The sequence below is a fragment of the Staurois parvus genome, unplaced genomic scaffold, assembly GCF_062004578.1.
Source record: "Staurois parvus isolate SC_StPar_1 unplaced genomic scaffold, SC_StPar_1.0 ptg000116l, whole genome shotgun sequence".
In the NCBI taxonomy this organism is placed as follows: Eukaryota; Metazoa; Chordata; class Amphibia; order Anura; family Ranidae; genus Staurois; species Staurois parvus.
Window position 1 is genome coordinate 3,778,266 of NW_028317912.1, and position 288,358 is coordinate 4,066,623.

The following is a 288,358-nucleotide window of genomic DNA, read 5'->3' on the forward strand; positions in this document are numbered from 1 at the left end:
CTAATCCTCCCTGTAACCCGAGCACTCATACTCACCCTGTAACCCTAATCCTCTCTGTAACCCGAGCACTCATACTTACCCTGTAACCCTAACCCTCCCTGTAACCCGAGCACTCATACTTACCCTGTAACCCTAATCCTCCCTGTAACCCGAGCACTCATACTTACCCTGTAACCCGAGCACTCATACCCACCTTGTAACCCTAATCCTCCCTGTAACCCGAGCACTCATACTCACCTTGTAACCCTAATCCTCCCTGTATCCTGAGGACTCATACTCACCTTGTAACCCGAGCACTCATACTCACCTTGTAACTCTAATCCTCCCTGTAACCCGAGCACTCATACTCACCCTGTAACCCTAATCCTCTCTGTAACCCGAGCACTCATACTCACCTTGTAACCCTAATCCTCCCTATAACCCGAGCACTCATACTCACCTTGTAACCCTAATCCTCTCTGTAACTCGAGCACTCATACTCACCCTGTAACTCTAATCCTCCCTGTAACCCGAGCACTCATACTCACCCTGTACCTCTAATGCCACCCACCTGTGCCCATCAGTGCCTAGTAGTGCCACCCACCAGTGCCCAGCAGTGCCAACTATCAGTTCTTGCCCAGCAGTGCCATCCATCAGTGCCCAGCAGTGCCGCCAGCCAGTGTCCAGCAGTGCCGTCAGTTGGTGCCACCCATCAGTGCTGCCCATCAGTGCCCATCAGTGCCGCCTATCAGTACCCATCATTGTTGCATATCAGTGCCAGCTCATCAGTGCCATCTATCAGTGCCCACTATTGTTGCATATCAGTGCCAGCTCATCAGTGCCTCCTATGAGTGCCACCTATCAGTACCGCCTACCGTGTTGTTTTTGTGCCAAACATATCTTTTGGAATGTACCTTGAGTTGTTGCTCTCAAGGCAACTGTGATTTTAGTTATACAATTTGATGTAAAAAATTGTTATATTGTGTAGGTATCAATAAAATGTATATTTTTATGAGAATGGTTTTACTGTGCCTTGAAAGTCGCACCATGTCAAATGTTTGTTTAGATTCTTATTATTGGGATGTGGCACTTCTCAGGCCAATATATTTAGGCCTCTGCAGACCATGGCTTTTGCTGTAGGATGTGACTAAGAAAATGTCAGTAAAGACCTACTAGAACAGCTGAACTTTAATCAGAGGCACTTTAAATTATGGCTGGTGTGTACTGACTCCTATATAACATGATTTTGAATGTGATTGCTTAATTCTGAACACAGCTACATCCCCAGTTATAATAGGGTGTTACACAAGTATGCAACTACATTATTTTACTTTTTTATGTTTATTTCCCCCCCTAGAAGATTTCAGTGTGTATTTCAATTGAATTGTACAGTTTGTAGGTCACATTAAAGGTGGAAAAAGTTCTGAAATTATTTATCTTTGTCTCATTTTTGTACATCACAGAAACCTGACATTTTAACAGGGGTGTGTAGACTTTTTATATCCACTGTACAATATACTTCAATAGAGAAGCTGCTGAAATGCATGGTAGTGTGTTTTTTCCACGTTGTTGCTGCATTTTTATTCTGCCCAGCAACAAAAAAATTCCACTTTAACAAAAAAAAAGAGCTGCAGAAAATGCAAAATGCAGTGAAAACGCGTTAAAAACGCATCAAATGTTGAAAACGTAGAAATACAAAACAAACTGCAAAAACCACTGCAAATTGGACAAAAAGCAAACTGCATAGGTGTGACCGGGCCCTAACACTAACCCTGCCTTAATTAAGATTCACCCTCCCTGTAACCCCAGTGCTCATACTCCCCTGTAACCCCAGTGTTCATACTCCCCTGTAACCCCAGTGCTCATACTCCCCTGTAACCCCAGTGCTCATACTCCCCTGTAACCCCAGTACTCATACTACCCTGTGACCCCAGTACTCATACTACCCTGTGACCCCAGTACTCATACTCACCCTACCTGTAGCCCTAATATTAACCTTCTCTGTAATCTTAACATTAACCACCTCTTTAACCCTAACATGCATAGGGGTTCTCTGTATCCCAGATTAACTCCATTGTGCCAAAAGATTCCAGAGATGGGATCCTGGTGCTGGAATGTACCATTTCCTTTTTTTACATTTTATACATTAAAAAAAAAAGTTTTTTCCAAATGCCAGATTGGCCAAATTTCTTGTCCAGTCCTTCCCTTTGCATATACTGTATCTGCTTTGAAGTTGTACTTTATATTGGTGCATAAACTTTAAGTCATATAAAGACATTTTATATTATGCATTACATTTTGGGTTTACAGTAAATCATTTTCAGAGTTATTATTTTTCTCCACTACAGATAACCACATAAACAGTGACAGTCTCCATCTTTTCTTCAGGCATATCATTTGCAGTTTTTAAAATAATTGTTAAGCTTTAAATAGCTTGCAGAACATGACTCTGTATAAGTGAAGTTTGATGCATCTCTCTCACCTTTTCTATAAATCACTAATGGCAGATGTTTTAAATATAGATTATGTTAAAGGAATCATAGCGTTACCCAAATCCTTCTCTCCTGACCTATAACTGATTACAAAAAAAGGGTAATAAATCTCATTTTATTATCCTGTCCTCCTTCCTTCTATTTTCCGTAACCAATAAATCATTTCTATCTTGCGTCCTTGCACTTTTATATGTCTGATCAATATTTGATATATAATAACCTTTAGCAGAGGGGGAAAAAAGCATCGTGTTTAATTAGGTGGCATATGTTTGGATGGCTTGAACGCTTGAAAACTTTCTGGAGGGCTGCGTTTCTCAATTCAACTAATTAGCACTTTTATGGATTAAGGAAACGCTAAAGGCTAACACTTGGAATAAATATATTATTCAGGACACCATGGTTTTATTAGGAGAAAGGGGTGTTATTCAGGGAACGGATGAAAATGAATTCTGTATTGCAGAAATCTAGCTAGTCAAGGCATATTCTGCCTGACATCAGTAGGTTAAGTAGAATCTGAACTTGAAATACCACTTCAGAAATCAAGGGAAAGGGTTGTACACATGCAGTCCTGGACAACTTGCTCTCCAGCGCTCTCAGGGTGAAGCCTGTAGGGGCTTCGTATTGAGAGTCATGTTACTGAACAGACCTGCAACATCAAAGATGACTAGATCCTTCACTAAGTGTTTGTTCTGAGCCATTTAGTTTACTGCCTACGCTGAGTGTTAAGAAGCACTCTGCATGCCTTAGTAATCCACCTAAAGATCTATCTTTGGATGCCTAAGGCCTCACGCACATTGGCATAAAAAAGCTGCTTACAGGTAAACAGCATATTTTCATGCCTTTAAACACAATTCTATATTAGCCTATGTAGCCATGCACATTAGCTGTTTAAATCAATATTTAACTATGGCTGTCCGTGTTCCATTAGAGAGATTCACCCTCTCTATTTGTCATGTTTATCATTATCATTGAAAATGAAATGAAAAGAAAATCCCAAATTGTAGGTTGTCCCCAGAAAAATAATAGGGGGAAATCTTCCAATGGGGATACAGAAAAGGTGACAGGGGTTATAACTCTCCGTTACTCTATCCAAAAGGAAAAATAAAGTTTTGCCTTTAGTTACACTTTCAAGCAGCCTTTCTCAACACGAAGGAACCCTTGAAATATTTTTCCAGTCTCAGAAAACCCCTGCTAAAAAGGACTATTTCTTCAACTCATGATACAGGTGAAACTCGAAAAATTAGAATATCGTGCAAAAGTTCATTTATTTCCGTAATGCAACTTCAAAGGTGAAACTAATATATGAGATAGACTCATTACATGCAAAGCAAGATACCGTATTTGTCGGCGTATAAAACACCTTTTTACCCCTTGAAAATCTTCTCAAAAGTCGGGGGTCGTCTTATACGCCGGTATACGACATACTGACACTTTTTAGGGGGGCGGCGCGGTGCCGCCGCCCCCCCCTTCCAACGGAAGGGACACTAAGTACAGGGGTGGGCAGGGGCTGCTGTCTCTTACCTGGATCCAGTCCCATGACGATCCGGTCCAGGAAGCGCGGCTGCTCCTTCAGTTCGGCCACTGGATGTTCGTGCAGCTGCTCGGCTCCGCCTCCTCACCGGTGATTGGCCGCCAGAACTGTAGCTCAGGAAAGGCACACAGGCGGCCAATCACCGGTGAGGGAGCGGAGCCGAGCGGCCCCAAAAAAATTGAGTGCAGGAGCAGCAGGTAAGTGTTCAGTGTAGAGGTGCTGCTGCAACCACATATGCTGGCTACAGCAGCACCATACTAGAACAGGGTCAGCAAGTGTAATTGGTGTCAGTGGGAGGAATAGTGCCCCATCATTGGTGTCACTGATACCAATGATGGAGCACTATTCCTCCCACTGACACCAATGATGGGGCAATATTCCTCCCACTGACACCAACGATGGGGCACTATTCCTCCCCCCCACTGACACCAACAATGGGGCACTATTCCCCCCCCCACTGACACCAATGATGGGGCACTATTCCACCCCCCACTGACACCAATGATGGGGCACTATTCCACCCCCCACTAACACCAATGATGGGACACCATTCCTCCCACTGACACCAATGTTGGGACACTATTCCTCCCACTGACACCAATGATGGGGCACTATTCCCCCCACTGATACTAATGATGGGGCACTATTCCTGCCACTGATACCAATGATGGGGCATTATTCCTGCCACTGATACCAATGATGGGGCACCTATTCCCCCCACTGATACCAATGATGGGGCACTATTCCTCCCACTGATACCAATGATGGGGCACTATTCCTGCCACTGATACCAATGATGGGGCACCTATTCCCCTCACTGATACTAATGATGGGGCGCTATTCCTTCCACTGATGTAAATGATGGGGCACTATTCCTGCCACTAATGCCAATGATGGGGCACTATTCCTGCCACTAATGCCAATGATGGGGTATTATTCCTGCCACTAATACCAATGATGGGGCACTATTCCTCCCACTGACACCGATGATGGGGTACTATTCCTCCCACTGGTGTGCATTGGAAGAGGGGTAGTCTTATACGGCGAGTATAGCCCAAACACTACATTTTAGCAGGAAAAGTAGGGGGTCGTCTTATATGCCCAGTCGTCTTATATGCCGGCAAATACGGTAGTTCTAGCCGTGATTTGTCATAATTGTGATGATTATGGTGTACAGCTCATGAAAACCCCAAATCCTCAATCTCAGAAAATTAGAATATTACATGCAATCAATAAAACAAGGATTGTACATAGTACAATATCGGACCACTAAAAAGTATAAGCATGCATATGTACTCAGTACTTGGTTTGGGCCCCTTTTGCAGCAATTACTGCCTCAATGCGGCATGGAAGCTTTCAGCCTGTGGCACTGCTGAGGTGTTATGGAAGACCAGGATGCTTCAATAGCGGCCTTCAGCTCTTCTGCATTGTTTGGTCTCATGTCTCTCATCTTTCTCTTGGCAATGCCCCATAGATTCTCTGTGGGATTCAGGTCAGGTGTGTTTGCTGGCCAATCAAGCACAGTAATCCCATGGTCATTGAATCAGATTTTGGTGCTTTTGGCAGTGTGGACAGGTGCCGAGTCCTGCTGGAAAATGAAGTCAGCATCCCCATAAAGCTCGTCTGCAGAAGGAAGCATGAAGTGCTCCAAAATCTCCTGGTAGATGGCTGCGTTGACCCTGGACTTAATGAAGCACAGTGGACCAACACCAACAGATGACATGGCTCCCCAAATCAACACAGACTGTGGAAACTTCACACTGGACTTCAAGCATCTTGCAGTGTGTGCCTCTCCATTCTTCCTCCATACTCGGGGTCCTTGGTTTCCAAATGAGATGCAAAAGTTGCTCTCATCAGAAAAGAGGACTTAGGACCACTGAGCAACAGACCAGGTCTGTTTTTCTTTAGCCCAGGTAAGACGCTTCTGAAGTTTGTTGTTCAGGAGCGGCTTGACAAGAGGAATACAACATTTGAAGCCCATGTCCAGGATCCATCTGTGTGTGGTGGCTCTTGCTGCACTGACTCCAGCCTCAGTCCACTCCTTGTGAAAGTCCTCAACACTTTTGAATGGCCTTTTCCTGACAATCCTATACAGGCTGTGGTCATCCCTGCTGCTTGTGCTCCTTTTTCTTCATCACTTTTCCCTTCCACATAACTTTCTATTAATGTGCTTTGATACAGCACTTTGGGAACATCCAACTTCTTTTGCAATTACCTTTTGAGGCTTTCCCTCCTTATGGAGGGTGTCAATGATGGTTTTCTGCACAACTGTCAGGTCAGCAGTCTTTCCCATGATTGTGATTCCTACTGAACCAGACTGAGAGACCATTTAAAGGCTCAGGAACCCTTTGCAGGTGTTATGGCTTAATTAGCTGATTAGAGTGGGAGACTTTGAGGTGAGAATATTACACCTATTCACAATATTCTAATTTTCTGAGATTGTGGATTTGGGGTTTTCATGAGCTGTAAGCCATACTCATCACAATTATGACAAATCACGGCTTGAACTATCTTGCTTTGCATGTAATGAGTCTATCTCATATATTAGTTTCACCTTTTAAATTGCATTACGGAAATAAATGAACTTTTGCATGATATTTTAATTTTTCGAGTTTCACCTGTACATTAGTGTGATTGTCAGTGGGAAGAATTCTCCTTACACTTGTGGTCATTGGGAAGAATTACCACTTTACAGATAGGTAAAAAGATCAAATATGTCAGTGGGAACTTATCAGTGGGAAGATATCTATAAAAATAATTGTGGAAAAAGTAAAGTATCCCCACTAAGTATCCCCACTACATATGTCATATGTTCTAACAAGGGATTAGACCATTGAGATATGCATGCACATTGTATTATGTTTGGAGTGATTGGGAGTTTTTTGCAGCAAATGATGTATATGCTTGTATATACACAAAAAAGACTCAAAATGACTGGAGAAAATAAGTATGTTTTACTACATGTAATGGGGTGGATTTACTAAAAGTAATGGGGTGGATTTACTAAAGGGACATAGACTGAGCAGTTTTTAAGTGAAATTGCAAAAGAGCTTGGTAAATGAGGGGGGCTCTGCTGACTTCCATCATCCAATCATGACCAAGCAAAAATGTTTTTTTTCCTTGCATGTGATTGGGTATTATTTGTAAAGTGAAGAATTACTTCATGTACTAACCTCTGGAGCAGCTTGCAAATTGCATAGTATATTTGACTTAAAATAGACCAATAGGCAGACATTGTACCTGTTAGTATCCAGCATATCCGGAGGAATAGGAGCCCCATATCCAGGCTGACCACCTCACTAATCTTAAGGAGAACCTCTGGAACCAGTGGATTTAATTAGTTCCCTAACGGCTTGATGACTGCACCATAGGAAAAAGTTCACCAGATTGACCAGTTGACCTTGAGAATTTACATATATGCGCATTATCTATGCGATTCCGGTGAGTACGCACTTTTCACTTTTTTGCTGGAGTCACAAGTACATCTGCTGCATTTTCTTCTGTTTACGGACTTTCTATCCGTTTACATATTCACATGCGTTTATGATCATTATATGTGGACATATTGGTTTATTTTGAATTTTTAAAGTACAGCGCTACACTCTATACATTTCAGATAACTTGCATTCTTTTGCTGCACATGGGGGGCCCTTGGACTTTCCAGCATGACAATGACCCTAAGCACAAGACCAAGTTGACCCTCCAGTGGTTACAGCAGAAAAAGACAAAGGTTCTGGAGTAGGTATCACAGTCTCCTGACCTTAATATCATCAAGCCACTCTGGGGAGATCTCAAACGTGCGGTTCATGCAAGACCACCAAAGACATTGCATGACCTGGATGCATTTTGCCAAAATGATTGGGCAGATATACCAACTGCAAGAATTCGGGGCCTCATAGATAACTATCATGCTAAATTGGGCAATACACAGTATTAAAAACTAAGGGCCAGTTTACACTACAAAAATGCACTCCGGATGCATTCTGGACATGTTTTTGCTTACAGATCACACCACATGCAATTCCGGTGCAGTTTTGATGCAGTTTGCCGTGTTCCAGTATGGTTCTGTCCACAAAAAATGCAGCTTGTTCTACTTTAGGGGGCCATTGAAATACATGGAAAACACTGTGCATGCATTTTTGATGCAAAAAAAGCCCACTGAACTGCATCCAGTGTGAACTAGCCCTAAGGGTATGCAGACTTGTGAACGGGGTCTTTCATTTGTTTACTTGTTGCCATGTTTTGTTTTATGATTGTGTAATTCTGTTATGACCTACAGTTGAATATGAATCCCATAAGAAATAAAAGAAATGTGTTTTGCCTGCTCACTCATGTTTTCTTTAAAAATAGTACATACTGTATATTACCAATTTTCCAAGGGTATGCAAACATTTGAGCACAACAGTATATTAGCAGAGGCCATTACATGCTATTTATTTAATTTAGCAGAAGGTTTTTGTGAATACTGGAGCCAGAGAGTGTGATCCATGGTTGCCAGATGTCTAGGAGTGTTTCAGTGTACTGTACTGAATTCCAGGATGGATTGCTTAGAATCATTGATTATATTGAGCCATTCTTTTGATGAAGGCACAGCCTTTGTTTTCAATATCAAGAGAGAGTAACTTTAGCAGGACAAATAAGGTAGGTAATTATCCTATCATTACTTAGTTTTAACATTTTCTTTTTTTAGCTGCATCTTTATTTAGAAAAAATGATGTGTAGTTTGATTTTTAGTTCTACAATTATTTGTCAAGTGTCATTTCTATTCTATGTGTAGACTCCGACAGTTAAGCCATAGATGTAGATAACTGTAGGATTTTTAGAAATCTGGATGATTGCATATTCTGTGAGGGTAAGGCTTCCAATAGGACATATAAAGACTAATTTGAGTCAGACTCAAGGAAAGCAAAGATAATTCACAGTGCAAACTCGTATGTGCTTTTAATTAAAATGTGTTTCTCAATAATGCACTTACAGAGTAAAAAAACAATAAAAGAGCAGCATTTCCATTAGCAAGATGGTGAATATCTTTTCTGGTGACAACTGTGTAAAAGGGGAATTCCCATCACTTTGTAGAAATTACTTCTCACTTCACTACATGAAGTAAAGGGAAATTTCCACAATGGAACACAGGCAGCAAATACCAAACTTTAATGTGTTACTACACCCACAACAGTTCAACCAGGCTGTATATGCACTAAAGCATGCTTGTTATACTCACTGTGGAACCGAAAGGGTTAATTCTCTGAATTGTGTAAAATGAATGATTGAGCCTATCTCCTCTGATCCTCCCCTTCTTCCATGTTCCCCATTTTGTCTTCTGATAGAACACAGCCTCGGGGGGGGGGGGGCAATCTGCACATGCTCAGTTTGGTGTGTACTGCTAGAGAGTGTTTTATTTTTCTTGGGAGGGTGCATGTGATCAGCACAGGGCCGATAAGCACTGTCCAGCCAGAGGGTCTGGGGTCATGCAATCTCATAGAGCAGTGAGAGGAGAATGAAAACTCCTCCTACAAGCTTTAACCAGTGCTCAGCTGGACACTGATAGAAGTCACAAGACTGCTATATACTGCTGATGAGAAAAGGTATTTAGCAGTTTATATTTACTAAAATAATTGCATTTCTATGTTCTGTGTGCAGTGGGAGACCAGATATAGTGAATGCAGGGGCCTGGGTTTAGTAACACTTTAATTGTTTTATGACTAGTGGTCATTGGAAGATTTCCCCTGATTCTGCTCTGGTGACAACCCAAAATTACTGGGGTCCTGGGTTGAGTTTCTGCAAGGGAAGCTTTATATTACAGTATGTACTTGCTTTTTTTGTGTGTATGCTTTCTTCCACATTCTCAGTATGCCGTTACTTAGCCAAGCTTCTATTACAATTCCCTGTTATCAGAGACTAATCTACTTTTTTTAGTAAAGAATAGTTAGATATTTTTTAGTAAAGCACAGTTGGATATGCTGGCTATATACAACTACAATACAATGATTGTGTTTTGGATTTTTATGAGTTACTAATCAAACCGAAACAAAAATGGCGATGTTGCTCATAACAACCAATCAGTTTTCACTTTTCGAATAAAACAAAGTGTAACTTTTGTGCCAGCAATGCAGTTTTACTATATTTGGTAAAATAAGTACTTGAACATTTTCAGTGCCCCCTCAACCATTGGTCATGAACATGTATAATGTACCAAACAGCTCAATTCAGGATTTCAAATTCAAATGCCTTAATAAGATCACCCCAACCTGACCTGACAATTCATAATTATACACTGATCAGCCATACCTTTATGATCACTGACAGGTTAAGTGAGTAACATGCTTGAATGCATGAATGTTGAATGTATGCATGATTGCTCCTATAGAGAATGTATGACTGTAGGGATGTATGTTCCTGCCAACGCAGTTTTCTATTTGTGTACAGTTTCTACAAAACATCATAATAATTATTGGCACAGCTGAGACATACACTCACTGGCTACTACTAGGTACATATGTTCAGTTGCTTGGTAACACAAATTGCTAATCAGCCAATCACATGGCAGCAACTCAATGCATTTAGGCTTCTAGACATGGTGAAGACAACTCACTGGCCACTTTATCTGGTACACCTTGCTAGTGCCAAGAAAATATCTCCCACACCATTACACCACCACCAGCCTGAACCGTTGATACAAAGCAGGATGGGTCCATGCATTCATGTTGTTTACACCAAATTCTGACCCTACCATCTGAATGTCGCAGCTGAAATCAAGACTCATCAGACCTGGCACCATTTTTCCAATCTTCTATTGTCCAATTTTGGTGGGCCTGTGCAAACTGTAGCCTCCATTTCCTGTTCTTAGCTGACAGGAGTGGCACCCGGCATGGTCTTTTGCTGCTGTAGCCCATCTTCTTAAAGGTTTGACATGTGCATTCAGAGATGGTATTTGAGTTACTGTTGCCTTTCTATAATCTCAAACCAGTCTGTCCTTTCTCCTCAGACCTCTGACATCAACAAGGCATTTTCATCCACATAACTGCCACTCACTAGATATTTTCTCTTTTTTGGACAGTCCTCTGTAATCCCTAGAGGTGGTTGTGTGTAGTAGTAGATCAGTAGATCAGCAGTTTCTTAAATACTAAGACCAGCCCACCTGGCACCAGGATCCATGCCACATTCAAACTCACTTAAATTTCCTTTCTTCTCCATTCTGATGCTCAGTTTGAACTTCAGCATGTCGTCTTCGCCACATTTACATGCCTAATGCATTGAGCTGCTGCCATGTGATTGAGTGATTGATTAGCAATTTGTGTTACCAAGCAATTGCACAGGTGTACCTAATAAAGTGGCCGATGAGTGTGTACACCAACCAGCCATAACTTTATGACCACTGAAAGGTTAGTGTGAAAGACATTATCTAATTACAATAGTATCTGAAAGTTCGGGGGATTATATTAGGCAGCAAGTAAACATGTTTTGCCTGAAGTTGATTCAGAAAGATGGGCATTGCAGTTTGTTGTGTATGAGGCTGCAAAGATCAGGGTGCCTATGCTGACCCATGTCCACAGCCAAAAGCTCCTACAATGAGCATGTGAGTATCAGAACTAGACCACTCAGTATTGGAAGAAGGGGCCTGGTTTGATGAATCACGTTTTCTTTTACATCATGTGGATGCCCGGGTGTGTGTATGTTACTCGCCTGGGGAAGGGAAGAAGGCAAGTCGGCGGGAAGCATTGTGATGCTGTGGGCAAAGTTCTGCTGGGGAACCTTTGGTCTTGCCATTCATGTAGATATTACTTGACACGTAGTGCCTACCTAAGCATTGTTGCTGGCCAAGTATATCCCATCATGGAAACCGTATTCCCTGATGTCAGTGGCCTCTTTCGGCAGGATAATGCACCCTGTCACCCTGCAAACATGGTTCAAGAATGGTTTGAGAAACACAACAATGAGTTTGAGGTGTTGACTTTGCCTCCAAATTCCCCAGATCTCAATCTAATTGAACATCTGTGGGATGTGCCGGAAAAACAGGTCCAGTCCATGGAGGCCCCACCCCCAACTTACATGACGTAAAGTGATCCTAAAAGTATAATTTTTTTTAAAATAACAAACATGTCATACTTACCTGCTGTGTGCAGTGGTTTTGCACAGAGCAGCTTGGATCCTCCTCTTCTTGGGTCCACTGCAGGGTCTCCTGGCCCCTCCCTCCTGTCAGGTGCCTCCACAGCAAGCAGCTTTCTGTGGGGGCACCCGCTGCTCCGTGTGTCTATTCACACACGGAGCTGTGGCTCAGCCCCGCCCTCTCTCTCCCATTGATGTCTCAAGCAGTGAGAAGTGGGAGTCCCGGGATAGCCAAGACTCCAGTGCACATCGCTGAATCGAGAGGGGGCTTAGGTGAGTATTAGGTGGGGCTTGGGGGTATTATTTACACAGAAGTCTTTAAAACCACCTTAAATGATCTGCTTTGGGCCTGATACCACATACCACAGCATACCTTTAGAGGTCTGAGGGAGTCCATGCCTCGATGGGTCAGGGGTGTTTTGGTGGCAAAAGGGGGACCTACCCAATATTTGGTGGGTGGTCATACCATTATGGCTGATTGGTATATATGTACATAGGGCAGCCATAATTTGGTTATTACCTGTGCAGGAACTGCTTCCTGCTTTTTTGTGCTATACAATAGTTTTGATTATACCTTCTCCTTCTCACAATGCAAATCTAGGGGCCATCTGACTCGTAGACAACAATGCACTCCTTTTGGGGCTGATATCAGATCTCATCTTGTTAAAGTTTAACTCCAGGCACAATTGTGTTAACTGAAATGTATACCTCAGTAGCAACATAGAATATAAATCCACTATGTGTGCATCAAATGCCTTTGCAAACCCAAGCATTCCCTTTTAGAAGTAGTTCTGACATCCTCACTGTGCTGTACATAGTCTGTGCAGAGAGCAGAGTTGGAGGAGGGGCCCAGAAGACTCCACCCACTACAGGCTGCCTGCAGAAAACTACAGGAGGGGACGGAAACATGACCAGTCACCCTACACAAAGAGAGAGAGCAGCAGTGACCTGTCTTTTTTACAGGAGGCTCTTGCAGATAGGCTTCATACATGGATTACTGTACAATTCTGGAAGAGATACACAAAGCACACCAAGATTCAAGGAATAATATACATGACTCTTGTATTTACACAATATTAGCTTATCCCGGAGTTCAGTTTTAAGTAGGAAACAGATTGATAGCACTAAGCCGTATGAAAGCTGCCTCTAGTTGCCAGTCTTCAAATCTTTAATGTCATAAAACATCAAAACTATGAAAAAGCTACCATATAAAAATATGAACATCAAATAAAAACTACTTTAAAATAAGCAATAGCTTAAAACAAATACTTACTGAAAATATACTCTACTTTCTCTTTAAGGCCTATGTGCATGTTTAAATACCCTGTGTTTCAGGAATTCATTAGAAGCACACTAATATGTTTTCTGATTTCCTTTAATACTCATTAGTTGTATCCGCTCCTCTTAATCTATATACATTTCCTTTTCCAATAACTGTGGCTGAATATCTCCCTCCTCTTTCTGCTCTGTCCATAACAGCAATGCTGCCTCTTTTATAAATAGATTTGTTTTCACTGACCGTAAATTCTTTGAAATTGTTGCTTTTTTCTTTTTGTTGCCAATTTGCAAGAAATTCATTAGACAATATCATTGTTTAGTATACACTAAGTATTTTCAGATGATTTTAAAGATACCTTTTATTGACAGTTAAATAGCATCCAGACACATTTTACTAGAGTCTGAAGTGAACAATTAATGTAAAAACTTCCTGTCTTCAGAACAAACCTGTTCACATTATGGGAAAATCACTTAATGAAATACACTAGCGAGGGATGTATCTGACACTCTAAATAGGATTTCCAGTTGAAAGGGCTTTTCCATTTTCAACAAGAAAGTTGGATACAGTACTAGTTTATTCCATCAAAAATATATACTCTGAATCCTAAGGAGCCAATCAGTGCTGATTTTACTGTAATGGCAGTGAAAGATGTGTTGCTATTCGTTGCTGTGCTTAGCACATAGTCATTATCCTTTGCAGAGTTAAAAAAGAGTGATGCAATGCTATAACCTATAAATGCACATTGCTGGAAGAAGAGTTCCACATATCCCTAGACCATGGCTGCACTGTTATGTTTGGATACTATCCTTTGCAGAGCCTTACTGAATAAGCCTTTGGGTGGGGGTTGACAAATCTTGAGTGGTAGTGATGAGTGGCAGTGTGAAACACACCAATTGGCAGTTCTAGCTTCAAACACCCATTGCCATCAATGTTTTCCCAAGTCTGCAGCTGTTACCTCTGCTCAAGGTACAGAGACTCCTAATCTCAACTCCTTTTCTCAACTCAACTCCAACTCCTCCTGTAGGTGCTAGCCCAGCTCGTGTGCTGCATAGATGAGAACAAAGTACGTCCAATCGGTTGCACTCCAAACAATCCTCTTTAGCGAACCAAGATAAAACCAATACAGACAGTGGAAATGAGATTTAGTGGGGGACTTGCAGGTAAATGCGTTTCACATTAAAGGCAGGGGTAATGAATAAGCGCTATCTTTAGCCGGAAACGCGTTTACCTGCCAGTCCCCCACTGTATTTCCACTGTCTATATTGGTTTTATAATGGTTCAATAAAGTGGATTGTTTGGAGTGCAGCCGATCGGACGTACTTTGTTCTCCCACAACCACTCTGCAGAAGTCTGCCCCAGGTTTTTTTAGTTATGAAAACATAGTGTATAGCCTACAAACTCTGCCAGATTTGTATTGCTTGCTGGGGTGATTTTAATTCCCATTCTGTTTTAGGTGGCACCAAAAACAAAAACAGAAAGTAAGGGTAAATCCCCCCATCAGAACCAGATGGCAATATAAAGGACTGTGTCGAAAGGTTTTGAGCTTGTGTTGATGGCATCAGTTTAAAATGCTTTTGAGATAATTCAAAATGCATTTGACTTGCGGTCAACCTCCTTCTCACCTGCTCTTCACCTGCTTCCAATAGGTTTTGCATACCCCACAGACGTGTATGAGAAGAGATTCTAGCTTTTTCCCATTTCATCCAAAATTTTAAAAATGTATGGGTAGACTTTAAATGCAAATCTTAAAGTGGAAGAAAAGCCTACCTATATCTATTCTTAAAAACATTCCCTCTTCCTGCCTATCCTGCCTAACCTGTATACAAAAGATGCATGCACTTACCTATTTTTAATCTGCTCTGGTCTGGTTATATGATCCTGCATCTCCAGCTCCCCTGTTTCGGTAAGTGGTGGTTGCAGGGGAGAGGAGGGAATGCCAACAACAGATGGGCTATGGGAACCTATGGGGGATGTCAGGGCTCCCAGAATAGGGAGTTTGGAATGGAGTTAATTAAAAATAGGTAAGCTTAAAAATCATTTCTTATACAGATTAGGCAGGATAGGTAGGAGACATTTTTAAAAATAGATGTAGTTAGGCTTTCCTCTACTATAACATCTTTAAAAATATATGAAAAAATTACAACAACAAAATACAATAGTCTTCAATCACATATTAGGATAAGATGCTTATTTTTTTACTGACAGTTATTTTCAGTTGAGTGCAATGAGATTTGAAAATTAGTCAAATTACGAAAATAAAGGTACTGTAATATGGGGAGCCTGGGATCATCAGCTAGCCACTTGTAAACAGTCTTTATTTGTCTCTCAAAACAAACAAAAACAGCTTTTTCAGCAAATGTAAAGGCAAACAGTCCAAAATCCTGGTATAACTACGATAACATAATGGCTCACCACCTGTATACCAGTCCCACGCTTGGGTTTTGGGTTCCCATCTGCTTTGAGGATACCACAAAGGCTGCACAAGCTCAGCAAACAAATGTGTCAGTTGTCAGACAGTCCACATTTTCTCACAGCTGTGAACTACCAAGCTCTACCCCACCTAATTCACAGGTGCTGACTCCTTCCTACTCCTTTTCAGGTCTCTCCTGCATGCATGTTAACTCATTTGGCACCAAAGTCTCTGTAATCAGGGTTGGAGGCTTTTTCTCACCCAAAGTCTCTCTAAGCCTCCAAATTCCATGTCCCAAATGAGGGCTTACCAATCCAGAGAGCACTGTAAATCATTCCTCCCCTATCTGACTGGACTACCCTGGAATCCCTTTCCTTGCATTGGTGAGAACCCCTGAGTAGCGTATCCCTGTGCTGATACTTTGTGAATTGAGCTTAATGAATAAAATGATTTTTGATTCTCTATGAATAATCATATATTTACTAGTCACTTTTCTGCCATTAGGTGCTCTGCACTTGTTTTTCAGCTAGTCCTTTCCTGCCCCATGGACATCTCATTATTGCGAGTCAGCTATCTCTTTTGGGTTCTTCCAGCCAGTTCTCTGTTGCCGCAATGTCAGATCTCATGCATGCAGAAGAGGAGCACTGTCTAATATTTTCACGTTAACACATTTTCACAATAGTTTGACCACAGCCTCCTGAAGATTGTGACATTGAGGAGCAGACCTACACTTACCTCACCTTTGTCTAGGCTAAGGCATCGGAAGTAAGAAACAGCTGACAGTAACTTTTACATTTTTATGTGCTGCAGAGGAACACTTCCTCCTATTCTTCCATGCAAGAATGACGCTCCGCACAGATGTTCATGCAGATGTGCTGAAGGGCTCTGCTGAGCTTCATGGATTTTTCTGCACAGGTACACAAGGCTGACATAGTCAAGGAGGTGCATAAGCCCTGTTTTTCTGCACATGCACAGCAAACTCTGGTTCTACCAAGTCCAGGCAGATACCTTTGGTACATCTGCGCATTCACTCAAAAAGTTTTGTAGACTGAGTGTTATCAGCATTTCCTGTGTCTTTTGACAAACTACACAGATTGATCCACTCTCAGATCTCTAAAACATAAAGGCTAGCTAATAATTCTGTTTTCCAACTAGGACAGTTTTTTAAGCCCAACAAAAGGCGCAAATCTCATGAAAGTGTAAATAATGCTGAATATGAAACAGAAAAAAGTGCACTTTGTAAGAAATTATAAAGTAGCAAATTTTTTGAGAAGCCATATACCCAGCCACAAAACAATAAATATGAGAAATTATATAAAAGGGCTGAGATATAATGTGGCTGCAAAAATCAGACAGCGATAGGGATTGGGCCATGGCCAAATTATAGCATGCTTACCCAGAAACTCTTATTAGGAAACAAAGACTCTCCTTTAAATTGACACTGTCATGAAGGCAGTAAGGGGACTGGCATTGCTGCCCCTGAAGAAAATGCTGGTTGCCTGAATAACTAATCCCTAAAGGGCACACCTCATCCTGAATAAACATAAAACTAAAAACTATTGAGAATAATTGGGACTTTTAAGGCATACAAGTGGTCTACATGGTTGGGCAAATGTTAAAAAAAGCACAATTGATTTTATTCGGTACCCAAAGGTATACTTAGAAAAGGTAACAAAGATCTAAAAAGTGCTATTCCTAAAACCCAATAGAGGACTCGTAACATTTCTTATAGTAATAAGTACATTGTTATGCTTGCAAAATATGCCAATCAGCCTTAACATTATGACCTCCCACCTAATGTTGAGTAGGTGCCTCGATTTCAGCCAATGTACAAAAATGTTCCAAGCAGGATTTTGAAAAAAGCAATGGACTTGCAAATGATCAGTTTGAAGAGTTCTATAGGATTTAATGGTCATGCGTGTTTTTTCCGCTTTTTTCAACGCAATAACGGAAGAAAATCAGATCAGTGTGAAAGCAGCCTAAGTCCCGTAAGTTCCAAGGTGTAGCTTCCATGAATCAAACTTGTTTTTCCAGCACATCCCACAGATGCTCAATCAGATGAAAATCTGGAGAATTTGGAGGTTGAGTCAACACCTTGAACACGTTGTGTTCCACAAACCATTCTTGAACCAGTTTTGCAGTTTGGTAGGGTTCATTATCCTACTGAAACAGGCCACTGCTATCAGGAAATACCATTTCCATGAAGGGGTGTACTTGGTCAGCAACAATGTTTAGGTAGGTGGTACGTATAAACGTAACATCCACATGAATGGCAAGACCCAGGGTTTCACATAAGAACATTGCCCAAAGCATCACACTGCTTCTGCAGTTTATATACACAATAATATCCATAGCTGAAAATAAAATAGTGAATATCAAAACACTACAGATTTCCCACACCATGTCATGTTGAAGTTTTCAATCAAAATCTGAAAGCCCTGTATCTGTAGATTACTTGTATACCTTAAAAGTCACATTTATTCCTAATAGTTTTTGGTTTCAAAGTACTTTTGAATTACAGACACAGAATAAGCATACTTTAAATAGGTGTCAGAAAAGTGTTATAATTCCCATACCTGCACTTGTTCCAGCCACTCAGACACCAATAAAGTCAAAGAATCAGCATAACAGCCAAGAAAGTTGCATTCTAAAAACAGAGTTTATCTATGGCAGCCTCCATAATTTTCTCATGACAGAATCCTTTTAAGAGCATGTAGACATAAAAGCTTGTGGGTGGGAGCAGCTTGGTGCGGCAGCAGTAACTACACAGAGTCAGGATGCACAAAACAGGATTTATAGTAAATAAACATCCAAAACACCTCAAGGTCGATATATAAATAATCTGGGAGTCCCTAATCAAAAATCCAAATATAATCAAACACAATAAAGATTGGATATGGACTCAACCAAGATTCATGGGTTTTGGTGTTAATTGTGTTATAAATCATAGGTCAGTGGCCAGAGCATATGAACAACTCCTTTAATTGTACAAACATAGACAAACAAAACATCTGTAGCCTCCCTAGCGGTCTGATTATGTCAGTATTTCTGTGCTCAAAGCGGTACTTTTTTTGCATGGAAATATGTATTTTTTTTATTGTAGGCCTATAATTTTTAGGAATAATTCACTGAAATCTGTCCGAACAAGAGTCTAGTAAACATCCCGGGTATGTTAAAATTTGAAACACAAAATCATAAATTATAATTTAATAAATAATCATAAAAAATAATAATCTAAAAATAAAAAATGTAATTCAATAATGTAATCAAACAAAAAACACTGAAATCTGATGTGCGCCAAGTTCGCACATCACTGAGCAAAGTCGCAAAATCGTTTTCAGTGTCTGATGACGAATTTCCCCACGAATCATTATCACTCAATTCTGCAAGTTGTTCTAATTTACTATCACTGTTCTCTAGCTGGTCTAAAACCGCTTTTGACCTAAAGGGATGCTTTTTGGACGCCATGGACATTTCTCAGTTTCCAGGCAGAAAGAACGGTAAAAATGCAGGCAGGGCACAGGACAAAGCACTAGGGACAAAATGTATGTGAAATGCTGTGATACAGTAATGCTTTACTATGTGATTTTAGTGTATTTAGTGAATGTCACTTTTTCACATTTTTAAATTTCCCGCCGTTCCATCCCCGTACGTCCTGACGTCGCAGGGAACGGAACCCAGAAGACGGATACCGGCATCGGCCGGAGCACATTGCAGGGAACACTGCAGGGGGGACATCGCGGGAGCGCAGGGCAAGGTAAGTGAAGAAGAGATCCCAGAGCAGCACTGCAGGGTATTCCTGAGTGTAGCTCGGGGTTACCCCTTGTGGTGCTACACTCGGGAATACCTCCAGGGAGATTAAAACATCTCCATGCACCCAAATGATCCTCTAATACTCCCTCTTGTGGGAGCTTTTGAATGCCATAAATTGAATAGCTCATATGAAAGATTCATTAAATTGCCAACCACCACTCAACATATTAAGTTTAGACTCCTTAAGTTCTTAAGTGTCCAATAGAAACAAATTCTATGTTTATTTCAGGTGGGCTGCTATATCAGCTAGCACCACATCCCATATTGTGCATATTCAGCATTATATGAGAAGAAAAGGGATTTTTTTAGGTGCTCAACAAATTTGACACTTAGTATGTACTAAAATGAATACAAAGCTTTATCCATGTTACCATAGAAACAAGCTACATCACATTAGTAGTTCTGAGAACTATAAAACCAACATGACACTTCATATGGCTTGAAGTTCACAATGCAACAATTCCAACTCGAATGTTTCACCAACAGTTTTTGTGTAGGGAGGTCTGTATTGGAGCCAAAAGAGGGAAAAAGCTGTGACCCACCAGTGTGGACCTCCCTACACAAAAACTATAGAGTCCAAAACCCCCTATTGGTGAGCGTATTCAGCTCAGGGAATCCAACAATAAAAGTCAGCAACAAAATATTTTTAAGGATGCAGGAGAAACCCCACCAAACAGTCATAGAGACCATGTACTTGAAAGGTCACAGAAAGACTGGGTGTAACCAGTTTTTGTTTAGGGAGGTCCACATTGGTGGGACGTAGCTTTTTCCCTCTTTTGGCTCCTCTTGGATTCTTTGAGGATATAGAAGTGGATGCTTGTTTGCTGGGTTTTCCATATATCAAGACACACCTGTTTTCTAGTGGCAATTACATGCCGCTACTTATAAATCTCCTGAAGAAGCCAGAAATTTGGAGAAACATGTCGAGTTGGAATTGTTGCATTGTGAACTTCAAGCCATATGAAGTATCATGTTGGTTTTATATTTCTCAAAACAACTAATGTGATGTAGTTTTTTTCTATGTTAATATGGAATAAAGCTTTGTATTGATTTTAGTACATATTAAATGTCAAATTTGTTGAGCACCTAAAAAAAAATCCCTTTTCTTCTCATATAATGCTGGATAAGTGTCCAATAGAATTCATTTTCATGGACAAACATTCTATATATCAATGCCATTGAAAGAAAGCAGCTTGGTAGAAATAAAATTAGATATCCATATGTGAAATAACAATGTGTAGTCCAGAGAAGGATATCATATTTTGTAATGGATTCACTTCGATAATGACCTCTCTCTTACACTAAGTTTACAGTTGTGTTCAAAATAATAGCAGTCAGACATCACTAACCTGATCAATCACTGTTTTTGGTAGAAATGATATTTCTACATGGCAAATAATTTACTAGCAGGTGTAGTAGAGTAATAGAAATCCAACAGACCCAACAGTCATGACATGCATGCTGCTGATTCTGTGTAATTGAATCACTAATTGAAAGGGGCATGTTCAAAATAATAGCAGTGTGGAGTTCTATTAGTGAGGTCATTCATTCTTTGAAAAACAGGTGGCAATTATTGCCCTTATTTAAGGAAGGAAGGCAGCAAATGTTGTACATGCTGGTTGCAGTGCATTTCTCTCTGAAATGCTGAGGAAAATGGGTCGTTCCAGACATTGTTCAGAAGAACAGCGTACCTTGATTAAAAAGTTGATTGGAGAGGGGAAAACATATAAAGAAGTGCAGGAAATGATAGGCTGCTCAGCTAAAATGATCACAAATGCTTTAAAATGGCAACCAAAACCTGAAAGACGTGGAAGAAAGCGAAAAACTACCATTCAAATGGATAGAAGAATAGCCAAAATGGCAAGGACTCAGCCAACAATCAGCTCCAGGAAGATCAAAGAAGGTCTAAAGTTACCTGTGAGTACTGTTACAATTAGAAGACACCTATGTGAAGCCAAGCTATCTGCAAGAAGCCCCCGCAAAGTCCCACTGTTGAAAAAAAGACATGTGCTGAAGAGGTTACAATTTGCCAAAGAGCGCATTGACTGGCCTAAAGAGAAATGGCACAACATTTTGTGGACTGATGAAAGTAAGATTGTTCTTTTTGGGTCTAGTGGCCAGAGACAGTTTGTCAGACGACCCCCAAACACTGAATTCAAGCCACAGTACACTGTGAAGACAGTGAAGCATGGTTGCGCAAGCATCATGATATGGGGATGTTTCTCACACTACGGTGTTGGGCCTATTTATCGCATTCCAGGGATCATGGATCAGTTTGAATACATCAGAATACTTGAAGAGGTCATGCTGCCTTATGCTGAAGAGGAAATGCCCTTTAAATGGGTGTTCCAACAAGACAACGACCCCAAACCAGTAAACGTGCAACATCTTGGTTCACGACCAACAAGATTGACGTTATGGAATGGCCAGCCCAATCCCTGGATCTTAATCCAATAGAAAACTTGTGGGGTGACATCAAAATGCAGTTTCTGAGGCAAAACCAAGAAATAGAGAAGAACTGTGGAATGTAGTCCAATCATCCTGGGCTGGAATACCTGTTCACAGGTGCCAGAAGTTGGTTGACTCCATGCAACACAGATGTACAGCAGTTCTCAGAAACAGTGCTTATACAACTAAATATTAATTAAGTGATTCAAAGGAAAGCAAAATCTTCAAACATTTTTCAGTTTATATAGTGAATGTTTGAGTTTGTATCAGGGTGGATTTGATTTAAATCAAACTGATTTAAATCACGATTTAAATCACGATTTAAATCACTAGTCAGTAAGGCTTGATTTAAATCATAGTTTTCTACATAGACTAATTCTTGCTGGTATAACCTAAATATGCAAGTAGATGAAGATTTTTAGAATAACAACTTTTCATATTAGTTTTTTTATCCCCAGTTTAATATATTTGGACAACTTTTCTGTTGTATTTAGGAAGGAGAAAAATAATAATTACCTTAATAATAACGATTTAAATAGATTTATTCAACTGAAACAATAACATTACAGCATATGTTATTTGCTTAAACGAACATCCATGTTTGGTAACTAATTTGGCTAAACAAAATATATGTATTTTAAGAAATTTAGGACTGTCAGCCCCTTCCTCCTCACACTTAGTTTCACTTTCTTCTTGTGCAGATCTATTCCACTCCAAACAATCAGAAAAATATTGTTTTTATTCTATTCACTGAATTTCTTGAAACTTAGCACTGAAGAGGTTGATTCTGTATTCATAGGTTTGTAGAAGTTAGGATTAAGGTCTTTTTCTTAACTCTGTTCATGTTATAACATTTTTGCTTGGAAGAGGCATGTGATCTCCGCTAAGTCAAATTCAGTTTTGAGAACTGCAAAAGTAAACCAAGCATCTGTGATAATATATTGTAGGCAGAGAAACTGCCCAATAATCTTAAAAAACTTCTGGAAGAGCATGACATTGTGAATGGATTAATAGAATTTATTTACCAAAAAAATTAAACATATACAGCCTTATTCTACATAATTAAAAAACTAATCTTTATTTCATGATGGAATAACTTTTGGATGGTAATATAATTTCCTCAAAAAGCATTTTATTTAAAAAAAAATCCGATTTAAATTAAAAAAATCTGATTTAAATAAAAAAAATCCGATTTTTTTAAAAAAATCATTGATTTTTATCCACCCTGGTTTGTATAGTAGAATACAAACACTGCTATTTTTTTGAACAGTCTAATATTCACTTTTCCTCAATTTTTTTTAGAGGAACAACAAAAATTTGATATATTTTTCTTCATGTTTTGACTTGGAATAGAATGTGTAGTGTTCCCAATGCATTTGTGTGTATGGAAATAAAAGCTATTAGAAGGATTTTGAGCTTTATTCACTTTTTTCAACACACTGCTATTATTTTGAACACAACTGTATATTAATATGAATATCCCAATAGAGACTGGATGTTAGAACTATCCCCAAACAGTCATATGTTCGGTCTGATCCAGAGGAGGAAGCTGATGGGCTGTATGGATCTTCACCTTCCTCTAGTGACCAGTAAGTAGAGGCACTGTCCAGAGGAGGATAAACAGGGTAAATGTCCATAACCTCCCTCACACACCCATGCATTGTTTATCAACTGAAGGACTTAATCCAAGCTGTAAATTTCATAGGTAATTACAGTTCCATAAAGGAAAAGACAGTCCATATGTACACAATCAAAATTCATCAGGAGTGATACAAATTAGAGCAGTGAAATGGTGCTGTAGTAGAGTCAGTAAATATATTTATCATGTTGTTGGCATTGAGGCGATCATCACAATAGGAGGTCACAGAGAATAAAGAAAAGCTATCCTGACCGGTTTCGTTGGAATACCCTGCTGCCTCAGAGGTGGGCCTGTGTGCGCTTGGTATGTCCCAGGAAATGGGACCATAAAAAGGCCACTGTATGATATGTTGTGACGTCATGCGCATGTGCGGTACATTGAGTGCTGTAAGCGGCCACAACCCTAAATACCAACCAATTACTGAAGAAAGATGCTGACAAAGGAACAATTCAACAAATGCTATCTGGTGGTTATCAAAAGTTCTTGATCTAAAAATAAAGAAAAATTTTAATTAGTCACTGCAGATATTCTTCATTGAGGCTGGACAATACATAACTGTATTTGGACCCCATCTGGGGCATGCCCGTCAAACAATTGTTTAAAAAAGGTAAAAACAAAACAAAAGGACATTTTTTAAACAAATGCTCTGACCACCAACCTGAAAATCGCATACACCTAGGTACACTGCCCCCTATATATCTACATATTTAAACAATAAACCATGAAAAAACATCATGGATGACCCACATGTTATTTAAAAAAAAAAAGGAAAATTATGAAAACAATGGGAATGATGGGTTAACTAGTTAGAAACGGAACAAAGCTCAAGCTGTCATTAAGGCCAGGGAATTTGGTAGTGTCAAATTTAGTAGAGTACAAGTTTATCGAAATCCTCCCCTCTAGTGTTATGAGGGACACCTTCCAACACCCAACATTTGGAAAAACTAAGGTCACTGTTGTGTTCTAGATATGCAGTTTGGGGGAGACCAATTGCATCACTATGAACCAATAAGTCTCCCAGAGACTTTGCCTTCATATAGATTAAATTAGGATGGTCTCTCACATGCTTCTCAACTGATGGATCTTCTCTCAACAAATGCCAATGTTTGGTGCAAATGTTTTTTACACTTTCTGACAGTTAAGTATACTGTATACTCAGCCTAACTACTTCCTGGGATTTTGGGGGTTTTCCTTTGGCCCAAAAATCAATTCCCCACAATTGGAGTCCCTTGCTTTCTGATGTGCCTTAGTGAGCCATTTGTTTTATATCCCTGTAACATAATTTGAATGCATCCTCGTCAAAATCTAAGGGATCCAAGCAATTTCTCTGTACCCTCAGATATTGACCAACTGGGATGCCTCGGTGAAGAGGGTGGGGATGAAAGCTCCTAGCTTCCAATAAACTGTTGGTGGCGATGAATTTCCTGTACAATTTGCCCATTGTCTTTTTAATAACTTGAAGGCCCTTAAAATGTGGAATTGAAGAGTAAAGAGCTTCAATATCAAGAGTAAGGAGGATGGTATTTGGAGGAATTGTTAGATCGTGTAAAAGTGTCAAGAGATGCAGCATATCCCTGACAGAAGAGATTTGATTAAACACAAAAGGCTGGAGAATCTTATCTATATATTCACTAGATTTCTCAGTAAATTACCCCTTTCCCAAAATTATGGGACATCCAGGGGGGGTCATCTACTGATTTGTGAATCTTTGGGAGGGCATAAAAACTGGAATTCGGGGATGTTCGACATTCAAAAATTCTCCTTGTCTCCTTGTCAATGATGAAGCCTGGTCTATAAACGCAAACAAACTAGGCTTTTCTCTTTCTAGAGTAATATTGGGAATAGGGGTGTACCACTCATTATTTAGGATACGTTTGCATATACCTATGTATTTTATCCTATCCATGATTACAATATTTCCCCCATTGTCTGCCATTTTTATCACCAAATTAGAATTTAAATGCACTTCCTGTAAGGCACTACATTCTACTGGAGTCAGGTTATCATTTGAGATTCCCTTTCATCTTCTCAGGCTTCTCAGTATCTTAGTAACCGCTTTAACAAAGCAGGAAACTCTAGGAACAGCTGACAAGGGGGGAAAGAACCAGATCTCTTAAAGAGATTGGAGTCTCTCAACAGTACGGTACTGGTCAGTTAATCCTGTTCACCAGGTGCCTCCCCACTTACTTCTGGTGCTAAATCCAACATTATTCCTCTCTGTCTACAACCTGTCGCTCCTTCCTAGACTCATCAAATTCCGCAATGGCCAATATTATAAACAGGATTTGTGTTGAAGGCAAAGTTCAGTGATACAATAGCCCAGTGGGAAGACATCCGACTGGGAACACTTACAGGTTTCAACAGCAATGTGGAGCAGAGCAGGTTTCAGATGTGCCAACATCATCTGTCTCAGAGGGAAGAATGCAGCCTGGCCAGTCTGTGCCAAAATGGGAGGATTCCAGGAAGGGTGGCGTGTCCTTAGCCTGTCCCTACTCATCTGGAACCTTTCCCTACCGCTATTCACTTTCCCTGCCAAAAGGAGATCTGACCCTATGCTGTCCACTCACAAAATACATTCTAAATCTGGGAGCCAGTTTCCCAAATAGACTCTGCCTGACCCAAGATGGCCACCAGAATCACATAGGGTGGCAGCATCCAACAGGATCGTTTCCCCAGTGACCCAGGAAACCGTAGAGAAACAGGTTCCTCTTGACTTCCTCTACTACTGCAATGCTGCTGCGGCTGAATGCCACTTACAGCGGAGAAAGGAGACTGCACCTACAGTTACATACAAGAGCTCCTCAGGTGTCTCCTAAGTCTTCTCTGTGTTGCAGTGACTTTTCAGCTTTCTCTTCCCTACCAAGGAAAGTAAATGCAACAGACAGCAGTGTCAAATGAGACCCGACACTGCTATCTGTATTCATTTCTTACACAATGCAGCACAACACCAAGCCAAGAATACAGTGGCTAAGCTCCTCCTATTAATCTGCAATGTGCACCACACTAATTTCTATTCACCAATTCTTTTTTTGCCTTGGCTGCCAGGGCACACTTCATTGACAGGGATGCATAGATTGGTTTGTCCTAAATGGTGTTGTACCCAGCTAGGTCAGAGACAATCTGTGTATAGAACTGATTCATCCAGATACACCAATCCATTTTTGTGAAAAAACAAAGGGGTCCTTCACACACCTTACTAGTTCATCTGCTGTCCAGCTAACTTCTAGTCAACAGTATATAGAGCTCATCTGGGCTCCTTCTTTTGTTTACTATCATAGAAGGCTTGACATGATCCTTTACTGAATAGAGGAAGAATATCTGCTTAGTTGAGTGAATCTCAACCTCCATTCTGTCAGTTTAGCAATGGAGTGGTTTTTTTTTTTAATTACTGACTATAATTGTTGAGGCCACAAGAAAGCCATAAGGAAGATGGGGCCCAGCTTGCTTATTCCTATCTTTCAGTTTCTTGCTGAAAAGTGAAAATCCAGTTTGCAATAATGCCAATTTCCTGCAGTTTACTGGTATGAGGAAATGTAATTCTAGATTTCATCTGCACAGATCTCAGACTTCCCTAATATGATGTTTCTATGAGGGTTAGAGTTTGCTTTTCCATGATTTGCAAGTCTCCTCTTCTTTCAGCATGCCAATGGGTTCTGCATGGCAACAGCTCTCTGACAATGAATGTAGGAGGGGAGAAGGCAGATGGTTTGGGGGGTCCTGTTATGCCTGGCAACTAGCTACTTACCACCGATGTAACTTTTTTGAGTGCAGTTCAACACTTTTTAATTAATATATTTTTCTATGTGCTTACTACACAATAGATGCTCTTTGCACTTTTCTGTTTTGTTTGTGTACTAGTTGCAGCTATAGCTCCCACTCCTCTCCCAAGAATTGGCTGCCTTTTTCTCTGCAGTGTAGCTCTAGAAGATTCCTGAAAATTAAATTACCAGGTAACTAACTCAGTTTTCCTCACTCATTCTTCAGGACAACAGAGAAGCTCATAAGCTAGAAATAACCCTCTACAGTGCAGTGACTGCTTGCAGGACCAGCTACCCCAGTTTCTCCAATCATTCCCCAACTCAGTGTTCCCCAATTATCTTTTAGGACAGCACAGGAAAGTATAAGCTAGAAATAAACTACTAAGATGATGCTACTTTTTTCAGGATCTATTTCCCAAAGGCTTAGTCCTGTCTGTAGAGTAAGGTAATCTGGTTGTGTTGAACAACAGCATGAAAACTGGACAAGGTGATAGTTCTGCAGAGCTGTTCAGGCAAACCACTAGTTCTTTGTCCATGATAAGGTCAAAGTCCTGTGTCTAATACCACCAAGAGGTTCTATTTAAAAGTATGTGCAGTATGCTCAGAAATGGTGTATCTGATCCAATTGTCTATGGTGTTCTTTGACACATTAGTAGCTATTTTGGGTCTTGTGAATATTACAAATACAATTTTTCCTACTAATTTTTCCGTAGCTTGGATTTCTTAAGATAAAATAGTTTAGATCTGTGAACTTGGGGTGAGTTTTAGTCAGAAACCCAGATATAAGGACTTATGAGTCCAGGAAAACCATGCAGTAGGGTTCCCCAACAGCTAAAGTGTGGCTTCCATTTAAAGTCCTCATGTGGTTCAAACCTAATACTGTAGCTATGCAGTTTTAGAAAATATTTTTTTAGAGCAGTATACTAAAGGATGACTAGAAGAGCCCTATGATCATAATAGATATATACTATTTTGGAAATTGCAAGATTGCCATTTAGTCCTGGTGCATTGGTACATGGGGGTGTAAGATTGGGCCCTGGTGTATTAAATCATTGTTGACTGGGAGTATCCTACAACGGGTGTTCAAAGTTCATTTGCATGGAACCAAATGATGATTCTTTCTTTGTCCAGTATGAGTCGCTAGAGGAATTAATGGCAAAAACAGGAAAGCATACAGTTAGGTCCATTTATATATGGACACAGGCACAATTTTCATACTTTTGTCTCTGTATGCCACCAGAATAAATTAAAATGAAACAATCCAAATTAATTTGAAGTGCAGACTTTCAGCTTTAATTCAAGGGGTTAAACATAAATATCAAGTACAAATTTTAGGAACTGCAACCATTTTTACACACAGTCCCTCCATTTTCAGGGGCTCAAATGCAATTGGATAAATTAATATAATCAAAAATAAAATGTTCATTTTTAATATTTTGTTGAGAATCCTTTACTGGCAATGACTGCCTGAAGTCTGGAACCAATGGACATTACCAAAGACTGGGATTCCTCCTTTATGATGTTTTGCCAGGCTCTGACTGCAGCTGTCTTCAGTTGTTCTTTGTTTGTGGGTCTTTCTGCCTTTAATTTTGCCTTCAGCAAGTGAAAAGCATGCTCAATTGGGTTGAGATTAGAGATGAGCGAAGAAATGAAAAATTCGATTCGACTGATTCGGCGAATTCGTGGACAATATTCGATTCGAGTCGAATAAATTCGCTGTGAATTTAACTTAAAAAAGGGTGTTTCTAGGCTTCAGAGAGACTTAATATTAGTGCAGAACACTGTACCTTTAATTTAAATGCCCTTGGAGTCTGCTGGGGAAGAGAAATAATACTGTCAGTCAGTATGACATGCAGATGAGTGCCGTCGATCTTAGAATCACCGCACACTTCACTCATTTGGGCAGTCACGGGGCCAAAACCAGAGTGTGGAGCCACAGTGTGGCGGTGGAGGCAGCAGCAGTGGGAGGCCATACAACACCCTATGACAAAAATGGAAACCACCAGCAGTGTGAGGAGACCTGAAAGTGGCACATGGCAGAGTGTGGCGATAGAGACAGCAGCAATGGGAGGCCGTACAGGGACCCATGACACACTCTGGACCTGGCAGCAGCATGAGGAGGCGGTACAGGGGCCCATGACAGATTACGGGCCTGGCAGCAGCATGAGGAGTCGGTACGAGGGCCCATGGCAGATTACGGGCCTGGCAGCAGCAATGGGAGGCCGTACAGGGACCCATGACACACTCTGGACCTGGCAGCAGCATGGGGAGGCGGTACAGGGGCCCATGACAGATTACGGGCCTGGCAGCAGCATGAGGAGTCGGTACGGGGGCCCATGGCAGATTACGGGCCTGGCAGCAGCAATGGGAGGCCGTACAGGGACCCATGACACACTCTGGACCTGGCAGCAGCATGGGGAGGCGGTACAGGGGCCCATGACAGATTACGGGCCTGGCAGCAGCATGAGGAGTCGGTACGGGGGCCCATGACACACTCTGGACCTGGCAGCAGCATGAGGAGGCGGTACAGGGGCGCATGACAGATTACGAGCCTGGCAGCAGCAACTTGGACAGGAGGACGTTCAGCTTCTGCACCGTCGGGTGCGTGTTCGCAAACTGTTGTCTCTTGGAAACGGATTCCAAGAAAGACTGCTGACATAATCCGTGAAGAGGAGTAGCAGGAGAAGGAGCATCTGAACGAGCGGAATATGCCAACAAGCGACAACAGGGGCCCATGTCAGATTACGGGCCTGGCAGCAGCATGAGGAGTCGGTACGGGGGCCCATGGCAGATTAGGGGCCTGGCAGCAGCTATGGGAGGCCCGTAATCTGCCAGCACCCTATGACAAAAAATGGAACCCACCAGCAGTGTGAGGAGACCTGAAAGTGGCACATGGCAGAGTGTGGCGATGGAGACAGCAGCAATGGGAGGCCGTATAGGGACTCATGAGAGACTCTGGACTTGGCAGCAGCATGAGGAGGCGGTATATAGGGGCCCATGGCAGATTAGGGGCCTGGCAGCAGCTATGGGAGGCCCGTAATCTGCCAGCACCCTATGACAAAAAATGGAACACACCAGCAGTGTGAGGAGACCTGAAAGTGGCACATGTTTGGGGCATGATTCATGGCGGATTTAGTCAGTTGTGTCAGGAACTGGTGGTTTGAAATCCAGACTAATCCACGCCTGATTCATTTTCACAAACGTGAGTCTCTCCACACTTTGGGTGGACAGTCGTGTCCTCCGCGGAGTTGCAATACCTCCTGCCGCACTAAACACGCGCTCCGATGCCACGCTACTGGCCGGGCATGACAGCCTTTCAAGGGCAAATTCAGCTAGTTGGGGCCAAAGGTCAAGTTTCGTTGCCCAGTAGTCAAGGGGATTGTCTACCTCGGTTGGCAGGGTGCTGTCCAAGTAGGCCTAAGCCTGTTGTTTGAGGTCCTGCTCCAGGTCCACCTGATGCTGCTGCTGCTGCTGCTGCGGCTGGTTAGTAGTTTCCTCACTGCGCTGGTGAAGAAAGCTACTCATCATCGACTGCAGACTGAGGCAGCCACTGCTGGTGGAGCTGCCACTGCTCCTACCACCCCACCCCTCCCCTGCTGCCATGGCAGCGGAACGCGAGCGCACAGGGCCCACAGTGTCTGAGGATGGACGTTGGCGCAGACAGGCAGAGACCAGCTGACTACATAGGTGGTTTTTATAGTACGTTATTTTGGCCTCCCTCTCAGCAGGTGTGAAAAAGGCCACCATTTTTGAACGGTAGCAAGGGTCCAACAAGGTGGACAGCCAAAAGTCATCCCTCTGTCTGATGGTTATTATTCGGCTGTCGCTACGCAAGCAAGCGAGCATGCTATGGGCCATTTGTGCCAAGGAATGCGAGGGACTACCTGCCTCCATCTCCACAGCATACTGCCACGGTGCGTCTGGGTCCTCTGTCTCCTCTTCCTCCTCCTCTACCAGATGCTCCTGCTCCTCCACTCCTGTCCGCTGAGTGGAAAAAATACCCATTTCACTCAATAATTCCTGAGCACCAATGTCCTCCTCTACCTCCTCCTCTTCTTCCTGTCCTGCCCCCACAGGGGTCATGTGGCGTTGAGATCTGTGCGCCACGTCTACCGCACCCTGACCAGCCATTGTTAACAGCATTTGTTCCAGGACGTGCAACAGAGGAATGACGTCGTTCATCCCATAGTCCTGCCGACTCACGAATAGCGTGGCCTCCTCAAAGGGCCTGAGCAAGCGCAGGTGTCACGCATGAGCTGCCAATGGCTGACATCTAAGTTACACAGGGAGTACCTTTATCCGCTTTTAACATCAGGAAATCTGTGATGGCCTTTTGCTGTTCGTAAAGGCGGTCTAACATATGTAGGGTTGAATTCCACCTTGTTGCAACGTCACAGCATGAGGAGTCGGTATAGGGGCCCATGGCAGATTAGGGGCCTGGCAGCAGCTATGGGAGGCCCGTAATCTGCCAGCACCCTATGTCAAAAAATTCAACACACCAGCAGTGTGAGGAGACCTGAAAGTGGCACATGGCATGAGAGACTGTGGACCTGGCAGCAGCATGAGGAGGCGGTATAGGGGCCCATGACAGACTCTGGACTTGGCAGCAGCATGAGGAGGCGGTATATAGAGGCCTATGGCAGATTAGGGGCCTGGCAGCAGCTATAGGAGGCCCGTAATCTGCCAGCACCCTATGTCAAAAAATTCAACACACCAGCAGTGTGTGAGGAGACCTGAAAGTGGCACATGGCAGAGTGTGGCGATGGAGACAGCAGCAATGGGAGGCCGTACAGGGACCCATGACAGACTCTGGACTTGGCAGCAGCATGAGGAGGCGGTATATAGGGGCCCATGGCAGATTAGGGGCCTGGCAGCAGCTATAGGAGGCCCGTAATCTGCCAGCACCCTATGTCAAAAAATTCAACACACCAGCAGTGTGAGGAGACCTGAAAGTGGCACATGGCAGAGTGTGGCGATGGAGACAGCAGCAATGGGAGGCCGTACAGGGACCCATGAGAGACTCTGGACCTGGCAGCAGCATGAGGAGGCGGTATATAGGGGCCTATGGCAGATTAGGGGCCTGGCAGCAGCTATAGGAGGACCGTAATCTGCCAGCACCCTATGTCAAAAAATTTTACACACCAGCAGTGTGAGGAGACCTGAAAGTGGCACATGGCAGAGTGTGGCGATGGAGACAGCAGCAATGGGAGGCCGTACAGGGACCCATGAGAGACTCTGGACTTGGCAGCAGCATGAGGAGGCGGTATATAGGGGCCCATGGCAGATTAGGGGCCTGGCAGCAGCTATGGGAGGCCCGTAATCTGCCAGCACCCTATGTCAAAAAATTGAAAACACAAGCAGTGTGAAGAGACCTGAATGTGGCACATGGCAGAGTGTGGCGATGGAGACAGCAGCAATGGGAGGCTGTATAGGGACCCATGAGAGACTCTGGACTTGGCAGCAGCATGAGGAGGCGGTATATAGGGGCCTATGGCAGATTAGGGGCCTGGCAGCAGCTATAGGAGGCCCGTAATCTGCCAGCACCCTATGTCAAAAAATTCTACACACCAGCAGTGTGTGAGGAGACCTGAAAGTGGCACATGGCAGAGTGTGGCGATGGAGACAGCAGCAATGGGAGGCCGTATAGGGACCCATGAGAGACTCTGGACTTGGCAGCAGCATGAGGAGGCGGTATATAGGGGCCCATGGCAGATTAGGGGCCTGGCAGCAGCTATAGGAGGCCCGTAATCTGCCAGCACCCTATGTCAAAAAATTCTACACACCAGCAGTGTGTGAGGAGACCTGAAAGTGGCACATGGCAGAGTGTGGCGATGGAGACAGCAGCAATGGGAGGCCGTACAGGGACCCATGAGAGACTCTGGACCTGGCAGCAGCATGAGGAGGCGGTATATATGGGCCTATGGCAGATTAGGGGCCTGGCAGCAGCTATAGGAGGCCCGTAATCTGCCAGCACCCTATGTCAAAAAATTTTACACACCAGCAGTGTGAGGAGACCTGAAAGTGGCACATGGCAGAGTGTGGCGATGGAGACAGCAGCAATGGGAGGCCGTACAGGGACCCATGAGAGACTCTGGACTTGGCAGCAGCATGAGGAGGCGGTATATAGGGGCCCATGGCAGATTAGGGGCCTGGCAGCAGCTATGGGAGGCCCGTAATCTGCCAGCACCCTATGTCAAAAAATTGAAAACACAAGCAGTGTGAAGAGACCTGAATGTGGCACATGGCAGAGTGTGGCGATGGAGACAGCAGCAATGGGAGGCCGTATAGGGACCCATGAGAGACTCTGGACTTGGCAGCAGCATGAGGAGGCGGTATATAGGGGCCCATGGCAGATTAGGGGCCTGGCAGCAGCTATGGGAGGCCCGTAATCTGCCAGCACCCTATGTCAAAAAATTGAAAACACAAGCAGTGTGAAGAGACCTGAATGTGGCACATGGCAGAGTGTGGCGATGGAGACAGCAGCAATGGGAGGCCGTACAGGGACCCATGAGAGACTCTGGACCTGGCAGCAGCATGAGGAGGCGGTATATAGGGGCCCATGGCAGATTAGGGGCCTGGCAGCAGCTATAGGAGGCCTGTAATCTGCCAGCACCCTATGTCAAAAAATTCTACACACCAGCAGTGTGTGAGGAGACCTGAAAGTGGCACATGGCAGAGTGTGGCGATGGAGACAGCAGCAATGGGAGGCCGTATAGGGACCTCACTGCCAAGCTGCCACCCTCTTCTCCTGATGATGCGGAAGAAATTGCCTGATGACGACGAGGCTGCCAAGTGCGATCAACCTCCTCATCATCAAGTAGGGTCTCCGCCTCACTACTAGCCCCCTCGGCTGCGTCTGGGTCAGGAGACAGACCTGTCTCTAGACCGGCTACCGGGCCACTCTCCTCGCCACTACTTCTTTGCCTGGCTGCTGAAAAGGCGGATGTCTCCCCCCGTTCCTGACCGCCCTCTGTTAGCTCTTCCTCACTGTACAGTGGGGCTGAGCCCACAGCATGCGATACTTCGCTTGGTGAGGGAACACCAAAGGACAGGGGCAGGTAGAGGACACGTGATTTCAGTGGGCTTGGTCCCGGGCCATGCCAACTAACGGTTGTGTCTGACGTACCCACCGACCGTTGGCTGTAGGTGTCAGAGGTGACCTGGGAAGAGGAAGACGACCGAGCCAACCAATCGATGACGGCAGGGTTGTCGGTGGAGACACGACCGCTGGATGACACCGGGAGCACTGGCCTCTGGCTGCGAATAGTGCTGCCTCGACCCCTTCCTCTGCTGCCACGTCTGCTCGCTCCTAAAATATTGCCTCCTCTGCCACTCCTCTGCATGTTGTCTGACATACTCTTTAATTCAACGATTCTGTGTCCCTGAGTAACAATTCTGTGTCCCTGAGTAACAATTCTGTGTCTGTCCCTGAGTAACAATTCTGTGGCCCTAAGTAACGGTTCTGTGTCCCTCAGTAACAATTCTGTGTCCCTCAGTAACAATTCTGTGTCTGTCCCTGAGTAACAATTATGTGGCCCTAAGTAACGTTTCTATGGCCCTCAGTAACAATTCTGTGTCCCCCTGATTAACGTTTATGTGGCCCTAAGTAACGGTTCTGTGACCCTCAGTAACGGTTCTGTGGCCCTCAGTAACGGTTCTGTGGCCCTCAGTAACAATTCTGTGTCCCTGATTAACGTTTCTGTGGCCCTAAGTAACGGTTCTGTGGCCCTCAGTAACAATTCTGTGTCCCTCAGTAACAATTCTGTGTCTGTCCCTGATTAACGTTTACGTGGCCCTAAGTAACGGTTCTGTGGCCCTCAGTAACAATTCTGTGTCCCTGATTAATGTTTCTGTGGCCCTAAGTAACGGTTCTGTGGCCCTCAGTAAAAATTCTGTGTCCCTCAAGAAACAATTCTGTGTCTGTCCGTGAGTAACAATTCTGTGGCCCTAAGTAACGGTTCTGTGGCCCTAAGTAACAATTCTGTGTCCCTGATTAACGTTTATGTGGCCCTAAGTAACGGTTCTGTGGCCCTCAGTAACAATTCTGTGTCCCTGATTAACGTTTATGTGGCCCTAAGTAACGGTTCTGTGGCCCTCAGTAACAATTCTGTGTACCTCAGTAACAATTCTGTGTCTGTCCCTGATTAACGTTTACGTGGCCCTAAGTAACGGTTCTGTGGCCCTCAGTAACAATTCTGTGTACCTCAGTAACAATTCTGTGTCTGTCCCTGATTAACGTTTACGTGGCCCTAAGTAACGGTTCTGTGGCCCTCAGTAACAATTCTGTGTCCCTGAGTAACAATTCTGTGGCCCTAAGTAACGGTTCTGTGGCCCTCAGTAACAATTCTGTGTCCCTGTGTAACAATTCTGTGTCTGTGCGAGTAACAATTCTGTGGCCCTAAGTAACAGTTCTGTGGCCCTCAGTAACAGTTCTGTGTCCCTGAGTAACAATTCTGTGTCTGTGCGAGTAACAATTCTGTGGCCCTAAGTAACAGTTCTGTGGCCCTCAGTAACAATTCTGTGTCCCTGAGTAACAATTCTGTGGCCCTAAGTAACGGTTCTGTGGCTCTCAGTAACAATTCTGTGTCCCTGTGTAACAATTCTGTGTCTGTGCGAGTAACAATTCTGTGGCCCTAAGTAACAGTTCTGTGGCCCTCAGTAACAGTTCTGTGTCCCTGAGTAACAATTCTGTGTCTGTGCGAGTAACAATTCTGTGGCCCTAAGTAACAGTTCTGTGGCCCTCAGTAACAATTCTGTGTCCCTGAGTAACAATTCTGTGGCCCTAAGTAACGGTTCTGTGGCCCTCAGTAACAATTCTGTGTCCCTGTGTAACAATTCTGTGTCTGTGCGAGTAACAATTCTGTGGCCCTAAGTAACGGTTCTGTGGCCCTCAGTAACAATTCTGTGTCCCTGAGTAACAATTCTGTGTCTGTGCGAGTAACAATTCTGTGGCCCTAAGTAACAGTTCTGTGGCCCTCAGTAACAATTCTGTGGCCCTAAGTAACGGTTCTGTGGCTCTCAGTAACAATTCTGTGTCCCTGTGTAACAATTCTGTGTCTGTGCGAGTAACAATTCTGTGGCCCTAAGTAACAGTTCTGTGGCCCTCAGTAACAGTTCTGTGTCCCTGAGTAACAATTCTGTGTCTGTGCGAGTAACAATTCTGTGGCCCTAAGTAACAGTTCTGTGGCCCTCAGTAACAATTCTGTGTCCCTGAGTAACAATTCTGTGGCCCTAAGTAACGGTTCTGTGGCCCTCAGTAACAATTCTGTGTCCCTGTGTAACAATTCTGTGTCTGTGCGAGTAACAATTCTGTGGCCCTAAGTAACGGTTCTGTGGCCCTCAGTAACAATTCTGTGTCCCTGAGTAACAATTCTGTGTCTGTGCGAGTAACAATTCTGTGGCCCTAAGTAACAGTTCTGTGGCCCTCAGTAACAATTCTGTGTCTGTCCCTGAGTAACAATTCTGTGGCCCTAACTAAAGTTTCTGTGGCCCTAAGTAACAATTCTCTGGCACTCAGTAACAATTCTGTCTGTCCCTGAGTAACAATTCTGTGGCCCTAATAACGTTTCTGTGGCCCTAAGTAACAATTCTCTGGCACTCAGTAACAATTCTGTCTGTCCCTGAGTAAGAATTCTGTGGCCCTAACTAGCGTTTCTTTGTCCCTAAGTAACGATTCTGTGGCCCTCACTAACAATTCTGTGTCCCTGAGTAATGGTTCTCTGTCCCTAAGTAACGTTTCTCTGTCCCCAAGTATCGTTTCTGTGGCCCTAACTCTGTCCCTAATACAGAGCGGTCTGCCTCTGTTCAATGACTGCAGGCAAATGAAGAATTCCAAAATGGCCGCTATTTATAGCTCGACCATTACACAGTGCTGGCTGGTTGGCTGCTGATTGGCTGATGCGATCACATGTCATTGAGGAATGCATTATGGGTCAGCACGCCTTCCCAGACATCCCCGCTCCGTCGCCGCACATGTCCGCCGCCATTTTCGGAAAAATTTCGATTTTGCGCGTCCGAAGTAGGCTATTTTTCGGATTCGGCGCGAATCGAAATTTTTCCGATATTCGACTCGAATTCCACTTCGGCTACTTCGATTCGCTCATCTCTAGTTGAGATCAGATGATTGACTCGGCCATTGCAGAATATTCCACTTCTTTTCCTTCAAAAGCTCCTGGGTTGCTTTTGCAGTGAGTTTTGGATCATTGTCCATCTGTACTCTGAAGAGCCATCCAATCAACTTTGCTACACTTGGCTGAATCTGGGTTGACAGTATATCTCTAAACACTGCAGAATTCATGCAACTGCTTCTGTCTTCTGTCACATCATCAATAAACACCAATGACCCAGTGCCACTGGAAGGCAAGCATGCCCATACCATGTTTTCAAGATGACGTTGTATGCTTTGGATCATGAGCTGTTCCAAGCCTTCTCCACACTTTTTTCTTCCCATCATTCTGGTACAGATTAATCTTAGATTCAGAATGCTTTTCCAGAACTGGTCTGTCTTTTTTAGATGTTTTTTGGCAACGTCTAATCTGGCTTTTCTATTCTTCAGGCTGATGAATGGTTTCCACATTGTGGTGAATCTCTGTATTTGCTCTCGTGAAGTCTTCTCTTGATTTTAGACTTTGACAATGATACCCCACCTCCTGGAGAGTGTCCTTCACTTGTCTGAAAGTTTTGAATGGGTTTTTCATTACCATAGAGAGGATCCTGCGATCATCCACCACTGTTGTCTTCGATGGACATCCATGCCTTTTTATGTTGCTGAGCTCACCAGTGCGTTCTTTCCTCAGAATGTACCAAACTGTTGATTTGGCCACTGCTAATGTTGCTGCTATCTCTGATGGATTTGTTTTGTTTTTGAAGCCTTATAATGGCCTGTTTCACTTGCATTGACAGCTCCTTTGAACGCATGATGTAGGTTCACAGCAATAGATTCCAAATGCAAATGCAACACTTAGATACAACTCCAAACCTTTTACCTGCTTAATTGATGAAGAAATAACAAAGGAGTAGCCCACACCTGGCCATGAAACAGCTTTTGATTCAATTGTCCAATTACGTTTGGTCTCTTGAAAAAGGGGGGGTGGTCACTCTTAAGAGCTGTAATTCCTAAACTCTTCCTCCAATTTGGATGTACATACCCTCAAATTAATCTTGAGAATGTGCAATTTCAGCCTATATCCATTTTATAACTATAGCTTGAATACATTTTGGTAAATACCTGAAAAAAAAAACTAAAATTGTGCATGTGTTCAAATATATATGGACCTAACTGTATACCAAAAAACATGTGTGACATGTGTGTCTTTGCAAACCGCCTAGGCCCTAGCTGACATATAGGGAAAAGAGATTTTGTGGCTTTCCTGTTTTCCTTCTAGCAGACAGGTCAACATCAAAATAAATAATATAACATAACGAACTGTTTTGTAGCTATGGAAGCTACAAATAGGAAGGGGCTTGGTAAATAATGAACAAGAAAATTAATTTTACAAATGTCAGGTGTCCGGCCCACTGTTTGAAATTTGGCTCTGCTCCAGCACTATGGGAAGTATCATGATTTGATTCTCTGCTGGTTGAACCCCTGAGCCATCTAGTCCATGTACATATTCAAGGATGAATGCAACCCAATATAATTAAAATTAAACATGCATAATGTTTGTGGATCGCAAGGCCAGGGTTGAGAAGTATTTATACAAGAAACAGCCAACAAATCATGCAGGATTGTCTGCAACAAGGCCTCTGAGCCAAAGAAGACCATTAAAATGATCACTTATACCAACTAATAGGACATGAATTTCATATATGAGGTTTGATCTGCAGCATAAAGATAACTGAGTCAGTTCTCAGCAGTCATAGGTCTCTTCCCTGAACCTTCAGTTCTGTATACACATTCATGACCAAACAATACACCATGAACATAATCAAAATAATACATACATAAGTGAGCTAACTTAAGTGTCGTGTATGTAAATTATTACATAGAGACAAAAACCTATTGCAGAATGCATGAAGTCAATAATAATGTGTATTTGTATAAGAAAAAAACAAAACATGATGCAAATGAGGACTATGCCACAAAGTTTACAATTATAAATGTGACACATACACACTGACAGTTAGGAAAATTCATAGAGCTCATAGCGAAAACTTAGTTGAACCTCAGCAGCTAGAAGTTCTAACTTCTAACCTATCTATTCCATGTATATGTTAAAGTAGTCCTAAAGGCTTGATTTGTTTCCCCTTAAAATAATAAACACATCTGCTCTATGCAACGGTTTTCCACAGAGCAGCCCCAATTCTCCTCTTTTGAGGTCCCTCGCCGGTGCTTCTGGCCCCTCCCCGAGTGCCGTGCTCGCTCCCGGGCCACCTCTGTGTGGCCCATAGACATAGGCATGGATTAGTCCAGCCCCTTGCTTTTTTCTCACTGGCTGTGATTAACTGTGTCTCAGCCAATGAAGAGAGAGAGAGACTCTAGAGAGCTGTTACTCTCGTGCACATTGCTGGATCGAGATCGGGCTTAGGTGAGTATTAGGGGGGGAGCTGCACATTGAAGCTTTTTTACCTTCACGCATAAAATGCATTAAGGTAAAAAAAAAAATTCAGCCTTTAGAACCATTTTACTGATCAAGTAATACAACATGATTATACAAAAAATACTACATACTGTATGTAAATGAACTGATTGCAGCATTGTGTATTTCAATAATAACATAGACAGAGCTTACTGCAGAAAACATGAGGTCCGTGTTTGTGGTGTATTTATCTAAGAAAGACCCAACAATTTGTAATATATGTGTACAAGTGAGGGATAGCAGACAATTAGATTTTTTACAATTCAGGTATAACCTTGTCACTGGCTATCAATATTTTATAATTCTATCCACTGGAGGAATGTTGGAGGCTCCAGGTGAGAGCAGGCTGATTTGAGCACACCAATGAAGTGTATAGATAACAGACACTGGTATTCAAAAGAGGTACAGCTTTAGCCCTGAGACCTGAATATGACCAAAGGTCATTTCTGTATTAGAAGCAAATATGAGTAAAAGTGGATGTAAAAGTTCCATTCCCTTCCTCTGGTGTTCCAAAGAGAACCTCTCTCTCTCTCTCTCTCTCTCTCGTGTCCATAGTTATAGGCCTCTCTTCCATTAATTTCCACAGAGTATCCCTGATTGGTTGGCCAGTCTATTCCCTTTCATAATTGGCTAACTTCAAATCTCCTGTATTTAGCACACACCAACCCCCTTTAAGCCAAATCTTGGCACACCCTTTATGGAATTTAAGCAAGCCACTTCATGACCTTATGCTGGGAAACTAAGTATTCATGAACGGCTGGCCACCTTCATTGCATATCTAAATGAGATATCCTTTGAAGTGCATATTTGTGAAGCCAACAGGTTTTGTTCTGGCACCAAACTGTCTGAAAGAGGATTCTCAGCAAAGACGTCTGGTACAGTAAAGAAGGTGTAATTAATAGAATATTCCCTTTGGCAACTATGGTATCTATAGAAGAGGAGGTTATGGGAAGACATATTGCACATTCGTACTGATAAAGCTCTAACTGAAATATATTCATAACACAATATTATTTATAGTGTTTAATGAAGATTTCACATAAACTCATTATCTAACAAGGATGCAGTGAGCAGGTTAGAAACTGAGCCATGGCGAGCAGAAAATAACTGTCAAAAGACCTGCATAACAAGATAATGGAACTTTAAAAAGATGGAAAATTATATAAAAAGATATCCAAAGCCTTGAATATACCAGTCAGTACTATTCAACACTTATTAAGAAGTGGAAAGTTTGGGGATTTCTTAATACCAAGCCAAGGTCAGGTAGACCAAGAAGATCGCAGCCAAAACTGCCAGCAGCCTTGTTTGGGATACAAAGAAAAATCCATAGGTACCCTCAAGAGAAATACAGGATGCTCTGGAAAAAGACTGTGCACAATACAACAATATGTGAACAAAAATGAGCTGCATGGTCAAGGTGCCAGAAAGAAGCCTTTACTGTGCCAATGCCACAAAAAAAGCTTGGTGAAGCATGTCAAGGTGTTGTTGTGTATATTCTAACCATGCTTTTTTGTTGCATTGATGCAGTAAATGCTTTTTATGGCACCTCGACCATGCAGCTCGTTTTTGTTCAAATATTGTGCTCCTTGTGCTTTTTGGTAAATCTCAGCATTCTCCTGTTTTCAGAAAAAGAAATGAGGCCTTTAAAGAAAATAATACAGTCCCTAAAGTCAAACATGGTGGAAGTTCATTAATGTTTTAGGGTTGCTTTGCTGCATCAGGCACTGGGTGTCTTGACCATGTGCATGGCATTATGAAATCTGAAGACTACCAAAGAATTCTGGGGTGCAATGTAGGGCCCAGTGTCAGAAAGTTGGATCTTCGTCAGAGGTCATGGGTCTTACAGCAGGACAATGAGCCAAAGCACACGTCAAAAAGCACCCAGAAATGGTTTCAGACAGAGTGCTGGAGAGTACTGAACTGGCCAGCAATGAGCTCAGATCTCAGAATACCTGTGGAGAGATCTCAAAACAGCAGTTGGGAAAAGGAACCCTTCTAATCTGAGAGACCTGGAGTTGGTGAAAGAAGAGGAGAGGTGTAAGAAACTCATTGATGGTTACAGGAAGCAATTGATTTTCATTATTTTTTTCCAAAGAGTGTGCTACAAAATATTAAATTGAGGGTGCCAATATCTGACAGAAATGCAGGGGTGCCAATATTTCAATTTTTTCCCATGACTGTATATGTATATACAGTTGTGTTCAAAATAATAGCAGTCAGACATCACTAACCTGATCAATCACTGTTTTTGGTAGAAATGATATTTCTACATGGCAAATAATTTACTAGCAGGTGTAGTAGAGTAATAGAAATCTAACAGACCCAACAGTCATGACATGCATGCTGCTGATTCTGTGTAATTGAATCACTAATTGAAAGGGGCATGTTCAAAATAATAGCAGTGTGGAGTTCTATTAGTGAGGTCATTCATTCTTTGAAAAACAGGTGGCAATTATTGCCTTTATTTAAGGAAGGAAGGCAGCAAATGTTGTACATGCTGGTTACAGTGCATTTCTCTCTGAAATTCTAAGGAAAATGGGTTGTTCCAGACACTGTTCAGAAGAACAGCGTACCTTGATTAAAAAGTTGATTGGAGAGGGAAAAACATATAAAGAAGTGCAGAAAATGATAGGCTGCTCAGCTAAAATGATCGCAAATGCTTTAAAATGGCAACCAAAACCTGAAAGACGTGGAAGAAAGCAAAAAACTACCATTCGAATGGATAGAAGAATAGCCAAAATGGCAAGGACTCAGCCAACAATCAGCTCCAGGTAGATCAAAGAAGGTCTAAAGTTACCTGTGAGTACTGTTACAATTAGAAGACGCCTATGTGAAGCCAAGCTATCTGCAAGAAGCCCCCGCAAAGTCCCACTGTTGAAAAAAAGACGTGCTGAAGAGGTTACAATTTGCCAAAGAGCACATTGACTGGCCTAAAGAGAAATGGCGCAACATTTTGTGGACTGATGAAAGTAAGATTGTTCTTTTTGGGTCTAGTGGCCGGAGACAGTTTGTCAGACGACCCCCAAACACTGAATTCAAGCCACAGTACACTGTGAAGACAGTGAAGCATGGTTGTGCAAGCATCATGATATGGGGATGTTTCTCATACTACGGTGTTGGGCCTATTTATCGCATACCAGGGATCATGGATCAGTTTGAATACATCAGAATACTTGAAGAGGTCATGCTGCCTTATGCTGAAGAGGAAATGCCCTTGAAATGAGTGTTCCAACAAGACAACGACCCCAAACACACCAGTAAACGTGCAACATCTTGGTTCCAGACCAACAAGATTGACGTTATGGGGTGGCCAGCCCCGGATCTTAATCCAATAGAAAACTTGTGGGGTGACATCAAAAATGCAGTTTCTGAGGCAAAACCAAGAAATAGAGAAGAACTGTGGAATGTAGTCCAATCATCCTGGGCTGGAATACCTGTTCACAGGTGCCAGAAGTTGGTGGACTCCATGCAACACAGATGTACAGCAGTTCTCAGAAACAGTGCTTATACAACTAAATATTAATTAAGTGATGCAAAGGAAAGCAAAATCTTCAAACATTTTTCAGTTTATATAGTGAATGTTTGAGTTTGTAAAGAAGAATACAAACACTGCTATTTTTTTGAACAGTCTAATATTCACTTTTCTTTAAATTTTTTTAGAGGAACAACACAAAGTTTATATATTTTTCTTCATGTTTTGATTTGGAATAGAATGTGTCGTGTTCCCAATGCATTTGTGTGTATGGAGATAAAAGCTATTAGAAGGATTTTGAGCTCTATTCACTTTTTTCAACATACTGCTATTATTTTGAACACAACTGTATATATATATATATATATATATATATATATATATATATATATACACACCCTGAATATTTTCCTTTACCTTGTCACACTCCTCTCTGAATCCCTTGTCTAGTCACTATAATTCTTTTCTATCAATGCCTACTCTACCTCTCTATGATCATTCTCCTCCACATCCCTCCATACCTTCTCTGCTTTACTCTTCTGTCATTCATCAAAGTCCACTGCCATTTCCTTCATTCACAGCTCTCAGACTGTGTGTATACATTGCTGCTCAATTCCGTGGTGGGAGATGTTCTTCCTTCTAAGCTCCTCCCAGTCTTCTCTCAAAGGGCACATAATCGGCTCTGTTTGACTAGCATGACAGGTGGTAAGGGATGATGTGGGTGCAGGCCATTAACATTAGGACCAGGCCCAGACATTTGCCCGGTGGGCCAGGGATACGGGGCCCAATCCCCTGGGTGCAGCTGGTGTAATGTGGAGTAAGGGGCACCAGTATGCAAATGCATGGTGTGCCCTAAAGCCAGTCCGGGCCTGGTCCTAATTGTGCTGCTGCTAGGCCTGAGGAAACACAAAAAGCAGGAAATCTGAGCTTGTACTTGTGTTTCCAGTTTTAGGTAGGTGGAGCCACACTTTCTCATGTACTATCTTGGAAGATGATTGAAGAAAGAATGTTGCTTTAAAGACATTCTACAACCATAACCATAAAGAAGATAAAAAGTGTAAATACCGAGAAACTGCATGATGCAGATGAAAATGTTTATATGTTCTGTAAAAATAATTGTGTGCAAAGTGCATTTACTTCTCTTTTAATAGCTGACTGTGACAGTTAAGAGTTTTTACAGCAAATCATTCCTTTTATTGTATTCCATTATCAAGAGATGTGCGGAAAAGCCAAATATACCGCAGTGAAGTCATTGTGAGGATATCATTTAAGGAATATTTCCTTTACAGACATTTTTATTCATCTACTATATAGACAACTGCAAGATGATTTCATTCTAAATGTATAATACAAAATACAACAGAAAACCATGCTTAAGGAGAGCAGGCACCACTGGGCATTTGTGATAATCTGAATCTTCACATCAACTGTATTTCATTCACTTATATCTTTAAAAATAACTCACAGTGAGGGGATAGAACACCACTTCAGAGATCCATTTCCTGCGCTAATACCTACATTCTCAATGTGATTGTCATGCATGACCTCGGACATGCACACACATTTAAATATATTGGTGTTTGTTAGATGACACAATGGGGAGATTTACTAAAGCTGGTGTATTCACAGGTTGGTGCAGCTGTGCAAGGTCAATTTCTAACTCCAGCTTGTTCAATGAAGTTTTGACAATAAAACCTGGAAGCTGATTGGTTTCTGCTGCACCAGATTTTGCACTCTCCAGTTTTAGTAAATCAACCCCCACTTTTTCAATTTTGTAGCTGTTGGTTATAAAACAAAAGACTAGGGGTTTCTTGATCAAACTGCAGATGGAATGCTGCGTGTAAAAAGAAAGAAAAGGTAAAGATTTCCCATGTCCTCCTTGTGACAACGGCAGTCTTGTATCCCACTGCTGAAGTCAGAATGTGGCAATTGCACATTCTGTCTTACCCTGTGCAGAGATTTTCCAGCTCGCTGGGCAACAATCTAAGCACCAGGAGACTAAGAGTGCTGCATACATTTTCTAATACATGTTGAGGCCATGGTGCCATGCCAGAGCACCTATGTAAATTCTGTTCCCTACCTCAAAAGTCCTTAACTATGGAGTAGATAGAGAAATGCACAAACTAAGGGCAGGCTCATCTGTAGGCACCCCCTTCTCCTTAAAGGTACAGGAACACACCAGAAGTTAAGACATCACCTTTACAAGGCAGCAGAACTCACCTTCACCAGCACCAATAACAAAAGAGCAACAATGGCTGCAACTCAGATCAGTCTGAAACCAGTAAAATGGAGAAAAGTGCACATGGACACAGCACTATACAAAACAATACAAAGGGTGTTCCAAATAGGAAAGAGATCAAGTTTTGGCTGTCCTGGCGTACTTCCCCCATGTCGAGAGCTTGTGGCCTAGTATGATTTAGGAGAGTGGGATGCACATGTAGGACCCTCCTAGCTAGCTAGGGGGAGGTAGATGATTATTTTCAGTTAGAGGCTGAGTAGCATCTTGGTGGAATAGTCAGAGGGGGTCAAATTTTGGTCAGGGCTGAGAGGCTCTGCAGACCAGTTCCTTAATAACTCAACCAGTTGGGAAGGGGCTCACCTCCAGGCAGTGGTGCTGGAAAGAGAGGAAAGCTTAGGACCTCACCGGCCCCCAGAGCGAGGACCACGTGTTCAGCAGAGAAGGTTTAGAAGCAGCCCTTGACCCACTAGCTCATAGACAAAGGACTGAGTGAGTAGACCTACACCCCTTGGGCCCATTAATCTATTAGGTACACCTTGCTAGTGCCAAGAAAATATCCCTCACACCATTACACCACCAGCAGCAGCCTGAATCATTGATACAAGGCAGGATGGATCCATGCTTTCATTTTGTTTACATCAAATTCTGACTCTACCATCTGAATGTCACAGCAAACAGTCTGTCCATTCTCCTCTGACATCCACAAGGCATTTTTGCTCACACAGCTGCTGGTCACTGGATATTTTCTCTTTTTCAGACCATTCTCTGTAACCCCTAGAGATGGTTGTGTGTGAAAATCCCAGTAGATCCGCAGTTTTTGAAATACTCTGACCAGCCCGTTAAACCACGCCACGTTCAAAATCATTTAAATCCCCATTCTGATGCTCGGTTTGAACTTCAGCAAGTCGTCTTCACCACAACTAGATGCCTAAGTGTACTGAGTTTCTGCCAAGTGATTGGCTGATTAGCAATTTGTGTTACCAAGCAATTGAACAGCACAGTGGATAATTGGTTAGCACATCCACCTGGCAGTACTCGGGTCACTGGTTTGAATCCCAACCACGGCGCCACCTGCCTGGAGTTTGAATGTTCTCCCTGTGCCTGTGTGGGTTTCCTCCCACACTCCAAAGACATGCTGGTAGGTGAATTGGTTCCTGTCTAAATTGTGCATGTATGAATATGAGTTAGGGACCTTAGATTGTACATCCCTTGAGGGTTAGGGACTGATGTGAATATACAATGTATATGTGTAAAGCACTGCGTAAATTGACAGTGTTTAATAAGAACCTGAAATAAATAATAAATAATTGAACAGGTGTATCTAATAAAGTGGCCGGTGAGTGTAGAAATGCATGTGTAGCACCAGATATGAAAATGTAAATAATAAAATACACAGGCTTGGGGAGACAGGCTGACACAAAATAAAATGATGTAACACCGGCCTATCTGAGGTACAGATCCAGGTTTGTACAGAACCCCTCCAAGTTACCTGCATTGAATTGTACAGAAAATGACAGGGTCTGCAGATTGAAAAGGTAAGGTCATTTTTAATAACATTAAACTACAATATGACTTGTGTAATAACAATCATATAAGCTATTTTATTTTCTATGAAAGTGAAGTTACCCTCTAAATTATATTATCAACGTAGTGCAATTTTGATCGTATGTATATAGTTAAGTGCTATACATTACACTGTATACATAGTTTATTACATTAGTAGTGTACAAATAATGTTTCTGTGAAAAGGAAACAAGATAACAAAACCATGGTGCCCTGTCTTCTTTACACAGTTATGTGTACAAGCATGTTACAATTCCTATTACTCGTTTCAGCACCATGGACAGGGTATAAAAGAACGCAATTCTGGATTTAACAGTACACAAGACATTACGCTCCTTCTGTTCCTTGTGTTGGTTTGTAAAATTTTACAGTCTGCAGGTGTCATTGCTTGTTGTGATATCTAGAGGTTTAGTTTGTGACTCAAAATTCTCCACAGACAGCAGCATAATCGACATCACTGGTATTGTAAACAAACAATGCATATATTTTAAAAAGGAAAAATATTAACAAACGCACCATATTATTGTTATTATTATACAGTATTTATATAGCGCCAATAGTTTGCTCAGCACTGTACATTACAATGGGAGACAGTACATGAGACAGTAAGTAACAATACAATACACGAGGGGTTCGCGGGCCCTGCTCCTTGGAGCTTACAATCTAGGAGGGAGGGGAGAGTGGTACAGGAGGAAATAAGCTGTGGGGGATGGAGTGGTGGGAAGAGCGGAGGAGATCAGAAATTAGGTGAGGGCTGGGTAGGCTTCTCTGAAGAGATGGGTTTTCAGGGTGCGCCTAAAGGTGAGGAGGGTAGGTGACAGTCTGATGTAGTGAGTTCCAGAGGATGGGGGAAGCCCTGGAGAAGTCCTGGAGATGGGCATGGGAGTAGGAGACCAGGGAACTAGAGAGTAGGAGGACTTGTGAGTAACGGAGAGTGCGTTTTGGGTAGTAGATGGATATCAGGTCGGTGATGTAGTTTGGGGTAGTGTTATGAACAGCTTTGTAGATGAATGTTACTATTTTGAATTTTATGCGTTGGGCAATGGGAAGCCAGTGGAGGGATTGGCAGAGGGGGGAGGCGGATACGGAGCGGTTGGTGAGGTGGATGAGTCTGGCCGCAGAATTCAGGGTAGACTGAAGCAGGGATAGCCTGTGTTGGGGTAGGCCGGCGAGGAGGGAGTTGCAGTAGTCAAGTCGTGATATGATGAGGGAGTGGATGAGCTGTTTAGTGGTTTCTGGGGTTAGGAACATGTGTATTTTGGAGATGTTGTGGAGGTGGAGTCTGCATGAATTTCTCAGCGATTGTCACCATATGCAATAAGGACTCTATCTACTGTCAGGGATCCCGTCGCCATGCAGCGATGCGACATCGATGGATCCCATTGAGTCACGGCGGTGAGTGCGCAGGTGCGGGAGCGTGCAGCCTCACATGCGCGGTAGCGTGGAAGACTCATGCATGCGCAGTAGCGCACACGTCACGTCTGGCAGGCTATTTAAACCTAATTCAGATGGAAATCACTGCCTTCTGGTCTAAATACGTTCCTGCATACATTTTCCTGATTCTGATACCTGTATTCTGTACCTGATTCTGTCCGGACCTCCTGGATTCCAGCTACCTACTGACAGCTTCAAGATCTACACGGCATTCCTGCCCCTCCTGGCTCTGCTCCCCTGTTCCCACCTTCAGGGGTTCCGAGCGGGAGTTGCTAGAGGATGCCCTCTCTCCACTTCAGGCTCCCCAACCAGGTATGTGACAGTACTAGAAGGCCATGTCGGAGCCTGAGAGAGGGGCCTCTCCTCTCGAAGAGATTTGCCAACATATTGTGGCACTGACCCAAGCCGTCAAGGGCTTGCAAGAGGGGTGCAACCGCTTGGAGGATCGTTTTCAGGCCCTATCTCCACCGGCTTCCGCTGATAGCATCTCAGCTCCACCCCCTCCAACTGCCGCTCCAGGAGCCGTGGCAAGTCCCACTGCGATGATGTTGCCTCCTGAGCCTAGGGTAGCTATGCCAGAGAGATTTTCTGGTGACCACCACAAATTCTGAGCCTTTCGGAATGCATGCGGGTTATATTTTGCATTGCAACCTTGCACCTTTTTGCTAGAAGCAACCAAAGTGGGATTTGTGATCTCCCTTCTCCAAGGTGAGCCTCAATCATGGGCCCATCATTTAATGGAAAAAGCAGATGCCAAACTGTCCTCCCTAGAAAGCTTCTTTGAAGCTATGGCACAACTGTACAGTGACTCCCAATGATCCGCATCCACAGAAACTGCGCTCCATTCTCTCCAGCAGGGTCGTAGGGCAGCTGAGGACTATGTAACCGAGTTCAGGCGCTGGAGCGCTGATAAAAGTTGGAATGACGCTGCCCTCCGCTACCAATTTTGCTTGGGTCTGGCTGAACCCTTGAAAGACGAGATAGCTCGGTTTGGAGTACCAAATACCTTGGAGGAACTTATTAAGCTTACTATTCAGATTGACCGCTGACTCAGGGAATGAAGGCTGGAGAGATCCACAGGTCAAGCTTGCCTCACATGGATGCTGCCCAGGGTACCACCTCCAACCAGTATGGCATCAAGCAGTTCTACCACACCCAGTTCTGAAGGGTCCGAACCCATGCAAAAATGGGTTACTACATACCACACTCACTCCGGAAGAGCGGCAACGCCGCCAACAGGGCAACCTATGCCTCTACTGTGGAGAACCTGGGCACTACGTGTGAAACTGCCCTGCAAGATCAAGTAAGTCTCTGCCAACCTTGCCTACTAAAATGTCTGCTGTCAACCCTGCTCAGCTCACCATCTCCGTTTCATTTCAGCTCTCAGGAAGAACCCTACCAGTAACAGCTATTATTGACTCTGGAGCCTGCAGTTGCTTCATTGACACAACATTTGTTCAGCAACATAAGATACCCCTAAGGGCCAAAACGCAGAGACTGACGATATTTCTGGCAGATGGATCCAACATCAGATCTGGGGCAGTCACACAGGAAATTATGCCACTTCCCGTAACAATATCTCCATCTGGGCATAAGGAACTATTATGCCTTGATGTAATTTCATCCCCGCTATTCCCCGTCATCCTGGGAATTCCATGGTTACAGGCCCATAACCCCGGCATAAATTGGGTATCTGGTAAAGTGGACTTTAACTTGGCCTACTGCCATGAGCACAGCTTCCCTCAATTTCCTGCTGTGCGTGGCCCCTGCTGTGCGTGGAAAATGATACTGAAGTAGGCCAGTTAGTTCCGGCAGCTTATCACGACTTCTTAGACGTCTTCAGCAAGCACGGTGCAGACACCCTTCCACCTCACAGGCCCTACGATTGCCCGATTGAGCTACTACTGGGAGCTGAGATCCCCTTCCGTCTGATTTTTCCGCTATCAGAGCGTGAGCTGGAAGCACTAAAGGATTACATTGATAATCTCAAAAAGGGGTTCATCCGCCCCTCTACTTCTCCAGCTGGGGCAGGAATCTTTTTTGTCTAAAAGAAAGACCATTCCCTTCATCCATGTGTGGACTACTGGGAATTAAACAATATCACGGTGAAGAATAGATATCCTCTCCCACTAATTCCAGAACTCTTTCAGAGGCTCAGGGCAGCAACCATATTTACCAAACTGGATTTAGGAGGGGCCTACAACCTCGTCAGGATCAGAGAAGGGGACGAAAGGAAAACAGCCTTCCATACCAAATTTGGGCATTACGAATATTTAGTTATGCCCTTTGGGCTATGTAATGCTCCAACAACCTTCCAGCATCTGGTAAACGATATCTTCAGGGATTTTCAAGACAATTTTGTGATCGTCTATTTCGACGATATTCTGATCTTTTCTGCTTCCATCGAGCTTCACCGGGGTCATGTGCAAAAGGTCCTTGGTCGCCTCCGTTTCCATGGACTCTATGCTAAGCCAGAGAAATGCGAGTTCGAACGCCATAGCATCCAGTTCCTGGGGCTAATTATATCCACGGAAGGCTTCAAGATGGATCCTCAGAAAGTTTCTGTCATACTGGAATGGCCTGCACCAGCTGACAAGAAAGGAGTTCAGCGCTTCCTAGGCTTTGACAATTTCTATAGAAGATTTATTAGAGGGTTCTCGGCGATCATTACACCAATTACACAACTGACCAAACAGGGAGTCCGATTCCATTGGATACCGGAAGCTCAAGGTGCTTTTGAAATGCTAAAGAGACTCTACATCAGCACCCATAATAAGCCACCCAAACCCAGTACTACCCTTTGTGGTTGAGGTAGATGCTTCCGAAAATGCTGTTGGGGCCATCCTCTCACAGCGTCAAGGCCTAAAACTTTTGCTTCACCCTGTTGCCTTCTTTTCCAGGAAATTATCCCAGGCAGAAAGAAACTACGATGTAGGAGATCGGGAATTATTGGCTATCAAATCCACCTTGGAAGAATGGAGATACCTGTTGGAAGGCACGGCACATCCCATCCTAATCTACACGGATCACAAGAATCTGGAATATCTAAAGACGGCAAGACATCTAAAGCCTCGACAAGCGAGGTGGGCGCTCTTCTTTTCCAGATTCAGCTTCCACATTACCTACCGGCCAGGCTCCAAGAACGTTAAACCATATGCCCTGTCCCGAATGTTTGACGATCCGAGGGATCCACCCAGCCCGGATACAGTGCTCTCAGCAGGTAACTTCTGCCTCTTACACCTGATCTTCTTTCGCAGATCCAGCAGGCATCGGTTGGGGCTCCTTCTCTCCCAGGAGTAACCCTGTCCTCCAGACAAGGATTACTATGGTCAGGGGACTGAATTTTTGCACCTGAAGCTACCTGACTGTTCATTTTAAGGTTATATCATGATCTTCCGCTGGCAGGACATTTCGGGGTCCACAAGACCCTAGACTTGGTACAGCATCTGTTCTGGTGGCCTGAATGGGAGAAGGATTGCAAGGCCTACGTAAGCTCCTGTCCCACATGCATTCGGAATAACGGCAGTAAGAGTAAGGCCTGGGGATTACTGAGGCCTTTACCAGTACCGGACCGTCCCTGGAAGATGATATCGATAGATTTCATTGTGGAGCTACCTCAATCAGAAGGTTATTCAGCTATATGTGTTATAGTGGATCGATTTTCCAAAATGGCCCACTTCATTGCTTTGAAAGGAGTACCCTCTGCAGTGTAAACGGCCCAAGTCTTCATTGAGGAAGTTGTGAGACTCCATGGTGTTCCAGGGAACATCGTTTCAGACCGCAGGGTGCAGTTCACCTCAAAATTTTGGAGAGCCCTACGTGAGAAATTGAGAATGGGACTCTCACTCTCTTCTGCCTATCACCCCCAGACGAACGGCCAGACAGAAAGAACCAATCAAACCTTAGAGCAATATATTCGATGTTTTACATCCTACTCTCAAGACGACTGGGTATTGCTCTTACCCTTGGCCGAATTTGCCTATAATAACTCAAGACACTCGGCCACAAGACAATCTCCCTGCAAACTATGAATATCACCCTGCGTCTATTTCTAATTCAATACCTGAATCAACAATCCTAGCAGTCCAGGGTATTTCTGAATTCTTACAACGAAATAACAAAATACTGCAGGAAACAATATCAAAGGCTCAACTGGATAATAAAAAGTTCTTTGACAGGAAAATGAAAGGAGAACTGGTCCTGGAACCGGGACAAGAAGTATGGCTGTCAACAGCCAATCTAAGATTAACTTGTCCTTCAAAGAAGTTAAGCCCAAAATGGGTCATGGGTCCTTCTCCTGTAAAAAGGAGAATCAATGACGTAGCGTATGAGCTTGTATTACCAAATTCCCTGAAGATTCATCCTGTATTTCATGTGTCACTACTCAAGACTGCACCCTCTAACCCATTCCCGGGTCGGGAAGTGGGCCACCTGAACCGGTAATTGTTGAAGGCGAAGAAGAATACGAGATTGAAACCATTGTTAACTGCAGGAAGAGGAGGAACCAACTCCAATATTTGATTAAATGGAAAGGGTATGGTCCTGAAGATAATTCTTGGGAGCCGGAGTCTAACATCCATGCCAAAGAGTTATTCGAGGCATTTAAACGCAGGCATCCAGAGAAATTGGCCCAGTTGGGCATCCGGAGGCTGCCCTTAGGGAGGGGGCACTGTCAGGGATCCCATCGCCGGGCAGCGATGCGATGGATCCCCTTGAGTCACGGTGGTGGGAATGCGCAGGCGCGGGAGCGTGCGGCCGCGCATGCGTGGTAGCGTGGAAGACTCGCGCATGCGCAGTAGAGCACACGTCACGTCTGGCAGGCTATTTAAACCTGCTTCAGATGGAAATCACTGCCTTCTTGTCTAAATATGTTCCTGCATACATTTTCCTGATTCTGATCCTGATACCTGTATTCTGTATACCCGCCTAAGAAAGAACTCCACCTGCACCGACCCCGGCTATCCCTGACCATTCTTCTGCCTGCTCCTCTTGTACTTATCTGCCCGCTTGTTACCGACCCAGCCTGCCTGACTCTGCTGTATTACTCTGCCTGCACCTGACCTGCGTTCTGTCAGCTACCATATCCACGGCTCTGCAACTGGCCTGCACCGGACCACCGCTATACCCGTCAGTCACCGCATCCACACACTGGTGCTCGGTCCCAAGTCCTGCACCCTGACTGCCACCACACCTGCTTGCTGCTGCACCTACGTCCCTGCACCCGCACCTGGCTTGTGTCCGGACCTCCTGGATTCCAGCTACCTACTGACAGCTTCAAGATCTACACGGCACTCCTGCCCCTCCTGGCTCTGCGCCCCTGTTCCCACCTTCAGGGGTTCCGAGCGGGAGTTGCAAGAGGACGCCCTCTCTCCACTTCAGGTTCCCCAACCAGGTACGTGACATCCACACACAGTAAAGTCCCTTTCTAAAGCTGTCAGCTAAAATCATCTGAAACATAAAGCTTCAGGACTCGTTCACATCATAATGTAGAGATGTCAGGTTTTCTGCATGCGTTCTGCAAGGTAAAAACAAAATTGATTATTCTCTATGTGCCCTGTTCACACCACAACACTAATATCATGTGCAGATTTGTTCTGTGCAGGAATCTGCAATGTGTATAAAACTCATTGAAGCATGCATGAAAACTGATGTAACTGATGTATCTGCAAGTGAAATCTGCACATCAGTTTCCATCAGTTTATCTGTACGTATGGTGTGAATGAGGCTTAAAAGCATGGGTGCATGGGGGCAAGGGTGTCATTAGGAGGACGCTAGTTATGTTGTCTGTGTCAGTGGGGTGAAGGGGTGGATGGGGGTTCTAAAGAGGACAAGTAGCTGAGGAGCTCTGGACTGGGGCTCCAAGGAATGGAGGGGGGCTCAGGCGCTACCACCAACTCTCTGTGCAGTTACCTTACAGACCTTCTCTCAGTAGGAAACCCCCCCTATAAATGAGCGCAGCTTCCCCTGCTTACCATCTCTGTTCAATCAATATGTCACATGAGGTGGGGACAGGAAGGAGGGCAGTTCACCTTCACTACCCAGTGGGTGATCATACTGAGAGGATTTCTGTCCTGGGAGGGCTCCTTGCTCTCTTCCTCCCACATTGGAGGGAATGGAAAAAAGATTCTCCCCTCTAGGAATTTTCTTGGTCTCTGCTCTGCTTTAGGCCCCTTTCCCATGATGGATCGCTGTGTCAGCAGCTCAGACCCACAGGTAGGAGGCATTCAGGAGGTAATATGCTGCCGCCTGTACACCTGTTTAAAGAGGGATTTCAAACTGAAATCCCTCTTCACCAGGCTGAAACCACTGGGCATGGTTTCAAATGCATTTGCAGCATGGCCCCATTCACTTTTTTGGGACACGGCAGATTAAATGCTGAGACTCCTTGAATCTTCCACGGAGCACCGGCCTTACTACATGACCCTATAGTCCAGCGGTTCTCAACCTGGGGGTCGAACGACCATTTCCCAGGGGTCGCCTAAGACCATCGGAAAACACATATTTCCGATGGTCTTAGGAACTGAGACACCACTCCTGTCTCCGGCGATGTGTGGGCGGGATATGCTGCCCCTGTCACCGCCTCCTCGCCGCTGATTGGCCACCGGAACTGTAGCTCAGGAGAGGCACACAGGCGGCCAATCACCGGCGAGGAGGTGGAGCTTGGAGAGGAGGAGCCGAGCGGCAGCGCGCGGAGATCAAAGAAGATCGAGGGAGCTGCAGGAGCGAGTGAAGAGAGAGGCCAGAGAAGGAAGACAGCTGACAGGTAAGTGCAAATTTTGCTGCTGCAGCCAGGTATGCAGGCTGTAGATGGGAGAGAGAGAGAGCGAGCCCAGGCTGGAGCAGGAGTCAGCAAGGTAAGTATCATTGGTGTCAGTGGGAGGGATAGTGCCCCATCATTTGTGTCACTAATACCAACAATGGGGCACTATTCCTCCCCCCACTGACACCAACGATGAGACACTATTCCTCCCCTCACTGACACCAACGATGAGGCACTATTCCTCCCCCCACTGACACCAACGATGGGGCACTATTCCTCCCCCCACTGACACCAACGATGGGGCACTATTCCTCCCCCCACTGACACCAACGATGGGGCACTATTCCTCCCCTCACTGACACCAACGATGGGGCACTATTCCTCCCCTCACTGACACCAACGATGGGGCACTATTCCTCCCCTCACTGACACCAACGATGGGGCACTATTCCTCCCCCCACTGACACCAACGATGGGGCACTATTCCTCCCCCCACTGACACCCACGATGGGGCACTATTCCTCCCAATGACACCCACGATGGGGCACTATTCCTCCCCCTGGCACCCACAATGGGGCACTATTCCTCCCACTGACACCCACAATGGGGCACTATTCCTCCCACTGACGCCAATGATGGGGCACTATTCCTCCCACTGACGCCAATGATTGGGCACTATTCCTCCCCCCACTGACACCAACGATGGGGCACTATTCCTCCCCCCACTGACACCAACGATGGGGCACTATTCCTCCCCCCACTGACACCAATGATGGGGCACTATTCCTCCCACTGACACCAACGATGGGGCACTATTCCTCCCAATGACACCCACGATGGGGCACTATTCCTCCCCCTGGCACCCACAATGGGGCACTATTCCTCCCACTGACACCCACAATGGGGCACTATTCCTCCCACTGACACCAATGATGGGGCACTATTCCTCCCACTGACGCCAATGATTGGGCACTATTCCTCCCACTGACGCCAATGATTGTACACTATTCCTCCCACTGACGCCAATGATGGGGCACTATTCCTCCCACTGACGCCAATGATTGTACACTATTCTTCCCACTGACACCAATGATGGGGCACTATTCCTCCCACTGACGCCAATGATGGAGCACTATTCCTCCCACTGACACCAATGATGGAGCACTATTCCTCCCACTGATACCAATGATGGGGCATTATTCCTCCCACTGATACCAATGATGGGGCATTATTCCCCCCACTGATACCAATGATGGGGCGCTATTCCCCCCACTGATACCAATGATGGGACACTATTCCTCCCACTGACACCAATGATGGGACGCTATTCCTCCCACTGACACCAATGATGGGACACTATTCCTCCCACTGACACCAATGATGGGGCGCTATTCCTCCCACTGATACCAACGATGGGACACTATTCATCCCACTGACATCAGTGATGGGACACTATTCCTCCCACTAACGCCAATGATGGGGCGCTATTCCTCCCACTGATACCAACGATGGGACACTATTCATCCCACTGACATCAGTGATGGGGCGCTAGTCCTCCCACTGCAAAATTACAGTTATGAAGTAGCAACGAAAATAATTTTATGGTTGGGGGTCACCACAACATGAGGAACTGTATTAAGGGGTCGCGGCATTAGAAAGGTTGAGAACCACTGCTATAGTCCTATTGTTTATAAAAGTGCATCTCAGTTAAGAGTCTCACCGTGGTTTGGACATGCTTCCCACTCACTGCAAACAAGGGAAACCAGTGTAAGTGCCATTCATTATTTCTGTTTCATTGTGGATTTATTTATTTATTGTGGACTTTGTTTTTAACCTTTAATTAACTCAATAAAGTGTCCATTTGGATTTTACATGAGATTGGCATTAGTTTAATACCACCATCATGTGTGACATTGCAATTAGTCTACATTTGCCACTCACAGCCAAGTAGTCTACAAAGATATTGGCACTATCATCCAGACTGATCATGCCATATACACTCTCATGGAGGAGATTCCATGAGACAGGTAGTTACTCTAGGAGAGCTGTACAGGGCCGTAGAAGGTCCTTAACCCATTTGCAGAAGCGGTATCTGATTCTTTGTGCAAGGGGGAACAGGATGAGCACTGCCAGAGCCCTACAAAATGACCTCCAGCAGGCCACTGGTGTGAATGTCTCTGACCAAACAATCAGAAACAAACTTTATGAGGGTGGCCTGAGGGCCCGATGTCTTCTATTGCGCCTTGTGCTCACAGCCACATTCATGTGTTCTTTAAACAGAAAATATTTCATAAACATTTGTGCCAGGATTCTATTTCTCCCTGAGTTTTGTCTTGTGGTGACTCCATTATATATATTATACTATATTCCTAAACTTAGTAGCAGTGGGTAAAGCCATCCTGTGCTGACACCATTCTGTATAACTCTACTCCCTACTATGTACTTAGTAGCATTGGGTACATCCATTCTCTGGTGACTCTATTTCTTTTAACTCTACTCTTTACTATATACTTAGTTGCATTGGGTACAGCCATTCTCTGATGACTCCATTACATAGGACCCTACTATAATCTATAATTTAGTAGCAGTAGATACTCTGGTGAATCCATTACATATGAATATACTATACTCTATAACTTAGTAGCAGTGGAGACAGTAATCCTGTGGTGACACTATTACATATGAATCAAATATATTGCTAAAATAATTAGGAGAGCCCACTGAATGCACCTACTGCCTGCTGCATATTCTACATACTCTATAACTTAGTATCAGTGGGTACAGTCATTCTCTAGTGACACCATTATATATGACTCTACTATACTCTATAACTTAGTATCAGTGGGTACAGTCATCCAGTGGTGACGCTATTATATATGACTCTACTATACTCTATAACTTAGTATCAGTGGGTACAGTCATCCTGTGGTGACTCTATTATATATGACTCTACTATACTCTATAACTTAGTGTCAGTGGGTACAGTCATCTTGTGGTGACTCTATTTTATATGACTCTACTATACTCTATAACTTAGTATCAGTGGGTACAGTCATTCTCTGGTGACCCCATTATATATGACTCTACTATACTCTATAACTTAGTATCAGTGTGTACAGTCATCCTGTGGTGACTCTATTATATATGACTCTACTATACTCTATAACTTAGTGTCAGTGTGTACAGTCATCCTGTGGTGACTCTATTATATATGACTCTACTATACTCTATAACTTAGTATCAGTGGGTACAGTCATCCTGTGGTGACCCCATTATATATGACTCTACTATACTCTATAACTTAGTATCAGTGGGTACAGTCATCCTGTGGTGACGCTATTATATATGACTCTACTATACTCTATAACTTAGTATCAGTGGGTACAGTCATCCTGTGGTGACTCTATTATATATGACTCTACTATACTCTATAACTTAGTGTCAGTGTGTACAGTCATCCTTTGGTGACCCCATTATATATGACTCTACTATATTCCTAAACTTAGTAGCAGTGGGTAAAGCCATCCTGTGCTGACACCATTCTGTATAACTCTACTCCCTACTATGTACTTAGTAGCATTGGGTACATACATTCTCTGGTGACTCTATTTCTTTTAACTCTACTCTTTAATATATACTTAGTTGCATTGGGTACAGCCATTCTCTGATGACTCCATTACATAGGACCCTACTATAATCTATAATTTAGTAGCAGTAGATACTCTGGTGAATCCATTACATATGAATATACTATACTCTATAACTTAGTAGCAGTGGAGACAGTAATCCTGTGGTGACACTATTACATATGAATCAAATATATTGCTAAAATAATTAGGAGAGCCCACTGAATGCACCTACTGCCTGCTGCATATTCTACATACTCTATAACTTAGTATCAGTGGGTACAGTCATCCTGTGGTGACTCTATTATATATGACTCTACTATACTCTATAACTTAGTATCAGTGGGTACAGTCATCCTGTGGTGACTCTATTATATATGACTCTACTATACTCTATAACTTTGTAGCAGTAGGTACAGTCATCTTGTGGTGACTCTATTTTATATGACTCTACTATACTCTATAACTTAGTATCAGTGGGTACAGTCATTCTCTGGTGACCCCATTATATATGACTCTACTATACTCTATAACTTAGTATCAGTGTGTACAGTCATCCTGTGGTGACTCTATTATATATGACTCTACTATACTCTATAACTTAGTGTCAGTGTGTACAGTCATCCTTTGGTGACCCCATTATATATGACTCTACTATACTCTATAACTTAGTATCAGTGGGTACAGTCATCCTGTGGTGACGCTATTATATATGACTCTACTATACTCTATAACTTAGTATCAGTGGGTACAGTCATCCTGTGGTGACGCTATTATATATGACTCTACTATACTCTATAACTTAGTATCAGTGGGTACAGTCATCCTGTGGTGACTCTATTATATATGACTCTACTATACTCTATAACTTAGTGTCAGTGGGTACAGTCATCCTGTGGTGACTCTATTATATATGACTCTACTATACTCTATAACTTAGTGTCAGTGGGTACAGTCATCCTGTGGTGACTCTATTATATATGACTCTACTATACTCTATAACTTTGTAGCAGTAGGTACCGTCATTCTCTGGTGACTCTATTATACACTGCTCAAAACAATTAAAGGAACACTTTGAAAACACATCAGATCTCAATAGGGGAAATATCATGCTGGATATTTATACTGATATGGACTGGGTAATGTGTTAGAAACGTAAGGATACCCCGCCGTTTGATGGAAATTAAAATTATCAACCTACAGAGGACTGAATTCAAAGACACCCTGAAAATCAAAGTGAAAAAATGATGCAGCAGGCTAGTCTATTTTGCTGAAATTTCATTGCAGCATCCTCCAGGAACTGCCTGCATACTCTCACCACATGAGGCCGGGCATTGTCGTGCCCCAGGAGGAACCCAGGACCCACTGCACCAGCATAGGGTCTGATAATGGGTCCAAGGATTTCATCCCAATACCTAATGGCAGTCAGGGTGCCGTTGTCCAGCCTGTAGAGGTCTGTGCATCCCTCCATGGATATGCCTCCCCAGACCATCACTGACCCACCACCAAAACGGTCATGCTGAACAATTTTACAGGCAGCATATCATTCTCCATGGTTTCTCCAGATCCTTTCATATCTGTCACATGTGCTCAGGGTGAACCTGTTCTCATCTGTGAAAAGCACAGGGCGCCAGTAGTGGACCTGCCAAAGCTGGTGTTCATTTGCAAATGTCAATCGAGCTCTATGGTTCCGGGCAGTGAGCACAGGGCCCATTAGAAGACGTTGAGCCCTCAGGCCACCCTCATGAAGTCTGTTTCTGATTGTTTGGTCAGAGAATTTTGTAGGGCTCTAGCAGAGCTCATCCTGCTCCTCCTTGCACAAAGGAGCAGATACCGGTCCTGCTGATAAGTTTAGGACCTTCTATGGCCCTGTCCAGCTCTCCTAGAGTAACTGCCTGTCTCCTGGAATCTACTCCATGCTCTTGAGACTGTGCTGGGAGACACAGCAAACCTTCTGGCAATGGCACGTATTTATGTGCCACCCTGGAGCAGTTGGACTGCCTGTGCAACCTCCGTAGGGTTCAGGTATCACCTCATGCTACCAGTAGTGACACTAACCCTAGCCAAATGCAAAACTAGTGAAAAATAGTCAGAAAAGATGAGTAGAGGAAAAAATGTCAGTAGCCTTCAGCTGTAAAACCATTCCTGTTTTTAGGGGTCGTCTCATTGTTGCCCATCTAGTGCATCTGTTCTTAATTTCATTAACACCAAAGAAGCTGAAACTGATTAACAACCCCCTATGCTACTTAACTGACCAGATCAATATCCCAGGAGTTTCATAGACTTGATGCTATACTTTGATTGAAAAGCGTTTTTTGAGCAGTGTTTATGACTCTCTATACTCTATAACTTAGTTGCAGTGGGTACAGTCATTCTCCGGTGACTCCATTATATAAGACTCTACAACTTAGTAGCAGGGGGTACAGTCATCCTGTGGTGACTCTATTACATATGAATCCACTATATTTCTAAAATAGTTAATCATTTAGGTGCATTGTTTCTATGCATGCAGTAGGTGTTAGGAAGATCAGCAATGGTGCACTGCCAGCCATGAAACAGTTAACACAGGTGCAGACCTTTCTGTTGTATCAGTTACCGGCTCAGATCGCAGACACTGTGCTGGGTATCAGCAAACCTACAGAAATCCATATTTCATTTCAGATTAAAGCAGAATGGTGTGACCACGGTTCTGTGTCTTATCATTATGTGTTATTTTTTTCCTCTGGCCTGCGATAATCACGCTTTTTTTTCACCCCTACAGAAATAAAAAATAACATTGGAGAGGTGTCAGAAGAGTGATATGTTTTCTTTTGCGCTCAAAGCTTGTTTAAGCTCAGTCTCATTAGCTGATATTGACAGAGGACCTGGATTTTTTTTTCCTTCAGAAAGTTTATAGAACTCTAATCCGGAGATGGCAGGAAATCACCTGAAGGCCAACATTGAGATTTCAAGGTCACTGCCTCTTGTGTTTTCCAAACCAAACCTCCAGCCTTATTTCCATTTGTCTGCCTCCAAAACACATATTCTGTACTATTTACTGACCATTATTTCACTGTTCTATGGCTCTCTACTGTGTACACTATACAAACAGTAGCCAGATGTTCTGGGTAAATATAAAGACGCTGCTTGGGGGCAATGCGGGAAAATGGTTATGTAGACGTTTTCTCTAAGGACTTCCTGACATTAGATCAGATAGAAGTTTGTGTACACCAAAAGTATTTAGTGAAGGTTATGGTATTTCAATAAAAAAAATCAGGAAAGAGGTAAGAAAGAGCAAATATGATGAGGCTGGGGAGGGGTGTTGTGATCATAGGACACCATGACTGTTTGTCTATACATTATATTAAATCTCCTATGTCACCTTGTATGAAAGTGTTTGGTTTTATATGGACAGAACTACAGACAGCCTAGCACAGATAAGCGTGGAATGCTGTGTACCAAGGGACATCACATTTTCAACACATATGATATAGCGGATAATATTTCACATTTTTTTCCCTAAAAACATAGTTTTATGAACACCATCCTCTCCCTTTGATGTTATGATAAAAATGAAAAGGTGCCATGACATACACTGGGTTAGTGTAGGACCTGCTATTGCAATCTCCTCTCAGTAATAATAATAGTTTATACATAGGTAACTATATCTCTTGTCCACTTCATACTTCAAATGTAAGAATAGTGTGTAGAATGATCTTTTTCAGATAAAACATGCTTAAATAATATGACATAAGCAATTTCAAAAGACTTCCAAAACAATACGTACTTGCATTGCATTTATCTTCAAAAAGCAATTTTCTGTATGCAGCCTACTATTGGCTCTAACATCAGAAAATAGAATGGAAAGGGTGGGGAGGGAGAGATAAATGCTGCTTTATTCTGTACAACTGCTAGAAGGAATGGCAGGATAGCAGATATGAATTTATTATTTATTACAGTTATTTATATTGCACTGACAGTTTACACAGTACTTTATATATTGTACATTCACTTCAGTCCCTGCCCTCAAGTCGCTTACAATCTAAGGTCCTCATCTCACGTGCATACATACTCACATACTAGAGCCAATTTAGACAAGAAAAAATTATTCTATCAGCATGTCTTTGGAGTGTGGGAGATAAACAGAAAAACTGGACGAAACCCACACAAGCACAGGGAGAACATGCAAACTCCTTGCTAATAATGTCCTGGTTGGATTTTGAATTGAGAACCGTTTGTCTTTTTTCAGCCAGACTAACTATGTAACCCTAGTGCTGAAAGGCAGAAGTGCTAATGGGCCAATTTATCATCCTTGTCCCAGGTGTAGCCTCTGACCTATCACAGGAGTGATAATAGTTTTTTTGTAAGCCCCAACCTTTTTGTCAGCAACCTAATTTCAAATGTATTACAATGCAGAGTCCTCAATGAATCATTCCATTTGGCTCCATCACCTAGGGCACTATTCCTCCCACTGTTACCAATAATAAGGCACCATTCCTTCCACTGACACCAACAGTAGGGCATAGTTCCTCTTGCTGGCACTGATAGAGCACTATTCCTTACACTGACACCAGTGATGGGGCACTATTCTTTCCAGTGACACCAGCAATGAGGCATAATTCCTCCCATTTATATAAACAATGGAACACTACTCTTTCCACTGACACCAAAGATGGGGCACTATGTCTTCCACTGACGCACATAATGGGGCACTACTCCTCCCACTGACATTAATGGGACACCATTCCTTCCATTCATACCAATGGCAGGGCACTATTCCTCCAACGAATACCAATTTGTGGACACTATTCTGACTTTTTTACTCCTCCCAATGATCACCAAGCCTGGGGCATTGTTTACTCCCATTGACAGGGGCATTTTCTATTCCCTCTGGCCACAATTCAGTCTCCCTAAAATCTGAAGAACAGTAAACAGGCCCTTTGTTTAGACAGATTGGAGACCCATGGACTATACCACTGACTATTGTAGATTAAGGGAGATGGCTGCATATTATTCCAGCTACAGCAGCCCCTGCACCCCTGTTCTGAATAGGATGCTCATGCCTATACAGGCCACTATGGGAGGGGCACCTGAGCTAGCCAATTTATTGTATTACAAGGCTTTGGCTTCTGCAGATCTTGGCCATGCAAGGTACACCTATAAAGATGTAATCTTTGTATTTTGGACTTACTTCAGATGCCCGGGGGTTCCTCCACAGTTGCAGCCATTCATTGTTTGGAATTACTGGAAAGCTTGGTCCTGGTCTGTGTCACAGCACTGCTAATGTAAACGAAGCCTGCAAGTACTGTCTATAGGTTTAATTTACAAGAACATTGTAACAATATGTGTTATGAGGATGTGTATGCAATCAATTTAAAGTTGGTTGCCACTGAAATTAAAATAATAACAGGACTTATTAACAATATATTTGAAAAATTATAGCAAATACAAAAACCACAGCATCTTCCAAAAATGCATATATATTTTTTGCTATAATATAGATGTAAAAAGTGTCCCAAAAACCCCCCACAAAAATTAAATTACCTGACAGCTAAAAGATGTTTTTCTATGTGTAGTGCTGTAATTCTAACTGCTCTATAGAAATAGCTTTATTTCTAGCAATCCACATACATATTTTTCTGTTCACTCAACATTCCAACTGTTACATTGAAATGGGCATTTTCATTTCTGCAAACCTTGTAATGTTGAATGGAGGAAAAAAATGGTTTTAACCAGTTCACCTACGAAGCAATTTTTTCATTTTGTTATGTTAAAATCTTTTGGCTAGGAAATTACTTAAAACCCCCACACTATTTTATACTTTCTGAAAGCAGAGGCCCTATAGGATAAAAAAAATGGAAGTTGCAATTTTGTATGTCTCACAATGTTTATCAAATCTATATTTTCAGGAAAAATACAATCACTAATTTTGTTGTACAAAATAAAAGATGAAGTTGTGTTGAGTAAATAGATACCAAAATATTTCAAGCCTCAAAACTGCATGCACCTTCAAAACAAAGAAATTATGGTAACCAAAATTATCAAAAGGTGGCAGTTTAAAAGCTTTTACAGCTCATTTTAGAAATACCTGTTAATGAGGGACCTAAAATAGTCTCTCTCACTCCAGCATATGTGGGGTACCCAATATGAGATGCATTGTTTACATGCATGTGGGCACCCTATGTGCATGTCTGCATTATTTTGTGTGTATGCGCAGGGAGACAGAAGTGCTTTAAACTTTGGTATTTTTATTTATTTGTTGCAAAGAATAAAGGGCTTTTAAGGTGCCAAGACACAAAACTCACAAGGACATTGTATGATGAAAAATGTTCAGTAATTTTATTACAAAATGAAAAAACACTATCACAGTATTAAGTATAAAACCACATTAACATTTTAATAGGACTATGAAGTTCAGCTCTACATGTCCACAATTTTGGCTTCCTTAGGAGACTTATGAATACTGCAAGAAATACCACTAAAAGTGATAAAACAACACTTGTCAATACAGTAAACCAACAGATAAATCTAGTATATAACAAAAACACATATACACAAAAAGTTATCCATAAGTCATTTTAGAGGATTGTTTTACCAAGGTCAAAAAAATGTATTAAATGATAAAAGAACCAACTTAATTTCAAGATAACCAAGAAAGTAAAGTTCTTCACTGAATGGTCCCACCCCAGGTTTAGATGTCTGTGGCCATAGGAGGGAAAAAACCCTATATATGTGATACAACAAGTAACAGAAATAGAAAACATAATTGTATAGACCCTCCAAGAATTGTCATCCCTATGACAGGGAACCCAAAAATAGTTTCATAGATACCCACCCCAAAGTACATGCACATTAAAGCACGCCCAGGGGATGAATTGAAATTGGTGTAAACATCAAAAGAGTGGACCTCCTTCAGGATATAGATTCTTGCTCACTGAATAGAAGGCAGAGACCAATTCTGCTCCAAAGTACAAACTACAAAAAAGCAACAGCCAAAATAAATAGGGAGCTAAAGGCAGGGGTCGTAGTTAATGGATTGCCAGAAAATGCACATTCTTACCAGGTGCCAAAATCCACCTTGGACAGACCATCTCCAGAACCAGCAGCCTCAGCAGACTACCTGCCACGTGCTGGGCTTTAAATACCTCTCCCATCCCACCGGCATCTGACGGGATGCAAACTCCTACTGGCGCCAATGTGCATGCCTGCCACAAGGTGGAAGTGACATCACATGCATGCACAACGGCACAAACCACACCATCTTGGAAGTTCCCCCAGACAGAGCGACAAGTCAAGTAAGGGAATTATGATGAAAGAGCCAGACTCCACCTCCTCACTAGCAGACACTCCCAAAGGCCATACCAAATGACCTTAGAGATGGAAACCAAAGGGATGATCGCTAGGAGAGGAATAAGGCTGGACATGGAAGTGAACAAATCACCCGCCCAGATGGACCAAAAAGGGGGCAAAAGGGCGCAACAGCCCAAAGGCAGCCAACATAAATGGCCTCTCTTACAGGGGAAATGACAACCAAAATTTGGCGCCTAAATCCCTACGGGAGATGCCCTTGGTGTCCGTATGGCTGCTAGTTCAACCTAATAGGTCCCAAAATAAAGGCAGAAAGAAAAAACACTTGGCTATGTAGGTTAATTAGTATGCAAAATATCAAATAAAAATAACACCATTCTATTTTACCAGTTGACCCAGAGTAAGACACATCTGTAAGACCCTTACAGAGATATAACAAAGAAATCCAAACCATCTAATACAGATTGTGGTTGCAAAACAATTGCAAACATAGGACTATATGAACAAGGGTATATAGTTATAGTTGACCCATTATCATCAACCATCACATTCATACAGTTGCAAAAAAAAGTATGTGAACCCCTTGGGATTACGTGGAGTTTTGCATGAATTGGGCATAAAATGTGCTCTGAACATCATCTAAGTCACAACAATAGAAGAACACAGTCTGCTGAACATAATACTACACAAACATTAGATGTTGTCATGGTTTAATTGCACATAACATGTAAACATTCACAGTGCAGGGAGGAAAATGTATGTGAGGCCCTAGCTTAATGACTTCTCCCAGAGCTAATTGGAGCCAGGAGTGAGCCAACCTTGACTCCAATCAGTGTGATGATATTGGATGTGTTGCTGACAGTTGTCCTGCCCTTAAAAAACACACACCTGTTTTGGGTTTACTGGTTTCAAGAAGCACTGTCTGATGTGAACCATGCCTCGCAGAAAAGAGCTCTCAGAAGCCCTACGATCAAGAATTGTTGACTTGCATGAAGCTGGAAAGGGTTACAAAATTATCTCCAAAAGCCTTGATGTTCATGTGTCCACGGTAAGACAGACTGTCTACAAATAGAGAAAGTTTAGCACTGTTGCTACTCTCCCTAGGCATGGTCGTCCTGTAAAAATGACTACAAGAGCACAGCGCAGAATGCTGCACGAGGTAAAGAAGAATCCCAGAGTGTCAGCTAAAGACCTACAGAAATCTCTGGCACATGCTAACATTTTTGTTGACACATCTACAATAAGGAAAACATTAAACAAGAATGGAGTACATGGGAGGACACTGCGGAGGAAGCCATTGCTGTCCAAAAAGAATATTGCAGCACGTTTGAAGTTTGCAAAAGAGCACCTGGATGTTCCACAGCACTACTGGCAAAATATACTGTGGACAGATGAAACCAAGATTGAGTTGTTTGGGAAGAACACACAACACTATGTGTGGAGAAAAAAAGGCACAGCACACCAACATCAAAACCTCATCCCCACCGTAAAACATGGCGGAGGGAGCATCATGGTTTGGGGCTGCTTTGCTGCCTCAGGGCCTAGACGGATTGTTGTCATTGATGGGAAAATGAATTCCAGAGTTTATCAAGACATTTTGCAGGAAAACGTACGACCATCTGTTCGCCAACTGAAGCTCCGCAGAGGATGGGTGATGCAACAGGACAATGACCCAAAGCATACAAGTAATTCAACAAAACAGTGGCTGCAACAGCACAGAATACGCCTTCTGGAGTGGCCCAGTCAGAGTCCTGACCTCAACCCGATTGAAATGCTGTGGCATGACCTTAAGAGAGCAATTCACACCAGCCATCCCAAGAATATTGCTACACTGAAACAGTTTTGTGAAGAGGAGTGGTCCAAAATTACTCCAGATTGTTGTGCAGGTCTGATCTGCAACTACAGGAAACGTTTGGTTGAGGTTATTGCTGCCAAAGGAGGGTTAACCAGTTATTAAATCCAAAGGTTCACATACTTTTTCCTCCCTGCACTGTGAATGTTTACATGTTATGTGCAATTAAACCATGGCAACATCTAACGTTTGTGTAGTATTATGTTCAGTAGACTGTGTTCTTCTATTTTTGTGACTTAGATGACGTTCAGAACACATTTTATGCCCAATTCATGCAAAACTCCACGTAATCCCAAGGGGTTCACATACTTTTTCTTGCAACTGTAGATTTAACACGACCAACATAACCATGAGTACCCACCAGGAGGACAATCCCAAATACCACTACAAAAAAGGCTTAAAGCTTATAGTGTTATTCAACTCTGGGGGTCTAGTTGCCTCCAGGGTATAAATCACCTTTGTTTCTCATTGCAGTAGCAACTTATCAACATCTATGTTGATCTATCTATCACCTTTCATGTTGAGATATGTGTTCAAGAACAAAAAACTGCATCAAGGACAGATTAAATCCATGGTAAAGCCCCATATGCCGACTGCTCGGGGTCTCTAGTTTTTTTTAGCAACCAAGGCAGCATGGTCCCTAATTCTATGGAAAAGGGGTCTCTTAGTTTTTCCAATGTAAAAGGCACCACTGTCACATTTCATATAATAAAGTATGCCGACTGTCAGCAAAAAAATGAGGTTTGAAGATCCTGCCATTTGGCAGGACCAGCTGTTATACTCTCTAAATAAAGTGAAAAAAACCACACCTACCACATGGTGCAGTACTTGTGGTTCTAAACCTATTTTGCTTATGTTACATAATGACTGTGGACCAACTAATCCTTCAGGAACTGTGATCTTTTTTAAGTAATCACCGGATAACTTCTGATGTATTTTGATGCTACATATCGATATATATTGGCATTTTTATTTGTTTTATTATAGTTTAGCATTTTTAGCACTTTTTCCATTCAGCTTTATTGATATCAAAGGGGACTAAGAAGCTCTGTATTTGATAGCATTGGACAGGGAATTTGTAACCCTTATGGAGATATCAGGGGTCTGGTTAGACCCATCGCCTCCCCTGCCCTCTACTCCAGCCAATTAAGCATGGCATTTGATAGCTCTGAACTCGCAGATGCTCGGAGCTGGACACTTCTGGTTCACACATTGCATCAGGGGGACAGATGTTATTTAGGGGGGATTTACTAACACTGGAGTATACAAAATCTGGTGTAACTCTGCATAGAAACCAGTCAGTTTTCAGTTTTTATTGTCAAAGTTTAATTGAATCAGCTGAAGGTTGAAGCTGATTGGTTACCATGCTCAGCTGCACCAGATTCTGAGTGCTCCAGTTTTAGTAATTCTCCTTGATGTCCTCCAGCTCACCATCTTGATGCTATTTGTTATGGTCCAGGGCTCCAATAAGGAGCAAGAAAACCCAGTATCAACAAATAAGGGGTCCGACTAGAGGGGGAAGCATCATCATGAGAGTACTATAAAAGTGATCTTGCCGCACTATGGTCACTCAGATCACTTTTACACAAAAATCCTAAAAGCCTGCTGAGTAAAATAGAAACAAGCCCGTTACTGCTACCACAGCTGTAAGCTTGTTTTAACCCTTTCAAAGCTTGGGCTTATGAGATACTCCCCAAAGACAGCAAGGGGTAATTGGCACAACACAGGCAGGGTTTGGGGTGTGATTTGGATTTTTGAATGGTGCTCAAGGAGCCAGATTTTCTGTGCCTATAAGGGCCTTGAGATGTAAATTCATCTCTGCTAGCATATCAACATTAAATTCAAGTTTAAAAAAATTATATATAAGTTATACATTACATGCTTTGCTAATACCCAGGATGCATTGCTTGTGGCTTTATTTTTTTATAATGAATCCTTGTGTGGGCAGAATTACTGCTACAGATTACAACCCTTAAATCAACTGTTGGAAGAGACACAAGGCTTTCCTGGATTAAACAGAAGCCAGAACAGTGAATTGGCAGGTGAGATTTCACAGTAAGCAAGGATAGGGCAGACAGAGGCTGGTCTGCGGTTTTTCATTGCCCTCACATGCTCTGCTTTATTGCTGCTGTGGAAGTATTTGTTTGTGACATTGATTATGCAGATGGGCTGATAAGGGCTGATAAGCAGATAGGATACAGCTGGTGTGTCACAGGGGACATTGATGAGGTGATGTAACACATGGCATGAGTACTGTCATTGTCTAATGCTCATTAATATGGAAAGTGTGCAAAACAGCTGCTCCACAAGTCCATGGGTAAACCAGCACAGGGTTCACGGCTTACCCATTCCTAACACTGGAGATTAAAAGAGTAAAATGGCAAGGGATCTAGGAAATATGTTTTCTTGTTTCATTTTCTGGATTGCAATTTTAATGATAAAATGTAATGAAACATGTAAATATCATTATAGGGAATAGCATGGTAAAGGTTAACTATCCTAAGAAAGGGATCAGAGTCAGTTGACAAGGTGAACAGGGAGCCAAGTAGTAGAAGAAATTGCACAATGATTCTGCTGATATTACAGAAAGTGATGCAAATGGTTTCAGCAAGTGTTAAGGAACAAAGGCAAAAAGCAAGTTGGAGGTTTTATAAAAGCCTGTTTGGAATGCATAGCGTTTTATTGAGTGTAAACTCAACTATAGCAGAGTCCTGGTAGCAGGGGTGTAGTTTGAAATCACAAATCTCAAAATCACAAAATGTTAAGGAAGCCCCCATCAATAGTAGGCGTCCTATACTGACTTGCATTTTACCCCCTAGAGCCCAATAGAAGCCACAAAGACAGCTATGGCTGTAGTTATGCCCCTGCTTGGCAGACACTATTTGTAGACTTTACTGAAGTAAAACACCAATTTAGTGGGTTCATGTCAAATAAACTGATAAGCAATGGACAGGGTCTCATAATGCCTTGAAAGTGTGTAGACCCTAGCTGATATACTGATTTTAAGTCTTGAAGAGGTAATCATTAATATTTTAGCGACACTCAAAAATGGCCTGGATGCTGATGAATGTTCCTGCTTTTCATTATTTTCTGCCAAAACTTTATTATATTGCCTGTCTCATGACTTCCTCTTTTCACGCCATTTTGTCTTCACAATGCTTTATACCATATATCTATTATTAACATATATTATAATAAATCTACTATGAACATTAACATATATTATTCTATATATATTACCATAAATCTATTATTAACATTAACATATATTATTATATATATTACCATAAATCTATTAACATTAACATTCTGTATGCTGGCCATATATGACATGCTCCCGACCACTACATTCTGTATGTTGGGCTTTGCATGACATGCTCCTGACCACTACATTCTGTATACTGGCCATATATGACATGCTCCTGACCACTACATTCTGTATGCTGGCCATATATGACATGCTCCTGACCACTACATTCTGTATGCTGGCCATATATGATATGCTCCTGACCACTACATTCTGTATGCTGGGCATATATGACATGCTCCTGACCACTACATTCTGTATGCTGGCTATATGTGACATGCTCCTGACCACTACATTCTGTATGCTGGCTATATGTGACATGCTCCTGACCACTACATTCTGTATGCTGGGCTGTATGTGACATGCTCCTGACCACTACATTCTGTGCGCTGGGCTGTATATGACATGCTCCTGACCACTAAACTCTGTATGTTGGCCTGTATATGACATGCTCCTGACCACTACATTCTGTATACTGGCCATATATGACATGCTCCTGACCACTACATTCTGTATGCTGGCCATATATGACATGCTCCTGACCACTACATTCTGTATGCTGGCCATATATGATATGCTCCTGACCACTACATTCTGTATGCTGGGCATATATGACATGCTCCTGACCACTACATTCTGTATGCTGGCTATATATGACATGCTCCTGACCACTACATTCTGTATGCTGGCTATATGTGACATGCTCCTGACCACTACATTCTGTATGCTGGGCTGTATGTGACATGCTCCTGACCACTACATTCTGTGCGCTGGGCTGTATATGACATGCTCCTGACCACTAAACTCTGTATGTTGGCCTGTATATGACATGCTCCTGACCACTACATTTTGTGTGCTGGCTATATATGACATGCTCCTGACCACTACATTCTGTGCGCTGGGTTGTATATGACATGCTCCTGACCACTACATTCTGTATATCAAAGACGAATTCTCCTGCGCTCTAGGGCTCAGACAGGTGGCGAACAGATGGAACCAGGCCTGGAGGGATCGTCCACCAATGCATAAAGGGCTGTGCGGCTCCAAAACAAGGCTGGGGAAGCCCAATCAACACTGCAGAATGAAATGAAAACGAGAAGCGCACCAATCAAACAATCACTATTTGTAATGCCATCAGAGAGAAATGATATAGACAAACGTAAAATATAAAATATATAAAACCACATTTTGCATACACCACTTAGTATGCATGTAATATATCACATTGGTGTCGTCACTAAGTTGATATATTACATGCATACTAAGTGGTGTATGCAAAATGTGGTTTTATATATTTTATATTTTACGTTTGTCTATATCATTTCTCTCTGATGGCATTACAAATAGTGATTGTCTGTTGACGATATCTTGGCCCCTCCTACAAACCTGAGACTGCCCAACCCAGTGGGGAGGGCCTAGGTTCAGTCCAGGAGTATATATAGGAGAGAGCACTCATAGTTCAGTTAGCTCTGAGGAAGAAGGGACCCCCTTCGAAACGCGTCAGCTGTACTGAACACCCACTCCCCTGATGGGACTCATGTTATCTTCAAGTCCCTGTGAGGACTTACATGCCTGATTTCATTCGCTGTTTGTGAGTATATTTTTTACAATTAATAAATTTTGGTTACTGAGGTAATGCGCAAGGTTGGTGCGCTTCTCGTTTTCATTTCATTCTGCACTACATTCTGTATGCTGGCTATATATGACATGCTAGTGACCACTACATTCTGTATGCTGGCTATATAGGACATGCTCCTGACCACTACATTCTGTATGCTGGCTATATAGGACATGCTCCTGACCACTAAACTCTGTATGCCGGGCCGTATATGACATGCTCCTGACCACTACTTTCTGTATGCTGGGCCGTATATGACATGCTCCTGACCACTACTTTCTGTATGCTGGGCCGTATATGACATGCTCCTGACCACTACTTTCTGTATGCTGGGCTGTATATGACATGCTCCTGACCACTACATTCTGTATGCTGGGCTGTATATGACATGCTCCTGACCACTACTTTCTGTATGCTGGGCTGTATATGACATGCTCCTGACCACTACTTTCTATATGCTGTGCTGTATATGACATGCTCCTGACCACTACATTCTGTGTGCTGGGCTGTATATACCATTGACCACTGCACTCTTTACATTTGTCTTGCTAGTTGCTCGGTATTCATTTCATGTAATAGAAGGTCCTCCTTGAGATAGGCTGTGTGAAAAAATGTGGATGTATTACCTAGTATGTAGAGGAAGAGGTTCTATTTTTTCCCCAATGATTGTGCTGAGGTTTGTACACATCTGTTAGGCTCACGCTTGTGGCACAGTAATTAGAGCATACTTTATGGGTACAAGGACTGCGCCATATGTTACTATGCGCACAGTGGCTGAGCCCAAGTTTTATGGCCTTCACCGTTGCAATTTTGCTGCACCCATAATTCACCGCACTGCCTGATTGTTCCTTGGGTGCCCAAAGCTGAACGCTCCCAAAGAAAACACTATATACAGTCCTGGTCACAGTCTGTGGTCTGTGTGTCTGCCAGGAGGTGACTACTTACAGAAAGCTGGAACTAATCTTTATGAATATATTCATCTCAGCATTATGATCACAACTTTGCAGTACGTCTTAGAAAATATTTGGTAAGAACGAAACAACATTGTATATGTATTATTTACCAGTGCGGCATCTCTGACTAGTGTAGTACCCTGCATCGGCTACCATTTACGAAGATGGCGAATTCCCTTGTATTAAGTCCTGTGCATGCATTCACTGCTGTGTTTGTCTAAAAATATAAAACCTGATGCAAAGCTTTTTATTTGATCAAATTGTTGTGTATTTGTACATAAAATGTAATATTTCACCATTGCTTTTAGATGTGAATATAATGCAGAACTTAACAAAATCTTAGTTAAGATGTACTGCTGCCTATTTCAAAATTGAGTGTAGCTTTAATGCCACCTAGTGTGCTACGGAGGAAATGTATGTCCTGATTGCAGCGCCAGCATTGGTAACTAACTACATGCTATATACTGTATATTGACTAAGGGGGAAAAAAACAATGATTATTATTATTATACAGGATTTATATAGCGCCAGCAGTTTGCTCAGCACTTTACAATATAAGGCAGACATTACAGTTCCAATACAATTTGGTACAAGAGGAAACAGAGGGCCTGCTCGTTAGAGCTTACAATCTAGGAGGCAATGAGCAATATTATGTGTAGAAAAGTGTCATGCATATGTGTTTTTTCACGTTGTTGCATTGTACACACAGGGCAGCTTATACACCCTTTTGAGCCTCACACTTTCGTATGCCTTAATGCGTTTGGGGTCCCATTGCCAATGAATGGGACCACAAGTGCAGCATATGTTTTTTGTATATTTTGTAAACACGCAAAAATTGCATGATTTTGCATGTGTTCATGAAACACCATAGTGTGAATGCAGCCTTAGAATCGGTGTGGCTTTGAAATTGCACAACTTCAGCGAGATTTCATAGCCACATATCAGTGCGATCCGCACTGCCGATTTCATTGCAGCTTGAAAATTCATATAACAGAAGTTTGTGCAAGTTGCAATGAAATTGGCAAAAAGTAGTGCAGGAACCTTTTTCATAATCGCCGCGACATGAGTTGCACCGATATAAACAGTTCCATCTCTGGCAATAGAGTGTGACTTATCACATGATTTGGAACTTTCAAATTCAAGAGAAATATTTGGCGCACTAAGAAGAAAAAGACCAGATGTATACTATGATGGCTAGTATATTTACCGCACGAGTAAAGTCCTTAAAGTCCAAGGCTCCATGTACACTACAGTTGGTAAACTCACATTTAGGAGCTTTTCTGCATTTTTTCAGCAGCCCCTGAACTCTCCCTAATGTTTTCCTATGTGTCCATGTACACTATGTAATTTACAGTTGTTTACAGGCAGTTGAGTTTACAGTCGTTTTTTTGAAGGCACCAAACTTGCGTTCAGGAGTAGATTTTATTAGTTTTTCAAATACTTGTAAACACGTGCAAACGTGGCTAACTGCGTTTATAAGCTTTTGGGTTTGAAACTTTTTTTAACTCTTCCATTTCCAGATGTTGTCCAGAGCCTTTTTTCATCATGAAAATTGCATGAAAGCGTTTTCCCGGTACTCAAATGGACCTGGTACAACATGCTTTGAGGTTTTGCATGAAAGAAAATATGTTAGACACTGCTGCAATAATTTCTGCACATAAATGAGCTGGAACACATCCAAACACCACAAAAAAAAAAAAAAGACAGCTAATCTCAACACATACTGCTCTCTCTACGTCTGCTCTCTCTATTTCTCTCAAAATGTCTGAAATAGTTAATTTTTTAGTTTTTCAGTGCATTCAGGTCTCCTGAGGTTATCTTTAAAAAATGCTTCTAAACACAAATGCTCATAAACGCGGTATGCAAACTCGGCTAAACAGACGTTTTTTAACCTACATTTTCCAGCAGTCAGTTTCCATCGTTCAGAAATGTCCCGTGCAGGGGCGGACTGACCCGAGGGCTCAGGGTCAGTAGGGAGCCCCATGAGATGCCCCTGGTACCTTTCATAGGCTTTTCTGGGTGTGGTTTGAGAGGGCCCCATGAGTTGTCAGTCTGCCCCTGGTCCCGTGTACACTAAGCCCAACAGTGGTTAAGGGACAATCCAACAATGCTTGCGTGGCAGCCGAATTAGAAAGAGCTAGAAAAGACTCTGTATGAACCATCTGGCCTGATGGAGCATGCATGCTCTGAACGCACGCCACGCCTACTGCTGCTGTACCTGGAGCTGACATCACTCTCATCTTCCCTGTGGATCCACACCGAAGGAAGTACTGGGAACCACCAGCACAGCCAAGGACAGTGCATTGAAGACTTGCCTGCAGCGGGACCAGCCAGGAGTTGCACAGCAGTTGACACCTTTTCATCAAGCGCTCATTTGACTATTATTGTGAGGTGCCAATGTTGTGGAAATAAATTATTTGCTTATATTGCTGCACTTAGATGATGCTGCTTCTCTCTTTTGTATGGAACTGATGTAAGAGTGAAGCTGGCTTTCAACAGCTGCATATAGAGGAACTGATCTCTCCATGTTCCTCCTGAAGATGCTGAATGCCTACGGAAGGTACAGGAGAAGACCGTATTCAGCCGCTACAGGGGAAACATGGAGAAATCAGTTCTTTTATATTCAGCCGCCCTCATGGCTCCTCCTAGCCAGTATTTTTCTGCTGCCCCCTTGAGCTCTTCCCTGGCCCCCGTGCTCTCTCTTGTAACTCGTCCCTCCTCGTACCCCACAGCTCTGCCAAGTTCCCCTCTCCCGTTGGCTGCTGTGGGGGATCTGTCAGGATGGAGTGCAGGGAAGTGGCTGGTAAATGTTTCCTATGCTGAATGGAGAGTCAGCTGTCCTGATCACTGACTCTGTCTATTCATAACTGAAACGCAGTAAACTACGTATGTTTCAGTTTGTGAATAGAGGGGAAGCTCTGTACAGAGCTATTCCTATCCATTCATTCTGTGTAGCTGAGGTTGCAGAGATGGACATTGAAGGCTGTGTCCTCAATCTCATTTCTCTGTCTCAGAGGTGGAACATCAGAGATCTCTTTAGACCACTGATATCTCACCAAAGCCCCTCAACGTGGCTCCTAAAAAAATTGTAAAAAATAACAAAAAAAAAAAATATTCTCAAATTTTTTTTTAGAAATGGTGAAAAAAAAATGATATAAAAATTAAAAACCTGACACCAGTGGCAAAACTACCAGGGTCACAAAACTTGCACTTGGGAACAGGCCCTGGCATTCTGCCAATGGGCTTGGAGGGAAGGGCACCGGCCGTGGTTCAGGGGGACCCTTCATGGTTTCTTGCTCTGGGGCCCAGAAGGTTCTAGTTACTCCCCTGCTCTGATGTAAGGGGGGGTATTATGTAAGGTGGACTCTGATATGGACCTTGATGTAAGGGGGTATTTTGATGGGGACCTGGATATAAGTAGGTACTACTTACATTCGAATATTGGTGAAATGTACTACATATTTTGGAGACCCTTGTTTTAAAGTATCCCATTGATCATCTATACAATGTAAAATAAAATACTAGAGGAACAGGACAAAGCCCACCTCTATAGAACAGTGTTTTACAGGAAATGGGTGCCTTGATTTTCTGACTCTGATGTAGACCCACATGTAAGGGGAACTCTGATGGAGACCTTGGTGTAAGGGAGAATTCTAATGGGGACCTGGATGTAAGTAGGTAAAATGTACTGAATATTTTGGAGACCCTGGTTTTAATGTACCCCATAGGTCATCTATAAAATGTAAAATAAAGTACTAGAGGAACAAGACAAAACCATTCTCTTCATCCTCCCCAAACATCTAATCAGCAATTATATTAGGAAGACAACGAACATTGTATCTTGTTACAATTATCTAGGAACAATAATGAAACTAAATGGTCCTTCCCCCACCTCTATAGAACAGTGTTTTACAGGAAATGGGCACATTGATTTTCTGATAGATTGCCCCAGAAATAAATTAATATTCGCCATGTACATTATTATATTGTGTATTGATGGGATTTTCATTTAATGCACTTTTCAGAGAACTAGAGCTAATCTAAAGCCAAACATAAATGAGATATTTTTTTTAATTAGAAGCAGAAGCAATATTTTAATACAATGGTTGCAGTGTAATGTTATTATATCCAGCCATTTCATTCATTTTGTAAAGAAGCTTTCAGAACGGGCTAAGAGTGGAGATGGCTGCATTAAAGTAACGATGTATCTCTCGCTGGGCTACGCTTACTCTGCCGAAGTCATCTGAAGTGACTTTGTGGTCACACTTCACAACGACACGCTGTCCTCTGTACTTTTAATATGATTTGGATCAGACCTGATAGAACAATCTAGATTTTTGCAACAATACACCTGATGGATTTTCCTACAAAAACATATATTGTCATATGGTAACCTAAAGTAAAAAGTGGATGAATTAGTAAAAGGCTAAGGTGTTTAAGGAAACACTGCAGCTGTGCTAAAATCTATAGTCTAGCTAAAACATTTGTTCTTCATTTTGGATAAAACATTTTGGACAAGGGATTCACCATGTATAGCTTTTCAGAGGGGCAGTAAGGGCTGACCCCTCTACCCATTCCCCCAGATACCCTTGCATTGGGACCCCTCTACACCCCAGATACACTGCACTGTCACCTCTATACCTCACAGGTATCCCCAGCACTGTAACCCCTCTATTGTTTCCCCCTAATATCCCCTGCATGGTGATTCCTCTTTTCATTTACCTCCTCAATACCCCTGTACTATAACCCCTCTACTCAAGCCCCTGATACCCACCCACACTGTGACTCCTCCACCCATTCCCTCTGTGCTCTGACCCCTCTAATCATCTAAGGTATGTGATTGGTAGTAGTTCACACTGGTGAATTGCGATATGTGCTGATTTGTGGTGAAAATCAAATAGACCAAGCCCTACTTTTTTGCACACAGCACTGCATGATTGACACTTATCAGCACAGCGCAATGTGCATCAATGAACAGGAAAAACAGCAGGCTAACACAAGTTTGGCTCTTCTGCTATGCTTTACATCAGTGTTCTCCAAATTGCGGTCCTGGAACCCGATGTGGCCCTTGCTATTATCTGGCCCTTGAGGCATAATTCCTTCCACTGACACCAACAATGGGGCACTATTCCTCCCACTGGCACCAACTATTTCTCTCCCTAAAACCAAAGATAGGGCATTGTTTACTCCTACTGAGCACATCTGGCCCTCCTAAAGTCTGAAGGACAGTAAACTGGCTCTTTCTTTGGAAAGTTTGGAGACCCCTGTTGTAGACCCTTTGCATTTTCCCTCCCTCCCTAATACCAAAGATCGGGCATTGTTTACTCTTACTGTGCACAGCCGCCCTCCTGAAGTCTCAAGGACAGCAAACTGGCTCTTTCTTTGGAAAGTTTGGAGACCCCTGCTGTAGGCCCTTTACATGTTCCAAGAAGAAAGGAGAAAAGTGCATGTTAAAATCTTCCTCTTCTGATATTCCACTTTTGCTATTTGGGAGAAGCAATCGTATTAAGATGGTAAGCTTTGTCCGTCTTCTCTATCCATTACAAACATTATCAAAACTTTCTTAACGTAAGAGTGTGAATCATTTAATGAAGGCTATTACTAGGTGTGTATGTCATGGGAAGAGACCACAAGTATCAATATCTATTCTTTACCTGCCTAAAAATTAAGGCGGCCTTGGCCTTCCCAATAGTAGGACTTATAGCCTGTCTACAGAGACATGCATTAGATGGGCTAACATAGTCATCAATGTATTCTAACTTCTATATAGTGATAGAACAGGCCTCTCCCTGGAATCTTTTTGCTCTTATTAGAAGAAAAATAAATATAACAAAACTTTCAAAAATAAGTGACCAAACACCGCAGCTACCTTCCGTATATGAAATTCAATAGAATTAAAATAAACCACTGCAACCCAAATTACAAAGCAGCACTGTGATATAAAATTACAACATTGCACATATAAAGAAAGACTACCATGAAAACAGTGCAAAACGTCCAAACAAAAGGCTAAAATATTGTGAAATAACAAATTGATAAGGAAATGTTCTCCAGATGATCATATGATCACCAGATGTAGAAGTCAAATGCCTCTCCCTATAGGCTGAAACTGACCAAATTTCCATGCCTCTCATTTGCATGATCGGCATAAAGCGCTTGTACCACTGCAAATGTCCCTGGTGCTCCAGGTATATCACTCCTCCAGCATCTCTTGTTACCATCGACACATTAACCTTAATACATAAAAAAGGAGAACCAGCACCAATAGTGTAGTATATTAAAAACCCCTATTTATTAAAGTTAATAAAAGCCACTCACAAACAATAGTCAATAAAGGCTCATTGCTGTTGGGGCTTCATGATGATGTGCAACGGTCCCACTATTTAACATTGCTGATCACATATCTCCTCTACTATACCAAAAAAGAGATTCTATTAAAGAGGACCCCCCAGTGACATCGTCCTGGGAATCAGCTATGGATGTGGCCCTTCCAATGTACAAGCTTACTTATGTTAATAGGGGCTGTCCCTGGAAATGTAAGGTATTGCTCCCCTGGACATCTCGCTGAGTGACTGCAGTGGTCACGGTTTGCCCACTGCCCTGTGCTAAGATCTTTCAGTGGGGATTTATGGTAGTCTCTCCTTCACCTCTCAACATCCCTCTTCTTTCTTCTCCCCCCCTCTTCTCCCTTCCTCTCCTCCCCCTCTCCCCTCCCCTTCCCCCTTTGCTCCCCCCCCTTCTTTTTCTTCTCTCCCTTTCCTCTACTTTTCTGGATGTCTGTTTCCTGCTCCCTATACCCCTGGGTTTTGCCCTCACACTGCCTCTGGTGAGGTACTATTGAACTAATTTTTCATGCTTACTGCATGAAGTTTGTTTTGCTTCTTCTTTCCTCTTGTCCTACATTGGATGTTGTACAACATATTGTTAATGTTCATCTGTATTGTACTATGCCTACCATGTCAAACGTTCACACTGTTTTTCTGCTGTAATGTTTTTCATTTTCCTTTTACAATAAAACACCCTGTATTGTAAAAACAAATAAAAATAAAGGCTCATTGCATAAATATTGTGCCGCGAGAGATGCAGTGGTAGTATTGCCTCAGCATCTCACCCACTCTGCAACTCACAGCCGCTTCTGGTTTGTCACTACCAGTTCTGACTCCGACATCACATCTGGTTGCTCTGTAGCCATACCCCTACGAGTTTCGTTCATCCAACTTCATCACAAGCTTGATATCTACCATATCTATATGTGTGTGATAGGTGGGTATACAAGTTTGGTTGCCATGCCATGTAGCCACCCCCTGTGAAGAAGTCAGAAGGATGAAATGCGTTTCAGCATGCCTACACAGCAACCGGATGTGATGTCAGAGCTAAAACCGGAATTGACGAACCAGAAGCGGCTGTGAGCTGTGGAGTGGGTGAGATGCTAAAGCAATACTTCCACTGCATTTCTGCCGGTGCAATATTTATGCAATGAGCCTTTATTGACTATTGTCAATTTGTGAGTGTCTTTTTTAACTTTAATAAATAGGTGTTTTTAATATACTACACTATTAGAGCTGTTTATCCCCTTTTATGTATTGATGTTAAAGACGTGCTGAAGAGGTTACAATTTGCGAAAGAGCACATTGACTGGCCTAAAGAGAAATGGCGCAACATTTTGTGGACTGATGAAAGTAAGATTGTTCTTTTTGGGTCTAGTGGCCGGAGACAGTTTGTCAGACGACCCCCAAACACTGAATTCAAGCCACAGTACACTGTGAAGACAGCAAAGCATGGTTGCGCAAGCATCATGATATGGGGACGTTTCTCATACTACGGTGTTGGGCCTATTTATCGCATACCAGGGATCATGGATCAGTTTGCATACATCAGAATACTTGAAGAGGTCATGCTGCCTTATGCTGAAGAGGAAATGCCCTTGAAATGGGTGTTCCAACAAGACAACGACCCCAAACACACCAGTAAACGTCTTGGTTCCAGACCAACAAGATTGACGTTATGGAGTGGCCAGCCCAATCCCCGGATCTTAATCCAATAGAAAACTTGTGGGGTGACATCAAAAATGCAGTTTCTGAGGCAAAACCAAGAAATAGAGAAGAACTGTGGAATGTAGTCCAATCATCCTGGGCTGGAATACCTGTTCACAGGTGCCAGAAGTTGGTTGACTCCATACAACACAGATGTACAGCAGTTCTCAGAAACAGTGCTTATACAGCTAAATATTCATTAAGTGATTCAATGGAAAGCAAAATCTTCAAACATTTTTCAGTTTCTATAGTGAATGTTTGAGTTTGTAAAGAAGAATACAAACACTGCTATTTTTTTTGAACAGTCTAATATTCACTTTTCTTCAATTTTTTTTAGAGGAACAACACAAATTTGATATATTTTTCTTCATGTTTTGATTTGTAATAGAATGTGTAGTGTTCCCAATGCATTTGTGTGTATGGAAATAAAAGCTATTAGAAGGATTTTGAGCTTTATTCACTTTTTTCAGCACACTGCTATTATTTTGAACACAACTGTAGCAATTCAACCAAAAATGAAGACTTTTTTTTCACTCAGATGTGGCTTTATGCAAGTGGTTTGCTGACTTGACAAACTCAGCAGACAGCATAACTCACCAGGGAGACACAGAAGTAGAATTCAATGTAACTTTATTCAGATCTGAATTGGCAAGGCTGTCTATTGACTTTCTAGGAGGAAAAAGGACAATCAGCATCTATGCTTTCTCACCCTGCACAGGCTGGAACTAAATTGAGCTAGTAGCATAGTAAGGCTAGAAATAGCAAGCTCTTCAGACAATGTAAATGATAGCTGTATCCTGGCGAGCTAGGAACCCCTCCATTTAGCTGCATTGAGGGACCCCATATAGCAGATTTTCAATTTTCTACTATACCACCTTTAAGGCTTACTTAAATATTGTGTACCTCCAAACTCTCAGCTGCAAAGAACCTATTTTTATCTCTTGGTAGTTTCAGTGTTAATATACATTTATGACCAATAAAATGAACTAATAATGGAAATTTTATAATAATAACACGTGCTAGTTTAGTGGTTACGCTGTTGTGCCTATAACACTGAGACGCGGGAACAATGTTTAATATATATATCAAATGGAACATTACACTTTACAGCACCTACCTTTATTGCGGCATTACTTGTTAAATGATCAGGAAAGCACCCGGGAGAAGATATAAATTACCAGGACAGGCACAAATGGATCCTGCTAACTATTTAAATGATAACAGTTTGATCTGCACAATTAAGTAGAGTCCCCAAGGAGACCTCACTCACACCAATGACTCTAATGTAATGTAAACTTTAGATGGCAGATGCCACCTCCTGCCACAACTGTGTGCTCTCCTTACCTCATAGCCCACAGCCTGGACAGAAATGGCTGATACTATAAGAAGACAAAGCTCACAAAACTGCCTTATTTGGACCCCAAACCATATGTCCTTTGTTAGGCTCTAAAGTACAAAACATTATAAATGGGGGCATAGTATGTAAAGTACAGAACGTTATAAATAAGGGGAATTATATGTAAAGTACAGAACGTTATAAATGGGGGCATAGTATGTAAAGTACAGAACATTATAAATAAGGGGAATTATATGTAAAGTACAAAACATTATAAATGGGGGCATAGTATGTAAAGTACAGAACGTTATAAATAAGGGGAATTATATGTAAAGTACAGAACGTTATAAATGGGGGCATAGTATGTAAAGTACAGAACATTATAAATAAGGGGAATTATATGTAAAGTACAAAACATTATAAATGGGGGCATAGTATGTAAAGTACAGAATGTTATAAATGGGGGCACAGTATGTAAAGTACAGAACATTATAAATAAGGGGAATTATATGTAAAGTACAAAACATTATAAATGGGGGCACAGTATGTAAAGTATAGATCATTATAAATGGGGGCATAGTATGTAGAGAACATTATAAATGGGGGCACAGTATGTAAAGTACAGAATGTTATAAATGGGGGCACAGTATGTAAAGTAGAGAACATTATAAATGGGGGGCACAGTATGTAAAGTACAGAACATTATAAATGGGGGCATAGTATGTAAAGTACAGAACATTATAAATGGGGGGCACAGTATGTAAAGTACAGAACGTTATAAATAAGGGGAATTATATGTAAAGTACAAAACATTATAAATGGGGGCACAGTATGTAAAGTACAGAACGTTATAAATAAGGGGAATTATATGTAAAGTACAGAACATTATAAATAACGGAATTATATGTAAAGTACAGAATGGTATAAATAAGGGGAATTATATGTAAAGAACAGAACGTTATAAATGGGGGCACAGTATGTAAAGTACAGAAAGTTATAAATGGGGGCATAGTATGTAAAGTACATAACGTTATAAATGGGGGCACAGTATGTAAAGTACAGAACATTATAAATAAGGGAATTATATGTAAAGTACAGAACGTTATAAATAAGGGAATTATATGTAAAGTACAGAACGTTATAAATGGGGGCGTAGTATGTAAAGTACAGAAAGTTATAAATGGGGGCATAGTATGTAAAGTACAGAAAGTTATAAATGGGGGCATAGTATGTAAAGTACAGAAAGTTATAAATGGGGGCATAGTATGTAAAGTACAGAACATTATAAATGGGGGCACAGTATGTAAAGTACAGAACATTATAAATGGGGGCATAGTATGTAAAGTACAGAAGGTTATAAATGGGGGCACAGTATGTAAAGTATAGATCATTATAAATGGGGGCATAGTATGTAAAGTACAGAACATTATAAATGGGGGCATAGTATGTAAAGTACAGAACATTATAAATGGGGGCACAGTATGTAAAGTACAGAACATTATAAATGGGGGCATAGTATGTAAAGTACAGAAGGTTATAAATGGGGGCACAGTATGTAAAGTACAGAACGTTATAAATGGGGGCACAGTATGTAAAGTACAGAAGGTTATAAATGGGGGCATAGTATGTAAAGTACAGAACATTATAAATGGGGGCACAGTATGTAAAGTACAGAACGTTATAAATGGGGGCATAGTATGTAAAGTACAGACGTATTTCAGCACCCAGGAGACACAGGTGTTACATAGAGCCGCTTGTACAAATGAATAACAGGATACAGCTATACGCAGCTCTGAGCATAAACGTGTACCCATATACATATAGGTAGACGACCCTGGCTGCTGACTTTCTTTACAAGGACATAGGTTCATGTACATATTTAATCTTGATTTGTACTCATTTGTACAGGTGGCTGTATGCAATTCCACAGAGCCATTCTTTTCTTCCATTGGGTCCGCAGAGGGAGCCTTCCCTACTGGGAGAACAGTGGCTATAATAGATGCTGGCAATAATCGCATGTAAAATTGGACAAGCTGATTGTACAAAAGTCGATCAAGTTGGTTAAATTTAGCGTGCCCATACATGGTTAGAATCTCAGCCAGTTCCTGCTGAGATTCGAACTGTCTGTAGCTGGCTTAAGGCACACAGAGTGCAGATCCACCACACTCACGCCTTGCAGGCTGTGAATGACAGCAGTGGGAGCCAATGACTCCTGCTGCTGTGTCTCCGTCAATGAGAGATACCCGGGAGAGTCAAGACTCCTGTGCACAGTTCTGGATAAGGCTCAGGTAAGTATTGGGGGGCTGAGGGAGAAGAAATTTTTTCACCTTCATGCATAGAATACATGAAGGTAAAAAACCTTCAGTCTTTACAACCACTTTAAGGGTCCTTTCACACGGGCGTTCCATTTTTATTCATCAGTTTAGTCACGTTTTTCAAAGAAAAAACAGGTGAGTTTACATCTGTTTTTTCATCCGTATATATCCGCTTTTTCATCTGTTTTTAGTCATCAGCTGCTGAAAAGTAGTAGAATGGGTCTTTTGAGGCACCCCATTATTCAGAAAAAATACATTTGTTTATTTCCTCAATATACAGTTGTGTTCAAAATAATAGCAGAGTGTTGAAAAGAGTGAATAAAGCTCAACATCCTTCTAATAGCTTTTATTTCCATACACACAAATGCATTGGGAACACTACACATTGTATTCCAAATCAAAACATGAAGAAAAATATATCAAATTTGTGTTGTTCCTCTAAACAAATTGAAGAAAAGTGAATATTAGACTGTTCAAAAAAAATAGCAGTGTTTGTATTCTTCTTTACAAACTCAAACATTCACTATATAAACTGAAAAATGTTTGAAGATTTTGCTTTCCTTTGAATCACTTAATATTTAGTTGTATAAGCACTGTTTCTGAGAACTGCTGTACATCTGTGTTGCATGGAGTCAACCAACTTCTGGCACCTGTGAACAGGTATTCCAGCCCAGGATGATTGGACTACATTCCACAGTTCTTCTCTATTTTTTGGTTTTGCCTCAGAAACTGCATTTTTGATGTCACCCCACAAGTTTTCTATTGGATTAAGATCCGGGGATTGGGTTGGCCACTCCATAACATCAATCTTGTTGGTCTGGAACCAAGATGTTGCACGTTTACTGGTGTGTTTGGGGTCGTTGTCTTGTTGGAACATCCATTTCAAGGGCATTTCCTCTTCAGCATAAGGCAGCATGACCTCTTCAAGTATTCTGATGTATTCAAACTGATCCATGATCACTGGTATGCGATAAATAGGCCCAACACCGTAGTATGAGAAACATCCCCATATCATGATGCTTGCGCAACCATGCTTCACTGTCTTCACAGTGTACTGTGGCTTGAATTCAGTGTTTGGGGGTCATCTGACAAACTGTCTCCGGCCACTAGACCCAAAAAGAACAATCTTACTTTCATCAGTCCACAAAATGTTGCGCCATTTCTCTTTAGGCCAGTCAATGTGCTCTTTGGCAAATTGTAACTTCTTCAGCACATATCTTTTTTTCAACAGTGGGACTTTGCGGGGGCTTCTTGCAGATAGCTTGGCTTCACATAGGCGTCTTCTAATTGTAACAGTACTCACAGGTAACTTTAGACCTTCTTCGATCTTCCTGGAGCTGATTGTTGGCTGAGTCCTTGCCATTTTGGCTATTCTTCTATCCATTCGAATGGTAGTTTTTCGCTTTCTTCCACGTCTTTCAGGTTTTGGTTGCCATTTTAAAGCATTTGCGATTATTTTAGCTGAGCAGCCTATCATTTTCTGCACTTCTTTATATGTTTTCCCCTCTCCAATCAACTTTTTAAGCAAGGTACGCTGTTCTTCTGAACAATGTCTGGAACGACCCATTTTCCTCAGAATTTCAGAGAGAAATGCACTGTAACCAGCATGTACAACATTTGCTGCCTTCCTTCCTTCCTTAAATAAGGGCAATAATTGCCACCTGTTTTTCAAAGAATGAATGACCTCACTAATAGAACTCCACACTGCTATTATTTTGAACATGCCCCTCTCAATTAGTGATTCAATTACACAGAATCAGCAGCATGCATGTCATGACTGTTGGGTCTGTTGGATTTCTATTACTATACTACACCTGCTAGTAAATTATTTGCCATGTAGAAATATCATTTCTACCAAAAACAGTGATTGATCAGGTTAGTGATGTCTGACTGCTATTATTTTCAACACAACTGTACATAAAATAATTTTTTCACAAAAGTACATCATTATGTGTAAAATGTTGCAACAACTCATTTCAATAAAACCATCTTATCCATGTAGTACATCAGATCCAAGGAACAATATATAACAAAATGGCCTGACGTGTTTCCTGGACATTACATGGACTGTATATTATTACCAAAATAAACTATTGGCCGCTAGCTCAAACATGCTAGACATATTAATAATTGCACAGTCACATAATAATTTATTTAGATTTACAGACTGGTTGGAAACTCAGAAAAAAGACCATAAGGGCCCTGTTAAAACAAATCATTAGGAGATATGATCAGCATATTGGGAAATCAATTCATATTAGAAAATAAAGTAAAACATATGTACTATAAAACATACGAATATAGAAAAATAAGAAGTAAAAAATCATCACAAAGAGTAAGTGATTCTTGTTATATCTACATATACAAGGCGAGTAAAAGGTAAGTATGCAGCTACATTTACATGGCTGCATGGGCGTAGATAGTTTTCTGTGTACGGCCGCCACTAAATGCAGCATCACTCTCTGCTATGCCGCCACTAAATGCAGCATCACTCTCTGCTATGGCTGCATGCACACTGGCCGATTAGCTGTGGCAATAACTCCACAGAAATGCAGACAGTCAGATGCTCTATTTCCATGAAACTGCTCAGATGAGCGGATACATGTGAACAGTGGTGGTGCTGGCTATTGATTTGTACAGAGTATAAATCTGACAGCTGCAGCTAGTCTCACACAGTAATGTCAAGTCAACTGATTGTTGCCAGTGGCCACCCCTGGCATTCCCTGTGCAGTCATGTGTATGTAGCCTAAATTGATGTGAACTTTCAAGAGAACTTGTGACTTTGCCCTTAATAGGCAAAAGGAGAAACATAATGGTTTCTGGTTGTTTAGGCAGCACAGATGTAAAAGGTAAACTGCACTGAAAGTAATATCATCAATGCAACATATGCAGTGCTGGATAGAGCTTACACAGTAGGTACCCCTGCCCCCAATTTACAGCACTTGTACATAACAATTGACAACTTAGGCAACCAGTGCTGCTGCATCAGAAGAGAGTCACACTTGACTAAAGTGGTTGAATGTGCCATCAGGAGACCACAAGAAAGCTATCAGGGGAAAGGGTTGGGATTTTACAGTATACCCAAGCCCCTTAAACATTTATATATTGCAGCTTACCTTGAGCAGTTTTGTAGGACTACAGAGTGCCCTCCTCTGCTTATCTCCATAATGTAGGGAAAATGTTTTTTAGTCCATGGAAGTGAACTGGAAACAATGTTAGAGTAGCAGAGGCAGAGAGCACAGAAAGTTTATAACTAGATTAGATTTCTGTCACAATTAACAGGTTTTGCACTCATTGCTTTCAATGGTATATAACCCCTTAGCGCTTATACACACGGGTGCAAAAAATGCCTTTTAGATGCCTTTCAGATGTTTACAATGTTCAATTAGGTCTTTTATAGCCAATCAGCAACAAAATGATGCCCCAAATCCTGAATTCAAGTTGAGTATTTTTTTAAATCTTCTACCTATTTGTTTTTACTGTATGTATGTGTACATGCATTGGTGCTTAAATGCATTTTAGGTGATGAAGAATTATATGCCAAGTGGGACTACAGTGTGGGATAGGAATTGTAGTCTACAGTGGACTACAGTGCTTTGAAAAAGTATTCATACCCCTTGAAATTTTTCACGTTTTGTCATGTTACAACCAAAAATGTAAATGTATTTTATTGGGATTTTATGTGATAGACCAACACAAATTGGCACATAATTGTGAAGTGGAAGGAAAATGATAAATGGTTTTCAAGATTTTTGACAAATAAATATCTGAAAAGTGTGTCGTGCATTTGTTTTCGCCCCCCGAGTTAATACTTTGTAGAACCACCTTTCGCTGAAATTACAGCTGCAAGTCTTTTTGGGGATGTCTCTACCAGGTTTGCACATCTAGAGAGGGACATTTTTGCCCATTTGTCTTTGCAAAATAGCTCAAGCTCTGTCATATTGGATGGAGAGTGTCTGCAAACAGCAATCTTCAAGCCTTGCCACAGATTGTTAATTGTATTTAGGTCTGGACATTCTAACACATGAATATGCTTTGATCTAAACCATTCCATTATAGCTCTGGCTGTATGTTTAGGGTCATTGTCCTGCTGGAAGGAGAACCTCCACCCCAGTCTCAAGTCTATTGCAGACTCCAACAGGTTTTCTTCTAAGATTGCCCTGTATTTGGCTCCATCCATCTTCCCATCAACTCTGATCATCATCCCTACAACATGATGCTGCCACCACCATGTTTCACGGTGGGGATGGTGTGTTCAGAGTGATGTGCAGTGTTAGTTTTCCACCACGCATAGCCTTTTGCTTTTAGGCAAAAAAGTTCAATTTTGGTCTAATCTGACCAGAGCACATTCTTCCACGTTTGCTGTGTCCCCCACATGGCTTCTTGCAAACTGCAAACGGTGCTTCTTATGGATTTCGTTCAACAATGGCTTTCTTCTTGCCACTCTTCCATAAAGACCAGATTTGTGGAGACTAATAGTTGTCCTGTGGACAGATTCTCCCACCTGAGCTGTGGATCTCTGCAGCTCCTCCAGAGTTACCATGGGCCTCTTGGCTGCTTCTCTGATTAATGCTCTCCTTTCCTGGCCTGTCATTTTAGGTGGATGGCCATGTCTTGGTAGGTTTGCAGTTGTGCCCTACTCTTTCCATTTTCAGATGATGGATTGAACAATGCTCTGTGAGATGTTAAAAGCTTGGGCCATTTTTTTATAATTTAACCTTGCTTTAAAACTCCACAACTTTATCCCTGACCTGTCTGGTGCGTTCCTTGGCCTTCATGATGCTGATTGTTCACTAATGTTCTCTAACAAACCTGAGGGTTTCACAGAACAGCTGTATTTATACTAAGATTAAATGACACACAGGTGGACTCGATTTACTAATTAGGTGACTTCTGAAGGCAATTGATAACACTAGATTTTAGTTAGGGGTATCAGGATAAAGGAGGCTAAATACAAATGCATGTCACATTTTTCAGATATTTATTTGTAAAAAATGTTTAAAATCATTTATCGTTTTCTTCCACTTCACAATTATGTGTCACTTTTTGTTGGTCTATCGCATAAAATCCCAATAAAATCCATTTACATTTGTAACATGACAAAATGTGGAAAATTTCAAGGAGTATGAATACTTTTTCAAGGCACTGTATCACACGGTCCTGATTCAGACTGCGGTCTGCCATTAAGTGATGCCTGCTCTATAACATCCAAGGTATTTTGTCCTCAATGTCTGCCTTTTGTTCCAAAAGTCTGTGACAATTTGCTTTAGAGTATGTTAAAAATGGGGGTGATTTTGTGGCTGTGGCTACAAATAGGGGTGCTTGTGTGTTCTGTGAATGTGGTTAAAGGTAGGCCTGGCCTGTAAGGCCCCCAGTTTCTATTTCAAATCTGGAAACCTTACTAATCGAACATAAACCAAGTAGTTTACATGCAATTAAAGTGGAGGTCCAGTCTTCTGTGAAAAAAATGTCAGCAGCTACAAAAAACTAGCTGCTGACTTTTAAAAAACAGCCACTTACCTGTTTTACGATCCAGTGGTCTGTTCACACAAACCGAGTTAACCGGCTGTCCTCTCTCCTCGGCATCTTAAGTGTGGGCACCCAGCTTATTACAGCTTGCGGTTTCACATTTGGGTGTGCAAATAGCGCTGAGCATTGAGAGGTTCTGTAGTCTGTTGCATGTCCCAGAAGACTGCGGGGACAGAGGGGGGAGCACAACTTTCACTTCCGATCGCCTAGGCAGTCAAAGAAGTGGGAGTGGGTACTTGGCAACTTAAAGTGGAAGCTTTGGGTGGAGCTTCCACTTTAATTTCTAGCAGAAAGATCCAGTATAGGCATAAGGTTTTTAATTAGGACCATGTGCATGAACCTTTAAACAGACAAAAGGGGAGTAAATTAGAGAAGCTCATTGTTAGGATTTACATACACTTCATATACAGTGTATCCAGAAAGTATTCACAGCGCTTAACTTTTGCAACATTTCGTTATGTTACAGCCTTATTCCAAAATGGATTAAATGCATTTTTCTCCTCAACATTCTACAAACAATACCCCATAATGACAACTTGAAAGAAGTTCATTTTGAAATCTTTGCAATTTATTAAAAGTAAAAAACAAAAAAAAACACATGTACATAAGTATTCACAGCCTTTGCCATGACACTCAAAATTGAGCTCTGGTGCATCCTGTTCCCACTGATCATCCTTGAGATGTTTCCACAACTTAATTGAAGTACACCTGTGGGAAATTCAGTTGATTGGACATGATTAGGAAAGGCATAAACCTGTCTATATAAGGTCCCACAGTTAACAGTGCATGTCAGAGCACAAACCAAGCCATGAAGTCCAAGGAATTGTCTGTAGACCATCGAGACAGGATTGTATCAAGGCACAGATCTGGGGAAGGGTACAAAAACATTTCTGCAGCATTGAAGGTCCCAATGAGCACAATGGCCTCCATCATCCATAAATGGAAGAAGTTTGGAACCACCAGGAATCTTCCTGGAGCGGGCCACCCAGCCAAATGAGCAATCAAGGGAGAAGGGCCTTAGCCAGGGAGGTAACCAAGCACCCGATGGTCACTCTGAAAGAGCTCCAGCGTATCTCTGTGGAGAGAGGAGAACCTTCCAGAAGAACAACCATCTCTCTGCAGCACTCCACCAATCCGGCCTGTATGGTAGAGTGGCCACACGGAAGCCACTCCTCAGTAAAAGGCAAATGGCAGCCCGTCTGGAGTTTGCCAAAAGGCACCTGAGGGACTCTCAGGCCATGAGAAACAAAACTCTCTGGTCTGATGAAACAAAGATTTAACTCTTTGCCTGAATATCAAGCATCATGCCTGGAAGAAACCAGGTACCGCTCACCACCTGTCCAATACCATCCCTACAGTGAAGCATGGTGGTGGTAGCATCATGCTATAGGGATGTTTTTCAGCGTCAGGAACTGGGAGACTAGTCAGGATCAAAGGAAAGATGAATGCAGCAATGTACAGAGACATCCTTGATGAAAACCTGTTCAAGAGCACTCTGGACCTTAGACTGGGGCAATGACCCTAAGCACACAGCCCACATAACATGGGCCAACTCTGTGAATATCCTGGAGTGGCCCAGCCAGAGCCCAGACTTGAACCCGATTTAACTTCTCTGGAGATCTGAAAATGGCTGTGCACCAACGCTCCCCATCCAACCTGATGGAGCTTGAGAGGTACTGCAAAGAAGAATGGGAGATATTGCCCAAAAATAGGTGTGTCAAGCTTGTAGCATCATACTCAAATGACTTGAGGCTGTAATTGGTGCTAAAGGTGCTTCAACAAAGTATTGAGCAAAGGCTGTGAATACTGTACTTATGTACGTGTTTTTTTTGTTTTTTATTTGTAATAAATTGCAAAAGATTTCAAAACGAACTTCTTTCACGTTGTCATTATGGGGTATTGTTTGTAGAAAGCTGAGGAAAAAAATTAATTTAATTCATTTTGGAATAAGGCTGTAACATAACAAAATGTGGCAAAAGGTAAGCGCTGTGAATACTTCTGGATGCACTGTAAATTGTTACTGTGCCCTGAAAGGGCAACTACAAGTTTTGTTAGGGAAAACCATCTTGTGTGCGGAGATGTTTTGATCACTTCACGTTTTGTTAAGAATGCATGAAAAATGCAATTAGTAGGTCGGAAAATTCAGATCATTTCTACAAAGTTCTGAATTGCGAGTTTTACTTTTTATTTTTTTAATTCCATTTTTTCATTAGTCATTTCCAGCAAAAAAAAATGTATGCGGCTGGCACTCCACTTCAGGCTAAGCAACCAGAACAACAGGGAACACTGACAGGTAGGTATGCTTAGAAGACCTGCTTAGAGAGGTGTCATACCTTCCCACTAGAGTTTCTCTTGAATTGAATTATGGGCACCATACCGTGTTTTAAGGTGCTTGTATGTTATCGCCAACGCAGCCACTCACATTTTGGAGACTGTGATTACCTAGAAGCAAACTTATAAATGAATTGATTGCTAGCCTTTTCATTTTTTTTTTCCTTTTCAAACATGCTTGAAAAAGTTCCACACTATAATTTACTCCTTGTCTGAAATATAGTTATTTTGTACTTTGGAAAATTGTTGCATTGAACGTAGCGGTACTGCTGTCATTAGGTGAATGTCACATATGCAGATCTCACTCATTAGGTATCTCCCATCTGCTAGTATGGGAGCTTGGCTGCACACCTGAATAATCACTCTGTCATGTCACTGTCACTTGAAGACAAAGCACATTACGCCGGTTATCATGATAGGGAGGCCTGCCGTGTAATTCTTTAATCCTGAACAGGAGCCCAAAAGACAGCCTGTCGAAGCCATTGTTTGTGTTCTCTCGCATGGAAAGAAGTTTGTACAGATCAGCTGAAAACGTTATAATTCTGATTACCTGTGAGAGCTTTATGGCACAGTCAGGTTGTTTTCTGAGGAATACCGCAGTTCTTTGTTATATAACTGGCATGAAAAGGAAACTGTTGTTGTGGAAAGAAATTTGCAATGACGCCTGTAATGGCCGTACAAAGGAGGCAGCACTTTGTAAAAACAAATGGATGCTTAAAGTGGATCTGTAATTTAGGAGAAAATAATATGCTGCCAAGGAAGTTTTAAAAAGTAGTACCTACCCTTTATTCAATTAGGCAAGTGTTAAGGTTTTAGAAGTGTTGACAGAGGTAAAAGACCTCTTTTTAATTCAGCTACACTTTTATTAAAGCTAAATTTAAGGCAATGTTCATTTAAATGTATTGCTCAATAGCCACATATGATAAAAATCAATATTGCGCACACAAAAGGCCATTGCAAATGCAGTTATACAAGTAGCAGTGCACCCAAATTATATTTTTACGAAAAATGTGGGTAATTTATCGCATTTGCTGCCCTAAAATTCATATTAGTGTGTTTTTTACTGAAATTGTGCATTTCTTAGACCTTTGTGGTAATATTGTATGACATAAAAAAAATGGAAATAAAAACAAAGATGTAACTTGCGAGCCACTTACTGCTATTACAGGACCGCAAACATACAACACATCCTCTTTAAATGTGCAAATAATTCAAAGACATAAAAACAATATGTTGCGCTCCTTCTTTGAATATTAAATCAATACATATTTCCAATAAATATATCACAAAATCAATATTAGTAAACTTGTGAAAAACAGAAAATCATGTGAAATCAAAATGTCATCCCATGCTCATTATACAAAAAAAATATAATATAAAAAATATATAAAAATTAATCAGTCTTCAATGAAAAAAATATATGTGACTTTTCCCAGTGATTCAAATCAAATAAATAATTCCAGGTGACTTCCTTAGTGAGTATAAGATGTGCGCTCACCTCCAGATTAGCCTGTAACAGGCTAATAATGCTTTTTGTCCACTCAATGGGACTGATGTTTGTTGCCCCATATAAAGAGTGGTGGGTCCCTCTCAGGCTGATTCCCGTCTCCTATTCCTGCTGGGATCTCCCTCTTATGCTGCTTATCTCCTGCTTTCCTTTCCTTGGCAGGTGCCCTCAGTGGAAAAAAAATTACCAAAAATAGTGCTTTATCTTTTTAAAAAGCAGTGCTTTAAGTATCAGTTGCACTCACATTTAAATAGTGTAAAAACCACTTGTATATCACCAACAATTTTGTGACTTTTCCCAGTGATTCAAATCTAATCAGTAATTCCAGGTGACTTCCTTAGTGAGTATAAGATGTGCGCTCACCTCCAGATTAGCCTGTAACAGACTAATAATGCTTTTTGTCCACTCAATGGGACTGATGTTTGTTGCCCCATATAAAGAGTGGTGGGTCCCTCTCAGGCTGATTCCTATTTCTGCTGGGATCTCCCTCTTATGCTGCTTATCTCCTGTTTTCCTCTCTATGTGTTGAAAGGGTTTAGACAAGAAAAACGTCATAGTGCAACCCCATTAAAAACAAATATTTATTATAGCTAAACTATTCCACTTACATTCAGTTGGGTAAAAGAGAGCAATAGAAAGACAAATCAGCCACGGTGTCAGTCCGTCAGCTGGTACATGGTGACGTCACAGAAAGACTTTGCTCGATGCATTTCTCCAAAAATGGCGTCCTCTGGGATTGGAGATCTTCCTGTTCCATAGCCAAATAGAAAAGAGAGGAGATCCCTGCAAATTAAGGGAATCCCTTCGGGACCCCAAGGTCACCAGAACTAGTGTCCCCATTGGAAGATTTCCTCTCTATTACTTTTCTAGGAAGCACCCAAAATTTGTGATTTTCTTTACTTTCACTGTCAATGATAAATAACAAATAGAGGGGGTGAATCTTCTTATCGGGGGTACAGACAGCAATAAAAACTGACAGTTGTTCTAAACCATCTACACTCAGTCCAAAACTAAAAAAAAGTTCTGCCTTTAGTTATACTTTAAGCTTTGACAATAAAACCTCACAGCTGCACCAGTTCTAGTGAATCTACTCCAATATGCAAGGCCCAGCACCTACAGCAACCGATCAGAATCAATCTTCTACTGGTCTGAATGCAATAAATTATTTACTTGACATTGCATCTATCTCCCTGCACTGTTTACACAATAAACCAAATATGTAACAGATATTATAAATCCTCTATATCAGTGATGGCGAACCTTTTTGAGCCCGAGTGCCCAAACTGCAACCCAAAACCAACTTATTTCTTTCAAAGTGCCAACACTGCAATGAAACCTGAATATCGAGCTTTTGGTTTAGAAAAAACAACTCGTACAGTAGTGCAAACTAATTAACAGTACAGGGATGACCAGAGACTGCGGACAGTACAGGGATGACCAGAGACTGCGGACACAGTACAGGGATGACCAGAGACTGCAGACACAGTACAGGGATGACCAGAGACTGCAGACACAGTACAGGGATGACCAGAGACTGCGGACACAGTACAGGGATGACCAGAGACTGCGGACACAGTACAGGGATGACCAGAGACTGCGGACACAGTACAGGAGATGACCAGAGACTGCGGACACAGTACAGGAGATGACCAGAGACTGCAGACACGGTACAGGGATGACCAGAGACTGCAGACACAGTACAGGGATGACCAGAGACTGCAGACACAGTACAGGGATGACCAGAGACTGCGGACACAGTACAGGGATGACCAGAGACTGCGGACACAGTACAGGGATGACCAGAGACTGCGGACACAGTACAGGAGATGACCAGAGACTGCGGACACGGTACAGGGATGACCAGAGACTGCGGACACGGTACAGGGATGACCAGAGACTGCGGACACGGTACAGGGATGACCAGAGACTGCGGACACGGTACAGGAGATGACCAGAGACTGCGGACACGGTACAGGGAAGACCAGAGACTGCAGACACAGTACAGGGATGACCAGAGACTGCAGACACAGTACAGGGATGACCAGAGACTGCAGACACAGTACAGGGATGACCAGAGACTGCAGACACAGTACAGGGATGACCAGAGACTGCAGACACAGTACAGGGATGACCAGAGACTGCAGACACAGTACAGGGATGACCAGAGACTGCAGACACAGTACAGGGATGACCAGAGACTGCAGACACAGTACAGGGATGACCAGAGACTGCAGACACAGTACAGGGATGACCAGAGACTGCAGACACAGTACAGGGATGACCAGAGACTGCAGACACAGTACAGGAGATGACCAGAGACTGCGGACAGTACAGGGGATGACCAGAGACTGCGGACAGTACAGGGGATGACCAGAGACTGCGGACAGTACAGGGATGACCAGAGACTGCGGACACAGTACAGGGATGACCAGAGACTGCGGACAGTACAGGGATGACCAGAGACTGCGGACACAGTACAGGAGATGACCAGAGACTGCGGACAGTACAGGGATGACCAGAGACTGCGGACAGTACAGGAGATGACCAGAGACTGCGGAAAGCACAGGGATGACCAGAGACTGCAGACAGTACAGATGACTGCTGACCTTTGGGGAGGGAGGGGGAGCGGGTACCTGAATTTGACAGGTACCCGCTCTTACTTCCGCAGAGTTTTTTTTTTATCTTACCTGTTCCTTTATCCAGCCGCGCGCTGTCTTCCCGGCTTCTGTAGTGTGGGCGCTCGTCGGACAGCCGGATGCCCAGTGCGCATGCGCGAGAAGCGCTGCGATTTGTGATTGGTCCGGCGGCTTCTGGGATCTGTCATGTGTCCCAGGTACCGCCTTACCATTCACAAAGAGCACTGCTTCTTGCGCATGCGCACTTGGGACCCGGCTGTCACACACACTACAGAAGCCGGGAAGACAGCGCGCCGCTGGATAGAGGGACAGGTACGGTCCCACTGCAGAGCTGAGCAGCCGGCCCGGTATTCTGACACGGCGGCGGTGGAAATACCGGACCGGCCGCTCTATATTCGCTCCATAAGACGCACTGACATTTTCCCCCCTTTTTTGGGGGAAAAAAAGTGCGTCTTATGGAGCGAAAAATACGGTATTCTCCTGGCGTGCCCACAGATAAGGCTCGGCGTGCCGGCTGTGGCACGCGTGCCACGGGTTCGCCATCACTGCACTATATCATAGAAGCCGATATACTGGTAAGAAAGAGTAATGAAAGCAAAGACAACAAACTGTAAAAACATTTTTAATCAAATTGAGGCAATCAAATTTTAAGCAATACAAAAATCACGCACAATCATTATAAAATTCTTATACAGAACACAAGGGGGAGAACAGTGTGCCATCAAACCCACTGATAAGTCCAGAAAAAAAACAACATCAATGGAAGATCATGGGAAAAGGAAAGGTGGACGGTTCCTTTAACAATAAAACATACAGTCCCTATATTAACAGGGATGATTTATACACATATAGGAATTGTAACGGGACAGGCAGGGAAACAGTTTTAATCATTGAGAATCTAAGTAGCGTGGCTTATAATGAATAAGACATAGTAATTCTTTAATTGATATTACTATTTAACCACTACGAGTAGATTGTGGGTATATCACAGAAAGGGTATATCAGTCTGATAGTCAGGCATGACAGCGCTGATAGTCAGGGCTAATGTATCATCATTATTATGTGTCATTGCAATGAGTGATTCTAGTAATATAATCCATTCTGTGATATTGTCTACTAGTGGTGCACCAAAATGAAAATTCTGATGCGGAAACCAAAAATTCAGGATGCACTTGGCCAAAAACCGAAACAGACAGGTTTAAAAAGGAAAATATTTCTCAAAAGCAATTTTTTGGAAAAAATACACTTTAATGATTAAAAAATAACCAACAATATATACCACATTTTTGTTTAAAAATATGAAAGATGATGTTAAGCTGAGAAAATAGATACCCAACATGTCATGCTTTAAAATTGCACACACTCGAGGAATGGTGTCAAACGACAGTACTCTATGGGTGAAACTCCAGGCAGAAGGTGCCATGGCTGAGATTCAAACCAACGACCCTAGTATTGCCAGGCGGAAATGCTAATTGTTTAGCCACTGTGCTTCCCCACAGTTGAATGGAATTGGATTCAAAAGATTGCTCGATTCCCTCATCAACACAGTCAGTGTTGATGGAGGGAATCTCTCCCGTAGCTCTATTGTGTTCTGCCAGCTGGGGACCTTCCCTGCTGGCTAAACACAATGATCACTGCTGGTGGCTGGTTGTACTGAAGTCGATCAATGGATCAAATCTTAGCCGGTCTCTCCTGAACTGTCAAAAGATTCAATCCATCTATGGCCAGCTTAAATTTGTACACACACCCCCTTCCGTGTTAACGTGCGGCTAGTGTGAACAGGTCCTTAAACTTTCTCACATTGAAACCCTTTCTTCCTTTGGCAAATGTCTTCTGTTGCTTTTTCCAGAACATAAAATGTGACATACTGGGACCCCCGTGTGTAATAGGGATGGCAGCTGTTTAAGACCTGGGAACTTGCTCTGTGGCTGCGCAAGAATGCTGTGTCCCTTTAAATAAACGTTTCCCTTTTTGAAGCAGAATGCCTCCCAGCATTTCATTCAGAACTCAGGGCACTTACACCTAAAGCTTACATATTTAAAAAATGCTCACCTGTTGTTTCCAGAGTAATCTAAATGACATTTTAGTGCAAATTGTTCATAGAAGTGGTATTTCCAAAGATGGATACATTTAAAGATATACACATATACTATGGAACTGGATCCTGTAAAGCAGACTGTCATGATGTGTAAGCTGCTGTTGATGACTTCCTGAAAATGCTAGTTGCCTGGCTTTCCTAGTGATAGTCACTGCCCTGGAATAAGTATGAAAAAGGTGCAGAACTCTCAATCTGCATCAGCAGGGGCGGACTGACAACTCATGAGGCCCCTGTGTCCTTGTCCAAACTCAAAAAAGCCTATGAACAAGGTACCAGGGGCATCTCATGGGGCCCCCTACTGACCCCGGGCAGTGCCTGAGTTTCCAAATGGTCAGTCCGCCCCTGTGCATCAGTAACTCAGGTAGTATTAAATATCATCAGTTCAGCATACCAGCCAGGCACGCAGCATTTTAAGGAGATGGTTAGCAACAGCAGCCTACAAATCTCTCACATGATAGGTTACCTACTACTGTGTTGGCAGCTGGTATGAACCTGTCCTAAAGAAAATATTACTTCCCGGGCTTTCAGGCATACACTTTGACTTTTTGAGTCACTGACCCGAAATATGCATACAGATGAGGAATATGCATGCGTGTGTCATGTCAATGACTCAAAAGTACTGAAGACAGGCACAGCCAGGCAGCTAGTACTACCAGAAGGAGCCTGGCAATGGCTGCCCCATACTTTTCTCATGACAGGTGTACTTTAAGAGACCTGTGCCTTTCCAGCTTTTAACTTTCAGTCCCATGGAAACTGGAACACATTAGTTCTCAACACTATATAAGAAAAACCCCGAGCCATGAAAGCCTGTTCCTACACCTCCTCAGAGTGCCATTATAAACAGAGCCAGATTCATGTGACAACAGCTCAGTGAATTCCATTACAAGACATCCCATTTCAAAGAATAACTTAACCTCCAGAGAAACATTAATAGATTAGCAGTTTAAAAAGACAAGCACTGGCAAGGGAGAGCTACTGGGAACCAGCAGCCAATGCTCCACACTGATGAAGAAGAACAGAGCAACTGTTAAGGATAGGGAACAGGAGCTGCCTTGGCCCCTAAACTGGGACAGATCTGGGAAAACTGAAGCAAAAGCTCAAAGCAGGTTCCCATACAGAGTTGTTCCCTTAGGCTTGGTTCACAGTGCAATTTTGCAGGCCATAGCACAGCAGCCTCATTCACTTGATTGGGCTGTCATGCCTCGCAAAACGCAGGGAAAAGGTCTCTGCACCTCTCCAGAAATCTACAGTGCGGTTTCCAGTGCAGGTGCGATGTCCAGTGTGGGCAGCGTGCCATTAAGATCAATGCCTGTGGATCCCACATGTTGTGTGCGGGTGGATGCAACTGCAGGACAAAGTGAAGGTCCTGCAGCGATTTTTACCTGTCCTAGTGTGAACTGAGCCTCATTAATGTCGGGATTCAAAGTATCAGTTTCCTGTTGTTCTGAGACCCTCAAAAATATTGTTCTCAATAGAAAAAACACATCATGCTAAACTGTAGGACCCAATATAGTCCCCTGACAAACAGGTTTTGCTGCTCTGGCATAGAAGAAGACAGGTAAAGTGTTACTAAACCCACAACAGTAAAATCAGTCTGTATATGCAGTAAAGCATGCATGTTATACTCACTGTGGAACCTGAGGGGTTAATCCTCTGCATTGTGTAAAAAGGCAGATTGATTCCGACTTCTCTGCCCCTCCTCTTGTTGAAATGACCACCTGATACAGACTAAATTCTCAATAGAAAAAACATATCATGCTAAACTGTAGGACCCAATATAGTCCCCTGACAAACAGGTTTTGCTGCTCTGGCATAGAAGAAGACAGGTAAAGTGTTACTAAACCCACAACAGTAAAATCAGTCTGTATATGCAGTAAAGCATGCAATGTTATACTCACTGTGGAACCTGAGGGGTTAATCCTCTGCATTGTGTAAAAAGGCAGATTGATTCCGACTTCTCTGCCCCTCCTCTTGTTGAAATGACCACCTGATACAGACTAAATCCATAGTCACATGCTCAGTTTGGTGTGTACTACTAGAGAGGGTTTTTGTTTCTTGGGAGAGTGCATGTGATTAGCATAGGGCCAATCAGCACTGTTCAGAGGGTCAGAGGTTTCACATCCTCCTAGAGCAGAAAGAAAACTCCTCCTACAAGCTTTAACCAGTCCTCTGCTGAAGTCATAAGACTACTCTAACTGCTGATGAGAAAAGGTATTTAGCAGTTTATATTTACTAAAATACTTGCATTTCCATGCTGTGTGTGCTGTGGGAGACCAGATATAGTGAATGCAGGGGCCAGGGTTTAGTAACACTTTAATACAATGTAACAAGCTTAGTTTTTTCCTGTAAAGTTTCTTGCCTTATAAGACTCAACAAGTATCAATACACCCTGTCTGGAATCAATAACTCCTTTATGCACTGATGTGTTCTTTATAGGAACCTCAATAAAAAGGCATCTGACATCAACATACAAGCAGTCCACTCTGCAAACATGTTTTGTACAGTTATACCATTCACAAGCATGCAGTCTTTCCCCCAATTTTTTTTTTCAACCATATGCTGAATATTCTAGGTCTCATTTATCAATTTGACTGAAAAACAACTGTCTGTGTTTGCCCTTCAGCAATCCCCCATTTTTTTATTTAAAGTGATACTAAACTCAGGACCCTGCATCCACTATATCTGGTCTACAACAGTGCACAGAACATGGAAGTGCAATTATTTAAGTAAATATAAACTGCTAAATAGCTTTTCTCATCAGCAGTTAGAGCAGTCTTGTGACTTATATCAGTGTTCAGCAGAACACTGGTTAAAGCTTGTAGGAGGAGTTTTCTTTCTGCTCTAGGAGGATGCAAAACCCCTGACCTCTGTCTGACAGTGCTGATTGGCCCTGTGCTGATTACATGCACTCTCCCAAGAAAAAAAAACTCTCTAGCAATACACAGCAAACTCAGCATGTGCAGAATGGCTATGGTTCAGTCTGTCTTATTAGGAGATAAGACGTGGACATTTGAACAAGAGGAGGAGCAGAGAAGACAAGATCAAACAGCCTTTTTACACAATGCAGAGTATTAACCCCTCAGGTTCCACAGTGAGTATAACAAGCATGCTTTACTGCATATACAGACTGATTTTACTGTTGTGGGTTTAGTAACACTTTAACATGTAAACTGAAAACAAGAGCTGCTAACTTGAATCCATTTTGAATTTATTGTTTGCATATGAAAATAAACTCCCCTAGGGGGCCACTTACACTTTTGCACTAAAACACATCATGGCTGCCTATAATAAGATTTTCCTATCTCAGCTCTGTAGTGCAGTGCATTCTTAAAAACATGACACTTTTGTAGGGAAACTGATGCATTGGCAACAGGTATTGAAAAGCTTTGGTCAATGACTATCCACTGCAAACATTAACTTAAAGGGGTTCCAAAGGCTTAAGGATTTTTATCTTAATGCATTCTTTGCATTATGGTAAAAATGCTTCTGTACTACAGGATCCCCTTCCCCCCCGGCCCCACTTATACTTACTGGAGCCTGATCTCGATCCAGCGTTGTGCTCGATAGCAGTGGCTCTGTCCACTCTCTCCCCTTTCCACAAGGCAACTGATTTTGTCAATCAAATTATGCGACGGGGGAGTGGGGCTGAGTCATGCTGTCTGTGTCAGACGCAGGCAGCACAGCTGGGGTAGAGGTGGTGTTGGGGAGGAGGGGGTTTAGGGATATGTGGATGGGTTTGTGTTAGGTGGTATGTGGTTTTTTTTTATTAAAAATTTTTTTGAAGGTTTGGAAATTACATTGAAGCGCATGTAGATTGGGACTTGTGTTGATGGCCTGTGCATATCTATATGATTAGAGCAAATTAATAGATCCTGTTTGTGGGATTTTGACAGTGTGACATATACAGTACACTGGGGTGTGAATCCGGATTTTATGTGTCTGGTACATAGGTGCCTTAATTAGAAGGAATGTGAGGACAGTGAAAGGTGTATGTAATTAATGAATGCGATAATCACATGGGTGTAGGTGAGTGCGTATCACAACTTAAGAGAATATAAATGCTATTCTCACTAGAGTTTTGTCTTAATTGTTTCCCAATCAAGGTCTCAGCCTGATTGGATATTACAGAGCAAAACACTTCTAATTCAACTTCTAATGCAGATAATTGGAGCCCATTGTGTTTATAACCTGCAGTGAAGCCCAGTTGATCACTGGCTGCTTTTATGCAGTTGTATGCTTATCCACAGATCCCTGTCCCTACACAATATGGCTGTTTAAGCAGATGTGTCAGACCTGCCAATGAATTACACTAATATGGCTTTCATATCTTTAGTCCCTGATAAATTGGCTACAGCCAACCTTGGCCCTGTCAGCAAGAATACAAAGGTGTCTAGTTCAATGTGTTCCTCTATTTGTCTTGCTGCTTTAAAGTCCAGCCAAACAGCTATGCACACATGTCTATGACAGTTATACCAGCCAATAGATGTATAACCCTCTTCTGACTCTCTTATGATTTGAAAATCCTTGTCACACTGAATAAATAAAAGGCGCCATGATTCAATGCCTAATGCTCTACCGTTTCCTGTAACATTCTTTCCACCTAAAGCCAGCTCATTGGACTATAAATGATTATCGCCATAACGATGAAGTCCTCCCTGGGTTACCTGCTATCCAGTATAAACCTACCTTGACACATTCCCCACCAGCCCACAGAATGCCAGAAGAGCACTGACAACACTGGTAAATTCCCACTTTAATTCCATTTCTGGCGTGCAGAGAATATTGGGAATCAACATATTGAGGTAATTAGAAGTATTTAAAATACATTTAATGATTTTGGAATGATTACATAACTGGCTAATGTCTGCTTGTAAGCTTCACTAGCAAATAATACTGTCTTGTGCATAAAATGAAGACCTCATGGTGAAAGAATGATTTTACTTTGAATGGAAGGTTTGGGGGGGGGGGGGGGCAGTACGGGTCTAAACATAAATGTATTTTTGCAACCCTGATAATACATACTGTACTGCAGTCCATAATTTATAGTAGGTATTTCATACTACAAGGAGGTGATCTGCCAACAGGTGGCCACTATCTTTGTCCCATTCACTCTGGGTGCACTCCTAACTGCAATTATAAATACAGTATTTCTAATTAAATAAACCATGCACCCCAAACTTGGTTATAGTTCTATACAGGCAAGCAGAATCCCTCAGTGACTTTGTGAGCCTTTCAAGGGCACCATTTCAGATCAGGTTGGACACTGATCTGCTCTAGACATAAAATATCTAGATATCCATTTGTGGTACAGCATGTCAGCATCTAAACTGATCTGAAATGTCATCTTGGTTTATCTATCCCTTAAAGAGAAGCCTGTCATAAGGGAAACAGCTAATAAGTCACTGATGACTTATCCCGTTGTTTAGGTGTAATAGTGACCCTCTGACATCCATATTTTGAGTCAGTGACCTGGAACAAGTACCCAAAAAAGGATGTCTGTCTTTTTGCCAACTTGACAAAACAACCTGGAATCTAGGACTTCCCAGAAGTAAGTACTGCCAGCTTCCATTTTTCTTTAAATTATATTTTAGTTTCCGTAAAACAGAATAAAGCTCTACCCCAAAGCCTCTCTAACAACAGGTCACATTCATTACCTTGCAAAATGAATACTTAACTCACTCTTGATATGTTTGCTGAATAATGTAACATTATCTAATGTAAAGCAATGGTTTTGGAAAAGTCAGCATTATACAGTAACTTATATTATGCACAGAGACACTGTACTTGTGAGCTGTCAGCCTTCTTTACATTAGATGGATGTGTGAGACTGGAATATTACCATGCATCTGCAATAAATTGGAGTACATCTGATGACTAGGAGGACAGAATGCAATTTTGGCCATTCAACAATATATAATAAAGGAAGCTATTTTGTCTGCTGACTCTATATTCCTGACAGTGCTGCTCGATAAATCACAAGGAAGACACAACACTGCTGTCCGATTTGTGATATCACCGGTTCTACCAATCGAAGCTGCATTTTTATAGAAAATTTAACCCAATATTTAACAACAGAACTTGTCTGGCTCATATATTACTGGGAGAGTCTAGAAATATTCTCTTTTTCTAGTGCACCATCATCTTTTACATGTATTCATTACAGTGCTTAGCATAAATTAGTACATACCAACAAATTTGATGCAAACCTTTACTTTCCTTTCAGAAACAACATTTTCTATGGGACACGATACTACAAAATATTCCCACAAATGCTGGCCATTGATTTCAAACAAGATTTGTTAATTTGCACACACAAAAAAATACTTTTCCTAACAAATTCATTCAAGACCATGTTGCAAAAATTAATACACCAAATGAAAGTCGTAGGAGCAAAGCTAAATTTTAAATAACAAAATCCTAATTAACAAGAGTTCAACTACAGGTGAGTCTAATTATTCGTTAAACAGGTGTCCAGCAGACAGTTAGTTATAAAAGGGTGTTACTTAACAAAGAAAACCCCTTTCCATTCCATCTGTTACCACATAGAAAAGCATTGTCACAAGGCCTGAGAAAGAAAATAATTTCTTTGCACAAAGGTGAAGGCTACAAGATCAGCAAAGCTTTACTTATCAGTCAGAATACTGTAGCAAAAGTGATACAAAAATTTAACAAAGATGGAACTGCAACTATCTCACAGAGACCTCCGGGCCATCCACAGAAGTTAACACCTCGACAGGAGCGTCTTCTGATGAGAAGGATTGAAGAAAATCACCATGCAAGTTCACTGCAGTTAGCTAAAGAAGAGAGGAATGGCATGCATGGGTGTCGTCCATGAAGGAAGCCTCTCCTAAAGAACATGCACAAAATCCTGCCTCAAGTTTGCCAAGGCCATGCTGAAAAAGTAGACTACTGGGACTCTGGAGTGATGAGACCAAGATAAATTATTTTGGAACTGATGGCTTCAAAACTGTATGGTGTCGCAAAGGTAAGGAGTACAAAGAAAAATGCATGGTGCCTACAGTGAAACATGGTGATGGCAGTGTCCTTCTGTGGGGCTGCATGAGTGCTGCTGGTGTTGGGGAGCTACATTTCATTGATGGTAGCATGAATTCACAGATGTACTGCTCTATATTGAAAAAGAAGATGCTACCACAACTCCATGCCCTTGGTCATCCTTTTCCAACTTGACAATGCTAATGATCCAAAACACACATCTAAGGCCACTGTTGCATTTCTGAAGAACAGGGTGAAGTGATTCCATGGCCAAGTATGTCTCCTGATCTGAACCCAATCTATAGGGAATTCTGAGGAGACAAGAGGAGCATCACTCTCCATCAAGCATCCAGGCTCTAAAAGAGGTCATTCTTGAAGAATGGAAAAAGATAGATGCTGTTTTTTGTATTTGTTGAGGGGTGTATTAATTTTTGCGTCAACTAATTTGAGTAAAACTGAAGATTTTGTAAGTTATATTAGTACCTTACTTTCACGTAATTAGCTCAACAATTGTTCTATAAAACTCAGTTTTGTCAACATTTTGGAAATTGTTCTTGTGTTCATTGAAATATTAAGATCTTACTTTTCAAAAGGGGTGTACTAATTTATGCTGAGCACAGTAAATGTGCATTTGAAAGGGGCACGAGGGGGAGACAACAATAACATGGGGTCAGAAGCAAAATCAGAATGATTGCTCACTAAAGCAGCATGGCAGAAAGTACTTTCAAATCTCTGGGCCTGGGCTTCACTATGATGCTTGAACAAAGAGTCAGGAAAAAAACATGTGCCACTTCTGAGCTACCATAAAAGCAGAATGGCTCTGCTCCACCTGTAAGAGCATTGATAAAGCTGTTTCAGCCAACCTCTAGATCTGGAAGTCCAGTGTGGTGCTGAGCAATGAGCTGTTCTTGGAGTATGTTCTAGCTGCTCCTTCGATAGCATCTGACTAAAAGAAGCAATTAGGAAAGTTTTCTTTGTTTACTAAAACAAACAGTACAGAAATGATAAAAAATATAAAAATTCAAAAATAAAAGAATTTGGATTACAAAATCCATAGTTGCAAAGTCATAAAGACAACTAAGCCAAGACTAACAAACCAGTTCTTAAAAAAGGCATAGTATGGGTCACAGGGGTAGAGCATTTTTTTTAGGCCAGTCTTCTAATATATCCCCGTCAGGTCTCCTGGGTTTCACAAAGAATGAGAAAAGAAAGTGATAGGATGGAGATAGTTGATTATGATGTCATTTTAAAGGAGTAACCTGAAAGGCTAACTTGAAGAAATATGGGGGAATCAAAAGATTAGAGAAGGAGACCCCTGGGAGGGAAAGTATTATGCAAATTTAGGGGAGTGGCTTGAACAGCTAACATCAAGAAATTGGGGGGCAATCATAACAGGACGCATTCACAATCCCCGATTGTGTGTTTATATAAAACAGTTAACAAAAACATTGTAAGCAGTATGAAAAAAAAAAGGAAACAAAACTTTAGAGGTTAAAGCAGAACTTCGGTTAAAAAATGTTATTTTCCCTTGCAGTGGGGCTGTGCCTCGTTCTGTCTAGGGGCTCATGGTAAAGCTATACTTCCCCATTCCTCTGATTCTTTGGAAAACTGTGCTCCTCCACATCCAGGGGTGGACTGTTCCTGCTGTCCTCACATCCAGAGCGGATCTATGGGCATGATGACGTCAGGACCAGCCGATTCACAAGATCACTAGATTGCGGGGGGGAGTGGGGCAGGAGCGGCGGGGACCGATCTTGAACTTGGAGGATGGGCGGATTAGGTAAGTATATCTTTACTTTCTAAACCCCTAGACAAAAATGAGTATTTAGCCCATGCAGTACAGGCACAGCCCTACTGCATGGGAAAATAAAACATTTCTTCTTTAAGGTTACTTTCGGAAGGGATATAGAATAATGATAAAATACAAAAAATCATTTAATTCTATGTACCTTTTAATATTAACACTATATCAATGGTCTCAGTGGTTTATTTAGTCAAAATAGATAGTATACATTCCCAGGAACGTATGTTCTTTCTTCATCGTCTTCACAGTACCCCACAGATATGGCTAAATGTTAAAAGGAATTTGTCATCAAGCTAAACACCAAAAAGCCTGAGATGCCATTAAGTGACTCTTAGGTTGTAGGCTAGTTACAGGACAGTTCCCTCAATCGTAGTGAAGATGAATAGATATTTCACTGGCCATGAATTAGAACATAGGCTGGAAGTCAAATAACAGCAGTCTTGATGGCGTATTCCCTTTACCAACCTCTAGAAATAAAAATCAGTCACACCCAAAATATAAATAACCCCCTAAAGCTCAGCTTATCAAACCATTCAGCAGTTCTGCAGACATTCTGTAAAATCAACATAAGTAAAAATGTACAATAATCTCAAAAATTGTACAAAAAAAAAAAAATCTAAGTTCCAGTAGACATACGTAGATCATAATTCCACATGTGACTTGTGATCTGAAAGAATAAAATAAAAAGGGAAGATGTCACTGAAATACACAGACTACAATCACCAGACACTGTCATTTGGAATGCAGCACAAATATTCAAAGACAAGTGAATATGTCACAGCTTTAGCAGTACTGAAACTCTGGGCCATATGCTAAATTATCTTTGTGTGGCAGGTTTATCATCAGATGGCACTCAACCAGATTTACACCTGACAGGTACAATTACATGGAAGTGCCATTAGCAAGCTGTCAGCACTTGATTCTCGTTAATCAAGCTGGAGGCCTATAATGAGCTGCTTTTTGTGAACTGAACACTATCAGAATCTTGCTGTTTATTCTCGACTAGTGTATTTACTGCCCCCAGCTACATCAACAACCTCATCTTCAGATACTGCCAAATAGTCCTCTCTGCTCCTCTCAAAACATCTTTCTCTTTAGCTCCCATGTTACTTCTCCCATGTTTGCCTCCAGAACCTCTCACATACTCTGGAACTCCCTACCCCAGTATACCAGGTTAGCTCCTACCCTGTCCGCCTTTAGGTGATCCTTGAAAATGTATTTGTTCAGGGAAGCCTACCCCAACTTTACCTAAAAACTGTACTTTGGCCACCTCCATCAGATCATTCCCCAGCAATTACCTTTTGTACCACCTTCCCCTCCCTTTCGATTGTAAGCTCCATGAGCAGGGCCCTCCTATTCCTTCTGTATTGTAATTGTGTTGTCTGCCATTATATTTTAAAGCGCTCCAGAAACTGTTGGCGCGATATAAAAATATTCTGATGTCTGGATTATGTTCCAGTTTTGTTTCAATCTCATTATGGTCTTTTTTGCCTGAAACAAACACTAGTGAGGATTTTTATCACAGACTACCTATCCTGAGTAGGGATACATAAGGGTATTTTCATGCCATGGATAAAAATGCTGTTCATAATTAAAACTCATAATTTGCAAATTCATTGCTGAGGAATGCCACTTCATCTCTTTCAAAATGAAAGCCTATGAGTTACACAGACTATAATAGAGTTGATGCCTCCTAAAGCTAAAGTGAACCTAGTACATCCCCTTAATATAATTCATAGATGTCAGGCTTTAAAGGAATGAGGTGTCCACGCCACCACCTGCATGGAAGCATTTTTCCTTTCCCTGATGTTTAGCTTTACGAAAAGTTTTCTCAAGAGATATAAGGATCAACCAGGGGGTTTGCCAAAAGCAGAACAAAAAGTTCAGACTTTACTTGCTGCACGCATGCCCCAGGTCAGTGACTTAGATGGTACTGAAGCTTCAGAGAACAAGTAACATTTTTAGAAGCAAGTCAAGAATGGGAGTCTATGAATTTCTCACATGACAACTTTCACAACGTTTTCCTTTATGGTCAGTGTGACTTTACAATCATTTAAAAAGAATCACAGGCAGCAAACAAATGCTAACCTGTCGGAGGAGGAAAAACCTTACCCTGTGTATCCGGTTTTCTAACAGTATCAGGATGTTCAACTGTTATTCCTGAAGTCTCGTCCAGAAAACGATTGTAGAGTCTTTTGATTTCCTGGTCGTAATCTTGCCACTCTGGAACAATACGCACAGCTGCTTCTAACTTGGGCTCTTTGGTCATTGGGTTGTTGCACTGTAAAAAAAAAAAAAGAAAAAGAAAATTAAATCAATCAATGGATGCAGCAGGCTGTTCAACTACAGAATGGCAAGGAAGTTGTTAAGACTAAGCTAAAAATTTGTTCAACAAGCAGATTTACAGTCTGTAAAAAAAAAAAAAGTCGTATAGACACAACGTTAAAATAGGTCATCCAAAGCTTTGCTTTGCTTCCCTTGATCTACAGCCAGTAATCTCTTACCAAGTCTATAGTCTTCGCTTTCTTCTTGGAAGCATCATCGCACCATGTCTCACACCACAGCCATTCCGGAGGTAGTGATTTAATAGGCACTTGGTGAATCATATTATTAGGCAAATCCTAAAGAAAAAAGGTGCAAATATAACAAATATGACTATTAGATGAATATCTAATTTAAATATCAGGATACTGTTTTATTATGTGGAACATTTAAAAATAACAACCACAGGAAAAAAGGAAAAAAAGGAAATCTTGGGAACAAGTTTCCCAACTAGAAGATTTACAATCATGGTTTGTTCTCCAGAGAACTTTAAAGGTTTGGAAATTCTCATCACCTTCTGCATCGTAATGGTCAGAATGACAAATACAGAGGACGAATGTATATAGTCCAAACACAATAAAAACTTAATAGGAGTCCTTCAATACTCTACATATACTGTAATACACGGTAACATTTACGAGATTTTAGTGATTGAATTTCCTATTTATTTATGCGTATATATATATATATATATATATATATATATATATATATATATATACACACACACACACACACACACACACACACACACACACATAGTATCTCACAGCAGTACATCCCTCAGATTTTTGTAAATATTTTATTATATCTTTTCATGTGACAACACTGAAGAAATGACACTTTGCTACAATGTAAAGTAGTGAGTGTACAGCTTGTATAACAGTGTAAATTTGTTGTCCCCTCAAAATAACTCAACACACAGCCATTCATGTCTAAACCGCTGGCAACAAAAGTGAACACACCCCTAAGTGAAAATGTCCTAATTGGGCTCAATTAGCCATTTTCCCTCCCCTGTGTCATGTGACTCCTTACTGTTACAAGGTCTCAGGTGTGAATGTGGAGCAGGTGTGTTAAATTTGGTGTTATTGTCATACTGGTCACTGGAACTTCAACATGGCACCTCATGGCCTAGGCTATACGAAGATTGCCAAGACCCTGAAACTGAGCTGCAGCACTGTGGCCAAGATCATACAGCGGTTTAACAGGACAGGTTCCACTCAGAACAGGCCTCGGCATGGTCGACCAAAGAAGTTGAGTGCACATGCTCAGTGTCATATCCAGAGGTTATCTTTGGGAAATGGACGTATGAGTGCTGCCAGCATTGCTGCAGAGGTTGAAGGGGTGGGGAGTCAGCCTGCCAGTGCTCAGACCATACACCGCACTGCATCAAATTGGTCTGCATGGCTGTCATCCCAGAAGGAAGCCTCTTCGAAAGATGATGCACAGGAAAGCCCGCAAACAGTTTGCTGAAGACAAGCAGACTAAGGACATGGATTACTGGAACCATGTCCTGTGGTCTGATGAGACCAAGATAAACTTATTTGGTTCAGATGGTGTCAAGCGTGTGTGGCGTCAACCAGGTGAGAAATACAAAGACAAGTGTGTCTTACCTACAGTCAAGCATGGTGGTGGGAGTGTCATGGTCTGGGGCTGCAAGAGTGCTGCAGGCGCTGGGGAGCTACAGTTCATTGATGGAACCATGAATGCCAACATGTACTGTGACATACTGAAGCAGAGCATGATCCCCTCCCTTCAGAGACTGGGCTGCAGGGCAGTATTCCAACATGATAACGACCCCAAACACACCTCCAAGATGACCACTGCCTTGCTAAAGAAGCTGAGGGTAAAGGTAATGGACTGGCCAAGCATTTCTCTAGACCTAAACCCTATTGAGAATCTGTGGGGCATCCTTAAATGGAAGGTGGAAGAGCGCAAGGTCTCTAACGTCCACCAGCTCCGTGATGTCGTCATGGAGGAGTGGAAGAGGACTCCAGTGGCAACCTGTGAAGCTCTGGTGAACTCCATACCCAAGAGGGTTAAGGCAGTGTTGGAAAATAATGGTGGCCATACAAAATATTGACACTTTGGGCCCAAGTTGGACATTTTCACTTAGGGATGTACTCACTTTTCTGTGGGTTGTGTGTTCAGTTATTTTGAGGGGACAGCAAATTTACACTGTTATACAAGCTGTGCACTGACTACTTTACATTGTAGCAAAGTGTCATTTCTTCAGTGTTGTCACATGAAAAGATATAATAAAATATTTACAAACATGTGAGGGGTGTACTCACTTCTGTGACATACTGTATGTATGTATATATATTTATTTATTTGATGTCTGTATGTACGGCATATTTACATATGTTGTGTGTTTGTATGAAATTTACATATTTTAAATACTTTTTTTACTAGATTATATGGTTACGATTTCCTGGATCTCCTGGAACCTTCAATAAATATGTCAACTGTTTGCTGTGCTATAGTCCATTCCTTTGCATTCTTCATGAAGTGGAGCACTTGTATTCTCAAGCAATAAAAACCTAACCTATATATACAGTCATGGCCAGAAATATTGTCACCTCTGCATTTCTATCAGATAATGCACCACTTTGCCCAGAAAAGTGTTGCAATTACAAATGTTTCCACATTCTCATGTTTATTTCTTTTGTTTGTATTGGAATGACACAAAAAGCGGAGAAACAAAAAGCCAAATCTGACACATTCCACACACAACCACTGATGTTTTGGGACTGCTTTTCTGCTTTAGGCACTGGATGTCTTGGCATCTTGCACCGTGTGCATGACATTATGAAATCTGAAGACTACCAAAGAATTTTGGAGTGCAATGTAGGGCCCAGTGTCAGAAAGGTGGGTCTGCATCAGAGGTGATGGGTCTTACAACAGGACAATGATCCAAAGCACACGTCAAAAAGCGCCCAGACAAAGCACTGGAGAGTACTGAACTGGCCAGCAACGAGTCCAGTTCTAAATCCCATAGAGCACCTGGGGAAAGTTGGGAAAAGGAACCCTTCCAATCTGAGAGACCTGGAGCAGAAAGAACAGTGGTCCAAAATTCCAGTAGAGAGGCGCAAGAAACTCATTGATTGTTACAGGAAGCAACTGATTTCAGTTATTAAATTTAGGGGGCCAATAATTTTGTCTAATCCATTTTTGGGGTTTTCTGTGGAACGTGACAGATTTGGCTTTTTGTTTCTCCACTTTTTTTGTGTCATACCAATACAAACAAAACAAACAAAAGAATGCCTAAACATTTGTAATTGCAAGAATTTTCTGGGTGAAGTGGTGCATTGTCTGACAGAAATGCAGGGGTGCCAATATTTTTGTCCATCTCTCTCTCTCATATATATATATATATATATATATATATATATATATATATTTATTTATTTATTTATTTTCTTTCTCAAAAAAATGTAAAGGAACACTTTTTAATAAGAGTATAGCATCAAGTGAATTAAAATCTTGGAATATTGATCTGGTCAGTTAAGTAGCAGAGGGGGTTGTTAATCAGTTTCAGCTGCTTTCTGCTTTGGTGTTAATGAAATGAACAACAGGTGCACTAGATGAGCAACAATGAGATGACCCCAAAAACAGGAATGGTTTTACAGGTGGAGGCCAATTACATTTTTTGCCCTACTCATCTTTTCTGACTGTTGTTCACTAGTTTTGTATTTGGCTAGGGTCAGTGTCACTACTGGTAGCATGAGGAGATACCTGGATCCAACAGAGGTTGCACAGGCAGTCCAACTCCTCCACGATGGAACCCTCAAGAAGTCTGTTTCTGATTGTTTGGTCAGAGACATTCACACCAGTGGCCTGTTGGAGGTAATTTTGTAGGGCTCTGGCAGTGCTCATCCTGTTCCGCCTTGAACAAAGGAGGAGATACAGGTTCTGCTGATAGGTTAAGGACATTTTACGGCTCTGTCCAGATCTCCTAGAGTAACTGCCTGTCTCCTGGAATCTCCTTCATGCTCTTGCGAGACACAGCAAACCTTCTGGCAATGGCACGTATTGACGTGCCATCCTGGAGGAGTTGGACTGCCTGTGCAACCTCTGTAGGGTCCAGGTATGGCCTCATGTTACCAGTAGTGACACTGACCCTAGCCAAAATGCAAAACTAGTGAAAAACAGTCAGAAAAGATGAGCAGGGAAAAAAATGTCAGTGGCCTCCACCTGTAAAACCATTCCTGTTTTGGGTGTCGTCTCATTGTTCCCCATCTAATGCACCTGTTGTTAATTCCATTAACACCAAAGCAGCTGAAACTGATTAACAACCCCCTCTGCTACTTAACTGACCAACTGATCAATATCCCAGGAGTTTCATTGATTCTATACTCTGATTAAAAAATGTTCCTTTACTTTTTTTAGCAGTATATATATATATATATATATATATATATATATATATATATATATATATATATATATATATATATTATATATATATTATATATATATATATATATATATATATATATTATATATATATTATATATATATATATATATATATAATATATATATATATATTATATATATATATATATATATATAATATATATATATATATATATATATAATATATATATATTATATATATATAATGTTGTCAGTATAGAAAATAATCACCCCTCGCCCTTTAACATAATCACACTTTGTTGCTTTGCAGACTGAAATGAAGACAGACACAGTTTTTGTTTTATCCAGCTGTATTTACTCAATGCAACTTATAACATCAAAGTGAAAGATATAACACCAACATGTCAGGAAAAAACCCCCCAGAAAAACACAGAATCATTGCGTTGGAAAAAGGATCACCTTTGTGTCAGTATTTTGTTGAACCATCTTTTGCATTAATTACAGCCTTTAGTCTATTGGGATAGGTCTCTACTAACTTTGCACATCTAGACTTTGCAATATCTGCCCACTCTTCTTTGCAGAACTGCTCAAGTTCAGTTAAATGTGATGGTGACCGTTTGTGGACTGCAGTCTTCAAATCATTCCACAGATTTTCAATGGGGTTTAAGTCTGGGTTCTGACTAGGCCATACAAGGACATTCACCTTTCTCTTTTTCAACCACTATGTGGCCATTTTTGCTGTGTGATTTGGGTTATTTTCATGTTCGAAGGTAAACCTTCTCACTGACAACTTTCTGGTAGAGGGCAGCAGAATTTCCTCAAGAATTTAACGGTATTTTGCCACATCCATTTTTCCTTCTATCCTGCTGTCAAGAAACGTCCAATATCAGGATATTACAACCTCAATGCTTTACTGTAGGAATGGTGTTATTTGGATGGTGAGCTGTACTGGATTTCTGTCAGACATATCATGTAGTGTTGAGGCTAAATAATTAAATTTAGTCTCATCTGACCATAACACCTTTTTCCACGTGGCCTCAGAATCTTCTGTGTGTTTTGGCAAAGCTCAGTCGTGACTGCATGTGGCCTTTCTTTAGAAATGGATTTTTTCTTTTAACCCTCCCATACAAGCCACATTTGTGGAGTATTTGTGATATTGTTCTCACATACACACAATGACCACTCTTTGCAATAAATTACTGCAACTGTTTTAGAGTTTCTGTAGGCCTTTCTGACCAGTTTTATCCTGGCTTTTCATCCAGTTTGAAGTGATGTCCTGATCCAGGGAGGATCTGTGTTGTACCAAATACCTTCCACTTCTTAATAATAGATTTCATTGTGCTTCTAGGCATTGATAAAGCCTTTAAAATTTTTTCGTATCAGTCTTCTGATGTGTGCTTCTCCACAATCGTTTGCTTCAGTTGCACTACCAGGATTGAAATGCTTCAGGAAAGCTCTTTTCATGCTGAGCTAATAAAAATGACCACATCTGATCACAGCTGAAAGTTAAATGGCTTTCTGTGCCACTGAGAAGGTGATTAGCTACACCTGATTGCGTTTAGAAGTCATTTTTAGGAAAGGGGTGATCCTTTTTCCAACACAGTGACTCTGTCTTTGAATATTTTTTATAACATGTTGGTGCTATAGCTTTCACTTGGATGTTGTAAATTGCATACACACACACATACACACCGATCAGCCATAACTTTATCACCACTGACAGCTTATGTGAATAACATTGATTATCTCCTTACAATGGCAATTGAAAGTTACTGGGATATATTAGGCAGCATGTAAACATGTTGTCTCTGTAGTCGCCCCTGAAGTTGATGTGTTGAAAGCAGAAAAAATAGGCATTAGTTTGTTCTGTAAGGGGTGCATAGTCGCAGACCAGTCAAGGTACCCATGCTGACCCGAGTCCACAGGCAAAAAAAAAAAGCAATGGATGAAGGTGACCTGGTCTGACAAAACATTTTTTCCTTTAACATCATGTGGATGGCCATGTGCGTGCGGGTTGCTTACCTGGGGAAGACATAGCAGAGGATGCAATATGGGAAGAAGGCAAGCCGGTGGAGGCAGTGTGATACTTTAGGCAATGTTCTGCTGGGAAACCTTGATTCCTGCTATTCAAATGGATGTTGCTTTTACTTGCATCAGCTACCTAATCATTGTTGCTGACCAAGAACACCCTTTAATGGAAATAATATTCCCTGGTGTCATTGGCCTCTTTCAGCAGGTCAAGGTGCCCTGCCACAATGCAAAAATGGTTCAAGAATAGTTGAGGAGCACAACAGCGAGTTTGCATCTGCTCCAATAAAGCATCTATTGGATGTGCTGGAAACACAAGCCATGGAGGCCCCCACCTCACAATTTACAGGACTTAAAGGATCTGCTACTGACGGCTTGGTGCCAGATACTACAGCATACTTTTAAAGGCCTAGTGCCATCCATGCCTCCATGGATCAGGGCTGTTTTGGTGGAAAAGAAGGGTGGGGCCTACTAGATCTACTAAATGTCAAAAGGGCAGTCATAAAATTTTGGCTTATTAATGATATATATATATATACACATACATACAGTCAGGTCCATAAATATTGGGACATCGACACAATTCTAACATTTATGGCTCTATACACCACCACGATGGATTTGAAATGAAACAAACAAGATGTGCTTTAACTGCAGACTGTCAGCTTTAATTTGAGGGTATTTACATCCAAATCAGGTGAACAGTGTAGGAATTACAACAGTTTGCATATGTGCCTCCCATTTGTTAAGGGACCAAAAGTAATGGGACAGAATAATAACCATAAATCAAACTTTCACTTTTTAATACTTGGTTGCAAATCCTTTGCAGTCAATTAAAGCCTGAAGTCTGGAACGCATAGACATCACCAGACGCTGGGTTTCTTCCCTGGTGATGCTCTGCCAGGCCTCTACTGCAACTGTCTTCAGTTCCTGCTTGTTCTTGGGGCATTTTCCCTTCAGTTTTGTCTTCAGCAAGTGAAATGCATGCTCAATCGGATTCAGTTCAGGTGATTGACTTGGCCATTGCATAACATTCCACTTCTTTCCCTTAAAAAACTCTTTGGTTGCTTTTGCAGTATGCTTTGGGTCATTGTCCATCTGCACTGTGAAGCGGCGTCCAATGAGTTCTGAAGCATTTGGCTGAATATGAGCAGATGATATTGCCCGAAACACTTCAGAATTCATCCTGCTGCTTTTGTCAGCAGTCACATCATCAATAAATACAAGAGAACCAGTTCCATTGGCAGCCATACATGCCCACGCCATGACACTAACCACCACCATGCTTCACTGATGAGGTGGTATGCTTAGGATCATGAGCAGTTCCTTTCCTTCTCCATACTCTTCTCTTCCCATCACTCTGGTACAAGTTGATCTTGGTCTCATCTGTCCATAGGATGTTGTTCCAGAACTGTGAAGGCTTTTTTAGATGTCGTTTGGCAAACTCTAATCTGGCCTTCCTGTTTTTGAGGCTCACCAATGGTTTCCATCTTGTGGTGAACCCTCTGTATTCACTCTGGTGAAGTCTTCTCTTGATTGTTGACTTTGACACACATACACCTACCTCCTGGAGAGTGTTCTTGATCTGGCCAACTGTTGTGAAGGGTGTTTTCTTCACCAGGGAAAGAATTCTTCAGTCATCCACCACAGTTGTTTTCCGTGGTCTTCCGGGTCTTTTGGTGTTGCTGAGCTCAGCGGTGCGTTCCTTCTTTTTAAGAATGTTCCAAACAGTTGTTTTGGACATGCCTAATGTTATTGCTATCTCTCTGATGGGTTTGTTTTGTTTTTTCAGCCTAATGATGGCTTGCTTTACTGATAGTGACAGCTCTTTGGATCTCATCTTGAGAGTTGACAGCAACAAATTCTAAATGCAAATAGCACACTTGAAATGAACTCTGGACCTTTTATCTGCTCATTGTAATTGGGATAATCAGGGAATAACACACACATGGCCATGGAACAGCTGAGAAGCCAATTGTCCCATTACTTTTGGTCCCTTAACAAGTGGGAGGCACATATGCAAACTGTTGTAATTCCTACACCGTTCACCTGATTTGGATGTAAATACCCTCAAATTAAAGCTGACAGTCTGCATTAAAGCACATCTTGTTCGTTTCATTTCAAATCCATTGTGGTGGTGTATAGAGCCAAAAATGTTAGAATTGTGTCAATGTCCCAATATTTATGGACCTGACTGTGTGTATATATATATATATGTATATATATATATATATATATATATATATATATATATATATATGGTACATACACACGTGCACACAATTTAACATGTAAGAGATCATGAGATTTTAGCAATCCGAGTTTTGTGTTGCAACAAATATCTGAAAGCGAAGTCATTAAGACTGAGAAAAGTAAAGTCTGGATTCATACTGCTCTGTATGTGTTGCAGCAGGTGTGGTAATACACAAGCGCAAGTGTGAATAGGTCAATATTGTTTACCTTTTTTTTCCACACTAAACTGCAGTGCACAGATGTAAACTGGCCACATAGGAAAGAACTGGATTTCTGCATTTTTTTTGCAGCAAAATACAAACAATTTAATGCATGAAAATGAACAAGTATTAATAGGTGCTAAATAAACATTAGCTCTATGTATCACTAACTGAATTGCATTAACATAACTATCAGTGTAGAGCAGATATGTTTCCATAGCACAAACCTGGTCCAGATTGGAGAGGCTGTTGGGATCTTGGCTCAGGCCCTGATATTGGCCTCTAAGCCGGTCACCTGCAGCAATTTTCCGAAATTTCTTCAAATCCACTACGTATAAAGCACTAAAAAAAAAGCAGAATTTGCACATAAACACCTCCATATGTTAATCTACACTGATAAAATACTAACGAACTGCTTTTATATTTACAGCCAAGAAACTCTCTTGTGTTTGTCTTTCTGAAACTGGTTTTCAGTTTGTTATTAAGAGCTTGGATTCCTTGACTTCATGGATTAGCCCTGCCCATTTGCCACCTTCCCTATCCCAGCATTCTTATGTGCTTTTGAAGCACTATGATTAAAGGATTTCTGTAGGTGTGACCCACATGTTCCCCCATGCCTACCTCTCCTCCTCTAGAGCATATTCCAGGATTCATATTTTCTTCTATCTTATTTTTATAGAAAGGAAAAGCTTTTATTTCTCTCACTCTGCTCAGAACTACATCTCTTAAGAACCCTACACAGAGCATGAGTGTAGGCTCCTGGAGGTCAAGGCAGCATTTCTGTTTTGCTGGGAAAGAAATCAATGTATGCATGTGGAAACAGACAGAGAGGGGCAAGATGGGTGGAGTTCTGTAGTCCAGCAGGCAGGGCTGACAAACCTGCCGGGGACTTCAGTGCAGCATGGGTAGCATCGTCAGCAAACAGAAGGAAATTAGGATTTTACTATATCAGGATCATGAGGTATTCTTCTATTCCTGTAGAATTTGAAGGGAATAAAGATTGGGAAAATATGGGGAAAGAGAAATACTGTTTGTTTGTTCTTTTAATTTCACCCAGATACATATTTTAAAACAAATTTGGCGGCAGGCACGACAAACACATAGGACAAGCTCTCAATAAAAAGAGAAACCAGTTTCACAAGATCACTAGCTAACAAAGCAATTGCAGGCACCTCATGGTACCTGCCCATGGTCACCTTGAGCACATTACAGTGACTTGGGGAGGGCATTAGTTTTTCTGAAATATGGTTACCTAATGTGGTATTTTCGTCCTGCTAAGTGACTAGCCCAGTAACCAGACCTCCAGAAGCGGTATCCATCCATCTCCTTCCGGCTGTCACAGAAAGGAGTGTAGCCATATGGGGCACCATCCAGATTGAAATCCCTCAAATCTTTAAGATCTGTACGAACGATCTATTGCAAAAATAACAGAGATTTGAACTATAACACACAGCAGCTTTAGTATTTATTGCTTATTTTATTATCAAGAAGTATTTATAAAGTTAATAGAGCTATGAATCATGAATATTTACACAATACTACAAGCTGGGGAATTCACAGAAGGATTTCTTCTAAAACTAGGTACAGCCTAGATTTACTGTTTGGCTGTAGCTTGTCCATTTCACACATGCCAAATATTTTGAAAGCTAGAATATTTGTGAAAAGCATGTTCCCCATTCCAGAAAAATAAAAAAAACGATTTTAATAAGCACTAGCAGATCTCTCATTTCAAGTAAAAAAAAAAGCGATATCCACCTTTTTATGGCTGCTCCTATGAGCATAAAGTGGTGTGATATAGTCCACTTCCAGAAACCTATAACAACGGTCAGCAACTTCAGTTTTCTGAATTGTAAGCTGACTTATATTTGCTATAGGTTACCCAACAAAAACTCCTGACTTGCAATCTTGGGTTGAGTCCTACGAAAGACTCTATCTGCATAGAATTTGTATGTTATACCCATGTTTGTATGGGTTTCATTCAGGTGTTTTTGTTTTCTTTTAAAATACAAAAAACATACTTAGAGGTTTACTGGTACCCTCAAAAACAGCCTCTATAGCAGGGGCCCAAACTTTCCAAACAAAGGACCAGATTACTGTCTTTCAGACTTTACGAGGGCCGGACTGCGGCCAGTGGGAGTAGAAAATGTCCTGACATCAGTGGGAAAAAAATACCCCTTTGTTTGGTGTCAGTGGGAGGAATTGTGCCCCATCATTGATGTCATTGGATCCTATCATTTATGTCACTGGGAGGAATCTACGGTGTCATTGGAAGGAGTTGTGCCCCCTTCATTGGTGTAAGAGGGGGGAATTATACCCAATTGTTATCAGTGGACGAAATAGTGCCCCAAGGGCCAGATAGAAGCAAGAGAAGGACCGCAGTATGGAGGCCACTGCTCTAGAGTATGAGTGTGTCAAGGACATTTGATTAGAAGATTCTTTGAAGGCCAAGAACTTGCATGAAGAAAGCCAAGTACACTCTGTAAAGTACTGTGTAACAAGTAGGTGTTATAGAAACACTAAAAAAAAAACAACTCTTTAAAATGGTTGTAAACCTCTGACATGAAAAATGAACAAAGCATATCCTTCTAAAATGTGTATTTGCCTCTATTAGCAATATTATTATTAGTATTAGCATTTAAATCCGCACTCAAGTCCTTCACCTGCAAAAGCACACACAGGCCAGGAGACAACATGAACCTGTAAATGAGGTTTCATTGAATTCAGGCTGAATGCTTTGCATGAATTACCCTCAGTCGTGTAGGGGATACATACAGTAGGTGAAAAAATATTAAAAGACAAATATGGGCTTTAGGAAAAGCAAAACATTGTATTCACCTAGGTGGTTGCAGCATCAGTCCGATGCTGCATCTGTCCCCCGCTGGTTCTGCACAGAGTACTGAGCAATCAAAAAATGCTGATCACTCAATTCTCCCCTTCCGCTCTGAGAAGAGAGCTGTGACGGTCAGTCTCTGGCTCTCCACTCCGGCCCTCCAATGCTCACTGGAGCGCTGGGCTGTAGAGGGAGTGGGAGGGACTGCCTCAGGCTATCAGCAGTTTGCTGAGAGGTTGAGCCAAATGCAGGTCTGACCATATGGTCGGGATCTTTTCAGAGCCTGGACTGGCTCTGTGGCATCTGTTGGCTGAAAACAGGTCACAGGAGTGCAGAACTAACTACACTCCTGTGATCCACAAAAGTATAGCCAAAAAGGGCTATGCTTCTTCTTTAAATAAAAGAAGTACTGACTTTAAAAAAAGTAAACTGATGGAGGGGCTGAATGTGGGCAATGAGAAGTGACTGTTCGTATATTTTGTTATCTTCCACAGTGCCGCATGAGCCCTGAAACCTAGATGCTGGGACATCTAGTGCATACACGTGTACACAAACACACTGATGGAAGAAAGAGGCTACAGCTCCAGTACCCCAGATTTCAGGGACCCCGGGGTTGTCAAGTGGTCACTAAAACATGCATCAGGAATGTATTTAACTACTGTTCTTTAATATACTAGCATCAACGTCACAGGTTCAGTTTAATTTTCATATAACAGCTTTATAAATGTTAAATACCTGGTCAGCGTCTACAAAGAGGAATTTATCCACAGCCAGCGGGAAAAGCACATCCAAGAAGAGGATTTTGTATCCCCAAATAATCCTCTGTTTTTCTGTCTGCTGATGTAGCCATCGGGGCCACTTATACTGGACCAGCTCATATTGGAAGTTGTACTGCTTTGCCATGTAAGGGATGAAGTTCTGGAAGAGTTAAAACAACATAGGCAGATTAGTACAAAATCAGTACCAGAAATCCAGTTATTACTGTACAATAACTGCAGCAGCAGGAGATTGTTTACATAAACGGCAAGGAATAATTATTTCCTGTGGTACTAAGAAGCAGAAAAGTGGCATGGTCATTTTTACATGAAATAGTGACATTTAACAAAGCAGCAGTCTAGTCCTATAAATACATATTAATAACCTGGCACACAGCTGACACTTCCCTATGGTGCAAAATCCAAGGGAGCCCTATGTAGACCAGCTTAAAATAAAGCTCCGTTTGTTAGAAATTACACAGTCTAATTCCTCTTTTCAAGTAAATTTAACAGGGATAACAGGAAGGATTTGGCAGGCTTCAAGTGGAAATGTTAAAGAAATAACTCTTGTCTAGTTTGTTTCACTACAAAATCATCAGCTAAAGGACTTAATCACTGCTTGTTCTTAAAGTAGAACAGAGTAGGGAAGGGTTAGCTCCTCTGTCTGGATTTTAAGTGTTTGTACCTGTATTTTCTTTTACTTCCTTTGAGGTGCCACCAGGGCCGGAAGTGAGGGAAAATCACTCCAACAGCGACACGGACACAAATGAAAAATTGACTAAGGTTACTAAGTGCATCCAAGTGTTCGCTGAAGATATACTTTCAGAGCCTGTTCACACCACTGGAGTTGAGCCGCACTGATCTGCATAAATTACCGCAGGCTTAACACACAATTAGTGTGCCCTCTTCATACAGCACACAATGCTGCCTTGAATTGGCTTGCAGTGTGTTGCATAAAAAATGCAGACATGCTGCATTTTTTTGCAAAACACTGCACCTTACTTCATGTACCTGCACCATATACTTTAGCCGCCTCACACTTCGCCCAGCCTAAGGGGTTAACAGGTAGAAGCAGTCTCAGCTGGATTCATTCAAGCAATGCCCCAACATGTTTCGCTCCTCCATAATTGAGCCCTAAGGGCAGGGTGAAATATGTTGGGGTCATGGCTTGGATGAATCGAGCTAAGGCTGCTTTTATCTGCGAACCACTCAGGCCGAGTGAGGTGTGCAGTGGCTGTGCTATCTCTTCCTATTTCTACAGCATGCTTTGGGTCTGGATGAACCTTTCCCCAGCCTGCACCCTTCACTAGCTAGTGGCATCCAATTATTTGGACCTTGTTAGCCTGAGAGGGGGCCACTAAGCATTTATCGTGGTACACCATAGCTCAGCTAAGGCGCATAGAAATTAATGAAATATATTTTGTGAAATTTAAACAAAGTTAAAAAAAAGACACCAAAAAAAGGAACCATCCTTCACCGCCACTACACACAGAACACCAGCCTACATTCCTTGCATGCAGACTGGCGTGAACGAGCCCTAACATAACAGCTCAGCACTTGTACAAATAAGAATTGCAACTTTTGCTGCAATATTCACTGTCTCTCTGCTACTGTCAAATCACCACCCTGTGGTCCAGTGCTTGTTTTCTTCCAAGCTGAATGACAACCAACATCATTCAACCCACTTCCTGTGAGTGCAAGGCATTATGGAAACACCACTCCCCAAGGGCAAGTCATCATGGAGCCCTGTACTCCTAGTACAATGATTCAGAGAACCCTGTTGATATCATTACATCATCTATGCTACCTGCATTGTCGATGACCGCCCAGCAACACTGAAGAGTGGTAGAAGACCATGTGTGTGTCACATGGCCAGACAGAACACTTCAGAACATGTTAACTATACTTATTATCATCACAAAATATGGGGGGGACCAGAACTGTGTTTTAAGAGTCAGTATAACCCAAAAACATATTTCACGTATGATTGCTACTGGGGTAACTTGTACTCTGAAATTTAAATTAGGAATTTCGATTGGTGAAAACCTTAAAGAAGTTGTAAAGTGAGACATTTTTTATTAAATAATAAACAAGTTCCGATTACCTGCTGAGTGCAATGGTATTGCAACTCCAAACATCCTTTTCTGGAGTCCTCTGCCGACGCTCTCGGTTCCTCCTCTTCTGTGTGTGCCCCCATACCAACCCGCTTGCTATGGGTGCACACCTGCGGACTCACTCCTGAGCTGGGCTGTCTTTGTTCATACACACACATACACACAGCAAGGCTCGCCCCCCTGCTCACTCTTGATTGGCTGCAGCAGGAGCCAATGGCTCCCGCTGCTGCCTCTGTGACCTGTGAGGAGAGGAACACAGACCAGCGTCGCTGCAGATGAGCACAGCACAGAATCAAGATATGACTCAGGTAAGTATATAGAGAGCTGATATAGCTCCTGTGACATTTTTTACCTTTAAGTGGCTGTAAAGCTCTACACGAAATATGAACAAAGCATATCCCTTTATAGTGTGTACTTGTCTTAATAAAGAGCACTAAATTTGTTTTTCTTCTATGGGAGGTAACATTTATTTGTATATAGTCTGCATTTCCATCCTGAAACTTGACCAAGATGCTTCTTTAGATCTATGCAACTGGTTAAAAACAACAACAAAATGTCTCAAACATGATACAACAGTACAAACCTTAAACGTAGGAGATAAATAATTTTTCAAAAACCAAAACTTCACTGGGGTCTGTGTGTTTTTCAGTACAGATAACATCATTATTCTGTGGGAAAGAAACAGGAATTTATTTGGGTGTTACAAAGTCAAATCTACCACCTGACAGTTCTGCATTACTGAGCAGTTCTTCATTGTGGAAGGGATGCAATGTGGAGATTTACAGTAAAGCCCAACTTCAGGATGAGCCCCTTCTCCATTCCTATTATTTGACAACCCCCAATTACATTCTTTTTTTTTCAATTTAGCATACATACCTTTTTTTGCCATGGGCCTTCTGTCTGGTTGTGTGATGTCATGAGTCCCCTGGTGGAGGGCAGGCCATAAATGTCGCAGAGACCAGTGTCATGTAGTGACATAGCACCACTCTCTGCAGCATTCTCCTGTGAGCTGAGGGCAGCTTTATGACATACCCCCCCGGGGGACAAGTCCTTCACGTCTTGGGATCAGAGAAACTGACAAATGACACTGAGGGGTTTATTTACTAAAGCTGGAGAGTCCAAAATCAGACTCCCTTCTGCATAGAAACCAATCAGCTTCTAACCTCAGCTTGTTCAATGAAGCTTTGGCAATGAAACCTGGAAGCTGATTGGTTTCTATGCAGAAGGGAGTCTGATTTTGGACTCTCCAGCTTTAGTAAATAAACCCCTGAGCGTCATTCAACCTGGAAAGGGACCAGCGCTAGCTTGCAGAGCAGTAAGAAGAGGAGTATTGCAGTAATTTTGAACATTGTTGCATATGGTGACGTTGGACTTCAAGCAGACACAGGACTGCTTCTCGCATTGATGAAAGTCTGTATAGTAAAGGATCTGCATTTCCTAAAAACATAACAGTTTCACTCACCTGAGGAATCGCTCATATAAGTGTCCAGAGGCCAATGAGAAGATGTTAATCACATCTTCTTTATCTTGTTTCACCTCTTCTTGTTTCTGACCTCCAGAAAATCCCCTAGTGAATGATAAAACATACACAGGTCTGATCAGTACTATGACTCATTCGTAGATTGGATGTACAGTATAATAAAGGAGTCTAATAATTTTGGGCAATATGTATAATGTGAAAAGGTATAAACTTTAATTCAGTGTAAACAAAATAAAAACTCCACTTCCAGGCTAAGGGCTTGCTCACACCATTTGCGCATTTGAGTTTAGCTGTGTTGATTTGCACAGATCATCGCAGGTTCATCACTAATGTATATAGAAAATTATTGCTTTCTATGTGCCCTTGTCACATCTCAGTGCTGCATTGAGGTGCAGTGAATCTTAATAGTAATTATTGATGAACTGCCAGAGGGTGCCCAGGAATGACAGAGTGTAATTGTTTAAAACAAGCCACAGCTGGGAGGAATGTTTCAAAGCAGGTCATAAGGAGGGAAGCACAATGTCCTGCTTAAGATGGTTGGAGGAAACCTCCTTGGTAAGAAAAGAGGCCTCAGCTTACAAAACAATCTTATTCTTGGAAGGGTTTCTTACAGGATAAGGCTGCTAACTGTAAGACATGTCTCATAAAAGCCACAAGAAAGGCAACTATGTAAGTGAGGGAAAACAATGGGATATCCATGGTGGGTTCAAAGGGAGGTTTCTGAAGAACCAATGAAACCAAGTTGAGATCCCACAGAGTCATTGGGGAGCGTACAGGGGGATTTTGATTTGAGCAATACACTGCACAGCTGTCTCTGAAAAAGAATGGCAAGCACTGAAAATTGACCCTTGATTGGAGGAGAGAAAGGCTTTGTCCCCGGGAGTACTTTCTGGCATGAAATTCCCTAGCATCACACCACACAAAGTATGCCTTTTCCTGTGCAGTGATAGACTTTGTGAAAAGTTGATTTCCTAGCTTTTCATAGGGATGACTGAAAACAGAATTTGATAGTTCCTCAGGACTTGGGCATCAACAGCCATGCCATTAAAGTCGACCAAGAAGCAGGATGATGGACTGACCCCTGAGAGACAGGAGATCTGGCCGGTCTGGTGGGGCCCACAGAGCATCTGCTAGGAGTTTTACAAAGTACTACAATCTCTTGGGCCAGTCCACTGCAATGAGCATCACCAGAATGCCCTTCCTCTCAATTCTCCAAAGCAGACAAGGAAGAGGTTTTGGCAAAGAAAGGTGTAGATCAAGTTGAACTGATCCTCAAGGGTCCCTGGTCCTTGTGACACACATGTTCATCTTGTTATTGAAATTAAATGCCAGAAGAAACACATCTGGCGTTTCCACCTGTGCCAGGGGTGCTGAAACACCTTTGACATTCCTCTGGAGCCAGAAACTGGTGACTGAGAAAGTTTGCTTGACAGTTTTTCACGCCCCGAAAGTGCACCATGGACAGGGCCAGAACATATCATTCATTTTAAGATAGAATGAGGTCTGCTTCCCACTGAACTTCATTTCAGGGTAGTGCATGCAAAGAGAAAGGAGAAAGGCTCCTCTAGTGTAGACCTAAAAATAACATTCATTGCACACAAATATAGGCAGCTCAAGAGAGAGAAGTAAGAGAAGGGCACATCTGTATACCAGTGACATCGCCAAGCCTTACGTCGTGATCCATGTGAGCTCCACCCTCGCTTGCTGGTCCTTGCTGGGCAGCCTGGAACCGACACAAGCAGGTCTATATGCAGGAACAGTGTTTAGAGGACTCTCACACCATGGCAGTTAGCTTGTTGACATATACAGATGTGTCCTCCTCTTTCCACTCTCCTGTGAGTTGCCTATATTTGTGTGCAATAAATTTTGTTTTTAAGTCTACATTTAGAGGCGCTTTTCTCCTTTCTCTTTGCATGCACAACCCTGGAATATGCTTCATATCCAGACAAAGGCTGCCACAAGTGGATGGACACTATTTCACTAGTCAAGGACTATATTAGCAGTATTTATTTTCTGGATGCTGTTATTTTATGATATCCCTTGTCTCTTTATGATTGTGACACTATATGCTAGCATAGTAACGGAATACCATTAATCCACATTATATACTAATGTACTGAGGAGAATATTATCTTGTTTGCGCCTTTATCTCCAGCTAGTTCCCTTTGAACTTTGCAACTTCTTGTGCCTCATAGCTGGTTGAAGCAAGCCAATGCCATGGTATTGTCTCACTGAATCCTGATGGGGTAGTCTTATAGGCAGGGTCCAGTGCCTGGAGGAACTTTACAAGCCTGACCCTTCAGCTGCTAAATGGAAGCCACAGTGGCTATGTGCAGTTATAAACTTGATAGAAAGATGCAAAAAATTAGGCAAGACAAATAAAATAAAGATAAAAGTTTGCTTCTCTCAAAGCAGAGAGAGAAGAAATTCGTACACCTGAATATACTAGCAAAAAACTAAAGTTTGCTGGGAGTGGAAAAGGTTATGCTGGGGTTGACCATACAGCAGAAATTAGCTGCATACTCCAATTGTCTAAGACGAAGAGCTTTTGTACTGTAATGTATAGTACTATTAAGAACAGTGTAAAGGTGTACATACAGTTGTATAAAACACCATATAAATGTGTGTATAAATACAGATACTGCATGAAAATGGGTATGAAAGGACAGATACAAAGTTTAGCCATGGGAAACTAAACAGTCATGAGTTTAAGTTATATGCATTGGGAAGAAAAACCCAATTCATATTTGTGTGGAGTCAAACAAGGGTATGACTAAGCATACCAAGGTACACACTAATTGTCGCACACACACTTAGACCAATGACCACTATAATCAGCATTATTGTTTTCAGAACAGTACTTGACTATGACAATCACAGTCACTTCTCTAACTAATTGCAGATATCCCAACCTGTGGGCGCAACCACTGTATAATTAGCATTATGTGATCTGACATTCCTGTATTTAGGAGGCTGGTCACAGAATGTGCATTACTATACTAGAAATATCGAAAGGAGTTGTTTTGTTTTTTTGTTTTTTTTAGAGGTGTCAAGCAAAATCACAATTTTGGTAATTATAATTTCTTAAGCATTTAAAGATTTACCTAGATGTGATCGGGTAGAACCATTTTTCTGTGATCCATAGAACTACCACTCAATGGAAATAAATGCAATGGCGTATGAGCTTCTCTCTCATACAAATTAAACAAAAAAAAACACAGACCACAGGAATACTGCACTGCATCACAAGCTGACATGTGCAGTCTCCATAGCACCTTTGATACATTCCCAGAGAATTTGATAAAGGTCCCTCATGTCAGAAATGAAGGTAAGATTATATTGAAGCATAAGATGCTGTGAGTAAACAGCATTATATTCAGTGATAGCCAATACTAAAGTGACAAGATAGCTGAAACTGTAAAACATATTCACCTTTGGGAACATGTTCCACCTGTTTTTAGGGTGGAAAATGTAACATGTTTCCAATGCTGCAGCTGCTGCCCCTTCCAGAAGTACGGGGAGAAGTTCCTCGTACTAGCTGTCACTTTTTAAAAACAGCGTGGCTGTGCGGGGCTCCACCCACATGGCCATGTCATTCATTCACAGTGTTCTGTGAATGAATGAACTACAATTCTCAACTGCCTTAGCGGCTGTCGGCTTGTAGTGCTCAAGGAACTACCACAGCGTTGTGGAGCACTGTGGTCGTTCATTGAATCTTCCTGTCAATATATCTGCTTGCGCGTACATCTCGTACAGGCAAGCAGATATACTGACAGATCTGCAAAGGATCTGCTGATCGCTGGTGCAATGCTTTACAGGTTTCTGCAGCCAAAAATAATAAATGCACATTTTTTACATGCAAAAAAATGTGCACTTACTATTTTTGGTCAAAAGGTGAACTTATCCTTTAAACTTTCTTTTCGGTAGCTTTCATTGAAAATATACATTTTATTATTTTATAATCCACAGTGGCCCAAATTTCTTGTGAATGAGAAAAATATTAAATGAGTTACAGTGATAAGAACAATGGATTTCACTTATAACAGATACGTTTTACAGCTTGCCCAAGTATAAATGACAACTAGGAATTCTGACAGATGGAGACCGGTTCTACAGTATTTTGATTTGATATGACACATTGCTGTTATTCTTTTATAGGGACTGAAAAACTAACAGCAAAGATAAATGCTGGTCCTGTCCTGAATTACCATTTGATGGAATCCCAGAAGCCTGACTCATTTTCATTAGACCCATCACTCAGGAGGTCTTCAGTCATCTTGTCTGCCTTCTTCTGAACCTGAAAAAAAAACAAGAAAAAATTATTTAAAAAAAAAAAGAACAAACTAAATAGAAAACAGCAAATGTCTGTGACACCTGGGGCACAACAAGTAATTTAATTACAGTGAGTACTTTTGGATAAAATACTCCCAACACATGGTGAATGAAAGAATTTGCCAGAACAACTGAATCCAAGACTTCTCGTCCCGAAGAAAACTCTGCTTTGCTGATCTCAAAGAACCATCTTATAGTGAACCCATGACCCAAATTAGGGCATAAGACTGGTTGCTTCAGCAATTAAAGGATAAGTTCACCTTGCAGATAAAAAAACATGTACATTTATTTTTTTTTTTTTACTAGGAACTTGTAAAGCATTGCACCCATGATCAGCAGATCGCAGGGTCCAATACAGGACTCCTACAGACGGTCAGTGTAAACTATCTGCTTGTACCTTGTAAGAGCAGGAAGTTGAGCAATGACAAGAAGAAACAATGAACTACCTAGAGAGCTCAACAGTGCCCTGGTAGTTCACTGACAACTATAAGTCGACAGCCGCAAGCCTCTCGGCACTTGCATATCTCCTATTCACAGCATTCTGTGAATGAATGATGCAGTTTGGGGAGAAGATCCCCAACTTGCTGTCTCTAAAGGCGGTGGGTCAGTGAGAGGCTGCAGAGTGGGAACATGTTACACTTTCCATCCTAAAAACAAGTGGAACATTACTTATAAGGATATGATCACCTTTGGGAACACGTTACACTCAGTACACCTGAAGAAAACCCCAGAAGCTTTGAAATCCAAGGTGCTGTGTTATACACAAAGTGACATCAGCTCCTGATATCATGCTTGGGCCTGCCCCGTCCTGCCTTTCAGACATCACCTACTGCACAGGGAGGCTTCCCATGAGAGGTATAGAACAGTGTTGGGATGCTACATGTTGGGTCTACTTTGTCACGGGCTCGAAGCATCATGGCATCAGCACCCTGTTCACTGCCTATTACAGCTTGGGGGGGGGGGCGTTGGGCAGGAGGCAAAAACGCAGTCCAACTGTGCATTTTTGCCACCCCTAACCACATGTCTAAACAAGGCCTAAGGCTTTTTTCACGAGGAGCATGCTACAGAAAGACCGTGTTTAGCTACACAGATGTTCCATGCATCCCCATGCAGGCAGTCCCATTGATGTCAATTAGAACACAGCTGCTGCACGGGAATACACAGATGTTCCATGCATTCCTGTGCAGGCAGTCCTATCCATATCAATTGTGATGCAGTAGCTGCGTCAAGAGAGCCGTTGAACACAACTTGACATCCATGTGGGTGTATGTCCCTGAACTCACACTGTTAACATTTGGGGCCATGTACCTACACCTGCATGGATGTCAGAACTGTCCTTGCAGCTGCTGTATCTCAGTGGATTTGAATAGGATTGCCTGAACACCTGTGCATCCCCAAGTGGGTAAACATGGCTCTCCATGTACGTGCGCTTTAGTACACCCCACTGAAAGAGGCCTTAATAGGAATTTAGCAGTAATTTTGTAAGCTATGTTGTAGTTTTGTTTGCATATAAGGATTTTAAAGGGTTTTTTTGTGAAAATAGTAATTTGATAAACATTTGCGCAGCTATTGTGGGGCTTAACAAAAAAAAAAAACGGTAGCATCTTTTTCTTTATTCTACTGGTCATGTGCTTTCAGAAAATATATGGTTTGGGGGTCTTTTACAAACTCTGAAAACTGCAAGTGAAAAATGAAAACCTCCAGATTTTTAAAGAAATTTTGCGTACGTTCGATTTTCAACATTTCGCTAAAAGGTGTAATTTAAAATTGTCAAATATTTATTTATTAACTCAATACAGGTTAAACTTTTATATTTAGAAAGAATTTAGCAGGAATTTTGTAAAATTTACTGTGTTGGTATCTGCTAATAATGATCTTAGTGTATATTTAGCGAAAATATAGTTTTGATAAACATTTGCGCAAGTATCGCTGTGCCTTAAAAATCAGTAGCTCCTTTTTATTATACTGGTCATGTGCTTTCAGAAAATATATGGCTAAGGGTCTTTTACAAACTCTGACAGCTGTAAGGGAAAAATAAAAAAGCAATGGAAAATTGCAAACAAATGGTCTGGCCATCTGAGTTTAAAAGTGGAGTGCAAGCCCTGGCAGCGAAAGGGTTAAACTGTACATTGGTTTGCTTTGACGAAATATCACATGAGAGCTCTTCATGCCAGTAAACCTTGCCTGGCTATCACACAACAATTCTATTTAGGATAAGATCAACCTTGTGCTTCAGTATTGCATCAGAATGAAGTTCTTTATAACAAACCTTGTGAATCTGATACTTGAAAAAAAGCAAAATAAATAAATGCACTTACCACACAAAACACCACATTAATCACAACACTATGACCCATTTAAGTTATGGAGGCCAACCAAATGGGGGTAATGTTTGTTATGACACTAAGCAGTTTCTCTGTGTCTTCCATTATGTTCTACTTTCAGCTAGCAGTGATCACCCTTACAGGCCAGGCATTGTGACACTTGTCACAACATAGTCTACAAAAACAGTCTAGACAGAAGAGTGTGAGCTTGCTTTTCAGACAAACAAAGCAAGGTGCATTATCCTATAAAGGTGCATTCACGCCTGCAATTAGATACAAGAATCCCAGCAGTGGTTCCTATGATTAGCTGCAGGAATTGAAAGTAATGGGAGGCTGCCAGCTCCCATGGCTAATTGCAGCCACTCTCAAGTAAGTGCTCATGATGAAGCCCTGGATGCAGACACCTGAGGCAGTATTAGAGTTGGATACTATCACTGGACAGGAAACCAACTGTGTGTTGGAAATATCACTACCCATTAATCTACCTTGATTTTAGATAAATCGTTGTCGTGGAAATTTTGTGTTACTTTTACTGGCATTTGAAGCTCTTTTTACATGTGTATAACAAATATAAAAACACATGTATGAAAAATAAAATATAAACAAATGTATGAAAAGTTGTTGGGGTTAGTGTCTTTAGAACAATAAATCACACCCTTATCTCCTGTTGTAGAAGGAACACTTATCACAGTACAAAAAATACATTACTGCAAGCTCTAGCTAGATTGCAAAAATGTAGTGTTGTATACTGTAACATGTTTTCAAACCTCCTTTTTGATAAGATGCATTTTAGTTATTTCTACAACACATATGGGCCAGTACCCCTCAACCGCTTCCTGTCCACCCTACAGCAGAAATACTGCTACAGGGTGGCACGGGTGTGCAAAATCACATATACATATATACGTAATTTTTCATTCCAGGTAGGGGCGCACGCGCCCTACCAGCGCCGCCATTCGCGGCCTCGACTGTCAATCATCGAGTTCCGACTGGTGATTACTCGCCGGCACCTGGTGATTGCCGAGTATTGCCTACAGATGAGAGAACTGTATGTAAACAATACAGTTTTCTCCCGTCAGCTCCTGCTCACTGCTTTGTATGCTTACAGTGAAAAGCACACAGAGAGCATACTGTGAAACAGCACACAGCATACAGTTAACCCCTTCCTGCCCAGTGCCACTAGTACAGTGGCAGTGCTTTTTATTAGCACTGATCATTATATTGGTGTCATTGGGGATGTCAGTGGCAACAAGTCTGTCCCCCGGCCCCCAGGTATCAGAATGCCCGCTGCAGTCCCACTATAAGTCGCTGATCGCCGCCATTACTAGTGAAAAAAAAAGTATATATACCATTTGTGAGCGCTATAACTTTCACGTAAACCAATTAATTTACACGTATTAGGATTTTTTTTAGCAAAGACATGTAGCAGAATACATTTTGCCCTAAATTTATGATGAAACTCGATTTTTAAAATTTTTTTATTGGACATGTTTAATAGCAAAAAGTCAAAATATTGTTTTTTCTCAAAATTGTTTGTAGCGCAAAAGAATACAAAACGCACAGGCAATCAAATACCATTGAAAGAAAGCTCTATCTGTGGGAAAAAAATGACGTAAATTTAATTTGCAGTAAATTCACTGTCAGTTAAAGTAACACAGCGCCGTAACGTAAAAAAATGGTCAGGAAGGGGGGTAAATCCTCTGGAGGGCAAGTGATTAAGATATAGTACCTACCATGATTTCATGACACACTAGACACACAAAACAAAAACAAATGTGAACAAACAGATTTCTGTAACAACCGTGTTTTTTTTCATAACAGCCAAACACATAAATACCTGCAAAAACAAGTAAGAGCACCACCCACAGGTATAGAGGTAAACTACAAGAGGGCACACATTCACACATTACCTTTACTTTGATAGTTTTGCTCCTGAAATCATCGAGAACTATGATCACTTCTTTATCCTCTGGGGAAGAGTCTGTGCCATCATGACTACAATTGGCAGAGAGAAAGAAATAATTCTACATTCATTTAAACATTATGCAAATATTAAAGTTCACTTCCTCACAGCATGGTATTCGAAAACTGACCTGATGTCATCTTTAAAACTCTCATAGGTGCTATAACATTCCTACCTGTAAATATTATATATATCCTCAGAACGGCCTTTCCTGAGACGAAGAATCCATGCTCCGGGGTTAGCTTTTAACTGGAAATACCCCTTTAAATGAAAAATATAGTTGTTACTTCATGCACAAGATAGGCTCCAATAAATGGCGCGGTTCATGAATGAGTACTTGCTTCCAAATCATGAAAAACTATGCACTAGCACAACCTCATCTAAAAGCTTGTAAAGTGTATATGCTCAGCGTGAACTCACTAACTGAACTAACTACTACTCAGTTTTTATTTCAACATCAGAAATACAGTGAGCCTTCTAAAATCTATAGGATAGTCTGGTTATCAAATGGACATTTACCAGGTTAGCCATGACAATGGTGTCTACTACCACAGGATTGTTTGCTGTTCCCAGAGTGAACTGGAGTCCCCTTGGTGGTTGTCCAGTAGAGATGTCAAAACAGTGGCCTTCCAAAAGCAGGTACTCAAGTTCAAACTCAGCTGCTACAATGCTGTCCACCTGAAAAAAAAATAAAACAAAACCAAAGTAAAGAGTAAAAAAAAAAATAAGGTAAGCAAACACTACAGAACAGAAAACATTTGTATATACTGTACGTTCACTATACGCAGACCCAGGGTTGCTTTTTGGCTTCCTCAGGCCAGTGGTATATGGACATGAGGAGAGGGCATATTAAAACTGAGCTCCTTAGAGACAATGGTGACCTTCAGAGTATAAGCTCTGTCTAATAAATGTGAACACTAAGCAAAAAGATGCTCCTTCTCACAACAGTGAAAGTAAAAAGCCTGAGAGGAAAAACAAGACTGAAAGCTGACAGTATAAGGTAATACTTCCCCAGAGGGTCTGCTATATCCTCAAATATCAATCCTTTTAAAAATGTCAACATTCAGAAAAGGAAGACAAACATAGTTAAAGTCATCTATGATAGACAAGCCAACATGCTGGGAGCATGGTCTAGACCAGTGGTCGGCAAGCCGCGGCTCGCGAGCCACATGCGGCTCTTTACCCAGTCTAATGCGGCTCTTCTGTGTGCCGGGCGCCTGCTCCCCTCCCTCCTCTCGGTCGGCCGCTCCCCTGCCTCCTCTCGGTTGGCAGCCCCAAAAGTCCGCGCGGACCTTTTAATCCGGCCTGCGCATGTGGCTGTCAGGATGTGTGTAGGCGGGGCAGCGTGCCGAACGTGAGGGGAGGGGAGCTAGGCTCCTCTCACAGTCCGCCCTGAAGACCCGAACGGCGCGGGAAGACAGCGAGAGGAACGCAAAAGGTAAGTGAATTGACACGGGGGACTTGGCTTACTAGAAGGGGGGGGGGGGGGGGAATAGTACTGTGGGGGATGAAATACTATATGAGGGATGAAATACTATATGAGGGATGAAATACTATATGAGGGATGAATTACTATATGAGGGATGAATTACTATATGAGGGATGAAATACTATATGGGGGGATGAAATACTATATGAGGGATGAAATACTATATGGGGGATGAATTACTATATGAGGGATGAATTACTTTATGAGGGATGAAATACTATATGGGGGGATGAAATACTATATGAGGGATGAAATACTATATGAGGGATGAAATACTATATGGGGGGATGAAATACTATATGAGGGATGAATTACTATATGAGGGATGAAATACTATATGGGGGGATGAAATACTATATGAGGGATGAAATACTATATGGGGGGATGAAATACTATATGAGGGATGAAATACTATATGGGGGGATGAAATACTATATGAGGGATGAAATACTATATGAGGGATGAATTACTATATGGGGGATGAAATACTATATGAGGGATGAAATACTATATGAGGGATGAAATACTATATGGGGGATGAAATACTATATGGGGGATGAAATACTATACGGGGGATGAAATACTATACGAGGGATGAAATACTATACGGGGGATGAATTGCTATGGGGGATGAATTACTATATGGGGGATGAATTACTATGGGGGATGAATTACTATATGGGGGATGAATTACTATGGGGGATGAATTACTATGGGGGATGAATTACACTATGGGGGATGAATTACACTACGGGGGATGAATTACTATATGGGGGATGAATTACTATGGGGGATGAATTACTATATGGGAGATGTATTTTCAGTTTTAAAAATGTGGCTCTCAAAATAAATTTCAATCATGGTTTTGGCGAGATTTGGCTCAGTTGAAAAAAAAGGTTGCCCACCACTGGTCTAGACAGACAAATGAAAGGAAGAGTTTTGGATTTCCGTCAGCCAGAAGCCTGTCTGGGTTCCAATACAGGAAAATGGAAAGGAAGATCCAAAAACACTGGGATATTCCAGAGTTCCAGCAATCAGAATCTGAGAAAAAGAGTAAACAAGGAAAAACTAAAAGAACCAGTGGGGCTACTTGGTCTTGAAAATCCCATCTTTAGACAGATGATCCAGTGCTGAAAGACGGTGCAGTAATGGCAAGAAAATGTATTGCTAAACTGCTAGCAGGAGTTTACATCTTTTTTTTTCAAAAATACAAGATATTGGTGTTGATTTACTAAAACTGGAGAGTAAAAAATCTGGTGCAGCTCTGCATAGAAACCAATCAGCTTCCAGTTTTGTCAAATCTTAATTGAAAAAGCTGAAGTTAGAAGATGATTGGCTACAATGCACAGTTGCACTCTCCAGTTTCAGTAAATCAACCCATTGCCTTCTTTAAAGAGACCCTGTTACCAACTAAAAAATGCAGATTAAAGGACAGAAAAAAAATCAAGCATTTGAAAATGCTTATGTCAGGGAACGAGAGCATCGCCGCAGCGCACGAATCTGCGCATGCGCAGAATCCCGATACGAACAAGCGTGCAGGCGCTAGGACATAGGCACTCACGGCCGTGCATGCGCACTCGTGCACACGGGTGCTCGCCTGGCACCAATGACGGCGCAGAGCAGGCTATTTAAACTGGCCATTACAATGTCCAAGTTGCCGTATGGTCTTAATCCTCTGCTTGTGTTTCTGATCCTGTGTGTGCTTTCGTTGCCGAACCCAGCCTGCTCCTGATTACTGCTGACCGTCTCCTGCCCTGACCCCTGGCTTGCCTCTGGACCACTCTTCTGCCTGCTCCTGATCTTGGCCTGTGACCTGACTATCCTTTGCCTGCTGCTCTGATTCCGTTCTGCCTCCACAGTTACCGACCCGGCCTGTCTGACTCCGCTACTTGCTTCACGGTGTTTCCGCATCCATCCATCCTGGCACTGATCTATCCGTCTACCGCTCAGGTCTTCCCTGCCTCTTCACATCAGGCTCTTACCAAGCTACGTTCCACTAGCGGTCCTCTCTACCACGGTTGGGTGTACCCGGGGGCCGCGACCTGGTCTCAGCCTGCTCCAAGTCCATCCCCACCATCAGGGGCTCTGGTGAACAAGCAGACTGGGGCTTAGACCCCACGCCCTGGGGAACCCCAGACTGTGGACCCATAGAGATACCGTTAGAGAGTTTGTGACAGCTTACTTGCAGTGTTTTTCCTTTCCAAAACAACTGTTTTTCACATCCAATGTTCCTTTCCATTTACAAGGGAATTTGAACACTTCAAGAGTAGGCGATTTCCAAGCACAGTAATGGGGTGCTTGGATCCCTCCTTGTGAAACATAGCTCTCTCCTTTTCTAACAGTGCCTAATTGCTTTCTGTTCTACCCCATCTCCTCTGCCCTCAACCTTCACCTACCTACATAACCTTTTAGGTTGCAGCAGGGAGTGGAGTGAAGTATATACTATACAAGTGAGAGAAAGCACTAGTTCACACTGGCATTGAAAGCAGGCATTTGAGGGGCATTTTTACTGCTAACATGACTATATTGGGTAATATGTGTTATAAGTACAATTTTCTCTTCTTCAAAAATGTTATTAAAAGAAACACAGCAGTATACAGACATTAACAAAGCATGAACTGAATTACAATTCGATACACTCAGTTGCCATAGGATGCATAATTTGTAAATTATATGGGATATACAATTGATGATATAGCAACTTAGACAATGTCTTAGAGCTTATAATAGCTAAAGTAACATGCATAGGTTCCCTGTCATACAGGGAAAGTGAGGTACACAAAGCTCTAAAGTACCGTACTCGGAGTTATTGATGAAGATCCTTGTAACGGAAGAGAAAATGCAACAAGGAGTAAAAGTAAATGTAAAAAGAAGAAAAAGAGAGGGGAAAGAGGAAAGAAAAAGAGAGGGAAAAGAGGAAAGAAAAAGAGAGGGAAAAGAGGAAAGAAAAAGAGAGGGAAAAGAGGAAAGAAAAAGAGAGGGAAAAGAGGAAAGAAAAAGAGAGGGAAAAGAGGAAAGAAAAAGAGAGGGAAAAGAGGAAAGAAAAAGAGAGGGAAAAGAGGAAAGAAAAGAGAGGGGAAAAAGGAAAGAAAAAGAGAGGGAAAAGAGGAAAGAAAAAGAGAGGAGAAAGAGGAAAGAAAAAGAGAGGAGAAAGAGGAAAGAAAAAGAGAGGGGAAAGAGGAAAGAAAAAGAGAGGGGAAAGAGGAAAGAAAAAGAGAGGGAAAAGAGGAAAGAAAAAGAGAGGGAAAAGAGGAAAGAAACAGAGAGGGAAAAAGAGGAAAGAAAAAGAGAGGGGAAAAAGGAAAAAAGAAGAGAGGGGACGAAAGGCGGTGTTCAGAGTCTCTCAGGTTTCACAACATCCTGTACCACAGCAACCAGGGGAGACACAACTGCTCCACCTGGAGTGACTAAGGTTTCAGCAAAGATTGGTCAAAATTTAATGGATGCCAGATTTTGAGGTGTTTTGACACACGGTCTAGCAGAGTAGCCTCAATTTTGCTATGCATCATAAATTTAGTTGCTCTATGTTCCACTTCAAGGATACATAATGTAGGTCTTTTCCAAGATCTAGCAATGGTCTGTTTAGTGGCAGTGGTAACATACAAGATTCATTTGAGTTGTGCAGACATCAAATCTTGGGGACGTTTATTTAATAGTGTTATAGTCAGGTCAGGCAGAATTTGGGTGTCCAGTAATAGAGAGAGCGCGCCAAATACTGCAGTCCAAAATGAAGAGACTACAGGACAGGTCCACCATATATGCAGGTGCGTTCCCTTATCTGGGCAACCCCTGAAACAATTTGATGGGTATGAGGGCACAATTTTAGCTATTCTGGATTAAACTAAATACCATTTGGCTAAGACTTTATCATTTGTTTCCAACACTAATATGTTGACAGTAGATGACTTCGTGAATTACCAGATTTATGTCAAATACCCAGGCTATAGCAGGACATCAATATCGGCCACCCAATAGGAGGCGTAAGCTGGTCGCACCAATTTTGGTATAGAGATCAAATGAGTGTAGATCTTTGATATCAAGCCAGGAGCCTGGGGGTCTGAGAAGCAAATATGCTCATAACATGTTTGGGACAGTTAGTTCGTTTGACCCCTAGTGTACAGTTGTGGCCAAAATTATTCAACCCCCACTGAAATTGAGTGTTTTGGCCAGTTTGACATTGCTTTTGATCATTCAGTCATCTTGCTTACATTTACATTAAAGAGGCACTTGTAGGTCAGACAAATATAACATAACAGTTATAATGAAATAACCACAAATGTCTTTTCTGTGCTCACAGCATTATCAGTTTTATTCAACCCCCAAGTGACATTCAATCTTAGTACTTAGTACAGCATCCTTTTACAGTTATAACAGCTTTTAAACGTGAAGCATAGCTTGACACAAGTGTCTTGCAGCGATCTACGGGTATCTTCGCCCATTCTTCATGGGCAAAGGCCTCCAGTTCAGTCACATTCTTAGGCTTGCGCACTGCAACTGCTTTCTTTAAGTCCCACCAGAGGTTCTCAATCGGATTTAAGTCTGGTGACTGCGATGGCCACTCCAAAATGTTCCAGCCTTTCCTCTGCAACCATGCTCTAGTGGACTTGGAGGTATGCTTGGGATCATTGTCCTGTTGAAAGGTCCAACGTCTCCCAAGCCTCAGGTGTGTGACGGACTGCATCACGTTTCCATCCAATATCTCCTGGTACTGAAGAGAATTCATGGTACCTTGCACACGCTGAAGCTTCCCTGTACCTGCAGAAGCAAAACAGCCCCAAAGCATGATTGACCCTCCACCATGCTTCACAGTAGGCAAGGTGTTCTTTTCATCATAGGCCTTGTTCTTCCTCCTCCAAACATAGCGTTGATCCATGGGCCCAAACAGTTCTAATTTTGTTTCATCAGTCCACAGAACACTATCCCACAACTTTTGTGGTTTGTCCACATGGCTTTTGGCATACTGCAGTCGACTCTTCTTATTCTTTGGAGACAGCAAGGGGGTACGCCTGGGAGTTCTGGCACGGAGGCCTTCATTACGCAGTGTGCGTCTTATTGTCTGGGCTGAAACTTCTGTACCCACATCTGACAAATCTTTTCTCAGTTCCTCAGCAGTCACACGGGGACTTCTCTCCACTCTACGCTTCAGGTAGCGCACAGCAGTCGAAGTCAGCATCTTCTTTCTGCCACGACCAGGTAGCGTTTCAACAGTGCCCTTTGCCTTGAATTTGCGAATGATGCTTCCTAAGGTGTCTCTTGGTATGTTTAACATCTTTGCAATCTTCTTATAGCCATTGCCCTTCCTGTGAAGAGAAATCACCTCTTCTCTTGTCTTCCTGGACCATTCTCTTGCCTTCACCATGTTTGTAACCACACCAGTAAATGTCTAGAAGGAGCTGAGTATCACAGTCATTTTAAAGCTGCCTAATTGGTGCTTATTATGCTTGATTGCTGCTCGGTGACATCCACAGGTGTTTTCAATACCTGATGGAAAGCACCTGTATGAACCTCTGTTCTTCAGAGTGGTAGTCTTTAAGGGGTTGAATAATTGTGGCAATGAAGAAACCACATAAGAACCATTTACTACTGTATTACATAAACAATTGATGTCATTTTAGTTGCATTTGGGTAGTTACAACGTCCTTGTAGGATTTGATTCTGAATACAATTCCAAATGTACACTATAGTCCCTAAACCCCTTTACAGCATTGGGGGTTGAATAATTTTGGCCACAACTGTATGTGGAGAGGAAATATTTTATTTGGAGATATCTGAATACTTCTGAATTGGGGTTTTTCGTGTAAATGAGTCTAAGGAGGTATTTGTAACCAAGCAACCCAACCAATAAAGTCCAAATGACTTCCAGATATGAAATGAGGCTGAGGCTACACTGCCTAGATAGAAAGGATTATTCCAAAAAGACAGGAAGGGTTACATGTGAAGGCTGCAATCGACCGGAAGTTTTTAAATTATCCCATATCGCCAAATAATGTTGCGTAATGGGATAGGTGATTGCCTTTCGTTCCTTGGGGTGGAGCAAGAGGAGGTCAACATCCGATGGGTCACATTCTGCCGCTTCCAGGTTGATCCACAAAGGGGGGGGGGGTCTCTTTAACAGTGTGGTATTGGGTCAAATGAGAAGCCTGGTAATATTTGATAAAATTAAGTAACCCAAGGCCACCATTCAATTTTGAGCACATGAGGACTGTCCTAGGCAACCAGGGTCTAACTTGACCCCAGATGTAAGTGTTAACATGGTGTTGCAGAATCCACAGAAAATGTGAAGGGACTGTAACTGGTAATACTCTAAAGAGGTATAATATCTTAGGAAGCGGAGTCATTTTGTCCGCTGTTATACGGCCGAGCCAGGAAACTTTCTGTGGAGACCAACTAGACATTAACAAGGTTAAATGTGCTAGCATCACCAGATAATTTGCTTGGAACATTGGAAGAAGAATGTGGGGTTAATTTAATACCCAAATAAGGGAGGGTATGAGTGGCCCATTTGAAAGAGAATGAAGATTGTAACTGAGAAAGAATCAGAGTCGAGAGAGTAAGATTCAGAGCTTGCGAATTTTGCTGATTCACTTTAAAGCCCGATATCAATGTGACACACTCTAACATGCGAAACAAATTGGGTGTCATCCTTAGAGGGGTAGTAAGAGAAAAAAAAAAAAAAAAGGATATCATCTGCAACTAACATAGTTTGTATTGGTAATCAGCCAGCTCGATACTATGAACGTCAGGATTAGAACAAATCAACTTCACTAACGGCTCTATGGCTAGAGCAGAGAAATGGAGATGGGGCAACCTTGTCTTGTCACTCGTGAGATAGCAAATTGGTCAGACTTATACCCCGCATACTTGACATGTGCCTGAGGGTGTGCAGAGAGTGATGAAATCCATGTAAAGAAGTTGGGGCCTAAGCCCCACCTCTCTAAGATATAATGGAAATATGACAAGGACAACGTATCAAACACGTTATGCTTCCAAAGATAAAAAAAATGCAGGTATGCGACCGTGGTGTGCTACATATTCCAAAAGGGAGGCCCAGCGTACATTATCAGCTGGCTATCTATGCAGAATAAAACCTACTTAGTCTTTTTGAACTAAAATTGGATTCAGGTGATTATATGTACAGTTTTCATGTAATGATGATGAAACGGCTGTAAAAATTTCTATGTAGAAATCAGAATTACTAACTCATGGACTTGGTGCTTGGTGCAGACTAACTGTTGATAGGCTTTTCCTAAAAGATTCAATTCTGCGCAGCTGTTCACCACTGTATGCATACATAAATAGCAAATAACTATCTATTTTCTAACTTAAAAGTATAGCCCATAGGAAAGGAGCATCTTTTGTGCTTAGTATTCAACCACATATTGGCAGGGATAACACCCCAGAGGTCTTCTGTGTCCCCTATGAAGAATCTGAAAAAAGAATATTAACTGAATTTGTTAAGTTTCTTTTAGAACTGAAAGTAGCACAACCCTTTCAATTACATTAGGAGTCAATATAAAGAACTATCTAAGTAGATCTTCATCCTTACAACATAACAAGTGACAAAAGAACATCCACTTAGACTTGAATAGAAAGGATTTCATCACCAGAATAGAAATTAATTTTTCACTGTTAGAGTGATTAGACACTGGGATCTTTTGCCAATGAAGGTAACGATGTGAATATGAATGTGGACTGGACACTTTTCCTCCTACAAATGGCATTTCCAGCTAAAGCATTTATCAATGAAGTGACTGACCAATTAAATTAACCTGGCTGCCATTGATGGGGTCAAGTTGGATATATTTTTATCTACCTGTGAATATAACACAGCAGATACCTTATGGGGTGTTTATTTTGCCTATTTCAGGATACGACTATCATATTAGCGTTGGATTGAACCTGACAATTTTTTTATAACCTTACTTACAAAACTGTAAAATGAGCACATAACCTGATGTGCACAGCGTAGTCATACCGAGGTCAGGACCAATATCTATAAAAGCAGTCTTCTTAAGAGCTACTGGCACAAGTAATGTATGTATAAAGTAAAGCCACTTTGAATATCAAGGGTATATCAAACTATTTGGACCCTATTCAATGCCTATCACTGTTGTTGCCAGTGTGTGCACAGTTGCCATGTACATCACTCCATCTTGGCTCCAACTTTCTCCAGTATTCCACTCCAAGGATCTGGTCTGGTTCACCATCCACTGCTAGACATCAACCACTGAAGAGACACTGAATTCCTGACCATAGAAACCTGATTCCAACTGTTATGCTTCTAGTGCAGGATAATCGCTAAAACCTTTATTGACCATTGCAGGCACCTTCACTTCAACACCTTCACTTTTCACAAAATAAGCCCAAGTTTAACAAACTGAGAAGTCATTTCTCTTAGAGAATAACATACATGTCATCTAGTATGTGGGAACGTGTGGATGCCACACACCGCTAGCTCAGCAGGTGTTATGTGATAGAAACGGCCTCAGCTTCCTCCTATGCCAAGCCCCTAACACATCTCACCCATAGGAGGAGCATAGGATGCGCCTGAGGCCATTTACATCACCTGTTGAGCTAGCAGTGTGTGGCATCCACAAGTTCCCACATACTCGCATCACTGTCTGGATTCAGCTGACGGGGAAGCCAGAACCCACGTTGCTCTGTGAATTAACGGACTTGTTGTTCAACTTGAGCTTCTTGAGTGCCACTGAAAGTGATTATCAAGTATCGTGAATACATGTCACCTAGGCCACATTACCTCTTGTAAGTAAATATTGTCCAGGTCGTAAGGAGTTCGCACAGACTCCACCATCCAGCTGTCAGGCGTGCTCGGACTCAGAGTGAAAAGTGGGGACTGTGGCATATCTAAGAACTTTGCAATGGGGCCAGAAGATAACTTGTGGTCTGGGGTAAACACAAGCTCTGGTTCCAAAACATAACGATAGAAACTGGAAAAGTCAAAGAGAGAAAAAATTATTGTCAACACACAAAGTGTGATACTTGCAAGGTATAGACCACAATGCAAAGTACAACTATCCTGAAAACAATGTATTGCTTGCTGACTGTAAAGTTGTGACATCTGGATGATATGGGTTATGACACATCATTGCCAAAAAAAAGTAACTCCTGCTGGAGCCATGTTATTTTTAAAGGATGCCAAAGTGAGACTCTTATTCTGTCATACATGTGTGGAAAAAATCAAACTGTACACTAATCATGGGCTTTTTCCAGCATTTGAAACTTAACTGGTAACCTCTGACCTGCATATCTTCCTAAATCTCCCCTTCCCTGATAATGCAAGATATTTCAAAGTTTTAAAAGTCACTCCTACCAATTAGGTACTGGTGTGTGACAACTCACATTGTCCTTTAAAGCTGAACTCTAGGCAGATAAAATTATACAAATTAACGCAGCTCTGTAATCATAAATACACCATTAAAGGGAAAGATGAGGCTAATAAGTATGTTTACCTATGCTGCATAGACTGTATAAAAAAGATCAGTGTAAATACCTTTTTTGTTTTTAAATCTGCTAGATTGATCCAGCATCTCTAGGTTCAGCTGCCAGAAGAGAGGAGGGAATGCCAACAAGGCAAGGGCAATGGGATTTTATACAGGCTAAGCAGAGGACCACATTTTTTAGAATACTTCCCATTAGATTTTGCTACCACCTTAAATGTATTTTCTAAACACAAGCAGTTGATTCGGTATCAGCCTCCCGCAGTCTCTGTACAGCAGGGTTGAGTTTGGAAGGAAGATGCAGTACAAGACGTCAACTGGTTCACATGCATACAAGAATGCTCAGAGAGTGACAGAGAGACAGGCTCAACACTGCTTTGCTTCTCCTTTCTCTGTCCAGTCACAGGCTGGGGAGGCTGCAGGACCACCTGGGCTCAGAGGAAGTGGCTTAAATGATACTGGTGATCAGAATGAGGACACTGATGCACTTTGGGAGGACATGTATAAGCTGTCAAATCTGCCCACGGGAGCACAACAAATGGTCAAATCTAAAATGATATGCCCAGTATAGGCAACATTAAGCAAAAATGGGAACAATTTCTGAGAACTTTAGCACCATCAACTGAGAAAGCAGTTTTTGACTCAGAAACGCATGCAAGTTTTCAGAAGGAAGTACAGTATCTACACCAGTAGTAGTCAACTAACTTAACATAGTGTGGACCCCTCAAGTATGAACCTTAACATTACTAAAGTGCTGTATATGGTGTGCAGTGTACGTAATGCTACATCTACAGTGCCTTGAAAAAGTATTCATACCCCTTGAAAATTTCCACATTATGTCATGTTACAACCAAAAATGTAAATTTATTTTATTGGGATTTTATGTGATAGACCAACACAAAGTGACACATAATTGTGAACTGGAAGGAAAATGATAAATGGTTTTCAAGATTTTTGACAAATAAATCTGTGAAAAGTGTGGTGCGCTTTTGAATTCAGCCCCCGAGTCAATACTTTGTAGAACGACCTTTCACTGCAATTACAGCTGCAAGTCTTTTTGGGGATGTCTCTACCATCTTTGTACATCTAGAGAGTGAAATGTTTGCCCATTGTTCTTTGCAAAATAGCTCAAGCTCTGTCAGATTGGATGGAGAGTGTCTGTGAACAGCAATTTTCAAGTCTTTCTACAGATTCTCAATTGGATTTAGGTCTGGACTTTGACTGGGCTATTCTAACACATCAATATGCTTTGATCTAAACCATTCCATTGCAGTTCTGACTGTATGTTTAGGGTCATTGTCCTGCTAGAAGGTGAAACTTCGCCCCAATCTCAAGTCTTTTGCAGAGTCGAACAGGTTTTCTTCTAAGATTTCCTTGTATTTGGCTCCATCCATCTTCCCATCAACTCTGACCAGCTTCCCTATCCCTGCTGAAGACGCCGGTGGGGATGGTGTATTCAGGGTGATGTGCAGTGTTAGTTTTCCACCACACATGGCGTTTTGCTTTTAGGCCAAAAAGTTCATTTTTGGCCTTATATGACCAGAGCTCCTTCTTCCACATGTTTAATGTGTCCCCCACTTGACTCTTGCAAACAGGACTTCTTATTGCTTTCTTTCAACAATGGCTTTTTTCTTGCCGCTCTTCCATAAAGGCCAGATTTGTGGAGTGCATGACTAATAGATGTACTGTGGACAGATTCTCCCACCTGAACTATGGATCTCTGCAGCTCCTCCAGAGTTAACATAGGCCTTTTGGCTACTTCTCTGATTAATGCTCTCCTTGCCTGCCAGTTTAGGTGGACGGCCATGTCTTGGTAGGTTTGCAGTTGTGCCATATTCATTCCATTTTCAGATGATGGATTGAACAGTGCCCTGTGAGATGTTCAAAACTTGGGATATTTTTTTATAACCTAAGCCTGCTTTAAACTTCTCCACAATTTTATCCCTGACCTGTCTGGTGTGTTCCTTGGCCTTCTTGATGCTGTTTGTTCACTAATGTTATCTAACAAACCTCGGAGGGCTTCACAGAACAGCTATATTTATACGGAGATTAAATGACACACAGGTGGACTCTATTTACTGATTAGGTGACATCTGAAGGCAATTGGTTCCACTAGATTTTAGCTAGGGATATCAGAGTAAAGGGGACTGTATACAAATGCATGCCACACTTTTCAGATATTTGTAAAAAAAACATTTATCATTTTCCTTCCATTTCAAAATTACATGCCACTTTGTGTTGGTCTATCACATACAATCCCAATAAAATACATTTACATTTTTTGTTGTAACATGACAAAATGTGGAAAATTTCAAGGGGTATGAATATTTTGTCAAAGCACTGTAACTTTCATAGATTTTAGATCTACCACCATAGATGGACATGCTAAAGGTGCACTTGAAAACTTTATACATACTGCAGGAGAGGGATCTGTAACAGTTTACAGACTAAAGATAAGACACCTTCAGGGGCGGACTGACCATTGGAGCACTCGGGCACTGCCCGAGGGCCCGGGGTCAGTAGGGGGCCCCATGAAATGCCCCTGGTACCTTTTTTATAGGCTTTTGTGAGTGTGGGCAAGGACACAGGGGCCCCATGATCCCCTATTGCCCAGGGGCCCCATGAGTTGTCAGTCCGCCCCTGGACACCTTGTAAACATTACAAGCATATCCAGCACTCTAATGATTGTGGAATATAATATGAATGCTGAACAAATAAAGGATCCACATAAGATAGCAAATAAGTAACAAATGTCAACAGATACAATGTAACAAACTAGCAGGAGTCACCATATATCAATATAAACAGTCCTTTCAGGAGGTATTTGATTGAGGAAATGTGTGAACAATGAAGGGGCTAAAGCACACACAATCACTGGCAACTCCTCGCCAAGGATGTGGGGAAGCCCTCAGAAGACATGCAAAAGGAACCCAGCAGGGAGCCAGGTCACCATGAATTAAACCAGCGGAACTTTATTCAAAGAGCACTTACATTTAAAACTCCATGGTCAGCGTCCTGAGTCAGTTCAATGTGCAGAGACAGCTCTCTCCAGAGTGGTGGAGCCAGCAATAGCTACAGGGCATAACGAGAGACCCGCTCTCCGTGAGACTGCTTTGAAAAGGAGGTGGAGCCTCGGAAACGTGTTGCGGCCCACCTACCTCTCACACACGGTACCTGTCAGTAATCCTGGCCATCCAGTGGGAGTTCAGGGAGTGACGCCACAAATTCCTACCTCCAGCGGGTCTCTCGTTATGCCCTGCACCTATTGTTGGCTCCACCACCCTGGAGAGAGCTCTGTAGATTGTACTGACTCAGGACGCTGACCATGGAGGTTTTAAATGTAAGTGCTCTTTGAATAAAGTTCCACTGGTTTAGCTCATGCTGACCTGGTGCTCTGCTGTGTTCCTTTTGCATACAGACTAAAGATCACTGCCATTACAGCAGCTTTACAACCCAGTGCTTATATTTGTGCTCCCTCCGCCCCTTTAAATATTACTGGCACCACATTTGATATTCCTCTCAGAAATATCCCTTATAAAAGATCAGTGAAAAATATATAAAAATATTTAAGAGAACGGACTCACGTGAAACAGCCCGAAAGAAATAAAACAAATTGTTTACCTATCAGAAGCCAGTCTAACAAAGCTTATTTTTGTACTGGCCCTACCTAAGCACCTAGGAAGGGAAATCACTGACCAATGCCTGCTAACAATGGGCCTTATATGACCCTCTGGCAAAAGTTGGGAACCAAGGGTCTACACAGAGCTTTACCTGCAGATAATATATAGTCCATATGGGAATAAGAGCTAGTAATAATGAGAAATAGGATAGAGTGAACAACACCAGAAATTAACTATTACACAAGACTTAAATGCACTATAAAAGAAAGAAGCTGAACTTTTGTTCCATCATTGTTCACATTATTTCTATTCTTTCTCAGCAATCTATCTGAAATGCTTAGTATAGCAGTAACAGCTGGAAATGAGCAAAGGTGCCTCATCCATATGTTAAGCTTTCAGCACTAATCTGTGAAAGCATGATGGCAAGAGTTTTCAGCCTTCAAAAACAATGCTGTTCACTGATTACTCCCTATATCCACAAAGATTTCAATATTCTCATGTACGGTTTACTGGTTACAGTCACAGTGCATTTTATCAGTTTCAAGCTGACACTGCGTATGCCCTTCTACAGGTTAATGCCATCAGATATAGAATGCCAAGACAAACCACAGCTAGATGAGATCACATATTGGCTTATGGGGGCCCATAATTCTAATATTTGTTTTAATCATTCTGTAATACTGTATTCTATCCGACTTAATAAACCTCCAAAAAAAAACCATAAAGAGCTTTTTTCTATGGCATTATAAACACTCCACAGCACAAATAAATTATATATAAAAATTAAAATACTATAAATAAAAGTCCAAAAGAAAAAAGTCCACAAAATTTTTTTTTTTTAAATATATGAATTGTGCTCAATTCCCAAAGAAAAAAAAAAACGTGCTCCAAAATGTTCTTCAAACAAATGTGCTCACACCATCCGTGATTAATGCTCTAACCCCACTCACCGGATGGAGTGGACTCTTTGCCGGTATGGCAAAAGAGCCAAACAAGCTTATAGTGACTAGGCATGTCCTCCCAGATAACTCTGTACTCAATATCCTCCATAAACGACTCCCATGATTGGATGACAATGGAAAACAAAACAAAAACAACAAATAGTGCAATACTGTAAAAAATCTTTAATTTAAAAAAAAGGCTGCTTTATATGCACTCACATTGTGACGGGAGTGACTTTGGGTGGGGGGCCCATGGAACCCAGCTCACTTTAGAGAGGTGGGGAGACCCCTGTCTCAGCTCCCCATATCCCTCTTATGCGTAAGTCACCCTGTGCCTGTTAGGGGTACAGGGTGGAATGTCCTGAAATTGCGTAGACATATATAGGTGGGGTGTGGGGGTTGTTCATTGTACTGCCATGTGGTACATCCCATTGTTCTATTGTGTGTCTTGCATGGGAGCAAACTATTATGGGATGTATGTGCTTGGTGGGGGGTGTTTCCGGCGGCCCTTCCCCCTGTTGGGACTGTCTGCTGATGTGTTTCTTATTACTAGGTTTTCCCCGCCCTGTGTCCTTATGAAGGGAGGTGGGTTGTTCTCTTGAATGTTTATATCTTGTGTCTGTGTTAAAATAAAGCAGTCTATTTCCTGGTTTCCTTCAAGTCTGGTGCTGTCTCCTCTTGTATGGTCAGCGGTGGTGTCCGTGGATCTGTGTTCGGACAGGGAAGCGGGAGTTTAATGGAAATACCCTAGTGCAGTCGGGGTCCGGTTCCATTACACACGTTTAAAAATCTACTCAGGCTTTCATAATAGGCACAAAGGCTCATATTATAAGGCTTATTTCCATTTGTAGAAGTGGACTGGCAAAGATAGATCGAAATCCCTTCCAAATAGCAGGAAATCACTCTGGAACGCCGCAAACCAGCGTGCATTCCACTCACCGGAAGTGACGTCACCAAGCACCCACCGGAAAAGGAAATACGTCAACGTGTTTCACCCTCCTCCGGGGCATTATCCAAGCTTGGATAACACCCTGGAGGAGGGTGAAACGTGTCGACATATTTCCATGAGTGCACATAAGGCAGCCTTTTTTTAAAATTAAAGATTTTTTTCAGTATTGTACTATTTATTGTTATTGTTTTGTTGTCTATTGTCATCCAATCATGGGAGTCGTTTCTGGAGAATATTGAGTACATTGAGTTATCTGGGAGGACATGCCCAGTCACTATAAGCTTGTTTGACTCTTTTGCCATACCAGCAAAGAGTCCATTTTATCTGGTGAGTGAGGATAGAGTATTAATAACGGATGGTGTGAGGACATTTGTTTGAAGAAACTTTTGGAACATGTTTTTTTTGGGATTGAGCACAAATTCATATATTTTTTAAAAAAAAATTTTGTGGACTTTTATTTATAGTATTTTAATTTTTATATATAATTTATTTGCGCTGTGGAGTGTTTATAATTTAATTGGATTGATTTTTAGAACAGCAGCATTTAAATTTCTTAAGTTTATATATATTTTTCTGTGGTCCAAGTTTATAGTTATTTATTTTTTTTGTATGGCATGTTTATGTGTGATCTCAGCAAATCAGCCTGAAAGGACACCTGTTAAGTTCTAAAACGTAAAAATACCCCATAAAACCCAATTTTGATCTAAGGTTGAGAGCAGGCTACACCTGGTAAGGGTAGGTACTATCAGAAACTTAAAGAAAACTTGAAGTCTGCTTTATATTATGAATGAAAAATAGGAATGCAACAGCATATCCACAGTGCTAGGTCAAAATATATAAATATGGTAACAAAAAAATGACCTATGACTGAGCGATGCTGACTCACATAGAATTCTGTATGTGGTGTCCACGAGACCCTAATAGTATGGGAAAGGAAAAGAGGTAACTAGATGGGTGGAGAACCCACAAGTAAAGGGGGTCAGATTGGGGACAGACTGCAGCTTGTAAACGCTAATGATAAAAGGCATAATTTATTGAATGTAGTAAAACCAGCATATCAAAAACCAATGAAATACAAATGAAATAACCTCACAACCAAAGAAAAAAAATGAAGAAAAACTGACGAAGTGATCCTGGACATCGCTAGGCATGCTTAAAGTCCCATACCAAGGTGATAAAGTGAGACCTGAGACATATAAAATATAAAGGGAAAGAATGCATGGAAAAGGCCAAACATAAAAAATGTGAATAATAAATGAAAATCAATAATATGCAGATGATATATAAACGCATGAAACACATATAAACATGCATAATAAGATCAAATGTCAATGGCCAATGGCTTTTCCATAAATGTACATATAAACAAGGGACCTCTGACGGTGACTCAGGGGATATGATGAAGCATGTAGCAGGTCACTAATAGAGGGTACAAGCAGTGTGGCTTGAAGTGAGTAAAGTGGAGGCGTGCGTCTCCTTCCAAGGAGATAATCAGTGGTACAACCTCCTCACAACGCTCACTGTGGTGGATAATGGAGGTGGTAGGGTTGCATGTGAAGGTTTTGCTGATTGACAAAGTCAAATATAATGATGATATGACTGAGTAGAGGACCTATATCAGGTCTGCAGTAATAGGTGGGCCACAGCAATGATAGATGGGCCACAGCAATGCATTCAGCTGCACATATACAGACACTGTAATCAGTGAAGTGACATAATAGGCAGATAGAAGTCCTCCAACTTGGATTGCATTGTAGTATAATAAGGCATCAGTCCTTCAATTGGCAAACCCAAGTATGAAAAGTATCCACAAGGTGGAAAAATCAAACCATATCCATCAGGGCAGGTAGAGCAGTAGAGTGTGGCATCCGCGCACTTATCTCGGAAACCGCTCAGATATGGAGGGAAGTGTCCAGTTAGATGGTCAATCGTGCATTAATAAATGTGGCATTCACGCACATTACTGGGGGAGACGCTCAAAGATGGGCGCATATGACATCAGCGACTCAGAGCAGGCCACACCACGGGACTGCACACGCGCCTGCGTGTCCAGGAAGTGACGTTGACGTGTTTCGCCCACTAGGTCACATGATTATCTTCTTGGAAGGAGACCCACGCCTCCACTTTCCTCACTTCAAGCCACACTGCTTGTACCCTCTATTAGTGACCTGCTACATGCTTCATCATATCCCGAGTCACCGTCAGAAGTCCCTTGTTTATATGTACATCTATGGAAAAGCCATTGGCCATTGACATTTGATCTTATTATGCTCTTTTATGTGTGTTTCATGCATTTATTTATCAACTGCATATTATTGATTTTCATTTATTATTCACATTTTTTATGTTTGGCCTTTTCCATTCATTCTTTCCCTTTGTATTTTATTTGTCTCAGGTCTCACTTTATCACCTTTCTTCATTTTTTTCTTTGGTGGTGGTGAGGTTATTTCATTTGTATTTCATTGGTTTTTAATATGCTGGTTTTACTACATTCAATAAATTATGCCTTTTATCATTAGCGTTTACAAGCTGCAGTCTGTCCCCATTCTGACCCCCTTTACTTGTGGGTTCTCCACTCATCTAGTTACCTCTTTTCCTTTCCTCTGCTTTATATTATGACTGCCTTCTTCACCATTGCTGCTAAGAAAAGCTCATAATAGAAGTGTTTTAATACCTATTTTTAACCAGGACTGATGCCCTTTCATGTAGCTCTGAGCATAAAACTGCGATGGAAAGGCGCTGAATGGCTACCACTGCCTGAGCAGCCAACCACTTTGCCAGCCTTGTACAGATCCCTAGTCAGCAGTGAGGGAAAGGGAGGGGGCAGATGTCAGTTTTAATCTAAATGGAGCTCTAGAAACATCAGGTAGCCTCCTGAGTTTGTAAGCAAATGTCAACATTTCAGAAAGTCAAGCATTAGCAACCATTACACTGCATCCCACAGGAATACAGACATGCTGATGCTGGACATTACTAAAAATCTGAATTCGGCAGTACAAGTAGAGGGTGGAATCCCCAGTCACGCTGAAGTCTGCTGTCAAAACCTACAGATGCAAACTAGTGCCTACTGGCAACCTTTCAGGTCAATATTTTAAAGTCCCAATGTGGGCTCCAGGCTCTCCCTTCGCTGTGACTCCTTCTTACCCAAGAGAACCTCGTGCATATGTTATGTTATTTTTATCTTCAATTTTGTTGTTTTTTTCCAGATGGTTTAGTGATGTTAAGTCCTGGCAGTGAGCAGCCCTCCATAATGCAGAGAGAAGCGATGAAGTGTTTAAATCAATGCTGCTCTCTGCATTAAAACATTGTGAGGGCAAGTTATCCTGGTGATGCCTCCTGCAGGGGACATGTCCATGACTCCCTGCACTCACAGTATGTTCTCAGTCTTCTGGGTTGAAGAGGAATGATGGAAGACTGAATACAACTTGTGACAGAAATGAATTACTATCAGAGATAGCATCTGAGGGCTTTTTTTCCAATATTGTTTGAAGACCATTATATTAAAAAGTTAGTCTGGAGTTGGGCTTTAAAGCGTTATTACACTCAAAACCAAAAATGTAATATATTGGAGCTTACCAATCATTAGATGTGCTGCATTAGTTTTCTCTTTCAACATACCACCTGTATTAGACTTCCTACACTCTGGGTGAATAAGCACAGGGGAACCTTTGTATGCAGTATTGTCAGTGTAGGGGTAGAAGAGTTTAGATGTACTAGCAGATTTAAATACTCAAAACTAATTGAAGCCAAACTCCAGCTAACACTTTATAAGCAGTTACAGAAACAGTTTTGTTCCTTTTGGAATAAAGGTTTTACATGAATAAAAGTGTATCATTGTAAGTACCCCTATCAGTGGTAAATGATTTGTCTCATGTCTGTAACAGCTACATCTCCAGTACAGCTTGTTATTTTGAAAAACAACAGACTTACTGGCAGGATCACCAGGTGAAAATAAGAGAAAGAAAGCCTAAAAAAGAAAACTAATGCAGCCATCACACCAAAAAATTGGTAAGCTGCCATATAATAAATGTTTGCTTTTGGGTTTAACCCCACTTTAAGTTGGGAGGCCTAGCTCCCTGTAGAAAGCTGCTCAACTAGAAAAAGGTCCAACAGTATACCCAAGACACAATGAGATTTTATTTCCCAGCTAGTCTAGAAAGTCCCTGGAAACTTACAGGTAAAAGAAGAATTTTATGTGGAGGCAAGAAGAACTCTCCCCCCCACAATACAGCTAATACATCTCTATGGAAAAATAATATATTGTTGTTCTTTACTGAATGAAAACAAGTCAAAGACAACAGACAATTTTTTAGAGCACAAATAGTCAATGAATTAACATGATCAGCTTTACTATACAAATATATGTAAATGTACTTTTTCTATTTTTAGTTAAATATTGCATCGCCTTGGAAGGAGTAATATTTGAGCTTCATGCCTAATAGTGCTGCTTACTGATTGTACCTTATGTTATGTTATGCTCAGATCAGACTGATTTACATAACCCCATACATTGTTTTGTTGGTCATAAACAGGCAGATATTTCCCTGAGACCTATGAATGCAAATGTGCACTGGAGCCCACTGTGATACTTGCCTGAAAACATTGGCAACATACCTGCAGTACTTCTCAGAGTGAGGTATTGGGACCAACAAGATGAAAAATCTCATTGTGCCATAAGTGTATCTGATCCCTAGATGACTAGAGAAGCGCAAGCTATGCCTGCAATTGAAGGCTGTCTATAGCCAGCTTCTATGTAACTAGCCTGTAAATGATCTTGCTGGAGTAATTTAGCAAAGATACTAAGTGTACACATAGCTGCTAGCTCTTTCCTTCAGGCGGCTAACCGGACTGACGAAATTATGGGGGGGGGGGGGGGGTGTCTCTACCTGATATTACCTTTTATCATGCTGGATTGGTGCTGTCACGGCACCCTTAAGCAATGGGTACAAGTGGAACAAGCCCTGACGTGGGTACCATTGAGCTCTTTACCATGGTGCCATAAGGATTTATCTACTCCTTGCTCATCCCACTGTGGGGGAGATCTGGCACACCTGCTCCTAAGTATTCAGGACTTCTTCTATATCCCCAGTCCACTCCTCATTGACCTGTATAGTGGGGAATCCCGCTTTCAGCCCCTGGCTACAGGATCCGAGATTTCAAGCTCTAAAATTAAACATCCTTTTTTAAGGCCCACCAATTCCTCTCGGTCAGAAGATGGATCACAAGGCAGTGAATTATGGAGGATCCTTCCCTTGAAGGTCTGTCTTTCTGGCAAAAAATTCAGCTGTCTCACTTTCTCTGCTCCATGTCTTCAGCTGCGACCGCAGTCTTACCACATTTGAAATTCTATGCTCAGAAGACTCTCCCATCCGCCACGCGGTTTCGCAGACCTATCGCCTGTTAGTCTAACCATCTCCATCATACAGACTGCCCTACATTTCCAAATGGGAGCAAGATTTAGGTTTAACCATTACAGCTAAATAAGTGGAGATGATCCTACTGTTCATGAACAAAACTTCTGTCTGTTCCAGATACCAGGAAGCCAGCTTTAAGCTGTTGATGCGCTGGTACTTCACGCCTGCCAGAATACATAGGATGTTCCCCCAATGTCCCAGAACCTGTTGGCGTTGCGGAGAGGAGACAGGGTCTCTACTTCACATCTTCTGGTCCTACAATCTTTACAGGCCTTCTGGACAGCATTGTGCCACATATCCCAAAAATTCAGTGATCATGAGCTGCCAAGAGACCTACTGCACCACTACAGTTATCCTGGTAAGTCTTATAGAAGCTCCATTCTATCCTTATTGATCACTGCAGCAAAGAGCTGCATTCCCCTTTTTTGGAAACAGACGCAAACATCGTCCATTTCTGTCTGGTTGCGAAAAGTCACAGACCTCAATGAGATGGAAGACCTGATCGCCAGCGAGAGAGGCTCATGTGAAAAATTTCTCAAATATGGTACTACTGGCATAAATTTCTCTACTCTTGAGGCGTATGTGGCCCTGCTGGGTTTGTTTGCCTTCAAGAGGGCTCTGGAGTTGGCAATGCTGACCCTGAGTAGCTGGGAAGGGGGAAGACATGAATAGACTCCCCCTGTGTTTAACCCCACCCCAGCCCCCCTGTATTTTTTTTCCTTTCTTTTCTCTGCTTTCTTTCTCTGTTGGTTCTGTTCTTTTTACACCTCTTTCTTCATGACATTCATCATGCAAAACGCAACACGGGGTACAGAGACTTTCTTTTATCCGGACCCTTGAAGTGTTCTCGCATACATACACTAATTCCTTGTTTCTGTTTTTGCTCCTCTGTGCAAATGCTCATTTCTTGGAGATGTGGCTATTTTTCATGGTCTCTGTACTGTTACCGTGTGTAAAAGTGTACACATAGCCATTACACGAGTAAGCATCTGAAAACTCTATACGCTATGATTTAATATCCCCTTTAAACATGTTTTCTTACCTTTTCAGAGGCATTTCGGATAATCTGGACTGGCAGTTCATAAAAACACGCAAGTTCATATTTATAATTTGATTCAAAACCTGAAATATGGAACACCAGGATTTAGAACATTGCCAGAGGACTGGACTTTGTAGTGTAACCAAAGATGATCAAAACGGCTAACCAATGAGGACATACCAACAACAAAGGAGAAAGTCTCTGTGCAGCTTTTGTCACAGGATCCACAATGGCTACAACCTCAAAGTACATCATGCCTTCTTTAGGTCTCATCTTAATGGCACTGAAAAGTAAACGTGAAATGCAGGACTTTACTACAAGAACATGCAATAGCAAGAGCATGGAATACTGTTAACACAGTAGTGCAGATACTTCCCAAGCCAGCACCCTCAGTGTGAGCCACCGGATTTGGATTAAAACCTGGAGCGACACCCAAAGTTTTTTCTTGGTATTATTGATACTATGGTATAGTGTTCCTCAAAGTGTAACATGTACCATTCCTGGTTTCCCTCATCATGCTGTGGAGTACAAAGCAAGACTTAATGTCTAACCAGAACCACCGCAGCAGAAGATGCTTCCAGTGTGGGGATAAGTCACTGTGCTCATTATTGTTACTGAAGGCTCCTGTCAGACTGAGCATGTTTTTTGTAGTATAATAAGCTCACTGTTTAAATAGCTATCTGAAAAATAAGAGTGATTGGTGATTGAAACCAAACCTGTCTACTTTACTGAACCATCAAAAGAAAACACTTTAAAAACAGATCCTTCTTGCCTTTACCTTTATTAATTAGAAAAAAAAATCTGTTCTCTGGAACACCTTGAATCTATCAAAACACCTCCCCCCTTACTAAATACTGTTTACAATGAACAAGTTCAAGAAGAAAATGTGTGAAGTTGTATACATCACTCACATGACCTACTGCATCTACTGGGTCATAATTATAATCATTATGCTTAGAGAATCAGATTCTTAAAACAGTTGGTACGTAAATTATACTTTACTACCCATGTTTGCCCAATGGACCACTACTCTCACTAATCTTTGGATAAAGTTCATTCAGCTTGGCTTCAATGTATACACTAAAGAAACATTTTTCACCCCTCTCCATTTCCCTCCTCTATCCAGTCCCACCCCTTACCAATTTTCTATTTTTAATCATATTGGTTTTATATGTTATGTCCTGTCAATACTTGTTATATGCCAAAGCACACAAAATTATGTAACACTGTTTTTTTTTTTGCTTCTAAAAATTCAAGCTTATTGGAAAGTTATATGACAAATGAAAATTAAAAACATAACATAATAATGCATATGATTACTCCAATTGCTAAGTGATGTGGCTCTATCTGAAACCATACTGATCAACAGAACCTCACCTGTACTGATCTTCATTTAGCAGGTAATCAACTCTCCCTTCACCTTTTGGTTGAGAGGATAAAAGAGAATCCACCCTCATAACCAGATCACTGGCACTGCAAGGAAAAGACAAGTCAAGGGTTAATGCTAATGAACATGTAAGCATGACGTGATGTACACAAGTATTCAGTCACAGAAATAAAAATTTGAATTTATAAAACTTTTTTCATACTCACACAGAAATATGCAGCATAGACTTGGATAATAACAAAGCTAAGCAGACAAATTAATTGGTGGGGAAAGATGGTTTAAAAGGGGATTTTGGATGGGATTCCAAGAGGATGCTAATTAATGGAGAATGGAGATGGAGGACCAATAACCAGCTTTGGCAGGTAATGAGAAGGCAGTGTCTGAGTTGGCTTAGATATGCGATAACAAAAGGAGAAAGAATTCTACAGAAGATTTTTGAGGGAATGCTATTAAGGCAAAGACAGAGGTATAGGTCAATAAACAGAAGCTTACTGATCTTCCTCCACTCCTAGCTTCAGAATGTGGGATTTGATCTTTTGTGCAGAGGTCTTCAAAACCAGGTTCTCCATGAGATGAAAGTCATCTTGGTTAAAAATTTCTTCTTCCTTAAGGGGTCCAATCACCTGCACCAAAAAGACAGGGGGTTGCTTACACAGGAACTAAAAAAATTGTTCCATAACGGTTATGGTAACAGGGCTCTACAAAGTCCTTGCAACGCTTGTCCTTTATATATACTTACTCTCCCATTGGCAATAATAGCCCGTTCTCCTTTCTTTAGCTTCAGGACATCCCGACAGTATGCAGCATGGGATAGTATAAAATCAACTTTAGCAGAGTCATAGGCTTCCTGGAACAAGCTGACATCCATTCCCTGAAGAGTAGAAAAATAGAAAAAGTATTGCTAGTGTATATCACATAAATTAAAAGCCTATAAGGTAATTTTAACAATGTCTATGTGCTGCAAACTATGCGCTGTTGAACACCACCATTACAATCCTCACAGTGTCCACCTCTGTTATTAAAATGTCAGACCACCTAGCAAATAATTTTCTCTCTTTTTTTCAGATGTTTTGGTTCCTGGAGTTGCACAGTTGCCATTTTGTTTATACGTGATGAGGGGTTCACATGCTTCCTGAATTATAATATTTTTCTGTTTATTTTCTATTAGGGCTCATAAACCTAAGGTGTTTGAATTTTTTCTTTAAAAGCCAGGAAAAAGATTTAAAACGTGCCTAATACCACATATTACACACACCCTTATATTTAGTGTTTGTTTGTTTATGGATTATGTTGGCAAGAATAATATTTCTGGCCAAGGGAATGAACGCTTAATCTCTAAATGCATCTTGCATTCTATTGTATTTATCGGGTTAATCTGTTTTTCTGCCCAAAACTCCTCTCATGATGGGTTTTTTTCAGTCTGTAAACATTTTTCTTCCAATACACCTGTAAACACCTAAGTGTGCATGGACACATAGGCTAATATAGAGGTGTTTTACAGAGTCAAATGCCTGTAAACGAGGCTTTTTTTAAGACCTGTGTGTATAGCCCCTTATGGTAAAAGCAATAAGAAAAATTGGGAAGAAACACTGAAAACAGGAGCAGAGTTAGTAAAGTATGGAAGGGACAAGGCTGGTAATGCATAGTGTGATTTTCACCAGCTTTATGTCCAATTCAAGTGCTTCTAATGATAAAGGCAGTCTAAAGATACTGTCGAAAATCTTTGATTATTCTTTTCACAGTTCAAGCACCAAACCTACCAGAGCACTGCATCCAGAGTATTTGTTATGACAGTAGCCAAGGTTTGCTAATTTTCTTCACGGTCAACTATGAAGCTACTGTATCATATAACGGACCTAAAAACTACAACATTCAAGCAATATATATACTGTTTTTTCTACATATAAGGGGTAATTCTGAGACTCAAATAGCACTTAAGTTACATTATTAAGCTCAATATTAGTGCGATAAACATATTACTCAAATGCAATTTAGCTGCATGGCACTTTCACGCATACCCCAACAGCAAATTCAGTAATGTCCTGGCCAGCCTCCAGTGCTCGGGCATTTTCTTCCTTGATTATTTTGGTGATAAAGTTCTTGGCGTGGTTAGAGTTTTGGGTTTGTAGAGCTGTCCAGATGGCTCTGCCAATACGGGTGGTCTTGGAAGAGGGATCTATGCTGGGATTATTGATCATGCCAATTCTGACATTGTTACTTGATTTCTGGAAGGATAAATAAAGGGAATAGAAAAAGAGAACACCGACATAGCATCATCTCACACAGTTGTATTACTTTCCAAAGAAATCAGTTTACACCTTACCAGATAGGGACAGCTGCAAAACCCATTTCACTTATCTCTTAAAGCATGTCTTGATACAATAAACTAGATAAACTGACAGTTAAAGCAGCTATCAAAACATATCTGAAACAGCAGAAAATCTCACCTTACTGGCTGCTGAAGGCTCAGAAATTTCTGGTAGTATAGACTAGGCACACCCCCAACACTGTGAAATGGAAACTTTTGTTTGCTGCAATTTTCCAGCTCAGATCTAAATTTGACCAGTTACTGTGGGACACTTTACGCTTAAAGTAGAACTATAGGCAAAACGTTTTCTTTTCATTTTGGATAGAGCAAGGGAGGGTTATAACCCCTGTCACATTTTTTTTTCGCCATCTGTGTCCCATTGCGGAGATTTCCCATCTTCCTGTCCCATAGCCAAACAGGAAGTGAAAGGAAATCCCTGCAAATGAAGGGAATTCTTTGGGGACCACCAGGTCACCAGAACTAGTGTCCCCATTGGAAAATTTCTCTTCTATTACTTTACTTTTACTTTCACTTTCAATGATAATGGTAAACAGGACAAAAAGAGAGGGGCACAGACAGAAATAAAAACTGACAGGCGTTCTAATCCATCTCCGTTCTATCCAAAATGAAAAAAAAAAAAAAATGTTTGCCCTTAGTTATACTTTAAGACAAATTGTAAATAATGGTGCAAGGAAGATAGGGTGCACTGTCTGTGCTAAGAGAAGAGCAATCAACAGAACAAAAAATAGGCTGCTAATGACTGTGGAATATGGCTGAAATTAACAAGTGTGATTAACAAGAAAAGAATTTTAAAATTGCAATAGTTAATTCATTCTGTAAGTAGGGTTCAGATACAGAATGATATCAAGTGCTCTTAAATGTATGCAGAGAAACAGCCTCAAGGGGTAGATGACCCCTGATTTCTACTGCTAAATATCTAACAATTGCTGCTTGAATTCAATGCAGAACTCAATTGTTCTGCATTGAACTCAATTGTTACATGAAAAACACTTGCCAGTGCTCCCACATCTTGAGACTTAAGTGAACTACATGCCTGGGCTCACTGGAAGTGAGTTAAATTATGTTTTGATGGTGAAAATTTAACTCAGACTCTGGACAAAAGGTAATTATTGCAGAAGAGTTTTCTTGTTTTAAAGTGTTCCTAAACCCAAAACAATAAAATCAGTCTAAATTCAAAAGAAGGTCAAATACCCGTGCTACTGTGAAAATTCATATACTTAAAGTAGAAAATATGAAAAATGCTGCTGCACCTAGAGTGAAAACCTTAACATGTAAATAATCAATAACACAGAGCAAACAGAACTTTACATTGAAAGAAAAAAATAATATAAAAGGAAAAAAATGATTCCAAAAGGTAAATGATATCACCCTGCAGTGCTCCGCGACCACCTCTCAATACACTCCACACTCACCAGATATGATGGACTCCTAACTATTAGGGCTTAAGAGTCAACCAAGCTTAAACTGGTGAAGTGTGTTCTTGGGCAAAACCAGGACTCAAAACGGCATAACCCTTATCCAATATTCTCAGTACTTAGACATAATCCTCATGTGGGCAGGAAAGATATAAGAAACAAGGGGAACACACATAGTGTAACACCGGAACAACTTCTTTATTAAATATCAAAGTACATATTGCACTCACGTTACACGCAATTTAAAAGCCTTTAGGTTTAACAATACTCCGTGATTCCCCACATCTATGCACTCCTGTATGGGCTACAATGGCTCTGGAATGCAGCTCACAGCGTGTGCTCCACTCACCGGGCGTGATTCCAAGAAGATCGGTCAGTTATCGGAAATTACGTCGATGCGTTTTGCCCCTCCTCCAGGGTGTTTTCATAGCACCAGTTTGTTTGGGACCGTGGACTTTTATCACCTTTTAGAATCATTTTTTTCTTTATATTATTTTTTTTTCTTTCAGTGTAAAGTTTTGTTTGTGCTGTGTTATTAATAAAATCAGTCTGTATATGCAGTAAAGCATGCTTGTTATACTCACTGTGGAACCTAAGGGGTTAATACTCTGCATTGTGTAAAAAGGATGTTTGATCCTGTTTTCTCTGTTGCACCCCTTCTACTGTCCTCAATCCATCTGCTGATAGAACAGAGCCTTGGGGGCAAGCTGCACATGTTCAGTTTGGTGTGTATTGTTGGGTTTTTTCGTGGGAGAGTGCATGTGGTCAGCACAGGGCCAATCAGTGCTATCCAGAGAGGATCAGGGGTTATGCAGCCTCATAGGACAATTAGTGGAGAATGAAAACGCCTCTTATAAGCTTTTACCAGTGCTCAACTGGACACTAATAGAAGTCACAAGCCTGATTTAACTGCTGATGATAGAAGGTATTTAGCAGTATATAATTACTAAAGTAATTGCATTCCATGTTGTGTGTACTGTGGAGACCAGATATAGTGAATGCAGGGTCCTGGGTTTAGTAAAAAAAAAGTTACTAAACCCAGGGCCCTGCATTCACTATATCTGGTCTCCCACAGTAAACACAACATGGAAATCCAATTATTTTAGTAATTATATACTGCTAAATACCTTTTCTCATCAGCAGTTAGAGCAGTCTTGTGACTTCTATCAGTGTCCAGCACAGTTTTTTTCGTAGGAGTTTTCATTCCCCCTTTTGAGGCTGCAGGACACCTGGCTCTCTGTCTGGACAGTGCTGATTGGCCATGTGCTGATCACATGCACTCTACCAAGAAAATAAAAAACTCTCTAGCAATAAACACCAAACCGATAATGTGCAGCTTACCCCCAAGTCTCTGTTCTATCAACAGACGGATTGGAGACAGTAGAATGGGAGAATCAGAGAAGACAGGATCAAACATCTTTTTTACACAATGCAAAAGATTAACTGCTTAGGTTCCACAGCGAGTATAATAAAAATGCTTTACTTCATATACCGACTGATTTTACTGTCGTGGATTTAATAACACTAATTTTTAAAGGACTTTTCTTGCTTGAAATCTGATTCAAGCTCTAAAAACAATTTAGTTATTTATGTGTATTGGTCCTATAACAAAAAATATTGAGCACAGTTAAAATAAAACATGGGTTAAGTTCACCTTTTCACAAAAATTGCCTACGCCGTCAAAGGGTTCCAGTAGCTTTGAAAAATGTTGACTAATGTAATTGCTATACTTGTAAGCCTTTTGTGCCCCCTCCTCCCCATAGGCTGTTCAAAAACTCCCATAGCTAGCATTCCCTGATCCTGCCTTGTTGATGGAACGCTCCAGTCATTGGGCACTCACCACAACTTCACAGAAGTGAGTGTTTTCCCCCTTTTAAAACCCACACATGTGCAGTACATGCTCTCCTACTTATCATGGCTGAGCTCACAAATGTCCCACAGGTATGGCAATTACATTAAACAATATTTTTCAAAGTGCTGTAGGCATCACCTTGGTATCTTTTTTTTTTTTTTTTTTGAATCAGTGGTTGGCTTTCTTGCTACCTAGCCGCTTGATTACTATTACAAGCAGCGGAAGTAGATGCCCCCCCCCCCCCTCCTGTTGCAGCTTGCTTGGACTTTCCTGTCCCACCGGGAGACTCGAGCGACCAGCCGGAACAGCTGAAAAGAACCAGAACCGGCTTTGATCAGCTCTCCGTTATGGTAAACCGGAAAAGAGATACTCGGAAATAAACGGTGCCATTTTCAAATGATATAAAAACATTCAAAAACACCAATCTTGGGATTTTGAAAGCTTTTAAGTGCAGAGGAGGGATTTGGGGTCTTATAGACTCCAGATATCTCCCTAAAGAGCACCTGTCATGTGCCTATTGCTGTCACAAGGGATGTTTACATTCCTTATGACAGCAATAAAAGTGATCAAAAAAAAAAAATTAAAAGCAACAGTGTAAAAAATAAAATAAATTAATAATTAAAAAAAAATTAAAGTGCCCTCGTTCTTCCGTGCTCACGCGCAAGGACAAATGTGCAAGCCGGTCCTGCATGCATGCAAACACCGATTGACCCACACATGTGAGGTATCACTGCGAACGTCAGATCATGGGCAGTAATTTTAGATCCAGACCTCCTCTGTAAATCTACTGTGGTAACCTGTAAAGGCTTTTAAAATGTCGCTTATGGATAGTAAAATGTACATCTTTGTCGCTGTTACACGGGCAATCGCATTTTTAAAACATGACATGTTTGGTATCTATTAACACAGTGTAACATCATCTTTTATATTTTACATAAAGTAAGATATGTATGGTGTTTTTTGTATTAAAATTTAAAAAAGTGTGTTTTTTCACAAAAAATTGCCTTTGAAAAAACATTGCACAAATACCATGTGATATAAGAAATTGCAAAACCAACCAATTTATTCTCTAGGGCCTCTGCTATTAAAAAAAATATATAATGTTTGGGGGTTCTAAGTAATTTTCTAGCAAAAAAATACTGATTGTTACATGTGAACAAAAAGTGCTAGAAATGGCCCAGACTGGAGGTGGTTAAAAAACCTAGCAAAGCACACTCTGTATTTATGTGTATGCATGGTTCTAACCTGGACACTTTGGACTACCTTAGACAGTAGATGAACCAGCAGCCATGAACATGGTTTAATTGGTTTGCGTACTTACCTGGTGTTTAATTGCATCATACAGAAGTTGCCGCCCAGATGGTTTATCAAAATCCCCAACAATCCAGAATGTGACAGGTCTCACAAAAGAGTCATCTGCAACAATTACCATAAGCAAGACAACATGAACATTTACAACTTTAAACTAATAAAAGATAACAGATATGCTTTTTAAAACCCCTGAGCAACACTGCAGCTTTGACTCTTTCATGATCTCCTAAGCTTTAACTGTGGTAAGTTTAGTGTGCCCATGGTTGGGCTTTAACCATTTGACATGAATATGCATTGATCTGTTGATTAGGACAGGTCCATTAAGAGCTTTTGATATATAACTGTCATGCAAAAGCACATGCAGCATAACTATGTGAATGCTGATTACCATAAATTTCCTTCGAGGACATCCCTGGACCGGACAGAAAACGAGACATAAGAAAAGAGAAAAAAAAAAAAACAGCATCACACACAGAAATGGATGAGAACAAAGTACATAAAGCATGTAAGTGCAGGTATAGGGATATATTCAAAAAGAAATAAAGCAAGCGCTCATATAATAAGCCGCTAGAACACTCCAAGGAATCACTAGACCTAGTAACATAAATGACAAAATAGTGCAGCGCTGTGACATAAATATATAAATATATGAATAAGTGAGCATAGAGTTCATAGAATCCATAAATTCATCATGAATATGAGAAAATTCTGCAGAAAACTTGAAAATGGGAATCCACTCTATATTGGATAGGTGACTTGAACTGTATAGATAAATTGCGCACTCACGGACCGCACATTAAATATGCGCATATATATGACCATCTATCCAGGTACTCAGCCAGAGATACGGACCATCTATCCAGGTATTCAGCCAGACACACGGACCCAGTAGGAGGAGCCAGCAGCACGTGCGACTCTCTGCACCGCCGTGACCACGAGGAGGTCCGGCGGTTTTTTATGTGCCGGGTCAGTACATATTTATTTATCTCTCTGTCCACTTAATGCTGGCAGTGTGTATATCTACATGTACCCCTAGATGTTCATTTACTTATGACCAATAAATCAGCCTGAACCTACTACACTATTGGCACTCCCTCTCTGTTTTGACCCTCTCCCTGAGGGTTTCAGATCTACAGCAGCTGGTTCCTAGTGTATCCTGTACCCAGAAGAGGGAGCTCATCCACCTTCATACACTGGCTCTGAGTGCTCTTTTGACTTCACTGCATATCACTACACCCAAGGCTGATGATCCACCTGGGAGGGATGGTCCGTGTGTCTGGCTGAATACCTGGATAGGTGGTCATATATATGCGCATATTTAATGTGCGGTCGGTGAGTGCGCAATTTATCTATACGGTTCAAGTCACCTATCCAATATAGAGTGGATTCTCATTTTCAAGTTTTCTGCAGAATTTTCTCATATTCATGATGAATTTATGGATTCTATGAACTCTATGCTCACTTATTCATATATTTATATATTTATGTCACAGCGCTGCACTATTTTGTCATTTATAGGGATATATTGTCCAGGAACACCAAGACAGAAGCCCCACAAAAAGTAACAATGACCCTACAAGTTCCTTGCTATTTGACATAAGATGAGGATCACCAGTATTTGTAAAAATTATGGTGCCCCTACAATCTAATGCCACCAGCAGCCCTGGCAAGCTATACAGGAACAAACGGTTACCTTATGGTTCTTATTACCCAACAATATGAGCCTCATTTAAAAAGGAATATGTTACAACCACCTCAACTACCAATGAACATCAACACCGCACATATAAGTTCTATTTGTAAACAAGCAGAGTGCATTGTGCAGCGTGTGATGTTCATAGGTGAGTTTTGTATCACAGAGAACATGCTATAAAATGATAATACTACTGTTACATGATCTGTGGCATGGTCAAAGAACAAGAAGGGGCTGTATTTGAACTCCTGCCCAAGGATGAAGAGATCAGCGGGCAGCCACGGTAAATTCAGAATGCATTTATTTAAATAAGTTTGATGGAGGAAGAAAAGAAACAACTATGCACTGATTTTACAAGAGCAGATGAATTCATTACTATAAGCATGGCTTCTGATTGTGGAAGAAAGGTAGCTGGTACTTTGATGTGGAGAGGACGAAGTGGGCTTTTATAAATTTGAAGAGTAACTGACCACTTCAAATCTCCAAAGATGAGAAGTGCAGGAACACAGGGCAGATTATTTTTATTGCAAAGGATATTAAATGACAAGCTAAGCAGTATTAAAGTTTTTTTAAGTTGTATTGCTCCTAAAACCAATAGCACAGACCACTATAAGCAGACCACAGCTATTTGTGACCTGCACAGGTTTATTTCATAAACCACTATGATCCTTCCAGTAAATATGACATTTGAAAGGGTAGAAAGATCATAACTATTACAAATAACATTGTTTATTCATCTCATCCTCTTGTATGTAAGACTGGGTTCACACATGTGTTGGCCAAATTGCACTGTGATTTTAAAGCCCGATCTGGTGTGATTTCATTCAGCGGTTCAGGTGCAATTCCAATGCTATTTGTTAAGATGAATGAGTTTAGAAATCACACCTGAACCAGAGTGAAAATTGCACAGGACTTCTTTTCAAATCGCTCTGCGGCTGGCCGAAATATACGAACGGGCTCCACAGAAAAGCCTTTTGGTTCACATCATGCAAAGCGCATCCAAATTCACATATATGTGAAGCATGGCTAAAGGGTCTGTATTTAAATGCTTTATCCAATGAGAAATAACTATGGAGGAACTACAGATACTTTGCCACGTCTTTGCCTTCATGAAGTAGATAGAGGACTGATGGGGACAGTTCAAAGCTGGTTCAATGACAACCAATAAAATCCAAAAACACAACAGCAAGCTTAAATGGAAGCTACTATAAATATAGAAGCGGGTATTTCTAAATTGTTTTTGAAGGTGCATGATCCATGGCTACCTAATCATTCCTTCCAAACTTGGGAGAGTCTTTAACCAGGAACAATCAGCGTGCACCTACTTCTGGGTCACTCAATCATAGTATCACATCATAGTATGTACTTCCTAAAACAAGTCAAAGCCCATATACTTTCATCCATTTAAAATTCTCTTTAAAAGCTTGCACAAGCATAATGCAGTAGGTGTTATAACAACATATTTTTACCCTCCTCCCAGTGCACAATTTGTGAAAAATCTTTTAACCTCTTCCTTACCGCGGTATAGCCAAAAGATGGCTACAGCGCGGTTGTCTAGTTCTGGGACGACATCCATGGACATCATTCCAGAACACGTCCCCTGTGCACCCCCAGTGCCGCCGGAGATCGCTGTATCCATGGGACACAGCTGATCACATGATATGGTAAACGGCCAATCACAGTGGCCTTTTACTACATGATCAGTTGTGTCCAATGACACAGCAGATCACCGGGTAAATACAGTTGCCGGTTATCGGCTGCACTTTCCTCATGTTGTCACAGCGTAAGGAAAGTACTGCAGATAACCGGCAATTGTCAAAGAAGTGATCGGCACTGATGATCAGTGCCCTGATGAACAGTGTCCAGCAGTGCTGCCCACCTGTGCCACCCACCTGTACTCATCAGTGCCACCCACCTGTGCCCTGCAGTGTCACCCACCTGTGCCCTGCAGTGCCTAGCAATGCCACACACCTTTGCCCAGCAGTGCCACCCATTAGTGCTGCCCAGCAGTGCTAGTCATCAGTGCTGCCTATCAGTGCCAGCTCATCAGTGCCGCCTATCAATGCTGCCTCATCAGCGCTGCCTATCAGTGCCCATCAGTGCCGCCTCTCAGTGCTGCCTCATCAGCGCACATCAGTGAAGGAGAAAAATTACCTGTTTGCAAATTCTATATATGAAACAAAGAAAAACTTTCTTTTTCCTAATTTTTTGCGATTTTTTTGTTTATAGCACTAAAAATAAAACACCCAGCAGCGAGTAAATACCAACAAAAGAAAGCTCTATTTGTGTGAAAAAAATGATAAAAATTTCATATGGGTACAATGTTGCATGACTGCGCAATTGTAATTCAAAGTGTGACAGCGCTGAAAGCTGAAAATTGGCCTGAGCAGGAAGGGGTTATAAGTGCCCAGTAGGCAAGTGGTAAATGAACACACTCCATCACACTGGACCTATGAGATGATTACCGATTTTGCTTACCTTTCTTAGTGAGGTAGTTCATACTATTGGCTATGGCCGCACTCTTATCACTGGAGTCTAGCATGCTGAATCTAGCATAATCGTCCACGAAGAAATTATCTACCACAGGGAAGAAAAGGAAAACAGCTGTGAAGTGAACACAAGTCAACATAGCCAATCTAAACTTGTGGGCCAGAAGTACATTAACCTATAACTGCAAACAAAGCTGCTGATGTGATCGTGCAGGATGGTGAACTCCTCAGTGACAATCAGAACTTGCAATCATTGTAAATAAATGCTAAAAGATTCAAAGGTTCTTAGGCATTAGGGGATATTAATGTGGCTGCCCAGAATTCAGTACTTTTTATCCTTGAACTGGAGAATAGTCCTGTTACTGCATGTGAACCCGTTTGGTCAAGTGATGGAAGCAGTGTACATGCTGTGGCAATATTGGTTCTTTTTCCTCAACGGAATGGGGACAGTATGAGTCACTAACACGGAGATATTTATACAAGTTAGAAAATCTCCATGGGATACTGAATGCACACAATATCACCCTCCAAGAAAAATCTAGATGCTCTGCAAGTGTGTATCACGTGCAAAGATATGGCCATGAATGATCACCCTATCTTGTCTCCTTGTCTTTAAAGATGAAATCGAAACTATTGCAAAGCGGTGAATAATTATGCTTGAATAAATGTATTCACAAAAGTGTGCACAGTTGCACTCCATCTTTATTACATCATACAAGCAACATAACACAGCAGCAAAACACTATGGGGCATGAAAAAATGGCTACGAGTTTTAAACTACATCAGTGCTTAATCATGACTTAAATAAACCTTGACTGGACGAGAGAACCTCTGTCAGGTTTTTATTGGACCTGAGGAGACATGCTGTTATTTCCTGTAGCAGTGACACTGCTCCTTAGATGCTAATTGAAAAAATATGAATACTCTTTTTAGTACACAGGACACGTTAGAAAATTTGTTAAAAGGGATACTGTCAGATTGCCCATTTGTTTCATCTCTAGCTCCTTAACTGTCTAAAGCTCCAGTGTTGGCTGGTTTTGGAGCTCAGATAGGAGGTGCCCTTCCATGTGAAAGTGTTTGGGCTTGGTGAAAGCACCATCACAAAGTGGAGGTCACATGTTCCCCCATACCCAGAAGTACCATTAGCAAGAGCTTCAGTATAGGGAGGCAGAAGGGAAGCAAGACAAGGTAAGTAAATATACATGCTTGAGAATATATGCCAAAAATGTAATTTTGCGCTGTGACAGTGTCTCTAAAAGTGATCAAGATTCGACCAGTTCAGCAGGGGTCGGCTGAATTCTGATCAGTGTGAGTCCATCCTTGCTCAGAAACATGTTGGAAAACTCTGCTACAGCTGCTGATCAGTATATTCTGACAATGACCAGTATATTCTGACAATGACCAATTCCACTATAAGAAAACAATTCTCCATTCAACTTGAGTGGATGGAGGAATCTGTGATTTTTTTTTTTTGTTCGGACTGCAGACTATATAGCTAACTTAAACTTTAATACTGTTAATAAAGAATCTATTTTATTCCCTACACAAATTAAGGTATTCAACTGATGTTAACAGACTGTAATTAAGCTGATAAGATAGTGGAAATCATTAAAAAAAGGGAACAGTAAACACTTGTGTAACTAAATTACAATGAGCAAGGTTTATAAAGTGCAATTTACAATTTGAAAACATACAGTTGTTATAATCCTCCCATTATTTCATACATTTTCCCGTATGTATTAAACTGGATACATTTTGCTTAGTAAGTTTAGAATCTTATGCCTGTGCAATAGCTTCTCGGGTTTGGTTGGTTAAACTGTACATACAAGTACATTAATAAAATCCTCTCTGAGATGTAGAATCTGTACATATTCTAGGGTAAATATCATAACACATGTACTGAACAGAAAGCCTGGAAAACAATACAACAAGTAAACATTATAAAGGTGATTTACTTATAGCAGTCAGGTCCAGGTATTGACGCTCCACCTCTAGTATCCTCAGATTAATTCGAGGAACAACGTTAGGCTGATTCATAACATAATCCACAACATCCTGATCATTTGTCAATTCTCCCTGTGAATAATAAAAAGCAATAATGGAACTTGCAACAAAAAACATCTGTCACACCTACACATACCACATAGATTTTTGCTATGTTGTCATGTCAAGACATAAATGGCAAAAAAAGATAGCTATACTAGTGGATTTAAAATAAGACTTGCATGTTATTAATGCATTTGTTAAAGTGGTTCATTCCCGTACCTTAATGCATTCCCTGCATTAAGGTAAAACATGTCCCAGTGGTAATATCACACCCTCAACCCCTCCCCCCCCCCCCATACCTACCAGCTCTGTGCCCGCTTGCAGTAGTGCTGGTCTCTCTCGCTCATCACAGCACATAGGCCATTGGCTCCTGATGCTATCAGTCAAATCCTGTGAGGAGGGAGTGGGGCCGAGCCACGCTGTGTGTGTCTATGGATGCACATAGGCTAGCATGTGAACAAGCCCACATGTGCACCCCCTTAGCAAGCAACTTGCTATGGTGGTGCACACAAAAAGAGGAGTATAGAACACCAGCAGGGGAACCCAGATAAGGAGCTTCGGGGCCACTCTATGCAGTATCATTGCACAGAGCTGGTACTGTAAATTTAAAGTTATTTTAGAAAAAGAATAAGGCCTTTACAACCACTTTAAATATAGTCACTGGTAAAATTCAAAGGTATATTATCTTAAAGTCAGAAACGATGGCCTATCTACCATATTGTCTGAATGACATGTAGTTTATTCAGGTAGGCAAACTACAGATCTCCCTCTAGTCTAGTAGATAATCTAATACACCATCAACAAGATGGTAAAAAGGGCAAGGATAATGACCAGTTATCCACAGAGAGCACAATGATTTCTGACTGATGTTAGGTGTTCTTGCCCTTGCTTTAACGTCAGTGTAAATATCCTTGATAAATTCTAAGTGATTATCATCTTGACATCCACTGCCTATTAAACATGCTATAGGGCAATAAGTCAAAGGCCTACTACAGGAGAAAATATTGTATTTTGGTAACTCTTTGTGGTTAACACTTGTAGTGATGGTATTCATAGTATTCAGTATTTTTTACTTTATATGCTGTTCAACAAAAGTGACAGTTCTAGGGCTTGGGACAAATCGTTTTACACTACTGGGTGTACTTACAGTGGTCAGCATTAATTCATGTTCAAAACTTTTTTTTTTTTAAGAAAAGTAAACTGTGGTTGTAACTTTTTAAAGAGGTACTTTACCCCTCCAAGAAAATTTCCATAATTTCCTCCCTCACCTTAAAGTGGTATTAAACACGAAAACAAACATTTATTATATTGCAGCTTACTAATTATTGGATATGATGGTTGAATTTGTTTTCTCTTTTTTCACCTGGTGATCTGGCCAATAAGTCTATTACTTTTCAACAGAACAATCTATCCATCCAAAGTAGGCAAACCATTTGCCACTGATAGGGTGCTTACAATGATCAGCTTTTATGTACATAAAACCTTTATCTCAAAAGAAAATAAAAACACTGTTTGCTGTAACTGCTTAAAGAATGTTAGCTGGAGTTTGGCTTCAATTTGTTAGTGTATGTAAATCTGCTAGTACGTCTAACACTCCCCTCCCCCAATACTGACAATGCTGCTGTTCCAAGGGTGTCTTTGCTGCGTGTAGGCACTCTTATACAGCAAGTATTCATCATGGGGAGCCAACTGTCTCTTCCTGGTACTTGCAGCATGCCCCTCAGTGATGTGGTGCCAGATGTGGACCATGTACAGAAATCTGGCACCGTGTCAGTTTACATTTTGTTCTATGAATAGTTCTATGAAAAGTAATGCCTCCTGGGATACTGACTTCACCTATTCCCGGAGACATTACTTTCCACCATTCATAGAACAATATGTAAACAGACATGGCCCTAGGTTTCTGTCTGTGTGTGTGTGAGAACTGGGGTTGAATCTGTTTACATGAATGGTGGGAAGTATTGCAGAACACTGAAATGTCTTTCTTACCTAGGCTAAAATGAAGGCAGTGGATGGGTCAAACCGGAAAAAAAAAAAATAAGGTAAATTGAAAAAAGTAAGAAAATGGTGTTATTTTTGAGTGAAGGTCTGCTTTAAAATGTGTTAGCTAGGGTTGGGTTTTAAAGGCTAAGTTCACCTTTTTAAAATAAATAATGCATATGGTTTTGCAGGTAAAAAAAGTGCATTTATAATTACTTTTTCCCAGGAGCCTACAGAGAGCATTGCACTCGCAATCAGTGGATCGTGGGTGCAATGTCAGGCTCCTGCACTCTCCATCTAGCTTTGTGCCTGTACCTCTGTATGGACTTTCAAATACAAAGCTGGATGAAGAATGAATGGACTATGAGGGCGTTCATCAGCACCCGCACATTGATTGATATGGCTGTAAGGGTGGATTCCTGCACATCCGTGCCATTTTTAAAATGTGACAGTTGGTGCAGGGAGAGGATCCCCAGCCCACTGTCATTGAGGGGGGTGCTGCATAGTAACAGATTACAAGTTACACCCTAAGTATGAGTGTAACATGGAATATGTTACTAAAGGTGAATTTATCCTTTAATTTATTTGTCAAAGCAAGTAAGTTTAAAACTGTCCCTCTAGGACTACCCGGTCCAGAGCGTGACAACACTGCTGTGCAATTTCACTTTAGCAAGAGAAACACTGTTGTCCTTGTTAAACGAAGTGGAAAAGTAACAATCTGCTTGCAGAATCAACTGTTGTGTTATATATGTCATAATATGTAATATATACATCAAATGTAATTCTTTATTTTGCACCTAGTTCCACTTAAAATACTTCTGCATTAGGTAAGAGAGATTAGATGGTGGCTACAATGTCTTACCAAATAGACAGCTTTCTGAAAGAAGGTTGTTGTCTCAAAAATTTTTTGCATTGTTGCAGTCTCCAGTTCATCAGGATCCAATTGGTCTTTAGAAAATGGTACACCATTGAAAAGAACCACCGGCAGCGGAGACAAACCAGTCTGCAGGAAGTATTCCTTCCCTTCCTGAAATACAACAGCACAGTTCAATTGTAGCCATCACATTCTGAACTATGATAATTATATACTACAAAGAGGCAGACAAATGGCAAAACTCAGTAGCTAAAGTACAGGGACATAGTCACAATGTTTCAAAAATTTGACTGGGAAGATGAGTGAACCAAGTGGATTTTACTGAGGACCGAGAGTGTACATGTGGTGTATGCAACATCTTAGAAAATGCTGAATTCCTGCGATTTCCACACATTATTGTCTCTAGAATTTACAGAAAATTGTGTGAAAAAGCATCCAGTACATGACAGTTCCTTGGGTATGAACACCTGGCCAATGAGAGAGGTCAGATGACAAAAGTCAGACTTGTTCAACTGACAGCATGACCATAAATTCCCACATAAAAACTCTCATTACAATAGTGGTGTGCTGAAGGCCATCTCTGAATGCAAGAAGATCACAGCAGCACTAGAACCAGACAGGACCTGCTCCTGTCAGATAAGAACTGGAAATGTTGACCTGCCTGGTCTGAGCAACATGCAGATGGCAGGATTTGGCATACACAGCATGAATTAAAGGATCCACTGTGTTTTGGATCAGGATCAGTGTAAGCTTTGCTGATTGCAGTGTTGTAGCTCTTACGTGGAGGGGTGCATCAGATCACCTTTCTCACACAGACAGCAGCGGTCCTCAGCTGCAGGATAGAGATGAGGGAAAAGGATGCTTCCTTAGCAGTTGTACTTCTTTAACAAACCAACAATTTGAAGCACCTATTATTTCATTGCATGCTAAATTATGTTTAGTATTTTTTCTTTACACTTCAATTAGGCTTTAAAACACATAAAACATCTGCCATAAATGCAGACATACCATGAAATGTTCCCTCACCTTTCTATACTGGTCATAAGCAGAGTCCCGGCCCAGGATACTGCTCAGTTCCACATAGCGATACTTTTGTTCCAGCACACTGGTGACATGTTTCACAGTCAGCTTTTCTCCAGCCCGTACCTTGTTGTAGATCTGCAAAATAAGCAAGGGTTAAAGCACTGATAAAAGTGTTCTGCTGCCAAGCTTATATATTGTAACATAAAATATTCCCAAACATTAACATTATTGTATCATAAAGATACTTAAACAATGGTTCTTCAACTAGTTTTACACAAATCCGTTGGGCTGGCTTGCATTTCGGAAGAACATTTTAGACAAGCTCTTATTATTAAAGTGCATGGTACAAATCAGCAGAAATATCTATTACTAATAGTTTTTAAGCAGGTACCATCTTTCAGCAGTTTACAGCATCGAAACTAACAGATGCAGATCTGTAATTCATTTGGTGGGAAGGGGGGGGGGGCACATGTGTCTTTGGTTACCACAGGATGCTACACATTATTAGTATGTGTTCCAGTCCATAAAGCCAAAGCCTCGTTCACATTTCATTTTAACATATTTGCTGTGCTAACATTTTACAATTGTTTTAAACTTTGTTTTCAATTCTTCACTAATCTGTATCCAGGCCCTTTCAAGCTTGGCTGGGTGTCAGGAATGGAATTCTCAAAATAAGAATGCTGATTTTATAACTATTTTAGTGAATACTGTAAGGCAATACTTGGCAGGATTGTGGACGGTGTGTATGTGTCACTTAGGTTTGACATATACACACGGTGAGGGGCTCCAGGATTTATGGCAATGAGGAAAAACATTCTTTTCTCAGAATCGACTGCTGACAGTACACTTGAAAATATATACGTAAAGAACTGACTTTTTCTTGGCCAAGCATGTCAAACTGGTGTTTCTATAAACATTTGTAGTCACTTATATAAAATATAATTAATGAGATGCCAGACTGGTCTACACTACTATACATAATCAATAATATTGTACATTGTTCAGAACATGTTTTCTTGTCTTCAGGAATTGAAATGCTCAATTTATCAAGGGGTAGAGGAATAAGCAGTAATATTTTACCTTATTCTTCTCTCCCACAGGCTGTCTCCCCCTCTGAATGTCCAATAAAATGAAGCCGTTTCTCTGTTCACAAGTTCTCAGACAACATAACATACAGTGCAGTGGTCCTGCATTGTACATGAGGTTAACAAGAGAACATCCACAGGATGTTGGAAAAAAGAGAAAAGAATAGAGCTGGCTGCCAGGGGAGCGAGGAATAAGGTAAGTAAGCATCTGTACTTATTCCAATCCCCTTAGACAAAACAAGCATTTAACACCTGGGGGGCAACTGCATTGGTAAATCTGAAAGCTAATTAGAGTCAAAAGCATCTCTAAATTAAAACTGACAAAGATACGCCATAGCCATTCTCTGACTGTGAATATGCTGATTGCATGCCTGTTATGCTCACTCTCTGAATTCAATCATTCCTGAGTCATTGACTCAGGGCCAGTATGCCGATTAGGAAAGTCAGAAGACCCTATCTGCATGCTTGTTCCAAGTTAGTACTGAGGCAAAAAAAGTCACCATGACAGTAAGGCACCTGGCAGATTTAAGAGAAGCAATTAGTGTGAGGTTGAGTCCTAACACAAAGTATATCAACACAGGTTCCTCTTCAATTCCCTATGAATGGCTTACTGAGCAATACTGATGGATCAGATCAAAAAGGCAGTATAACAGCAATGTGATGACTGCAAAAAAGAGCAGGGGGTAATTTATATATCATCTTCAGTAGAGTGTCATATCTCAGGCAGGGAAAAATTACTGACAATCTAAGATAAAACTTGTTTTTAAACTCTGGCACATATTTCTTAATTTGTCCTTGTAGAATAGCCAAGCATGACTAAGGCCAACATGGTTGTTTCAAGAAAATCGAACGGAGAAAGACCACAAACATTCTTTTCCAAGGAACCAGAAGAATGCATCATTGACTCTGAATATAAGCTAACACATTCTAGCACTGATTGTGCATCAAGGCAATTTATACGCACAATACATCGCAGTCCACCCAAATCCAGCTCTTGCCAGACTATTCCCATGGAACCCTATCACGATTTCTGAATAAAGAACCTTTTTGGCACTACTCCTCAACATGGGCATTACAAAAAAGAATGAATTGCGGTCATATTGGTCCACAGACCCGATTCATCATATGCCCATGTTCTCTGCTGTTACATATATGCCCAACATGGACCAGCAATGTACTGGTACGTCGCTGGACTTTGAGTGGTTATACCAGGATAATGCCTGCAGTTACAGGCATCATCCTGGTATTGTTTTTTAGGTGGTGGTCGGCTTTCATATAAAAGCAATCCTAGTTGCCAATTAGCTGCTGAATTGTTTTTACAAGCAGCGGGAAGGGACAACCCCTCCTCCTGCAGCCTTTCAGTTTTCTTGGGCTCTCCTGTCCTACAAGGGAATCCAAGAATGCAGCTGGCAGTTCCGCTGGCTGACCATAGAGCTGGTCAGAGACCAGAATGGCTCCAATCATCTCTATAATCTAAGAAATAAGAAGCTACCAGCATTTCATCACTTTAGTTTCGCAAGATATAAACAGCGCCATTTTTAAATTGCGAAAGCATCTGATCTCAATGATCTTGGTTAGATCAGATGATGTAAAGGCAAAGGAGATATCTAGAGTCTAATAGAACCCACATTTCTCAAAAAAGAACACCTGTCAATGTCTAATGTAGTCACAGTGGATAATTACATTCCCTGTGATAGCAATAAAAGTGATCGAAAAAAAAATGAAAGGGAAATGTAAAAATAATACAAAAAAATCAAAATACCTAAAAAAAAGAACCCTAAAGCACCCTAGCCCCTCTGCGCGTGCACACCTGGGTGTGCAAATGTTGACCCTGTGCTAGTATGTAAACAGCGGTTGCACCATGCATGTGAGGTATCGCCGCGAACGTCAAATTGAGGGCAGTAATTCTAGCACTAGACCTCCTGTGTAAATATAAATAGGTGACCTGTAAAAGCTTTTAAAGCATCACCTATCCATATTAAAAATGTATGTATTTTGTCGCCACGTGCAATTTTAAAGCATGTCATGGTTTGGTATTTACTCGGCGTAACATTATCTTTTATATATTATCAAACAATTGGGTACTGTGTTTTTGTGCATTAAAATTCTAAAAACTGTATTTATCTCAAAAGATTTACGTTTGAAAAATTGCTGCGCAAATACTGTGTGACATAAAAAATTTCAACACCCACCATTTTATTCTGTTGGGCCTCCACTTAAAAAAAAATATACTATTTGGGGGTTCAAAGCAATTTTCTAGCAAAAAAGCCCACTTTTTTCATGTGAACAAAAAGTGTCAGAAAAGGCTTGGTATTCCAAGAATGGGTGATATGCGGCATAAGCTTCTAATGTTGGCACTGAAATGCCAGGATAGTAGAAGCAACCCCTCCAAATGACCCCTTTTTGTAAAGTAGACACTCCAAGGTATTTGCTAAGAGGCATGGTGAGTATTTTGCAGATCTCATTTGTTGCCACGTTTTTGGAAAATGAAGAAAGAAAACAAAAATTTCTTTTTCCTGTTCTTTTTTTCTTTTTCAAAACCCTGTGACAAAAATGATACAGTTAGGTCCATATATATTTGGACACAGACACAATTTTAGTTTTTGTCAGGTATTTACCAAAACATATTCAAGCTATAGTTATATAATGGATATGGGCTGAAAGTGCACACTCTCAGGTTTAAGTTGAGGGTGAGTGCATCCAAATTGGAAGAAGGGTTTAGGAATTACAGTTCCTAAGAGTAGACATACCCCCTTTTTCAAGGGACCAAAAGTAATTGGACAATTGAATCAAACGCTGTTTCATGGCCAGGTGTGGGCTACTCCTTTGTTATTTCTTCATCAATTAGGCAGGTAAAAGGGTTCAAATTGATTCTTAGTGTGGTATTTGCATTTGGAATCTATTGCTGTGAACATACATCATGTGTTCAAAGGAGCTGTCCATGCAAGTGAAACATCCATCAGAGAGATAGCAGCAATATTAGGAATGGCCAAATCAACAGTTTGGTACATTCTAAAGGAAAGAAGAACGCACTGGTTATCTCAAAAACATAAAAAGGCATGGACATCCATGGAAGAAAACAGTTATGGATGGTCGCATCATTGTCAAAGTCTACAATCGAGAAGACTTCACCAGAGCAAATAAAGCGGGTTCACCACAAGGAGCAAACCATTCATAAGCCTGAAGAATAGAAAAGCCAGATTATACTTTGCCAAAAAAACATCTAAAAAAGCCAGACCAGTTCTGGAAAAGCAATCTTTGGATGGATGAAAGGAAGATTAATCTGTAGCAGAATGACGGGAAGAAAAAAGTGTGGAGAAGGCTTGGAACAGCTCATGACCCAAAGCACACAACGTCATCTGTAAAACATGGTGGAGGCAGTGTGATGGCATGGGCATGCATGGCCTCCACTGGCACTGGGTCATTGATGTTTATTGATGATGTGACAGAAGCAGCCGAAAGCAACCCCTTGAGTTAAAGCTAAAGGTCTGCACTTCAAATTCATTTGGATTGTTGTTTTAATTTATTCTGGTGGCATACAGAGCCAAAAGTATGAAAATTATGCCTGTGTCCAAATATATATGGACCTAACTGTATCTGTAAAATACTCACTATGCCTCCTATCAAAATCATTGGGGTGTCTACCTTCCAAAAAGGGGTCATTTGGGGGGGCGTTTATACTATCCTGGTATTTTAGAGCCTCCGAAACTGTGATAGGTAGTTGGAAAGTGATATGAGGAAATATGCCCTTTGAAAGCCTGGAGGTGATCATTGGATTTTGGGAGCCTGTATGTAAGCTAGGCTGCCAAAAAGTCTCTTACATGTGGTATCCCCATACTCGGGAGAAGGAGAAAAATGTTTTTGGTTGTTATTCCACATACTATACCCTATACTTGTATAAGCAATATATCATTTACAGTGACAAAATTGTCATGTTCAAAAAATTTGTGGCAAAAAATAAAATGTTCCATGGACTCAACATGCCTCTCTGCAAAATCCTTGGGGTGTCATTTTTTTTTTGGGGGGGGGGGGTTTGTACTGCCCTGGCATTTTAGCACCTCAAGAAATGTGATTGTGATAGGCAGTCAGATGGTAAAAGCTGTGGAGATTCCAATATACATACCATAGTTTGTAGATGCTATAACTTTCACACAAACCAATTAATATACATGTATTGTATTTTTTTTACCAAAGACATGTAGCAGAATACAGTTTGGTGTAAATTTTTGACTAACTTTGAGTTTATTGGATATTTTTTATAACCAAAAGTGAAAAATATCGGCTTTTTTTCAAAATTTTCGGTCTTTTTTTGTTTATAGCGCAAAAAGTAAAAACTGCATAGGTCATCAAATACCACCAAAAGAAAGCTCTATCTGTGTGAAAAAAAAGAACATAAATTTAATTTGGGTACAGCATTGCATGACAGCGCAATTACCAGTTGAAATAGCACAGTGCCGAACAGCAAAAAATGGCCTGGTCATGAAGGGGGGTAAATCTTCCGGAGGGCAAGTGGTTAAAGTGTATGTCAGGGCAAAAACAAAAACAACAAGCAGTACATCTCTACAATACAAGCACATCCCCCCATGTTTTTTCCTTTTAACCATTGTAGCTGCAACCATGATCCTGGTATTAACACCTCACATACACTGTATATTCATCAGAATTTTAAAGTGGTAGTAAACTGCAAAAAAAAACAAAAACAGAAAAACTTCCTCCTGCAAGTTAGAACACAATGTGCTAGTATGAACCACATATTAACACAATATGAAAGACTTACCTTAAAACGAAGCCCTCCAGCAGCATGCTATCACAGCTGACAGGGCTTTTTTTTTTACCCGGGCTTTCTTCTGGGTTTGTATGCTCTGTCCGTTTGAATGGCCGAGTGCCAATGATGTCACACCAGCACAAATGCACAGGAGTAACAGCTGCAGCACAGTTCTCTCAATGGTCAGCATGCCGTCCATCAAGAGCACAGTGTGCATGCGTCGTGATGTCACCGGCTGCTACTAAAGTAAATATGTTTAGGAGCATGTTTAGGAGATATTTACTGTACCTACAGGTAAGCCTTATTATAGGCTTACCTGTAGGTATAAACAAATGGGACTTTACTACCGCTTTAATTCTCTCATCTTTACAATCTACTTTAAAATATTTTAAAAAGTAATGACATATAATTTAACAACCACAGGATTGATATATCTGTCAAGGCAAAACGTAAATACATTCTCAGCCAGCTTTCTTTTTATGATCCCATAGGATACGAACTCTGAGGAATAGCATCACTATCTACTATTTCATTTTTATAATGCTCCTAATAAAAAAGATTGGCCAGCATAGCGACTGCTATAAGATCCTTTCTTATTGGCAGAAATCATTAGATACTAAGAAATATGTTCACATTGCTCCCCTTTTAAAAGTGCATTAAGCAGAGGACAATCATAAAGCTAAAATGTTAGCCACGACTCGACATTAATGTGACTGTATTTCTGCTTGAGAAAAAAAGAAAAGATGATTGATGATCCCTTTATGCTTCCAGCAACCTACCGATATAACGATCTGAAAAGCATGATAATTATCTTCTTCATCAGCCACATAGTTGAAAGTCCTTAGCAGAGCAACACCTGCGTCCTCAAAACCATCAACGTCATCAGCATGATTCACTACGAACACCAAACCGATCCTGAAAGACAGTGTCCTCTGCTGGTCAAAATGTAAAATCCAAATACAGTACAAGACTTATAACATTTAGGCTAAAAACCTAACAAATATCTGCATGCTACTGAATGTAAATGTCTCTCAAATGTATTTAACTGACAGAATATCATGTTTAAATAAATTAGCAGACTGATATTCTTCACAAATAACTATAGAAGATAAAAATAAAATAGTTTGGAATAGACAATCAACTCTTTAAAGGGGAACTGTTGGATTTTTAATATTTTTCAGATTTACATGTGCAAGAAATAAGCTTCACGTAACCCATCATAACAAAGTGTGGTAATGGTGATGGGGGCAGATATATCTGCTTACTACACAAACAGCATAAAATCCATTAACTAGTATTTTTAGGTATGTAAGTACACCCTGGTCCTGCATTTATTATCCAAGATTTATGAAGAGCCAGCAGCAACATGGAGAGAGACAGTACAGTTACAATACAGTTTAAGACAAAAGGGATTAGAGAGCCCTGCTTGTTAGAGAATACAATCTAAAAGGGATGGTGATTATTGTCACTGAGGCAGAGAGTGATGGGAACTACACAATTTACACAAATATGAATTGTCACTGGAAGAGATATCTTGCAATGGGAATGCTTGCTCTTGTTGCAACTGTTTTATTAGAGCAGATTATTTCTTTGGAAAGATAAACTCTCAATTCCTTCTGCAAAACTCAAAGAGAAGGACATTTTTTGCAATGAGACACAGAAAGCTAGAAGACACAGAAAAAAATCCAGATGGGGGTTTTAGGGGACCCTGTTATCACAGGAAAAAGTATTTACAATAAATCAAAACTACACTCCTACAGGGCTCCCCTCTCTGCTGACCTGGCCAAAGGATGTTGGCTCCAAGTGCATTATGCAAACGAAGTAGCTACAGGGGGCGCTATTGCGACCCAGCCTCGATCTGCAGGAGGCCCATGTGGCCCCTTTGTACGCAGGCAGCATAGGTAGCTGGGTGGTAGCAGTAACAGCGCCCTGGTGGCTGGAGGGCGGGGGTGGGTAGCAAAGCTCTCTGCTCTACCGCACTGGCTGCTATTCAGTCTCACATTCCCCATCCCTGTCCTCAGCTGGCCCCTCTCTCTCCAGCCTCGTGCAGCTCAGTGTCCCTCTCAGCCAGAGTCCCGGGCCCCCCTGAGTCAACTCCATCCCTTCCTTTGTACAGAGCCCTCTGGTGCACACTTCTCTTGGACACAAGAACTTCCAGCACACAGGTGCAGCCCTATGAGAACTGGCTCCCCTGAGGCTTGTCTCTCATGCCTCCCTCCTCCCCTCGACATATACAGATCTCCCTCCCTATGGAGCGGACGATGCTTCCACCCATGCCGATCGCTGTGCTGCTGCTGGAGGGAGCCCAGGCTACCATGGATGAGTGCTTAGAGGGCGGTCAGACGCAGCGCTGTATGCCTCCTCTCCGACAGCTAGGCTGACATGGGTGGCACAGCCAGACCACACTGGCCGGGATCTAGTACCTGCACTCCATCAACCTGACCATGCAGCTTGGTCATGGTGAGTGAAATGACCCCATCCCCCCATACCTCACTCCATCTCGCCTGGGGAAAGAGGCCCCATCTCGCCTGGTGAGAGGGACCCCATCTCACCTGAGGAAAGGGACCCCATCTCGCCTGGAGACAGGGACACAATTTTGCCTAGGGAAAGGGACCCCCCATGTCCTCTGGGGACAGGGACCCCATCTCAATGAGAGAAAGGGACCCCATCTTCCTTAAGAAGAGGGACCCCATCTCCCCTAGGGAAAGGGGCCCCCATCTCTCCTAGGGACAGAACCCCATCTTCAGACCATGCTGGCTAGCAGGGCTGGCGTCAGCACCCTAGGGTGCCAGGGAAGAAGTGGGCAATAAAATTCAAATCCCCAGCCACTTGGGGATCTGGAGGGTGTACCAGCAGGGTACAGCAGTTCCAGTGTGGGGTGGTTGGAAGACAGAGGGGGCATCTAGCAGTACCAGTGTGCCAATGTGCGGTGGCTGGAGGATGGAGGGCACAGTAGTATCACTGAAGGGTGTCTGGAAGATGGGGGGGGGGGGGGTTGTGCAGCAGTACCAGCGCAGGGTGGCTGAAGGAGGGGGGGATGGCAAAAGGCACTTTCCCCTATGTTGGCAAAAATCCTTGCCCCGGCCCTACCTGTACACCTAGATAGGAGGTGCAGCAGGGATGGCTGCATATAGAGGAGCTGATCTCTCCATTTTCCTCCTGCCTGCCTTTCCATGCCTGCGAGAGGGGGAGGAGGGGGAGTGGGCATTCAGTGGCTGCAGGAGGAAAAAGGAGAGATTCCTCTATATGCAAGTGCCCCCGCCACTCCTCCTATCCAGCTGTGCTCAGTACTGATCACTGATTCCATTCATAACTGTTACTTAGAAAACTGTGTTTACTATGCTTAAGTTTATGACTGTACAGGAAGCTCTGTACAGAGCTATTCCTCTTCATTCATTCTGTACAGCTGAAGCTTCAGAGAAGGAGATTTAGGACTTTGTCCTCAGTCTCCTATCTCTGTCTCAGAGGTGGAACATCAGAGGTGTTTTTAGACCCCTGATATCTCATCAAAGCCCCCCAACGAGGCTCCGAAAAAAATTGTAAGAAAAGTATTGTAACAAAAAAAAAAATAATAATAATAAAAAATTAAAAAACAAAAATAAAAAAAAAACTACTGATACCAGTGGCGGAACTACCAGGGTCAGAAAGGTCATGTTTGCGACTGGGCCCTGGCGTTCCACCACTGGGCTCAGAAGGAAGGGCCCCAGCCAGTGGTCAGTAGGGCCCTTCATGGTTTCTCACACCAGGGCCCTTAAGGTTCTAGTCACGCCATTGCTTTGTGCCTCTATGGCTAAGCTCCTGTTGGAGTGAAAAACGTAAGAAAGCAGCAAATGGATTAACTCTGTATTAGGTGACAATAAATATACCATGGGCTCTTTATTCTTGTTTTTCTGTCTTTGCAGTTATCACAGGGTCGCTTATAAAAGCAGGCCAGCATTGAAAAAGAAGCTCATCTAGGATTACCTTTCCATTAGCCCATGTCTTGAAATGCTGTTGCTTTACGGATTCCAGGATGCCTAAAGTAACTGACCGAATCCAGATGGGTTTGAATATCTGTCTCCTCAATGCATTGGTTTCTCTCACCTACCTGTATGTCTTTTAGTGAATTACGACTAAGCAGGAGAAACCACTAAGTGCATTGGGTGGATCAGTTATTAACACACACATACAGTGGCCAGGGACCAGTGAAGTAGTGGTGTTTCAAGGCAAGGGCTTGCCTAGGTTTATAAGTGACCTTATACTACACTATCTGAAACTTAAGAAAATGGTTTCCTTTAGATACTGCATACTTTAACTCAATCTGTCCTAATACTGCAATTTCATACTGAAAAATTAAGATAGCTTGCAACAGGACTTCATGTCATTGGCTTACATGAAGGAGGTGAGTATGCCAACACGCATTAATAGTCACAGAGCAAGCAGGAGACAGGGAATGTCACAAAGTCTACAGAATTGCCTTGGCAAGTGGTGTCACCTATACAGCCTTTACAAAATTTTTGTCAGGTAAACCATTTTCAGCATATGTGTTCTGTGCATTTGGCGTTTTTCGTTTTTTTTTTTTGGAAGGAGTAGCTTTTTTACCTCACAGGTATATGGTTACTCAGGAGCATCTCTGCCATGTTGATCAACTCAGAGGTAGATTCTTGCACTGGGTCAATAAAGAGGACCTAAAGGGATATAAGAATGAACATAACTAAGTGGTTTTCACAGCCTGTAATATAACTGTTCTCAAACGTAAAAACAATTAGACTGAAGACCACATCTTAAATAATCTGATGGAAATAAAACAGTCCTACTGCCAAATGACGACCCAGTCTACTTGTATAATAAATAAAAAATATAGATCACCAAATTGAGCTTTATAAAATTAAGTCCCCCTGCACAAAACACTGCACTCAGCTGCCTCTGTGGTGGTCAGTCATGTACCAGATGTCTAAGCAGTGGTAGAACAGGATGAGAGTTCATGCCAAGCCACTGACAGGTCAGAACAGTGTTCTATGCAGGATGGGCAAGTCTCAGTCAGAAATCTTTTTTTCATAATTTATCTAATGGGGGGGGGGGGGGTTAACATTAAATGGGTTGATTAGGCTATGAATCAACCTTAGGTCACACTATTACTGTGTGTTAGTGAGCAATGAAATCTGTGTGTTACAGTGTTGTGCTACGCAAAATACTACCTTAATATATATACCCCAAGTAAAAAAGACTACTCTAGTAGGGTGATTGCCTGTAGTTCCTAACTCTACAAATTTTGAGAGCCCCCGTAGTAGAGGCACATGTATTTAATGGATAGCCCATTTTTTGTACTGTTGAATTATTAGTGAGGGGGCGCACTGGACACCTTAGCTACCATTGTGCTATATGCTGGGTGTCCAGTGCGCTCCTGTACCTTTAAGGAGGGGTGGGCTCCCTCAGGTCCACCTGCCCTTGGTCTATCCATTAAATACGGTCTATCCATTAAATACATGTGCCTTTACTATGGGGGCTCTCAAAATTTGTAGAGTTAGGAACTACAGAATACTGGGGTGCCATGAAGAGGATCTGTAGCTTACGCATGTGTTTGCAAATGTGTGCTAACTAAATCCCTGTTTTTAATGCATACTGTTACACAGGTTAATTTGGTTTGTTTGCAGGCTGGTTGGCAAGTTGAGTCAGGAATTTTTCTCTTTTGTTGTTTGACATATATTGTATTATTAACACACTATTTTATATCTTTTTAATAATTTCACCTTTTAAAAAAATGTCTCCTTACTTAAAATAGCTTCAAGTACACTACTTAGTAAAACAAAATTTGAATTTGACATAAAAAAAGAAGTTCTATAAGCCATCTTAAAATTCACACTAACCAGCTGATCTACTTACAAAGTTATGGAAGTTTTTGCGGATCTGTCGGATGACTCCAGGAAAGGTAGGCCGCAGAAGTTCTTGAAGGCTGGATGGCCATGAGTTGTATCTACTTTCAGTCTCCAGATTGTTCACCCACTACAATGCAAGCAGACTTTGACATAAACAATTGACATAAATGAAATACAAGAGGGACATTCTCAACGTCATGATAGTGAACAGAATCTACAATAACTGAGGATAACATAACACAGCTGACCTAAAGTATAACTACAGGCAAAACTTTAGTTGTGGACAGAGTGGAGAGGGATTATAAACCCTGTCAGGTTTTAATGCTATCTGTGTCCCTGTTATGGAGAGTCACCCTCTCTATGTGTTCTTTTTACCATTATTGTTGAAAGTAAAAGAAAATCCCAAATTTTGGGTTGCCTCCCAAAAAAGATATAGAAGGGAAATTTTCCAATGGAGACACTAGTTCTGGTGACTTGGGGGTCCCCCAAGAGATTTCCCTAATTTTCAGGGATTTCCTCTCACTTCCTGTTTAGGCTATGGGACAGGAAGTAAAGGTAAATTTCCCCAATGGGACAAAGAGGGCAAAAAAAAGAAAACTTTACAGGGGTTATAACCCTCCCTTACTCTATCCAAAATGGGAAAAAAAGTTCTGCCTATAATTCTACCTTAACAGAACTTTTCACCTAAGGTTTGGACAGACAATTCTTTTTAGGAGCAGCAATACATTAAAAATGCAATACCGGATATCAGTGTGTACATCCTTATGTGGGAACTTTAGATTGGAGGAAGTGAAGAAGTTGGAGGAGTTTCAGTATTGGTATCTTCAGGGTGTTAGATACGTATGTCACCCAATGTCTGTCCAACAAACAATAAGACCTTACCAGGATTTACAGGAGACGTATTATCTACCTGCTTCTCAATTTTTTCAGTATCTCCAACTCAGGTATGCCCTGACGACACAAGCCCAAAAAACTAAATCTCCCCCTATGCTATTGATTACCTGTTTGGAGGCTACTTTGGGAAAAAGGGGCCTGATATCATCCCTATACAAAAAAACTGCTGGAAATGTACCTGGATTGTCTTGTTCTTCCAGGTCATAGTGGGTGGAAGCAAGAGCTGGACGAGATATCAGACGACACTTGGCTCAACATATTGGAACAAGTGACCCAAGTCTCCATGTTCCCAATGCAGCAACTCACTCAATTATTTATTGTTAACAGGATGAACTGCACTCCCCTTAAGTTATTTAAATGGGGCTGTAGGTCTACTCCAGACTGCCCACGATGCTGGGGTAATCCGGCTGATTTTCTTCATATGCTTTGAAAGTGCCCCAAGCTAGCTCGCTATTGGCGGGTGCTTGTGAACACAATTAACAGAGCATATTGAACACAGATAAAACTCACCCCAGCAGTCTGTTTGCTGGAGAATATGGCTTAGGACAATTTCCACCTGAAGTTAGAATACCGATACTACGATTCCTGTTTACCGGATTTAGCCCCTTTTTCTTTGGTATCATTAAGACTATTGCAATGTTAGTCAGGCTTATACTAGACGCAGTATTCCTGGGATCAAGTGCTAAATATATTTTCGAGATTTTTATATGTACACACCATGAGGTGGGGATAATATTGTGTGATTTTGGTTCAGTGTAACAGTCACACTTATTATCTGTTCATGCAAATGGGATATAATATTGTTGTGTTATTTTTATATTTTGTTTTTTCAAAATTATGATGTCTCATGTTCAAGAGACCAGCCAATTTCTTCCACGCTTGCCCTTATAATACTTTAATGCAAATACTTTGTGCTGCATATGTTTCCACTGTTATGTCTTTTATATATTTGTAAATGTTCTAAGGCATATGGCTGAGGGAAGGCCTCTCTGCCTTGATATTCTAGGTGTACTTTTCCTTTTTATTTTTTTCTTTTATAAAAGTGTTTTGTAGAAGTTTGAAACTTTTGAATAAAAAGTATTTGTCAAAAAAAAGTCACTATGCCTGGCTATGCCAGCAATGCCTGGACGAAAAGTAAGAGTCCTGGGCAAGTGTGATGTGCCTCATTTATCTGTCAGGGGATTATTTTTCTCTTTTGGCTGGAGTGCACCTCTCTGCTTCAGCTTTCCATGTTTTTAAATCAAATGTAGGGTGCATAACTAATATATTTTCATTTTTGGAGAGATACTATTTATTAGCTTAATCAAAAATTGCAAATCAAGGGATTTCAGTGTACTAGATAGTACAAGGTTATAATATGGCAATTCTGAATGATTTCATAGCTATTGACAACAATAGACCCCATAACAACTATTCCTGCCATATTCCACACAACAGGCTGCATATTCAGGTACAATGACTATCACATTCACTTTAACAATATGTTTTTCTTTAAACATTAACATTTCAGCATTAAGTAAGCCTGTGATGATGTACACTGAAAATTTATGAAAAAACGATCACTAAAAAGTATAAAGAGTGGCAAAGGTTACCAGTATAGCAGAGTTTCGAATATCCACAGCATAGTCTGCATTAGATGGCTGGGTGTTAAGTTTGAGGACATTATGCAATGCTGGACCTTCTATACCCAATCGGTGGAGACCCTCCATCACCCGAGCCTCATTACGAAGGACATCAAATAAACTGTGTGCAATAGATAAAATGAAGACAGATATTATCAGTCAAATAAGTAGACAATAAAAGGAAAAATAACATCACAGAATGTATTCAAACATGTGTATATAGAAAAAAGTTCAATAAAATATTAGAATTGCATATAGAATGATAATTTCATTTGAAAAATGTAAATGTAATAATAAGCAAATTTATCAAGTGGTAAATGCTGACATATCTACTAAACCTAAGAATTTTTATTTTCCATGTACAGTGTTTAAAATGGTCACTGTATGGATTTCAGGGGCACTACTGTCCTATGGCTTTGGTACCCCAAAAAATTCTCTGTCAAATAATTTCTACAGAGTGCATGTTACAGCTAACCATGTGAGAAACTCAAACAATCAAAAATCTAATTGAGGTACTGACCCACAGGTTGTATATCTAAATACAAACCTAATACATAAGATACTAGTTTTTCTACTACATAATCAAAGAATTTGTTAAAGCCAGAAGGCACATAAGATTGTCAAACCTTGTTTGGATCTATAGGCTTTCATGGAATTTTTGTCACAGAAGTCTAGTTTAAAGAAAGGTGGCAAAGTTGAGAATTGGCAGGCATGGTGTATCTGAGCATCACCAGACTTGTCCCAAATATCCAAGACCATCGGGATGGAGTCAGTTCTTCAACTTATTTGAAAGCATAGAATTGGGGGGTTGGGGTGGTGATTAGTATCACCCTCCAGAGACCAAAATAAAGAAAGGTCACACTGGGAGTTGATGTCTGAAGGGGATGACTTCCCCACTCTGCAAAGGTACCAGAATGGTCAGATCAGTTCTAAGAAGGGAAAGGGGAGGGGAGTGGTACCCCCTAGAGGTTGGACATATATTCTAGGGTCTTCTGTAATCCCATGCAGTCGTAGGAAAGATATACTTCAACAGATGGTATTGCAAGAGAAATCAAGAAATGTAGATCCCACTCTGAGTAAAGCAAGGCCAATACAGGCAGATGTGACCATTCCTTGTTAATACACAGAGAGATAGCAAGCAGATGGTCTATTTAACCTGGCAATATAATTGAATGTAGCCAGATGCCCACTACAGGACACAAATGCAAAATAATGCAGACATCTTAAGAAGGGTTTTCAGTTCACATAAAAACAGGAAATCCTGTGCACATTTGGAAATACTTTCTAGTAATTTTTTCAGTTCCATGGTTAGCCACTTCCAGTGGATTAGCTTTCTTTAGTGCAATGCAACCTGGCCACAAAAGAAGACAAAGGAGCAGTTCTGAGCGGTCACAGTCTGAGAGATGCAGTGCCATTAAATAACCTGGTCAGCAGGGGACAGGAAGGACCCTAACAATCAACAGAGGGAGAATCGTGGTCAGGGAGAGTCACCCTCCCAATTAGTCCTAATAACAATTATCACAGAGTGAAATAAAAAGGCAAATGCTACATTTTGAACGATCACCAGAACAGGAATAGAGGGGAGATCTTCCAAAGGAACACTAGTTCTGGTGACTAGCAGAGATTTCTATAACCTTGGAGGAACATCCTCGCCTTTCCGGTTTTGTCTGTGGGACAGGAATGTAAGGGAAATCTCCCCAATTTAACACAGAGGGCAAAAAAGAACTGACAGGGGTTAAAACTGTCCCTTACTCTATCCAAAAGGAAAAAAGGTTAGCCTTCAGTGCCACCTTAAAATTTCTCAATTATTTTTGTACTCAGCTCCACGCTCACCATACCTGAAGATGTCTTGGCTGTCCAGATCAATAAGCATTCCATTAATAAACAGAGCAGAGTCTCCAGGATGTAGGCCTAGATTATTCTTGAAATACTGAAGAAGAATCATAAAAGAATATCTCACTTATAATATGCTTACAAAACCATTATAATACCAGCATAAATGATTTCTATGTGTGTGCATAGGAATATTTGTCTCTTTATACAATATGCTTTTTGACAATTAAAACATCCTTTTTAGTATGAACACAATATAACCCAAGGATGACATATACAATATAAAAACACATCCATGGACACAGAACATCTCAAGGCTAAATAGTTTCATACAGGGACTGCTAAGATAGTACTAAATAAAGAGGCATATGATATGGCCAATGCAGTTATGTACAGTATATAGTCATTCTCTTCACAGGTCATGGCCACAAGACAAATGACAAACCTACGATGTTGAAAATATTTTAAACAATGTTTATTCAGCATCGTTTCTTAATGTCTTACTAAAGATATAAACTTGTTTATAATAAGACAGTGCAAAGGCGATGGTAATGTGCAAAGTGCAATAACTTCTAACAGCCAAATTTCATATTTTATTTGTTTAGATTAACCCAAACAAGATTGGTTGCTACACTTTGTATATTATCCTATGACATAAACCAGAAAAGAGTAAGCCGTGAAGTCGTCATTGCTACCTCATGCCTGGCCACTGTCTGTAGGTACTTTCACCATATACAATCTGGAGCAGTGCCTTTCTAAAACACAAAGGATTCACATTACTCACTTTTTGATTTTCTTCTACCTCTTTTCTCAAAGCAGGGTCAACTGCAGTCTTTGTCAAAGCTCTAATAAAGGAAATGGAATTAAACAATGTAAGTGTATAAATATTACTCATTGTTAACATTTCCTGGCCCATAGCAATATTAGAGGTAGCTGCTAGTTTCGCATTATAATCTGCCTTGGCTGAACAATGCTTTGGCTGGATGTAGCAGCCTTAGCTGATACAATTACACCTTAGCTAAAGAATACCCTGAGAGATGCAATGCAGTTGTCTGCTTTAACCACACTATTAAAAAAGAGAAGTATGGGTTTAGAAAAACAAACATTTGTACTCACCTAGGTAAATGCAGCATCGATCTGATGCTGCATCTGTCCCGTTTTCTCTACACTGAGAGCTGAGTGATCAAATACCGCTGATCACTCAATCCTCCCCTTCACTCTGACTAGAGAGCCATGACTGTCAGTCACCAGCTGTGTGCTTTGCCCAGCCAGGGCACTGAAGCTCTGGGCTCAGGAGGGGAGGGAGCAGCTAGCTCAGTATCCCAGCGAGAGCCTGAGCCAGCTACCAGTCCAGGCTTCTGGGTGGATCCTGACTATATGGTCCGGATCTTTGCAGAGCCTGGACAAGCTCTGTGAAAACGGGTCACAGGAGTGCTGAGCGAACTGCACTTCCGTGATCCATAGGAGAAGTATAGCCAAAGTATAGCCTCCTGTCTGTTAGGTGCCCCCACAGCAAGCAGCTTGTGTCCATTCACACATGGAGCCATGGCTTCCCCCCCCCCCCCCCGCTATTGGCTGACTGGCTGTAATTGACAGCAGCATGAGCCAAAGGCTCCCACTTGCTGTCTCAGCAATGTGGAGGCAGAGACCTGAGACAGCCGAGGCGGTTGTGCACATCGATGGATCACAATAAAGCTCAGGTAAGTATTGAGGGAGCTGGGGGAACTGCTGCGCACAGAAAGTTTTTTATCGTCATGCATAGAATGCATGTAGGTAAAAAGCCTTCAGATTTACAACCACTTTAAGTCTTAGGGAATCTTCTGTTAAATATGATTATATCTACAACTTATGTTAACATAGCAAGAGAAGTAGATACATTAATAAATAAAAGAATAAAGAATGTGAGGAAGCATTTTTGACACCTAAGGATGATATACTGTATTTGCCGGCGTATAAGACGACTTTTTTGCCCTGAAAAACACTTCAGTTGCAATAGACATAGCTGCCATAGTGGCCTTCCGATACTTGCGCGGTGCCCGCCCACCTCATTCTACATACCATAAAGTATCGCACGGTATCCAGTGAGGCCGCGGCTGGTCATCAGCGTGGCTGCGACGAGCATCAGCAGCGATACAGGGGTGCCAGCCTTTTCAGCGTGACCAACCCGTTCTGCTCGGCGGGAAGCAGCAGCGCTCCGGCCCGCCCCTTGTCTACGCAGGGCTCGCACATGCGGACTTGCGCACTAGTGCCAATTATAGGGAGATGCAGGGACATGGTAGTGACAGGGAGACAGGGAGGGCAGACAGGGAGCAGGGACCAATCCAATCAGGCTTTGTATACAGCCAACCACAGTACTGGACCATTGTACAGTACAATACAGCATAGAAAATGTCCAGCAGTCAAAACCCTATCAACCCTATCAAGGCACCAGCAAAAAGAAAGAGGGGGTAGTCTTATACGGCGAGTATATAACAAACTCTATATTTTGAGTGGAAATGTTGGGGGTCGTCTTATACGCCCAGTCGTCTTATACGCCGGCAAATACTGTAACTGTTTTTACTCACCATCTGCTCTATGCGAAAAAATTAGTTTCAGCATGAAATGAAACCAATCTTAATAATGACCATATTAGAAGCACAGACAGTGTAAACTGTAATGTCACTTCACAATGGTGGTCAGTGAAGTGCACCCTTACATTGGTTGTTAGTAGAGTAGTGCCCCCTTAAAGACAGTATAAAAAAAAAAAAAAAAAAAAAAACAGATTCAAGTGGTTACTTCCTTGACAGGTAAAAGGATGGGCTTCACTGGTCCCACAATGCTGACTCTGCCAAGTGCCAATCCTGGAACTATGCAGGCACAGTCAAGGAACCCCTAGCAACCTTTGAAGGAAGTTTGCCGTAACCCTGGCTGAGAAAATATGCTCTAGTTTCTAGTTTACAAATAGATTATTGTTATCAAAGATCAACAATAGTACACAACATATCTGCACTTTTTTATTTCTTCTAGAAAATAAAGTAGATATATTTTAATGACCAGATACAATACATTGAATTGCCAGGCCAAGCAGTTGTTGTGTACATAAAATGGTGTCCTCTGTTGCATGCATGGACGTGTACTTAGGAGGGCCTGGTACAAAAAGGTTCATCTCACTTGAATTACTTTTTGAAACATTTAATAGTTACGAGCATCAAATACAATTTGAGGGGGAAAAAAAACTGCCTCTTCTTCAGGGCTTGCGCAGTCAGTGTTAAAACCATGACGGAATGCATTAGAGGACCAGTGTTAAGGCCTGATGAAGACTTAACATCTCCTGACAGCACTGAAGGCAGGCGGCCAATATATGCAGGCAATCGAAGGGTGCTATATGGTGTACAGTTGCAAGAAAAAGTATGTGAACCCCTTGGGATTACGTGGAGTTTTGCATGAATTGGGCATAAAATGTGCTCTGAACGTCATCTAAGTCACAACAATAGAAGAACACAGTCTGCTGAACATAATACTACGCAAACATTAGATGTTGCCATGGTTTAATTGCACATAACATGTAAACATTCACAGTGCAGGGAGGAAAAAGTATGTGAGGCCCTAGCTTAATGACTTCTCCCAGAGCTAATTGGAGCCAGGAGTGAGCCAACCTTGACTCCAATCAGTGTGATGATATTGGATGTGTTGCTGACAGCTGTCCTGCCCTTAAAAAACACACACCTGTTTACTGGTTTACTGGTTTCAAGAAGCACTGTCTGATGTGAACCATGCCTCGCAGAAAAGAGCTCTCAGAAGACCTACGATCAAGAATTGTTGACTTGCATGAAGCTGGAAAGGGTTACAAAAGTATCTCCAAAAGCCTTGATGTTCATGTATCCACGGTAAGACAGACTGTCTACAAATGGAGAAAGTTTAGCGCTGTTGCTACTCTCCCTAGGCGTGGTCGTCCTGTAAAAATGACTGCAAGAGCACAGCGCAGAATGCTGCATGAGGTAAAGAAGAATCCCAGAGTGTCAGCTAAAGACCTACAAAAATCTCTGGCACATGCTAACATTTTTGTTGACACATCTACAATAAGGAAAACATTAAACAAGAATGGAGTACATGGGAAGACACCACGGAGGAAGCCATTGCTGTCCAAAAAGAATATTGCAGCACGTTTGAAGTTTGCAAAAGAGCACCTGGATGTTCCACAGCACTACTGGCAAAACATACTGTGGACAGATGAAACCAAGATTGAGTTGTTTGGGACGAACACACAACACTATGTGTGGAGAAAAAAAGGCACAGCACACCAACATCAAAACCTCATCCCCACTGTAAAACATGGCGGAGGGAGCATCATGGTTTGGGGCTGCTTTGCTGCCTCAGGGCCTGGACGGATTGTTGTCATTGATGGGAAAATGAATTCCAGAGTTTATCAAGACATTTTGCAGGAAAACATACAACCATCTGCCCGCCAACTGAAGCTCCGCAGAGGATGGGTGATGGAACAGGACAATGACCCAAAGCATACAAGTAATTCAACAAAACAATGGCTGCAACAGCACAGAATACGCCTTCTGGATTGGCCCAGTCAGAGTCCTGACCTCAACCCGATTGAAATGCTGTGGCATGACCTTAAGAGAGCGATTCACACCAGACATCCCAAGAATATTGCTACACTGAAACAGTTTTGTGAAGAGAAGTGGTCCAAAATGACTCCAGATCGTTGTGCAGGTCTGATCTGCAACTACAGGAAACGTTTGGTTGAGGTTATTGCTGCCAAAGGAGGGTCAACCAGTTATTAAGTCCAAAGGTTCACATACTTTTTCCTCCTTGCACTGTGAATGTTTACATGTTATGTGCAATTAAACCATGGCAACATCTAATGTTTGTGTAGTATTATGTTCAGCAGACTGTGTTCTTCTATTGTTGTGACTTAGATGACGTTCAGAGCACATTTTATGCCCAATTCATGCAAAACTCCACGTAATCCCAAGGGGTTCACATACTTTTTCTTGCAAATGTATATGTACCAGTACCACTGTGCTTCATTCAGCTGGTCTCACATAACCTTTAAAAATCAATCACTAGACACCAGCATTAGAAAATATCTCCCGCTGGTATAATACCCCCTCTAGAATCCATCGATATAATCCCTCTCTGCCCAACAAATGTTAGAGATGTGGAGCACCCGATGGGTCTCTTCTCCATATCTGGTGGTCTTGCCCAACTATCCAGTCCCTTTGGCAGGAGGTTCACCGTATAACCTCGTCAGTATCCACTATACCTCTCGATTTTTCTCCGGCCCAATTTCTCCTCCACTATACTCCTCTTCCCAGATGCCTTTATTTCAAATCACTCACTATGCATATGCTCAACGTGGCTAGACTCTGTCTACCTGTTTTTTGGGGATCTACCCACCCCCCTTCAATACGAGATTGGCTCACACGTTTGGGAAGAGTTGTGGAGATGGAGGAGCCGATTGCTTCATCACAAGATAACCCAGCTAAATTTTCCCATATCTGGTCTTGCTGGACTCACTTTCAAACGACCTCAGAATACCGTTCCCTTATGGGTCTTTCCACTTGACTTTGTGCCCGAACCTACATTCCCACATTGCTTTCTTCATCACATCGCCCCTTGACCTTTTTAAGGTTGTCGAGATATTCTATCCTACCCTTTACGCTGGTCGGAACGAGACACCCTCATGTTCAATGCACCCGATTGTCTGACTCATGCTTATACCCTTTTCGGGGCTGATTATAATTGTTATGTCCCTGGAGCTTCTACACCTGTAGTATGCCTGCCTACACTGCTCGTCTTGTGGATTTCTTACGCCTTATTATGGTTTTGGGTATTAAGTGCCTTCATCCTTGCTGTTACCGTATGTCGTCTCCTCTAATCGAATATCATTAATAGTATGTGCGACATGAGATTGTTTTCTCTGTCTGTTTACCTTATCTCTCACTGTTATTTGTTTTACATTGCAATTTTCATTATCACATTGCACCTCTTTGTACTCATTGTACTTATTGTACACTCTGTGTTTTCCTAATAAACTTTATGGATTAAAAAAAATATATATATATCATCCATAACCCGACTGATTGCAAAGGGTGCTTTACTTTCCCTAAATGCAGTTATCCTGAACCAGAAAAATTCAGTCATACAAGTTAGCATGTTACCTGGCCTTAGTAGGAAAATTCTGGCTCAAATCTTTTATGATCATCAGAGCATCAGAGGAGGGAGCAGATAGGATGCGAGCCGCAGTCTGAAAGCTCAGATCTTAACAAAAATAAGAAAAGTTCACATATATTTATATGGAAAAAAAAGACACAGAGAAAAATAAAAAAAAACACATCTAAAGTATTTTAGAACAGTAACCCTAATGACTTGGCAAAATAGCTTTGCACTAGAACCCCAATTCTATGGTCCATTTATTTATTTGTATTTTTGTCTAAAGTAACAATTGGATTTTTTCTACATTACTTACCTGTAAAATCCATTTCTTGGAGTACATCAAGGGACACAGAGCAGGCTATTCATGACTATGTGGGTTACATGCCACCTATAGGTGAATGGACACTGGTTGACCAATCAGAGAGGAAGTCCACCCCTATATAACCCCTCCTACACAGGAAGTACTTCAGATTTTGTAACAAGCAATGCAATTTCAGAAAGAGGGGAGAGACTTCTTTGTTCCATGATGTACTCCAAGAAATAGATTTTACAGGTAAGTATGTAGAAAAAAAGCAAATTTTCTTTATCGTTCATCATAGAACACAGAGCAGGCTATTCATGACTATGTGGGATGTTCTAAAACAATAAAAAAAAATTTGAGGGGAGGGTGACACCATGACAGCCACCGCCTACAATCCCACAAGCCCTACTCAGTCGTTTGCAAGACGCTGCAGGCCAAAGGCAGAATCCTCTGTGGCTCTGACATTCACCTGGTAGAGCCTTGTGAATGTTTGAACCGAAGCCCATGTAGCGGCCTTCCAAACCTGAGCAACTGACGCCTGATGGCGGATAGTCCAAGATGCCTCCACACGCCTGGTAGAGTGTGCCCTCACCCGAAAGGGTGGGACCTTATTCTTCAAACCATAGGCTTGAATAATTAATTGGTGGATCCAACGAGAAAAAGTTGACCTGGAAGCCACCTGCCCTTTCTAGGCCCTTCTGGCAGCACAAACCAGGAATCCTGACTTGTGCCAACCAACTCAAGTAAATCCTGACCATTTGAAGTATTATCAGAGTATACAGTGATCTTTCCCCTGCTGACTGTGAACTATGAAAATAAGGAAGGCAAGACTTGGTCCTGATTTAAGTGAATACTAAAAACCACTCTAGGTAAGAAGATGGATGAGGAGGCAACATCACCTCATCATTTTGGAAGACCAAGAATGACTCCTTAGAGCCACCATCTTACACTCTTCCTGCTGCAGTGACAGTAGTCAAAGAAGCCACCTTCCGAGTCAAAAGATTAAATTTCTTTAACTGGTTCAAAACAGCCAAGATCAAGTTCAGGTCCCAAGGACACCAGGGTGGCCTGACAGACAGGACCATCCGTGTTTCATCCTGTAAAAAGTATGAAACAAGGAGTGAGAAACACTGATCTGATCCTAAATGGCACCTAAGGTCAATTCCATTCCTGCTGCAGGCATCTGAATCATAACAGGAGTCCATCCTTCACCCATCACGGTGGGCTTTGTCATGCAGCCCTACAAGGACACGGTCACCGTATTGTGGGGCCACTGCCTCGGACCTGTACAGCATCCCATCAGAAAAGCGCCTTGGTCAGTATTATACTGCACAGGTTTCGGTTATGCAGGGTCCAGTGCCAAAAGACTGCATTACAAGCAAAACCCAGAGGATTCTTCACCTTATCCAGCAAGGCTTGGGTACCATCCATTTTGGCTAGCTGCTTTTTCTACTTGGATATAGTTTTGCCCCATGAGATTTTTTACATCTCTATAGTCTAATCAATTTGAGGCAACGATACTTCAATCCATAGACATATAAAGGTGCAGCGCTAAAATAATATAAATAAGAACAGCATATTATAGCATAAAATAAAGTGCAGAGTATTGGATAGTTTTGGATAGCGCTCGCATATTACCTCTTTACTAACGATACTTCAATATTCTTATATTCCAGTAAGTATTGTGGATAATTATAACGATACTTTCAACATTATTTAAAGGTAGTCTGTGCTAGTATATATATTTACAATTTTTTGGATTTTTATTATAGTTCAAATAACAATCTTGGGCTTTTGGTCTATGGGATTTGTGAGATTTTTACGAAGAAAAAAGCAATTGTAATTAATTGTAAGCAATCGTAATTATTTGCCTTGAGTTGTGGCCCTATTAAATTAATGAAATCTTCACCATTTAATGCAGAAACATTTCAATTCATCACATGTATTGGCCACGCTTCAACATGGTTAGTCCTAATTTCTTTAGATTATTTTGAGTATCATCCTTCAGGTCCATGAGATAAGCCTTGTATATAATTCATTTTGTTTTTTATGATATTCATAGAAGGTGTAGAGGGTGATCTGGTGTTTCCTGGTTGCTTCTGGTTCTATGGGATTGACATCTGACCACTCTTGTTCTTCTCGAGTGTCCACACCGTTGGGACTCTGGCTCATGCGGGTTCATCCTGGATGCTATTATCTTACAATTGCTCTGACTAATATTTACTTCTTGTAAGTACTATCATGGTAATGATATAAATACCATTGACTAATTGGTAATATATACATATTATAATTTATCTCTATGTGTCCATTAGAAATTTCTTCTGTATCTATGTTTCCTGAAGAAGATCAAAAATGTGAAATGATCGAAACGCAACGGGGTAACTCTTTCCCTTTCTTGGGTGTCTTTTCACTTTGTGAAGAAAGCTTTTTTGTAATATTTGTCAGAGCGAATGCCCTTTTTTAATAGAAATGATGTATTTATTATAAGCATGTCTATGTAATAAAGTTGATTTTTTTTAAAAAAAAGCTTTCCGAATGGATCCGATTAAAGTCCCTGATTCTCTAATGGAACCATTCTGGACCTTCAGGTCCAAAAGCACATACAACACGTCAGTGACCATCCACCTTACAGACACTGGTAAAAAAAACGGAAGTACTTCCTGTGTAGGAAGAGTTATATAGGGCAGGACTTCCTCTGATTGGTTGGCCAGTGTCCATTCACCTATAGGTGGCATATAACCTACAGAGTCATGAATAGCCTACTCTGTGTCCCCTGATGTATGATAAAGAAACATGTAGCATAGTAGCACTGACTAAAGTAGAAAAAAAGTGCTTTTTTGGTTTATTTTTACATATTTTGTCTGTAGAACACATAGAAAATAAAATCATTTTTGCAATACAAAATTACAAAAAGGAAGCCTTATTTGTCCCAAAACATAAACCAATATATAGTATCTATTATTTGTTATCTTAAATAATCACAAAGTTGTCTCCAGACCCAGAGCAGTTGTAAACAGGCCCACAGCAGAATTGTAAAAATTGCTTTAGTCCATAAGGGTTATATAGGTACGTGAAATATATCAAGAAACACATTACCATAACGCTGGAACTAAAGCTGACCACACATGGACTGAAGTTCGGGAAGGTATGGGCAGGGAGGCTGTGCAGAAGACGATCTACTGTTCAACTTCTGTACAACCACTCTGTTGGATTTTCCCCACTCAATCAGTGCTGCCGGACACAGTCAGCGCTGATCAGTGTATTCTGAGGGTAGGGAAGTTTCCCCACATTAGAATACAATAACTCAGCAGGCAGGATTCCTCCATACACAAAGAGTGTGTAGACAGGGGTATCGAGTCAGTTTTTTTCAATCAACCTGCTGGTTTAATTAAGAAAATTGTATCATCTATGGGCTGCCTAATTTGCCATAACGCCAAAAGTAAAAACTAAATTTATGGTAAACACACTCCCTATTCTTACTACTACTCTCTCTTACTGTAAAAAAGAAACAAATGAGAATCTAGTTGCTGTACGTTCTACAGACAATACACTTGTTTTTTAATAATTCTTTATTTAGCTGGTTCCACAGAGACATACTACTAGAACAGCAGAATTAATAGACATGGCTGTGTGTATATCAGATCAGGACATTGATGACAATCTAGATTTATTTGACAGCATTACATTTCAACAAACTATCTGTTATTATATACTGTTACAGCTCATGTACAAATAAACCATTGTTGAGCAATCTATATATGTATTGTGTGCAAACTGTCTTTTTATTATATTTGAGGAGTATATGGGGATTGCAGGGGAAAAGAGGTCACGGGAAAAATGGGGGGGGGGGGGTGACATACAGGCTTGCATATGTTTCCAGTGGACTGGAAGACAAAGTAAAATGGGTCTGATAGGAGCTGGCACATATGGGCATATATGAGGAATTAGTCAGATTTGGAGGTTTAGGAACTGATACGGAGCTGGTATGTAAGAGAGTTTCCCAAGTCATGCCAGTGGATACATATATGGATTAAGATACTGGATTAAGACACAATAATTTCAGTGCTGCTAGACATACCTTGTAACTCCCAGACTTTCAAAGGTGACATTTCATTGGTGCTTTCCACCAAATGTTTCCTCAGCTCTTTTAGCTGTTCTTTAAGCTCTGGGTATAGCTGTCTGTAAAACAAAAGTTTATTGCAGACACTTATGAAAGACTACTGGACTCCAGATGGACATGACTAATTATGATCTTTATGATTAAATATAAAAGTCAAACAAAGCAGCTTATATAAAAATCTACTGATCCAAGTCCCAACATTTAACTCCAGGATAAGCAAATATTGTTTGAATACAAAAGGGATGTGTATTTGTACTTAAATTTGTGTATTTCTTCCAGATCTGTGCAACAATCTAGTGTGAAACTTTGGTTCCACCCCATTCTGTAGTTTCTGCAGGAAGCTTATAGTGCAGCCTGCTGGGACCCTACCACAGCTCTGCTCTCTGCAAAGGCTATGTACAGCAAACTAAGGATATCACTGCTACTTAACCCCTTGTTGCCGGTGCCTTCCGGCCTTTTAAGGGGTTTTAGATGCTGGGAGGTGGAGCGGGGTTGGGTTTGGGATCATGTGACTGCTATGATTGGCTATCACAGTGGACACATGATCGGAAAGCTCCCGATCACAAGTAGCGAGTAGCCAGTAACTGTGCCGGAAGCGTGCACGGTACACACTCTCGGCACAGTTCTGTTTTGTTTGGGTATGCAGCCTTTCAGCATTAAGGCCCACCCACTGAGAGGCCGCATATATGCATGTGGCCAGGGAGAAAAGATTTACATCTGGGTTTACAAAGGCATTTGCTGCACACAAAGTGGATTTAAATGAAAATGGAGTTCAACACTAGTGTTGCTAAACCCAGGATCCTGCATTCACTATATCTGATCTCCCACAGAACATGAAAACGCAATTATTTTAGTAAATATATACTGCTAAATACCTTTTATCATCAGCAGTATATAGCAGTCTTGTGGCTTCTATCAGTGTCCAGCAGAGCACTGGTTAAAGCTTGTAGGAGGAGTTTTCATTCTCCCCTGACCCTCTGTACAGCGCTGATTGGTACTGTGCTAATCACATGCACGCTCCCAAGAAAAAAAAACTCTCTAGCAATACACACCAAACTGAGCATGTGCAGCTTGCCCCAAAGGCTCTGTTCTAGGGGGACAGTAGAAGAAGGGGACGATCAGAGAAGACAGGATTGAGCATCTTTAAAACTTTATACATAATGCAGAGGATTAACCCCTTAGGTTCCACAGTGCGTATAACAAGCAAGCTTTACTGAATATAGACTGATTTTACTATTGTGGGTTTAGTACCACTTTAAAGTAAAGAAGCTACAATTCATGGGCTGCCACTATGGATGTCTCTACACAAGAATGCCAGTTGCCTGACGTTAAAGTATGTAGATGAGCAGTTTTGGCATTGACAATGAAAGTACTGAAGCCAAAGAAAAAGTCAGCAATCACTCCTTACCTATTTCTCCTCTATTCCACAATCCACTCTAATACTCTTCTGCATAGCCTATACTCTTAGTTCACTTACCTGAGCTTTCCAAACAGAAATCCTTGAACCTCATCTACGGTATCATCACTCACCACTGTGGCATTTACTCCATTCCCTAAAAGAAAGTTATAAGAATTATGATAACATCTTCTCTGGGGAATCTGAAATATACAATTATTTTTAAAATGCATGCAAAGAGAGAGAACTTAATGATGGACAGTTTTCAAAGTTTTCCAGCAATGGGATATATTAAAGTGGTTGTAAACCACAACTTTAAAAAGAAAAAAAAAATCCCCTGCAAGGTAATGTCAACATTATGAAAGACTTACCTTAAAACTAAGCCCTCCAGTGGTGCGCTGTCACTGTTGACAGGGCTTCCATCTTCACCAGGTCTTTCTTCCGGGTTGGCGAGCTCCTCCAGCCATCTGACTGACTGAGCCTCGATGAGCCTTGAGCCACGGGTTAGTGCTCTGAAGGAATGGCATGGGTATGCCGTTTCTTCAGAGCGCATATCTCCTAAACGGTGCATATGTAGGAGATATTCATTTTGCCTACAGGTAAGCTTTATTATAGGCATACCTGTAGGTAAAAGATACAAAAGTGGATTTACTTCCATTTTAAAGAAGAAGTATCACCGCAAGTGGAAAATCCTTGTTGAATTGCAAGGGGACACAGGGCACATAGCACTAGATCCTTTTTAGGTCTGTGTCATGTTGTTAATAAAAGGAAATGTATTTTCTGTTTGTGCTGGCTGTAGCTCCACCGCAGGCTGAATACCAATTGATGGGCGTTCCTACAATAGAGCCAGTCAAGACTGAAGCCTTCATCCCTCTTCCCTCTGAAGCCCTCCATTTAATCTTGCAGTCTTATGCCTCTTCTGCAATACCCCTCTTGTCATAATCCAGGTAATGAAAAGACTTCCTTGTACTGAACAGAAAGTCTGAGCCCAGAACTGGCCACCAGCTATTCTGGGGAAAAAGACCAGAGTAGTAGCTGAGTAGATGGCGGCTTGTGTGAGCTCTCCTCTGCCTGTCCCACCCCCTCTCCTCTATGTGTCCATCAGTCAGAAAGAATTATATATTCGTCTTCTTGTGAGCAGCATGGTCGGACAACGGTGTGGATGCAATGTCGACCATACTAGCTCAATAACCACTGCACAGATTTGAACAGGACCAAGTGCTATAGTGCACTGGGTTCCCTGCTGAATTCAACAAGGATTTAAAACTTGTGGTGATACTACTTCTTTAAGGCAAGTTCTTTACTTTTCGTTCTTTCTGTACTTTTTATTCTCTGCTACCAAACCAGAAATGTAAACTGTCAGTCCACTCAAAGTTGATATTTCAGTTTTCAGTAAATGTCTGAAGGCTAAACCATATGATCATTTTTTTTAGTTCTTTGATGGGTTACATTGTTAAGACGTACTATATGTGTTGGGTTATGAGGGGTTTCCCACTCCACCATGACTGAAATACCACTTTTTGGTAGAAATGGCATTTTAAAAAAAAATGATACTTATATGAGGTTTAACTAGCGTCAAAAGTTTTGACCCTGGCTAGAATTTGGCTAAATTAAATGGTTAATTAGGAATTTGTGGTGAAATTAAAAAAACTAAGTGTGGTAAAATGTCATTCATTTTGAATCACACGTCAGTGCACCTTGCCAGAGCACAATGAGGCACATGCATTTGGGCAGATGTGAACTATCCACAGGTTGTTATGCATCGCATTGACAAACATGCTGCAGGTCATTTGAAATCTTAATCGCTGTATAGAGCAAAATAACATAGGTTAACATGCGTGCTATAATGTGCTGCAGCACTTTGAATGCACCCTAAAGGTTTCTTTGTTTCTGCCAATAAGACACAAGCTCCAAGTGGTGACACAATGACTGAAAGAAAGAGGATATGAGCTGGGCATAAGTGGCAGAGGAAAATCTGTATACCAATGGTCAGAAGCCTCTTACAGGAAGTAAAATAATTTTGTAATCTAACTTATTTGTTACCTTTAACTTGTGTGTCATCTTTAGCTTTATACTCTGTGCTTTTAATGGCAAGCTCCACACCATAACCAGAGAGGAAAACTCTCTCTGTCCCAGGATTCTGTGGAGACAAAAAGTACATTATACATTAAATCAGAGCAGAAACACGTATGCTCAGATATTAAACTAGTGTCAGTAAAGTTTTCTTTTAAATATACAATAAGTCGAATGAATAGGGCACAGACTTTTCAACACATAAACATTACCATAACAAGATCAGACAGTATTCTAAATTTAAAATCTGTAGATAAAGTTTGCCTACATTAGCTATGTAAGTTTTCTAAGAATTTTCAGACCAAAAACAGATTAGTTCAGTTGGCTTCCAATGGGAACAGTACAAGAGCAAAAGAGGTAAATAATAAGGATGGCAAAAGAACAATAAAAATAAGGCCTAGTTCAACCCTTAAAGTTTACCTATTAGTATAAATATTTTAAACTGGCTGTGGGGCTACAATGCAGGCATCTAGAAAATGCCCCTGTTCTTTAATATGCAAACTGTACTATGTCCCAGCATTACTGAGAGCTGACATGTCTCCTTTAAAGCTTTCTTATTGGCCAGCTCATTGATAAGGTTGTCAAACAGTGAAAAACCTACATTAGGATGTATGAATTGTTATAATTCACACATTAGTGTTATATGAGACCTTAAGAGAGACATCCACAAGATATGTGCATGCAGTGTGAGGAGCTTACATTGCAGCCAGTACAGATTGTTCGCTATGACAAGTAATGTTAAGCTTTACCAAAGGAAAAATGAAAACCTCCTAGGCCTTAGGCTATGAGCCATATATACAACAGGAACTGCAGAGACATATAATAAAAACCTACCGCAACATAATGTCTTAGCACATAAGAAATGTTCCCTGCTCGAGACTTCTCTGAAAGATGTTGGTGAAACTTGGAAAAGCCTTCGGAGCCAATCTCCGAATACAGTATTACCACTGGGCTTTCAGGTGAGGAACCAGGGTATTGGTGATCTCCCTTGAACAAGAAAGGTTTTGACCTGGACAACGAGAGATATGGGTTAAAGGGTTAATACAATGGTGGTTCATATATGTAAGATTATCAGATATGTTACATGTCTTCTGAAATTGTATCTCTTTGAATATAGTCTATATTTACAAAAACAACATGAATACCTTTCCTGAGCGTCACTGAGAAGTGATGGCAGCTCACTAAAGTCACAGGTCTTCTTTCCATGGACCACAATAAAAGCTTTACAACCTAAAGGTGGGGACTCATCAACTGCAATCTGAAATAAAAAAATAAACGTGCACAGAAATAGTTATATTAAAAAAAATTGGCTGTAATCAGAGAATGTGCTAACCTGTAATATTTTTTAAACTTCAAATTAAAGTGATCCTTGCTATTCCTTTAGTTATCTCATCTAGAACAGAGACTGTTGTTGGCTCTTTATTGCTCCCTCTCTTATGTCATATCTTCCCATCAGTCCTAAGATAAGTTATAAAAAAAATAATTTTCCCTTTAGAAGTCAGATGTGCAGCACTGCAGAGTGTGCCTATGTGTAGTACGTCTGCCTGGATACAATGACATCATTCACTTTCTGATTGGCAGGCTTTTTTTTTTCCTAATGGCTGACAAGCTCACTGTTAGAGCATAGCACAGTCCCATGTAATTATGAAGGATGTGGCTTACCTTTGTCTTTAAAGTGACACTAAACACACACATTTTTAGAATATCACTTTTTTGTATATGGATGATGACACTGTAATTATTATAATTAAAAAAAAACAAACAAAAAAAAACCCCATCTAAGTACCTTTATCCCTTTTCACATGACCCAGCTCTTTCCCAGCCTGTCTACAGGGAAACAATGGCAAGAGGAGCTTCTAGTCCTCTGCTGCTGGTCACATGTTCAAAATACAAAAAACAGCCTTTGGAATATAGAATAAAAATAATTAATATCAATAAACTGTTTTAAACTGTCATACAAATATATGTTTGAAATCAAAATCTTTGTTATTTTGTGGCAATAACATGGTGTGAGCAGACTTCTGCCAGACACAGGTTATGTCGCACCCCCCCCTCCAGCTTGTGTCCTAGAATAAGAGGGAGGTGAAGCCTCCATCAATCAACATGTAATATCCCGCCCCCATTGTGTTTAGCTGGTTATTGGGAATGGAGGAGGGAGGGAGCAGGCTGTCATTTACCACTGTATATACACCCACATATATGACTATATAGTCACATTGGCTGCTCAGATGAGACAGGAGGAAATGCTCAGCACAGAAACTAGCTGAAACCTGAACATGTGCACTGCTCTGCAAAATCCCTAGCTGAATTGGGGACTTGGGACAGAATACAGAAAACAAATCTCACAGTGACTGAGTGAGTATGAACAGCATGTAATACATAATTTATTGATAGCTTTTTTTATGATGTGGGTTTAATGACACTTTAAGAAAGCCAACCGTCCTTTTTTCATGTCAACTGGTGGACTGGATTGGGTTTTCTTGCCTCTAAGTAGTTTTACAATCAGTCCCATGATTCTCCACCTTGGACACAAGGGGAGATTTACTAAAACTGGAGCACTCAGAATCTGGTGCAGCTGTGCATGGCAGCCAATCAGCTTGTAACTTCAGCTTGTTGAATTAAGCTTTGACAATCAAACCTGAAAGCTGATTGGTTTCTATGCCGAGCTGCACCAGATTATGCACACTCAAATTTAAGCAAATCTCGCTCATAGACTGCTGGTGGCCACAGCCAAGCATGTACTCCTATTGTTCCACCTAGTAAAACTAAGCTTGACAAAGGATGCCGGGACAGCTACATGGTACCACAGTGGGTGCAATTTTACTGTAACTATGCACAAGAAAACTCCCCTGCACACCTAAATTATTAGTTAACTGCAAGGGATGACCAGAGCAGTTGGCAAAATGGCTTAAAGCAGCACTTGTTTTTCTCCCTTTCTACCCTTCCCTCCATGATGCCCCTACCATTATTTTTTTGCTCTATATGTACACATTTAACCCAGCAATCTGAAATATATCTTGTGAAATCAGAGGGCAATTATCTTCTCTGCTGGCAGTAGGTGGCCCTTCCAACTAGACTTAGTGATGTCCAGAAGTACAGTGGGCCCACGATGCATGATAAGTCACTGACAACTTTGGCTCACAGCCAACCTGGAACAGGAACTGCAGCTGGCTGTGGAGAGCACTGCTGAATTGTGAAGAGGCTGAGTTGTCCCTACAGAACTTTCTTTAAAGTAGGGGGGAAGTGCTTGGGAAAGAACAAGTATTGAAAAAAGAAGCAGAGTTCTTCTTTAAAAAGAAGATAATTCCCCTTACTCACTTTGTCTTACTAAACAGAAAAAGAATGCATGTGTGCACTCTATCACTGAAAAAAATACATATTATTAAAAACACATTGGTTGGGCGCAAAAAAGAAACATCTGGAAGCACTTATAAAGCCGATCCAAGCCTAGGAAACTGCTTTCTTGCTGTGCCTGACAGGGAAAGGTTAGATGTTAACAAACCTGCTGGAATGACTGCACGGTTGCTGAGTATGAGCGAAGAGACAGGGCAAACTTCAGTAGGTTCTGTTGGACTGGGGAGAGGTGGCGGCTGGCACGAGTCAGTAACAGGTTATAGTTAGCAGAGTCAGAGCCTGCAAAAGGACAGATATATTGGATATAGTTAATCCTCACAGAAATATTTAGAACACTTCAGAAATATTTCCCCTTATTATTAACTACAACAGAAAATGAAATATTCCAGTTATAGTACTTCTTCTTTCCACCTAAACTACAAAACAATTTCAAAAAGAAAAAAAAATGCAAGCTTTTATAGGGTTCCTATGATGCCAAAAATCAGACATGAGTTCAATTAAAAAATCAGAAACTGTGTATGACAACCTCTCCTCAACATTTCACAATATTCAAAATATTGTTAGGTCCATATATATTTGGATCCAGGCACAATTTTCATACTTTTGGCTCTGTGTGACACCAGAATAAATTAAAACAAAACAATCCAAATTAATTTGAAGTGCAGACTTTCAGCTTTAATTCAAGGGGTTGAACATAAATATCAAGTACAAATTTTAGGAACTGCAACCATTTTTATACACAGTCCCTCCATTTTCAGGGGCTCAAATGTAATTGGACAACTTAATATAATCATAAATACAATGTTCATTTTTAATATTTTGTTGAGAATCCTTTACTGGCAATGACTGCCTGAAGTCTGAAACCCATGAACATTACCAAAGACTGGGTTTCCTCCTTTCTGATGCTTTGCCAGGCTCTAACTGCAGCTGTCTTCAGTTGTTCTTTGTTTTTGAGTCTTTCTGCCTTCAGCAAGTGAAATGCATGCTCAATTGGGTTGAGATCAGGTGATTGACTCAGCCATTGCAGAATATTCCACTTCTTTTCCTTCAAAAGCTCCTGGGTTGCTTTTGCAGTGTGTTTTGCATCAATGTCCATCTGTACTGTGAAGCACCGTCCAATCAACTTTGCTGCATTTAGCTGCATCTGGGCTGACAGTATAATCTCTAAACACCGCAGAATTCATCCGGCTGCTTTTGTCACATCATCAATAAACACCAATGACCCAGTGCCACTGGAAGCCATGCATGCCCATGCCTTCACACAGCCTCCACCATGTTTTACAGATGACGCTGTGTGCTTTGGATCATGAGCTGTTCCAAGCCTTCTTCCCATCATTCTGGTACAGATTAATCTTACTTTCATCCGTTCAAAGAATGTTTTTCCAGAACTGGTCTGGCTTTTTTTTAGATGTTTTTTGGCAAAGTCTAATCTGGCTTTTCTATTCTTCAGGCTTATGATGAACCTTCTGTATTTACTCTTGTGAAGTCTTCTCTTGATTGTAGACTTTGACAATGATACGCCCACCTCCTGGAGAGTGTCCTTCACTTGTCTGGATGTTGTGAATGGGTTTTTCTTCCTGCGATCATCCACCACTGTTGTCTTCCGTGGACGTCCATGCCTTTTTATGTTGCCGAGCTTACCAGTGCGTTCTTCTTTCCTCAGAATGTACAAAACTGTTGATTTGGCCACTCCTAATGTTTCTGAATTCTCTGATGGATTTTTTTCATTTTTGAAGCCTTACAATGGCCTGTTTCACTTGCATGGACAGATCCTTTGAAAGCATGATGTTGGTTCACAGCAATAGATTCCAAATGCAAATACCACACTTAGAATCAACTCCAGACCTTTTACCTGCTTAATTGATGAAGAAATAACAAAGGATTAGCCCACACCTGGCTATGAAACAGCTTTTGATTCAATTGTTCCATTACTTTTGGTCCCTTGAAAAGGGGGGAATGGCTACTCTTAAGAGCTGTAATTCCTAACCCTTTCTCCAATTTGGATGTACATACCCTCAACTTAAACCTGACAGTGTACACTTTCAGCCCATATCCATTATATAACTGTAGCTTGAATATGTTTTGGTAAATACCTGAAAAAAACTAAAATTGTGCCTGTGTCCAAATATATATGGACCTAATTGTATATAAAATAATGAAATATGTTTTTAAATACAGCTTGATTATATACTTAAATATGACCTTATATTGGCCTTCTGTCCCCTGTAGAGCAGAATGCAGACTAGGAAAGAGGCAGTATTAGGAACCATTTGGGTCTGATACAGTGCCCATTTTCTAAACAAGAATATGCTAACAGGAGGACAGAGCAATGTGGGCAGAGGAGTAGACTGCTGCTAAGCCTTTATTGTTCAATCACAAACAAGTGGGCAGCAAGGATACAAAGCTTCATTACTTGCCTGGAGTAGAGAAAAGTCAAGTCACCTGGCTGGCTGTACTGTCTGGCAAAACTGAACAAATCTCAGGAATGGATGCACAGAAATACAAATGCATTGGCATGTTAAACAGCACCCATGAAGTTTGTATTTGCTGGTTTGCCTGGAGTTCAACTTTAAAGTGGTTGTAAACCTTGAAATATTTACAAAGTACTGTGTACTTGCCTCACTTTAGAGGACTAAATGTCATATCTGCCTGCTGCTTCTTTCCTCTGCTATCAGCATGAGTCACTTCTAGCACATTTTCCTGACAACAAGAGAAAAGAGGTGATGGGGAGGGAATTCCAGCAGATTGGCACACTCTATTACTCTGTTCCTGTGAGCTGTGTGAAGGGGGGGGGGTGTCCCTTCCCTCCAATCAGCTGATCAGCTGTCAGAGTTCTCCTCACTTAGCTCTGCAGAGTTCAACTTCAGCTCTCTGTCCCTTTATTTTGACAGTTCAGACAAACTATAAAATTCTGGACTTTGAATGGCTATAGAGAAAAGAAGACCGCTGATAAACAGGTACAACTTATGCAGGAGGATTTGTTCCAACATTGATTATATTTGATTATATGTAAGAGTTTACAACTACGTTAACAAAAAAAATGCTTGACTCTCTTGAACTAATAGAAGTTTTCCTTCCTGTGCTCCAAATGTCAGTCATGGTGCAATGATGGGTACAGATACACTATGAATACTACTGATATCCAATGGTCCTAAAAGAAGGTGGTAACAATGAACAAATTATTTTGAGTGTCTGCTTTAGGAGATTAGGGAATTAACATACATGCAACTTTCTCATCATAATGGTTTTTAGAAAATGAAAAGTCAGCAGCTACAAATATTATAGCTGCTGACTTTTATGAAAAAGACACTTACAAGCCCGTGCAGCACAATACTGCACATGTGCGAGCCACAGCAGTGCTGTGAGACTGGTCTTGCAGTCTCCTAGGACATGTGATGTGTCCCAGGAAGTTGCAGGAAGGTAAAGTTGGGCCAAGCTGATGTAATTCTTGCCTATGTGAGTATTGTGGGAGTGGAAGCGGGTACCTGTCACAAAAAGGTTCCCGCTCTCTGAAGGGAAAAAAAAAAAATTGTTAAAGGAGGGGATGAACAGTACATTTATTTTCAAGTGAAGGTCCACTTTAAGAAATGGGTGCATAATTGCTAACTGGTTATGTTTAGAGATCTTTTTACAAAGGAGTTTTTTTAATTTAGAGGATTGCAGCACAAGAAAAATATTGACTCCATACGCGAGTCTAGCTAATGTTTCAAGTCACTGCAAGTAACATTTCCAAAAATATCCACAGGAGAGTACAATATAGTATAAAGAGACCACATAGATCAATAAGAATCAGCATGTGGAAGTGTCAAAAGGCCATCTAAACAAGTTGCGAGGGCTTTGTTCAATAGATATAGAAAGGGATTTTGAAATTGGCCACAGAATTGGAATCTAAGCACCAAAAACTGCAGAGCATAGTAAGCACAAATATACAAAAGTCAGATATACCCAAGCCTGCGTGGATCCGTACACATCAAAAGAGTTTTTAATGTATTACAGAAAGAGGGTAGGGTGAGAATGAGAGAAGGCAAGAAAGAAGAAGAAAAAGAAGGGAAAAAAAGGGAAAAAAAAAACCGGGGGGGGGGGTGCGAGTTCTTTAAAGATTTATTCTTTAAATATTTGACATTTCAGTAGTCTATAAACTCACACATAAATGCTGTCAAATATATACCGTATGCATTTACTTGAGAGATCCAGATGAAATAAAACCCCAGAACTCATCAAAGCATGCATGGAATGTGTCCCAGCCAATGTACCTTATATGTAAGGCTAATGGAATGTATTGGAAGACCCAGACCAGAATCCCAGGACACTGTCTGACTAAACTGTGATTTTGCATAACATGAAACTAAAGTTCAGAAAACACAACTCTGCAGTATAGTCCAGTCCTCCTGGAAGAGCTGCTGATGTGTTAAACAGCTGGATGTATGAATGAAGTTTCTTGTAGAGAAGTGTTTGACACTATGATCTCTATTTGCACTGCAAAAAGATCTCTAAACACAATTGCCTGTAAGAATAAAAAAAAAAAAGTCTGGATAAATTCCAATAGTCAGGAGTCAAGTCTGACAACAAACTTTATTATGGTCATAAAAGAAAGCATATGGTCACTAATTCTTGAAGTAAACAGTAAAATGTCTAAAGTAACAACTATTGCAAAAAGCTGATAATGAAAAACACCTGTTTACAAAGCTAAGCTGCTGAAGCTCAAATTACACACATAGCTGAAAGAGAAAGGAATGCCTCTCCCTCCTTCCCTCCCTTCCTACTCTATACAGATTTTTTAATTAGAGAAATATAGTGATAGAAAGAAAACTACTGTTGCGTTCTTTCATTAATGCTTAAGTTCACCTTTTTGAGCATGTTACACATTACACCCAACACAGAGTGTAACATGCTCAAGCACATGTCCTCCTCACCCCCTTGCCCCCCCCCCAGCCCCAACCCCATGACGGTGGGCGGGGATTCCTATTTCTGCACCCTCTGTCATATTTAAAATCGGCACAGCTGTGCAAACACTTCATTCATTTACAGAGATCTGTGAATATGAAAATTACAAGTCCTGTCTGCCACCGCAGCAGACAGCTTGTAGTTCTCAATGAACTGCGAGGACACTGATGAGTGCCCTTGTAGTTGGATCACAAGCTCTGCAGCTTTCCAACTGACAGTCCATACAGAGGTACAGGCAGAAAGCTGTAGGACTGGTCTGCAGGAGCCTGACATTGCACCCGTGATCCACTGATAGTTGGCGCAATGCTTGTTAGGCTCATTGGGGAAAAAAATAATAAATGCACATTTGTTTCTGCAAAAATATTTGCTTTGATTATTTTTTCCCTGAATGTAAACTTAGTCTTTAACCACTTGCCTACCGGGCACTTATACCTCCTTCCTTACCCCCTTCCTTGCCCAGGCCAATTTTCAGCTTTTGGCGCTGTCGCACTTTGAATGACAATTGTGCGGTCATGCAATATTGTACCCATATGAAATTTTTATAATTTATTTCACACAAATAGAGCTTTCTTTTGGTGGTAAAACACACCGCTGGGTGTTTTATTTTTTGTGCTATAAACAAAAAATGAGCAAAAAAAAAAAAGTTTTTCTTTGTTTCTATTATAAAATTTAGCAATAGGTAATTTTTCTCCTTCACTGACGTGCATTGATGAGGCTGCACTGATAGGCAGTACTGATGGGCATTGATAGGCGGCACGGATAGGCGGCACTGATAGGCAGCACTGATAGGTGGCACTGATAGTTGGTACTAACTGGCGGCACTGATAGATGGCACTGCTGGGCAGCACTGATGGATGGCACTGCTGGGCACAGGTGTGGCACTGTTGGGCACAGGTGGGCAGCACTGCTGGGCACCGATCATCAGGGCACTGATCATCAGTGCCGATCGTTCCTCTGACAATTGCCGGTTCTTGGCAGTACTTTCCTCTCGCTGTGACAGCGTGAGAAAAGTGCAGCCGATAACCGGCAATTGCATTTCCCGGCGATCAGTGTGTCATTGGACACGGCTGATCACGTGGTAAAAGGCCGCTATGATTGGCCTTTTACCATATCATGTGATCAGCTGTGTCTGTAGGACACAGCAATCATGGAGATCGCCGGGGTTTCACAGGAGAGCACGTTCTGGGAGGACGTCATATGACGTCCTCCCAGAACTGGCCGGCCGCAGTGAAGCCGTCAGTTGGCTATCTGCGTTCGGCAAGTGGTTAAAGCTGAAATCAAGGCAAACCGCTAAATACAAAATTGAATGACATATATTTCTAATTGTCTTACCTGCCAAAGATCCAGAGAATTACACAGCCTTAAGAAGCAGCACAGCCAACCCGAAGACCTGACTTTTCTCTGTTGCAATTAGGCACCACAGCTAGGTCTTCTCCCTGCCCACAGCCTGAGACTAGACAGTAAAGGAGGAGCAACAAACTGATGAGGTCATTGCTTTTTCTTCTCCTATAAACATGTTTCATTTCAGCAGAGGAAAAAGCAGGACACCTCCCTCCTTCTCACATTCTGAGTGCTGCTGTCCATTAGATTACAAGAGGCTAAATCAAGTCAAATTCAGCTATTTGCAATATTTGCAGCTAAAATATATTTAATGATTTTTAAATAAATGCACAACTGCATTAATTGTCTTTTATTATATCTGACCGGAGTTCAGCCTTGATAAAACCTTGAATGCTCTGCACACCAAGTATTGTAGGTGCACCCCACAATAAATATTAACAAAAAAATGGCTAGCTCTGACTAGATGGGCACTTGGCAGTAATCTGCCTATTTCTGGTTTATACTCTGCACATTTCTTGCATATTACAATGATCAAAATATTTGTAGTCTCTTCAATTGCTATTCCAGAGCCAACCCAATGGAAAACACAGCTTTACATTGGCTTCCCTGCAAACATCAGTGGCACTGTCCAAGGCAAAACATTAGGGATTTAAGCAATAAATCAGGTCTGTACTTAAAGTGGAACTTCACTCATTTTACCAGCTTATTCAGGCCATAGACGGGTCGAAAATCGGCTGATTTAAAAAAAAAAAAAAATACGGTCATTCGTTCAGTCGACGTTACCACCAACGGGAAAAAAAAAAAAAAAAAAAATCGACCGACTAAATCATAAAGTTCACCCCATAACTTCTGTCTCTTGCAGGTCACGGCTCATGCGTGGATTTTTTATCTGTAAAACAATCGGCTGATTTGCCCATCATTGCCGTCAAAATCGGCTGCAAATTTTCCAACATGACCGATAAAAAAACTGTGCAAAAAACCCGAAAAACTGCCGACCAATTAACCCACTAACAGTGCGATTTTTTTTTTTCGGCCGAAAAATCGGCCGATTTTCGACCCGTCTATGGCCGGCATTACTCCCTTGCACCTCCTCCCCCCTCATTCATACACATTTGCAAAAAAAAAGTAAAATGTAAAAACATGTTTATATATATTTTTTTCAAGTTCTAAATGCTAGGCATTTTCTACCTTAATGCATTCTCTGCATTAAGGTTAAAAACGTCCCAGTGTGTGTGTGTTTACACTAAACTGCTCCTGAAGAGTGTATGCAAAGTGGAGGTGAACATAAACTGACCTCATGGCATGGAAGCCATTTCTTCTATAAAACCCATGAGATATGATATTTTTAACTCCCTTTAACCAAGCCATGCCAATGTACATGATTTACCTTGATTTTCTATTTGCTGGTTTTCATCCACAAAATTCCAGAACTTATCCCGTCCTTCATCCGCAAGAAATTCACTGCAGGAGTAAATGAGAAGGAAATGTTTAAGAATCTGCTGGTACTAAAAACAACCGAATTAATAATTTTGATAACACTTAAGGCCCAATTTAAGTTTGGCCTTGCCACTTCTCTCCAAGGACATAATTTTCAACTGTGGGTAACACAAGTGTACTTTAAATTGCCATAAGATCCCAAGATCTGTATAGCCCTCTTCATTTAAAAAAAAGTAGAAAAACCACATTGTACTTATCCCCAACAGACCCAAACTGCAAACGTTCCTCTACAACGCTCTGAGAAACGGATATGAATATTTCAATAAAGTTAACCAAATGGCAGGAAATCGCTAACAATCTATCCAAAATCTCAGTCAACACAGTCAACACAAAGCTGATAGAATCCAAATGTAAGATGTGCCCACAAAAATTGTGAAAATGCACTCGACAGCCTCGCTAGTTTTAGGCACTGAGGCCAACCTGGGACCATGCACCATATTTGGTGGCAATGCCCCAAGTACTCAGATTTTGTATCATAATATTTAGCCTCATTTATTCAGTCACAGGGTTACATGTTTGCAGATCTCCTGGATTAGTTTTATTCCTGAAATTACCCCCTGAGATTTTAAAGAACTCTAAACAGTTGATTTTCCATATGACTTTAGCAGGTAGGATAACTATAGGGAAACATTGGAAGCATGCAAGCTAAATTGGATTATGGTTAATGATGGGCTCACTTGTACCCTCCATAATACCACTGCAAAATTTGATAAGACATGGAATCCATAGATCAAAAATATATCTACTGACTTGCAAGTCCTGAGGCAGCCCTCAGGACTACTATCTACGTCAGAGAGATGCATATCTGGTGGCCAATTAGTTCTATGGTGTTATAACTCTGATGAATTAACTTGTCTATTATTATTTTTGAAATGTGTTTCCACCTATATTTTTGGATACCATTTCCACTGATCTTTGTACTTGAGAGATTTTGTTTATACTTGCACTGTTGACTTCAGAACTGATGAAAATGTAATAAAAATATTGAAATTAAAAAATGAGAAGAAAAAAGTCCCAGAAGTCAGCCCTGCCTGAAAGGTCAGTTGACTGAGCTCCCCTTTTAACATGAGGACACTATGCAGGATACCAGGGGCTCCATACTGACTCTGCATTTTGTAAATGAAACATAAAATGTTGGCATAATGTGGATTGTTTACTGCAGTGTCCAGCAGAGAACAAAAAAACCCCATGACCTAGCTCCCCCCCCCCCCCCCAACACTTTAAAGGTTAAATGTTTATTAATGCGTAGCACACACTATCAGTTTTTTTTTCATTCAACCCAGAGGGCTGAACAAAAAAAATTGAAGAGCAATTGGCAGATCTTTTTCGATCATGCCCATTCAACAGAAGCCGGACAAATGTCTGGCTTCTGTCGGACCGGAGAGCGTACTCACGGACCAAATGTCAGTTAGTTTCTATTGAACCGGCCTGTACTGTCCAATATTCGGCCCATGTATAAAGGGCCTACGTCTAAAGGTAGAGGACTGAGATATAATGCTTACACTGTCCTTTGCTATGGCAGACTTCTGACACTCACCTCCGACGCTCTGGGTTGTGGGCAGGCCCTCACTGTACTCGTGTACAATGTAGTACTGCTAGTCCTGACATGACTGCTGGTGGAACGCCAAAGAGAAGATGCTTGGGCAGACCAGTCGTACAGATGGAAGGAGAATGTCGGACTGAGCAATAAGGTAAGTATTAGAGAGCTTCTTCATCTACCTGTAGACTTAATGACCCTTTGAACATTACAATGCGATGATATCTCAGTCCTGTAAGGATAATATACTTAGCAGCTGCCTTTGTGGAGACATACTTTAACTTCCTCATTCCCCTCCTTAGCTTTCCCTCTTTCCCTGCCTTGACCCCCTTCCATGCCCATTTTACTTTTAACCCTCCCCCCCTTCATCCCTCCAGAGGGTGTGTCTCCCTGCAACAACAGGTGACCTTGACAATCATTGATTGATCTTGTCTTTATTGATTATATGATCTTTAGTATGTTCCTTCTGAAATTACCTTTATGTACCTAGTCCTTGTATTCTGTTGTTTACTATGATATGCTACTCTCTATCCTCAAACATTTCACTGACAAAACATTACAGTGCGCAGGGTACAAACATCCCAGAGATTCAGCTTTAAACATTTAAAGCCTAACGGGGAAAAGAAGAAAAATGGGCTTATTATTTTATTAGCAGCAGTCTCTAAAGAACATGTATACTGTTTCTAGCTTGTGCTCCTGTGTTTGTGCTTCACGTAATTGAAGTGTACACTAAGCATCTGTAAAGCTTCCCATCTGGCTGCAGTTTCTGCTGCATCCAGTGGAAAGTAGTCTATCCACATCAGTAAATTACATGAATACTTATTTATACTCTGTACAGACAGCACTTTAGAGGACAACAAAGTGATTGTAAAAGATGTGTATTGATCCTGGACAGAAAAAGATAGAGGGGCAGAAGACCTGATCCTTGAAGTAAAGGATTGGCAGATCAGGAACCAGGACACAAAGGTAAATACATGAGAAGGGAAATGGCACTGCAGCCAAGTTCACTGCTTTATTTGATTTAATTAGCCAAACAAAGAACCCTTCACTCCTGAGCCTGCAGCAATGGTAAGACAGGTTCCACTACTACACAGATTTCCAGCCTGTTTTAGCTAGTGAGCAGCTTTGAAATCACCAATTCGTAGCACGCCACACTTTGCAAGGACTCTCTAAATAAATGAATGGTAATAATACATTTATTGCTGAACTCCAGGTAGATAAAAAAAAGACAGGTAATGTGTTCATTAAAAAAACAAACAAAAAAACATGAAAGCTGAAACCCCTGAAAAATCCTCTCTTGCAGTGGGACTCTCCCCGCACTGCAAGGTTTATACCCAGGATACCAGTATAAAGGACTTAAATCTAATCCTGCACTCCCTCCCCCAGCAGCCAGCAGTCTCCACTTATCCCTGATATTCCAAAGTGGGTGGGCCCTCAGGGTATCAAGGTACAATGCGGGGCTATTGGCCCTGCATTGTACTTGATGGTATGATTGTGCCTTTGACTGACTAAGCACCTTAGAGAAGTGTCTGCAGGGGCATAGCATGGAGGGAGCCAGCAGAGGAGTGGAGAGTGGAGTCTTAACGTGAAAGAAAACTTAACTCCAGATAGGTTACATAAAGCCCATCTTATTTCCTGACTTGGGGATGTCCAGTATCATCTAGCCCTTTCTTACCCAACTTTACTGTACCTGGTCTCCTTTCATTCATGGAGGATCAGCATCACATATGGGCATAACCTATGGCATTCTGCATGTAAATGCAGCCTACCTATTAATGGTTAATTCTACAGACTGATTACCACCCATCAAGGCATTTTGATACTTGCACAACTCCTCAGAAGTGCCAGACCATTGCTTGTCTCAAGGCTGAGGATTCGAGATGAGTGCTGATGCAGATGCAGACTGCTGTGATTTTTTTCATCACATTGAGCATAGAGATGCACAGAGGCCCAGCATGGGCGGAAGGAAATAAAATTGTTTGATTCATCCAACACAGTCAGTGTTGATAGGGGAATCCCTGCTGCTACGCTACTGTGTTCTGCCAGCAGGGAGCCTTCCCTGCCAGCAAAACACAATGATCACTGCTGGCAGCTATAGCAGCCAGCAGTGGTTGTATGAAATAATCTGACAGACTGGATGTACTGCAAGCAATCAATAGATCAACTTCAGTACAATCAGCCTGCCCACTGCTGAACTTTCCAAGATTTGATTCAACTACAACCAGCTTTAGTCCTATTTTGTTCACAATACTCTCACATGGGTGAGCGCTGATGGATAGCTGTATCTCGACTGACCCCTAAAACATGACTTCAGAAAGTTAAGCACATAGCTGATAAAGGTGAATTTTTTTAACCTGCCAAAAAAAAGAGTTCTGTTGCTACACCCTGCCAAGCTTTACGGTTTAGGGTGACACTATTATTCAGAACATGCAGCCCTACAACCTGATCATTGGACTATGAATGAGTATTATATCACAGGTGGGGTTATTTCTGTGCTCCCCTTTACTGAAAGCTGCCTTAGCTCTTCTCTGCTTTGCCATTAGCCTGCAACTTACTAGGAAGACAACATACAGTACACAGCACTGCTCCCCCCTCTAAGCTACTACAGTTACAAGGGATGTCAGTCTCACATCAGGGCTTCTGTCAGCACTCCATACCTAGTCCAGAAAAACACCAAAGCCGGAGTACAAACATGATCCAAGGATCACACCAGGACTCCAGCTTTGGCGTTTTTCTGAACACCGTACAACAGAATAAAGCCAAGATAGCTCAAAACCTGGAGAACATTTTTTTCTGGTGTGCAGTGAATTGTGGAAATTTAACAAAAAAAATTGAGTTTAGGTGACTTTATCAGCAGCCAAAATGAACTCAGATTGAATATTTAGACATCATGTACACATAAACTCACCTAGTCATTAAACTCTCCTGACAGCAGAAAAACGTGTGTAAACATGTTACCGTGTTTACTCGCGTTTAGCGCTTGGACATTTATTTATTTGATTGGCCAGAGTATTTTCCATTGACATGGATAAATGCACAAGTGCTAAACGCAGCTAGCATTCAGCTGCCTTTTAACGTCTTTAGTGGTTTTTGGCCAAAACGTTCCTCTCTTGAATACGATTATTTTGTGTTCAGAGGAGGAACGTTTAACTGCCCTTGAACTCTGCAGCTCCTAAACTCTGGTAAAATTATATGTGTACATGGACATAGGCTTTCATTTAGTTTAGTTCAGGGGCTTTGGCAAAAAAAAAAAAAAGCCAATAGCTCCTAAACTCACATTCAGGAGCAGCAGTGTACATGAGGCCTTAGACCAAATAGTGTGTTTTTATACTTGCCTGGAGGTCCACTCCGAATTATCTTTGTTGGCTCCTCACATTAAAAAGTCTTACCTGGCTTCCAGCAGCAAGGATGTAGAAGGCCACTTGGTGGTGAGGGACATGGTGATGGCCTTGGAATCTGCACTCACTGAAGAAAGGCAAAAGCCCAAACCCAGAAGTAACCATAGTGAATCCATCGTGCTGCCAGTGTCTGCAGAAAAGCAGATGTACATATTAGAATTAGAAGTAATCTGATCAAATGAAGTGTACACAGTTTTATAGGTAAAGCACTGTGTAAATTAACTGTGCTATATAAGTACCTGTAATAATAAATAAATTACATGATGCTAAACTTTTTACACCTTCAAACACTTTTGTAAAAACTCACCACAGTTTGTTTTCACTCTTTATAACACTTGTACACATAACCAATGACTCCACCTCGTCCGCACGAAAAATTGGCCAATAATCACGCCGTTAGTAGGGCCAGCCCGTTGGCCGTTTTTTGCAGATCTCCTCATTTATTTGTATTGGTCATGCTGGAAAATCCACGAAAAACGGTCGTTTTTTGTGGATTTTCCAGCATGACCAATAAAAATAAATGAGGAGATCTGCGAAAAACGGCCAATGGGCTGGCCCCACTAACGGCATGATTATTGGCCAATTTTTTGTGCGGACGAGGTGCAGTCATTGGTTACACGGGTGACAGCATCGGCAATGGGGCAGACCGATTTTTCGTTTATCGGCCGAGAATTCGGCCGATAAATGGCCCGTCTATGGCCTGCATTAGAGGTGGTGTGAATGAGGACAGCCTAAACAAGGAAAAATTGTCATTCTGGTTTTGTTTTAAAAAAGGGAAAAAGTTGAAGTTTTCTCATTACAGGTTGAGACCTGATTATGATTTTTTTCTTTTAGTAATTTGCTATTAAAGTTTACATTTTTCTATACATTGTGAAAGCTCTGTGATCCTCAAAAATAACCAATCTTCTCATGGTCTTTCCTACAAGTATTGCATGTACACTGTGTCAGTTAGAATACCTCCCCAAACAGGGAATGAGAACACATTCGCCTTTTTACTAACCCATAGGCTCCATGCACACTGGGAATTTTAATAACGCTGGTAATGTTAACTGTGTAAAGTCACGTTAAAAACTTGAGTTTTTTAGCATTTTTGCATTTAGCGGCGTTTTGCTGAGTTTTTTTTGAATTTGCGTTTTTAGCGGGTTTTTTTACCAAACAAAATTTTTTTTGCCCAAAAAAATCCCAAAAACATTAGTTTGCCGAGATTTACCACGTTTTGCCATATTTTTCAATGTTAGAGCATTTTTAAAGCTAAAAAAACTCCTCTAGAAACCCACAAGTTCTGTTTTTAGTTTTCCAGAAAAAAAAAACACCCCAGAAAAAAACGTCAATTACAGTCTATATGTGCATGGACACATAGGAAACATGCTGGGGGTTTACTGGCTGTAAAAAAAAACATCAAAAGCCAAGAACAGCCGCTGTAAAAATGTCCAGTATGTATGAGGACTTAATTGTGTGCTGGCTATAGTTTATTCTTTGGGTCCTTTGTACAATGCTACTATAAGTTCTGTTTTCTACGCCCACTGATGTGTTAACTCTCTGGATTGTTCAGATTTGTTTGTACTCTGTCTTTTTGAAAATAAAAAAAATCAAACTCTTATCTGCCACTACACATGGACACGCATGCAAATAGAGGTCATGCTCATAAATGTGAAGCTGTGTGGCCATCTTGGATTGATAACCACTGAACAGCCACAGACTAACTTTTTATAATCAGGGGATCCCCTATTGTGCCCAGGGCCTCTTTTCTCCCTGTTCATGTTGCAGTCAACTGTCCTTCCAACTGGAAGACCCCCCATTCATAAACACTATGGGCCCTGTTTGTGGGAGACAGCACTCCCCCTGCCTCTTAAACCTGAGGACTGGGGAGATCACTATACTCACTATCACATCATATCTCTATCATATTCTCTAGAAACAATTGTATTCCATGTCTGTTTTAAATGTTTATTTTTCTTTCTTACCAGGGATCTCCCTATGTGATGTGACCTTCTGGAGTTCATAAGCACTTATACTGGATCATAAGATCAGGTTGCATAGTAGACAATCTCCGAAGCAAGGCTAAGTTCTATTCCTTCCACCATTAACCCATCTACAGTTGTGCTCAAAGGTTTGCATAAATTGTGATATTTTGGCATTGATATTGAAAATATGACTGATCATGCCAACAAATGCTCTTTTATTGAAGGATGATGATCATATGAAGCCATTATCAAATAATTGTTTGGCTCCTTTTTAAATCATAATGATAACAGAAATCACCCAAATGGCCATGATCAAACGTTTACATACCCTGGAATGTTTGGCCTTGGTACAGACACACAAGGTGACACACACGGGTTAAAATGCCAATTAGAGGTTAATGTTTCACATCTGTGGCTTTTTAAATTGCAATTAGTGTCAGTGTATAGTCAATGAGTTTGGTAGCTCTTACATGGAAGCACTGACTAGGCTAGATACTGAGCCATGGGGATCAGAAAAGAACTGTCAAAAGTCCTGCGGAACAAGGTAATGGAACTTTATAAAGATAGAAAAGGACATACAAAGATGTCCAAAGCCTTGAATATGCCAATAATTACTGTTAAATCACCTATTAAGTGGAAAGTTCAGGGATCTCTTGATACCAAGCCAAGTACAGATCTGCTCATACCCATAAAACTTACTTCAGTTCAGTAAAATGTTAAAATATGTGTAAACCCCAACTGAATGACATTTTGCTCACTAAAGTACTGTGTTTCATAAACAATTGATTTCTTTTTTTTAAATAAATACCGTTTTCACCTTTTTAAATTTTTGTTTCCCCTTAATACTCAGTAGTAGTCAAATTAGTTGATATAATGGGTCTCAAATGCAGCCACTGACATCAACCAGTCAACCCTCTTTACAAATCAGTCCTTCCTTATTTGTGCTCCTAACACCTCCTTAAAATATTACTTATGACATATTTGATGTTACTCTCTCTCGAGAGCGAGATCCATTATATAGAAAGAATTGAGGAAAAAAGAAACGAAAAAAAAGGGATAAACAGCACCTGTCATTTCCTTTATCCACCTCCCGTCTGGCCGTTGTATATAAACGGCCGGACGGTGGCAGTGCAGGGGCGGGTGACAGTTTATAAACGGCCTCCCCGCCCCCCCCTTGTGCGTGCTCCCTGGAAGCGCGCAGCACTGTGATCTGGTGCCCGCTGTGTCCTCCAGACATAGTGGAACACCAAACGTCGTACGGGACCTCTGTGTGAGGTCCCGATCATGTGATCACTGATTGGCCAATCAGTGATCACATGCAGAGTAGTAAGCAAGATGTCACTTCTGACATCATTGCTTACTACGTGTGAAATCTGTGAATGATCACAGAGATCACATGGTACAAGGTTATTCACAACAGCCTTGTACCATGTGATAAGCTGTGACCAATCACAGCTCCCACAGTATTTCTCAATGGCTGCAAGAATGCAGCCACAGAGGAGAAATGATTGCTGTTACAGCCTTTATAGGTGTAAAAGCAATCAGTGTTAAAAAAAAATAATAATCTTCATCACCCCCCACAAGCAGTACAGTGTTACCATGGTGACACTGTACTGCTAGGGTGACAGTATGTAAAAAAACAAAAAAACATAAATAATAAATATAAAAAATAAAATAAAAATGTAAAAAAAATTTAAAAATTATACTTTTGATTATAAACTAATTTGGGTTATTTATTTTTTTTTACTAAAAAGATAACTGAATAAATTTTGGCCAAGATTTATGATGAAATATTATTTATTTGCAAAATTTTATAAAAACACTTTTTTAAAAAATGTTTGGAATTTTCATTTATATAGCAAAAAAATAAAAATCCCAGTGGTGCATAAATACCACCAAAATAAAGCTTTATCTGTCTCAAAAAAATGCTAAAAAATTCATATGGGTACAGTGTTGCATGACTGCGCAATTGTCATTCAAAGTGTGATAGCACTGAAAGCTGAAAATTGTCCTGGACAGGAAGGGGGTAAAAGTATACGGACTGGAAGTGGTTAAAAAAAGTGTGTTGCTTTTACTTATTTGCTTTCCCACTTCATAGTCCTAAGGCACTGGTGACATAGTCCAGGCTGCACAGATGAAGAAGACGTCACTGGTGTATTCAGGGACACCTTGTTCCTAAACTGTGAAGTGTTCCTGTACAGCACAATGTCATGTTGTGCCTCATCTCACACATGTGCTGTAAAACATTAAACTCATCTGTTCAGGAAAAAACATTTCTACCCAAGATAGGATCTCCAGGAAGGACTTTTTTCCCCAACACCACCAAGTTTGAATAAAGTGATATTGAAATCTTTTTTATTAATAAATTAGATAACAATTTACATGCATTTACTTTTTTTTTTATATATATAAATTTCCTCCTCTGAGCTCCCTCTTCAAAACTCTCCCCCTGGCCACACTGCCATACTTCTGTTCTATGTGTGCCCCCTGTGCAACCAGAAGCAAATGCAGTCCTGTAAGAGTCCCCTCTATGTAAGCACTCCCATTTGGAAGTACAACTGTACATGCAGCCATTGAGAGCAAAATGCACAGAGGGACACAGCCACTGTCAATCACCACTGTGGAGGAAGAGGAGGAGAGGCTTGCGCTCTGCGTCCCTCTCGCACTTCCTGTGTGTGCAGTGCTCTGAGCAGATGTGTGTACGGCTGTAGTTTCAAGCAGGAGCCCCAACGTAGGAGGCTCTGTGGGACTCTTTAAAAAAAACAAAAACAAAATAACAAAGATGTCATACTTACCTGTGCTGTACAGTGGTTTTGCACAGAGCAGCCCTGATCTTCTTCTCTGGTACCCCACAGGCGCTTCTGGCTCCAACCTCTTGACCAGTGCCTCTATAGCAAGCTGCTTGCTATGGGGGCACTGGTGCATACTTGCTCCCGAGCCCTGGTCTATGTATTCATAGAACACATAGAGCTGTGGCTTGGCCCTGCCCCCCACTCTCTCCTCATTGGCTCACTAGCTGTGATTAACAGCAGTGGGAGCCAATGGCTCCCACTGCTGTCTCAGCCAATGAGGAGAGGGAGTCCTGGGACAGCCAAGGTTCTTGTGCACATTGCTGGATCAAGAGGGGGCTCGGGTGAGTATTGGGGGGAGCAGCACATAGAAGGTTTTTTACCTTCATGCATAGAATTCAGCCTCTACAACCACTTTAAAGAAGTAAAGCCAAAGCTCTTTTGGTCATACTTCTGTGGATCACTGGAGTTCAGTTCGTTCTGCACTCCTGTGACCCATCTTCAGCTGAGAGCGAATTGAAGTCTGCCGTCAGCTGACATCACTCAGCTGGTCCAGGCTGGGGAAAGATCCTAACTTTAAAGTCGGGATCCACCCCAGAGTCTGGAACAGCACCTGGCTAGCCTCTCAGTGATCTGCTGGGAACCTTAGCCAGCCGCTACCTCCCCCTTCACAGTTCAGTGCTCCGGTGAGCATGGGGGGAGGCAGAGCAGACAAAGTGACTGACAGTCCCGCTCTCTGCTCAGAGTGAGAAATCAGCAATCAGTGGTCATGTGATTGCTGAGTTCTCACACTTAGAGCCAGCAGGGGACATATGCAGCATTGGTACGCTGCTACATCCATCCAGGTAAGTATGAGTTAAAAAAAAAAAATAAAAGAAATCCCACACTTCTCTTTTAAATCTGCTAGAACATCTAACACTCCCCTCTCCCTAGACTGACAATGTTGCTGTATGCAGTGTCCCCTCTGCTCCATCATCCAGAGTGCAGGCACCCTAATACAGGAGGTGTGTTACTGGCCAGATCACCAGGTGAAAACAGAGGGGAAAAGCCTGAAAAGAAAATGAATGCAGCCATCATATCTAATGATTGGTAAGCTGCAATACATCACATTTTGGGTTTAATACCACTTTAATGTGTTAAAGGATAAGTTCACCTTTGGGAATACGTTACATGTTCTACCCGTGTTTAGGATGCACCAGCCCACTTCATCATTCTCAAAACTTGACTTTTATTAGTAAAACTGTGGTAAGTAATATACGCACACCAGTAAATCTCAAGACAAGTGAGCGCTTAAAACAACTTATAAAATCAATAAGTGAACAAAATTAAAACGAGAAAATAGCAGCTGAACACCAAAAAGGTACCATAAAAACCTTCACAATAATCAGAATGCATAAAAGGGAGAGGTGCAGCGCTAACTTGATAAATATACACTTATATAATTATATAAACCAATGTTAAGGTGCTGTTAAAGTGCAAAACGGTGACTAAAATAAGTATAGTCCATAACGTGTTCAAAACCCAAGAGAGTCTTCAAAAAAGCTCCAATGCCTGGATTCGTGGATGAGGTGATAAAAGTATAAAGATTGCGCACTCACCAGATACGCAATCCAAATGCGCATTCAAAGCAGATAATCCTAGGGTCCTCATATGGATCTGGTCAGATCTGGTCACAAAAGCCCCTCGCCACTTGATGGTGTTTGCCACGCATAGAGGAAAAAAGGCCGCTCTGCAGATGTAAAGGGCTCCCACCGGAGCCCAAAGAACAAAGGAGGCCAAATAGTGTGATACCTTATAGGCAAGGGGTATTTATTCCCAAAGACACACAGTATACAAGCAGAGGCAGGAGAGATACTGACCATACAAAGATAACAAATGGCCGCCGGGGCCCTCGTGGCGCCGGTCGGCGTGACGTCACACCGCTGTAGCCGCTTCCTGACGCGTTTCGTGCGAAGGCACGTAGTCATAGGGGGTTAGCACCATCAAGTGGCGAGGGGCTTTTGTGACCAGATCTGACCAGATCCATATGAGGACCCTAGGATTATCTGCTTTGAATGCGCATTTGGATTGCGTATCTGGTGAGTGCGCAATCTTTATACTTTTATCACCTCATCCACGAATCCAGGCATTGGAGCTTTTTTGAAGACTCTCTTGGGTTTTGAACACGTTATGGACTATACTTATTTTAGTCACAGTTTTGCACTTTAACAGCACCTTAACATTGGTTTATATAATTATATAAGTGTATATTTATCAAGTTAGCGCTGCACCTCTCCCTTTTATGCATTCTGAATATACGCACACCGACAGCTGAATCAAAGCTTGTCCTAGTTAAACAGCAACTTCCAGTCCACCATACATCACATCACATAGTGGGACACATGGAAATCCAAGAGACTAAAGCATTTCGAGGACTTGCCTCTTCCTCAGAGCCAACAATTCCATTGGTCACTGGTGCAAGACTCTCCAGGCTCAAAAAAAAGTGTAATACAAATTTTTTACCTGCCAAAAAATTAGCATTTTTTTTTTAACCACTGGCTTACAGGGCACTTATAACTCCTTCCTGTCCAGGCCAATTTTCAGTGCTGTCATACTTTGAATGACAATTGCACGGTCATTCAACACTGTACTCATATTAAATTTTTATCATTTTTTGAGACAGATAGAGCTTTCTTTTGGTGGTATTTAATCACCTCTGGGTTTTTTATTTTTTGCTAAACAAACCAAAAACAACTGAAAATTTTGAAAAAAAAAAGTTTTTCTTAGTTTCTGTTATAAAATTTCGTAAATAAGTGATCTTTCTCCTTCACCGATGTGCGCTAATAAGGTTGCAGTGATGGGCACTGATAGGCTGCACTGATGGGCATTTTTAGGCGGCACTGATGAGGAGGCACTGGTAGGTGGCACTGATAGGCAGCACTCATATATGGCACTGACTGGCACAGATAGCTGGCATTGAAAGGCAGCTCAGATGGGCACTGATATGTGGCATTGATGTGCACTGGTAGGCACTGATATGTGGCATTGATGTGGCACTGACAGGTAGCATTGATGAGCACTGACAGCTGGCATTGATGGACACTGACATGTGGCACTGATGGGACTACACTGATCATCAGGCACACTGTAAGCTGTCAGCTCGTGACAAGAGAAATGACAATAACCGGCATTTCCTTATTTACATGCAATCAGCTGTGATTGGACACAGCTGATCACGACAGAGCCGAAATCTTCGGCTCTTTCCGTTGATCGGTGATCCGCTGTGTCCCAGGGACACAGTGCACCACCAATTGCCACGCTGCGCGCCACTGTGGCCGCGCATATGCAGTTAGAGTGGGAGCACGTCATATGACGTCCTCCCAGAACGAGAGAACCGCCTTGCGCCCATCATTTCCTTATATGGCGGGCAGGAGGCAGCTAGAGGAACATCCTTTACCACCTCCTGCCCGCCATATAAGGAAATGACAGGAGGTGGTTCTCTCATTTTGAGAGGACGTCATATGACATCCTCCCACTCTAACCCCACAGGACGCGCAGCGTGCGGACGGAGGTGCACTGTGTCCCTGGGACACAGCAGATCACTGATCAGCAGAAAGAGCCGATGACTTTGGCTCTGTCATGTGATCAGCTGTGTCCAATCACAGCTGATCGCGTGTAAATAGGGAAATGCCAGTTATCTGCATTTCTCTGCTCACGAGCGGTCACGCTGACCACTCGTGAGGAGTGGAGAGCCGGTAATTGGCATTCCTCGGAGGGTACATGTACACTGATCATCAGGACACTGATGATCAGTGTAGCCCCATCAATGCCACCTGTCAGTACCCATCAGTGCACATCAATGCCACATATTAGTGCCCCTCTGAGCTGCCTTTCAGTGCCACCTATGAGTGATGCCAGTCAGTGCCGCCTACCAGTGCCATATATCAGTACCCATCAGTGATGCCTGTCAATGCCCATCAGTGCCACCTACCAGTGCCTCCTCATCAGTGCCGCCCATCACAGCAGCCTCATTAGCGCACATCAGTGAAGAAAAATTACTCATTTACAAAATTTTATAACAGAAAACTTTTTTTCAAACTTTTCAGTTGTTTTTGGTTTGTTTAGCAAAAAATAAATAACCCAGAGGTGATTAAATACCACCAAAAGAAAGTGCTATCTGTCCCAAAAAAATGATAAAAATTTAATATGGGTAGTGTTGCATGACCACGCAATTGTCATTCAAAGTGCGACAGAGCTGAAAATTGGCCTGGGCAGGAAGGGGGTGAAGATGCCCGGTAGGCAAGTGATTAAAGCTCATATGAGATTACAGTTGGGTGTCAACTCCCTCTTATTCCATAGAAAGCCAAGCAGACATGTGAGCAATGATTGTCTGCACCACTGAGACGTACAGACTGTATCAGAAGAAAGAGTCTGCAGCAGCTGTGTATGACAACCAATCAGCTTCTATCTTCAGCTAATTCAGTTAAGCTTAGAAAATGAAAGCTAGTAGCTGATTGGTTGACTGCTCCAGACTCTGTCTGCTCCACTTTGGATAAATTCCCTTCCATGGTTTAGCAAGTCGAGTCAATAAATGGGGGATTCCATGTAGGTGAAGTCTCCCTTCTCTGCCCAGAGCCCCGTAACGGAGAGAAGCTCTCTCCTGCTGTCCCCAGCGAGTCTCTGTTTTATCACTGAGACACTCTCTCCTTCCTCTCTCTATCCCGGGGGAAACAACTAAAGCGACTCCACACACCGGAAATGAGCTCCGTGGACCAACAACACACTTTACATCCGCCCTCACAGCACCCCTGCATTATAAACCCGAACCCCTACTCCATGTAGGAACCCAAATACACGATACTCACGGTTACCGGCTCCTTTTCCTGGAAGCGCCACACCTCCCAGGGGTCACTTCCGCTTCGCTGTAGGAAAGTGACGTCTCCTTACAAGAACAGCGGCCATTTTTCTTGTGGTCACCGCTGCCTGATTAAGTTTACAAACGGCCGTGGAAGGACATCAATGTTCTATTTCCTACTCTAGATGCTAAATAACTGCTGAGGCGGTATTATTTCTCTGGTCATTGAAAGGATTATTTAATACAGGAAGCCCAAAAGAAGAGTAATGCCTTTATCAAATATGGCGTCGGTGTGGAAAGTGGTGACTAGACCTTCGAAAGTAAAAGCTGAGAGGATAAAGTATTGCTGTGAATTATATTCTGGGCTATGAGGGTTACATTGTACAGAACTGCTGACGTTCAGGCCATGTGCAGCCAGCATTAGTGTGAGAAGCACACAAGACCTGGAGCTGTGTATTCAATGCCTCAGTTTATATGAGACATGGGCTGTACAGTGATGGCGGTGTGTAGTGATGTATGCATACCATACAGCAATGCATAGCAGTAGGCTTCCTTTTGAAACACTTTATAACTTGTGCCATGAGAACCGCTAATGGACAATTCACGCCTTTGTGGTGAACACCTTGCACGGCCAATCACTGAGGTGAATTAGACCTTGTTCACACAAGAGTACAGTAGCATATGCCTGTGTGAGAGCTGCCTTGTCCCAGGCGGGAGTGCATAGGTGTTCCATGCAGGCAGTCCCATTCATGTCAATTGGGATGCAGAGGCTCTATGGGCACAACTGCTGCTCCTAAAATGACAGCTGTGTGGGTGCGTGTCCCTGAACTCACACTGCCTGTGTTTGGGGCCACACCAGTATGGCTGTTACATTGGGAGCAGCTTCTGTGTCTGTGCAGCCTCTGCCTCCCACTTGACATGACAGGGACTGCCTGCATGGATCACCTGTGCATTCATAAGCGGGCAAAGACAGCCCTCACATGGATGTACACTTTAATACTGCAAAGAATCGCATGTGATTTGCACAGGAATGTGGTGTGATTCCTGTCCGAATTGCATGTGATTTCCCCCACCGCTCCTGTGTGATCCATGCTACTATAGAAAGAGAAGCCACATGAAGTGCAGCAATTGGAAAACAAACAGGTTAAAATGTTATCACAACTCATGGTAAAAGTGCTTAAAGCAGTAAATAATCAATAGAGAAGATAGGACTTTCAGGGTGCATAGACATGAATACCACACATTAAAAGTTATATAATTTTTATTTCGTATTTTGGTAAAACAAGAAAGGAAAAGATACAAAAACATTAAAACAATTTCAATTCTAAGAAAACCAACTGAGATTCAGACTTGGTTAGGTAAATGTAGTATACTCCCTACATGTTTCGCTCTCACGGGCTTCTTCAGGGGCGATTTTTGAGGAACTTTCTACCACCAAGGCAGTCCTGGATGTGAAAGCTCAGAGCTAGAAGAAAATTACCTAAAAAATCTTATTTGGCCTACACGTCCAAAACAGTTGTAGAGGATATAATGGGCATCAGATATCATCTGTTAAATGCTTTAGGATATATAGGTATAACCTAACAAAGATCTATTTGACCTATATGTTCACAACCATAAGAAAGGAAACAATGGACATCAAACATCCATCTGTGGAAATTGCAGAGAAATATGGAAATATGTTCTGTCTAGAGGTCTAATTGGCCTAGAATGTCCAAATAGGGTTGAAGAATATAATGGGCATCATATATCCATCTGGTAAATATTGCAATTCAAGTAGCAAGGAAAATGTAGGGAAAAAGGATTTTAATTGAGGATCAATTTTCAATTCCACCACCAGATATCAGTAAAGGACAAAAGTCCAGACGATATTAGCTCCGTTCAGATCCAATACAGCCTCCAAGATACTCAGTGTGCACTGGTGATTAGCAGAAAGCAGTAGTAAACTGCATCCAAAAAAAATCCCCTGTAAAGAAAAACATGGACGTTTCCAGGCACCCCCCTTTTCCTCATGGGATGGCAGCGGATAGGTTTCTAGTCTCCCTCAGGGTTTAAAATGAATGGGAGAAAGGTGATTGGCCAAAATGTATCAGCTGACTGGGAAGTTCTAGGGGGGCTCAATCAGGATTGGTCAAAAAGGGTAACTTGACCTCCCCAAGAACCCCATAAAAGGAAGAGACGTCGTGGGCTCCGGGCCAGTCGCCAGAAGAATTTGGAGCACCCCTCCCTCGTCACAACTGGTTTATGTGGTGGATCCCTTTCTAAATACCTTTGAAAGGGGACTGGTAAAAAAAAATGATTAATTAAAAAACAGTTTAAATGAAATTACAGCTCGAGCCTTAATGACTGGACTGATGTGGTTATGTCATTAAAATTATGGATTTGAAATAAAAGTTATATTTATGATTTGTTAAAGCTGTGAAAACCAATAAACAAGGCCGCAGCCATTATCCAGCCAAGATGGTTGTTATGTAATTTTGGTCTGGAGGATTATTCCGTCTGCCATCCCCTGCAAGGTAAAGGTATAATGTGTTAGTATGCATCGCCTACTAGAACATTGTGTAAAACGTACCTTAAATCCAAGACCTCCAGAGGCGAGCTGTCACCGCTGTAGAGGCTTCCATCTTTGCCTGGTCTTCCTTCCGGGTTCGCAAGCTCCGACTATCTGACTGGCTGTGATGACATCACTCCCAGTCATGTGCTGCCTCTGAAAAAAAAAAGAAAGATCTAAACGGTGCACATTTAGGAGACATTCATTTTACTTCAGGTAAGCTTTATTAAAGGCTTATCTGTAGTAAAAATTACCAAAGTGGCTTTACTACCACTTTAATATCTTGCATGTCAAATCCAAAATGGCCGCTCACAGTGCTGGAGGAGAGGTGTAGGCAATCCGCCCCCAAGCTGACATCGCTTCCATCCTATTCCCATAAGGGTCCGGGAACTTCCTACCTCTCCTCCAGCCCTGTGCGCACCACAAGCGGCCAGTTTTGGACATGCAAGATATTGGGAACAGTGTGAAGCTTGATTCACCAGACCATATTACAGTCTTCCATTGATCGATAGTCCAAAATTTATGGGTGTTGCACCACTCTCTCCTCTTCTGAGCATTAATATCCATCACTAGTGGTTTGGCAATTGCAGTTCGCCCATGAATGTTTTGCTTATGGAATTCCGTCCGCATACGTTTTGTGGACACGGGCTTTGGAAGACTTAGATTGAGCTTTGCAGTCACTTTTGCAGCAGTTGTTTTTTTTCTGGGTCACAATCCAGCACAATGTTCTTCAGTCCAGCCTTTCTCAACCAGGGGTGCCTTGAGGTTTCTTTAGGGGTGCCTTGGCAAAATGTCTAAAAACTGCCCAAAACTTGTATAATAGCCAGTGGCTGCCTTTTAGTTATAACAAAGCCACAGGTTTTCATTAAAACCTTCCAGCCGCCGGTGTCCTGACAACCAATGACATCATCAGCTGATAAGAAGGATGTCAGCTGTCTGCACAGCATCCTAGTTTGACCCTCCCCTGCCCCTCTCCATCAGTGCTGGGGTCACATTAGCTAAGTGATGGAGAACAACGAGGGAGAAGAGAAACACTGGAATACTAGTCAGTACCGGTGTGCAAAAGTGTATTTGATTTGGAAGAATAAATCACCTCTAATGTTGGGTGTCCTATGTGTGTGGATGTTGCTGTGTAATAGCTATTAGAATAGTTTTCACATTTTAGAATGGGGTGCCTCAAGACTGTCCATAATTTTAAAGGGTGCCTCGGGACTGTCCATACTTTTAAAGGGTGCCTCGGGACTGTCCATAATTTTAAAGGGTGCCTCGGGACTGTCCATAATTTTAAAGTGTGCCTCGGGACTGTCCATAATTTTAAAGGGTGCCTCGGGACTGCCCATAATTTTAAAGGGTGCCTCGAGACTGTCCATAATTTTAAAGGGTGCCTCGGGACTGCCCATAATTTTAAAGGGTGCCTCGGGACTGTCCATAATTTTAAAGGGTGCCTCGGGACTGTCCATAATTTTAAAGGGTGCCTCGGGACTGTCCATAATTTTAAAGTGTGCCTCGGGACTGTCCATAATTTTATAGGGTGCCTCGGGACTGCCCATAATTTTAAAGGGTGCCACGGGACTGTCCATAATTTTAAAGGGTGCCTCGAGACTGTCCATAATTTTAAAGGGTGCCTCGGGACTGTCCATAATTTTAAAGGGTGCCTTGACTGAAAAAACGTTGAGAAACATTGCTTTAGTCTCTTTGGGTAAGTTGATCATGTCAACCGCACCTATGCTGATCAGATGATGCTTTCCTGGAAGCTGTATATGTCATCATAACCTTTGATAATGTACCTCTCAACACGGCAAATAAATTGGCAACTTTGGCAGCAGCTAAGTGGGCACCAACAATTTGCCCTCTTTGAAGCTCAGTAAGCCCTGACACCACTTGGTATTACTGGCAACGCATGCAGTGAATGACAAAAGAGGCTTCCCACCTGTTAGCTAGGTGTCTAATCACACAGCAGAAGCAAAAGAATGTTACATCACTTCCGCTTTTAACAGGAGACATGTCAACACTTTCACACCTGCAAATCATGTGGTCTTTCCATTTTTTTTGTCCAACTCCTGTATGTAGAGAAGATGTAAAGAAGGTCAAATGGACCCATAATTAAACTTGTATTTATCAAGACTTTGTTTCTGTAGATGTCTCAAATTAGAAGTCAGCAGAGATAACTTTTTCAAAAGGAGCCACTTTTTGTCTGATTGTCTAAGAGAGTTCAGTGTTTTCTGGCATAAACAAAAACGGAGTGATGTCAAATATTGTCACTTTAACAGTGAACAACATATTTCAAATATCTCTGCTACCATATACAATGATATCATCTGGCACAGGTCCTGTGCTCACCAACTTTCCACTGTCACCTGTAAACACAGAAGAATTCTTCCACTACTCGCTTCCTTTGATGGCATCTGTGTTTACAAGTGACAGCGCCCAGCTCTGGATAGGCTGGACATTGAACACTCTCTGCACTATAAGGCACCAGAGAAGGGAGGTAGGGGATTTACACAGTGACACCAGGTCCCATGGGGTAATTCTGTACTACATCCCTCATTGCACCATCACTGCAATACTCACAACCTCAAAGAGCACCTGTACCTCCTGTAGTGATTACTTAGGCTGGCCATACATTTTACATTTTCTTGTACATGTAATTTAGATTTACCAAAACCATGTAAACGGAGGTCAAACCCAAACACTTTCAATTTGTATGCAACCAGACAGGCCCTTGTACTACAAGGTAAAGAATATTGAATAAGAAAATTGTATAATGTATAGCAAACTTACAGTGCCTTAAAAAAAGTATTCATACCCCTTAAAATTTGCTACATTTTGTCATGTTATAACCAAAACCGTAAATGTATTTTATTGGGATTTTATGTGATAGACCAACACAAAGTTGCAGATAATTGTGAAGTGGAAGGAAAATGACAATTGGTTTTCAAAATTTTTTACAAATAAATATCTCAAAAGTGTGGCATGCATTTGTATTCAGCCCCCTTTACTCTGATACCACTAACTAAAATCTAGTGGAACCAATTGCCTTCAGAAGTCAGCTAATTAGTAAATAGAGACCACCTGTGTGTAATTTCCTCTCGGTACAAATAGAGCTGTTCTGTGAAGCTCTCAAAGTTTTGTTAGAGAACATTAGTGAACAAGCAGCATCATGAAGGCCAAGTAACATACCAGACATGTTAGGGATAACGTTGTGGAGACATTTAATGCCTGGTTAGGTTATAAAACAATTCCCGAGCTTTGAACATCTCACGGGGCACTGTTTATCCATCATCTGAAAATTGAAAGAGTATGGCACACCTGCAAACCTACCAAGACAGGCCGGGCAAGGAGAGCATTAATCAGAGAAGCAGCTAAGAGGCCCATGGTAACTCTGGAGGAGCTGCAGAGATCCACAGCTCAGGTGGGAGAATCTGTCCACAGGACAACTATTAGTCATGCACTCCACAAATCTGGCCTTTATGGAAGAGTGGCAAGATGAACGCCATTTTTGAAAGAAAGCCATAAGAAGTTTGTGAGAAGCCATATGGGGGACACAGCAAACGTGGCAAAAGGTGCTCTGGTCAGATGAGACCAAAATTGAACTTTTTGGCCTAAAATCAAAACGCTATGTGTGGTGGAAAACTAACACTGCACATCACCCTAAACACACCATCCCCACCGTGAAACATGGTGGTGGCAGCATCATGTTGTGGGATGCTTTTCTTCAGCTTGGTCAGAGTTGATGAGAAGATGGGTGGAGCCAAATACAGGGCAAGCTAAGAAAACCTGGTAGAGTCTGCAAAAGACTTGAGATTGGGGCGGAGGATCACTTTCCAGCAGGACAACAACCCTAAACATACAGCCAGGGCTACAATTGAATGGTATCCCACCTGACTGCCCTGTCCCCTTGTCTGGCCCAAGGGGTGTAGGATTACTCACTTTGCCTCTCCATACTGAAGAAGCGTCTGGTGAAATTAGTTGTGAATTTTATGTTTTACTTCCGGGCAGATGAGGAAGAGCAAATTGTGTGGGAAATCCTTCTATTGGAGCATCTTTCTGAATGGTGGAAGTTCCTGTTGGCAGGATATTAAATATCCAAAAAGCGTTTTTTTGACTGTTAACCACCTCCCGCCCGCCATATAGTCCAATGACGGGCACAAGGTGGTTCTCTCGTTCTGGGAGGACGTCATATGACGTCCTCCCATTCTTACCGCGCATGCGCGGCTCAGGGAGCGCACGGCGATCGGTGGTGTGCTGTGTCCCTTGGACACAGTGGATCACCGATCTACGAAAAGAGCCGAAGATGTCAGCTCGGTCATGTGATCAGCTGTGTCCAATCACAGCTGATCACATGTAAACAGGGAAATGCCGGTTATCGGCATTTCTCTCCTCAAGAGCTGTCAGCTCGAGAGGAGAGGAGAGCCGGTAATCGGCATTCCGTGGAGGGGACATCTACACTGATCATCGGGGGAATGATGATCAGTGTGCCCTGATGACCAGTGTGGCCCCAGAAGTGCCACCTGTCAGTGTCCATCAGTGCCAGCTGTCTGTGCTGAACAGTGCCACATGCCAGTGCCCATCAGTGCCACATCAATGCCACATATCAGTGCCTATCAATGCCACATATCAGTGCCCATCTGAGCTGCCTTTCAGTGTCACCCGTCAGTGCCACTTATCAATGCCTATCAGTGCCGCCTATCAGTGCCAGCCAGTGCCGCCTAACAGTGCCAGTCAGTGCTGCCTATCAGTGCCATATATCAGTGCTGCTTTTCAGTGCCCATCAGTGATGCCTGTCAATGCCCCTTCAGTGCCACCTACCAGTGCCTCCTCATCAGTGCCACCTATCAGTGTCCATCAGTGCAGCCTATCAGTGCCCATCACTGCAGCCTCATTAGCGCACATCAGTGAAGGAGAAAAATCACTTATTTACAAAATTTTATAACAAAAACTAAGAAAAAACTGTTTTTTTTTCAAAATTTTCAGCGGTTTTTGGTTTGTTTAAGAAAAAATAAAAATCCCAGAGGTGATTAAATACCACCAAAAGAAGGCTCTATCTGTCACAAAACAAATGATAAAAATTTCATATGGGTACAGTGTTGCATGACTGTGCAATTGTCATTTAAAGTGTGACAGCGCTGAAAGCTGAAAATTGGCCTGGGCAGGAAGGGGGTATAAGTGCCCGGTAGGCAAGTGGTTAAGCTTTTGAGAGTCTATTACATTTGGTGAGTGCAATATATGTTGGTCATCACAGATGGTGTCAATATACTGAAGTTTCTTTTGCACGTGACACATCACTATTTCTTTGGAGCACATTGGATGTGAAATATTTTAAAAATTTTTGGATTGGGACTTTTTTTATTGTTTTGATTTGGACATTATTATCATTTATGTTTATTTATATTTATATTTTTTTTGTGCTGTGTTTTCTTTTTACATATTTTATTGTTTGATTGGTCAACAATGAGCAGCAGCATTGGTTGGTGAATTTAATTTATATTTTTTTCTGGCACAGGTTTTGGTTGAATATTTCATAAATCCAATTGAGAATCTGTGGCAAAACTTGAAAATTGCTGTTCACAGACGCTCTCCATCCAATCTGACAGAGCTTGAGCTATTTTTCGAAGAAGAATGGGCAAACATTTCACTCTCTAGATGTGCAAAGCTGGTAGAAATATCCCCAAAAAGACTTGCAGCTGTAATTGACTCGGGGGGCTGAATACAAATACACGCCACACTTTTCACATATTTATTTGTAAAATATTTTGAAAACCATTTAGCATTTTCCTTCCACTTCACAATTATGTGCCACTTTGTGTTGGTCTATCACACAGAATCCCAATAAAATACATTTACGTTTTTGGTTGTAACATGACAAAATGTAGAAAATTGCAAGGGGTATGAATACTTTTTCAAGGCACTGTAAATGCTCTTTCACAACAGTCCCTCTGCCACTCTGTAATGGGAGGTGGGAGATTTGTGGATGAGGGGGAGAGCTCAGCACCAAAAGTAGGAGGGAATGGGGAGCAGAGCTCTGTACTGGGATTAAGGGGGACAGAGCAATTTTGTTTTTTACATTGGGCTATGTTTATCAACTCCTGAGCTCTGTGAAGAAACATGCCAGTATTGAAGGGATTAAAACATGGAGCTTGGTAATGGTGCAATAGATACTTTAATTGTATAGGTCATACACAGAGGGATCGGGAGGTGAAGGGGTTAATGTAGAGATGTGCAGGATAAGGGAGGTGAGGGATTAACATACAGGTCAGATCATAGACAGGATGGGGCAGGCATATAGTGTAAAGCATAAAGAACATAAGAGGAGTGGATTTTATTCTTGGAAAAAAAACTCACTATATATTTGTAACAACTCAAAAACCTAGAAAAACGTGTTCGACTACACTGACTTTCACGGTCTGTCCTACAAATAAACTAAACTACAACATAAACTAAAAATATGTAGATACATTCATATAGAAAGCACTATTTTTATTTTATTTTTTTGTGATAATTTATGTGCACACACAATAGGACAGCACTGTGCAAGATAATAGTCTTCTGGATTTTATTTTATTGTTTGTTTTTTTTTTTTGCACTCTTACTGGATTGCACTGGTGCTGGCTGGTAGTCAGGAGGCTTTCTTGATCATAGCACAATTACAGGAGTGTCCTTTTTAGGACCTTTCCACTGTTAATGCAGTTTGGCCACACCCACCATTTGGCTCACTATTTTGCAACTCTTTCCTGGGGGTGGTGAATACCCACACCTATTCTCTACCAAAAAAAAAAACAGTGTTGGTATATACAGTACATTATAAACAGTGGGGCAAAAAAGTATTTAGTCAGCCACCAATTGTGCAAGTTCTCCCACTTAAAAAGATGAGAGAAGCCTGTAATTGGCATCATAGGTAGACCTCAACTATGAGAGACAAAATGAGAAAACAAATCCAGACAATCACATTGGCTGATTTGGAAAGAATTTATTTGCAAATTATGGTGGAAAATAAGTATTTGGTCACCTACAAACAAGCAAGATTTCTGGCTCTCACAGACCTGTACCTTCTTCTTTAAGAGGCTCCTCTGTCCTGCACTCATTACCTGTATCAATGGCACCTGTTTGAACTTGTTATCAGTATAAAAGACACCTGTCCACAACCTCAAACAGTTACACTCCAAACTCCACTATGGTGAAGACCAAAGAGCTGTCGAAGGACACCAGAAACAAAATTGTAGACCTGCACCAGGCTGGGAAGACTGAATCTGCAATAGGCAAGCAGCTTGGTGTGAACAAATCAACTGTGGGAGCAATAATTAGAAAATGGAAGACATACAAGACCACTGATAATCTCCCTCGATCTGGGGCTCCACGCAAGATCTCACCCCGTGGGGTCAAAATGATCACAAGAACGGTGAGCAAAAATCCCAGGACCACACGGGGGGACCTAGTGAATGACCTGCAGAGAGCTGGGACAAACGTAACAAAGGCTACCATCAGTAACACACTACGCCGCCAGGGACTCAGATCCTGCAGTGCCAGACGTGTCCCCTTGCTTAAGCCAGTACATGTCCGGGCCCATCTGACGTTTGCTAGAGAGCATTTGGATGATCCAGAAGAGGATTGGGAGAATGTCATATGGTCAGATGAAACCAAAATAGAACTGTTTGGTAGAAACACAACTCGTCGTGTTTGGAGGAGAGAGAATGTTGAGTTGCATCCAAAGAACACCATACCTACTGTAAAGCATGGGAGTGGCAACATCATGCTTTGGGGCTGTTTCTCCGCAAAGGGACCAGGACGACTGATCCATGTACAGGACAGAATGAATGGGGCCATGTATCGTGAGATTTTGAGTGCAAACCTCCTTCCATCAGCAAGGGCATTGAAGATGAAACGTGGCTGGGTCTTCCAACATGACAATGACCCCAAACATACCGCCCGGGCAAGGAAGGAGTGGCTTCGTAAGAAGCATTTCAAGGTCCTGGAGTGGCCTAGCCAGTCTCCAGATCTCAACCCCATAGAAAACCTTTAGAGGGAGTTGAAAGTCCGTGTTGCCCAGCAACAGCCCCAAAACATCACTACTCTAGAGGAGATTTGAATGGAGGAATGGGCCAACATACCAGCACCAGTGTGTGCCAACCTTGTGAAGACTTACAGGAAACGTTTGACCTCTGTCATTGCCAACAAAGGATATATAACAAAGTATTGAGATGAACTTTTGATATTGACCAAATACTTATTTTCCACCATAATTTGCAAATAAATTCTTTCCAAATCAACCAATGTGATTGTCTGGATTTTTTTTCGCATTTTGTCTCTCATAGTTGAGGTCTACCTATGATGCCAATTACAGGCCTCTCTCATCTTTTTAAGTGGGAGAACTTGCACAATTGGTGGCTGACTAAATACTTTTTTGCCCCACTGCATACTGTGTGTGTATATATATATATATATATATATATATATATATAAATATATATATACACACACTATATTGCCAAAAGTATTGGGACGCCTGCCTTTACACGCAATTGAACTTTAATGGTAACCCAGTCTTACTCCGTAGGGTTCAATATTGAGTTGGTCCACCCTTTGCAGCTATAATAGCTTCTACTCTTCTGGGAAGGCTGTCCACAAGGTTTAGGAGTGTGTCTATGGGAATGTTTGACCATTTTTCCTGAAGCACATTTGTGAGGTCAGGCACTGATGTTGGACGAGAAGGCCTGGCTCACAGTCTCCACTCTTTTTTTTTTTTTATAAATATTTATTAATTTTCCAATTCATTCCAATTTCAAAAAACATTTCAACATTTCTATTAAAATAATTATCACAAACGTTTTCTCTTCTTACATAAATTATCCCTGTATATAACTTTCTTTTCTTACCCTCCCCCCCTCCACCCCCCTATCTCCTCCACTCCCTCCCACGCTCAACATTCTCTTTACTCTCGTTAACTCCATATTATTCTGTTGTTCCTGAAACCCAATTCTAAGCCGACTTCCAGGAATATTATCTCTTCATATATTTCACCTTTTCTCTATATTCTTCCCAGCCTTTCCATTTTTTTATATACAACTCCAACTTGTCCTTGTGCGTATAATACAATCTTTCTGTCCCAGAAATCTGATTTACTCTACCCATCCATTCCTCCTCAGTTGGCACCTCTCTTTTCTTCCAGAACCTGGGTATCAGACTCTTTGCTGCGGTCAAGTAATGCCATATCCCGAACTCTTATATGTTTTCACTGAGAGTTCTGAGATATGGAGGAGGCATAATTCTGGATCTAATCCTATATTAATTTTAGTGATTTTCCCTATCAAATAAACTATCCTCCGCCAGAACACCTGTATTTCTGGACACTCCCACCAGACATGATACCACGTGCCATGTTCACCTTGTGCTCCACGTTGGGGGTAATATGCCATCTATTCAAACACTTAAAATTTATTTCTACTTCCCTCATACTAATATTTTTGTGAATTAATGTGAACATTTTCCTCTGCTCCTCCTCCTCTATTTTTCTCCCCATATCTCTTTCCCATTTCTCTATGTGAGTTAATTTTGTGTCTGTGTCAAATTCCATTAATATCTTGTGTATTTTTGCCATTCCGTGTCTACCATTTCCCCGTGACTCAAATATTCTCTCAAATGGATTCCAATCTTTTCTAGTTCTTATAGGCTTTGGAAGGCTTTCAAAAAAGTACTTCAGTTGGTAATATCTTAGTCTATCCATCTTATTAAAGACTTCACCCTTTTTTTCCTCCATGTCCTTATATGACCCAATTTCCTCTCCTACCATTATATCTCTCAATTGCGCCTCCTGTTTTATAATCCATTTCCCTGCTATACTATCCTTACCCGGGATGAAAAATTTTGTGTTCCTAAGTGGTATTAATTGTGAGTTAAAAACCCACCCCTTTTGTCTGTGTAGTAAATCCCATTCTTTTAAAACATTAAGAGTGTACGTGCTTGTGCTCTCCTCTAGTTCCCTATATTGTGCGGGTACCCAAATACTTTTACTTAAACTTATTCCACTCAGTGCTGTCTCTATTTTAACCCAACTTTTCTCTGGATTATGAATCCAGTCAAAAATTCTCGCAAGTATCTCCTAAAGTCTGGTACCCCCAGTCCTCCTCTTTCTTTACTTCTAGTCAACGTTTCATAACCTATTCTAGGTTTTTTATTCCTCCATATACATTTTATTGTCATTTTCCTAAGTTCTTTAAAGTATGCCTCTGGGAGTTTGATTGGGATCATTTGAAATCTGTATAATACTTTGGGGACAATTACCATCTTTATCAAGTTTATACGACCTATCCACGATGGATTTCCATTTCCTACTCTCCTCAGCTCCTCCTTAATCTCATTTAATAATGTTATATAATTAGCTTTATATAAGTTCTTAATTGAGGCTGATAGTATTATTCCTAGATATTTTAGTTCTTTATCTCTCCAAAGGAAGGGGAATTCCTCTTGTAATTTTTCTTTTTTGCTGTTTTTGAGGTTTATGTTTAAGATTTCAGTCTTTGTCGGGTTAATTTTCAGATTCGACAGGTCTCCGTACTCCCTCAATGCTTTCATTAAATTTGGAAGTGCTGTTCTGGGGTTTCCAACATAAAACATCAAATCATCCGCATATGCCACTACCTTATGTTCTCTATCTCCTATCTTTATTCCTTTTATGTCTATGTTCTTCCTAATCATGGACAGTAAGGGCTCCAGTGATAACACATATAACAATGGAGACAATGGACATCCCTCTCTTGTGCCATTTGACATCTTAAAATACTCTGATCTTCCTCCATTTACCATTATGGTAGCGGTAGGTCCTCTATATAATTCTACAATCCACCCTGTCATTCTATCTCCTATTCCTAACGCTTCCAGAGTGTCCATCATAAAACCCCAACTTACTCTGTCGAATGCCTTCTCAGCATCTATCGACATCAGTATCATTGGAGTTTTACCTTTTTACCCTCCTGTATAAGCAACAATGATCTCAAAGCATTATCTCTGCCCTCTCTTCCTGAGACAAACCCTACCTGGTCTCTATGTATCCACTCCAGCATCAGCTTTTTCAGTCTATTTGCCAAAACCTTTGCATATATTTTAGTGTCAACATTCAGCAGTGCTATTGGTCGATAACTTGCACATTGCGAGGGGTCTTTATCTTCCTTCTGTATCAATACTATATTAGCCTGTAAAGATTCACCCCTTATCTCCATCCCATTCCCCAAAGCATTCATATAAATCTTCATTTTGGGTATTAAAAGCTCATTATATTTTTTATAGTATTTAGCCGTATATCCATCCTGACCCGGACTTTTCCCTCCCGCCATGTTTTTTAACGCTATTTTTATTTCCTCTGAAGTTATTTCTGCCTCTAAAGAGTTCAGTTGTGTTTCTCTTAATTTTGGTAGGCCTGCATCCTCTAGATATGTCTTTCTTTTCTCCCTATTTACTATTTCCATTTTCTTAAACGTATCCTGAGGTATGATATTATACAGATCATTATAATACTCTTTAAATATTCTAGCAATATCCTTGGTTGAGTGTACAAATTCCCCCTTAGGATTTCTTATTTTCTCAATATAATTTCTATTTTTCTTCTTTCTTAAAGTTCTCATTAAATACTTTCCCGGCCTATCTCCCCATCTATACCTTTCACATGTTATTTTATTAAAGACTCTTCTTTTTTCCTCTTCCATTACATTCTCTAATTCTTCTTTCTTCTTTATTATCAGCTGCATTATCTCCTTAGATATTTCCCTTTTATGCACCTGTTCGTGATCATATATTTCATTTAATAATCTATTTATCTTTTCTCTCCTTTCTTTTTTCTTTTTTGCCCCCATTGCAATGAGTAGACCTCTAATGTAAGCTTTATGTGCTTCCCACACCGAGGCAACCGACACATCCTCTGTTTCATTCTCTTCAAAAAAACCATTCAATTTCCCTCTCTATTCTTTGACCAATCTCTTCATCCATGAGAAGTGCCTCATTCAACCGCCACACATATCCTTCTCTCTCCTCTCTACCCCATCTTAACTTCATTGCAACTGGGGCATGATCCGACAGGGTGCTTCCTCCTATTTTTACTTCTACCACCAACTCTATCAATCGATGTTCTACTAATATGTAATTTCCCTCTCTATTCTTTGACCAATCTCTTCATCCATGAGAAGTGCCTCATTCAACCGCCACACATATCCTTCTCTCTCCTCTCCACCCCATCTTAACTTCATTGCAACTGGGGCATGATCTGACAGGGTGCTTCCTCCTATTTTTACTTCTACCACCAACTCTATCAATCGATGTTCTACTAATATGTAATCTAGTCTAGAATAAATCTCATGTACATGCGAAAAGAAAGTATAATCTCTCTCCTTCATGTTCCTGATTCTCCAGATGTCCACTAATTGACACTCATGCAACAGTTTCTTTAACATTCTCAAGGGCTTGCTTTCCTCCCTCCTCACACAGGAAGTAGTATCCATCCGCGGGTCCATACAGATGTTAAAGTCCCCCACTACTATCATACATCCCCTTTTAAAATCCATCAATCTCTTCAACACTTCTCTCATAATCCTCTCCGGCTTCTTATTTAGACTGTATATGTTTGCTATTGTACACTCAATTCCCTGTAATTTACCTCTCAAAAAAAAAAACCTTCCCTCCAGATCCGTTAATCTCTCCTCCACCTCAAACTTTACGTTCTTTGCAAAGCCTATAGAAACTCCCTTTGCTCTTTTAGTTGGTGAGTCCGCATAAAACCATGTTGGAAAATATCTAGTCCTCAATCTAACCTTCGAATCTATCTCTAAGTGTGTTTCCTGCAAAAATACCACTGAGGATTTTCTATGTTGAAGTTCTTTAAATAGCCTAAATCTCTTTCCTGGACAGCTTAACCCTTTTACATTGTAGGTTGTATATTGGATTTCTTCCATCTTACTCTTTTCCTGCTAACTCCTTCTTCCTCCTTCCCTTCCTCTTTTTTATTCCTATTGAGCGTTTTTATCCCACTACACTTTTCTCTCCCCTTATCCCTCCCCCCCTCTCTCAGTACTCCCCTCAATCCCTTTCCTCTCCCTCCCCTCCCACCCCCGCCCTCACCACCTTTCCCCTCCCTCCTCCCCCCTCTTTTTAGGCCTTCGTTTTGCCTCAACATCATTTGTGGAGATAACATCCACCTTTGACTTAATCCTTAGGGCTACGCTCCTCCCATGGACAGCCTCCCCTCCCTCCCGAATCCCCCCATTGACCCTCTTTCTACTTATACTTCTAAAGAAAGAAAGAAAAAGAAGTTAAGCTGGAGTATCGGGGGAGGAAAAGGCGCTGGATTGGGAGCAAGGAGGTTCAGAAAGAGAGAGAAAAAAAAAAACTAACTTCTTCTCTCACTTCTCCTCTCCCTCCCCACCCTACCTCCCCCCCTCCAACCGTCTCCACTCCTCCCCTCTTTTTAATCTATTTCCCCCAGATTCTTCTTCCCAACCATTAATTTCAATTCTCTGCATTTCAAATCTATCGCAAAAGTTGCTCAAGTCCTCTGGGAACCTCAAATGGGCTGTTATTCCGTTTTTCCATCCTATTAAGCACTCCGGTACTCCCCATCTATATTGCACCTTCTGTTTTTTCATCAGCTCCAGCAAAGGCCTCAGAGCTCTCCTCCTCCGGGGGGTGTCTCCGATGACAAGTCCGCATATATTTGGATATCCATTTCTCCATATTTTATTACTGGTTTTCCCTTAGTTTTCCTCCAGATTCTTTCCCTTTGCTGCAATTCATAAAATGTAACAAGTATGTCTCTCGACCTTTCCTTCTCATAGTTCCCCTGGAGTCTCCCGATTCTAGAGATTCCTTCTATATTAGTCCTTTCCATATCAGAGTTTCCCATTATAAAGTTCAGAATTTTGTAAACCTCCTCTTCCAATATTTCTCCTTTTAAACTTTCCGGTATCCCTCTTATCCTTATATTGCTCCTTCTTTCTCTATTCTCTTGGATTTCTGCCTTGTACTGCAATTTTTCCTGAGCTTTTTCCATATTAATTATCTTCTTCTCTAATTCGGAAATAATCTGGGTCTGATTTTTAACTTTCTGCTCCGTTTCTTCCACTCTTAGCAACAACTGCCCCAGGTCATTCCGAATATTTACCATTTCTTGCTTTATTGTTCTCTCCAGATCTTTGAACATTTCTGTCATTTCTTTTTTATTTGGGATTTGGAGCTCTTTTTCTGTCTCTGATATTTGTTGACTACTGATATCTAAGTCCATTAATTGTTTAGGGCTATTTTGCATACTTAGATCTAATTCTCCTGCTCTGGGGCCTTTCCGGGGTCACGTTTCCCTGGGATGTGTACTTTTTAATTGTACCCGTTTGGGTCCCTTTTGGCACGGTTCCTTTTGCACTTTTATTTTTCATTTCTTCTATCTCTTTTCTTTTTCTCTAGATATTTGTGTTAAGAAGAAGCCGTTTATATGATTTGCAAGTCCCAGCCCTGTCCATTCACTTTTCTTTCCTACATACGTTCTTCTCTTTATTTATATTCTCTTCTCTGGGGGTCCCCCCTTTTCTCTCACTCTCTGTTTCCCCACCAACTCAATACAGATTTTATGTGTGAAGCCACAGCCAGACTCACTCACCCTCCTTGCACATTTCTTCTCGTGAGACGGCTCCAGGCTCCCTCCTCCAGTTTCTTTCTGCAGGTCAGCTCCTCTGCACCTCCTCTCCGGGGGACCCTCCGGGACTTTCTTCCACTCTCTCCTGCCTTGGACCAGGCTGTTCTTCCCTGCCAGCACCACGACAGGGGTCCGGGATAGGTGGACGTTCAGCAGATCAATGTTTCTCCTGCTCCCTGTCAGCCGCTGGCCGTCCGGCTTCCTCGCCTCCCAGGGATGCACTGCGGCAGGTCACATGTCCTGGCCGCGCCTCCTCGTCTCCCAGCAACCAGGCTCACTGTTCCAGCCTCTCACCGCTGCTCTCCAGCTCCCAGGCTCTCCCTCCCGCGGGCCGTCGCTCATCCGAGGGAGCCCACCAGGCCGAGGTAGGTCTCAGCCTTCTGGAGCTCCATGCATCTAGGGGGGTTTGGGGCCAAGGGGGGGGGTCGGACAGAGGAGCCTCGTGCAAGAGCTCCTACCACGAACTCCCCTCCGCCACCATTGTCAGGCTCCGTCCCTTCTAAGTGCACAGTCTCCACTCTAATTCATCCCAAAGGTGTTCTATCGGGTTGAGGTCAGGACTCTGTGTAGGCCAGTCATGTTCCTCCACCCCAAACTCAACGTCCAGTTGCAGCATGCTTTACACCGCTGCATCCGACCCTTTGCATTGCACTTGGTGGTGTAAGGCTTGGATGCAGCCACTTGGCTATCGAAATCCATTCCATGAAGCTCTCTATGCATTGTTGTGCTAATCTGAAGGCCACACAAAGTTTGGTGGTCTTTAGCTATTGACTCTGCAGACAGATGGCGATTTCTGCGCAATGTGCGCTTGTCATTTTATGTGGCCTAACACTTTGTGGTTGAATTACTTGTTCCCAGTTACTTCCACTTTGTTATGACACCACTAACAGTTGACCATGGAATATTTAGTAACAGGGAAATTTCACAGATGGACTTATTGCACAGGTGGCAACCTATCACAGTAGCATGCTTGAATTCACTGAGGTCCTGAGAGTGACCCATTCTTTCACAAATGTTTGTAGAAGCAGTCTGCATGCCTAGGTGCTTGATTTTATACACCTGTGGCCATGGAGGTGGTTGGAACACCTGAATGCAATGATTTGAAGGGGTGCCCCAATACTTTTGGCAATATAGTGTATGTATATATATATTCATTGTGTTTGTTTTGTTTTTTTAAATTTGCATTTATATGTGTTTGCAGTGTGTTCAGGTGTGTTTACATACAAGGCAATATAGCGTGTGTGTATGTATGTATATATATATTCTTGTTTGATGCAGAGGTAAGTGGCCTTTCACTTTCCTCATTTGTTTGTAAGGTCCATTTTGGGACCTGGAGCCTGGAGATTTCAAAGTGTTTTGGGAGGGATGAAATCTCCAATCCTGGAACCACGTTTTGGGAATGGACAGGATACTGATTGCTCAGGTGTGTATGGCTCTCTTCTAGAGTCAGGACCAGGGTTCTGGGCTCCACCCCAGCAGACAGGAGGTCAGTGCCCAGGAGTCCGGAGGGCTCCACCTAGGTGAGATGGAAGCCAGAAGCAGCAAGGGGCTGCTAGGGAGTAGCTGTGTGCTAGTGGCTGTGTGCAAAACAGCCATTTTTTCGAAGGAGTCTGCAGGAGACAGACGTAAGCCTGAAGAGGAAGGCCAGAGGAAGATTGTGTATATCTGAGAGAGCCAGGAGGCTGAATTTTTTTTGTAATGATGGTGGATACCCCTGCATGGGAAACCTGTTATGTGGAACTTTTCCTTTAAATAAAAGTGGGCTAAAATGGCCCTTAAAAAGAAAGCGAGTTGCTGTGTGCTTTAAAGAAGCTCTACCACTTGATGCGAGTTCCCACAGTATACAGTGAAGGAAATAAGTATTTGATCCCCTGTTGATTTTGAATGTTTGCCCACTCACAAAGAAATGATCAATCTAAAAATCGAATGCTAGGTGTATTGTAACACTGAGAGACAGAATAGCAACAAAAAATTCTAAAGAAATGCATGTATAACACATTATGCACTGATTTCAATGTTCATGAGGAAAATAAATATTTGATCCCCTTCACAAAACATGACTTAGTACTTGGTGGCAAATCCCTTGTTGGCAATCACAGAGGTCAGACATTTCCTGTAATTGGCCACCAGGTTTGCACACATCTCAGGAGGGATTTTGGCCCACTCCTCTTGGCAGATCCTCTGCAAGTCATTAAGGTTTGGTGGCTGACGTTTGGCAACTCGAACTTTCAGCTCCCTCCACAAATTTTCAATCGGATAAAGGTCTGGAGACTGACTAGGCCACTCTAGGACCTTAATGTGCTTCTTCTTGAGCCACTCCTTTGTTGCCTTGGCTGTGTGTTTTGGGTCATTGTCATGCTGGAACACCCATCCACGACCCATTTTCAATGCCCTGGCTGAGGAAAGAAGGTTCTCACCCAAGATTTGACGGTACATTGCCCCATTCATCGTCCCTTTGATATGGTGCAGTTGTCCTGTCCCCTTAGCAGAAAAACACCCCCAAAGCAGAATGTTTCCACCACCATGTTTGACAGTTGGGATGTGTTCTTGGGGTCATAGGCAGCATTCCTCCTCCAAACATGGTGAGTTGAGTTGATGCCAAAGAGCTCGATTTTGGTCTCATCTGACCACAACACTTTCAACCAGTCCTCCTCTGAATCATTCAGATGTTCAGTGGCAAACTGGACATGTGCTTTCTTGAGCAGAAGGACCTTGTGGGCACAGCAGGATTTCAATCCTTGTCGGCGTAGTGTGTTACCAATTGTTTTCTTGGTGACTGTGGTCCCAGCTGCCTGGAGATCATTGACAAGATCCTCACGTGTAGTTCTGGGATGATTCCTCACTGTTCTCATGATCATTGACACTCAACGAGGTGAGATCTTGCATGGTGCTCCAGACCTAGGGAGACTGACAGTTGTTTTGTGTTTCTTCCATTTGCAAATGATTGCACCAACTGTTGTCACCTTCTCACCAAGCTGCTTGGCGATAGTTTGGTAGCCCAGTACAGCCTTGTGTAGATCTACAATCTTGTCCCTGACATCCTTGCACAGCTCTTTGATCTTTGCCATGGTGGAGAGTTTGGAATCTGACTGATTGCTCCTGTGGACAGGTGTCTTTTATACAGGTAAGAAAATGAGATTAGCAGCACTCCCTTTTAAGAGTTTTCTTCTAATCTCAGCTTGTTATCTGTATGAGACACCTGGTAGCCAGAAATCCTGCTGAGTGATAGGGGATCAAATACTTATTTCCCTCATGAACATGCAAATCAGTGCATAATTTGTTAGACATGCATTTCTTTTGAATTTTTTGTTGCTATTCTGTCTCTGTGTTACAATTCACCTACCATTTGATTTTTAGACTGATTATTTCTTTCTGAGTGGGCAAACATTTAAAAATCAGCAGGGGATCAAATACTTATTTCCTTCACTGTAAATGTACACACACACACACACACTGCTAAATGATATATGAGTACAAGCAATCAATTTGTCAGAGAACCTTAACTTTCCTTTCAGAATCCACATTTTCGGTGGGACACTATAATACAAAATCCTCTCACAAATGCGGGCCATTAATTGCAGACAATATTTGTTAATTTGCACACACAAAAAAGTATTCTTCCTAACAAATTTATTCAAGACCATGTGGCAAAAATGAATACACCCCAATGAAAGTTTTAGGAGCAAAGCTACATATTAGATAACAAAATCCTAATGAACAAGAATTCAACTCCAGATATTTATTCAAATTATTTAAATTATTAATTAAACAGGTGTCCAGCACAAAAGCAAACAAGGGAGCACTCTCATCGTGCATTACCGTGGTACACCACGTATTTATTGTGTAAACAAAAAGATGTACTCACAAACCAAAGGAAAAATAAAAAGCAGAATATGTAATCCGCAATGGCAGGCAATACAATGCTGTTCCCTATTTAGGGATAAGCTGACGTGTTTCAGGAGACCAACCCCCTTCTTCAGAGCTAAAAATGATTTAAATTATTCATTAAACAGGTGTCCAGCACAGTTGATTATCAAAGGATGTTACCTAACAAAGATAACTCTTCCCATTTCATGCTGTCAGCAATGGCACCACGTGCAAGAGAGATGTCATAAGGCCTGAGAAAGAAAATAATTTTTTTACACAAGAAAGGTGAAGGATGAAGATCAGCAAAGCTTTACTCATCAATCAGAATACTGTAGCAAAAGTGATCCAAAAAATGTAAGAAAGATGGAACTGCCACCATCTCACAGAGACGTTCAAGCCGTCCATAGATGTTAACACCCCGACAGGAGTGTCTTCTGATGAGAAGGGTTGAAGGAAATCGCCATACAAGTTCGCTGCAGTTATCTAAATAAGTAGGAAGCCAAACTGGGGTGATTGTTTCTCGAGACATAATACGGTGTACACTGCAGAGGAATGGCATGCATGGGTGTCATCCATGAAGGAAGCCTCTCCTAAAGCCCATACACAAAAAAGCCCACCTAGAATTTTCCAGGGCCCATGTTGAACAAGAAGAAGACTACTGGGACTCTGGAGTGATGAGACCAAGATAAATGTTTTTGAAACATGGTGGTTGCAGTGTCCTTCTGTGAGGCTGCATTAATGCTGCTGATGTCAGGAAGCTGCATTTCATTGATGGTATCATGAATTCACAGATTATTATTATTATACAGGATTTATATAGCGCCAACAGTTTGTGCAGCACTTTACAAAATGAAGGTAGACATTACAGTTACAATACAATTTGGTGCAAGAGGAAACAGAGGGCCCTGCTCGTTAGATCTTACAATCTAGGTGGTACACTGCTCTACATTGAAAGAGAAGATGCTCCCATCACTCCATGCCCTTGCTCGTCATGCACTTTTCCAACATGACAATGATTCAAAACACACATCTAAGACCACTGTTGCATTTCTGAAGAACAGGTTGAAAGTGATTCAGTGGCCAAGTATGTCTCCTGATCTGAACCCAATTGAACACCTATGGGGAATTCTGAAGAGACAAGTTAAGCATCACTCTCCATCCAGCATCCAGGCTCTAAAAGAGGTCATTCTTGAAGAATGGGAAAAGATCGATGTTGCCGTATATCACCAGCCTGTTCATTCCAAGCCTAGAAAACTTGGTGCTGTCCTTACAAATCATGGAGGTCATACAAAATACTAGATGAAGTCGTTTTTGTTGTGGGTGTATTCATTTTTGCATCAACTAATTTGAGGAAAACTGAAGATTTTGTAATCTAAGTTATATTATTAACCTTATTTTCATGTAATGAGCTAAACAAATGTTCTATAAAACTCAGTTGTGTCAACATTTTGGAAATTGTTCTTGTGTTCATTGAGATATTGATTCAAATCTTACTTTACAATAGGGGTGTACTCATTTATGCTGAGCACTGTGTATATATATATATATATATATATATATATATATACAGTGGGGATCGAAAGTTTGGGCACCCCAGCTAAACCTTTGTATTAATGTGCATAAAGAAGCCAAGGAAAGATTGAAAAATCTCCAAAAGGCATCAAATTACAGATTAGACATTCTTATAATATGTCAACAAAAGTTAGATTTTATTTCCATCATTTACACTTTCAAAATAACAGAAAACAAAAAAATGGCGTCTGCAAAAGTTTGGGCACCCTGCAGAATTTATAGCATGCACTGCCCCCTTTGCAAAGCTGAGACCTGCCAGTGTCATGGATTGTTCTCAATCATCGTCTGAGAAGACCAGGTTATGTCAATTTCAAAGGTTTTAAATGCCCAGACTCATCTGACCTTGCCCCAACAATCAGCACCATGGGTTCTTCTAAGCAGTTGTCTAGAAAACTGAAAATAGTTGACGCTCACAAAGCTGGAGAAGGCTATAAGAAGATAGCAAAGCGTTTTCAGATGTCAATATCCTCTGTTCGGAATGTAATTAAGAAATGGCAGTCATCAGGAACAGTGGAAGTTAAAGCAAGATCTGGAAGACCAAGAAAAATATCAGACAGAACAGCTCGCAGGATTGTGAGAAAAACAATTCAAAACCCACGTTTGACTGTACGATCCCTCCAGAAAGATCTAGCAGACACTGGAGTTGTGGTACACTATTCCACTATAAAGAGATACTTGTACAAATATGGTCTTCATGAAAGAGTAATCAGAAGAAAACCTCTTCTACATCCTCACCACAAAAATCATTGTTTGAACTTTGCAAATTAACATATAGACAAGCCTGATGCATTTTGGAAACAAGTTCTGTGGACCGATGAGGTTAAAATTGAACTTTTTGGCCGGAATGAGCAAAGGTACGTTTGGAGAAGAAGGGGCACAGAATTTAATGAAAAGAACCTCTGTCCAACTGTTAAGCATGGGGTTGGATCAATCATGCTTTGGGGTTGTGTTGCAGCCAGTGGCACAGGGAACATCTCACGAGTAGAAGGAAAAATGGATTCAATAAAATTTCAGCAAATTTTGGATGGTAACTTGATGCCATCTGTGAAAAAGCTGAAGTTAAAGAGAGGATGGCTTCTACAAATGGATAATGATCCTAAACACACCTCGAAATCCACGGGGGATTACATCAAGAGGCGTAAACTGAAGATTTGGCCATGGCCTTCACAATCTCCTGACCTCAACATAATTGAAAATCTATGGATAGACCTTAAAAGAGCAGTGCATGACAGACAGCCCAGAAATCTCAAAGAACTGGAAGACTTTTGTAAGGAAGAATGGGCAAAGATACCTCAAACAAGAATTGAAAGACTCTTGGCTGGCTACAAAAAGCGTTTACAAGCTGTGATACTTGCCAAAGGGGGCAGTACAAGATATTAACTCTGCAGGGTGCCCAAACTTTTGCAGACGCCATTTTTTTGTTTTCTGTTATTTTGAAAGTGTAAATGATGGAAATAAAATCTAACTTTTGTTGACATATTATAAGAATGTCTAATCTGTAATTTGATGCCTTTTGGAGATTTTTCCATCTTTCCTTGGCTTCTTTATGCACATTAATACAAATTTTTAGCTGGGGTGCCCAAACTTTCGATCCCCACTGTATATATATATACACAGTTGCAAGAAAAAGTATGTGAACCCCTTGGGATTACATGGAGTTTTGCATGAATTGGGCATAAAATATGCTCTGAACGTCATCTAAGTCACAACAATAGAAGAACACAGTCTGCTGACCATAACACTACACAAACATTAGATGTTGCCATGGTTTAATTGCACATAACATGTAAACATTTACAGTGCAGGGAGGAAAAAGTATGTGAACCTTTGGACTTAATAACTGGTTGACCCTCCTTTGGCAGCAATAACCTCAACCAAACGTTTCCTGTAGTTGCAGATCAGACCTGCACAACGATCTGGAGTAATTTTGGACCACTCCTCTTCACAAAACTGTTTCAGTGTAGCAATATTCTTGGGATGTCTGGTGTGAATTGCTCTCTTAAGGTCATGCCACAGCTTTTCAATTGGGTTGAGGTCAGGACTCTGACTGGGCCACTCCAGAAGGCGTATTCTGTGCTGTTGCAGCCATTGTTTTGTTGAATTACTTGTATGCTTTGGGTAATTGTCCTGTTGCATCACCCATCCTCTGCGGAGCTTCAGTTGGCGGACAGATGGTTGTACGTTTTCCTGCAAAATGTCTTGATAAACTCTGGAATTCATTTTCCCATCAATGACAACAATCCGTCCACACCCTGAGGCAGCAAAGCAGCCCCAAACCATGATGCTCCCTCCGCCATGTTTTACAGTGGGAATGCGGTTTTTATGTTGGTGTGCTGTGCCTTTTTTTATCCACACATAGTGTTGTGCATTCTTCCCAAACAACTCAATCTTGGTTTCATCTGTCCACAGTATATTTTGCCAGTAGTGCTGTGGAACATCCAGGTGCTCTTTTGCAAACTTCAAACGTGCTGCAATATTCTTTTTGGACAGCAATGGCTTCCTCCGTGGTGTCCTCCCATGTACTCCATTCTTGTTTAATGTTTTCCTTATTGTAGATGTGTCAAAAAAAATGTTAGCATGTGCCAGAGATTTCTGTAGGTCTTTAGCTGACACTCTGGGATTCTTCTTTACCTCATGCAGCATTCTGCGCTGTGCTCCTGCAGTCATTTTTACAGGACGACCACGCCTAGGGAAAGTAGCAACAGTGCTAAACTTTCTCCATTTGTAGACAGTCTGTCTTACTGTGGACACATGAACATCAAGGCTTTTAGAGATACTTTTGTAACCCTTTCCAGCTTCATGCAAGTCAGCAATTCTTGATCGTAGGTCTTCTGAGAGCTCTTTTCTGCGAGGCATGGTTCACATCAGACAGTGCTTCTTGAAACCAGTAAACCCAAAACAGGTGTGTGTTTTTTAAGGGCAGGACAGCTGTCAGCAACACATCCAATATCATCACACTGATTGGAGTCAAGGTTGGCTCACTCCTGGCTCCAATTAGCTCTGGGAGAAGTCATTAAGCTAGGGCCTCACATACTTTTTCCTCCCTGCACTGTGAATGTTTACATGTTATGTGCAATTAAACCATGGCAACATCTAATGTTTGTGTAGTATTATGTTCAGCAGACTGTGTTCTTCTAGTGTTGTGACTTAGATGACGTTCAGAGCACATTTTATGCCCAATTCAGGCAAAACTCCACGTAATCCCAAGGGGTTCACATAATTTTTCTTGCAACTGTATATATACATACACATATACACACACAGTTTGTATATACAGTAGATGTAGATTTTATATAGAAAATACACACAGTTTGTATATACAGTAGATGTAGATTTTATATAGAACATACACACAGTTTGTATATACAGTAGATATAGATTTTATATAGAATATACACACACAGTGAAATGTGTCTGTAAAATATCAGATGAGGGAGGAGGGAGCCCTTTGCTTAGCAGTCTGTCTCCACCTGTAGATATGAGATTACAATCACTTTTCAGTCTGTGGTTTTGAATGGCGCAATATGCAGCTGCATTCCCATGGCACCGCATCCAGAGGTGAAAATTCATTCAGCCAGAAAATAAAGGAAACCAGCAGAAAAACAGGGTCAGACTGAGGCATCCTGGAATTATCTGACTCTCTGCACACATGATTTCTACAGGGACTCAGCTTGGCTGCAGCTCACATCTCTATTAGCAGCTGAAGAATGCCGCCTACCTGGCAGACATAGCAGATTGTGAATGTGTCAATGGCTTGTTTGTGTTCAGGTGGTTATAGATGGGTAATGACTTGTGTAATTGGTATATGTTATACGTTAAAATCCATGCAAATTATTGACGGGTGAGTTTTCGATGCACCAGTCTGCATCTGTTGCAGTTGTATTAGGGCGCACAATATTGTGGGTCATTTTAAAGATAACTAACCACCCAAAGACATTTATCAGGGCCATATAAAGTCTGTCTGAGCTGGGGGTGCAGTTAAAAAAAGTTGGGGGCATTCCATCAACACACCTTTGTTTCATCCTCTCCCTGATAGCACTGGATGTGTGTGTCACTGACAGTTTGTCTCACAGTGTGCCAGAGATGCAGAGAACCAGTATTCCCTGTCCACTCTGCATTTCTGTAACACAAGTCACCACCCAGAAGTAACAAAAGACATTACTTCTGGGTGGTGCAGAGGCAGTGCAGAAGTGAACGGGAGGCACTCGTTGCCTGCATTTCTATATGACTGCAAATAAAAGTGCATGTATTTGGATAGGATTTGTTACCTTTTTTAGTTATAGCAAACTTTAAATATATGCAAATTCATGAGGCACCCCAGTGCAAAATTGTATTTATTGAGCTGAAGGACACTGACATCCACACTGGATGATGATGTCAGCCTTTACTTGGTAGTCACCCCTTCACATCAGCATTCCCCCTTTACATCAGAGTCAGCCCCCTTCACATCACACTCCTCTATTACATCAAAATCCTCCATCACATCAGTGCCTGCAATAACATCAAAGTCCCCCCATCACATTACAAAACCCCCATTAAATCAGAGTCCACCTATCACATCTGAATTCCCCCCTTCCTGTAAGAGTCAGTCCCCACCACAACAGAATCTTTAGTCCCCCCCCCCCTTCAGAAATAGTCCTACCTTCAAATTCTCACCGTGATTGCAGCATCAGGACATGGGAGGGAGGTGAATCAGGTCTACATGAAGCAAGGCTGCTGCTCCCTTCTAAATCCCCAATCTAGATCAACATCATTCGTTTCTATGCTGCAGGCAGCTCTAGCCACAAGCACCATAGCAACAAATGGCACCGTGCGTCCTGGTCCACCCATCTTCACCATGGAAAAGAATGATACACTGCAGCTGATAGGGGAAGAGCATTGTGCAGCCATGCTGTCTTGGCTGCACATGCCCCCTGGCCCTTCCACTTTTTGTACTGACATCACAGAGCCAGTCCTGCCCCTTATGGTCCAGAGCAGGGATGTACCTAGTACAGTTGTGTTCAAAATAATAGCAGTGTGTTGAAAAAAGTGAATAAAGCTCAAAATACTTCTAATAGCTTTTATTTCCATACACACAAATGCATTGGGAACACTACACATTCTATTCCAAATCAAAACATGAAGAAAACTATATCAAATTTGTGTTGTTCCTCTAACAAAATTGAAGAAAATTGAATATTAGACTGTTCAGAAAAATAGCAGTGTTTGTATTCTTCTTTACAAACTCAAACATTCACTATATAAACTGAAAAATGTTTGAAGATTTTGCTTTCCTTTGAATCACTTAATGAATATTAACACATCTGTGTTGCATGGAGTCAACCAACTTCTGGCACCTGTGAACAGGTATTCCAGCCCAGCATGATTGGACTACATTCCACAGTTCTTCTCTATTTCTTGGTTTTGCCTCAGAAACTGCATTTTTGATGTCACCCCACAAGTTTTCTATTGGATTAATATCCAAGGATTGGGCTGGCCACTCCATAACGTCAATCTTGTTGGTCTGGAACCAAGATGTTGCACGTTTACTGGTGTGTTTAGGGTCGTTGTCTTGTTGGAACACCCATTTCAAGGGCATTTCCTCTTGAGCATAAGGCAGCATGACCTCTTCAAGTATTCTGATGTATTCAAACTGATCCATGATCCCTGGTATGCGATAAATAGGCCCAACACCGTAGTATGAGAAACATCCCCATATCATGATGCTTGCACAACCATGCTTCACTGTCTTCACAGTGTACTGTGGCTTGAATTCAGTGTTTGGGGGTCGTCTGACAAACTGTCTCCAGCCACTAGACCCAAAAAGAACAATCTTACTTTCATCAGTCCACAAAATGTTGTGCCATTTCTCTGTAGGCCAGTTAATGTGCTCTTTGGCAAATTGTAACTTCTTCAGCACATGTCTTTTTTTCAACAGTGGGACTTTGCGGGGGCCTCTTGCAGATAGCTTGGCTTCACATAGGAGTCTTCTAATTGTAACAGTACTCACAGGTAACTTTAGACCTTCTTTAATCTTCCAGGAGCTGATTGTTGGCTGAGTCCTTGCCATTTTGGCTATTCTTCTATCCATTCGAATGGTAGTTTTTCACTTTCTTCCACGTCTTTCAGGTTTTGGTTACAATTTTAAAGCATTTGCGATAATTTTAGCTGAGCAGCCTATCATTTTCTGCACTTCTTTATATGTTTTCTCCTCTCCAATCAACTTATTAATCAAGGTACGCTGTTCTGAACAATGTCTGGAACGACCCATTTTCCTCAGAATTTCAGAGAGAAATGCACTGTAACCAGCATGTACAACATTTGCTGCCTTCCTTCCTTAAATAAGGGTAATAATTGCCACCTGTTTTTCAAAGAATGAATGACCTCACTAATAGAACTCCACACTGCTATTATTTTGAACATGCCCCTTTCAATTAATGATTCAATTACACAGAATCAGCAGCATGCATGTCATGACTGTTGGGTCTGTTGGATTTCTATTACTCTACTACACCTGCTAGTAAATTATTTGCCATGTAGAAATATCATTTCTACCAAAAACAGTGATTGATCAGGTTAGTGATGTCTGACTGTTATTATTTTGAACACAACTGTATATTTGGCTCCCAGTTCATTTATTAACACCCTCCTCCTGTATGGAACAAAATTATTTTCAGTAGTAATCATAAAATTCATTAAAATACAAAAAGAAACACAGATAATGTAGCAAACAAGGGTATGTATTGTAAAGCACAGGCTACATTGCAGCCTACATGGGTGGTTAGTATAGTTCTCCCTTACATTTGGAGGTCAATGGTGAAATACCCTCTTGCATTGGTGGTCAGTGGTGAAATACCCCCTTAAATTGGTGACCAGTGCAGTACCCTCTTCTATAAATGGTCAGTGGTAAATTACCCTCTTACATTTGGTGGGTGGTCAGTGGTGAAATACCCTCTTACATTGGTGACTAGTGCAGTACCCTCTAGTATTAATGTTCAGTGGTAAATTACCCTCATACATTTGGTGGGTGATCACTGGTGAATTACCCTCTTACATTGGTGGTCAGTGTAGTGTTCTTTTGTATTAATGGTCAGTGTTAAATTACCCTCTTACATTGGTGATTAGTACAGTACCCTCTTGTATTAATGGTCAGTGGTAAATTACCATCTTACATTTGGTGGTCAGTGGTGAAATACCCTCTTACATTGGTGGTCAGTGTAGTGCCCTTTTGTATTAATAGTCAGTGGTAAATTACCATCTTACATTTGGTGGTCAGTGGTGAAATACCCTCTTACATTGGTGACCGGTGCAGTACCCTCTTGTATTAATGGTCAGTGGTAAATTACCCTCTTACATTTGGTGGTCAGTGGTGACATACCCTCTTACATTGGTGACTGGTGCAGTACCCTCTTGTATTAATGGTCAGTGGTAAATTACCATCTTACATTTGGTGGTCAGTGGTGAAATACCCTCTTACATTGGTGACTGGTGCAGTACCCTTTTGTATTAATGGTCAGTGGTAAATGACCCTCTTACATTTGGTGGTCAGTGGTGAAATACCCTCTTACATTGGTGACTGGTGCAGTACCCTCTTGTATTATTGGTCAGTGGTAAATGACCCTCTTACATTTGGTGGTCAGTGGTGAAATACCCTCTTACATTGGTGACTGGTGCAGTACCCTCTTGTATTAATGGTCAGTGGTAAATTACCATCTTACATTTGGTGGTCAGTGGTGAAATACCCTCTTACATTGGTGACTGGTGCAGTACCCTCTTGTATTAGCAGGCAGTGGTTAAATGCCTTCCTACAGTGGTGGTCAGTGAAGTGCCCACTTATGTTGGTGGACCACTTGATGATTTTTACACATTTAAAATCCCATACAAGTACTTAAATGTTATCTGTCAAAGAGCCCCCTTCAGTGATGCTTCTTAGCTGGCATCTTCTGTGTTTGCCATTGGGCAGCAACTTTTTATGTAAATCCTATGCATGCACACAACAGTGTAAAGACTACCTCTTTTCCGACATTTTTAGACTATGGCAAGCCATAGATGGGCCGACAAACGAAAAATCGGTCGGCCCCATTGCCGATGCTGCCACCAATGTCCACGAAAAATGGCCGTTTTTCAAGGATTTTCCAGCATGACCAATAAAACTAAACGAGAAGATTCGTGAAAAACGGCCGACGGGCTGGCCCCACTAACGGCGTGAATATTGCCCGATTTTTCGTGCGGACGAAAAATCGGCCAATAAACGACCCGTCTATAGCCTGCATTAAGCAAAGGTGTACAACACAGGGAAACATGAGATTTCATTTAACTGCCATCAGAACACTAAAAATCCAAACTTGTTGCTATAGGCTACTACGCTGTTGCTCATTAAAAAGCCTGACTCACAACCTTTTAGTTGTTTGCACAGCTTGTTCAGTTTCCCAACCACACCTTACATTATAACCACATGTTCTGCTAAGATTGCAAAAGGATTAGAAGGTGTTTATCCTATACTCGACATTTATTACACAAGGGAGGGGTGACTGCGTACAGAGATCTGACCTATCCCCCCAAATCCAGTACATCTGTTGTAAAACTGCGTGAACATCTATTGTGATGAAAGGGAGCCACAAACCTAGTCTAAAGCTTTTGAAGAGGACATCTGTAAATCTATGTATGATCACATTAAAGTCCAATATAGGTATACATTTATGCCAGAAATCTCAGAACACCCTCTCCACCAATATTACCCTTGTCCTGCATATATTTCCCCTGGCATAACTTCCTGCATATACTGCCTGTTCTCATACCCTCACTCCACACTGCTCTCCTGGATATTCTGCCTGCTGTCACACCCTTCCTACTCCTGCAAAGGCTGCCCACTCTCATCCTCCTCTTCTGCACAGACTGCCCCGTTACACCTGCTATACTACTCTACAGCACATACTGCCCATTGTCACACCCTCCATACTCCTCTCCTGCACAGAATGCCCGTTGTCACACCCTCCATACTCCTCTCCTGCACAGAATGCCCGTTGTCACACCCTCCATACTCCTCTCCTGCACAGAATGCCCGTTGTCACACCCTCCATACTCCTCTCCTGCACAGAATGCCCATTGTTACACCCTCCATACTCCTCTCCTGCACAGATTCACCATTTTTACACCCTCCATACTTCTCACCTGCACAAAATGTCCGTCATTACACCCTCCATACTCCTCTCCTGTACAGAATGCCCCTTGTTACAGCCTCCATACTCCTATCCTGTACAGAATACCCATTGTTACACTTGCCATACTCCTTTCCTGCACAGAATGCCCATTGTTGCACCCTCCATACTCCTCTCCTGCACAGAATGCCCATTGTTACACCCTCCATTCTCCTCCCCTACACCACAGAACGCCTGTTCTTACAGGCTCTATACTCCTCTTCTACAGAGAATGCCCGTTGTTACAGCCTCTATACTCCTCTCCCACAAAGAATGTCCATTGTTACAGCCTCTATACTCCTCTCCTGCACAGAATGCCTGTTGTTACACCCTAAATACTCCTCTTGCTCACACACTGCCCACTATCAATATAAAACACTTCTTTAGCATTGTTTGTAATATCCCCAACCTTTCTAATTGTGGAATGATCACTTATGCTAGTTAATTGAGCTGCCTTCAACAGTTATATAGGCAATGCACTATGAGGACGACTTTTTCTCAGATTTTGATTATTTGGGGGTGCAGAACTTGCAGTGAAACCTAATTCCAGGCTTGCCTTGGTCTTGGAGGAATGGAAGAAACATAAGGGCCATTTCTTAGCCTCGGATGTAGGAGTCTTAGATTAGAGGTTTTCATTTGCTGGGAAAAAAAAAAGCACTCTCCCCCTGGTGACATGTTTGAACAAAAGGTGTTCTCTATCAAAAATATACACAAGAGGTGTTTCTTGAACTGATGAGGAGGACCCTTTGGCTCAAATGTTGATCTCATGAGCATGTATACAGAAGGAGGACCCCTGCTTAATATTTGGTATATAATATCTAGTAGCCCATCAATACAGTAGAATAGGGCCACACACATGAGCTTCAGTTGTTGGAAGACAAAAGGATCCCTTTAGGATGAATCCAGGATCCCAAGGCATTGCCCTGGACCATATGTCTGTGGTCTGGCAGAAGAACATGACTGCAATGGCAGAATCTGCAAGAGAGAATGTACTGGAAAACTGTTAAAAGGCTGGGGGCCTTTAAGAGCGCCCAGGTTGGTAACTTTAGATACAGCTGACCAGGTAGCTTCAAATCTAGGCATCTGCAGACATTGTCAATGAGTACCTAGATGGTATTCTTACATTTTGAAGTCTCTTTATCCTCAGCTGACTCTTTAGCCCCATGGAAATCAAACATGACCTCTGGAAGAGAGGGTGTGGAGGCATGCTCGCAGTCCCTGCATTCTGAGTTTGCAAAATGGCTAAAATTTTCTCTATAAGCTCAGACACAATATCAGATTATTCCTCCTTAGATGAGACAGAAAAGGTAGCCATCCCTTAAGGAAGACCCTGGGTAGTGTTTGACCTAGGCAGGGAAAAGTGGCAATCAGTATGAGGTACCTTACGGAGACCCCCTGAGCACTGTTTGTGATTATAAATTGGCAAGACCCTCCGGACTGTTGTCCTAGCACTTATGGTTCACCATACTAAGGGTGAGCAACTACCCATAAGGGTACTCACAAATGGTGAAATACAGTGGAGTCAGAGGGGAAGATTTACTAAACTGATGCACTCAATATCTGGCGCAGCTGTGCATGGTAGCCAATCAGCTTGTTCAATCAAACTTGGGAAATAAAATCTGGAAGCTGGTTGGTATCTCTGCAGAAATGCATCAGATTTTGCACTCTCCAGCCTTCGTAAACCCCCACTGTGTACTTTTACAGAAAAAATTGAGGCATGCATAAAATCGGCTACCTATGTCTGGATCTATCTACCTGCGTACTGTTTTCACAGCGGGTAAACTCTTAGGCAGTTTTTATCATAGGCTCAGTTTGAATTGCCAAGCTTGTGGCATGTTTACTTTAAAACAAAGTTTATTAGTTGAACAGTCCATCTTAAGCTGGCCATAGATGATTCAAATTTGGCCAGCACAGCAGGAACCCGCAAAATTTTGATCTATTGATCAACTTCAGTACAACCAGTCTATAAAGTTTTTCTTTCTTGTGATCACTGCTGGCGGCTATAGCAATCATTGCATTCTGCCGGTAGGGAAATCTCCCCGCAAGCAGAACAAAATAGCACAGCAGAAGGGACTGTCAGTGTTGATGGGGGAATTGAGCAGTTTTCTTTCCTTCAACCTGTGGTTGAAAGAAAGAAAAATACATAATGTATAGCCTGCCTTAGGCTCGGGTTAGTGAAATACTGCAATTTTTCCACAGCCAATTACAGAACGGCTATCCAACATTTGGAGGATTTGTTATGCCAGCCTTGTCATTGTGCTAGTGTTGATTTTGTAAAGGAATAGAGAATGTTCACTTTGCAAAGTGAATTTTCATTTAGCCTAGGGAAGGAGGTGAACAAAGTAAAAATTTACTTAGCACAAAAATACCCAATCATGCATGAAAAAATGTAAAAAAAAAAATTATTGCATGACTGTATGTCTGAAGTCAGCCTAGCGTCCCTTAGTGCAGAGTTTCTTAAACTATAACTTAATTATATACCAAACTGACTCCCAAATGTGTTTGGAATGAAGTGCCACTGGAACAACCCTCTTTTTCGAAAAAACAAATTGCCAGCTGCTCTGGTTGTGCCATCTACAATAATTGTGAGCATCTCTGCCATCTGGAGTGCAGGCCAGGACTGACCAGTGCTCCCAACAGCTGCTGGTATTCGAGCAGGCAAGAACAGGAGACCTATAATTTCACACTTCTGTTCCTGCTCAGCATATGACCATACCAGTCTGCCCATGGCCCGCCAGCATCTGCATGTTATGACAATCACTATTACTGCAAGGAAGGGGTGGGGTTTGGTGGCTATTTCCAAGGTGCTGCCATGCTGGATAGTTTGCGAGTGTAAGGATTCCCTCCGCAACTCACAAACATTATAGCAACGCAGGGGGATTTTCATTTGTGCATTTTCTGTGGGGAGGGGGATACATGCTGGGATCGTCATGCCTTTACACCATGATGAGCAGGGGTGGAAGAGGGGTACAGAGGTGAGTAGTGGAGAAGGGGTGCAAAAGATTTAGAGATGAGTGGTTTAAGAGGGGTATGAAGATCAGCTATGGTGGAAGAGGGGTGTAGGGTTCTAGGTATGACAACTCTTTTCTTTGGGTTCTCAGAATAAAATGTTTAGGACCCCCCCCCCCCTGCAGCCAATTGAATGAGGCCTCATCCATTCCTTTGTGAAGGTGAGTCTTTCACTTTGAAATGACATATGTAACTCACAGGTGTTCTATCCTGCTAGTACAAATGTGGGCTTCCTGCCAATAAGCACATTGTTGAATTGCATACAAATATCTGGCTAAGTCTAGAATCCATAGATGTCTATGGGGATTCTTACAACAGCATATGGAGGCATGCACTGTGCGAGGCAGCTTGTAAATTATAACTCCTAACATCTTAAAATAAAAAAATAGAATTACATCCAACTTCAAAATTTTCCAAACACTGTAAAGATAAATGATTAGGGCATTATAGCATAAATATTTAAATAGTATCAGATTCAGTTGCAAACATTTGGTTTATTCACCTTTTATTTACCGTAAGTGCTCCAGGTAATGGCCTGAACAGAAATGATTCTTATGTCTTGAGCATAAAGTATCTGTGTGTTCAGTGACTGTCCTCCAGCTTGCTCTGTTACTGTGGAACAAAAGAGTTTAGCCAATGCTCTACTGGTTTTTCATATAGGCCCATTTCTGGACAGGGCACAACCATGTTTGACACATATGCATAGAGCTGCAAATCAAATTATAGGCACCTCTACAGTGCCTTGAAAAAATATTCATACCCCTTGAAATGTTCCACATGTTGTCATATTTCAGCCAAAAAAGTAAATGTATTTTATTGGGATGTTATGTGCTAGACCAACACAAAGTGGCACATCATTGTGAAGTGGAAGGAAAATGATAAATGGTTTTCAATATTTTTGACAAATAAATATGTGAAAAGTGTGGCGTGCATTTGTATTCAGCCCCCTTGAGTCAATACTTTGTAGAACCACCTTTCATTGCAATTACAGCTGAATGTCTTTTTGGGGATGTCTCTACCAGCTTTGCACATCTAGAGAGTAACATTTTTGTCCATTCTTCTTTGCAAAATAGCTCAAGTTCTGTCAGATTGGATGGAGAGCATCTGTGAACAACAATTTTCAAGACCTGCCACAATTGGATTTAGGTCTGGACTGTGACTGGGCCATTTTAACACATAAATATGCTTTGATCTAAACCATTCCATTGTAGCTCTGGCTGTATGTCCAGGGCAGTCGTCCTGCAGGAAGGTGATCCTCCGCCCCAGTCTCAAGTCTTTTGCAGACTCCAATAGGTTTTCTTCTAAGATTTCCTTGTATTTGGCTCCATCCATCTTCCCATCAACTCTGACCAGCTTCCCTGTCCCTCCTGAAGAAAAGCATCCCCACAATATGATGCTGCCACCATCATGTTTTACGGTGGGGATGGTGTGTTCAGAGTGATGTGTAGTGTTAGTTTTCCTCCACACATAGGGTTTTGCTTTTAGGCCACAAAGTTCAATTTTGGTCTCATCTGACCAGAGCAACTTCTTCCACGTTTGCTGTGTCCCCCACATGGCTTCTCACAAACTGAAACCGGTGCTTTATATGGCTTTCTTCTTGCCACTCTTCCATAAAGGCCAGATTTGTGGAGTGCATGACCAATAGTCCTGTGGACAGATTCTCCCACCTGAGCTGTGGATCTCTGCAGTTCCTCCAGAGTTATCATGGGCCTCTTGACTGCTTCTCTGATAAATGCTGTCCTTGCCCAGCCTGTCAGTTTAGGTGAACGACCATGTCTTGGTAGGTCTGCAGTTGTGCCATACTCTTTCCATTTTTGGATGATGGATTGAACAGTGCTCCATGAGATGTTCAACGCTTGGGATATTTTTTTTGTATAACCTATCCCTGCTTTAAAATTCTTCACAACTTTATCCCTGACCTGTCTGGTGTGTTCCTTGGCCTTCATGATGCTGTTTGTTCACTAATGTTCTTGAACAAACTCTGAGGGCTTCACAGAACAGCAGTATTTATACTGAGATTAAATTACACACAGGTGGACATTATTTACTATAAGGTGACGTCTGAAGAGTAAAGGGGGCTGAATACAAATGCACACTACACTTTTCAGATATTTATTTGTAAAAAATGTTGAAAACCATTTATCATTTTCCTTCCACTTCACAATTATGTGTCACTTTGTGTCGGTCTATCACATAAAATCCCAATAAAATGCATTTATGTTTTTGGTTGTTACATGACAAAATGTGGAAAAGATCAAGGGGTATGGATACTTTGTTTTTTTGTTTTTCTTTTGGATAGAGTGGAGGGATTAGAACACCTGTCAGGGTTTTTTTCTGTAAGTGTCCTTGTTAGAGAGATTAACCCTATTTGTCCTGTTCATGGTTATCCTCAAAAGTGAAGGTAAAAGAAAATCCCAAACTTTGGGTTGCCCCCAGAAACGGAATAGAGGGGATTCTCCAATGGGGACACAGGATCTGGTGAACTTGGTGACAACCAGGGATTCCCTCACTCCCTGTGTAGGCTATGTGACAGGAAGTGAAGGAAAATCTCTCTCCTGGGACACAGATGACAAAAAAAAAAAAAAAAAAAGAAACTGACAGGGGTTACAATCCTCCCTTACTGTATCCTAAATTACAGTTTTGCCAATAGACGCACTTTCTTTTAAGGTTAAAGGGATACAGATCATTATTATTACATCCAGATGACTGGTCATGTGCTAATAATGACAACAGACCTTGTCACTCCCATAGTTGGTTTACAATACATCTAAACTAAGAACAAAATGTTATATGTTGCAACTTGCCTGTCCTTAGATGTGGTGGATGCATTCATTTTCTTTTTTTTCCCTTCATTTTCACTTGGGGATCTGACCAGTAACACTTCCTGCACTACGGTGACAACATTCACTCACTGTATTGTATTCTTGGAGGTGTAGCGCTGTGACCATATGACCGGAAGTCTTTCAGACTGAATTAAAACTTCATAACGTAGTGCTAATTTCTGGTCCACAGAGACAGATCGGAACAATGCATAACAGTGCAGAAGAGGCAGAGCGCACAGGAAGTTATCATATAAGATTTCTGGCAGGATCAGCAGGTATTTTCTACATACCTAGTGTATGCTTTATATATTTATATTTAACAATGTTTGGGTTTACATCCACTTCAAGAAGGGACATATCAAATATCACAACAGAATCCTCAGTCTTTTTTGTATCAAGGAGTGCTGGTAACGTCTTTCCTTCTGTAGCATTAAACTCCGGACAGTTGTAAAACACCACTACTATTAAAATTTTTTTTAAAAGGAAGGCTCAGGGATGCTGAGATGCTTTGCGGCTAAAACAAAAAATAAACACTGCATTGGGCAGGTCATACCCATTAAAGTTAATGGGACCATGATGCACCTGCGTACAATGCAGTTGTTCAGTGATTCAGCCTCTTTAGGGTTAAAATAGATGCTAAGGCTCCATGTACACGGGACACTTCTGAATGATGAAAACTGACTGCTGGAAAACGTAGGTTAAAAACCGTGTTTAGCCGCATTTGCATACCACGTTTATGTGCGTTTGCGTTTAGAAGCATTTTTTTAAAGATAACCTCAGGAGAGCTTCCAAAATGCCCAGAATGCACTGAAAAACCAGTAAAAAAATTGCTATTTCAGATATTTTGAGAGAAATAGAGGGAGCAGAAGCAGAGAGAGCAGTATTTGTTGAGATTAGCTGTCTTTTTTCTCTTTTTTTGTGGTGTTTGGACGTGTTCCAGCTCATTTCTGTGCAGAAATTATTGCAGCAGTGTCTAACATTTTCTTTCATGCAAAACCTCAAAGTATGATGTACCAGGTCCATTTGAGTACCGGGAAAACACTTTGCATGCATTTTTCATGATGAAAAAAGGTTCTGGACAGCATGTGGAAATGGAAGAGTTAAAAAAATTGCAAATGCTTATAAATGCAGTTAGGCACGTTTACAAGTGTTTGAAACACTGATAACATCTACTCCTGAACGCAAGTTTGGTGCATTAAAAAACGACTGTAAACTCAACTGCCTGTAAACAACTGTAAATGACGATGTGTACATGGACACATAGGAAAACATTAGGGAGAGTTCAGGGGCTGCTGAAAAAAATGCTGAACAGCTCCTAAATGTGAGTTTATCAGCTGCAGTGTACATGGAGCCTAAGGAGGAGACACATCTCCAGGGCACCTGTAAACCTCCCTCTTAAAAGCAATCTGTGGTGTGTTGCTTTTCAAAGGGACGGCAAGGGCTGCTGCATGTAAGAACAAGCCCCTAGTATTCAGATTCTTTTCTGCCGCATCAGCTACCCAATTCTAAAATGATACTTTATTATGCAAATACATCATAAGCAAACAGTTTCTAAAAATTCAACCAATAAAAAAAACCAAGTCACAGCTCTGCATAAATCTTTAGTTTATTAAAGCAACATGACAAGTGTTGTTTTCACAGTGATATAAATGGCTTAAAATGTACTGTGTGCAACATTAGAAACAGTGGCAAGAGGGACCTGGAAAAGACATACAGCCAGAAGCAAGAGCATATGGTACAATAAAATACCTCCTAACACAGACATCCAAAAACCAGAGATTGTTGTAATGGTCCATTATACAGAATTAAATACCCAGCCATGCTCATTACAATCGCTCCTGCCTGATTACAATGAGCAAACTTCTCACATTGCTTAGAGAATACAACAGAAAATATCATTAAATAGGGCCATGTGTCACTGCTCTATTTAAAAAAAGGCTCTTAAATTAGCGCGAGTTCATCTCAATTCCTGACTCGCTGTGAAAAAAAAAGATAAAAAACACAATTACAGTTCCCAGAGAAGTTAAGTGCTTTACTTGCAATTCCATTCTCCACCGCTAGATGGGGCTGTGCCCTTAAACAGGACTATTGTTGCTAGAGGTCATCATTGGCAGAGCTTAGTTCCCCTATTCTACAAACAGTGATATGTTTAATATGAAAGGACACTACAGATTGCATGCAAAATAAAACCCTTCCAGTCATTAGCAGGCAGGACCATGTCAGCTAGTAATTTACTGATGACCAGATATGATAATGCAGCAAGACTGTTGGGCCAATCAGATGAAGTTGTCATCGCACACACAGATAACGTTGGCTAATTTGGCTGATTTAATCGCAAACTGGTACATTAAAGTAAATTAAAGTGATAATTGACAGCGTGGATAAACTGGCCATGTTTGAGGCAATCAGCCTGGATAGCACATTTCCAGCTCTAGGGCCATATATGTCAAACAATTAGGCTAGACAACTAAATTATAGCACATGTATGAAGCTGGAAAAGGGGAGCATCCAACTTCGTAAATTTGGATTCATTATTATAGAGCCATGAATGATGCTAATTAATTTCCTGGCTATCTCTGATGTCAATACTTTAGCAGAAGAAACATGAAGCAAGTGAAGTCTGAGTCACTACCATGGGACAAGTATGCCATTGTGGAACTCTATTAAAGTGATTGTATCAGCATGACCCGTGCACACTAGAACATGGTCTGGGAAACCTGCATTCCATGCCGATTTCCAGCACTGCATTCAAATCACACTGCCCTTGCGATCTGCAGCAGGTGTCAGCGCAAAGTAAATGACACCCCAAATGCAGGTTAAACAGTGCATTTGCCCTCTCTAGATCACATGGTACGAAAGTACCCTGCAACCCATTGTGGAGGGGGTTGAATTTTGTATATGCATCTATAGGCAGCAAAATAGAAATCCATGGCCCTGTTCATACAGCTGCTCCTGGTAGGGTAATGAAGCTAATGTTCTAATGTTTACATGTCTGCAGCATACTTGGACCCTACTGGACCTGGCCAGAGTAATGAAGCTAATGTTTACATGCATACAGCGTACCTAGACCCTACTGGCTGCCACCACTGTGCATGGCCGACATGTAATTATAAACAATGTGTATCCAGCAGTACTGCCGCTGCTGATTACATACTACGGTGGCTTACATGTTGGCCAGGAATAAGCCATTCACATGCCCGCAACACATGCACAGAAGGATTACGGCCTTCACTCATTCAGAATCAGTTAAAAATAGTCCTGCACCACCACATGAAGATGACAACAGCAACAGAGCCGTGGTGTACACATTGCTGATATCTACAGGTTGGCCCTGAGCAGCTGTGGCAGCCAACATGGTCCATTTATCCTGTACGTATGTAAACATTAGACCAAATGTTGCATGCGCATCGCAAATTTTTATGCAAGATCTTGCTGGTGATATACTGCTGTGCATGAGCCCTTCAAACTATATTGTATCAGAAACTAAACCCTGCATAAACTACACATTGAAGAGTCATAGTCCAAACAGTAGTGTGTGCATTTCTCTAAAGGGCAGTACGAGGTGGTTGCGCTCAGTGTCCATACATTCCCTCTATAAAAGACTAAGTTTGCCTTTTCATTAGCCTTCTCTATTAGATACAGCTGGAGTCTAATTATTGGATGTTCTACTTTCCTTTCCTCCAGTTTTTATAGAACAGCCAAAGCTTGAAGAGCCCTTTAGTTAATAGCTAGCTTTATCTATAATAAATTGGTCCTCCTGCCTAGAACAGCCAATCAGCTTCAATTTTCATTTTGGTCTGGAACAAAAGCACGCCATTTGGTACACATGGTCCAATGTTAATCATTTAGTCCCCATCGGTCATGTTCCATGTTTGCACCAAGTGCATTTAATGTTAATAAGGGACAATTTCTAGAAGATAATAATGGCACTCAGCACAACATTTTTCTTTTCTCCATGACATTAATAGCTCCTGAAGTCTTTCTACATTTTCCCAGATCTTCATGCGTATTCAAGAAGGCAGGGCAAAATGCAATAACCCATTGGATTTCACCTCTTACAAAAACAGACTCTATAGTGAATTTGTTTCAGTGCCAAATGCCCATTCACACTGGAGCGCTGCAATGATGTGATCATGTTTTACCTTGCGTTAGGTAACACATGTTAAACACAATTAAGAGCGTTACAGCGACATTCATTTTTAATAGTACCCCAATGCAGAGCAAAATGCATGCATTTTAGTGCACCACATGCACAGACGTGAGTGGATCTTGACAACCATATGCACAACCCTCTTAAAGCAGAACTTCACTCTCAATAAGCATTGACTAATTTTAATCCTTATGTTGCTAGCATTAGTAAATGGATAAAGTAGATTGTATTTACTTGTTTTACACTTTTTTTTTTTCTTCAGTTACTTCCTGATTTCCATGCCTAGGCAAATGATGACATATATCCCAGGAGTCTTTAGAAGGGTAGGAGGGGTTTTCTCAGCTAAGCGCACCCTCCTGCCTGCATGCCTGAGCTAAGGGCGGATAGAATTTAGTAAGTAAATGCTGCATGAACCATCTGCCCTTACTCAAGATGGCCATGGCTAGAAATACTAGGGTGTATTTTTAAAAGTGATTTCTCAGCTAAAGTGTGGAGAGATGGATGGATGGATGGATGGGGAAGTTTGCTTTGAATATTAAAATGAATAGCATTTTTGGTTTGTGGTGCTCAGATGCAGTATAGTTCTGCTTTAAATGAATGGGTGACCTTACTGCAACGCACATTAGCTTGTGAGCACCACAATGCAAGTGTAGTAATACCATTAGGGTAAATGCACATGCTCATTGACTTTCCCAATGCTTTACTAATAAAGTGTGCTGAGGTCTTTTAAAACCGGTTGACCCAAGCTCAGCTAAGAGCAAAGAACTCCAGCCCAAATCCATGATCCAGCCATGCAGCTGGCTATACATAGACCGACATGCCAGACTTTCTACAGAGCCTGTGCAGCTCAATATGCTGCCGGTTTAGCCATCTATATATTGCGATGACTACATTGCCCTCTCCTTGTGGATTAGTAGGTCTAAAACCAGATAGATGTAAATTTGGGAGCCATTCCAGCCGGGAGAACACGGTGATTATTTCTAGCAGCTATAGCCGCTGACAATAATTGCATGAAAAATCCAACAGGCTGGTTGTGCCCAAGTCGTACAACAATCGGTTTGGGTACAATCAGCCTGCCCATAAACAGTTTGAATCTCAGCCCTTTCAGCTGGGACTGGACGAGATTTGAACCATCTATGGGTGGCTGAAGGGTAAAGTTAGACAGGTGCTTTTATTACCACACCTGACAATTAAGTTAAACTCTACTGCAAACTTTCAAATTGTGTTTAAAAAGAGGTTTTCCAGGCTCTGTCTCACTGCTGCACATCCTCCTGGAGTCTTCTGCACACTCTGGGGTTGATTTACTGAAGGCTGTCACAAGGGAATTTGGACTTTGCAAAAGAAAATGCCCTTCTTAGCTTAGTGATTGTGGTGAAAATTAACTTTGCAAAGAATACCAAATCATATGCAATACAAAAATGTATTATTTTTTGCTTGCACATGACTGGATCATGGAAGCCAGTAGAGCTTCACCTCATTCACTAAGCTAGAAGACAATTCCATTGCAAACTGAATATTCTCTTACAAAAGTGAACAGCCTATTTAACTTGAGTATGGATTCACACATGTGCGGTGTGGATTGAAGCTCCGGTTTCACAGCTAATTGACATAGTAGTTGTTCAGGTCCGGTTTACATCAGGTTCAGGTCAGGATTTTATCCTGTTCACAACTGATGATGTGCGGTTTAGAAAAGATTCCCAAGTCAATCCGTACCTGAACCGGACCGCACTGCTCAGAAATCGTACAGGACTCTTTCAATCCACACTGCCAGTGCACTGGACATATGTTAACAGGCACCATAGGAAGCAATGTTATTGCACGTTATGCAGATTGGATGTGGTTCAACCCACATCCAATCTGCATATATGTGAACCAACCGGCACTCAGAGCTTATTTCCACATGTGAGGTGCGGGTTGAAGCTCAGGTTTCACAACAAATTGACAGTACTTGTTCAGCGGTTTCAGGTCAGGTTTTATCCTGTTCACACGTGTGGTTGAGATATGGCCATAGTAAGCACTGTGTTTTCACATGTCACGCTGATTGGATGCAGTTCAAACCGCATCCAATCCACATATATGTGAACCGACACTTAGTAAATCAACCCCACTGTGTGACAGTGCTGGGAGAACCTATACTACAATTGATCACTAGCATTGGGACAACATGGGATATATCTTCTGTGGGGGGGGGGGGGAACAAGTCTTTGACATGCACCTCCAGTAGTGTGTTCACAAATCCAGTGTTTCACTTGAAACAAATTCATTAAAGGAAAAGTGCAATAAAAGATGGCATTTGACTTCACCCCTAAAATTTTGTTAAAATGTAGATTTTTTTTTTCAGCCTTATTCTTCTAAAGTGTTACAGGCCAAAAAAAGCATCTACTAAAGGTACAGTGGGGATCGAAAGTTTGGGCACCCCAGCTAAAAATTTGTATTAATGTGCATAAAGAAGCCAAGGAAAGATGGAAAAATCTCCAAAAGGCATCAAATTACAGATTAGACATTCTTATAATATGTCAACAAAAGTTAGATTTTATTTCCATCATTTACACTTTCAAAATAACAGAAAACAAAAAAATGGCACCTGCAAAAGTTTGGACACCCTGCAGAATTTATAGCATGCACTGCCCCCTTTGCAAAGCTGAGACCTGCCAGTGTCATGGATTGTTCTCAATCATCGTCTGGGAAGACCAGGTGGTGTCAATCTCAAAGGTTTTAAATGCCCAGACTCATCTGACCTTGCCACAACAATCAGCACCATGGGTTCTTCTAAGCAGTTGTCTAGAAAACTGAAACTGAAAATAGTTGACGCTCACAAAGCTGGAGAAGGCTATAAGAAGATAGCAAAGCGTTTTCAGATGTCAATATCCTCTGTTCGGAATGTAATTAAGAAATGGCAGTCATCAGGAACAGTGGAAGTTAAAGCAAGATCTGGAAGACCAAGAAAAATATCAGACAGAACAGCTCGCAGGATTGTGAGAAAAACAATTCAAAACCCACGTTTGACTGCACGATCCCTCCAGAAAGATCTGGCAGACACTGGAGTTGTGGTACACTATTCCACTATAAAGAGATACTTGTACAAATATGGTCTTCATGGAAGAGTCATCAGAAGAAAACCTCTTCTACGTCCTCACCACAAAAATCATCGTTTGAACTTTGCAAATGAACATATAGACAAGCCTGATGCATTTTGGAAACAAGTTCCGTGGACCGATGAGATTAAAATGGAACTTTTTGACCAGAATGAGCAAAGGTACGTTTGGAGAAGGGGCACAGAATTTAATGAAAAGAACCTCTGTCCCACTGTTAAGCATGGGGTTGGATCAATCATGCTTTGGGGTTGTGTTGCAGCCAGTGGCACAGGGAACATCTCACGAGTAGAAGGAAAAATGGATTCAATAAAATTTCAGCAAATTTTGGATGGTAACTTGATGCCATCTGTGAAAAAGCTGAAGTTAAAGAGAGGATGGCTTCTACAAATGGATAATGATCCTAAACACACCTCGAAATCCACAGGGGATTACATCAAGAGGCGTAAACTGAAGGTTTTGCCATGGCCTTCACAATCTCCTGACCTCAACATAATTGAAAATCTATGGATAGACCTTAAAAGAGCAGTGCGTGACAGACAGCCCAGAAATCTCAAAGAACTGGAAGACTTTTGTAAGGAAGAATGGGCAAAGATACCTCAAACAAGAATTGAAAGACTCTTGGCTGGCTACAAAAAGCGTTTACAAGCTGTGATACTTGCCAAAGGGGGCAGTACAAGATATTAACTCTGCAGGGTGCCCAAACTTTTGCAGACGCCATTTTTTTGTTTTCTGTTATTTTGAAAGTGTAAATGATGGAAATAAAATCTAACTTTTGTTGACATATTATAAGAATGTCTAATCTGTAATTTGATGCCTTTTGGAGATTTTTCCATCTTTCCTTGGCTTCTTTATGCACATTAATACAAATTTTTAGCTGGGGTGCCCAAACTTTCGATCCCCACTGTAGCTGCCTTATTGCAACAGTTTTAGTATTTGCATTCCCTTCACTTAATACCAGGGAATGCTGGGGACAGGATCTACCCCTACACAACCAACTTCCTAGATTGTAAGCTCCGAGGAGCAGGGCCCTCCTTTCCCTCTTGTATTGAACTATATTGTTGCTGTATTGTCTCCCGTTATATTGTAAAGCGCTGAGCAAACTGTTGGTGCTGTATAAATCCTGTATAATAATAACAACTTTCTGTCCTGCAATACAGAGCACCCAAACAATGGCATATTGTGCTAACTAAACATCTAAAAAAAATTCTAGTTGGTAAAAGAAGTCATGGGCTCATGTGCTAAGACCTCATGCACACTGGATGTTTTGCTTTTAGACGCTTCAAGCACTTGGGTGTTAATTCATTTAATTGGCCAAAATAATCATTTATATTGGCCCATTAAAAGGAATTAATGGTCAAGCACTAAACACCCCTAGCATTAACACGAATTGACACCATTTTTTTCTGACAAAACGCTGCTGCTCCTCAATGCACTGACTGTGGGGGTTGTTTTCTGCCTCTAAATGCCTATGTGTGCATAGACACACAGGCTTCCATGCAGGGGCATTTATAGACAGAAAAACAAATTCCAGACGCACCTAATGGCCATGATAAAAAATATCCAGCGTGCATGAAGCCTGGAGCTAAATAATGGCATTTTATGAGCATTGCATCTTGAATTTATTGTGCAGTTTTATCCACAGGGCTCCATTTTTTTCTAGTAAATTACTGCACAGGCAGCAATACAAAGGCTGGCCATACATTATACAATTTTCTTGAGATTTTTGTTTTAGATTTACCAAAAACCATATAATAGGAGGTCATACCTAACAACACTTTCAATTGGATCCAATTAGGCAGGCTCTTGCACTACATAGTTGAAGGTAAATCTAAAGGAAATTGGGCAGAAAATTATATAGTGTATGGCCAGCCTAAAACTTCCCATGCAATTTAACTCCAAGCCTCTCCCCAGCTGAAAATGGAAAATAATTTAAAACATTAGTTAACACTCAACAGTACAACAAATGTTGATACAATGTAAAATATCTGTAATTCTTCTGTGGGGACTTTCACTTACAATGCATTCTTCAATGGACACAAAGGACAAAATTTATAGGAGGCATATGATGGCTTCAATTGAAAAGTCTGTAGTTGGGGTTCAGGTTAGCATAGCTTAGCTTGCATCTCAACACTTTGCATAGATCAAACCAAAAACTGGAACAAAGAAGGACTTTCACATGACTTACACATAACCTGTGCACTTTTCCAATCTCATTGAATCATTCACATTAGTAAAAAATAATAATAAAAAAAAAAATCAAGTTGATTTACAGTATTCTATAAAAATAAAAATTCCCATGCTTGTACAGAATTTTAAAATATATTCTTCCCATGCACTTTACAAAAGTACGATGATGATCTTCACTGGAAACTCTTGTCTTTAGTTGAAATATGGGTTTCTTGAAGGGTTATAAAAGCAAGAATGTTTTTCAAGCTATTAAACATACCACTGTTATTAGTTTTTTTTTTTTCCCTTGTGAATTGGAGAAGCCAGATAATCAACACACAACAATGCTTTAATGATTCCCCAGAGTGAATAAAACACATAGCATTACTGACACTGTGCGGTCACTCTCTCAATACATTAAAAGGGACTGTCCAGGTTTTAGACAAGCTCTTCAATTTTATATATACTGCTAGTTAAAGGCAGCCCACCCACAATTTGTACGATTAGCTGCACCCTTCATCTGGAGAGCACTAAATCTTGCTCAGAAAATGAGCACTTTAGAAGGCAACAATATGCAATAGCACTTTAAAACAGGCACCATAAAGCTGAACTACAAGCAGATTGAGAAGAAAAACACACCATTTTAATCAATGACGTGTTCATTTGAAAATCATTATGTGTATTTAAAAAGTAAATAATACAAGTACCTGAATTTAGCAATCCCTTGTACAGCTGAACTCAGACTGGAAAAGTGAGAAGCAGCACAATGAGCCTGATATTTGTGCTGCAGTGCTCATATTCTAACAAGGAATTTGCTGGCAGGAGGAGAGAGCAGGACAAAGAAATGAACTTAGCAGTCTGCCAATCCTCCTTTATTGTTCAATCACAACCTGGGGGAAGGACAAGACCTAGTTGTATTATGTAACCCACAGTAGAACAGCCAGGTCTCCTGAATGGCTAAACTGTGTAGCAGGGCTTTTTAAATTTTGGGTAAGGAAAACAGCCATGCAAATCTTTTAGCAGGGAAAACTGCTCTTATTATTTTATCTGAGTATTTAGCCGTTTGACTGGAGTTCAGCTTTAAATGTTCTACAAGAAGAATTTTTACAATGAAAGTGCTTATCTAAAAGAAGACTGCCCCTTTAAATGAATGTACATTGCCCCACATAAACATGAACAGTTACCAAAGCTTTGAGCTCTGTGCTACAAACATTAAATAAAAAGTGTTCTTATTTATAATGTTCAGTTTTTTTATACAAGACAGAATAACAAATGTGAAACCAGTTTCTCCAGTAGTATAAAAGTCCATGTTGGTCTACCATTTCTCTATAATATGGCTCATGTAGTCTTCTGTAGGCCAGCGCACTTGGTCCTCAGCTTCTTCCTTGGCAAAAGCCTCGTTAGACCTCTGCAGAAGTCTCTCTTCCCGATTCCTTTTGCGCTGCTCCATTCTCTCCACTTGCCTCTTGAACTGATAGCGCTGCTGAAAGAGGTCCTTTGCATAGTCATACAGCTGCATGTCTAAGTCGTTAAGCTCCTCAATCCTTTGGATAGTGCCATTGTCCAAGTCAACCCCACCTGCCCGAGTGTTGTTGTATTGCATGAAAGGCCTGATGAATTTCAGATTAAAAGTCCTCTCAAAGAGATACTGAGTCTTTCTCTGGAATTCCGTGAGGCCAAAAAACGCCATGTCCTTTAGGTTCTTTTTGGCGCTCTCCAGAAGGATCTGAGCTCGCTTGTTTTCTGGAATAAAGGACATATTATAGCATCCTACAAGGCTGAGGTCCGCTAACATCCTAACCTGGCGATTGTTGGCCAGGTTGTAGGGACATTCCATGAATTCCTGCAATGTGCACCCTGACCAGTCTGTGCCTTCATAACAGGACGGCAGCTCCTCCGGCGTTGGTGTCCTTCCATCACACATATGAAGTGATGTCTTCCAAGTGGCTCCTCGTTGTACATGCCGCCACTCACTAAGATACCGTGAGACAGGATCTCGTAACAATGTGATGTAATAAAATTTCCTGGAAAAAGACCAAAAAAAACCATGAAACATGAGGCAGCTGTAACAAGAATAATATACGATAAAGAGACATCGTGACCATGCTTTCTCAATTATTAACAGAAAAGAAATATGATGCATAAAAAATATATATATAGACCCATCAATCACATATTACTTTACAGACTGGCTTTTTTTAGATACCAAAATATGCATACTCTTCTGACACACTAAAGGGCAAGTTCCCGAGAAATGAAAACGTGAACTAACTCCAAATGCATATCCCCCCAAACACCCCTGCACATAGCGGCTGTGATGCCCCATGGCGTCGGTGTAGTGATCTATAAATCGTACTTTGCAATACACAGCCCCACAGTGACTGTCATAACACTGGACATGGCAAGCATTCGTTGGTTGTTGCAGCCATATGACCTTGCTGACCAATGAAAAGTGCATCTGAAGCTTCTTGTTCCAGAAGAAAGAAACCACAAGGGAGAATGTCACCAGCACACCAAAGATCCCCAATATGGGTCCAAAAGTTTTAATTAACAATCACATAGTCACAGCAAGGCAACGTTTCAAACTCTCGCAAGACCCCTTCATCAGGCATGTGACCAAAGAAAGAAACCATTCTCAATGGTCAGCACAGTCACATTGTCATTCTGACCAATGAATGCTTGCCATTGGGAGCATTATGATGTATGCTTGCCATTGGGAGCATTATGATGGATGCACACTCTAGTCTTGTGTATTGTGGTGTACTGGCTGAGAGGTCCAGAAGTGTGGCCAGGATATTTAGAGTTACTTCACATGTTCATTTTTTGTGAAAAGGAGGTGCAGCACAGGGGCTAGCACTTGCCTCTTGCAGCACTAGGGTCATCTGTTCAAATCCCAACCACAGCACTACCTGTGTAGAGTTTGCATGTTCTCCCTGTGCAGGTTTCCTCCCACAGTCCAAAAAGACATGATGATAGGTTAATTGGCTCCTGTCTAAATTGGCCCTAGTATGGGTATGTATGAATGTGTGTTAGGGACCTTAGATTTTAACCTTGAGGGTTAGGGACTGATGTTCATGTACAATATATGCAAAGTGCTGCGGAAATTGATGGCACTATATAAGTACCTGTAATAAAAATAAAATAAATAAAAGGTGAATTTTTTAAAGAATGAAACACAGATTTTCCATTCTTGATGGAAATCACCTTAAAAATACACATTATGGTTTGATGTTGGGGAAAAATAGAGCAAACAAAATTTCAACCAAAGAAATAATATGGACCAGTGTGTGATAAAATGGGAACAATTTCAGGTATACAGAGTGCAGAAGAGATATGGAATGTGGAAGAATAATCTTGTATGTTGGTCAATCCTGACTTTATTATGGATTGCCTGTTGTATGATGAGGGCTCAGATGTCAATATTTCACCCCTTCCCTCTAACCACAGACCAGATCATAGCAGATACTTATTAAACTATGCATTTTAAGATGAACACACATGAATTTTCCATGTGCTTGCTTTTTTCTGGCATCCAAGCTTCTCTGCCTTACAATAATATTGGTTGGGCTCCCAGTTACTAATGCCTGTGAGTTGCTGGGAGTAAATGAAGCATGATCCTTTTGAAGTGAGAAGGTGAAGAGCTGGTCTTTATCCTGGATTGTGCAGAATTAATACATTTACTCAGCATGGTAAGAAGTGGATTGTGCCTCCTTGTGCATCAACCCCGCCTGAAGAATGCATGAAGGTATGCAAGATAAAAGCAAGGAGAACTGCTCATTTATCAGCATCCAGCAGAGGGATTTTACAGGGGTGGGAGTGGATTATAGAAATCATACAGGGGGAAGTTAACAGATAACGCTTACAGCACTCAGCCATACTGCCTCATTATTAGAAGAGGGGCAACAAAGGGTGAAATCCCTTTCCAACAAGTCACAAAGATGTGCCACATCTCGAGTACCTGTTGCAAATTTTATTCACAATTGGTTAATGTACTATTACAGTAAAAGGCTTATTCCATAGATAGCACTGAAGGATAACAGAGATTCCTCCTCCTTGCATAACAATGAGTACATCAAGCACTCTGATATGCTTAGAACTACTTGAGAGTTAAAGCTGAACAGCATCCTTATTCCTTACCAACAGTCTCACACTTGTACAGGCTCCTCTTCTGTCCTGAAATCACTTACACGGAGTGCAGTGAAATGTCCAGGGTCATCCAAATCTTTCCTCCCCAGCCTTACTGTACCTGGTCCACCCCATTTTATTGATCAGTTCTTTCAATCATGGAGGCCCAGCATCACATGTGAATGGTCCCTAGGGTGGTTTGTATGCAAATGCAGTGTGTCTAGGAACACTCATCCCTCCAGACGCACATCCACCATCAAGGCATTTTGATATTCGCATAAACCTTTCCAAAGAGCCAGGCTGCTGGTTGCATCAGGTCTGAGGACTCCTGAGTAGAGTACTTAGACAAGGTGCTGTGATGTTTGCAGAAAGCCAAGTACATCATCCTTCTGGCCCTTTCCACCAGCCATGATCTGTTTGCATTGCTTATTGAACTGAAATATTTTAATTTTAAAATTTCACTAGCATGTTGTTGGGGGGAGGGCGAACTTTAGGTTTAAAGAGGTAACATGAAGGTAAAAAACCCTTGAGCCTTTACATTCTATGGTAAAAAAAAACCCACCAACCTTTTGTATGCAGTAGCCCCCCTAATACTTACCTGAGCCCCATCACAATCCAGTAACGTACACGAGAGCCTCGCCTCTACAGGGACTCTCCCTCCACATTGGCTGAGAGAGCAGTAGATCACATCCAGTGAGCCGATGAGGAGAGGGGTCGATCCATGGCTCTGTGTGTGAATGGACATGCAGAGCAGTGGCTTGGGCGCAAGCCTGCTTGGGTGCTCTCATAGCAAGCTGCTTGCTCTGAGTGCAATAGTCATGAGGGAGTGGCCAGTAGCAACCACAGGGGACCCAAAAAGAAGAGGATTGGGGCTGCTCTGTCCAAAACCATTACACAAAGCAGGCAAGTATAACATGTTTGTTTTTTTTATTGCCTTTAATAACACTTTAACTGACAATGGCTCTATTGTAATTTGAAGAGTTTTAAAATAAAATAATACTTTAGTCTAAATTAAAGTGCAGCATATTATAGATTAGGGAGCTCTTACAATCACTAAATGCTACTCAGCACTAAGTTAAAAGATGGAAAGATTCTACATTAGCTGCTCTTCCATAGTGTGTGTGGCTATCTGTTCTTTCTTGGCAATGGATGTGTCTCTCTCTCTACTACAACAGGCGAACAGCTAGAAAAGCTAATGTAGGAGCAGAGCAAACCATAGGTGCCAATTCTTACCTAGCAGATCATTATTTTAAAAAATATGCAGTGGTTACCTTTATTGAAAATCACATATTAAAGTGACCAGTTGTTTCAGAGATATAGACAACTGAATATATTATGCGTATGTTGACTCTGTAAAGTTCAACCTGACCCAATCTATCCCAGCATCCAAGCTTTCTTATTCATTACAGAGGATGGGAACAGGACCATGGTCAGCTTTTGCAGGAATAGTAAGTGTACTTGGAAAAGGTATCACATGTCAAAGCCATTGTTTCAATTTGCCACACAGTGTAAGAAGTAATTACCCTGTTGTTATTTATTAAATTCAAGAGCTTCAACCCCCCCCCCGCACACTTTTTGCAGAGGATGGGAAGGCCACAGTGAAAATACTCACCCACGAGAATGCAGCATTATCCTGCTGAGATCAGCCATAGCCAAGACCTGCGGTGCAATGTTCATCTGTGACATCATTGGGAGGCTGCACCAGCTCCTCCAGGTTTTGGTGCAACCTACTGATGATGCACTGCTAGGCCTATTACCCTCCTCCGTTAGTGAATGGAGTGACCTGCCAGACTCCCGGTGCCTCTTGGGATATGCAGATCGCATATCCCAGAAGATGCTGGGGACACATTCGTCATTCTCCTAGGCGAATGGCAGGATTGGGGTGGGGCGCAGAGATGATTAAACAAACAAAAAGAAACCAAACAAACCTGATGTATCCACAGTGGAGGGTGGGCAGAATGTAAAGGATCCACTAGAATGGGTAAAGATCCACTTTAAGTTTTGCAAAGGAGGCTATAAAAGGTGCAATAGTGGATAGGGGGGCCCCTATACAGACTATGCAGCGCTCTATGAATAACATATCCATTGACCATTTACATACACCCTGTTCCAAATTATTATGCAAATTCTATTTAAGTGTCACAAAGATTAAATATTTTGTTTTTCAGTTTAACTCATGGACGGCATTGTGTGTCAGGGCTCTTTTGATCACTGAAAACAATCTCGGACACCTGTAATAATTAGATTGGACGGTGAGCCCAATTTAAGGAAAAACTACTAAAGGAGGGTGTTCCACATTATTAAGCAGAGCACCATTTTCAAGCAATATGGGGAAGAAAAAGGATCTCTCTGCTGCCAAAAAGAGTGAAATAGTTCAATGCCTTGGACGTGGTATGAAAACATTAGATATTTCAGGAAAATTTAGCGTGTTCATCACACTATTAAGAGATTTGTGGCGGATTCAGACCACAGACAGGTTCGTGCAGAAAAAGGCACATTGGAGGTAGATTTCTGCCAGATCCATGCATCGGCTCCAGAGAGCAGCTGCTAAAATACCATTACATAGCAGCAAACAGATATTTGAAGCTGCTGGTGCCTCTGGAGTCCCACGGACATCAAGGTGTAGAGTCCTCTAGAGTCTTGCAACTGTGCATAAACCTTCTATTCGGCCACCACTAACCAATGCTCACAAGCAGAAATGGCTGCATTGGGCAGACAAATACATGAAGACTAATTTTCAAACAATCCTGTTCACTGATGAGTGCCGTGCAACCCTGGATGGTCCAGATGGATAGAGTAGTGGATGGTTGGTGGACGGCCACCCTGTTCCAACAAGGCTGCGACGTCAGCAAGGCAGTGGAGTCATGTTTTGGGCGGGAATCATGGGAACAGAGCTGTTCGGCCCCTTTAGGGTCCCTGAAGGTGTAAAGATGACTTCTGCAAAGTATGTGGAGTTTATGACTGACCACTTTCTTCCCTGGTACAGAAGGAAGAACTATGCTTTCCATAACAAAATCATCTTCATGCATGACAATGCACCATCTCATGCTGCAAAGAATACCTCTGCATCAATGGCTGTTATGGGGTTAAAAGGAGAGAAAGTCATGGTGTGGCCTCAATCCTCCCCTGACCTCAATCCTATTGAGAACCTTTGGAGCATCCTCAAGCAAAAGATCTATGAGGGTAGGAGGCAGTTTACATCCAAACAGCAGCTCTGGGAGGCTATTCTGACATCTTGCAAACAAATTCAAGCAGAAACTGTCCAAAAACTCACAAGTTCAATGGATGCAAGACTTGTGAAGCTGCTATCAAATAAGGGGTTCTATGTTACAATGTAACGTGACCTGTTAAAATGTTTAAAAAGGTAAAATGTTGTTAAAAGTTTGATTGAAATAGCTTTTGATTTCAGTAAATATGCTGCAAACACAACAAATGACAATTTTCAGTTCTTTACAAACTATAAAGTGTTTTGAAACTTACTGTGGGTAATAATTTGGAACAGTGCATTGTAAGTGTTTTATGTTTAAAAAAAATCCTGTTATCATTAGGAGGTTTGTTCAATAAAATTGGAATTGTACTCTTAATAGTTGATAACATGAGAATTATGCTGACTGTTATTTACAACAATTATTTAGGTGTATGAGAAAAATATAATTTGCATAATAATTTGGAACACGGTGTATATGCATTTAGCCGTTTATCCACAGTTCTACATACCCCTAAAGCCCTACAATTCACACAAGATATGAATCCTGGTTTCACATGGCTTCATACCCATCTAGTATATCAGTTTATGTTATATTTAAAAAGATAGAGAAGTAGTAGATGAGATATTCCAGGTCGAGAGCTCTGATCGCTTAGAGTTTATCCATACTATCTGCAGAGTGTGTTGGGGATTTTTCTGTATATTCCATTGTTTGCCCTGGAGTTCCACTTTAAACACAACACTTATTAAAATACAGTGTGGCAATTCACACAAAGAACGTGTTTATAATGTGACTCCAGGGGTCATTTTATTGTTCCGCATCTGACTATACTGCTATTTACAACAGACTAGAGCTCATTATACTTTCCAAGATTTCATATAACTGCAGCTTCTCTGCTCCTTTGGAAATGAGAGTCAGGCAGTAGAAAGGTCAAGTGCTGAACCTTTGTGTGTCAGCTTTAGCGGTAAACTTTCCCCCAAACAGCTGACGCATGAAACATATTCTTCCCTATTCCACATCCCTTATTTTTATGAAAAAAAGGAAATAAAGCTTGAATATACAATTGCAAATATCTGGTCTGAATTAGCTTCACTGAGCAATTCAACGTTAATCCAGAACCTGCATACAGAGAAGTCAAAAACCAAGTCAACGAGTTAATGGTGGGACTCAGTTTAAAATGTCAA

The 288,358-nt window shown here is 41.4% G+C and overlaps 2 protein-coding genes across 3 annotated transcripts in view; both read right to left on the minus strand.

Moving 5' to 3' along the window:
* Nucleotides 1-106,123: 106,123 nt before the first annotated feature.
* UGGT1 (UDP-glucose glycoprotein glucosyltransferase 1) lies at nucleotides 106,124-232,833 on the minus strand. 2 transcript variants are annotated; one of them, XM_089671962.1, is made up of 41 exons: nucleotides 232,784-232,833; nucleotides 223,178-223,316; nucleotides 218,142-218,215; nucleotides 210,618-210,748; nucleotides 208,261-208,373; nucleotides 207,950-208,124; nucleotides 207,086-207,182; nucleotides 205,124-205,199; nucleotides 203,605-203,705; nucleotides 199,228-199,327; nucleotides 193,857-193,917; nucleotides 193,078-193,169; nucleotides 191,210-191,360; nucleotides 188,731-188,850; nucleotides 187,450-187,535; nucleotides 183,648-183,783; nucleotides 177,022-177,153; nucleotides 175,984-176,148; nucleotides 173,051-173,171; nucleotides 171,085-171,183; nucleotides 167,302-167,325; nucleotides 166,924-167,018; nucleotides 162,025-162,231; nucleotides 160,746-160,877; nucleotides 160,499-160,629; nucleotides 159,997-160,092; nucleotides 158,800-158,902; nucleotides 158,623-158,702; nucleotides 145,957-146,146; nucleotides 136,229-136,387; nucleotides 135,885-135,970; nucleotides 135,657-135,741; nucleotides 131,299-131,387; nucleotides 127,073-127,177; nucleotides 126,194-126,278; nucleotides 123,477-123,659; nucleotides 121,164-121,324; nucleotides 120,139-120,253; nucleotides 111,231-111,347; nucleotides 110,839-111,007; nucleotides 106,124-109,393 (listed from the first exon to the last, which is right to left on the minus strand). In XM_089671962.1, the coding sequence occupies exons 2-41, from the start codon at nucleotides 223,300-223,302 to the stop codon at nucleotides 109,368-109,370; spliced, it is 4,593 nt and encodes a 1,530-aa protein (XP_089528088.1). In that variant the 5' UTR covers nucleotides 223,303-223,316; nucleotides 232,784-232,833; the 3' UTR covers nucleotides 106,124-109,367. The 2 variants fall into 2 exon arrangements, with proteins under 2 accessions (XP_089528088.1, XP_089528089.1); XM_089671963.1 differs by lacking the exon at nucleotides 167,302-167,325.
* A 46,808-nt stretch (nucleotides 232,834-279,641) lies between these two features.
* Nucleotides 279,642-288,358, minus strand: part of HS6ST1 (heparan sulfate 6-O-sulfotransferase 1) — a 168,827-nt gene continuing 160,110 nt past the window's right edge. The window contains exon 2 of the mRNA XM_089671964.1: nucleotides 279,642-281,867. Coding sequence (XP_089528090.1) covers nucleotides 281,159-281,867 — 709 coding nt within the window. The 3' untranslated portion in view covers nucleotides 279,642-281,158. The remainder of the gene's footprint in view (nucleotides 281,868-288,358) is intronic.

What these genes read in the sequence shown, in the direction of transcription:
- UGGT1 (XM_089671962.1), bottom strand. Translation starts at nt 223,302, where the DNA reads ATGGATTCACTATGGTTACTTCTGGGTTTGGGCTTTTGCCTTTCTTCA. An exon ending in TTTCTGTTTGGAAAGCTCAG is followed by an intron (nt 203,706 to 205,123) that starts GTAAGTGAACTA and finishes TTTGTTTTACAG; the next exon opens with ACAGCTATACCCAGAGCTTA. An exon ending in GACTTTCTCCTTTGTTGTTG is followed by an intron (nt 158,703 to 158,799) that starts GTATGTCCTCAT and finishes TCCATATTTCAG; the next exon opens with GTTTTGAATCAAATTATAAA.